Here is a 217075-nt window from a genome sequence, read left to right as displayed (position 1 = left end):
CTGGGCAGCCTGGGCAGTGCCAGCACCCTCTGGGCAACAACCTTGCCCTAAAATCCAACCTAAATCCCTCCTGGCCCAGCCTCAGGCGCTCCCTGGGTGCTGTCAGGTCACAGGGAGCAGAGTTCAGAGCTGTCCCTTGGTAGGAGCTGTAGACCCCAATGAATCCCCTCTCAGTCTCCTTTTCTCCAGCTGGACAAGCCAAGATCCTTCAGCCGCTCCTCGTGTGGCCCCTCCAGACCCTTCACCACCTCTGTATGCCTGCTCTGGACCCTCTATGAGAGCATTAATGTCTCCTTTTCACATTGTGCTGCCCAAAGCTGCTCCCAGGACTCGAGGTGAGGCCACCCCAGCCCAGAGCAGAGCTGTGACCTTTGCAGCCCCAGAGCCTGTTCAGCTTAGAGGGACCCACTGCCATCCTCTGACCCAGATGGTCTCAGCAATGCCATCTGTACAGTTTGTGTTTAACACTCTCAGAGGGTGTGGAAACAGCCAAAGGGGTTTTTGTCCCCAGGCTCTGTGTCTATGACTGTCACAGCCTCTCCCTGTTTCCCCTGTTAAGTCCCTCTCCTCTCTGACAGGGAAAAATTATTTCTTCTTCCATCCACCCCAGCTCAGCCATTCTCCAGGAAGACCTGAGTCAGATGTTTGGTACCTAAACCAAATACCTGAGGAAGGTGGGGAAGAGGGAGACAATTGCTGGAGGGAGACACACAGTTACTGAACCAGCCTAATGTAAACAAGATCTAAAGCAAGAGTTCAAAGTTATTAAAACTAGGGGAAAATGCCAAAGAAGGAAATTCTTCTCTGTTCAGTCACTCAGCTCTGGAGCCAATGAAACCTGCTTCACTATTCCTGAAACATGATTTATGGATGTGTTTTTCTAGTGCAGACAACAATAACAACAACTGTGACCCTTTTCATCCAGGGAGCTCAAAGGGCTTCCCAAAGATCTGTGTCACTTGTGCAAGGAGGAAACTGAGGCACGGGGAGGGAGGGATTTTGCTGCAGCCAGTGGAGAAGACAGCGATAAACCCCGAGTCAGGTACAATCTGTGCTGAGCTGCATCAGTCAGCACACAGAAGTCACTCAGAAACAAGGGGGGTGGGAGTGGTGGCACAGATGAGAAAAGAGGCACCTGAGCAGCTGAAGTGAGAGAAATGCTGAGCAGCACTGGGAGAAAATGAGGTTGTTCTCCTCCTTGGGGTGTTTGCCTTCATCAGCAGCACAGAAGAGAACCTAATACCCAGAATGGTTTGGCTCTAACATGTTTGTTTTATCAAGGATAGAAAAAAAGCATTCAGGAGTTTTTGGTTCGGTTTGTTTCCCCCCCTCCCCAGCTTTTTACAGCAGGAGAAATCACAATTTCTGGGGGACTGTTCTTGCATCTTTTTAATAGACAATGAAAAACCTCATTCTCTTAACAGAGCTGGGGTTTGTCTCCTCGAGCTTTTTTCTGTTTCCTAATTGCAATATCCACCTGGGAGGGATAAGAGATTGGAAATAGAATTTTGCTTATTTAAAGATTTGGAATAAATTTGACCTCTTGTCCCCTCTTGTCCCCCAACTCCCTCTTCCCTCCTGTGCCACCAAAACCTAACCCTAACCCTAACCCTAATTCTAACCCTAACCCTAACCCTAACCCAACCCTAACCCTAACCCTAACTGTCTGTGTGGGAGGCACCTCTCAATATTCCTGTTGATATTACTGCAAACAGGCACAAAAACAGCCCTCACAGAAGTGTCTGGAGGGGTTTCTCTCTTCCCCCACTCTTCTCTGAGTGTTCTGTGGTCCTAAAAGCCTTGAGAAGTGGCAAAATTCAGCACCCACAAAGAAGGGACTCCATGAGAGACTCATTTCTCATCTCTAATGGAGCCACACTTGGAAACTTCTGGAATGTTTTATGTGGTGCCTTAATGAGAATTAAGGTGCATGGAAGATTTTAGGAAGTTGAAAATGTCCAGTTAGGCCATGGGACACTGAGAAAGGAGATGGATATTTTCCAGCAGGTGATACTGCTGAAGACCCAGGGAAGCTGGGCAACACAAAAAGGGATCCTAAAAATCAGCTCAGATTGAGGGGATCACACTGGGAAAGGCAGGACTAAGAGGTAAAACAGCACCTTTAACACCTTTGGGCTGCAAAATCGTCCAGGTACCCCTGTGGGGTCACAGCCACGGTCTGGACTGCGCTGAAAATCGACCAAAATCCCTGGATTTTGGCCTCTCACACCTTGGGAATATTTGGGCTGGGCTGTGGTGCAAGCTGCAGACTCAGCCCAGCCTTGTCTGCTGCTTCCCACAAAGTGACAATCCTGGCAGGGTCAGCATTCCCAGGATTGGCAGGCTCCAGCCTTTGGCAACACAGATCATTTCATTATTTTCAAAAGGATGCCACTGAACCATTTTTCAGGAGCACACTGACAGATTTTTGCCATCTGCAGAAAGTTTTGATTTTTGGTGCAGAAAGTTTTGATTTTCTGTTCTAAAATAGAACAACTTCCACCCATCCAGCCCCAAAATCATAATTCCCATGGGATGGAAGCACTGGCTGGGGTCACACATCCCTCAAAGTCACCTGGGCTGGGCTGACATCCCCGTGCTCCTGCTCTGCAGGAAGCTGGGGAAATACCAGAGACAAGGGATTAGAATTCAAAAAATAGGAAGATTTTCTTTCCCCCCTCCTCTGCAGATTTGGCCACAGTTTTATGGGGCAAAAATGAAACTGGAAACATTCCTGTGTGAAATAACCTTGATTCAGAACAACTCATTCCAGAGGGGAAGGGTGAAGTTTGCCATAGAGGATTCATGTAGGCATTTTGTTGTTTCAGTGAAAATTCACTGATTTTTCAGGAATTTCAGGTCCCTTCCAACCCAAACCATTCTGTGATTCTGTGAACTGGGAGGTCTCAGTCCTGAGGGATTCTGGTGTGAGAAAACAGGGAAATAAACTCCAGCAGGGATAAACCTGGTGGTTTTGAGAAGCACCTTCAGTTGTCAGACCTGCTCGGGAGCCATGCCTGGGTCTCCTCTGCTCAGGGGATGTGTCCAGTGTAAATCTGCCACTAAAGCTTCACCAGGTAAGCTACAGGAAATTTATTATTGCCAGTAAATTCCTGCTAAAATGATGGCTTCAAAAACACCTGTGTGGAAGAAGTATTTTACAGGCTGGGTTACCTTTTCCTTATGGAGTGGCTCAATGTTTTCTTGTTTTGTTTATGCATTATTAATCCTCATCAAAGCAAGCTCAGTTTGTGCGAGGTTCTTTTTTTCCTTATTATCTATCTTTTTTTTTTTTTAATATGTGATAGATGCTGGACAGTTGTTAGTCTAAGTTCAGATCAATGCAAATGCAGGCACTACTAAATTAGAGTTGCTGTGGAGCTGTATTGATGTGTTCCTGTGTTTGAGGCACTTTTTGGTGCTCCAGGAAATGATTCTGGGTCAGGAGGGAGCAGCTTCCCTCTCTCACTGCTGGCCAGGAGCACCCCAGTGCTAGATTTATTTATTATTTTTTTTAATCTCTTATTTTATCCCTTATTAAACTTCACAAAAATTCTTTATCTCCTACTCCGTTTTTCACACTTCCCTCAGGAAAATGAGGTTTTTCCAAAGCCTCAGCGCAGCGCTGCCCCCTCCCTGCTCTGCAAGCAGGCTGGGTTTGAAATCTGTGGATTAGATTTTCTCCTTAAATTGTTTTATCCTCCTGTCAAAAAAACCCAAACAATTCCCAGACAGTGACTCGTGCTGACTAATCCAGTCTGGGAGACTTCGAGGTGTCCCTGTAACCTAAAACCAGCAAACAAGCTTCCTAATTCAGTAGCTAGACATTCCAATGGGGACCTGGAGCTTCTGGCCTTTTATTTTCCTTCTCCTCAGGGTTAAACATGCTTTTATCTGAGCTGTGCCTCCCTCCCCCGGCAGGCAGGAGTTGGGATGAGCTGGAATTTGGACATTCCTTTCCTGCCTTCACTTCAAAGTGCTGCTCCACAGGGCATCCCTGTGGCAGAGTTATTGGGAGTGCTCCACAAAGGGGAAAACAGGGAGCAGAGGTGGGGCTGTGCCAGGAGAACAGGGGGTGCAGAGTTATTGGGAGTGCTCCACAAAGGGGAAAACAGGGAGCAGAGGTGGGGCTGTGCCAGGAGAACAGGGGGTGCCTGTGGTGCCTTGGGAAGGCTGACCCAGAGCAGAGGCTGGGCAGAGTTACAGAATAAATTCTGTATTTATTTACAGAATAAATTGGGATTTATTCAAAGCATCTCCTCCATGGATGCACCTTGGGCAGCACCAGAGCCCAGCCAGGGCTGCACCCAAGATGAACCAAAATGGCCCCAAAATGCACGGCCGGGCACGGGGTCTGTCCCTGGGATCAGTTCTGGTTTGTTGGATTAGGCCCTTTTCTGACCCAGAGATGGGGCAACTGAGAGGGTTTTAAAAATTTTTATTCTATTTCCAGTCTCAGGAGAAGGGTGAGACAATACAGATGTTATCATTTACACCATCACATTCAGAAGCTAATTATTTCCTAATTACAATGCACTGTAAGTGTTTCTTGGCCTATCAGCTTTAGCCACACCATGCTGGAAATGCCTTAAAACCAAACATCTAAAATTACCCCTCATGGGTCCCACTGCAATTCATCTTTCACAGTTCTGTTTCTCCAAACTGTCCAGTCTTATTTGCAAGGCCACATTTGAAACTTGTTCCAGCTCCATTTCTCTCTCAGCAATGTCTGTCCTACTCCAGGGCATTTCTTATCTCAAGGTTTGCACACAGATGCAAACTGTGTGAGACTTCAACTTTAAAAATTCTATACAAATTCATTTTCCACATGCTCCATTTGCATCTTGCAGTTCATTGTCCCATCCCAGCTTTAGCCCCTGCAGTCCCACCCTGCTTGTTTTTCTCTCTCCAGCCCACGGGTTTGTGCTCCTGGGCTGAGATTTGGATCATTTGTCCTTGGTGCCCAGCTGGAGCAGGAATTGTTTTGTCTCCCTGCTCTGTGCACAGAGCTCACCATCCCAGAATATGAAGCTTAGAAGTACAGACTAAAGCAGCGCAGAATCTGAAAATATAAAAGCTCAAACCTGAGGCATCACGTGGAGTAATAATTGAGATATTCCCAAATTATCCCACAGCCCTGGAAGAAACTCAGTGTTGCAAAAAGATGTGGGGACAAGGAAAAAATCCTATTTTTGGCCCTTTTACAGTGCTGGGCTGAGTCAGGTTTTAGTCATGTCTGGAAGGCACAGGGCCATTGCAGTGGCAGCAGTGACAGGTTTCTGAGCTCTGGAGGCTGTGAACAGGCTCTGTCTGGGAGCAGATAATGCAGTTTATTGTCTGCTCTGTGGCCACACATGCAGCATGCCAGGGAAAGGGATCTCACTCCTGCCCCACAATCCAGGACGGTCCTGGAGCCACTGGGAAGGGGAGAAGCTGTGTGCACCCAAGGGAACACACCTGGGTTATTTGTCCAGAAAATCCCTGTGGGGCTGGACACACACCTGGGTTATTGATCCAGAAAATCCCTGTGGGGCTGGACACACAGCTGGGTCATTTTTCCAGGACATCCCTGTGGGGCTGGACACACACCTGGGTTATTTATCCAGGACATCCCTGAAGAGCTGGACACACAGCTGGGTTATTTATCCAGGACATCCCTGTGGATTTGGACACACAGCTGGGTCATTTTTCCAGGACATCCCTGTGGATTTGGACACACACCTGGGTTATTTATCCAGGACACCTGTGTGGATTTGGACACACACCTGGGTTATTTATCCAGGACACCTGTGTGGATTTGGACACACACCTGGGTTATTTATCCAGAACATCCCTGTGGATTTGGACACACAGCTGGGTTATTTTTCCAGAACACCCCTGTGGATTTGGACACACAGCTGGGTTATTTTTCCAGGACACCTGTGTGGATTTGGACACACACAGCTGGGTTATTGATCCAGAACATCCCTGTGGATTTGGACACACACCTGGGTTATTTTTCCAGAACATCCTTGGGGATTTGGACACACAGCTGGGTTATTTTTCCAGAACACCCCTGTGGATTTGGACACACACCTGGGTTATTTTTCCAGAACATCCCTGTGTGGATTTGGACACACAGCTGGGTTATTTTTCCAGGACACCTGTGTGGATTTGGACACACAGCTGGGTTATTTTTCCAGAACATCCCTGTGGATTTGGACACACAGCTGGGTTATTTTTCCAGGACACCTGTGTGGAGCTGGACGGTGCCTTGAGGGCTGATGGTGCATAATGAGCCCTCACAGGCCGGTGTGTGGGAGAGCTCGGGGACAGTGGCTCTGTAATTACAGCTCATTAAAAGCTGGGTGTGAAGTGCCACAAGAAGTCAACAACGTTTTGCATTCACCCTTGGCAGCCCCTCCTCTCACCACCTGCAGCCTCCAGCCTTGATCTTCATCACCTTCCCTGCCCTTTCCTCCTCCTCCTCCTCCCTCTCACAGGGAGGAAGGGTTGAGCTGGACATTCCCAGTTGTCCAAACTGCTATGATGGGGTCACCTCTGGTCCCATGGGCTGCCCTGGCTTCCCATGGGCTGTGAGCTCCCTGTTTTCCTGGGCAGGGAGGAAGGCAGAGGGCAGGAGAGGGAGCTGCTCCTGCTCCCTCCCCTCAGCCAGCATCCAGCAGGTGCCACTGCCCTGGAGCGGCACAGCCACGCTGGAAACTGCGGAATTTGGGCATAGGAGGGATTCGCCTCAGTCCAGCAGCCTGGCAAGGAGGAGGACACAGCCTTTCCACAAGGACAGGGAGTGGGAGCCATGGATCTGTTCAGGGTGGGATCCATGGGTCTGCTCAGAATGGGATCCATGGATCTGGTCAAAGTGACATCCATGGATCTGGTCAGAATGAAATCCATGGATCTGCTCAGTATGGGATCCATGGGTCTGTTAAAATGGGATCTGTGGATCTGCTCAGAGTGGGATCCATGGATCTGCTCAGAGTGGGATCCATGGATATACTCAGAGGGAGATCCATGGATCTGCTCAGTGTGGGATCCATGGATCTGCTCAATGTGGGATTCATGGATCTGCTCAGAATGGGATCCATGGATCAGCTCAGAGTGGGATCCATGGGTCAGCTCAGAGTGGGATTCATGGATTTGCTCAAAGTGGGATCCATGGAGCTGTGTTCAGGGTGGGATCCATGGATCTGCTCAATGTGGGTTTCATGGATCTGCTCAGAATGGGATCCATGGATCAGCTCAGAGTGGGATCCATGGGTCAGCTCAGAGTGGGATCCATGGATCAGCTCAGAGTGGGATCCATGGAGCTGTTCAGGGTGGGATCCATGGATCTGCTCAGAGTGGGATCTGTGGATCTGCTCAGAGTGGGATTTGTGGATCTGCCTTCCCTTCCTCTCCGCAACCAGAGCTCTGCTGCTCTGTTCTCTACAAAATCTCTAAATTCCAGCTGCCTGCTCTGATCAAAAGAGCAGAAAGCTCTTTTGAACGGCCTTCAAAACCCAGCAGCAAATATTTCTGCTGAGATGCCCCTGGGTGTCATATTTTGGGGTTTGTTTTGACTATTGCTATTTGTGGCTTCTTTTCCTTCGTGTCAAAGCCAGTGACCAAATAAACACGTGCTCTGCCTCACCAAGCACCTCGAGGGAAAGGCTCTTGGGTTTCACGGGGTCAGGGGAGGAATCTGCAGGGGAGTCTCTTCAAAAATATAAATGCAGTATTTTAGGGTCATGCTGGAAAGAAATGTGAGGGCCCACGCTGAGCAGGAAAACCAAAATCCACATCAGAGATGGGGGTGCTGAAATTTCTAACTCTAAAGAGGCATCTGGGACTGAGTCACTGTTTTCTCTCAGTGTTTTGGCCTTAATTTTAAATAGATAATGTGGATTATGGTTTGAGAGATGGGGGGTTGCTCTAGAGATGGCAGAAGAAAAATGCATCTTCAATACTTTGCTTTGTAGCTGGTTTTTCACTTCACAGAGGAGCAGCTGAAAACCAGTCATTGTATATATAAAATATATATATAAATTATATTAAATGCATATATATATAAAATATATAAATTATATATATATAAAATATATAACAACCTGGTTTGGAAGGTTTGGAAGGTGTCCCTGCCCATGGCAGAGGACTTGGAACTGGGTGATCTTTAAGGTCCCTTCCAACCCCAAACCATTCTGTGATTCCCTGGTTATTGTGGAGAAGGATGTTACTGAAACCTTCTTTAATATCGTGCAATATGTTGTGCAGGGCCAATATTAGAAGGTATTTTGACTATATCCACAGATGCCTGGATACAGAGTCTTTAAAAATGAACTTTCAATATATTTTGCTAATTTTGAAAGCTTGGTGCACCCATAGTAATGTTTCATTAACACTTTTGTTTCATTATTTATTTAAAGAGAAAAAAGCACAAATCTTTTAAGTAACATGACCTTAAATCTGTTTTGGTGCCCCTCAAGGAAGGTTCAAACCATCAGCAGTGAAAAGGATCCAATCCAAGAAGGAAAAGATGAAGAAAAATGAGAGCTGTAGATGAATCTGAAATGCTGAAATTTAATTGTGAAGCCAGGGATAAAATGCAATTATTGGACTTCTATAGATGCAAAATCTCATTTTGTGGAATCCTGGACTGGTTTGGGTTGGAAAGGACCTCAGAGCCCACCCAGTGCCACCCCAGCCATGGCAGGGACACCTCCCACTGTCCCCAATGTCCAGCCTGGCCTTGGGCACTGCCAGGGATGCAGGGGCAGCCCCAGCCTCTCTGGGCAGCCTCACTGTAAAGTTTCCCTCCTGCTTTGGTGTCCTGTTGGATTTCAGGCCTTTCACCAGCTTAATCCACAGCAGGAAAATACTATTATGAGAAAAAAAGAAAGAATTTTTAAAAAATTAAAACTACAGAAACCCATTTTTGATGTTGTGAGTGCCACACACTCAGCACCCTCCTCCTGATGGCTCCTTTTTCCCTGGGATGTTTTTGGTTTTTTTTTCTCCCAGATAAAAAAAATGCAGCAGGCCCACGTGCATACTTGTCAAACATTTTATTTGTCATTCACACTAATTATAATATTGAATTTACAGAGGAAACTGTGGTACAAAGAAAGAAAGAAAGAAAGAAAAGAAAGAAAGAAAAGGAAGAAAAGTGTTCATTAGAACTACTGCAGCAGTCCAGCTGCCCTGGGTAGTTGTAATGAATTCTCCTGTGGTGCTGGACACAGCCATCCCTGTGGACAGCAAGAATTTACCCCGGGGTGCTATCTAGAGATTCCTGGAGTGGGGGAAAAATAAAACCTACTCTGTTCTCTTTTCCTATCTGGTTCCAAAAATCAGCAGCCACCCCCTGCCCGCCCGCCCTCCCCAGGAAGAAAAGTCCCTGGTAATCAACCCCTCCAAAAAATCCCCAGGCTGATGGTTTCCCCTTCAGGAAAAGTTCAGCGTGGAAGGGAAAATGTTTTGTAAACATAGCCAGAAAATGCTGAACAAATTCCCTTTGGTGCCACTCTGATGGGGCTGTGTCCCTCCTCAGCCTCACCACCTCACACTGAAATTTTGGTTTTAAAAAGAGCTGGGATTGTCCAACTCAAAATACCACAAATAACCCACAGATTTTTTTTTTTTTGCATGTTTGTTTCTCCCCTACCCCAAAAAAGTGAAGGATGTTGGATAGAGACCATGCTATAACTGTTTACAAAAGTGAATAAAATGTAGTTCTTCTTGAAGCCTAAAAATAACTAATTTGGAAAAGAAATAAGTCTCACTACAGTATTTCAGCAAACACAAAGGTCAGTTCATTAAAAACACAGAAAAAAAACAAAAAAGAGAAAAATGCAGAGTAATTACAAGCACTAAATATTTTGGCTAGGAAGCTTTGGAAATCTATTTACAGACATAAATACAAGTAACTCTGGGGATGCATCCCTGGAAGGACAAGGAGAAAAGGGCCCAGTGGTTGGGACTGACCCAGCGAGGTGAACAAAAACCCAATGGGGAATGGAACAAGGCAGGAAAACAAGGCAGAGTTTTGCTCTGAGGACAGAAAACGGATCCACTCCTCCCTGAATTTCAACCACAGCCATGGAAAAGGGCACCCAGGAAGCAGCAGAGAATGTTTGAAGAGCGCAGGAAATTTGGGATGTTTTGGCAAAGGCTGTTTGGAGGAGAGGATTTCTCTCCATTCCCCGTGCAGAATTTGTACAAATCAAACCCTTCCCAGCAGGGATGCTCTCTGCACTCTCTTTTCCCTGCATTACAGCTCCTCTGCAATGCCCTGGGAGCCAGCAGGAACTCTTAAATGACTTTAAATGTTGTTGGAGAGGGAAATATTTGTCCTCAGAGGCAGCAAAATTTACGTTGAAGATGTTTGACATGGACAAGGAGCTGTGTCTTGTGAAAGGAGCACCCAAGTTGAGAGTAAGGACAGCCAGGAGCTGAATTTTGGGAGGATGAGGTACCTAAAGCACTCTGCTGACTGCAGCTCCAGAGCAGAAGCACAGGAATTCTATTTTTCAGATTCCATTCAGCACCCAGGATGACAAAATTTTATAAATATATCTATTATAGCCATATAAAAATAGATATTTTTGCACTCTAATTTGGAGATGGGGATGGGGGAAATGTTTTATTCAAATGTCTTTTTTTCCTGCCTGTTACATGCTCTTAAAATATAAGAGGAAAGATGTGAGAGCATTTTAACAGCCTTGAAAAACTGTGCCACCCTTAGTGATGGCTACAAAACCAAATATTTGAGTAAAATGTGGTTTTTGATGAGTGAATACACTGAAACCCACAGTGATTAATTAAACAGATTAATTGCCAGGGATAATGAACTTGGCTTTTCCTTTCCTTTGCAGTGCTGGACATACCCAGAGAGGTTGGACTCCAAAACTTGGTTGCTGGCAATAAAAACATGGGAAACACTGAGAAATTCCAGAAAAGTGTCAATAAGAACACAGGGGAAAGTGGTGGTGGCCAGTTCTGTATCCCCTCATTCTGTTCACATCAGGGAGAGCCAAATTCTCACCTTTAGCATGAGTGGAGACAAAGGAGAGGTACAGACATAAGAAAGGGTCGATTTAGGGTCTCAGAGTTGCCAGCTCCCTGTTCCTGTGAATCCCTGGGTTTTTACTTCCAGGGTGGGTGGGTTTCAATTCTGGGGGCTGAAAGGGCTGGGGCAGAAAGGAGGTTGTGGTGTCCCACAGGCCTGGCAATGTGGTGGCCACAACAACCTCACCCTGGTGACCACATTGAGTTCACCTTGGTGGCCACAACAACCTCACCCTGGTGGCCACATTGAGTTCACCTTGGTGGCCACATCGAGTTTGCCTTGGTGGCCACATTGAGCTCACCTTGGTGGCCACTTTGAGTTTGCCTTGGTGACCACATTGAGCTCACCTTGGTGGCCACAACAACCTCACCCTGGTGGCCACATTGAGTTCACCTTGGTGGCCACATCGAGTTTGCCTTGGTGGCCACATTGAGCTCACCTTGGTGGTCACAACAACCTCACCCTGGTGACCACATTGAGTTTGCCTTGGTGGCCACATTGAGCTCACCCTGGTGGCCACATTGAGTTTGCCTTGGTGGCCACATTGAGCTCACCCTGGTGGCCACAACAACCTCACCCTGGTGGCCACATTGAGCTCACCCTGGTGGCCACAACAACCTCACCTTGGTGGTCACATTGAGTTTGCCTTGGTGGCCACAACAACCTCACTTCTTCCACTGGGCTGAACTCATGGAATCATCAAATCATGGAATGGTTTGGGTTGGAAGGGACCTTAAAGCCCATCCAGTGCCACCCCTGCCATGGCAGGGACACCTCCCACTGTCCCAGGCTGCTCCAGCCCCAGTGTCCAACCTGGCCTTGGGCACTGCCAGGGATGGGGAATCCAAAACTTCTCTGGGCACTCTGCACCAGGGCCTCACAAATTTCACAGGGATGAATTTATTCCAAATATCCCATCTAACCCTGCCCTCCTTCATCTTAATACCATCCCTCTCCTCCTATCAATCCCTGCTTTTGCTAAAATTCCCTCTCCAGGTCACCTGGCCCTTCCTGGCTCCTCCAAGTTTCTCTCCTCTCCCTCCCTGCTGTGTTTCCACTCCCAGCTTTGTGAACTTTGGTGGTCCAGTCACAAGGCAGATGTGAGAGCTGTAATCAATTACCATTTTAATTGAGAGCTGCAATACATTAGGGTTTGAATTGCACAGAATGTGCCGAATGGATTCTGCAACAGAGCTACTGCTCAGTGCTGGGGGACTTTTATTTTAGGGTACTGAAGAGGTGAGAGTCCAACTATAGAAATGCTACAGCTGTGGGGGTGTCTGTATTTCTGTATTCAGCAGGGTCTCCAGACTTTCAGTATATATGTCTGATAAAATTTGGATGTTTTCTGTCTTTTTTTCAGAGCAAACTCTGGAAATATAAAGGATATTTCATTAAATGAAAAGCACAAGGCCATGTGTTTTAACAGAAACATTCTGGGCTTTTGCTGAGATCTCTTGAAACACTCCCTATTTTCTGCACAAAAACCTCATTGACAGTGAAAATTCTTCGATTCTTTTCAATACCAAAGTGCTACTGCATCCAACTCAAACAAAGAAGCAAAATCATATATATATATATAAAAAAAGAGAAACCTTGAAAAACAAATGGTTTTAAATAAGTCCAGCTGTTTTGCTGCCTGCAGCCAAGGATCTTTTTAATTTGAATCCTTTTAACTTTTTTTTTTTTTTTTTTAAACATCAAACACTGATCTGAAGTCCTGCTTTCAAATACTCTCTTGAGTTGACCTGCAATTGTTTCTCTGGTTTGAGAGGTACATTAAATAATAATCAGCTCATTTGGGACTCACACGTGTCAACATCAGCAGTTTGGAGTTCAGGAGTAGTACAAGAGCTGCATTCAGAGCAAACCCTCAATAAAATAGTGCCAAAAGCATTACAGTGACATCTGATATGTTTGTGCTGGGGCGATGGGCAGCCGTGACGTCTCCTGATCCTGCTCCTGGTAAAACCCTTGTAGATTTACTACAGGGCACAACATTGGCCACACCAGCTTTAAACACCCCTCCTCTTCTCCCAGAAGATGCAAAAGGAAGGGCTGTCCTGGCCCTGGCTTTTCTGGAGCTTTCCAGGGAGGGATGTGTTTGCCAGCAGAGTGGAATGTGGCCTTTGTGCCGCACAGGGATCCTGGCAGCAAATCTCACCCAGATTCCATCAGAGCCAGGACTTCCCCCTTGCCCTGGGAATCACAGAACCAGGGAATGCTTTGGGTTGGGAGGGATCTTAAAGCTCATCCACCAAAATTGCCATGGGCAGGGACCTCTTCCACTGTCCCAGGCTGCTCCAACCTGGCCTTGGACACTTCCAGGATCCAGAGGCAGCCACAGCTGCTCTGGGAATTCTATTCCAGGGCCTCCCACCCTCCCAGGGAGCAATTCTGAATTCCCAATTCCCATCCAGCCCTGCCCTCTGGCACTGGGAGCCATTCCCTGTGTCCTGTCCCTGCAGTGGGCAGGTATTTAATTAGGGAATATTGAATTTGCCTCAGGAAGTATCTATGTCCTGATTCCTGATCCTGAGGGCCACCACTGGTGACAAAGCAGGAGGAGGGAGAGATGACTCCACCACTTGGAAAAGTACAGAAATTCCCAGGGATTTTGGTGCCTTCCAGCAGGAACTGGGCACCTCAATGCCTTTGAGGACCTAAGCTGAGTAAAATGAGAGCAAGATAATTGTAAACAATATTTTTAGGGAATTCAGAGGTCACTTTTGCCCATCGTTATTCCAGCCTTTTTCAATGTGAGAAATTTGACTTTGGCTGCTACCAAAAAAAGGCAATTGCTGATATTTTTTTTTAATATAGGCATATTTAAATAATAATAGTATCAACAAATAAGAAAAGTCTAAATATCAGGCATAAATATCAATCAACTCATCAAAGAAATACAGTAGTTGAAAATGACCCAAGGCTGTAGCCGTTGTGTTAAAAAGAAAAAAAAGTCCAAGAGATAAAAAGTTAAATTAACTCATTGAAAAAGGGGCTGATTCTTTCAGTTGACAAAGCAAGAAAGAAGCAAGCATGATTAAAACAAAAAAGAGCAAAATCTTTTTTTTTTTTGCAATTTATAAGGTGCCAAGAGAAATAAAACAAATTAGATGCAAAGCAGGATGAGCTGCATCCTAAAAAAGAAAACAAAACAAAACCAAAAAACACCAAAAAACCTAACCCCAAAACAAAATAAAACAAAAAAACCCAGTAATAAAAAAATCCATATTCTTTGGAATATACAAACAAAAAAAGAAAAGAAAGAATGAAGTCCAACATATAAAACCTCTCATTCACAGCATTGCGAAAACAGAAGCGTTCACAGTTTCCCTCTGGGAATCTTCCTATACTTCCTTACACTTAAGATGTCCCTAAGATGCAGTAAACTCACTAAGATTTATTTTTGTTTTTTGGGGTTTTTTTTTTTTAAGGTTTTAAGTCTTAAAAATAGAAGTGAACCGAAACTCTCTTTTAGGGCTGTGGAGACCTTCAAGCCCAGGCACGTTGGGAAGCCACAGGCCTGGAATCAGGCTGGATACCCTCTTACCCACCCTCGCTACCGCTGCACCACCAACCGGGGCCTCCTCCTTCCCAGAAGCTCGTTCTCCTGCCGGGAAGCCTTTGCCAGGGCCTGGCAATGAGAGCCACCACCCCTGGGAGCGCTGACTTCCCAAGGGTTTGCTCCTGAAACTCGTGAATGAACACGGCAGGGCCCGCAGGGAAGTTTCTGGGATCCCTCCAGGCGCCGGGCAACGGGAAGTGCGTTAAGTCCTGACCCTCGAGCTCCTTCCTGACCTCCTCATCCTCAGTAGGGCCTCCACACGGCCTCCTCCAGCCTGGCCGTGCTGGCCATGTTGGTGGGCGAGTTGCTGTGGCTGCCTTCGGCCTCCACCACGTCGCTCTGGTTGGGCAGGCTGGGGTTGAGCAGCGCGGAGCCCGTGGAGGCGTTGGTGCAGGGCGGGTGGATGCGCGGCGGCGAGCGCTCCCCGCCCGAGATCATGGAGAACTGGTAGGAGCCGGCCGAGGTGCCGTAGTACAGGTGGTACGAGGGGGAGCTGGTCTGGAAGGGGCCGCCCTGAGCCTGCGAGGAGCCGGGGTAGGGCGGCGGGAGGTACGTGTGGTACCTGGAGGCCGTGGACATGGCCGACATGCCGATGCCGATGGCGGAGCTGACGGGCGTGGGCGTGTAGGTGAAGGCGCCCGGGTAGTGCATGCGCGGGTCGGAGATGGACGGCAGCGCCGGGAAGGAGCGCTCGATGCCCACCCGGGGGTCGCTGAACGCCGTCAGCTCGGACGCTCCTGGGGAGGGGAAGGGAGGGAGGGGAAGGTTATGGGATCACCAGAATTCACGAGGTAAGGAGGAACCTCTGAGATCATCCAGGCCCAGCTGTGCCCCCTGCCCAGCTTGTTGAACTGAGTGCCACGTCCATGCCTTGGGCACCGCCAGGGATGGGCACTGCAAAGCTCCCTGGGCAGCCCCTGCCAAGGCCTGAGCTCCCTTTCCTGATTCAGGCTGGACACCAGATGGAATTTCCTCCTGGAAAGGGTGCTCAGGCCTTGGGAAGAGCTGCCCAGGGAGGGGAGGGAGGTGACCAGGGAAGGGCTGGAGGTGGCACTCAGTGCTCTGGGCTGGGGACAAGGTGGGGATGGGGCACTGTTGGCACTTGATGACCTTTGAGATCTTTCCCAGCCCTATCTGGGATTGGTTTATCACAACACAGCTCATTTGTTAAAATTCTCTATTTATTAAAATTCTCTATTTATTAAAATTCTCTGTTTCTCTGTTCTTCCCACAAATCCCCCAGAACCTCGGAACGAGCTTTGCCAGAGAGCCCCTGAAGGGCTGGGGCAGCACCTGGGCCACCAGTTTGTCACCAGGGAAGTGTCTCTTTATCATGGAGAGCCCAAGGGTCGGGGACAGGGTCACCAGTTTGCCACTGGGAAAGGTCCCCTTGGCATGAGGGCAGCAGGGGTGGGGACAGGGCCAGAAGCTTGCCACTGGAGAACATCCCTTTGTCATGGAAGGCGCAGGGTTGGGGACAGGGGCCACCAATTTGCCACCCAGGGGAGTGTCCCTTTGTGATGGAGAGTCAGGGTTAGGGACAGGGGCCACCAATTTGCCACCCAGGGGAGTGTCCCTTTGTGATGGAGAGTCAGGGTTAGGGACAGGGCCACCCGTTTGTCACCAGGGAAGCATTCCCTTGGCTTGGAGGCAGCAGGGGTGGGGACAGGGCCAGCATTTTTGCCGCGGGGAGTGTCCCTGTGTCCCTTTGTCCCGGGGGCGGCTCCTTACCCGAGAGGCGGCTGGAGAGCTCGGCCGTGAGCGAGGTGATGCCGCCGGCCCGGCCAGGTGAGATGGGCGTGGCCGGGTGCACGGCGGGCGTGGCCATGGAGCCCAGGTACTGGTAGGACTGGTCATAGGACCAGGGCGGCGAGGGCTGCACCTGCCGGGAGTCTGCAAGCACAAACACACCCATGGTTGCTTTCTATAACATTATTTTATTTTATTTTGTTTTATTTTATTTTATTTTATTTTATTTTATTTTATTTTATTTTATTTTATTTTATTTTATTTTTTATATGATTTTATTTTATTATTTAATTTTATTTCATTTTGGTTTATTATTTTATTTTATTTTCTCTTATTCTTTTATTTCATTTCATTTTATTATTTTATTGTTTTACCTTTTTATTATTATTTTAAATATTTTTAATATTTATTAAATGTTAAATTTATTTAAATTTATTAAATATTTAATTATTTAAAATGTTATTATTTTTATTTTTTATTTTATTATTTCATTTCATTTCAATTTTTTTCCTTGCAAAGCTTTTTTGCTGTTTCCCATTAATAACAGGCAGGAAAAATTACACACAAAATTGCACACAGAATCACTGGGTTGGAGCAGACCTTTAAGATCATCGAGTTCAACCCAGCCCCAACACCAGAGAAGAAGAGAGGGAAAACCAGATTAAAATTTCCAAGGGGAAAACTCCTCCTCAGTCTTTGGAGCTGTGTGTCCACAGCTCTTTCAGCCAAAAATTGTCATGCAGGGCATCAAGGAGACCTCAGAGCCCACCCAGTGCCACCCCTGCCATGGCAGGGACACCTCCCACTGTCCCAGGCTGCTCCAGCCCCAGTGTCCAGCCTGGCCTTGGGCACTGCCAGGGATCCAGGGATGGAATTCCATGCCAGCCCTGCCCACCCTGCCAGGGAACAATTCCTCATTGCCAAGATCCCATCCAGCCCTGCCCTCTGGTACTGGGAGCCATTCCCCCCTTGTCACTGCAGTTCCTGGGGGATGCAGAATCTATAAAACCACCAAGGGATTCTTTTCTGCCCACAGGACTCCTTGGGATGAGGTTTGGAATCAGAGGAACCCAAAAAGGAGTTGGTCCAAATCAGTTGCCTCAACTCTTTCCTGCTTGTTTCATTTTGCAGGTGAAGCTGAGATTTTGAAAGATCTCATTTTTGTATAAATCAAAGGAATCAAAGACTTTCCTCTCCCCTTTACCCACCCAAATTTCCCCCCCTATTTTTAGTAAAATCTTTTCTATTTTCTTCAGCTTTAAGAGCATCCTCCTGCAGCTCCTTTAAGACAAATGCCTTCGGTGAAAGAAAACCAAATGCTGGATGATCTGCATGCAGATAAAACTGATACCAGCAAGGAAGGGAAATTTCCCAAGTCTGAGATGAAGACTTTGATCTCCCATCAGAAAGCCCATCTGGAAAATATTCTTTTGTTGTTCTTTAAGGAGATGAGTTTTACATTTTGTTTGTTCCATCTGTTTACAAGGCAGGATTTATCCAAAACCCCCAGCTTCTCAAAAGCCACTGCTGAAGCTGCAGATTGAAGTTGGATTTTTCTGCCGAGTAACAAGTTCAAATCCACATATTATTAATATTTAATTTTTTTTTTTTCAGGCAGCCATCCTTCAAAATAAAATCAGTTGTCTCATGTTGGTAAAAAAGCAACATCCAACCGCATCAAATGGGCTTTAGGAGGAACAAGAAGAGCACAAAAGCTGTCGTGTTGTGGATTGCAGCATCACCTGGTTGTTAATTTATGGTCAGAGTTGATTCAAGGGCACAGGGAGGGACAGAGGGAATCCAATCTCCGGGGGTGGCGTTAAAACAAACACCCCAAAGCGTCCCCAGAGTGAGCCAAGCCTGGGCTGACACTGCAGCTCTCGGTTCTGAAATGGGGTTCAGGCAGCCACAGCTCCTGAGTTTCAGCAGGCACTCCATGGATTTCAGGACCTCTCCCAAGTGCTGGAATCCCAGGAGCAGAATTCCAATAGGGAATCCCAGGCAGGGCATGGAAAGTGCCTTGTCCAGTCCTGCCCAGGAGCCCTGGCTGTGGTCTGCCACAGCTCCCTCTGTCACCCCCTTTTCGAGGGCTCTGCTCAGCTGCACCCCGGAATCCCAGAATTCCAGAAGGCTGCAATCCCGAAATCCCGGAATCCTGGAATCCCAGAATTCTAGAATCCTGGAATCCCAGAACACCAGAATCCCGGAATTCTAGAATCCTGGAATCTCAGAATTCCAGAACACCAGAACCCCAGAATCTAAGAATCCCAGAATCCCGGAATCCCAGAACCCCAGAACCCTAGAATCCAAGAATAGCAGAATCTCAGAATCCCAAGTTGGAATCCCAGAATTTCAGAATCCCTGAATTCTAGAATCCTGGAATCTCGGAATCCCAGAATTCTGGGATCCCAGAATCTCAGAATTACAGAATCCCAGAATTCCAGAATCCTGGAATCTCAGAATCCCAGAATCCTGGAATCCCAGAACCTCAAAATTCCAGAATCCTGGAATCTTGGAACCCCGGAATTCCAGAAATCCAAAATCCTGGAGTCCCAGAATCCCAGAATCCTGGAATCCCAGAATTTCAGAATCCTGGAAGATCCCAGAATCTCAGAATTCCAGAATCCTGGAATCCCAGAATCTCAGAATCCCAGAATCCTGGAATCTCGGAATCCCAGAATTCCAGAATCCTGGAATCCCAGAGTCCTGGAGTCTCAGAACCCCAGAATTCCAGAACCCCGGAATCCAAGAATCCCAGAATTTCAGAATCCCAAGTCGGAATCCCAGAACACCAGAATCCTGGAATTCTAGAATCCTGGAATCTCAGAATCCCAGACTCCCAGTACCCAGAATCCCAGTACTCCAGAATCCCAGATTTCCACAATCCCAGAACCCCAGTACCCCAAAGTCCCAGAATCCCATGGACACCAGTAAGAAGGTGCATGAGAGGATGGAGGAAGCAGGATCTTGTCACAGATTTACGGAACACGGCGAGAAGAGTGGATTGAAACCTGGTTCCCTTCTTTCCGTGCCACTGAAATGAGCACCCCGGGATGGGCGAGGTTGGAGGGACCCTGGGGGTCACCGGTGCCACCTCTGGGTCCCCCCAGAGCCCAGGGATTATGGGATTATATTCTGGAATGTCCCAGGGAGGAGACTCCAGCCCCTCTCTGGGCTCTGCTCCAGCTCGGTCCCTGCCCAGGGCAGAAGTTGTGCCTCCTGTGCAGGGGAATTGCTGGGCTCAGGCCCTGCCCGTGGCTCTGGGGCCATTGCTGGGCCTGGAGCAGAGCCTGGGCCTGCTCTGACCTCTGCACACAGGGACAGACACAGGGACAGACAGGGACAGACACAGGGACAGCCAGGGACAGCCAGAATTCCCAGAATCCCAGAATCCCTGGGTTGGAAGAGACCTTCAAGACCATCGAGTCCAGCCCAGCCCCAACCCCTCAACTGAACCCTGGCACCCAGTGCCACATCCAGGCTTTGTTAAACACACCCAGGCATGGGGACTCCACCACCTCCCTGGGCAGCCATTCCAGAACTTTCTCACCCTTGCTGGAAAAACCTTTTCCCTGCTGTCCAGCCTGGATTTCCCTTGGTGCAGCTCGAGGCTGTGTGCTCTGGTTGTGTCAGTGCTGCTGGAGAAAGAGCCCAGGGCCAGCTGAGCACAGGCCCCTTTCAGGAGCTGTGCAGAGGGAGGAGGGCAGCCCTGAGTCTCCTTTGCTCCAGGCTGAGCACCCCCAGCTCCCTCAGGGCTTCCTCACAGGGTTTGTGTTCCCAGCCCCTCTCCAGCCTCCTTGGCCCCTCTGCATGTGCTCAGTGTCCCAAGGTCCTTCCCAAGCTGAGGGGCCAGAGCTGGGCACAGCACTCCAGGTGTGCCCTCAGCAGTGCAGGGACAGAATGACCTCCCTGGGTCATGACAGCCTGGGACAGACACAGGGACAGACACAGGGACAGACACAGGGACAGCCAGGGACAGACACAGGGACAGACCCAGGGCCAGACCCAGGGCCAGGCAGGGCCAGGCAGGGCTGAGGCCCCTCTCTCTCCCTGGGGCTCCTCTCCAGGCTGAGCAGCCCCAGCTCCCTCAGCCTTTCCTGGGCACGGAGCTGCTCCAGGCCCTTGCTCAGCTCCAGGAGCTCCTGGCCCTGCTGTGCTGAGGAGCCAGAGCTGGACACAGCAGCCAGAGGTGCCCCCAGGGCTGGGCACAGGGGCAGCATCAGCCCTGACCTGCTGGCAATGCCCATCCCGATGCACCCCAGAAGGAAAAACATCAGTGCACAAAAGCTGCATCTTGACTAAAAATCAAATCATGAACCAAAATCTCTGTAAGAACGACCACTAAAATCCTGGAAGTCCCTGACCTGCCCCATCCATTTCCTGTTACCTTCACCTCTGGGGTTCCTAAAGCAATGCCAGCAGCCCCAGAGACCCCCTTTATTAATCTCCTCATCCCATTAAGTCTCTCTTAAGTGAAGGTTCAAGCAACCAATCAATTTTCTGTCTTGGTACCTGCATTCCCAATCCCTGAACTCACTCTTAAAGATTCCCTTTTTGCCATCAGCCTGGTTAAGGGCCTGCACTCTACTGAGGGATGTTAATACAGTGAATTATAGATGTACACACATGAAAGCAGGTTGTGCTGATAACCCCAGGCACCACCCTCCCAGTTATTTTTAATAAAAAGTGGAGAAAAGCATCCCTGGAATTGCATTTTTATGGCCTAATTTCAGTACCAAGAGGCAGACCCAGCTCCCAGCAAAGTTTGTATTTCCAGCTGCTGGATCAAGGGCCTCAAACAGTATTTTATTTTGAGGATATCTGCTTTCCTTCAGTTTTCAGGTTTCCCAAAATTAAACTGGAATGGGTTGGAATTGAACCCATAAAAAAAAGGAGCAAAGTCTTTCCTGCTTTCCAAATAAAGAGGGCTCAGGAGCTGGTAGCTTGGCATGGGGAACTGAAGTGGTTGAAGTTAATCTGGTGAAAATCTGCTGCAAATAAACGGGAGTTGCTTCCCAACTGGGAATATCCGTGAAGAGATTTCCAGGCAGAGCTGCTTCAACACAAATAACCCGAAGAGTTTTGGGTCCGCACAGTTTTCAAGCCAAACAGGATCCCCCAAATCACTGAAAAGCAGCTCAAAACAACCCATAACCAGGGCAGTCGGTGCCCAGTCCTCCCAGCGCTTCTCCCACCAGCGATTACTTTCCATTTCTGCTTTTTATGGTGTGAGAAAACACATTTCAAACATGAAAACAGTTATTAATTGCAGCCAGCCCCTGCAGGGCCAGAATTATGGTGCAATAATTCACACCTCTCCGCGCAGTCAGTCACGAGCTCTCCCGTCCCCTTCCCTCCCGCCTCACACCCCATTAAGCACCGACTATTGAACCATCATCTTTCGTGCCTCGTCTTGTTTTATTGCCCCGAAATCGCCGCGTTCTGCGGGCGCTCAGCAGCTGTAATTAACAGCTGTAATTAACCCGTGCCGATATTGCGCAACCTTTAACGATTTAACCAAGCGCGCTCTGGGGGGAGGGACGGGGGTGAAAAAAACTACCGAGGAGAGCGGGTCTCCCCTTCGCGGGGTGCTCGGGCTGCTTTCCCGGCTGCTTTCCCGGCTGTTTCCCAGCTGTTTCCCCAGATGTTTTCCCAGATGTTCGCCGGCCCAGCTGTGCCCGCGGGGTGCAGTTACGCGCTGTGGCCGCTGGGTGGCGCTGGCGCTCCGGGCAGCGCCGGCCCCGTGGAACTCCCGGACCCCCCTGAGCCCCCCCAAAAACCCCCCGGACCCTCTGAACCCCCCAAAACCCCCCCGGACCGCCCTGAGACCCCCAAAAACCCCCTGAGCCTCCCAAAAATCCCCCAGAGCCCCCGGACCCCCCTGAGCCTCCCAAAACCCCAAAACCCCCTGACCGCCCCCGGACCCCCCTGAACCCCCCAAAACCCCCTGAGTTCCCCTGGACCTCCCTAAGCCCCCTGAGCCCTCTCGGATACCCCTGAGTCCCCCAAAACCCTCCTGAGCCCCCTGAACCCCCCTGGACACCCCTGAGCCTCCGGACCCTCCTGAACACCCCCGGATCCTCCTGAGCCCCCCCTGAGCTCCCTGAACCCCCATGGACCCCCCTGAGCGCCCCAAAACCCTGAGCTGCAGCTTCCCAAGCCCTCACAGCACTCTGGGAATGGCTCCTGCTTGTTCCCAACCGGGAATTGCACAAAAATGCATCCCTGCAGCTCAGGGCACTGTGAGGGTCCAAGAGTGGGATGCACAGGAGGGGGCAGGGAATGATGGAATTCCTGAGTGGGAATAAACCCCCAGGGATCCCCCAGTGCCAGCCCTGCCCTGCCCAGAGCCCAGCAAGCCCAGCCTGGGCATCCCTGGCAGCGCTGGCCAAAGGCTCCTGGAGCTGTGGCAGCCTCGGGGCCGTGCCCATTCCCTGGGCAGCCTGGGCAGTGCCAGCACCCTCTGGGCAAGAACCTTGCCCTAAAACCCAACCTAAATCCCTCCTGGCCCAGCTCCAGCTGCTCCCTGGGTGCTGTCCCTGTGCCAGAGCAGAGACTGGAGCTGTCCCTTGGGACAAACTGCAATCCCAGTGAGTCTCTCCTCAGTCTCCTTCCCTCCAGCTGGACAATCCCAATCCCCTCAGCCTCTCCAGGATGGTCCCTCCAGGCCCTTCCCCATCCTCCCAGTCCCTCACCCAGGTGGATCCACCCAGACCTGGAGCCATCCCTGCTCAGCAGGCCCTGCCCGGGCAAGAGGGACAAACAAACACCTGCCAGGGACAGGAGCCTTTCCTGTCCTTTGCTGGGTGTGACACAGAGCAGAGTTTGGCTCCAAAGCTGTTATTGACAGCCCAGGACAAAATGCAGAGTTAACCTGACCCACTGAATGGTGTCGTGCTCAGGGCAGGGGGTGCAAGGAGGAGATTTAAGGTCCCTTCCTTCCCAAACCATTCTGTGATTGTGAGAACTTCCTCCACACCTCAAGATGAAGGGTGAAAGCCTCTGCCAAAAGCACAGCACAGCTCCTGAGCTCTCACAGGACACTGGAAAACTGCCCCAAAGCACAGAGGATGCAGGAATCTCTGGGACATAGAAGCAGAAAGTCCTGGGATGGTAATTCCACGTGATTCTGTTTTGGAGGGAGCACAATGTAAAGCACACCTCATGGAATCCCCAAATCCCAGACTGGTTTGGGTTGGGAGGGACCTCAAAGCCCATCCAGAGCCACCCCTGCCATGGCAGGGACACCTCCCACTGTCCCAGGTGCTCCCAGCCCCAGTGTCCAACCTGGCCCTGGGCACTGCCAGGGATCCAGGGGAATCCACAACTTCTCTTGGAAAAACGAAAGGATCCCTCCAAAACCATTGTTATCCTGCCAGCCCTAGGAAGCCATAAATCAGCAATTTTCAGTGGGTGATTCATAAACCCCAGGTCAGATTTTAACTTGAGGCCACAGTAAAAACCCCCTCCCTATTTCAATGTAACAAACAAACCAACCACACCACGCTGCCTAAAGGGAAACCCCCACAAGATCTTTATATCCTGACCAGAAAATGCCTTGTTAAAAGCTCCAAACCCAAAGCAGGTGACAGATCCTGGAGCACCGGGGGCTGCCAGGGAGGTGTGGATGTGGTTGAGCCCTGCTGTGGTTCTGGAGCATGGGGAGAGCTCTGTGTGTCCCCGTGTGAAAAACAGGTTAGAAACTGTTGTAAAATAGCTGATAGATTGTTAAGCACGTACTGTTAGTTTGGTTGTTATATTGTAAAAGGGGTTAAAAGGGTGGTTATAGGAAATAAGGTACTCAAGGTACCATCACACACCTCAGTAAAGTGCACCAGAGCCAGCCCGTACAGAACTGTAATGGCCAATCAATTAAACCACCTTAAACCTTCATGCAAATGAAGGATCCGAAAAGAGACCAATCCAAAGGGACTAAGAACAGGATAAAAAGGGGCCTCTGACCCAGGGAAGCTGTGCTGCTCCACCTGGGACATCACTACAGGCCTGGCAGCATCCTCGAGGGAACGCTCCTGCTCAGCCCGTGGGCCCCTGGCTTCAGGCCTTTCTTTTTATTGTAATAAATGCTGAAATCACTTTAGCACTGGGAGCCTGCTCTCGTTTTTAACATGTACTGTTAGTTTGGTTACTGTAAAAGGGGTTAAAGGGTAGTTATAGGAAATAAAGTACTCAAGGTACCATAACACACCTCAGTAAAGTGCACCCTGAGCCAGAGCCAGCCTGGACAGAGCTGTAATGGCCAATCAAGGCCTAAAACCTTCATGCAAATGAAGGATCCAAAAAGAGACCAATCCAAAGAGACAAAAAACAGGATAAAAAGGGGCTTCTGACCCAGGGAAGCTGTGCAGCTCCACCTGGGACATCGGGGCCATCGCTGCTGAGCAGCCCCAGCGCCGGCACTGCTCCATCCTCAAGGGAACGCTCCTGCTCAGCCCGCGGGCCCTCACGCTTTAGGCCTTTCTGTTATTATAATAAAAGCTGAAATCACTTTAGTACCAGGAGCCTGCTCTTGCTTTTATCACCCACAGGTCACACACCGCTGCTGCTGCTGCTGCTCCTGCTGCTGCTCCCGGATCCCGGCGGGATCCCGCGGTCCCGGCAGCTGCGGGCAGCAGCAGCAGCAGCGGCAGGGTGGGAGTCAGGCTGTGGAGTGGGGTGGGGAGCAGGTACACCCTGGAATGGGTCTGACTGCTGCCTTCATCCCCTCTCATTCCCTTCATCCCCCTCTCACTGCTGACTTCATCCCCTCTCATTCCCTTCATCCCCCTCTCACTGCTGCCTTCATCCCCTCTCATTCCCTTCATCCCCCTCTCACTGCTGCCTTCATCCCCTCTCATTCCCTTCATCCCCCTCTCACTGCCGCCTTCATCTCCCTCTCATTCCCTTCATCCCCTCTCATTCCCTTCATCCCCCTCTCACTGCTGCCTTCATCCCCCTCTCACTGCCGCCTTCATTTTTTTGCTCCCATCTTCATCCTCATCTCACTGCTTCATCCTTCTCATCCCCAGCCTTCATCCTTCTCTCATTCCCTTCATCCCCCTTTCACTGCCACCTTCATCTCCTTCTCACTGCTGCCTTCATCCCCTTCTTATTCCCACCTTCATCCTCATCTCATTCCCACCTTCATCCTCCTCTCATTCCCTTCTTCCTCTTCTCATTCCCACCTTCATCTGCCTCTCATTCCCTCATTCTCTCTGCCACCTTCATCCTCCTTTCACTGCCACCTTCACCCCCCTCTCATTCCTACCTTCATCCTCCTCTTATTACCTCATTCACTCTCACTGCCACCTTCAACCTCTTCTCATTCCCACCTTCATCCTCCTCTTATTCCCTTCATCCCCTCTCATTCCCCCCTCTCTTCCTGCCTCTTAAACCACCCCTGCCGTCTCCCCCTGTGGTTCCCTGCCCCAGACCCCTCCTCCAGGTGATTTCTGCCCAGCCAGGACGGGCAGAGGCGGCGCGGGCAGCCCCGAGCTCTGAACCCTTCATCATCACCCGCTATTTACGTCCCATAAAATCCCCCACCCCATCCCGGCATGGCCACAGCAGTGGTGAAATCGCCGCTGCCGCCGCTGCCAGGCTTTTCTCTCGCCAGCTGCACAAATTCCGGTCACTCACACGCAGCAAAGCCCAAAAGCGGCTCCGCAGATCCGGCCTGGAGCGGGCACGGGCTGGGTGAGAACTGGGAACAGCCCGGGGGTGCCACCCTGGGGGCACATGAGAGGAGAGACGGCTCCTGAATGGCCCTAAAGGCTTTTCTGGGGCCGGCATTTGTCCCCTTTCCCCTTTCCTTGGTGTCTAATAAATCTAATAAAACATAAAAAAAATATATAATATAAAAAGATATAATATATTAAAATATATAATACATTTAAATATATTATATTTATAAAATATAATATGTTTAATATAAATAATATATAAAATATAAATCTGTAAATCTAATCTGCATTACATTTGCTAATCTTTCCAAAGGGAAACTTTTTTTTTTCTGGTGTCACTTTGCCTTCTTCCCTCGGAGTGTGAGGCAAGGAACGCTCTTGACTGGGCTTGTTCATTCACAGAGGTGTCTTGCCCAATCCAGGAAATGACCTGTGAGCACAGAAATACTCCGTGTACTTTTGAGCTCGGCAGAAAGATGCCAAAAGCTGCCCTAAAAAAAAAAAAATTCCAGCTTGGCCTTTCCTCCTCCCCTGCTTTTGCCATCACCTCGCTCCTGTCTCTGCCTCTCTTCCCGCTCCTTTCCCTGCTCCAGCAGCTCCAGGTGGAGCAGTGGGAAGCACAAAAAAATCGGGAAATGATGTGGAATGACTCGGAGCTCCTCTCCCTCAGAGGCCAGGCATCCAAAATGACTCAATCGCCCTCTCGCTGCCTCCCTGGGGACGCAGCAAATCCCAGCACAGTGAGCGAGGTGTGGCATTGCCGGCAGCTGAAGCAATTAGTCATTAGCATAAATAAGGGGGACTTTCCAAAAGTCCATCCCGGGCAGGGCAGCGGCCGCACAAGGCTGGCATTCTCGGGGCTGGAAAATTACCGAGCCAACTGTAAAATTCCACCCGCGGCTCCTTTTTGCCCCCGCGGCTTCGGTCCCCCAGCCTGTGGCACCGGGGGCACAGCGCGGAGCCACCCCCGGGCTCCGCGGGGAGGCTTTGCCAAGGGTTTCTCCTTCCCAGGGGAATTTTCAGGAGTGGAGCTCCGTCCCTGCTGTCCCCGGAGCCCCTGTGGGGCTGCTGACAGGTGGCAGGAGCCCTCCTGGCCGGCAGGGACGGTGACAGACGCGGGGTGGGAGAGGCTCCCAAATCCCCGGCCATTCCCTGGGTGAGGGATCTTAGGCGGGCACCTCCCAGCCTCAGTGTTTGCTTTCGTTTTATTTCACTGTTCCTGGAGTTTTGAGAAGGCTGGAGGGGTTTTGGAGCCTCTAAAAAACCTTTGGGATGGGGGAATGAGGGGATTTTCTCCCCGCTGAGGCATCACCTCCAGAGGTGAAGCAGCCAAACATCAGCCTCGAGCACAAACCTTCCAAACGAGGCGGCTGAGGCTGTTCCAGCTGCGCTGGTGAAGATTTTTTTTTGCCAGCTTTTCTTTCGAAAGAGCTGCCAGGGAAGGAGGAGAGCCAAAGGAGTGCATCCCAATGAGTGTTTTTAAAAAATTTCCATCAATCTCCTCACATCCGTGACAAGGAAGTTGGTGCTGCAGTGACAGCAAGATATTTGGAGATGATTGAGGGCAGCAGGAGAAAGCGACTGGGGATGTTTATATAGATAATGTTTATCCCTCAGCAGCTGCCTGAAGGAGCTGCTCAGAGCTCTGCACCCCAAAGAAACCCGCAGCGTTCTGTGGGGTGCCCTAAAAACCCCCTGCGAGCACCAGCCGCAGGAAGCGCAGCCAGTGCGAGGAGCGGGATTTCACAATCGCAGCGCGGCTGCTGCCCCAGCAGGTCCGTGCACAAACTAAAAACTGCTCGGTGAAACACAAACCATCCCTCTCCTCCTCCTCCTGGGCACAGCAGCGCTGACAGCCCGGCTCGGAAAGGCGAGTTCAGCCAATTAAGGATGCACTCATTGTTCTTTGTCTCGCAGGTGTGAGTCAGCCCGGGAGCTGCAGGTATTTGTTCAACACGGAGACTCCGTCCCACCCCCATCCTCCTCTTCCCTCCCCGCTGCGGCGAGGAATGAGAAGAAGAATTAAAGAATTCAGCCTTGACCTTGCCCGGCTGCCGGAGGAGCCGCCAGACTCGGTGTCGCTGCCGTGTCCCGCCCTATCTGAGTCTGTCCCGAAGCCCAGACGGACAGCGGGACCCCAGGGACACGGCACGGGGATAACGGGGACAGCTGATGCCACCCCTGTGCCCTCCCGGCAGGTGACACCCGCGCCCCTGTGCGGGAGGGCACAGGGTCCCCGGTGACCTGAACGGGGACAAGGGGATGGCACCTCCTGGAGAGGTCACTGCTGTCCCCTGTTGTGCCCATAAATCCGCAGGGAGAAATGCAACCTCTGCCATCTGCGGGGGAATCACCTGTGGGAGCTCCCCCAGTGCCAAACCCTGCCAGGTGACACCTCCTGTGCCCTCCTGTGCCTTCAGCTGCCAAACCCTGCCAGGTGACACCTCCTGTGCCCTCAGCTGCCAAACCCTGCCAGGTGACACCTCCTGTGCCCTCCTGTGCCTTCAGCTGCTCCAGGGGCATTCGAGATCCCTTTGGATCCACAGGGGAATCACCTGGGGGAGCTCCCCCAGTGCCAAACCCTGCCAGGTGACACCTCCTGTGCCCTCCTGTGCCTCCAGCTGCCAAACCCTGCCAGGTGACACCTCCTGTGCCCTCCTGTGCCTCCAGCTGCCAAACCCTGCCAGGTGACACCTCCTGTGCCCTCCTGTGCCCTCAGCTGCCAAACCCTGCCAGGTGACACTTCCTGTGCCACCTCTGCCCTCCTGTGCCCTCCTGTGCTTTCAGCTACTCCAGGGGCATTCGAGATCCCTTTTGATCCATAGGGGAATCACCTGTGGGAGCTCCCACAGGCCAAACCCTGCCAGGTGACACCTCCTGTGCCACCTGTACCCTCTGCAGCCTTCTGATGCCAAACCCTGCCAGGTGACACCTCCAGTGCCCTCCTGTGCCTCCAGCTGCTCCAGGTGCCACTCGCTGCTGTCCCTGAGCCGCTCCAGCCCCGGGAATGGCTCCCGGCTGATGAATTCCTGCTGCCCCCCAGGAATTGCTGCAATCCTGGTTGGAGCTGGAGCACGGGAAGGGCAAGGCTCGGCTTCAGCTGAGTCACAGCACGTGGGAATCACCTGGTGTCACCCCAGGCAGGCAGAGTTCACCCACAAGCACAGCTCGGGGAGATTTATCAGCTTTGTGCTGCTCCATCCCCGTGCCGGGCTCAGGTGGGGGCAGCGCTCAGGGAAATGAGCCCGGGCAGGGAAATCCTGTGATGGATTGGACTCCTTGAGCCAGGTCTCATAAGCTTTGGGAGATTTATATCACACCCAAGATAGCTCAGCTGCCTTAGAAGGCGTAAAATCAGCAGGATGGGTTCTGTGGCAGTGTTGGAAACAGAAAAGTTTTAATAAAAGGCAAAATAACAAAACTCTTAACAGAGAAAAACTGAGCCAGGTGCAAGAGGTTCTTGCTCCTGGTAAAACACCTCACAAAAGCCATTGGTTTCTTTGTTCTCTTCTTTTTCTAGTAAATTGCTCAGGTGGGACTTTTTGGCTTCTGTCCAATTAACTACCCTTAAGTTTGAGGTGAAGTCCCCCAGGTCCTATGAGATGCCTTTTCACCTAATCCAGGAAAGAAACTTCTGGGCTTATTTCCTTTTTAAGGAGACAAAGGAGAGTTCGGTCACTCGGCCAACAGAGGGCACATTGCTACACTGGTGCCCTGGGAACAGAGCCTGAACACGAGCTGCTAATGGTGAATAAAGTGAAATAAAGCTGTCTCTGCTGGCCCAGCCCACCTGAGAGCTCCACTCCGGAGGTGCCGACCTCGGAGCTGCCTGTCTAGACTGCAGACTTTGCTGCCAGCAGGGCAGAGCAGACACTTGTGGGGTTCAAGTTGTTTCACCCTAAGGGAGACATCCCAGCCGAGCCAGGAGGGTGAATCACAGCCCGGGAACAGCTGCTTTTCTCCTCGATGGCAGAGATACCCTGTGATGACTGTGTCAGACACAGACACACAGTGCACAGATGGCTGCAGCTCATTGAAATGAAATCCCAGCCTGGACAGACCTCAGAAGTTTCTCTGTCATGGGGTCAAGCGGGACTAAAGGAAATGGAGAGATATTCCCTGAGCCAGCACCTGGAAGTGCCACTGAGGCACTGCTTGCAGACATGTGCTTAAATCATGGAATGATGGGATCTCCTGAGTGGGAATAAACCCACAGGGACCCCCAGTGCCAGCCCTGCCCTGCCCAGAGCCCAGCAAGCCCAGCCTGGGCATCCCTGGCAGCGCTGGCCAAAGGCTCCTGGAGCTGTGGCAGCCTCGGGGCCGTGCCCATTCCCTGGGCAGCCTGGGCAGTGCCAGCACCCTCTGGGCAAGAACCTTGCCCTAAAATCCAACCTAAATCCCTCCTGGCACAGCTCCAGGCACTCCCTGGGTGCTGTCCCTGTGCCACAGCAAGAATTGGAGCTGTCCCTTGGGACAAACTGCAATCCCAGTGAAGTCTGACCTCAGCCCCCTCTGCTCCAGCTGGACAATCCAAATTCAGACAACCTCTCCTCGTGTGGCCTCTCCAGACCCTTCACCATCCTCATGTCCCTCCTTTGGACACTCTGAGAGCTTTAAATCCTTCTCATTTGTGGTGCCAAAGCTGCACCTTCCTCTCCTGGGCAAAGCTTCCAGAGCCATGGGCTGCACCTGACCCTGCTGCTCCTGTGAGGGTGTCCTGATGCCCTGGAGCTCAGCCCCAAACCCTAAAACTCATCTCATCCCATCCCTGCCATGGCAAAAGGCCTTGAAACCAAGAATTCCTGTCTTTCCTTAAGGAGATCCTTTACCTGTTAGAATTCAGAGATTCATAAGCTTTGTTCAAAATTAAAAAAAAAATAAATGGAAGCATGTATTGGAAAAGAGGTGACTTTGCTTTCATACAGAATTTCTATCATGGAATGGTTTGGGGTTGGAAGGGACATTAAAGATCAGCCAGGTCCATGGCAGGGACACCTCCCACTGTCCCAGGCTGCTCCAGCCCCAGTGTCCAGCCTGGCCTTGGGCACTGCCAGGGATCCAGAGGCAGCCCCAGCTGCTCTGGGCTGTCACAAGTTCCTATCACAGTAAAACATCCCCAGCTCTGGGTCTGCAATTCACACAAATCCGAGGCTGGAAGCCCCTTGGATGTGTTATTCCCTCTGGAAAATCAATGCCTTGAAGAAAAGGAGAATGGAATGAAGGAGTTTCTGCAGCTCACTGGGGGATAAATGGGTGAACACAAGGTGGCCTCAGGGGTCTCACAGGTTGTTCCTGATGCTCTGAACTAATTACTCCACATCCAAGTCCTTTAGCCTAAAGATAAACAAAAAGTCCTCATCAATCTCTTCTTTTCCACTTTCACTGCTCCCTCCTCTTTTCCAGCATGAAAGCAGTGGAAGAAAAACTTGCTCTCTGGAGCTTACAGTCATTTTATCCCCCACCAAACACTGACCTTGATGTGAACTAATTAGGATGGCAATAGATTATGAATAGGAGTGGGTAAGGTGAAGTTTTGTCAGTACAAAAGAGGCCTTTGAAGATGACAGCCATTTCCACTTTCATGATGCCATCCCAAGTGCTCAGAAGAAAGCCTAGAAACTAATAAAGGAGAATTCATCCAGGGGCACCGAGTCACCCCCCAAACCCTTGTTCAGGATGGCAGACAAAAATCTGCTTGGATTCTTTTAAATCCCACCACAGATCAGGATTAAAAACAACTTTTGGTAATGAGCAGATCTCTGATGATCTAAAGACACCCTGGCTCATTAGACTGAGGAAATAAGTGACATTTCAAATGCAACCTTCATTCTTGAACAGCTGAGGTCACCTTGAGAGAAATGCTGCTGCATGAAAGCTCTCTGCAGAGTGCAGCTTTGATTTACAAGGGGAGGTGAGGTCTTCTCCACGCGAACATCTGTTTGTACAGCCAGCCTGCCTTAGCACCAAGCACAGATTGGGCTTGAAAAGGCAGCTGAGGAACTGGTTATGGTCCTAAATGAAACCAGACTTGTTGGAAGCTCTCCTAAGGGATCTGCTCCCCAAAAACTCCCACAGGCTGATTTGAGATCTGCAGAACTCAGATGGGAAATGAGCCAAGCCCAGAAGTTTGCGCTGAAAGCCCCAGCCCAGAGCCTTGTCAGGGGCACTCAGGCCAGAAATCCATTTAGAATCCCAAAGAGATACTTTGCTTCCTCTCCAAAATCCCTCAGCAGCCCCTTCCAGCCAACCCGTGGCCACGGGAGGTGACAGCAGGACCTGTCCCCTGAGCCACCCTGGAGCTGAGGGCTGGAGGGGGGGAAGGATGGGAGGAAGGCCAGGACTCATCTCCACACTCACAGTGTGGGATGAGGGTACAAGGCATGCACTGGGACCAGCCAAGCTGGAACATCTGCTCTGCTGGACTAAAGGAAATGTCCTTCTGGATTTCATGGAATGATGGAATATCCTGAGTGGGAATAAACCCCCAGGATCATCAATCCCAGCCCAGCCCTGCCCAGAGCCCAGCAAGCCCAGCCTGGGCATCCCTGGCAGCGCTGGCCAAAGGCTCCTGGAGCTGTGGCAGCCTCGGGGCCGTGCCCATTCCCTGGGCAGCCTGGGCAGTGCCAGCACCCTCTGGGCAAGAACCTTGCCCTAAAATCCAACCTAAATCCCTCCTGGCACAGCTCCAGGCACTCCCTGGGTGCTGTCCCTGTGCCACAGCAAGAATTGGAGCTGTCCCTTGGGACAAACTGCAATCCCAGTGAAGTCTGACCTCAGCCCCCTCTGCTCCAGCTGGACAATCCAAATTCAGACAACCTCTCCTCGTGTGGCCTCTCCAGACCCTTCACCATCCTCATGTCCCTCCTTTGGACACTCTGAGAGCTTTAAATCCTTCTCATTTGTGGTGCCAAAGCTGCACCTTCCTCTCCTGGGCAAAGCTTCCAGAGCCATGGGCTGCACCTGACCCTGCTGCTCCTGTGAGGGTGTCCTGATGCCCTGGAGCTCAGCCCCAAACCCTAAAACTCATCTCATCCCATCCCTGCCATGGCAAAAGGCCTTGAAACCAAGAATTCCTGTCTTTCCTTAAGGAGATCCTTTACCTGTTAGAATTCAGAGATTCATAAGCTTTGTTCAAAATTAAAAAAAAAATAAATGGAAGCATGTATTGGAAAAGAGGTGACTTTGCTTTCATACAGAATTTCTATCATGGAATGGTTTGGGGTTGGAAGGGACATTAAAGATCAGCCAGGTCCATGGCAGGGACACCTCCCACTGTCCCAGGCTGCTCCAGCCCCAGTGTCCAGCCTGGCCTTGGGCACTGCCAGGGATCCAGAGGCAGCCCCAGCTGCTCTGGGCTGTCACAAGTTCCTATCACAGTAAAACATCCCCAGCTCTGGGTCTGCAATTCACACAAATCCGAGGCTGGAAGCCCCTTGGATGTGTTATTCCCTCTGGAAAATCAATGCCTTGAAGAAAAGGAGAATGGAATGAAGGAGTTTCTGCAGCTCACTGGGGGATAAATGGGTGAACACAAGGTGGCCTCAGGGGTCTCACAGGTTGTTCCTGATGCTCTGAACTAATTACTCCACATCCAAGTCCTTTAGCCTAAAGATAAACAAAAAGTCCTCATCAATCTCTTCTTTTCCACTTTCACTGCTCCCTCCTCTTTTCCAGCATGAAAGCAGTGGAAGAAAAACTTGCTCTCTGGAGCTTACAGTCATTTTATCCCCCACCAAACACTGACCTTGATGTGAACTAATTAGGATGGCAATAGATTATGAATAGGAGTGGGTAAGGTGAAGTTTTGTCAGTACAAAAGAGGCCTTTGAAGATGACAGCCATTTCCACTTTCATGATGCCATCCCAAGTGCTCAGAAGAAAGCCTAGAAACTAATAAAGGAGAATTCATCCAGGGGCACCGAGTCACCCCCCAAACCCTTGTTCAGGATGGCAGACAAAAATCTGCTTGGATTCTTTTAAATCCCACCACAGATCAGGATTAAAAACAACTTTTGGTAATGAGCAGATCTCTGATGATCTAAAGACACCCTGGCTCATTAGACTGAGGAAATAAGTGACATTTCAAATGCAACCTTCATTCTTGAACAGCTGAGGTCACCTTGAGAGAAATGCTGCTGCATGAAAGCTCTCTGCAGAGTGCAGCTTTGATTTACAAGGGGAGGTGAGGTCTTCTCCACGCGAACATCTGTTTGTACAGCCAGCCTGCCTTAGCACCAAGCACAGATTGGGCTTGAAAAGGCAGCTGAGGAACTGGTTATGGTCCTAAATGAAACCAGACTTGTTGGAAGCTCTCCTAAGGGATCTGCTCCCCAAAAACTCCCACAGGCTGATTTGAGATCTGCAGAACTCAGATGGGAAATGAGCCAAGCCCAGAAGTTTGCGCTGAAAGCCCCAGCCCAGAGCCTTGTCAGGGGCACTCAGGCCAGAAATCCATTTAGAATCCCAAAGAGATACTTTGCTTCCTCTCCAAAATCCCTCAGCAGCCCCTTCCAGCCAACCCGTGGCCACGGGAGGTGACAGCAGGACCTGTCCCCTGAGCCACCCTGGAGCTGAGGGCTGGAGGGGGGGAAGGATGGGAGGAAGGCCAGGACTCATCTCCACACTCACAGTGTGGGATGAGGGTACAAGGCATGCACTGGGACCAGCCAAGCTGGAACATCTGCTCTGCTGGACTAAAGGAAATGTCCTTCTGGATTTCATGGAATGATGGAATATCCTGAGTGGGAATAAACCCCCAGGATCATCAATCCCAGCCCAGCCCTGCCCAGAGCCCAGCAAGCCCAGCCTGGGCATCCCTGGCAGCGCTGGCCAAAGGCTCCTGGAGCTGTGGCAGCCTCGGGGCCGTGCCCATTCCCTGGGCAGCCTGGGCAGTGCCAGCACCCTCTGGGCAAGAACCTTGCCCTCAAACCCAACCTAAATCCCTCCTGGGCCAGCCTCAGGCACTCCCTGGGTGCTGTCCCTGCTCAGAACAGGCTGGTTCTAAAGCTGAAGGGGAAGGGAGCAGGAGCTTTGAGGGTCCAAGTGCTTCTCTCTGGTGTTTCTGAAGGTGACAAGGAGAAAATCAAATCAACCCACAGAGAATCCCCTCAGTGTCCTTCCAAAGCAAGGTGCCAAAGGTGACAGCCCTGAAGAGGGCTGGGAATGCTCAGGGATCAGCCAGAAATGGCCCTGGACACAAACTCTGCCTCAGGCTGCCCCAGAAAGGGGATTCACCTGTCAGTGAGGCTGGGAGGAGACCTGGGGGCAGCTGCTGATGTCCCAAATCCTGGACATTTCCCTGCCCCTTCTCCTGGAGCTTTTCCTGTGGGAAATGTGGGACAACCAGACAGAATCCCCAAATCCCTGGGGCTGGCACAGCCCTGCAGTGCCAGCTGTGCCCCATGGGCACCTTGTCCCCAGCCCAGAGCACTCAGTGCCACCTGCAGGGGACACCTGCAGGGCTGGGCACTGCAAAGCTCCCTGGGCAGCCCCTGCCAAGGCCTGAGCTCCCTTGCCATGGGCAAATTGCTGCTGCTGTCCAAGCTGAGCCTGCCCTGGCCCAGCCTGAGGCCGTTCCCTCTGCTCCTGTCCCTGTGCCCTGGGAGCAGAGCCCGACCCCCCCGGCTGTGCCCTCCTGGCAGGGACTTGTGCAGAGCCACAAGGGCCCCTGAGCCTCCTTTGCTCCAGCCCCAGCCCCTGCCCAGCTCCCTCAGGGATTCTGCAGCCCCTGCCCAGCTCCCTCAGGGATTCTGCAGCCCCTGCCCAGCTCCCTCAGGGATTCTGCAGCCCCTGCCCAGCTCCCTCAGGGATTCTGCAGCCCCTGCCCAGCTCCCTCAGGGATTCTGCAGCCCCTGCCCAGCTCCCTCAGGGATTCTCCAGCCCCTGCCCAGCTCCGTTCCCTGCCCTGGACACGCTCCAGCCCCTCCAGGGCTCTCCTGCAGGAGCAGAACTGGACCCAGCCCTGGAGGGACAATCCCTGCCCTGCTTCCCAAAATGTTGTGTCCTTCCATCCCTCTCCCAGCTGCAGGTTTGTGTGCAGGGAGGTGTGAGCAGCAAGGGTGGAGTGAGGAATAACAGTGTGGAAGGAAAGTTGTAATCCTGTAGAGAACAGAGGTGTCAACACATGTCAGATGTTGCAAAATGTCCTGGTGTGGAAGAAATTCAGTAATTCCCAGTATGAACCAACAAAGTGCTGTTGTTTTGCCAGGCTGAGGAAGATTTCTTTTATGGAACAGGAAATGCTGGATGTTTTATATAAATAGGAGTTTCACTTTCTTTATTAAACAACTTCAAAACTGACCTTTAGCTACCAAAACCTGACCTTTAGCTACCAAAAACTTCTGGATTTGAAATGCCCAGCTTGCTAAATTATTTTTTTTAAACACAACCCCATGACCAGCCTGTCTGCCCCGAAATATCCTGTAAAATTGTGGTTATCCCTTAGCAATTCTGAGCCTCTGAAACATCAAAAAGTTTTTAGAAAGTCAGCTGAGCACATCTGAACTGCCCCCAATGTGCTGAGCAAGGCAGTTTTGGGCAGCTGTGGCAAGGAGAGTCCTCTTTTACTCTGAGTAAAAGCAACTTTTCCCATTTCAGAAACCATCTCAAAGCTAAACCTAATCTTGATATGTAAGCAAATATTATTTAAATAGGGGTTAGAGCAAATATTTTTTTATGTTTAATGTAAAAACCCAATGCAATGGCACAAAACCAAGGTTACCGTTGTTTATATTGGGGATTTGCTCAGGATGGAAAAACTTCAAAAATTGAATTATTATTATTGAATATAAATATTTTTTTTAACATCTGCATTTCCAAAATTTTAAAAAAACCCAGCAACATTTGGAAACAATTAGTTTGAATTCACCCACAATTCTACATTTGCTGGTGTTGTTTTGCAGTTGTTGATATTTTGAGGCCGCCAGAGAAACAAAACAACACCAAAAAAACCCAACCCTTTGTTTATTTGTGCAGCTCTTTCATCTGGTTCAATTAAGATGCTGCATTACTCATTTTTTCCCCACTGTGATCCCAAAATGATTTTGGAGCTGCATTGGCACCTCCTGCCAGGGAATTAAATAGGAAAGGGTTCATCCCCCCATCCTCCAGTATGGGGATTTTGGAAGGAATTTGAGAAGGGACTTTGGAGTTGTTTTAATTATATGATTTATTTTATCTTCTATATAGATAGGAAGGGTGAATTTGGCTCACATCTTTACTGCATGGCTTAGAAAGTCATAAGACTTCTAGTTACAAGACTTTTAAAAGATTTCATGATTAATAAAACACTGCTGGCAAGGATATTTATCTTTTGACTTAATCTTTAAATATTTCATCTTATGGATTCATGCTACAGAGTGAGCTTTCTTAGCTTACAGCCTTTCCTTTCCTTTCCTTTCCTTTCCTTTCCTTTCCTTTCCTTTCCTTTCCTTTCCTTTCCTTTCCTTTCCTTTCCTTTCCTTTCCTTTCCTTTCCTTTCCTTTCCTTTCCTTTCCTTTCCTTTCCTTTCCTTTCCTTTCCTTTCCTTTCCTTTCCTTTCCTTTCCTTTCCTTTCCTTTCCTTCCTTCCCTTCCCTTCCCTTCCCTTCCCTTCCCTTCCCTTCCCTTCCCTTCCCTTCCCTTCCCTTCCCTTCCCTTCCCTTCCCTTCCTAAATTTTTGTGTTTACCTTTGCAACTATTTTTATATTTTCTATATCTCACACTCTAAACCTCTAAACTTCCTTCTACTTATTGTGTCTCTACTTCAAACCACAAATCCACATTCTCACTTTCAGCACCTAAATTTGGAAACCTTTTCAGGTCAAATCTTGTGTTTCATTCTAAGCTTTAGCGTACAAGCCCTGAGAATTCCCTACATCTCCAATTCCAACTCCAGCAGCTCTTCCCATGCTCCCCCTCTCTCTGAGCCAGCCTGAACCTCCAGATGAGCCCAGCCTGAGACACAAGGAGGCAAAGCCAGACAAACACCCGGGAAGTGTTGGAAGGATTTGGGCCCCGAGGCAGAAATGCTGTTTGTGGAGGCTGGAGGAGCCCCTGGAGCTCCCCAGAGCCCAGCAGAGCTGGAGAGTGGCCCCCACTGGCCTGGGAGAGCTGTGCTGAGATAACATCGAGCTCCTGTCTGCCTTTCTCACCCGGGGCCTTTTCCTGCTGCTCCAGCCAAGGCGCGCAGGCACGGGCAGCAGGAGCTCTGCCATCCCTGCTGCTCCTCACACAGCTCAAACCTCATGGTCCTGCTGGAGACCGCCCCAGCAGGGGCACAGCCTCAGCTGGGCCAGCAAGGAGAGCAAAAAGTTGTGTTTTGGTGGAATTTGGGCCTTTTTCCATCTCCCTGGGCATCAGCAGTGTGGAGGCGCCTCCCTCTCCTTTTTCCCTCCCTACTTTTCTGCTCAAGGAGATGTTTTGGGGCAAAGAATGGAGGCTGCAGGAAGAATGGCAGAGTCAGAGAATCCCAGGATCACTGAGGTTGGGAAAGATCTCCAAAATCATCCAGCCCCAGCTGTGCCCATGGGCACCTTGTCCCCAGCCCAGAGCACTCAGTGCCACCTGCAGGGGACACCTGCAGGGCTGGGCACTGCAAAGCTCCCTGGGCAGCCCCTGCCAAGGCCTGAGCTCCCTTGCCATGGGCAAATTGCTGCTGCTGTCCCAGCTGAGCCTGCCCTGGCCCAGCCTGAGGCCGTTCCCTCTGCTCCTGTCCCTGTGCCCTGGGAGCAGAGCCCGACCCCCCCGGCTGTGCCCTCCTGGCAGGGACTTGTGCAGAGCCACAAGGGCCCCTGAGCCTCCTTTGCTCCAGCCCCAGCCCCTGCCCAGCTCCCTCAGGGATTCTGCAGCCCCTGCCCAGCTCCCTCAGGGATTCTGCAGCCCCTGCCCAGCTCCCTCAGGGATTCTGCAGCCCCTGCCCAGCTCCCTCAGGGATTCTCCAGCCCCTGCCCAGCTCCCTCAGGGATTCTCCAGCCCCTGCCCAGCTCCGTTCCCTGCCCTGGACACGCTCCAGCCCCTCCAGGGCTCTCCTGCAGGACCAGAACTGGGCCCAGCCCTCGAGGGACCCCAGCACAGAGGGACAATCCCCTGCCCTGCTCCTGCTGCACACACAATTCCTCTTGTGCAGAGCCACAAGGGCCCCCTGAGCCTCCTTTGCTCCAGCCCCAGCCCCTGCCCAGCTCCCCTGCAGGAACAGGAGAGGTTAAATGGAAAAACCTGCCCAGGACAGGTGTGCACCCCCTGCCTCCCTCTGCCACCAGCTCAGCACCAGCAATGACAAAGCAGAAAGGGCAGGAAAAAGTTCTTAACCATTCCAGCTTCCACAGGAGGCACCTCTAAGACACCTGTGCTGCAGAATGAGAGGACAAAGAGTGGCTGAAGGGAGAGCACAAGGGCAAGGATCAACAACCAAAGTAAATATCTGATATTTAATCTAAACCTACTCTCAGTCTGAAGCTGTTCCCCTTTGCCCCATCACTCCATTCCTTGTAAATCATCTCTCTCCATCTCTCCCTCAGGTGTCTGCCCCAGATATTCCTCTAAAATTCTTCTTCTCCCTTAGCAATTCTGAACCCCCGAAACATCAAAAAGTTTTTAGAAACTCAGATATATTTTCCCACACAGAAAACAGGGATATGCTCCATCCCAGCCTGCCTGGTGAGGAGACAGCACTCCCTCAGTCCTCCCTTTATTTTTTTTCCTCCTTCCTAGATGAAACAGAAGCGGGATGACAGCCCTTGGTGGAGATGTGTGCAACAAGGCCCTCATTGTCTCAGCCAGGTGTGAGATTGGGGCTGAGTGGGTGCCAAGAGCCCCGGTATCAGCGCCAGCTCTGCGAGCCGCAAACACAATCCCAGCCTCCTGAAATCCCACTGCAGCCAGCCAGAGAATCAACAATTTAAGGCTTAAGACACACACACACACACACACACACCATAAATCAGAGAGGATGTACCAGCCAAGCGTCAGCTCCTTGGGCAGATGCCTGCAGACCGTCTGTGCTCATCAGACCTGGCCTCGCTGCCTGCTTGGAAACATTTGGGGTTTTTTTGGTTTTTTTTTGTTTTTTTTTTCCTCTCAAGATGAGAGGCTGGGTGGAGCAGCCGGCTCAGACACATTTCCATGTGCCCTATCTTGCCCCAACAGCCCTCCTCTCCCTGCTGGCTCTCTGCAGGCAGCTCGCCTCGTAAAGTCTCTTTATTCACAGTGCAGGAGGGAAGGAATTACATCTTGGGGAAATGTTTAATGTACAAATACAGAAATCACATGGACATGCCCTCGGTAGGCACCACCCTCCTGAAACAAAACCCTGCCCTGCCATGGGAGTGTGGGAGCTCTGAACATGATCAAACAAGCACGGGGATTAGCACAGCTGTTTGTCTTTCTTTTCTTTCTTTCTTTCTTTTCTTTCTTTCTTTCTTTCTTTCTTTCTTTCTTTCTTTCTTTCTTTCTTTCTTTCTTTCTTTCTTTCTTTCTTTCTTTCTTTCTTTCTTTCTTTCTTTCTTTCTTTCTTTCTTTCTTTCTTTCTTTCTTTCTTTCTTTCTTTCTTTCTTTCTTTCTTTCTTTCTTTCTTTCTTTCTTTCTTTCTTTCTTTCTTTCTTTCTTTCTCTCTTTCTTTCTTTCTTTCTCTTTCTTTCTCTCTCTCTTTCTTTCTTTCTCTCTCTCTTTCTTTCTTTCTTTTCTTTCTCTCTTTCTTTCTCTCTTTCTCTCTCTCTCTCTCTTTCTTTCTTTCTTTCTTTTCTTTTCTTTTCTTTTCTTTCTCTCTTTCTTTTTTCTCTCTCCTCTATCTTTCTCCTTTCTTTCACTCCTTCTTTCTCTTCTTTCTCTCTCTTCCCCTATCCATCCTTCCTTCCTTCCTTCCTTCCTTCCTTCCTTCCTTCCTTCCTTCCTTCCTTCCTTCCTTCCTTCCTTCCTTCCTTCCTTCCTTCCTTCCTTCCTTCCTTCCTTCCTTCCTCCCTCAGGTGCCATCCAGATGCTGGAGACCACCGTGGGCACAAGAGCCTGGCACAAACACCCAGGGATGGGTTTTTCTCACTGGAAATGCCTCCTTTCTCTTTCCATGGAATCCCTGGGGCTGGCCCAGCCCTGCCAGCCCATGCAGTGCCAGCTGTGCCCCATGGGCACCTTGTCCCCAGCCCAGAGCACTCAGTGCCACCTGCAGGGGACACCTGCAGGGCTGGGCACTGCAAAGCTCCCTGGGCAGCCCCTGCCAAGGCCTGAGCTCCCTTGCCATGGGCAAATTGCTGCTGCTGTCCAAGCTGAGCCTGCCCTGGCCCAGCCTGAGGCCGTTCCCTCTGCTCCTGTCCCTGTTCCTGGGAGCAGAGCCCGACCCCCCCGGCTGTGCCCTCCTGGCAGGGACTTGTGCAGAGCCACAAGGGCCCCTGAGCCTCCTTTGCTCCAGCCCCAGCCCCTGCCCAGCTCCCTCAGGGATTCTGCAGCCCCTGCCCAGCTCCCTCAGGGATTCTGCAGCCCCTGCCCAGCTCCCTCAGGGATTCTCCAGCCCCTGCCCAGCTCCGTTCCCTGCCCTGGACACGCTCCAGCCCCTCCAGGGCTCTCCTGCAGGGCCAGAACTGGGCCCAGCCCTGGAGGGGCTCTCAGAGCCAGCACAGAGGGACAATCCCTGCCCTGCTCCTGCTGCACACACAATTCCTCATCCAGCCCAGCTGCCAGGGGCCTCTTGCCCCCCTGGGCACCCCTGAGCTCGTGTCCAGCCTCTGTCCCCAGCACCCCCAGGGCCTTTTCCTGCCAGTCCCATTTTCCCACTTTTGTCCCAGTTAACACAAGTGCTCACTTTTATGCTGAGTGGCAGAGCAGCTCCTGTGGTGGATTCCCTCCCCCATGTACTAATTATTCCTGAATTCAAATTTGCCAATGGTTTTGCATGGAAAATTACACATATTTATGTAGCTCTCAAGGATATCAAAGGATATTCACTGTGCTTTGAGCAGTTATTCACAGGTTGCAGGATGAGGAGCATTGTTTGGATGTGGGCTTTGGAAAATGAAATTCACCTTTATGCAATGAGAGCTGAAAGCATCACCAGCGCTTCCCTTGCTCAGGCAGCTGCAAATCATCACCCCAAGAAAATCAAGAGTTCCCTTTCACTCAGGGTTGCCTTTCCTATGGGCCAGAGGATGCAGCAATTTACAGGAATTATTGCCATGCAAAGGAATTTTGGTTTCATTGGTTTTTCTTGGTGTTGATCATCTGAATTTAATTTGCAAGAAGCTGAGAGAGCCCAAATTGGCCAAGTGATGTGATAAATAATTTATAATTGTAATTAAACATGCAAAAGGCCAAGAAGGAGTGGGATTGTTCACCTGCACAGGAGAAGCTTTGGGCTGAGCTCAGGGTGGCCTTGCAGGGCCTGCAGGAGCCCCAGGAAAGCTGCAGAGAGACAATTTCCAGGGGATGCAGGGACAGCACCCAGGGAATGGCTGCCAGTGCCAGAGGGCAGGGCTGGGTGGGATCTTGGCAATGAGGAATTGTTCCCTGGCAGGGTGGGCAGGGCTGGCATGGAATTCCATCCCTGGATCCCTGGCAGTGCCCAAGGCCAGGTTGGACACTGGGGACAGTGGGAGGTGTCCCTGCCATGGCAGGGGTGGCTCTGGGTGATTTTAAGGTTCCACATCCCAGCAATTTCTGACAGAAGATGACAACTCCAATAGTTCCTGCTTCCAATTATTTCTGTTTCCATCCCATTGTTGTGCACCTGACCAAAGACATTCCAAACATCTCTCTGGGTAAATATCCCTGAAAGTTCCTGAAGCTGAGCACCAAACCCTGGAAGAAAACCGTCCCAGAATCCCTGATATTGAACTGAGCATTTCACCCCTCACAGACAAACCAAAGCAACCTCTGACACAGACCTGGGAACTTCTTGCTGGAAATCAAACCCAACCTGAGAGCAAACCCTCGAATTTTTAATGGGCCTCTTAAACATCCTTCTGTTTTTCCATGCTTTTAAGAGAAGAGCTGTACAAATAGGCTGGGGATGGTCAGATGGAGCCAATTTGATTATCTAATGTGCACTTCCCCAGGTCACTGACTGCACATCCCAGCCCATTGTTCCTCAGCTGTGAACAATCCCCGTTTGTTGGGGTCATAATAGGCTGAATACACAGGCAGAGCTCAGGATGAGTTTGCTAAGGGTGTTGTGTGTACTCAGCCACATAAAAGGAGCCCTGTGAGCGCTGGCACCACGTGGGTTCCTCAGGGAATGATCCTGTTGGATGCCATGTCCTGCTAAAGGCCTGGCAGAGGAGGCTTTGAAAGGAGCCCCCCAAGACATGGATAAATCCCAGAATCCCAGAATTAAGGTTGGAAAAGACGTCTAAGATCATTCCCTGTGTCCTGCCCCTGCATGCCCTGGAAATTGTTTCTCTCCACCTTTCCTGGGGCTCTTTCAGGCCCTGCAAGGCCACCCTGAGCTCAGCCCAAAGCTTCTCCTGTGCAGGTGAACAATTCCACTCCTTCTTGGCCTTTTGCCCCAAGCCTGGTGCCCACCCAGCCCAGAGCAGGGAGTGCCATGTTCAGACCTTCCCTGGACACCTCCAAACCTCCCTGGGCAGCCCCTTCCAAGGCCTGACTGCCTTTTCCAAGAAGAAATTTTTCCTGATTATCCAACTGAACCTCCCCTGGCACAGCTTGAGGCTGTTTCCTCTCTGTCCCTGTTCCCTGCGAGCAGAGCCCGGCCCCCAACAACAGCTCAAGTTTGGAGATGTTCAATTCAGAATTTGAGGGCCAAGAACATCTTGAATTACAAAATCCAAGTGGCATCTTCTGCACCAGGTGAAGGAGAAGCTGTTTTCAGTGGGTGTTTGTTTTTAGGGTAAGGAGCCCTTATTTATTTATTTCTTGTTTGTTTTATTTACCACGGAAGGTAATTTGAGCTCTGCTATCCAAACCTTGGCGTGTTCTGCCAAGAGGGGATTAAAGAGGAGAATGCTGGGGAAAGAAAATGGGTTTGTCTGTAAAGAACTCAGATTTGATTTACCAGGGTTTTGCAATCAGTGCTTTTAATCTTCCTCGTGATTGGGACATTCAAAGGCCAAGAAAATGCTTTGAGGGCCAGTGGAGAACAACCCCAAACGTGAAAAAACCTCAAATGTTGAATGCTTGCCATCTAAACTTCAGAATCATGGAATGGTTTGGATTGGAAGGGACCTTAAAGATAATTTTTTTGCAACACCTTCCACTGTCCCATGTTGTGCCAACGGGGCCTTGGACACTTCCAGGGATCCAGGGGCAGCCACGACTTCTCTGGGAATTCTATTCCAGGGCCTCCCCACCCTCATGGGGAACAATTCCTTCCCAATATCCAGTTTAAACGTGCCCTTGGGGCAGGCAGAGATATTTAACTTTAAACACCTCCAGGATGAGATGAGGTTTACCCCGGGAAAGAGCAGGGAGCCAGACTGAGGTGTTTCCATGGGAAAGGAAGAGCTCCAGGAGACAGAAATGTCCCTTGAGGTAGAGCTGAAAGATGCTGCCCCAAAAACAAAGAGGAGAGCAGGGAGAGGCTGCACCTTGCACAGGTGAGAGAGATAAAGGAGCAAGGAGTGAGCCCAGGAAATTCTCTGGGAGAATCCTGGCAGGAAATTCCTGCGCTGGGTCAGAGATCAGCTCCACTTTCCCAAGGACATAACGGAGAAGGGCTCAGGGAGTGGAAGGGGATCAAACCAAACAAAGCAGAAGGAATCGCTGTGCAAGTCCAAAACTGAACTGGGAATACTTGTCCCTGCCTGCTAGCTCTGCTCTCAGGATCCATCAGCTCTCCCGTGGTAAAAGACATGGACTGATTAATGAAAATAAAACTGTGCCTGGGCATGAGCTGCCCAATTTTTGAGCCGCCTGAAGAATCAGGGAGAGGGTTTTCCAAAGGCAGCTCCATAGCTGGGACTGGTTTCTCCATGGTTTAGATGCTTGGACATCTCTAAAAATCCTCCTGAAACACCTTTCTGCTTCCTGAGTTTTCCTAAATGCTCTGTAAAAAATCAAACTCTCACTTATTTGCCAGAAAAATCACAGAATTAGTGTCAAAACATAGAACAAAATACAGATCTCTCAACTTCTCTGCTTGAAACCCAAGATTTCCTTTTTGTTTCTTGGAGTTATCCTTGAGGATGCTCTGTGTGGCGGGAAAAACATGGGAAAAAAGCAGAAGAAAAAGTTGGTGGAAGTGCAGGTGTTGCTTGGGGACTGAGAACATATTTGTTGCTTTTTCAATCCCAGGAAGTGCCAGGCATTTGGAATATGAAGATTTTTATCTCAGATATATCGACACTTGGAAATCTTGCAGATTAACCACCATGACATAACTCTTTCCATTAGTTGATGGAAAAGCCAAACAATTTCAAGCCTTTTTTTTTAAATTTTATTTTCCAAGCTGGATGTGAGGCTCTTGAGCAAGGCTGAGGCCCTGGAGCTGGGAATGGTGCTGGGAACACAGGCAAGTGTTGAGGAAATGGATCCTCACCTCACTCTGCCCCGTGTAGGAGCTGCACCAAGGGAAATCCAGGTTGGAGAGCAGGGAAAAGGCTTTTCCAGCAAGGGTGAGAAAGTTCTGGAATGGCTGCCCGGGGAGGTGGTGGAGTCCCCATGCCTGGGTGTGTTTAACAAAGCCTGGATGTGGCACTGGGTGCCAGGGTTCAGTTGAGGGGTTGGGGCTGGGCTGGACTCGATGGCCTTGAAGGTCTCTCCCAGCCCAGGGATTCTGGGAATTCTGGGAATTCTGTAAATTCTGTGAATTCTGTGAATTGCTCTGCACAACTCCCTGCCAGGAGGGGCACTGAGGGGGGTTGGGCTCTGCTGCCATGTCCCAAGGGAAAGGAGGAGAGGAAATGGCCTCAGATTTAGGAAGGACCTGGGGACACTGAGCACATGCAGAGGGGCCAAGGAGGCTGGAGAGGGGCTGGGAACACAAACCCTGTGAGGAAGCCCTGAGGGAGCTGGGGGTGCTCAGCCTGGAGCAAAGGAGACTCAGGGCTGCCCTCCTCACTCTGCACAGCTCCTGAAAGGGGCCTGGGCTCAGCTGGCCCTGGGCTCTGTCTCCAGCAGCACTGACACAACCAGAGCACACAGCCTCGAGCTGCACCAAGGGAAATCCAGGTTGGAGAGCAGGGAAAAGGTTTTTCCAGCAAGGGTGAGAAAGTTCTGGAATGGCTGCCCGGGGAGGTGGTGGAGTCCCCATGCCTGGGTGTGTTTAACAAAGCCTGGATGTGGCACTGGGTGCCAGGGTTCAGTTGAGGGGTTGGGGCTGGGCTGGACTCGATGGCCTTGAAGGTCTCTCCCAACCCAGGGATTCTGGGAATTCTGGGAATGAAGGAGGGACAAATCCATGGCTGAAGGGAAGGGATCCTGGAGGAGCTGGACAGATCCCAGTGCTGGAAAGGCAATGGAGGCTCCAGCACAGGTGCGATTTACCCAGGGAAGTGCTGAGGACCTGGAGGTCCATGTGGGACCTGGGAGTTTGCAGGGAAGGAGGAAGATGATTTCCTCATCCAGAGCAGGATCCCAGTGGACCAGTGGAAATTCCCACTCCAGGAGATGGAAGGGGATCCATTAAAGGGGATCTTCCCTGATTAGGATGGACAAATCGTGGTGGGGAAACCTTCTGGAGGTGGAGAGAACACCCAGAAGTGCTGGATCCAGCCTTAAGGAGCGGAGCTGAGAAGGAAAGTGATGAGATCAGGCAGCACTGGCTGGACATTCCAGGGAGTGTTTTTTGGGAATGGAGAGATTTGCAATCCAGTGGGAAGGGGATGATGTGCTGGGAAAGCACCACATGCTGGGTGAAACACCAGAGTGTCCAAAGGGAATGGAATGAATCAGTTTTTAACCTATGGCACAAGGGGAAGAGCTGGGAATTCCCTGATCCTGGGAACCTCAGGATCTGTTAGGGATCTGTAAGCATGCCAACCCCAATGCCCAAAACCACCTGAAAATTGCATTTTCCAGCAGCAAAATGTGGGGGCAGAGTGACAACCCCATCAATTCCCTTCTGAAACACTGCAAATTCTTCTGGTTCTATTAACACACAGCTTATGAAATGAAATTAAAAACGAAAATATTAAAAACTGGGGGTTGATCCAGGCAGAGAAGGAACAAAACTTGTAATTCCCTGGCTGTAATTCCTGGTTTCAGTGCTGCCCTTGACTCTCCTCCTGCTTTTCACGGGTTCCTGGGAACCCTGATAAAGCCAGGCTGTGTTTTTTTGTCCAGGATCCTGATAGCAAGGACCTTGAAATGTCCCTTAAACAAAGTGTGGTGCACCTGGAGGAAGACAAAAGCCCGGCTCGTAACAAAATAATCCCTCAGTCCTCGTGTTTGGTGTTAATTCAAAGAGCTGAGCTTTAAATGATCTCCCTTGCTTTGTTTTCAGGGCTAATTCTTCCCTTCAAGAGCTGTCAGCAATTTTATCCCAGCCTCTCGTTTCCAGGGATTTTAGATTTGGTCATAAAAGTGGGAAATTGGACATCTAAGGTTACAAAATTTGCTTTAAAAAAAGCAAACTCAGGTAATTTAAAGGTTATCAAAGCCTTAAAAAAGAACCAGAGGTATAGATTAAAGTGATTATTTGTTTCCCCTAAAGAAAACAGATTGATTAATTTATTTTTTCAATAAATAATTAATAAATCCCCAAGGGAAAACATCTAAACAGTTGGAAACTAATGAAGAATATTCAAGGCCAGGTTGGATGGAGCAACCTGGACCAGTGGAGGTGTCCCTGGTTGGTTTTAAGGTTCTTTTCCAACCCAAACCATTTTTTGGTTCTGTGATTCTATGAACATTTTTTTGGCTAATTAAAAGAAAAAAGTTGTTTAATGGCACCTTCTTGGATGATATTCCTAACCCCATTTATTTATGCAATTTATTAACTCCACATCAATGCCTCCACAAGAATCTTCTGGGCCTGAATTTTTAAATATTTCTGTTGGCCCCTCCAAAAATTCTGCTGTAAAGGAACCTTATGTTCATAATTTTTTGGAATTACCCACTTTGGTTAACTTTAACCACTGTAAAATTAAGAATTGTGGATTTAGTGTCTGGTCCAGGCTGGTGTTCGGAGAAACTCAACCTTAATACATTTATAATACATATATTGCATATTTATATTTATATTATATATTATATTATAATAGAAATAAATACTATTTCGATTTATATTATTTATATATTTATTAATATATTATATATTATTAATAAATACATAATATAAATAATATAAATAAAAATATATAATAGATATAAATATAAATATAAATTCTTTTCAAGGCTCTAAAGCTCTCAGCACAGCTCACATGGCTCTGCCTGTTTTTTATTTTCCCCTCACACAAAGGAAGGGGTGAGTTGAGGTCAGGATCTCCTTTTTCTGTGCATGGAGGTCAAATCCTTTGACATTTTACACTCAGTTCTGGCATGAAATAATCTCTCAACTTAAACCATGTGGTGGAAGCTTTTCCTCCCCTCCTGTTCCCCTTTGGTCTGGGAATTGGCCATGGTTAAAACTTCCAAGGGAACAGGTGGATGTGGCTCCCTCCTTGTGATATGAAAGAAGCATAAAAATTCAATTAAAGCAATTTATGGGCTCTGAATTCAACTCCTAACATGGATTCGTATCTGTGACACAAAAGGTTTTGTTCTTTTGATTTTTATCCTCTTTATATTATTCTTTTTATTGTTCTTGATATATTCTTTTTATTATTCTTTATTCTATTTATTTTATTTCTACCCAAACAAAAGGTTTTGTTATTTTTATTTTTATATTCTTTATATTCTTAATTTTGTTATTCTTTATATATTCTCTTATTTTTCTTTATTCTATTTGTTTTATTTGTATCTGAACAAAAGGTTTCACTCTCCCATTAGAGGCTTGCTAAAATAGGAAGTTAAAATTACCCTCAATCCTTTTCTAGCTGAAAACCTCAACAAATAAACAGTGGTTTAGTGGCATGGCAACCTGCCCCTTGCAATCCAAGAACTGCTCTGAGATGTCTATTTTAGTTTTGGGGTTTTTTTTAAAGATAAGTGGGTTTGGATGAGTGGAGGAGCAGCTTGTGGTTCCTACTAGTGGGAGTTAAAGCAAAATTTTGGGATACTGCTTGGAATTCAGCAATGGATAGGGGTTTGGTCTTAAAAAAAGCACTTTGTGCTCTCTTTGGTGAGAAAGTTTCACCAGAAATGCTCCAGGGTGCAAAATGGGCAGGAAGGTGTGAAATGGGATGTTCAGAATTGTTTTGGTTTTCATGGAATCCCAGAATCCCAGACTGGTTTGGGTTGGAAGGGATCTTAAAGATAATTTTGCTCCACCCCTGCCATGGCAGGGACACCTCCCACTGTCCCCAGTGTCCAACCTGGCCTTGGGCACTGCCAGGGATCCAGGGATGGAATTCCATCCCAGCCCCTGCCCACCCTGCCAGGGAACAATTCCTCATTGCCAAGATCCCACCCAGCCCTGCCCTCTGGCACTGGCAGCCATTCCCTGGGTGCTGTCCCTGCATCCCCTGGAAATTGTCTCTCTGCAGCTTTCCTGGGGCTCCTGCAGGCCCTGCAAGGCCACCCTGAGCTCAGCCCAAAGCTTCTCCTGTGCAGGTGAACAATCCCAGCTCTCCCCTTCCCTCCCTTGTTTTGGAGGCCTCTGGTCTGAAACTGAATAACCAAAAATAATCATAAAAAGAAATGAAATATCCCAGCTCACACAGGAGACAAACCCTAATCCAACCACACTTTGATCACCAAGGGAAAAATGATGGTCCTGGAGCTTTGTCCCACCCCATCCCTGTTTCCCCTGCTGTGGTAACATAACCCTGAAAAGGTGAGCCCTGAATGTTAAAATGTGATAGCAACAGACAAATGAGAGAGGCTTCAATTTGGGGTTTATCTTCCTGATACTCACTGCAAACCTCAACAATTCCATCCTCAATGGTTAACACCCATTTGGGAGGGAAAATGGAAGCAGGAGAAGAGAATATCCATGAGGAAACATCCATGGCTGAGCTACATCCATAGGTGAAATCCATGAAATCCTGTTTGAAACAGCAAAGCCCAACCACCTCCTACAGCTATTCCCAGAGGGAGCAGCTGGATCCAGGCCCTGCATGAAAAACCCACTGGGAATTCCACAGGGAAGCAGGGAAAAGGGATCCTGGGTGTTAAACCTGATACTCTGCCAGGCAGAAAGTGCTCCCAAGAAGCTGAAGAATGTGCAAGGCTGCCACCTCCACCCACGTCTGCTCTGCTGAGCAGCCACAATAAAATTTGGGGTTTTTAATAGGAACAGAGCCATGAGCTGGAGAAACCCAGTGTGGTTTGCTCTGCAAATCAGGGAGAGAAGTGAGGGGGATGTGAGGGGTTGGATCCTTCACCTGAGCTGACCTGGAATTGCTCCAGCCAGGGGAAGGAGCTGGGTGGTGCTTCCAGTTTCTTTTTGCTTTGTAGAGCATGTGATCATTGGTTGATTTTTAGTAGTAAAATCATTAGGGTTTAGTATGGTTAGATTGGGGTTTTGGGGAGAAAATCTTCCCTGTGAGGAAGACACAGTTTGCCCATAGAATTTTGTGGCTTCCCCATCCCTGGAAGCATCCAAGGCCAGCTTGGACTGGGCTTGGAGCAGCCTGGGACAGTGGAAGGTGCCCCTGCCCATGGTTTGGGTTGAAACAAAATGATCCTTAAGGTCCTTTCCAACCCAAACCATTCCCTAATTCTATGATTGTCAAAAATACCCCAAACCCATGAGATCTGCAATAATCCTACTAAGCCACAGGCTTTCCAAACCCTGGGAATAAAGGAAAGTTCCAAGAGTTGCCTGAGGTGAGTGATAATCTTTCCTACCTGTAGGAAGGAGCACCCTGCTCTCAGAAATAAATCCCAAAATAAGAACTTATCCCAATTCCCTGTAACTATTCCTCTCCAAAATCCCAGCAGAGAGCCCTGACTGAGCCCATTTCCTTCTGGTTGGAAAACAGAAGAAAACTCTGTTAGGAGCAGCACCTGCTAAAACCAACACTGTCCCACTTTTTTGGGTCCATCTCCCCATGAATCTGCATATTGATAGTGCTCAGCGACCTGACCCTCTGCCCAAATTTCAGCAGGAATTCTAGCAGGGACAGACTCAGCTCCAGGGGATGCCAGATAAGATTCCAAGCTGCATGACTCGGTTTCATCCGAGCCTGGGAGGAAATCAGACTCCTGAGTGACCCTTTTGCAGGTTTTCATTCCAACAAAACCCCCTGGAAAACCACCAGCCACAGAAAGACCTCCAAAGTAGCCTGTCCTAGGAAAGCCTCAGCACTCAGAGGTAATTTTGGGGGCACGGAGCACTTTGCAAAGCTCTCTTTGCTGCTGCCTTCCTGGCAAAGGTCAAAGCAAGGTTTTGACAGCATTTCCCTCTCTCTCCAGCACCCTCATGGACAAATGTCCATTGGGAAATACACCTGGAACAAGGCCTGGCTTTGCAAGACAAACATTGGTTCTGCAGGTGGAGGCAAACAAAACCCATGAGCTGGGCTGACACTGGGAAGACACAGAACGGGCCCCTTAAAACCTGCCAGGCTTCCCAAAATCCAAACATCCATTGGGAAGCTCCTCTTTTCAGTCCTTAAAGACTCTCATGTGCCAAAGATCCAAAGATCTCCAAGGAGAGCCACTAAGAGATGGAAGCACAGTGGGGTCAGGAGCTCGTGTAGGCCATGGGGTGGGGGAGTGGAGGGTGGATTAGAATGGACATCTTAAAACATTCCCATATGCAACCATTCAGGCATCCCAAAATTCAAACATCCATGAAGAAGCTCCTCTTTTCACTCCTTAAGTACTCTCATATGTCAAAAATCTCCAAGGAGAGCCCCAAAGAGATGGAAGCACAGTGGGGCCATGAGCCCGTGTAGGCCATGGGGTGGAGGTGGGCGAGTGGGGGGAGGAATAGAATGGACTCTTAAAACATCCCCAAATTCCCAAATTCAACCATCCAGGCTTCCCAAAATCCAAACATCCATGAAAAAGCTCCCATTTTCACTCCATAAAGACTCTCATGTGTCAAAGATCTCCAAGGAGAACCCCAAAGAGATGGATCCACAGCCGGGCCGTGAGCCCCCACAGGCTGCAGGGATGGAGGTGGGCGAGCGAGGGGAGGATTAGAATGGACCACTTAAAACATTCCCAAATTCAACCATCCAGGCTTCTCAAAATCCAAGCATCCTTTGGAATCCCCTTTTTTCACTCCTCAAATGCTCTCACATGTCAAAGATCTCCAAGGAGAGCCGAGAAGAAGTGGAAGCAAAGCAGGGCTGTGAGCCCCCATAGGCCACAGGGAAGAGCACTAGAATGGACTCCTTAAAACCTGTCAGGCTTCCCAAAATCCGAACACCCATGAAAAAGCTCCTCTTTCCACTCCTTAAAGACTCTCATGTACCAAAGATCCAAAGGTCTCCAGGGAGAGCCACTAAGAGATGGAAGCACAGTGAAGCCATGAGCCCGTGTAGGCTGCGGGGTGGGTGAGCAGAGGGAGGATTAGAATGGACATTTTAAAACCTTCCCAAATTCAACCATCCAGGCTTCCAAAATCCAAACATCCATGAAAAAGCTCCTCTTTTTACTCCTTAAAGACTCTCATGTGTCAAAGATCTCTAAGGAGAGCCCCAAAGAGATGGAACCACAGCCGGGCCGTGAGCCCCCACAGGCTGTGGGGATGGAGGTGGGCGAGCAGCGGGAGGATTAGAATGGACCACTTAAAACATTCCCAAATTCCCAAATTCAACCATCCAGGCTTCCCAAAATCCAAACCTCCATGAAAAAGCTCCCATTTTCACTCCATAAAGACTCTCATGTGTCAAAGATCTCCAAGGAGAACCCCAAAGAGATGGAACCACAGCCGGGCTGTGAGCTCCCACAGGCTGCGGGGATGGAGGTGGGCGAGCGGGGGGAGGATTTTGGGTACTTACCCTGAATCTGACTCTGAGGCTGAGGGTTAAAAGCTGTGCTGTGGTTCAAGGAGGCTCGAGGGTTGGGTGTGGGGGCTGGGTGGTGTGGGCTGACCCTCATGGCCGTGCGACGCAACTGCTCCAGCTCGCTCAGGCGCTCAGAAAAGGACAAGCTGCCGGGCTTTGTCTGCTCATCTATTTTCTGACGATGTCCTAGTGTGGGAGGGGGGGGGAAAAAGATCAGAAAAGCTCACTTGGTACATGAGGACGGTTGGTTTTGGTTTATTTTAAATTTTTTTTCCTGGTTTTTGCAACCCCTGACCTGCTGGTGAATGTCCTAATCTGGGACTGTCTGAAATGAAAGTGAAATCACCCCTAAAGCTCTGCAGTCTTATTGTGGGACAGCCTGAGAGGTGCCCAGGGCTGAAGAACCAAAGCCACCAAAAATTTCAGGGCCTTTCTACCCTTCCTGTGGTTTCTAAATGGGGGAAATGGCCCCTGTGCTAAACCTGCACTGGGATAACTCCTCAAAAATTCCATCCCAGATTGTCACCAGGCACCACAACCACACAAGTGCTACAGGACTGAAAAATAACAAACCAAATCAAATCCTGGTTTTGGGTCCTTTTGCAATGGTTTTATGGACAGGAACAGGAAATGACCACCAGCAGAACTGGAATTGGGATAATGAGGTTTCTCTTGGTGCCACTGGGAGCTCCAGGAAGGTGAGGTCCCATCAGACACTCAGCTCAAAGGGAGGAAATGCTGAATTTTGAGCATCAGCAGGGCACAGGGGACTTGGGCATGGCCATGTGGGAATTACTGAGCTCAGCACTTCCCAAAGCAGCCCTTGGAGCACAGTCCCCATGAAGCTCCAGGGCTGGGAGGGGACAGGGAAGGTCCCAGAGAGCCAGAATAGCGTTGGGACACATCTAGAATCAGCTGGAAGGACTGAGGTGACACATTTCAATTGTCCACTGTCCCAGGCTGCTCCAATGTCTCCAGTGTCCAACCTGGCCTTGGGCACTGCCAGGGATCCAGGGATGGAATTCCATCCCAGCCCTGCCCACCCTGCCAGGGAACAATTCCTCATTGCCAAGATCCCACCCAGCCCTGCCCTCTGGCACTGGCAGCCATTCCCTGGGTGCTGTCCCTGCATGCCCTGGAAATTGTCTCTCTCCAGCTTTCCTGGGGCTCCTGCAGGCCCTGCAAGGCCACCCTGAGCTCAGCCCAAAGCTTCTCCTGTGCAGGTGAACAATCCCAGCTGTGCCAGCCTTTTCAAAGGTCCCAGCCCCAAGGCTGCCAGAGCTCCAGGAGCCTTTGGCCAGCGCTGCCAGGGATGCCCAGGGTGGGATTGTTGGGGGTCTGGGCAGGGCCAGGGGTGGCACTGGGGGATCCCTGTGGGTCCCTTCAGCTCAGGATATTCCATGGTTCTATGATTCCATGATTTCTGCACATTGGATTTGTCTCAGGACATCAGCTGCCTCATGGATCCTTGTGCCTTATCTTTTATCCTTCTTTCCATTGGACCCTGCTGTCCTGCCAGGAATGCAGCCGAAATCTCCAGCCCAGAGGTCAAACACCTTCATTTTTCTACTTGTTCCCTTGAAGAAACAGGGGAACTTGTGACAAGAAAAGGGGGAATGGCCTTAAGGCAAAGGAAGGCAGGGATGGATGGGATCTTGGCAATGAGGAATTGTTCCCTGGCAGGGTGGGCAGGGGCTGGCATGGAATTCCACCCCTGGATCCCTGGCAGTGCCCAAGGCCAGGTTGGACACTGGGGCTGGGAGCACCTGGGACAGTGGGAGGTGTCCCTGCCCATGGCAGGGGTGGGATGAGATAATATTTAAGGTCTTTTCCACCCCAAACCATTCTGATTATACAAAATGTAGACATTATTTTATTTTTTTATCCACTATTCCTTATTCCACACTCCCCCCCTTAACTTTTAATCCATAAACATTCCTAAAAATCCCTCTCTCAACATTGAATATCACTGAATAAGCAACAAAAAATTCTCTGCAAAGCCCTGTAGGCCCCTTCCTCCACAGAGAACTCTTTCAAGCCACCCTGACAGCTCAATCAAGACACAGGCCCATTTTATGCACTAAAAGGAAAATGTGCATTTAAAAGCAGTTCCCAGTAGCTGCATTTCTAAAATTAAATTTTATAACTCGTCTTATGGTTCCAAATCTCAGTGGCTCGGCATTTCTTCCCCTTGCCAGGCCCTTTGGCACAGCTTGAACTGTCTCAGATTCCACACTGTGCTGTAAATTATCCCAAGGGGAGGGGGAGGAATTAAAATATAAAAAGACATATTATATAGCAGTGGTTTCATCATTAAAGAGACCCATTAGGGCTTAAAAAAAAAATAGAAATAAAAAAGGAGGGGAGAAGCAAAGACAGATGAAAAGGACTTTTATCTGCCATTCTGGTTGGTCGAGAGCAAATGCTGCATTTGTCAGCAGAGAGAAGCTGGGAGTTCCTCAAGCCTTGGGCTCCTGACCCTGGATGTGAATGCCAACACGTGGAGTCACACAAGATGTGTAAAATACCTCATCCACGGGGATTATTTTAAGCTCCAGCAGGATCAACCCAGGGCTGGCAGATCCAAGAGCCACATCCTTCCAAGTGCAGCCCCACGCTGGCGCTTGTTCCTGATTTCAGATCCTCCTCAGATTTCTCCTCCTTTTAAAGGAGAGCAGGAAGGCCAAGCCTGACCCCCTGTGACCTGCCCTTCCCCTGCCACCCCTCCTGACTGCAGTGCCAGGCTGCTCCAGGCTGGGGGAGGATCTCTGCCTGTCTGACAGAATCCCAAAATCCCTGAGGTTGGAAATGCAGGATCCCAGGGAGTCCCAGCTGTGCCCAGCCCAGAGCACTGAGTGCCACCTCTGCTGGGCATCTCCAGGGATGGGCATTCCAAACCTCCCTGGCCAGCCCATCTGAAGGTTTAACAACCTCTAATAATAACTCTTTAATGTCCAAAATTCCTCCTGATTTCCATGGTATCTTCATACCCTGCATCCACTGTGCAAAACTTGGACCTCCCCACCCCTTCCTGTGCTGCCCCAGAGCATCAATCTGATTTTTGGGGTGTTCCACAAAGGGCCTGTGTGGGCCCTTTTCCACAGCCTGGGATTCCCAGGAGTGCAGGGACACAGCCAAGATCTGTCTCATCCCTTGAATTTGTGGAAATTCCATTTGGGAGAAAGAGCAGCACCAACAGGGTCTTCCTCAGAAGAACTCTGCTGCTTTTATGGTTCCATTTTCATTTGGAGTGGGAAACACTCAGAATCAAGGCCAGGCAATTGTCACCTCAAGATGCAGCTCCAAAAGTGCCTCTTTACCCTCCTTGTCCCCAGCCAGAAAAAAAATCTATTTATTATTCCTCCTCCTCTAACTGCACAGAACCTGTTTGGCACCAGAGCTCTGCAGGAGAGAAGTGAAGAAGTGTGTCAGAAAAAAAGGAACAAATATAAATATTTCTCCCAAGCCACTCTCAAAGCACAGGCAGCCCTTTGTGAGGGTGACCTGCATTTTGGTGTTTATTAGCTGTGCTTTGAAGTTCCCCTCTAAACACCTTGCTGGGGCAGACAAAATATCCTCAGCTCACCCATGGGACAGGCAGCACTGTCATTAACCCTTTCTGCAGGTGGAAAATGGAATGCCAGAGCAATGAGGTGCCCTGCCCAGGGCCAGGAGGTGACCCTGGGACAGCCACTCTGCTGCCAGCCCCGTGAGGTGACCACAAGCCCAGAGCTCCCTTTGCCAGGATGAAAAAGAGCAGCAGGAAGGGGTTTGGAACCTGCTCCCCTCCCTTTTCCAGGATGAAAAAGAGCAGCAGGAAGGTGTCTGGAAGCTGCTTTGGCTCTGCTGAAGCACTTTGGCCACAAATCTTGATGAAAATCACTCCAACTTCCAGCTGTTGAAGGAAAACCTTGGCACAGAGCTCTCACAAGGAGGAACCACTGCCTTCTTCCCCTCCTCGTGTCCCCAGGGATTTCTCACAAGAATCAAGAAAGAGAGAAATTCTTATTACTCTTTCTTTTAGTTCCTGTTAATAAATTTCTCTTTATACCCATTTGAAGTTTTAAATCTGCCTTACCTTTCTCCTAATCCTACCTCACAACAAAAAATAAATGCATTAGGAATTAACCAGCACCAAAGCCACCACACTCTTTAATACATTATCTGAGAAATCTCAGAATCAGTAAAATCTCCAATGAACAAACCAAAACCAAAACTCTCTCTCTTTAAGAGAAAAGAAAAATGAACATTTCCCCCCCTCAGCTTGCAGGGGAATCAATTAACAGAGAAAAGGATCAATTAACAGAGAAAAGAAAATGAACATTTTCCCCCTCAGCTTGCAGGGTCAGTGTTTGGGATGCTGCAATAAACAGGACATGCAGCCAACTTGGCTAAACCACAGGATTTAGGGTCTTTTTCACTTTTTTTTTTTTGTTTTTAGATTATCCCTTCCAAATGCTGCCTGAGTTAGGTCAGGAGGACTTTTTGCCATGGAATATTTTTTTGGAATATTTTTTGGGATATTGCACAGGGATGGCAGGGCAAGATGAAAGTGCTTCCCCTGGGAATGGCAGGGAAATGCATTTTTACAGCCTGGGAGAGCCCTGGAACACTCAGGCCTGGCCTGGGGCCAGATATTGGCATTGGGGATGGGGAAATGACAGCAGCAAAGTGCCCTGGCAGCCCCTGCTTCCCTGGGAATGCCAGGCCAGTGGAGGCTCGGGCTGGGATGCACAAGTGCAGGAAAAGAAACAAAATTTCCTTTAAAATTTCCCTTGAAATTTTAAATTTTCCTTTTTTTTAAAATTTAAAATAAATTATAGGGAAAAAATTGCAGGCATCCTTAGGCCCTTTCAGGTTCAGAGAGGCAGAATAGGCCAAGGAACCTTTATTTTCCTTGGAAATTTTGAATTTTCCTTTAATTTTTTTTTGCAGGAATTCTTAAATGCTTTCAGGCTGAGAGAGGCAGAACTGGGTAAAGCAGAGGAAGTAAAATGGATTTTTTTTTAAATTTTTGAAATCTGGAATTTTCCTTTAATTTTGTTTGCGGGATTTTTGAAAGCGTCCTTAGATGCCTTTCAGGCTCAGAGAGGCAAAATTTGGTAAAGCAGAGGCCAAGGAACCTTTACCTTCCTTTGAAATTTTGAATTCCCCTTTAATTTTTTTATTTATTTTATTTTTGCAGTCATCCTTTGATGCCTTTCAGGCTCAGAGAGGCAAAATTTGGTAAAGCAGAGGCCAAGGAACCTTTACCTTCCTTTGAAATTTTGAATTCCCCTTTAATTTTTTTTAAATTTTATTTTTGCAGACATCCTTAGATGCCTTTCAGGCTCAGAGAGGCAGAATTGGATAAAGCAGAGGCTGAGGAAAGGAATTGCTGCTCCCCTCCTTCCAGCTGGAATTTCTATGGAAAACCAGGACCATTTTCCAAGAAAACACTTTTGGAATGGGTTAATGGATATCCCTGTCCAGGTGGATTCAGGAGATCTTTAAGTTCCTTTCCAAACAAATCCATTCTATGATTTTATGAGGTGTTTTTTTGTCTTTTAATCAAGTTTTTTCCTTTTAATTACTCCACTCTTCTGCCACTTGTTGTCATCCACTCCCATTCTTTTTGGGAGTTTTCTTTTTACATTTCTCTCCTTTTACTATTATTTATCCTTTATCCTATTATTATTTATTATTGATCCTTTTTCTTTCTTTATTTTCTAATTTCAATTATTAAACCATTCTTATCCCAACCCATGGGGGTTTTTTTCCCCCAATTGCCCATCCCACCATGGAAGGTTGGAGGTCAGTGTGGTTTTAAACCAAACCAGGGGAGTTCAACTAAGCTGAGCCTTTGTGCCTGAATTCTTCCCCTTCTCTCCACTTTTCCTCTGTGGAAAAGGAAATTTCACACCCAAAAATGGGATTATTCCCAGGAAAATGCAGAGTCTGGCCAGGCTTTACCAAAGGAAGGAGTGAGTTTAAATAAACCTGTTTGCCTTAGAGGCACTTTGGACCTTGATTCAAACATCCCCTCTTTGCAGGGCTGGTTTTATTCAGGGTTGGGTCCAGCTTTAGTGGGGTAAAAAATCACCAAAATTCCATTGTGTCCATTAATAAAGTGCTGAACGCTGTCCTGTGTCTTGGAGCTAAAATTAATGTGATTATTTTGCATAATGATGAGAGGAAATGTACTCATATCATTCCAGGAAGTGAACACACTGTGTTTAATGGAAAAAAATATTATAAGTAATATGATATGATATGATATGATATGATATGATATAATATAATATAATATAATATAATATAATATGATATGATATGATATGATATGATATGATATGATATGATATGATATAATATAATATAATATAATATAATATAATATAATATAATATAATATAATATAATATAATATAATATAATATAATATAATATAATATAATATAATATAATATAATATAATATAATATAATTTCTCAGGGACAAATTCTAAATATTATTATTTTTTGCAATATAAATTCTTGTTAAAAAATGAATTCTTCACCCACAGAAGTGTTCAAGGACGGGGCTTGGAGCAACCTGGGATTGTGGAAGGTGTCAATCACCTGAATTTAATTTGCAAGCAGCTGAGAGAGCCCAGATTGATCAGTGGATATGTAAAATAATTGATAATTGTAATTAAATGTGCAAAAGGCCAAGAAGAAATGGGATTGTTCAGCCTGGAGAGGAGAAGCTTTGGAGTGACCTCAGTGTGGCCTTGCAGGGCCTGAAGGATCCACAGGAACATGGAGAGGGACAATTTCCAACCCAATTTTGTGTTGCTACTAATTAAAATATAACACTTCTATATTATTACCAAGCTGAGAAAACCTTTAAACCAGAAATGCTTTCAACTATAATGCTATTAATTAAAATATAACACTTCTATATTATTACCAAGCTGAGAAAACCTTTAAACCAGAAATGCTTTCAACTATAATGCAAAAAGAAAAGCATGATTATTTTGCTAACAATGCCTAAACATTGTTTTCCTCTGTGCCACAGATGAAATTCTTGGCCCTCCCTTTTTCCCTGAGCTCCTCTCAGAAGGATCAGCTCGGTGTCAGAGCTCACCAACCTCTCCTCCATGGATTAAAAATAATATAAAACCAGAATTAGACCCAAATCTGATTGCTGTGCTGAGCACAAATCAGGCCTGCAGAGTTTTGAGGAGATTTATCAGCGTCGTGGTTTTGGTTTGTTCATTTGAGATTTGACTGATTTGGAGATTAATTTATAATTAATGTATTAAAGACTGAGGTGGCTTTGGTGTTGGTTAATTACTAATGTGTTTATTTTTTGTTGTGAGAGAGGATTAGGAGAAAGGTAAAGTGGGTTTAAAACTTTAAAGGGGTATAAAGAAAAATTTATTAGCAGTAACTAAAAGAAAGAATAATAAGAATTAGAATAAAATATTTAGAACACTTCTGCACCCCCTATAACTTTTTCATGGACAATGTAAAGAAACAAAACCTAAAGTTTCAGCCAGTTTACTGTCTCTAGAATAGTTTTTCTTCAGTTTACTTCCTATTAATATTATGGAGACTTCTCTACAAGAAAAAAATAATTTTCAAAACCATAACATTCAGCAATCACATCTTTTTTTTTTTCCTGTTTTTTGTTTTGAAGTGCTGGATAGCCCAAGCCTCATTTCCAGATGTGGAACATGGTGGCAGTCAGGAGATTCTAATATTATATATAAGAATATATATATAGTATGTTATTCTATATTCTCTATTCTCTATTCTCTATTATATGTTACATATTGTATATTCTCTATAGTATATATTTCACGTTATATATTATATGTTATATAGTATACATTATATATTATGATATATGATATATATGATATATTATATATCATATAATATAATATATAATAATATATAATATATAATATACGATATATTATATATTATATATAAAATATATTATATTATATTATATTATATTATATTATATTATATTATATTATATTATATTATATTATATATTCTCATGGCCTGTCTGTAATGAGCTGCAGGAGCAGTGCTGGGCTGGGAAATGTGGGAATGAGGCCCTGACTCCATGGCCAGGCTGATCCAGAGGAGCTCTGGGACACTGGGAAACTCTTCCAGGTAAATTCTCTCCTCAGTTCCCCTGCAAAGCTCACCCTGGCTGGAATTGCTCCTCCCTTGGAATAACTGCAGGTAAAATGATGTTTATGGTCCGATGCTGTGCTGAGCATTGAAATTTTCCACCAAGTGATCCCATTTTTCTGTGGGCAGTGACACCAAGAAGGTGAGCCAGGATTATTTACAGATTTCTGCTCTCCCTATTTTCCCTGGGGAAACCCCAGAGAGCTCCTTGTACCTCCTTTGTGAGTCCTGGAAAATTTTCCCTCTGTGTTTTAACAGTAATTACACAATATTTTGACAAGATATTTTTGCTTAGCTCTTCTTTTTAAAATAATTTTTAAATTATTTTAGATTTTTTTCAACACAGGTAGAGGAAAATTTGTAAAAAGAAGAATTCCATCCCAGGACAAACCAGAGCAGTTGGGAGGGCCCAGATCAAGACCCTCTTGCCTGATATATTCTAGAAAATGAACTTCAGCTCACAGAATCCCAGAATTTTCAGGACTTCTGGAGCTCCCTCAGTCCAGGCAGGGTCACCTGGAGCAGCTGACACACGAACACATCCAGGTGGCTCTGGAATATCTCCAGAGATGGAGACTCCACACCCTCCTTGGGCTTCCAATTTCCAATTTTCTGCTCTAATTCCCGGCTGGGAGCCCTTTCCATCACTGAAACTCAGCCCAGTTGTGTCAGGAGAGCTTTGGGAGGAACATTCCTGGGAAAAAGGACGAGTGGAGGCTGTGCTTTCCCTCTCTCCACAACCCTCCAGGGTGCCTCCCACTCTTTCCCTCCTCCTGATGAACACACAAAATCCTCAGGTCTATCCCGAGCTCCCAAATCCACAAAAAGCAATCTTGACACGTTTCTGAATGTGGCAGGAATTTTTCCTTCTCTCCCCCAGCACTGCTGGTGAGGCCTCAGAGGTACAAACAGCAAAGGACAAGTGAATTTCCACTAAAACCACAATTATTTTGAGTAGATCCATCTCAGCTTCTGCTGAATCTGTGCCCTCCCTCTTGTGGAAGTGTAATTATTGCCTGGAATTAACCCCAGGAATTAGGTCATGGCAGTGAAGTAAAAGTCATGGAGCGTTTGGGGTTTGGAGGGAAGAAGTTGATCATGAAATTTGAATCAGTTTGTAAAATTACAACCTTTGCTTTCTTTTACCTTTCCCCCATCTCAATTCCAAAAACCCCAAGCCCTTGACAATGTTTGAATGAGTCTCAAGCCAAGCACTGCTTTGCCAAAATCCTCTTTTGTTTCTTTCTGGTTTGCATCTTCCCAAAGTGCCCCAGGAATCCCCTCCAGCCACGGCTGAGGCAGCAGAGCTGGAGATTTGTCTGAGAGAGAAGGTGCAGGATGAGCCCCAGGCAGCCAAGCACCAGCTCAGGGAGCAACCAAGAAAAAAATACAGGCACAAAAAACCCTCCTGTCTCCAAGGGAAAGCTGCTGACAACACCTGGAATCCTGGAATATCCTGAGTTAGGAGGGATCCACAGGATGATCCAACTCCAATTCTGCCCAGACCCCCAAACAATCCCACCCTGGGCATCTCCTGGAGCTCTGGCAGCCTCGGGGCCGTGCCCATTCCCTGGGCAGCCTGGGCAGTGCCAGCACCCTCTGGGCAAGAACCTTGCCCTAAAATCCAACCTAAATCCCTCCTGGCACAGCTCCAGCAGGAACTGGCCCCATGAAGCTCTGCCCTCAGTGTCCTCTGCTCCAGCTGGACAATCCCAGTGCCCTCAGCCCCTCCAGACCCTTCCCCACCTTCAGAACCTCCTTAGGACATTCTCCAAGAGCTTTTGATCTTCTGTTGAGACACACAGAACTGCCCCAGGACTCGAGGTACAAGAGCAGCACTTGGGAGAAGGTTTCTGCTGGACCCAGGCACCTCAATCTTGTTTCTGGAGCCCCTCCCTCAACCTGAGTGTCTTAGGTTGGAAATGGGGCTGTGTGTTCTGTTCCCATCTGTCAGAGCTGGGGCAGTTCTCTGCTGTTCTTGGGGCAGTTTTTTCTTTCTCTCTCCCACAGCCAATCCTCCCTGCAGGAGATCTCTGCTGTCCATGGCCACTGAGTGTCCCTGCAGGGCTGATCCAATTCCAGCATCCCATGGGGAGATGCTGCATTGCCCAGGGGAGGAGCCAAGCATTCCTACCTGGATCCAATCTGAGGTGCTGGGACAGCCCAGCAGCCTTTGCCCAGGGCATTGCCAGAGGAGCAGCTTCTGCTGCCCTGCATGGCCAGAGGGAGCCCAGGCCCATCTGCAGCAGCCCTGGAGCTGCAGAGGAAAACTCCCCCCTTGTGCAGGATCCCTGCTCCAGCAGAGCCACAGCTGGCACTGCAGGAGGGCTGAGCCCCCATGGGATGGGGCTGTGCCACCCCCTGACACACAGGGGACAGGGCCTGCTCTCACTCTGGCAGTGGTATGTTTTTTGTTTTTTTTTTTTTTTGTACTATTGCATTTGTATTTTAATTTTCCTAATAAAGAACTGTTATTCCTATTCCCATATCTTTGCCTGATAATTTCAAAATTATAATAATTCAGAGGGAGGGGGGGTTTACATTTTCAATTTCAAGGGAGGCTCCTGCCTTCCTCAGCAGACACCTGGCTTTTCAAACCCAGACACTGAGCAGGAAGAGCCGGGGGTGAGGACATTTGTCACCTGTGCAGTGACTCCAAACAGGGCAGTGGTTGTACAAACAGCAGAGGAATTGCTCAGACAGGAACATTTCATCACCAATGTCTCGAGGCAGTGAAAGGTCCCCGTCACTCACCCTCAGCCAGGGCTCAGCAAGGCACCTGCACCTAAAAGGTCAGGTCCTGTGCCTCGGTGTTTATATAAACCAGGGCAATTTGGCAACACCAAATTCAATTTACTCCCTGGAGGTGCTGACTGCTCACACTTTCACCACATGGAGCTTTGCTCCTGCCCAAGAAAAGAGCACAACTGGGGCTGCACACCTCCCCTGAACTTCAGACCTTTGCTTTTAGCAAATCCAGTGCCTCCTGTTGCCACACAATAGGCTTTCCACAGAAATGACTTTGGCTATTTTATTTTATTGGTTCCTCCTCTGGACTAACACTCCACTGTGAACTCATAAATTTCACGTGGTTCTGCCTGGGCTTTTCTGGAACCCCTTTTTTTTTTTTTTTTTTTTTGCTTCCCTGATTTTCTCTGCAGCTGCAGGGAGATATAGTGAGCTACTGTGGAGCACTCTGAAAGCAGGGCCTCTGAGAAGTTTCCAAAGTGGATACAAGCAGGTTATTCTTTGCCTTGTTTTCCTTGGCTCGGCCCGAGCCGCTCAGGGTGAGTCAAACTGGATTAACTTTCAAGAGGGAAGTGGTGTGGTCAACCCAAACTGTTTGTGGTGAGATTGGGAAGATACGTGGGGCAGGTAATGAGGAACAGCCCGTGGTGCTGGCTGGAGGGAGGAATCAGGCAAACAGAATCCTTAATAATTAAATCAACACTGTCCCATAAATGTTTCTGGTTTTGTTTTTTTTAGCTTTATGTGCTGAGGGTTGTGACACAGCCTGGCTTTTCTGGACTGGTCAGCCCCAGAAGGTGGCCTGGTGGATGTGGGGCTTGATGGACTCGAGCTCCAAACTCAAAGGAAGAATAAAGGAACAAAGGTCAGGCACTATTAGAAAAATAAAAATAAAATGTCTCCATGTTTTGTTTATGACAGGGGAAATTCTTTCTGCTGCCTCCTCCCATTTTTACATGCTGTTCCTAATCTGTTCCATGATTAAGGAAGGCAGGGAAGATGTTCACATCTTCCTGTCTCTTCAGGATGTGTTTAAGTGATTTACGAGGACGTCGTGTTCTTGTAGGACAGACAACACCTGCCCTGATGATTCCAAGCAGAGCTGAGATGGCCTCTCATGGAATCATGGAATGGTTTGGGTTGGAAGGGACCTTAAAGATCCCTGTCATGGGCAGGGACACCATCCACTATCCCACATTATCCCAGTCTGTCCTTGGACACCTTGAATCTATTCAGCTTCTATTCCAGCCCCTCCCCACGCTCCCAGGGAACAATTCCTTCTCAATATCCCATCCATCCCTGCCCTTCTTCAGCTTAAAGCCATTCCCTGTGTCCTGCCACTCCATCCCTTGTGAAAAATCCCTCTGCAGCTCTCCTGGAACCCCTTTAGGCCTTGGAAGAACACAATTCTCCCCCAGGCATTCTGTCCCTCTTGCTTTGCACAGCACAGGCACAGGATCAGCCTGCGTGAGATTTGTCATGAACACTGAGAGAAAATTCATTTCCTCACTGGAATTCCACAGAATTCACAGAATCCCAGGATGACCAGGTTGGAAGAGACCTTCAAGATCTTTGAGTCCAACCCAGCCCCAACAGCTCAACTGAACCCTGGCACCCAGTGCCACATCCAGGCTTTGTTAAACACACCCAGGCATGGGGACTCCACCACCTCCCCGGGCAGAACATTCCAGTATTCCCAAAGAGCAGAAGCACAAATGAAAATGCAGAGCCAAAGTAAAATTTTTTTCCATTCTTCACCACCATGAAGCAAAAGCCTGTGGTGTTTTGTGTGGGGCTGCAAGGAGGGAATGCTCCAGCTGATAATCCAGGGCAGGCAAAGCTGGCAGGAACTGCAGAGCAGGTGGAGTTTTGCCAGTTTTTGGCTTGCTCCATATATATTACTATGTTCTAAAACCCCAAACTCTTAAATTTCCCACCCTGTGATCTCACACACTTCTATTCAAACTCCACCCCCACAATCCCAGTTCTGCCATTCCATTCTGGAAGCTTCTCCAGGGCCTCAGGTCAGTGCAGTGTTCTCTTGGGGGTCAGTGCCTGGCAGCACAGAAAGTCTGCAATTCTCAGCAGCCAGAACTTCAACAGATTTTCACTCTTTGCAGTTGTATTTCAAGAAGAAAATAGGGGCTGTTCACTGAAAATGCCACGTAGCTTCCTCCAGCCTTTCCCTTACACACGTGGCGTTTTGGGGAACCCATAAATCAGGAATCTCCTCAAAAACTGAGGCTTTAAAAAAGGTCCTGCACTGCTAAAATCTTCTTAAGCAAACAGAAGTGTCTGAGCCCTCCATGAGGGGTGAAAGTTTCCCTCTCCCTTCTCCCAGATCCCCAAGGAGCTGAGGAAGGAGGGATCAGCTCACAGAGGGAAGGAAAACTCATCTGCCAATCCTGAGGGACAGGGGGATTGATGCTCCAACAGCTCAGCTGTGCCAGCAAATCTCCTTCTGGGAAGGGGAAAGGCAAAATAATTCCCTAAAACCCACAACAGGCACCTCCACTCCACAAAATAACTTCCTAAAACCCACAACAGGCACCTCCACTCCACAAAATAACTTCCTAAAACCCACAACAGGCACCTCCTCCAACTCCAGACCCATCCCTTCCAGCCCCAGCCTCTGCTTCAAATCTGTTTTTTTCCCCTCCTATGGAAAATGTTCTTGTGCCCAAAGATCTTCATCTTGCTCACTGCTTTTAACAGCTACAAAACCTTTGTAGAGAGAGCATTTGGCAAGAGAAAGTCAGGCCTAATGAGGGATGTTCAGAAATAACCTACATTCAGCTGATTCTGGTTTTGTCACAGTTCAGAGCACTTCCCCCTGGCTTCAGCAGAGAGACATCAAGGAGGGTCACCAAAATTATTAGACTGAAAATCATGTTAATGATGAAGGGTGAAAAAAGAGCTGTGTGGGATGGAGTGACTAAGGAAAGGGCTTGAAATAATTTCTGCAGGACTGGGTCAGACTTAACTTCATTCCTAACCCACAGTGCAGCAGCTCTGGCTTCCCTTGACCCTGATTTCTCAAGGAAGGAGCTTGGCCTGTCACCACTTCTGTGTTTAATTTTAAAAACCCCAAAATTATTTGGGATGCAATTCATAGGATCTACTGCACTCCCAGAAAAGCAGTGTTGTCACCAGGTTTCCTACTCCACATACTTGACCATTTCATTGAACTAAATAAATTACAAATTCCCGTCTCACATCGCCCAATCCCAACCCTCCAGCCTCAGCAGAGAGACTGAAAAATGATAGGGAAAATAATCCCATCCCATATGGAAAAGGAGTGTCTGCACCATGAATCCTCAAGGATGAGAGTGTTAAAAATCTACTGAGGTTGAACTTATGGATAGGACATAAAGGATCCTCACCAGCACTGCTCTGTGCCAGGAATTCCTATGAATTTAACAATCCTTTGTGTTGCCAACCAGTTAAATTCCATAAATACATAAAGGGGCTACAAAAATGCTGGAGAGGGATTTTCACCAGGGCATGGAGTGACAGGAATATGGGGAATGGCTTTAAAGTGTCAAGAGAGCAGGGTTGGATGGGATATAAGGAAGAAAAGCTTAGGAAAAAGCTTAGGCGTAGAAAAGTTAAGGCTGGAAGAGTGCTATGAAATAATCACATTTCAGTTCAATCTCCAGACAAAAGAACTTGAAACCAAGAATTCCTGTCATTCCTTCATGAGATCCTTTATCTATTAGAATTCAGAGATTCATAAGCTTTGTTCAAAATTAAAAAAAAATAAAAATGGAAGCATGTATTGGGGAAGAGGTGACTTTGCTTTCATACAGAATTTCTATCATGGAATGGTTTGGGTTGGGAGGGACATTAAAGATCAGCCAGGTCCATGGCAGGGACACCTTCATCTACCCCAGGCTGCTCCAATGTCCCCAGTGTCCAGCCTGACCTTGGGCACTGCCAGGGATCCAGGGATGGAATTCCATCCCAGCCCTGCCCACCCTGCCAGGGAACAATTCCTCATTGCCAAGATCCCATCCAGCCCTGCCTTGTGGCAGTGAGAGCCATTCCCTGGGTGCTGTCCGTCCATCCCTGTGTGCTGTCCCTCCAGCCCTGTGAGGAAGCCCTGAGGGAGCTGGGGGTGCTCAGCCTGGAGCAAAGGAGACTCAGGGCTGCCCTCCTCACTCTCACAGCTCCTGAAAGGGGCCTGTGCTCAGCTGGCCCTGGGCTCTTTCTCCAGCAGCACTGACACAACCAGAGCACACAGCCTCCAGCTGCACCAAGGGAAATCCAGGCTGGAGAGCAGGGAAAAGGTTTTTCCAGCAAGGGTGAGAAAGTTCTGGAATGGCTGCCCAGGGAGGTGGTGGAGTCCCCATGCCTGGGTGTGTTTAACAAAGCCTGGATGTGGCACTGGGGGCCAGGGTTCAGTTGAGGGGTTGGGGCTGGGCTGGACTCGATGGCCTTGAAGGTCTCTCCCAACCTGGTCATTCTGGGATTCTGGGAATTCTGTGAAATTGTCTCTCTCCAGCTTTCCTGGGGCTCCTGCAGGCCCTGCAAGGCCACCCTGAGCTCAGCCCAAAGCTTCTCCTGTGCAGGTGAACAATCCCAGCTGTGCCAGCCTTTCCTCCCAGCAGAGCTGCTCCATCCCTCTGCCCATCCTGGAGCCTCCTCTGGGCTCTCTGCAGCAGCTCCAGCTCCTCCCTGGGCTGGAACCTCCTTTGTGTCTTTTCTCCTAAGTAACTCTCAGCTCCTGTAACCCCAGGTGTGTGGAAGGAGTTGAATCCTTCCACTAAAATTTAATCCTAATCCACCACTTAAATTTAAATGTTGGGTATTTTCCAACAATGAAATGGTTCGTTTTTTATGGTTTCTAAGTTGTTATTTGGTACAATTCAGCCTCAGCTTCCAAAATGAGGCACTTGCAGCAGAAAATGAGGAAGAAATAAAGGTACTAATATTAATTAAGCCCACTGAAATAATGAAAAGGTTTTTTTGGAGAAGAGTTTGACTTTTGTTATTATTGTACTAGGAAAAGTTTCTTGGGGTTTCCCTAAAAATGACCTCAGGTAGAACAAGATTTCCTTCAGAACAGAACCAGCAGCTTTTTAGGCTCCTTCTCAACTCCTGCTCAGCAAAATATTCCCTCTCTCCACACCCCTCAGCATCCCACTCTTGGATATCTTTCTTTTTCCTAAAGGTATTTGGGAAAACTACATATCCAACAGGGAATAATCACATTTAATGCCCATCTTAACTTTAGGCTAAATCCATGTAGCCTTTTCCTTTCACATCACTTTCAGGCACTTGGGCCATGAGTAAATTTTTCAGAGCTTTGTAGACTAAAACAATTCAATGAGGAAAAGCAGACAAAAGCAGTCAAAAGAAGAAAAAAACCCTAATTTTTCAGCAGATGTACACAGCAGGTCAAATGGCCTAAGGGAAATATTTAATTTAGGACTCAGACTATTTCTACCAAGTTTCCTAACCAAAAGTATTTTCATCAGGAGCACTACTCTTGATCTGGTTTCTGCTAATGATTTTCCCCATGGACCTTGCTCATAAAAACAGAAATTGCTTTATGAATCATAGAATCAGAGAAGAAAATGATGGGTTAGGTCATCCTGCCCTTCTCTCTGACAGTGCAGCAGGATTTCTTTTCAGAAAAAAACCCCTTCATTTTGAAAATAAGCATTTATTCAGAAGTGGGGAATAAAAATGCTCAGTTCAAAAGAGGTTTTAAAAATCCATAATGAAAGCAGGGGAGGAAGAGCCAGGTTTTTAAGGACCTTGGCTCTCTTTATGAGCTGTGACAATTTGAGAAGTTTTCTCTGGGTAGGCACAGACAGGAATCCAATGGGACAAAAAGGAAAATGTGGAATTCCCACAAAGGGGAATTTATCACAATTTGGAGGGCAAATTTAGACGTGCTGCTGGCCAAAGAGCTGGACATCCCAACAACCATGGATGATGGGATGTACAGGAACACAGTGTCCACAGGCCTTTGTGCAGAGCAAAGGTGGCCCTGTGACAGTGCTGTTGTCACCTCTTGTCACCTCCACACATCCCAGAGAGCCCAAAAGCCACAGAATCCCAGGAAGGCTGGAAGAGCCCCTCAGGATCACCTTCAGCCCCACCAGCATCACCCCAATCCCTGTCCCCAAGGCCACATCCAGACTGCTCTGGGACAATTCCAGGGACTCCAAACCTCCCTGGGCAGCTCAGCCCAAGGCCTGACCACTCTGCCAGGGAAAAATTGTTTCTAATCCCTAATCTGAACTTCCCCTGGCCCCTTGCACTTATTGGAATCCAGGCTGTCTGAGAACCGTCAAAATCATGAAGGAAACGAATCAAAAATGGTTGTTGGGGTTGGTTTTAGGAAATTAATCAAAAGCTGTTGTTGGAGTTGGTTTTGGAGCTCAGCAGGTTTGTCTGGATCTCTGGTGAGCCAGGAGAAAACATCTCGGCCTGTTTGGAATTCCTTCAGCCCAAGTGACTGAGTGAGTCATGGAGCTGGGGGAATGTTCCCACATATCCATTCCTGAAAGGAAACCACTCAAATCCAGCAGGTTTTGTTTTGATTCCCATCCCAATCCAAGAAGGCTGAAATCCTTCTAAATCCCTTCAGCCCATGGCAGGCCTGGTTTGACAGGGCTCACCACAGATCCATCAAAGGAATGCAGGGAAAAAACGTCGGAGTGGGCATGGCTGTGATGTGGAAATCTCGGTGAGAAGTCAAATCTGAGGACTTTGAAGCCCACTTAAAAATGAAGGGAGCAAAACAGAATCATTGGAAAAGCTGGGAGAGCTGGGGGTGTTGGGCCTGGGGAGGAGAAGGCTCCAGGGAGAGCTCAGAGGTTCTAAAAGGAAAGGAGAAGGATTTTTATGCAGGCAGAGAGTGACAGGAAAAGGGGAATGGTTTTAAAGAGATGGCAGGTTGGATGGGGTTTTGGGAAGGGATTCTCCCCTCAGGGGGTGGTGAGGCCTTGGGAGAGGTGTCCCAGAGCAGCTGGGGCTGCCCCTGGATCCCTGGCAGTGCCCAAGGCCAGGCTGGACATTGGGGACAGTGGGAGGTGTCCCTGCCATGGCAGGGGTGGCTCTGGGTGATCCCTAAAACCCCTCCCAACCCAAACCACTCTGGGATTCTGGGATTCTCTGGCTGCTTTTCTGTTTGAACCTGTGATTTCTTCTCCCCTCTGAGCACTTTTCCCATCCTTTGCCCAATCCTCACACCAGACAAACATCACACCATGGCTGTTGTGGTTTTGGCCCATCCCATTCCTGGCCTGGTGCATTGTCCTGTGAACTTGGGAAAAATCCCTTGGAGACCTGGATTTTGCCTCAGTCCCTCTCCCTTTGGCAGTGCCAGGACCCAGGGAATGGCTCCCAGTGGCAGAGGGCAGGGCTGGATGGGGTCTTGGCAATGAGGAATTGTTCCCTGGCAGGGTGGGCAGGGCTGGCATGGAATTCCATCCCTGCATCCCTGGCAGTGCCCAAGGCCAGGCTGGACACTGGGGCTGGGAGCACCTGGGACAGTGGGAGGTGTCCCTGCCATGGCAGGGGTGGAGCTGGATGAGCTTTAATCCCTTCCACCCTACACCACTCCATGATCCCCCACTCCCTTTGTGCTGTGTCATGAGTGACTCAGCAATAACAAAGCTGTGAATTCCTGCTGGGGGGAGCCCAACCTTTCCTGGTGAGATGCCTCAAACCTCCCTCACTGTGCAGTTCATTTGCCTAAAACCTGGGATATGAATTCCAGGGAAGCCTTTGCATGCATTTGGGTCAGGCAGATCCCAGCGCTGCTTCCGTGTGGATCCAATCTCCACTTCCCCCTTAAAATGCAGAATCTCATTAAATATTAACTCTTCTCCCAACTGAAGAATTGATTTCCAGCAGAAGGTTTGCCTGCAGGAGGATTTGGTTTCAAGCAGATGCATATTCAAAGAACTAGAGTTTATTCATTGTCTGCAACCCGTGAGCATGCCCAGGTAATTGAATATGCAAATCTGGAATTTGCATACGCAAATATCTTTTTTATGTGCGCAGCTGCCTGGTTCACTGAGGATATTTTTCAGGGACAATTCAACCACAATTTAAATAAAAAAACTCAAACAACAAACCAAAGAAATAAGAATAAATAAATAAGAAGTCTTACTCTGACAGGGTATGTGTTTTAAGGCCTGTCGTCAAATCCAAGAAATATATCAGATTTTTCCACTAAAAACATGGATCATGATGCAACTCAGGTAAGTGAAGGCTCCAGAAGAAAACCTGAGTTTTCTAAACTATTTTAGCTGAAGGATGAAACATTTCTTTCCTGGTTAAGCAGCCTCAAGCTGTGAGTCTCATTCCCTGCAGGGTGTTTGAGTGCTGCTGCTCTGTTCTCCCGGGACAATTCCACTTAAGCAACATCCAGAACTTCTGCCAAGAGTGTGGGAGGGGTGCAAGAAACTCATCCCAAACCTCAATTTACATTTTGATAACAATATGCAAATGCCCTGTTGGGGTGGTGACTGAGGCCAAAGATTGCCTCTGATGAGCAGAGGGATGGAGCAGCTCTGCTGGGAGGAAAGGCTGGCACAGCTGGGATTGTTCACCTGCACAGGAGAAGCTTTGGGCTGAGCTCAGGGTGGCCTTGCAGGGCCTGCAGGAGCCCCAGGAAAGCAGGGACAGCACACAGGGAATGGCTGCCAGTGCCAGAGGGCAGGGCTGGGTGGGATCTTGGCCATGAGGAATTGTTCCCTGGCAGGGTGGGCAGGGCTGGGATGGAATTCCATCCCTGGATCCCTGGCAGTGCCCAAGGCCAGGCTGGACACTGGGGCTGGAGCAGCCTGGGACAGTGGGAGCTGTCTGGGGTGGAATGAAATGATCTTTAAGATCCCTTCCACCCCAAACCATTCCCTGATTCTGAGATGTCTCCTTGCACGTCTGCTCCACCCTCACTCCATTTCACTCAGACAGAAATGGAGTTCTGCTGCCCTCAGCACCTGAACAACACAACCCCTGTGTGCAGAGCTGGGCATTCCCTGGGAACATCAAATCCTTCAGTTCCTCCTGGTGCTTTAGTCTTTTAAAACAGGAAAGAGAGAAAGAGAGAGAAAGAGAGAGAAAGAGAGAGAAAGAGAGAGAAAGAGAGAGAAAGAGAGAGAAAGAGAGAGAAAGAAGGAAGGAAGGAAGGAAGGAAGGAAGGAAGGAAGGAAGGAAGGAAGGAAGGAAGGAAGGAAGGAAGGAAGGAAGGAAGGAAGGAAGGAAGGAAGGAAGGAAGAGAAAGAAAAGAAAGAAAGAAAGAAAGAAAGAAAGAAAGAAAGAAAGAAAGAAAGAAAGAAAGAAAGAAAGAAAGAAAGAAAGAAAGAAAGAAAGAAAGAAAGAAAGAAAGAAAGAAAGAAAGAAAGAAAGAAAGAAAGAAAGAAAGAAAGAAAGAAAGAAAGAAAGAAAGAAAGAAAGAAAGAAAGAAAGAAAGAAAGAAAGAAAGAAAGAAAGAAAGAAAGAAAGAAAGAAAGAAAGAAAGAAAGAAAGAAAGAAAGAAAAGATTTGCTGTCTGTGCAGATCAATGGTTTCACCCAAGCTGTCCCAGAGCTGAGGCTCAGGGAACTCCAGGAAGCAGCAACCCATGGCATTTATTCCTGTTTGAAGGGTTTGATCAATGCCATATTGGTTTGCAATGCTTTAAAATGCCCTTAACATTTGAAAAGCAAGAAATGATGTGCCAGGTACTGCTGCCCACCTTTTCCCAGCATCCCTTCAGTCAGCTCTTGGGTTTGGGCCAAGCCAGGCCTGGCTGGGCATTGCAGAAATGCAAGTCACTGGTTGAGCTGGACACTTCAGGAAGGCAGGATAAAAACCATTTGAAAGCTTCAAACATTCCCATTTCTCCACATGCTGCTGGATTTGGTGTGGATGGGGATGAGCCCCTCCATTAAATCAGTTTATCCCACTGGGAATTCTGCCCTGAGCTCACTTACTTCGGGGTTCCCGAGGTCCATCCACGGTGATCTTGATGGCTCTGTGGTACGTGGCTACCTGGGGAGGGTTTGTGAAGACTGTGATAGTCAGGGTGAAGCTTTTCCCTGCAACAGGAGAAGAGAAAATGTTCGTGAGCAAAAAAAAAAAAAAAAAAAAAAGAAATAGGTCTATAAATAAGGATAAATTTCAATAGAAATTTCAATAGAAATGTGAAAATGAAATAGAAATAGGTCTACGAATATGGCCAAATTTCAATAGAAATGTAAAAAATTGAATAGAAATAGGTCTATAAATAAGGATAAATTTCAATAGAAATTTCAATAGAAATGTGAAAATGAAATAGAAATAGGTCTATAAATATGGCCAAATTTCAATAGAAATGTCAATAGAAATGTGAAAATTAAATAGAAGTAGCTCTATAAATAAGGGTACATTTCAAAAGAAATTTCAACAGAAATGCAAAAATGAAATAGCAATAGGTCTATAAATATGGCCAAATTTCAACAGAAATTTCAATAGAAATGTAAGAATTCAATAGAAATAGCTCTATTAAAAAGGCTGTATTTCAATAGACATTTCAACAGAAATTTCAATAGAAAGGTAAATAGAATGCTAAATGGAATATTTATATTCTATTTATACAGATATTTGAAATATTTTAAAATATTTATATATTTTATAAATACAGATGTAAAAATGAAATAGAAATAGCTCTATAAATATGGCCAAATTTAAAGAGAAGTTTCAACAGAAATTTCAATAGGATATTAAATAGAAATGTAAAAATTAAATCCTTGAGGGTTGAGAAAAGCAAACTCCTTGTTTCTGGTAGAGCTCGAACACCCTGCAAGGCACTGAAAGGTTTTATGGGGTGTAGAATGCTGGTGCTGGATTCATTCCCTCCATGGCAACTGCTCAAAGCTTTCGGGGAAACAAAATTAATTTCTATTTAAATCATCTACACTCTGTTTGTAACAAAAAAGGCGGTTACCCCTAAGAGTCAGGGTTTATCTGATATTCCTGACTCTGGTGAGTTACCTGGGCTTTCTAAAGGCACTCGGTTCAGGGAGGTTGGGAAATCATGGGTGGCTTTTCCAAAACTGCCACGGGAGTCTGAGCAGCAGCACTTGTTCAAAGCACAGAGGAGTGGGTGCTCAGATCCCCCAGGCAGGCTGCAAAACCCCCACGCTGTGGCTGAGGCCAGCAGCAGATCAATTCCAGCTCTGAAAATCAGCTGCTACTGCAATGCCAAGAAAGAAGGGAATGGAAAAAATAAAATAAAAAAAAATCCCTACAGCTCGTCCACAGAGAATTAAAACATTTTATGAAGCCACAGCAGAGGACAAGGCTCAGTTTCTCTATTATTCAGCAAGAAAATTGTGAAGGCCTTTTCCAAGTTGTGCTGTGCACAGCATGGCTCTGTTTTGGGAAAAGTTCTGCTACCCTGCTGGAACTCTGGTTGCTGAGAAATCCAGACTTTCTGTGCTGCCAGGCACTGACCCCCAAGAGAATTTGACCTGAGGTCATGGAGAAGCTTCCAAAATTCAATAATAAAACTGAGATTTTAGGTGTGGAGTTTGGATAGAAGTGTATGATATCACAGGGGGGAAACTCAGAGTTTAAGGGTTTAGAATACAGGAATAGAGAGAAAGCAAGATGGAGGGTTTAGGGTGGAGGCTGCTCCTTCTTCTTCACCTCCTTCTCCATGGGTTTGGGTGGTTTTGTGTCATTGGATAAAAAAGTCCCCATTGTGGGCACGGGTGGTTGGGTATTGGGTTAAAAGTGAAAATAATTGAGGTGTCATTTGTTAATTGGACAGTTTATCCTTCAAAGGCCTTGCAGAGAGAGACAGGGCTCCATTTTTAGTTTGTTGGAGTGAAGTGCTGCAGAACTCAGGGTCTGTGAGACTGTGACAGAGATAAGAACTGATAAACATCTGAGTGCCAACAAGAAATACCCTCTCACACATTTAATCACAACCTTGGCAAAGAAAAGAAGATAAAACTCAACACTACCCCTGCATTTACTCCTGGCATTTGTCAAAGAGCAGAAATAACATTCTGCACCTTTGAGAAGACCTCAGCTGATGGTGTTGGCCTTGGCAGCAGTAAAAACATTGCCTGGCAGCAGCTGCAGCATCTTTGTCTCTGCAGCAGGGGACTCAGGGCTGGCAGGGATCTCTGGGGCCAGCCAGGGACACTGGGGACACCACCCCGAGAGGGGAACCAGGAATTGCTGGGAGGAAATTGGGGCTCTTCCTCCCTCGCCCTCATTGCAGCACCTGGCTCCAGCCCCAGTCAGGAGCTTCTTCCCTTCCACGCAATTTTATTGTTTGCTTCAGTTATGTCATCAATAGGGCTAAATTTCAATAGAAATGTAAAAATGAAATAGGAATAGGTCTATAAATAGGGCCAAATTTCAATAGAAATGTAAAAACTCAATAGAAATAACTCTATAAATATGGCTAAATTTCAATAGAAATGTGAAAATGAAATAGAAATAGGTCTATAAATATGGCCAAATTTCAATAGAAATGTAAAAATGAAATAGAATTAAGTCTATAAATATGGCCAAATTTCAATAGAAATGTAAAAACTTAATAGAAATGGCTCTATAAATATGGCTAAATTTCAATAGAAATGTAAAAACTCAATAGAAATAACTCTATAAATATGGCTAAATTTCAATAGAAATGTAAAAATGAAATAGAAATAACTCTATAAATATGGCCAAATTTCAATAGAAATGTAAAAATGAAATAGAAATAACTCCATAAATATGGCCAAATGTCAATAGAAATGTCAATAGAAATGTGAAAATGAAATAGAAATAGCTCTATAAACATGGCCAAATTTCAATAGAAATGTAAAAATGAAATAGAAATAAGTCTATAAATATGGCCAAATTTCAATAGAAATGTGAAAATGAAATAGAAATAACTCTATAAATATGGCCAAATTTCAATAGAAATGTAAAAATGAAATAGAATTAAGTCTATAAATATGGCCAAATTTCAATAGAAATTTCAATAGAAATATGAAAATGAAATAGAAATAACTCTATAAATATGGCTAAATTTCAATAGAAATATGAAAATGAAATAGAAATGGGTCTATAAATATGGCCAAATTTCAATAGAAATGTCAATAGAAATGTGAAAATGAAATAGAAATAGCTCTATAAACATGGCCAAATTTCAATAGAAATGTAAAAATGAAATAGAAATAAGTCTATAAATATGGCCAAATTTCAATAGAAATTTCAATAGAAATATGAAAATGAAATAGAAATAGGTCTATAAATATGGCCAAATTTCAATAGAAATGTGAAAATGAAATAGAAATTGCTCTATAAATAAAGCTGAATTTCAATAGAAAGGTAAATAGAATGTTAAATAGAATATTAAATACAAATGTAAAAATTAAATAGAAATAGGTCAATCAATAAGGCCCAATTTCAATAGAAATGTAAAAATGAAATAGAAATAGCTTTATAAATAGGGCGAAATTTCAACAGAAATCTCAACAGAAATTTAAAAATGAAATAGAAGTTGCTCTGTAAATATGGCCAAATTTCAATAGAAATTTTAGTAGGAATGTAAATAGGATAGTAAACAGAAATGTAAAAATGAAATAGAAATAGCTCCATGAACGGGATTAAATTTCAGTAGAAATTTCAATAGGAATTTCAATAGGAATGTAAGTAGGATATTAAATAGAAATGTAAAAATTAAATAGAAATAGCTCTATATATAAGGCCAAATTTCAATAGAAATTTCAATAGAAATGTGAAATGAAATAGAAATTTCTCTATAAATAAAGCTAAATTTAAATAGAATATTAAATAGAAATGTAAAATGGACAGAGATCTTCCTCCTTTCCAAAATATAATTCCCTGTATCACTAAATAAACACCTAGACCACTAAAACAGAGAGAGAATTTTAAAATCTACTTTATTTATTGGACTAATCTGCACTATTTCCATCTGACTTCCAGTTTGGGCTCTGATACCTGCTGCTCTGCTAGAACACATAATCCATTTATTTTGTCAGAAGGTTCTGGAGAAGTTTCTAGATAGAAAATAAACGCAGGAAAAACCCCAACAAGAGTGAAATGCAGTGAAATGTGACTGTGATTTCAGTCTACAAAACCAGATTAAAGAAGAAGAGAAAGGAACCCACAGGGATCACCTAGTCCAGCACTCAAGTGAATGGCCTGGACAGGGATTTTCCTCCTTTCCAAAATGTAATTCCCTGTAACACTGAGCACAACACCTAGACCACTGAAACAGAGAAAGAATTTAAAAATATACTTTATTTACTGGGCTAATCTGCAGTATTTCCATCTGGCTTCCAGTTTGGGGATTTTTTTGTCAACTGCTCTGCTAGAACACGGCATCAATTCATTTCTTTAGAAGGTTCTGGAGAGGTTTCTATGTAGAAAATAAATGCAGGGGAAACCCCAATAACAATGGAGCTGTAATTCCAGTCTACAAGACCAGAATAAAGAAGAAGATGGAGATGATTTTGTTTTTTTAAAAACAATTTTTTCCAGAACAGACTCGACCAAGCCTGTGTGGGGGTGTGACACGGGCTGGCAGAGCAGGAGGACACTTGGGTGACTCCTTGTGCTCATGAACCACATCCTGGTTAACCACAGCCCCATGAACCATAAACCTGGGTCACTGCTGCTCACCAGCAATTCCACCTGGCTTTTATTCCCTGCTCCTTCTGTCCCCTTTCCATCCAGCTTAAGTGGCTTTATCACTCCTGAGTTATTCATCATTTATGGGGCTGGTTAACAAGGGTTGGATTGGAGGGATTGGGAGTTAAATGTGGGGTTTGTGGGTATTCCTGGTTTGGGATGACAGCAGGGCCATAAACATCTCCTGGGTTTTATGTGTTATGGTACAGATTTTATTTCTAACAACACTTGCATAATACACCCAGGGTGTCTGCACAGACAGATTGCCCAAAACTGAGTCAGGCACAGAGGACCTGACCTCACTGGTGACTGGAAAAAGGGACCAAAAACCCCCGAAAGTCATCCTGAAACTCTGGCCTTGGGCTCTTGGGCTCTTGCCTCTCTTGTTTGGGTGCCTCCAAAGTCACACTGAACGTGTCACAGCAGTCCCAGCAAACCAGCAGCATGAGCTAACAACAAAATCCAAGAGCCTCTGGGTTCAACATTCCCATAAATTGATGGAAAACCACCCAGAAATGAGCTCAGGGCTGTGTGGATGGAAGCCAATCATTCTGGGCTCATCATGGGAGTCTCTGATGAGGATGAAAGGGGTTTTGGGGTGTAAGAGCCACTTCAGACCCTGTTTCTCTCTAGAACTATCCCTGGTGGCTCCTGATACAGGCACCTGATGAGCACAAGGATGGAATTCCCCAGAGTTGGGATAGGGTTTGACTTTGGAAACCCTTTCCACAGACATCAAGGTCTCACATGTGTGAGGGCACAGCCCAGGATTCACTGCTCCCATCAGCTTTTCCCTCCAAACCAGGCTAGGAAAAAATCTCTTGGGAATGTTTGTTATTGCAAGAGGTGTAAGGTCAGAGCCCTTCCAGAAAAAGCAATGGGAACAGGAGCAGTCCTGGCTGGAATACAAAGCTGAGGTTGGAAATGTTACCTGGACACTCTCTTGGGGGGTTTGGTAGAGACTGGACTTCAAAAGTGCCTTCAAGTGTCACTGATTTGGGAGCTGAAGTCATGGAATTCCAGAATCCCTGGTGCTGGCCCAGCCCTGCCAGTCCATGCAGTGCCAGCTGTGCCCCATGGGCACCTTGTCCCCAGCCCAGAGCACTCAGTGCCACCTGCAGGGGACACCTGCAGGGATGGGGACTCCATCACCTCAGATGGATTCTGAGTTGTCCCCACATTTATAGGAGGTCCCTTGAGACTGGGCAAAACTGAGAGAACTTCAGAGAACAAAGCACGAAGTTCATGAGGGAACGGCCTCAGGCTGGGCCAGGGCAGGCTCAGCTTGGACAGCAGCAGCAATTTGCCCATGGCAAGGGAGCTCAGGCCTTGGCAGGGGCTGCCCAGGGAGCTTTGCAGTGCCCAGCCCTGCAGGTGTCCCCTGCAGGTGGCACTGAGTGCTCTGGGCTGGGGACAAGGTGCCCATGGGGCACAGCTGGCACTGCATGGGCTGGCAGGGCTGGGCCAGCCCTGGGGATTCCATGAAAAGGGAAGGAGACATTCCACAGAATTCCCAGAATCCCTGGGTTGGGAGAGACCTTCAAGACCATCGAGTCCAGCCCAGCCCCAACCCCTCAACTAAACCCTGGCACCCAGTGCCACATCCAGGCTTTGTTAAACACACCCATTTCAAGTGAGGGAAACCCATCCCTGGGTGTTTGTGCCCAGGGTGGTCTCCAGCATCCACCTCACCCTGCCTTGGCCAGCAGGAGCTGCAGGTGGATGTGGCCAGGAGCATGAATCACCCCAGCTGAGCATCTGGAGGTGCCCAAGAAGCACCTGGAGGTGGCACTGAGTGCTCTGGGCTGGGGACAAGGTGCCCATGGGGCACAGCTGGCACTGCATGGGCTGGGAGGGCTTTGCCAGCCCCAGGGATTCTGGAATTCTCTGCTGTTGTCCCTTCAATCCAGGCCTCTCCATCATTCCACGATCGACCTCCAAGATCAAAGCCTCTGCCTGTGCCCTGTGCTGAAATCCAGGAATTTGGAGCCCCGTTCCAGGTCCATCCCCCTCCAGCAGGATCCCAGTGGTCTCCAGGACCTCCCTGCAGAGCTCTAGAGGGAGCAAGAGGCTCGTGAGCCCTTGGGAATGTCTGGGAGGAACCAGGGGGAGAACAGGAATCCTGGGTGACAGCACGGTCACATGAAGCTCCTGTGTCCTGCCTGAGTCACCCCTGAGTGCTGTCACCATCAGCTGGGGCTGCAGGGGGGAGGAACACTTCTAATAAAAGTGGCTGCATGGGCAGAGGGAAAAGGGAGTGAGAAGTGTCGGGAAAAGAGACAGAATCTCTAATTAATCTCTGATTAATCTCCAATCTGCAGACATACAGATATACAACAGATATACAGGCTAGTCCAGTCAATAAAGTCTATTTTTTAATTCTCTCTCAGTTTTAGTGGTCTAGGTGTATTTATATAATAATAATAATAATTAATAATTTAGTGTATTTAATGATACAGGAGATTATATTTTGGAAAGAAGGAAGATCCCTGTCCAGACCCCAGATCCCTGTCCTTGAACCTCTCTATTTTTAATATTCTATTTTGATCCTTTGAAAAAGCCACTGAATCCATGGATAAAGGGTCATCCCACAGGGAACAGGAAAAAATGGAGTGAAACCTTCAGAAATTTGGCTCTGGAGGAGGGAGAAAAAGGCAAAGAGATGAGGTTGGTGTCATCACTGCCTTTTGCTTTTGGGCTTTGTTCTAATAAACCTTTGTGCTGTTAAATTTGGTTTGGTTGTTTGGGGTTTTTTTCTTTCTCTTTTTAAAAAATCATTACAGTAAATTATTAAAGAAAAAGAAGGGGAAAAAAAAAAGAAGGAAAGCAGCCAAGAATGTCTGTGCTGACAAGGACAAAAGACATAGGTGGAAAACTATGAAATGTAAGGCCCAAATGCAACTCAAATGACATTAGAGACATTTCTATTCTATTAAGGAGAGAATTCCAGGTTCTAGGGAGAAACAGGATGATTTTATTTTGGAGGTCTTTTTATCCATTTTCTACCTTTTAGCCCCTTTGTACCACTATTAAACCACACTAAATGATCAATTTCCCCCATTTTTCTGGCTCCTCCCAGCATCTCCCTGGCTCTCAGCATTGAAGCCTCTCCAGGATGTCACCCACACATTCCATATCCATTTCCAAACGTCACCTCCCAGACACTGGGGCCAATTTTTTGCTGGTTCTTATCTCTGAGCCCTCCAAATCAGATCAATAAGTTGAGAATCACTTGACCCTTCATGAATTAACAGCTGCTCATCCTAGGAGTAAAAGGGTTTTATTGCAGGTGTTCAAAGTCTGCACGAAGCAGAATTCTCTGCTCAGGTGGTGGATTTTTTCTGCAGCCACCGGTGAGTTTGGCACAGAATAAAATTTTGCCTCTGATGTTTGATCTGGTGCTGTTTCATCAGAATATAAAAAAACCAAAAAACCAACAAAATACAAAACTGAAACTGCAGCTGGAGCAAGAGGCACCAAAAAAAAAAAAAAAAAAAAAAAAGAACATGATTTGTTTACCAGCAGCACCACAGATGCCACTGGATTTAAATATGAAATAAAGCTGTTATTCACCCCAGCTCTAGAGGATTTGTAAATTTGTAAATTGTCACCACCGCAGGCCAACGGTCCAAACACCCAAATGAGGCTGGTGGCCGAAAAAGAATCCACCAGGGAGAGCTCAGAGCCTTTTCCAGGGCCTAAAGGAGCTCCAAAACAGCTGGAGAGGGACTTGGGCCAAGGGATGGAGGGGCAGGAATGGTTTGGGATGGACGAGGGCAGGGTTAGATGGGATTTTGGGAAGGAATTCCTCCCTGTGAGAGGGGGGCACGGAACAGTTGTGGCTGTTGCATCCCTGGCAGTGTCCAAGGCCAGCTTGGAGCACCCTGGGACAGTGGCAGATGTCCCTGGGTGATTCTGGAGGTCCTTTCCAACACAAACCATTCCCTGACTCCAAGAGAAGTAAATCAGTGGCAGGGGGAAATGGAGCTGTTCGTGGATTTTATGGGGTTTGTTTTCAGGTTTAAGCACATGTCAAATTGGAAATTTGGGAAATACAGCCCCTTCCCTCCTGCCAAAGCAGGATAAACCTGACCTTGGGAGCGTTTCAGATGGGACAGTGGCAGATGTCCCTGCCCATGACACTGGGTGTTTTTTAAGGTCCTTCCCAACCCAAACCATTCCATAACTCCAAGAACTGCCCATGTGAATCGGTCACAGGGGGAAATGGAGCTGTTTGTGTATTTTATGGGATTTTTTTCAGGTTTAAGCACGTGTCAAACTGGAAATTTGGGAGATTCACCTCCTTGCCTCCTGCCAAAGTAGGATAAACCTGACCTTGGGAGCATTTCTCACTCCAGGAAGCTCTCTCAGTGTTTACACAGCAGCTCCTTACCCAGATGAGATCTCCAGAGCTCTAAATCAAGAAATGTTTTGTTCTGGATTTCTACAGGGCCAAAAGGGGCCCTGCTGCAAACTGCAACCCCCAGGAATATTGGAATTTTTATTTCACAATAAAGGTGGAAAAGCAGCTCATTCCTACAGGAACATGGCTGGTCCTGGGTTTTCCTCTTCCTTTTCCTTTCCTTCCCAACTCCCAAATCCTGATTTTTTTTTCCCACAATAAAGCTGCAAAAGCAGCTCATCCCTGCAGGGACATGGATGGCCCTGGATTTTCCCTTTTCCTTTCTTTCCCAACTCCCAAATCCTGATATTTTTACAGTCTTTTTGGGAAAGTAGCTCATTCCTACACGAACACGGCTTTTCCATTTCCTTTCCTACACAGTTCCAAAATCCTGATTTTTTAAATGCAATAAGGTTGAAAAAGCAGCGTTTTCCTGCAGGGACATGGTTGGTGCTGGCTTTTACCTTTTCCTTTCCTCTCCAACTCCCAAATCCCAATTTTTTTCATAGTAAAGGTAGGAAAGTGGCTCATCCCTGCAGGGATGTGGCTGGTCCTGGGTTTTCCCTTTTCCTTTCCTCTCCAACTCCCAAATCCTGATTTTTTTCCCACAATAAAGCTGGAAAAGCAGCTCATCCCTGCAGGGACATGGCTGGTCCTGGCTTTTCCCCTTCCCTTTCCTCCCTAGCTCCCTGCAGCACTCCAGACAAGCCCTTCACACTCTTTTCCTCCCTTTCTCCACATTTTTTCCTGGCTAAAAATTCCAATTCTGGCCTGGAAAGCAGCAGAGCTGCTGTGACATTCCCAGAAGGTTTTGTCTTGGGGTGGAATCCTTTCAATTCTTTTGGTGAAATCAAAATAACAGTGCTCAGCCAAAATGCACCAATTATTTTGGCACTTTTAACCTCAGGCAACACAGGAATTACATTGAGCAACCCAAATTACATCACTGAAATCAAGGAATAGAGACATTGCCAGGCTCAGCAGGCACCCAGATTGAATTTGAATTTATCTGGGTGATAAGGGAAGTCCCTGTCACTCTTGGGGAGATTTTCCCTGATCATTTGCTTCTTTCAGAAGTCAAAAATATCATCCTGAGCTGCAGACATGAAATATTGACCCAGGCAGATGTGGGAGCTGCTACTACTCTCAGTGTTATTTTCCATTTGTTTGTTATCTCCATTATTTGTTGTTTTCCCATTGGTTGCTATTATTTTTGCTCGTTATATTTCCATTTGTTTATTTCTGGCTGTTCAAATCGATATAACCCAGGCCCTGAGTCTTGCTGCTACCTGGGATTTCAATTCCTTGGAGGAGAGGTGAAAAGGCTCCCAAAAAAATGTTTGGGAGGAGTCTCAGGGAGATGCAGGTTCCATGGAAAGAGAAAAATCAGCATGGGCAGGAGGCTGGGGCTGCTACCTGGGGTAGCAAGGGATGAAAAGACTCTGGGGGATCCTCAGAGGAGTTTGAAGTGGATGCCAGGATACCAAAAAAGCACAAATATCTTGGGAAGCTCCCCTGGAGGAGTCTGGGGCTGCTGCCTGAAATCTCAGCTCCTTCAAGGAGGTGGGAGGGAGGTTCCAAAATCACTTTTCCCCTCTTTTCTTGTGCTGCAGTGGCACCAACAATCCCACCCTTCCCTCAGAGAAAGGATGGGATGAGCACCCAGCATGCCAAAAGGTGCCAGTGCCAATTTCAAACCACATTTCTGCCCCAGAGCTGCTTTTTGGAGCAGGCAGCACCTGCAGCATCTCACCTGGAGCCCTCAGAAGCTCCCCCTGGCACAACAGGCTGGGAAACCTTGCAAGGGTGGCACTGAGCTCACTGAAACAGCCACAGTTTTCCTGTCTTTGGGGGGTTTTTTTGGGGAGGGGAGATGTTTACACTGAAATGTGACAATTTGTGTGCAGCCAGTTTCACTTCTGTGCTGCTGAGGGGTTTCACTTCCCCAGGCCCCGGGCTGGGGTGGTGACACCATCCTGCCCTGCCAGCCTGGCACGTGTGGAAAAGGACAGCTGGTGGCACCTGATGGCACTCCCGTCCTCCAGCAGCTTGGATGTGATGGGAATTCCTTGGAAAAGTTCGTGGATTTCACATAAAACAGGAGTTTTACAGCTGAATTCCTGCTCTCCCTCTCCCAGGCTGCTGCTTCTGCCTCCTTGGTGTGATTTCTCCACACAAAAGAGGAGAGGCCACAAAAGCTCAGTTTGTGCTTAGAGAATGGAAATATGTGGCTGTTGAGTTGCATGGGTAGGAAAGGGTTGTGGCCATTGATCAGGGAGGAGCTGAAGTAGGAAAATACCTGAGAATCTGGGAGAGGTTGGAAATAAAAGAGGCCATAAAAAAGAGGAGGCCTATGAAGGGAGCGTGTCCTACAAGAGAATCCCAGAATGGTTTGGGGTGGAGGAACCTTAAAGATCATCTCAGCCCCTCCCTGCCATGGCAGGGACACTTCCCACTGTCCCAGGTGCTCCAATGTCCCCAGTGTCCAACCTGGCCTTGGGCACTGCCAGGGATCCAGGGACACCCTGTGCCAGGCCCTGCCCACCCTCACAGGGAGGAAATTGTTCCTAATATCTGATCTAAACCTGTAATGTTTCAGTGTGAAGCCATTCCCTGTGTGCTGTCCCTGCATCCCCTGGAAATTGTCTCTCTCCAGCTTTCCTGGGGCTCCTGCAGGCCCTGCAAGGCCACCCTGAGCTCAGCCCAAAGCTTCTCCTGTGCAGGTGAACAATCCCAGCTGTGCCAGCCTTTCCTCCCAGCAGAGCTGCTCCATCCCTCTGCCCATCCTGGAGCCTCCTCTGGGCTCTCTGCAGCAGCTCCAGCTCCTCCCTGGGCTGGGCCCAGGCCTGGGGCAGCTCTGCAGGTGGGAAATCACCTGAGACAGGGGCACAGGGGCACAAAAGCCACCCAAGGGTGACACCCAGGAGCTGACACAGCCACCAGTCACCTCTGGCAGCCCCAAACATTGACCCCCAGGAATGCCCTGGGTGCTGATGGCCAATTCCAGAGTGGGTTTCCAGCTCTGGGAGGAATTTGGCTGCCAGGAGCCTCATTTGTGGCTCAGCATGCTGAGCTCCTGTGGAAATCCCGGCTTTGGGGCTTTGTGGTGGCTCCTGGGGATGTGTCTGTGCACCAGAGTGACACCAACCTCTGCTGAATGGGATTTTTATCCTCAAAAACAACCTCAGTGACCTGTTGGAGCTGAATCTTTGTGGTGGGATGCTGCCTGAGACTGCAAGCCTGCAGATCAAGTTTCCAAAATGGATTAAAACACGAAATGCACGGAGCAGGGAGGGGGCAAGGAAGAACATTGAATGGAAAAGCCAAGCAGCCTCTACCTCTAAGTGGAGCTGCTGCAGTAACCAGCAGAAAATTCTGATGAATTTGGGTGGGGACAATAATTACAGCCCAGCAGGAATGAAGGGCTTGGGGTGCCTGGCCCCTGCACAAGTGGCAGCACAAGGAGATCTCAGCTGCAGCCCTTAGAAACAATAATTGTTCTTAAAATATCTGAAGGTTTGAATTAGAGATACTCAATTTCCACAAACATCATGGTTGATCACACACATTTGGACAGAATGGAGTTATTTTTTTCCCCAAAAATGGCTCTAATGGAAGTTTCTGATGCTTCTGTGCATGGGCTCCCCAAAACCTGAATCTTTGTTTCCAAGCTGTGATCTAAATATCAGGGAAATTTGGGGTTTTTTCCTCAAAATAATTTTTGTTTTAAATAAAGTGCTCTCTGGGGCAGAGCTTGGGCTGCTTGCAGAGTGCTCAGAAATGAGCTGACCTCCACAAAGTGCATCCCACAAACTGTCCTGACTGCTGTGTCACTGCTGAGGAGTTCAGGGAAAGGGAAAAACAGGAAGAGCAGGTGGAAAGGACAGTTCAGGATGAAATGGCTCCACTGCAAAGCTTCTCCCACCTTCTCACTGAAAATACCTTGGGATCCTTAAGCTTAATGATAGTCCTGAGCCCAGCTTTAATTTCAGACCATTCATCAGCTTTTTGAGGTAGAAATTATCGCCCAGACTTTATAGGGATGACAGAGACACGGAGAGGTTAAGGCCCAGGTTCACGAGCGGATTTATCCCTCTGAAGTGGGATTAAATCCCAAATTACAGCTCTCAGCTCTCCCCTTCCCCCAGCCCAGGGGGATTTCTGGGGAAATCCCTGAAAAACAGCCCCAAAGCCTTGAGACCTCAGCCCAGGCCCTCAGGAGGGGCAGCTGGCCTTGACCTGCAGCCTCTGTCCCCTCCACTCTTCTCCAAGGAATGGAGAGAGACAATTTCCAGGGGATGGAGAGACAGGACATAGGGAAGAGCTTCAAACTGAAAGAAGGAAGGCTTCTATTGGATATTAGGAAGGAATTGTTCCCTGTGATGTTAATGAGGGACTGGGATAGAATTCCCAGAGCTGTGGCTGCCCCTGGATCCCTGGCAGTGCCCAAGGCCAGGCTGGACACTGGGGACAGTGGGAGGTGTCCCTGCCATGGCTGGGGTGGCACTGGATGATCCCTAAAACCCCTCCCAACCCAAACCACTCTGGGATTCTGGGATTCTCTGGCTGCTTTTCTGTTTCAACCTGTGATTTCTTCTCCCCTCTGAGCACTTTTCCCATCCTTTGCCCAATCCTCACACCAGACAAACATCACACCATGGGTGTTGTGGTTTCGGCCCATCCCATTCCTGGCCTGGTGCATTGTCCTGTGAACTTGGGAAAACCCCTTGGAGACCTGGATTTTGCCTCAGTCCCTCTCCCTCTGGCAGTGCCAGGACCCAGGGAATGGCTCCCAGTGCCAGAGGGCAGAGATGGATGGGATCTTGGGAAGAAATCCTTCCCTGGGAAGGTGGGGATGCCCAGAGCAGCTGTGGCTACTCCTGGATCCCTGGCAGTGCCCAGGGCCAGGCTGGATGTGATTCTGAACAACCTAGGACAGGAAAAATTGTCCCTGCACATGGCAGCAGGGTTGGAATGAGGTGATCTTTATGGTGCGTTCCTTCCCACCCCATTCCATGGTTCCATGGCAGGAGCTGGGAACAAACCCTGGGCACGGCTGCAGGCAGAGGCTGCAGCTGCAGGGAGCAGGGAAGGTGTGGATTCCCTGGAAGAGCAACAACGCCCAGTCTGAGCAGGAAAGGCAAGGAACCCTTCCACCACCAACAGGGCTGTTCCTGCAGTGAGGAGTTCACAGAGTCACAGAATTCCCAGAATTCCCAGAATGACCAGGTTGGAAGAGACCTTCAAGGCCATCGAGTCCAGCCCAGCCCCAACCCCTCAACTGAACCCTGGCCCCCAGTGCCACATCCAGGCTTTGTTAAACACACCCAGGCATGGGGACTCCACCACCTCCCCGGGCAGCCATTCCAGAACTTTCTCACCCTTGCTGGAAAAACCTTTTCCCTGCTCTCCAGCCTGGATTTCCCTTGGTGCAGCTCGAGGCTGTGTGCTCTGGTTGTGTCAGTGCTGCTGGAGAAAGAGCCCAGGGCCAGCTGAGCCCAGGCCCCTTTCAGGAGCTGTGCAGAGTGAGGAGGGCAGCCCTGAATTGCACCTGAAGCAGATCAGATCAATCCCAACCTGAGCATTTCCCCAGGAGCTCTCTGAGCCCAGCAGCTGCCCTGGGGCTGTTTCCTCAGAGCTGATTTGCTTGGAGCAAGGAGTCTCTGTGCTGCCATGCCACTAATGCAGCTCCCATCGATCCCAGAGCTCGGAAAAGCCCCGGGGTCACTCGATGGATATCTGGGAGGGGGATAAGCTGCCATTACCAACCTGGAAGCTGCCAACTTCCAGCTCTGTGCCCTTGGAGGTGAGCAGGGCTTTGTGCACTAAGTCCAGCCTGTGGAAAATTTGTGGCTTTGCCAAAGCTTTTCCTTCAGTTCCTCCCTAAATTTCAGGGAACTGATGTGAGCACACAGGTCCAAGCACCGCCCTGCTGGAGAGCTCTGATGGCACTGAGCCCTCCAGGCAGCTCCTTCCCTCTCCAGAAACTCCTCCCCACACACCTTCAGTGGGAAAAGGCAACAGGAATTTAGGAATTTAGGGATTTAGGATCCTTCCCTGCATCATTTTCTGAGCCCCAGACCTGCCCTGGTGCTAAAGGTTTGCACAGAATTCCCACCCTGTGCCCAGAGGCTGCAGCTCTCCAAGGGGACTCCCAGAAATATCATCCAGAGATGAATGGAATAATGATTTGGAGAGGCTGGGAAAACTCTGTGGACATAATATGGTGGGAAAAACACTGGAGAGCAGGATGGGGGCAAAAAAGGTGGAGAGATGCAGCGTTAAGATAATAAAAAATTATTTTAAAAGTCTATTTTTAATACTTTTTCCTGCTCCTAAAGAGTTTTTGGAAGGGAACAGAGACTGATTCAGCCGGATGAGGGTTTATGCACATGACTGTGCTGGAAAAGACTCTCCTGACAGCGATTGTGAGCCACTGATTTGCAGCATCCTCACTCCTGCTCAAGTTCTCTGGCCAACCCTAAGCCTGATTTATCTCCCAGCAGGATTTTATTTTGGTGACAAAATAGCAGCTCTTATTGGAGTTGGGATATGGGGACACACACACCCACAAAAATCAGTATTTTTTGACCAGAACTCCAGGAGTTCTGATGGGTGGCACCAAAAACCAAACAGCAAAATAAAAACCAATTTGAAAACAAATATAAAACCAACAAGAGAAAAGCTGCAGGGCAAACAGATCTCTCGAAACTATGTAACCTTTTCATCTAGAGAGGTACTTTGTTTTCCCTAAACAACATTCTGGCAAGCCCTTTTATCAGGGCAAAAAAAAAAAAATTTGGGAAAACGCTCCGAGCGTGGCGTCTGCCTCATCCTCGCCGCTGCAAAAATGTGCAAGCGGGGCTGAGCAGAACCAAAAAATAGATTTATTGTTATTGGACTGAGGGCAGTGGTTCAGCACTTGGCATGGCCCCTGTTTACAGCAGGAATGCTCCCGGAGACAGGAAGCTCTCCGAGCCCTCTGCCGTTATTTTTCTCCTGTTGACGCGCTCGGAGCGGGAGTTTATTCGCCCCGATGAAATTTTTAGTAAATGAGGCAGAGAGGGGTTTTGGGGAGCTGGCAGAGCCATTGTAGGCATGCTCAGCCTTGTCCCTTGGGGTGGTTTCTGGGAGTGCAACCCCTGTGAGCAGCAGCATCATCCATGGGGTTGATTTCCCAGTCGTGGATTCCCAGATCCGGCTGCTCGGAGCGAGGGAGCTCCTTGGGCACTGGGAAAAGCTTCTCCCCTCCTTTCCTCCTGGCACTGAGGTTTCCAGACCATTGGAGGGCTGGGTTTGCTGCTCTGCCTCATCCTTCAGGATGGTTTTTGGGAGTCCAACCCCCAAACAGAGCAGCATCATCCATGGGGTTAATTCCTCAATCAGGAATTCCTAAATCCGGCTGTTCGGAGCAAGCCCAAGGCACCTCAGCTACTGGGAAAGGATTTTCCTCTCTTCTCCTGCCACCACATCCCTGCTGAGTTTTTTATCCCTTTGGAGGGCTGGGTTTGCTGCTCAGCCTCATGTTAGAAAATGTTTTTTGGGAGTCCAACCCCCATACAGAGCAGCATCATCCATGGGGTTAATTCGTACACCCCTGGCTGCTCGGATCAAGCCCAAGGCACCTTGGGCACTGGGAAGGGGTTTTCCCCTTTTCCTGCCACTACATCCCTGCTGAGGTTTTTATCCCTTTGGAGGGCTGGGTTTGCTGCTCAGCCTTATCCCTCAGAATGGTTTTTGGAAGTCCAACTCCCATATTGAGCAGCATCATCCATGGGGTTAATTCCTCAATCAGGAATTTCTGAATCCAGCTGCTCGGAGCAAGCCCAAGGCACCTCAGCTACTGGGAAAGGATTTTCCTCTCTTCTCCTGCCACCACATCCCTGCTGAGTTTTTTATCCCTTTGGAGGGCTGGGTTTGCTGCTCAGCCTCATCCCAGAGAATGTTTTTTGGGAGTCCAAGCCCTGTGAGGAGCAGCATCATCCATGGGGTTAATTCCTCAATTGGAAATTCATATCCCTGGCTGCTCGGAGTGAGAGTGCCCAAGGAACCCTGGGCACTTGGAGAGGCTTTTCCTCTCCCTTCTCCTGCCATCACATCCCTGCCAAGGGCCAGCCTGGATGGTTTTTGGGAGTCCAGCCCTTGTGAGGAGCAGCACCATCCATGGGTTAATTCCACAACTGGAGATGTGCACAACCCAAGCTGCTCAGAGCAAGCCCAAAGCACCCCGGGCACTGGGAAAGGCTTTTCCTCTCCTTCCTTCCCTCCTTCCATTACTTCCCTGCCAAGGTTTCCATCCCCTTGCAGGGCTGGGTTTGCTGCTCAGCCTCACTGGGATTGCATGGAAATCTTGGCTCAAATTAATGATGCAACCAAGCCACCCTAAATCACTTCAAAAGAAATGTATCACTCCTGGCCGCTGGTTTTTAGGGGAAAATTCACCATTCAGAGCAGAATGGAGGGGGAAGAGTCCTTGGAGAAGAGTCATGGAAGCACAAAGAGCCTCTAACACACGCCCAGGGCACTGCCCCTTCCTTTCACTGAGTCATGAAATCATGGAAGGGTTTGGGATTGGAGGCAACAATAAAGCTCATCCAGTGACACCTTCCACTGTCCCAGGCTGCTCCAACCTGGCCTTGGACACTTCCAGGGATCCAGGGGCAGCCACAGCTTCTCTGGGAAATCCGTTCCAGCCTCTCCCCACCCTCATGGGGAAGAATTTCTTCCCAATATCCAAAGAAAATTCCAATCCCCATTCCCTTCCACTGGCTGTAGCATCCTTCAAATGCCACATCCTTATCAATCCAAACTCCAAATATTTGATTTTAAACTCTGTCAATTGACCCTTTTTTTTCCTGTTGATTGCTGATGGATTTCTCCTATTTTCATCCCATCTGGCAAACTCTGCTTGTTGTGACTCCAGGATCTGATCCCACGTCCCCTGCAGCATTCCAAAGGCTTGGATCAGAACCTGGACGCCTGCTTAATACTGGTTTTACGACCCTGCTGAAGGGCAGCATCCTCTGTTTTGCACATACTTTTATAATTTTGAGTGCATTTCAGTCAAAAAAATAAAATCCATTTCAACCAAGTGCTCAAATAACGCAGCCTGGACAGAAGGAGCAAAATTTTGGCTTGGAAAGACCAATAAAAATAATTGGATTTGGAATACTGGTCAGTAATTTTTGGAGTTTGAGTTATTTTTGAGATTTTTGTCTTAGAGTGATTTTTTTTTTTTTTCCCCTGGGAATGATATCCAGAGGGAAGAGTCTTGAGGGCAGAAATTGTGTTTAGTAAAATCTCTCGTGTTCTACAAAGCTACACCTGCTTTGGCTCCGTGGAAATTGAAAAACACCACAAAATTTACTCCAATTCCTCTAATCCTGGGCAAATATCTGTATGGATTTAATTTTCCATCCTTTCCAAGGTGCAGTTTTTAAAACTCTCCTGGAGCTGCAACTCTCAGGTTTAGATTGAGATCTCCTGCAGCAAGCCAAGACACTTCTCCATTAGCTACTCTTAGGATAACCCATTAATAATCATTTTCATCTGGAAAACATGTTTATTTGCTGGGATTTTTGGAATCTTACATCCTCCAAAGAAGATAGGAACCGGGATTAATGATTCCATGAGGAAAATATGTCATGTTCCCCAAGCCACAGAGCTTTCCCTCTCCAAAATAACTATTTATTTTTCATTTTAGCCAATGAACTTCTACAATGACAGGCTTTTTGCATCAGATCCATTTCATCAGAGTGACCTAAACCGGTTCTTTATCCCCTAAAAAAACAGGGATACGTTGCAGCAGGAGCAGTTGGAAGCCCGGAATGTTCGTGAAAAAGGAGGGCGAAAAATCAAGATTAATTTTGTTTTAAGCAGGTAATCAGGCCAAGGGGGGAAGCTGAGATTGGCTGGAGTTTTAAAAGGACATTTTTCTTCCCGAAATGACTCCCGAGCCAGACGGGCAGGTTTGCCCAGCAGCATTCTCCAGCTGAGGGCTGAGGAATCGGAGCCTTGGATCCCAGCCAAATCCAATGGAAATCCCTTTGGTTGAGGAAGAAAAAGCCAAATTGCTTTTCTACCACATCTCCAGGTTTTGGGTGACCTGTGACAGTCTCACTTCTATTTTTGGTGTGAAACAAATCAAATGTTTTGGGTTTTTAGCTCTAAGCAAGGCTGAGCAGCATGGGGCAAACTCAGTGTTGGGCACGGAACGAGGCTGAAACTTTGGCTGATATTTTGATATTTGGTGCTAAATATTGATGAGGGCAAATCAGTCCCCAGATCAGGGGGATTCACTGTGACCCCCCCCCCCAAAATCAGGAGGAAAACATGGAAAATAATCTTTGATACAGACTGTCTTGCTGCATTGCATGGAAGAAACTGAAATTATTTATGAAGTGTGTCAAGAATGGGAATTTCCTCCTCGGAAGGGACAGAGCTGTGGCTGCTGAGGGGATTTTAATGGGGATTCTGATGATCACCACTCAAAACCATTCCTGATTCTCCATCAGGGATTTAGAGCGAGGATTTTCAATCCCCCGAGGGACAGAAGGAGCCTCCACCGTGGCCTGAACCGAGGTGAACTCTCAGTCCCTGCTCGCACAACGCCCCTGGCACTGCATTATCACCGGTGGCACTGAGCTGATCCCAGCTCAAATATTCCACGGCAAACAAAGTCGGGGTTCATTTTCCTGCAGCCAAGTATCAAAGGCAGCAGAGCCCTTTGAAGCAGCCACCTTCTGCTGCAGGCTTTGTGCAAATGCCGCAGAACAGCAGCTCCCAAATCCCGCACAAAGGCAAACAATCCCCACCTTTGGAAAACAATCCCCTGGCGGAGGAGTAAACAAAAGCATCCATTAGTCACCGCCCCAAAGATGGGCAGGTGAGGATGTTGAACCTGGGAGCCTGACTAAGAGCACGCAGCGTTCCCACATCCCTCCACTTAAAGGATCCTCAGCACCCGGCTCTGGATAGCACACCTGGGAAGCCCAGGCTGGTGTGTGAGCGGCCAAAGGAGCAGGGAAAGGGGTCCCTGCTCCCAAGAAATAGGGCCTGCTGTGTCCCAGCCGCTGGATTTTGACCTTGAGGCTCCCCCAGTTGCCTGTTATGATTTCCAGCCTCATTACCATGGCCAGGAACTGAACTACAGGTTTGTTTTTATGAGCTTCTCCAGCACTCTGCCAGCTATTCATTTGAATCTTCTAAACAGTCAGCTCTGAATCATAATGCAAATTCCATTTACTGAAAAGGTGGTACCTTTAATATTCCAAATGACCACGTTTAATGACTGATACTTTTAGACATTACAGCATCTCTCATGTTTTCAGTAAATGGATATAATTTGCTCTGCATTACCCTATTATTATTCCTCGCTGGCATTACAAGGCGACGTTCTCAGCTGCGGGTGTTTTCCATTTGAAGGCGGCCCAAACAACACAATTTGAGAGGCAGCTGCCTCTGTACCCTCAGCTAAAAACGCTGCAGGACCCAGAGGAAAACTGGATGGGGATTTTATTCCTAAAATGTACTTAGTGCTCCGTCAGGGCCGCGCTGCTGCGGCGTTGTGGCGCTGTTTGTGTTGGAGGGGTGTCCACGGGTGCTTTTCACTTCAAAGGAGAGGAAAGGCTGTTGTGTATAATCAGGAGAACTTCCTCGCTCTCCAGCCTGACACATCTCCCGTTTGGAATAAAAGCCAGAAGTGGGTCAGCTTTGGGACTCTCCTGAAAATCAGGAATCCCTGTGTGGGACCAGGTCACGGCTCGGGTGTCGCATGGGAACAGAGGGAAGGGAAAGTGGTGAGGAAGGGGCAGCAGCCCCTGACTTCTGAGGGAGACCAGAGCACAAATTGCTCCAAAATGAGACCTCCTAAAGTTCAGGAGGTGCTGCCCTGTCCCTAAATTGTCCTGGAATGACGCTGGAATACCGCAATGCCCCATTCCAATTTTGGAGACAAATTAAAGAGAAGGAAAATACATAATAAAACACCACCTGAATTCACATTGGAAATGTGACGGATTTTCATCCCTGACCTTAAAAAAAAGAGAGAAGCTGCTCCTTCTCCTGAGCTTTTTCTGAGCCCCAACTCGCTGGCTTCTCTTTGGGGGTTTGACCCAACCTCCCTGAAGTCCCCTCACCATTCCATTAGTTTATTTTAAGTGCTTCTCTTGGAATTGATGTGATTTAGGATTAAAGAGTGAAGTTTTAAAGGATATCCTGCTGATTATTTTGGGACAAAGCTTTGTGCACCTGCCCACTCACGGTCAACACGTCAGGTGCTATTGGCAGCTTCCTAATATTTTTATGTAGTCCACTCTAAGTCAGCTTCAACTCTTATTTGTTATTTATGCTCCAAAAGCCTTTTTATTTCTACCAGTAACTACTGATTGTAGCAGAAATAAATCAGAGTTTGAACCCCTCTGCCCTGCCTGGTCTCTCCATATTGCAGGAGACATCAACTGCTGTGACTGTTGAATTTTGAGAGGAAAAAACATCAGAGAAAGAGCCTTCAGCAGGTCAGGAACCTGAAAAATTTTTACATCTAAATGGGAATTATTTGCATTTTTAGCCTGACTCTCTCTGTTGCAAAACTCAGCTTTTGCAGAGGGTGCTGGGAGCCCCGAGATGACCACAAGCTGAAAATTCTCATTTTAAACTGAAAATCTGCCACTTAAACCTAACCACGGGTAACATTGTGCTGCCTAAATTAGCAAGGGCGGCTTCCAGAGCCAACATACCACTCTCTGGGTGGGTTTGGATATTTTGTTTCCCAATGGGATTTCACCGCTTAAAAATCAACGCAACACGGAAAACCAGGCGGAAACGCGGAAACCCATCCCGCGCCTTTGGGACGGAACTGTGCTGGATTTTCCAGCGTTCCCTGGTGGATAACAACTCCCAGCTCCTGTCCAGGGGCAGGAGATGCTGGAGCCCCCCGTACCTCTGCCACTCCTGCCCACGAAGCGCAGGTCGTTGAAGCGCGCCACCTGGTTCTTCATGGCGGCCGTGGCGTTGCGCAGCTCCGCCGAGTAATTCTCGTCATTCCCGGCCATCACCGTCACCAGGGTCCCGTCGGGGACGTCCCCCAGGGCCACCACCTGCGCCGGCAAGAGCAGAACCCTCAGTTCACTTTGCTTCATTCAGAGGTCAAAGCAGGGGGAAGAAGCCGCGGTGAAAATCTGGGTGGGCCCAGCGGGCGTTGGGAATCATTCCTGGTCTGCTGGGATGGGAATTCTCTCCTTCCCCCCAAGTGTTGGCGCCTTTGTTATTCTCTAATCAAGGATTTTCAATTTGGTTAGAGAATTTGAGCTCTGAAATTATAAATTCCACACCTGCACGCTGCTAAATGGCAGCGTGGTGGTTGATTTGTTGCTGCACTAAAGCGTTTTCCAACCTGGATAAAAAATTCTTTTCCCCTGGAGAAAAATTTCCAGGGAAACTCCAGGAAATTTCCTGGAGAACCAAAGCTCTTAAGATACTGAGTTTTTAAAATATCATTATATTACCGTACCTTATATTCTTTAAAATATCATTATATTACCATAACTTATATTCTTTAAAATATCATTATATTACCATAACTTATATTCTTTAAAATGCCCCTCTTTACTCCTCATTGTGGATTTCTACCATTTTAAACCCGATTTTTCCCAGCGGTGGGAAATTTTTCTTCCTTGATGCACCTCCGAAACACCCAGCAGGATGTGAAATGAAAAAATGCTCTGAGATGAAAAACACAGAAAATGAGCTTTCCAAAGTCTCTGTAATGGTCAGTAAATAAATTCAAGCAGCAGCGCTCGATGGTTTGATTTATATCAGGAGCTCTTAACGGAGCTGCCCAGGCAGAAATCCAGAGCAAGGCCGTGGAAAATCAGGCCTCAATCAAATGTTTAATCCCAATTTACTGAACAATTTCTTTCTTTCCTTCAGGAGCATAAAGCAAATAATTTTCAGGCCTCACCCTCGAGTGGATGGATGGAAATCATGACCTGAACTAAGGACTTTTCCCAAAAACCTTTGACCTTTCCCCAAAATATTTGTGCTCCTTGGTGCCAGAATCCATCAAACCTTTAGGAACACAGGATTCGCTGGGATTTTAATGAGAAATATAAAGACTTCTGAACTTAAAGATTCTGATTTTTTTTAACTGTTCACACTGGTTTAATGATGAAAAATTTAATTTTTCTTGTAGCTCCCTGAATTCCCCAACCAAATTCAACCTGCTGGGACTCCACAGACATTTGGGATCTCTCTCCGTGTCCTCTGCCAAAAATCAGAGCTTGAATTATTTTGTCTGATTTTCTTTAGAACCCATTGTTGTTTCCCCAATTCCACAGCACTACCACCACAAAACTCCCCCAAACCCCAAAAAAACAAGCCCAGAGATAAAAATCCAGCTCGTTTTTAATTCCTCTTTTGCCTCTGGAAGAGGAACCAGCCCTGCATTGCGTCCTCGGAGTTGCAGCTCGAGATTTTCCTTCCTCTTAACATTTTCTGACTTCAGTCCAGGCAGTTACAATGGGCTCAAGTTTGTCACAACCTGATTTTATTTCTCTTTTCTGATCTGTTTGCTCTTTAAAAACAGGATCAGCAGTCCCTTTACTCGATCCAGCCCCGATTTTTATTCCTCAGCCACAGCCACCTCCCAAAACATGACAGAATTCCCCATTTTCAGGTGTTTCCCAGCTTTTTTTTTCCACTGGAGGCTGAGCTTTTCACTTCTGTCCTCTCCCTTTGCTCACCCCTAGCCCTGATTTTCACTTCCACATGCAAAGCTAAAATCTCTGGGTCAAAATTCCCTCTTTACATCTTGATTTCAACTTCCTCTTTCCCCGTTCCTCCCCAGCCCTGATTTTTGGGTTTCTTTTCTCCTCTCTGTGCTGTAATTTGGTTTTTTGGGCCTGCACTCAGCTTGGCTTTTCAGATTTCCCCGATTTTGGCAGAAATGAGGCCCTGCTGGAAATGCTGAAGCTTGGAAATCCTCACAAAATCAGCAACTCTGCAGCCAGTTCTTAAAAAATCCTACAAAACCTTGATGCATCCACATCTCATAGACAAAAAACAGGGAAAAGGGAAAAGCAGGGCATTCCCCTGCCATGCAAATATTGAATTTAAGGGAATTTACGCCAGGATTTTAAGCTTTCACAAAGTTTCTCATGGGTCCAGGGCCAGTTGTCTCTGACAGAAATATTTCAAAGCTTTCAAACCCAGCTTTGGTGACAAGAAACGGGAAGAAAAATCTTAAAAACGAGTCAAAAACTGACCCAGCCCAGAAAAGAAACTGGACTTGAAAGTCACAGACAATAGAAACAGAAATACAAATATTTACCTTAGAAAAAAGACTAAACAGATAAGCTGGGACTTGTTACTGGAGTTATCAAGGACTTGCTTGTACTTTTTACCTCTGAAATTTGTATTTCCCCAGGAGCAAGAAGAATATCAGGCTTGCAGTGCTGTGGGGTATCTAAATTTACTTCTCCTGCACCAATTAATCCAAATTGGCCTCTTAAATGAAGACTTGGATCCTTAACAGCATTTGGACAATGAATTTATATGGCACCTTATTGGCTACTGTGAATTATTTTTTAAATTTCTCAAAATCATTCCTAAATTTAGGGAAAAAACTGATGAAAATTTATCACTTGGGTTTGAAATAATAAATAATGAAATAATCCTGCAGATTTTTTAGTGGATTTTTCTAAATGTGAGGAGAAAACCTCTCTGCCTGCCTCTTTTTTTTTCCTACAATGAATAAAAGTAACAAATACTTGATAAACCCCAGAGCATTTTGTCAGATGCAAACTAAAATATTGCCAGCAGAGGAATGATCTGAGGCGATTTTTTTTTTTTTTTCCCCTGGGCCAAACAATCTGAAAAATCCTGATTTTTTAAAAATGGCTTTGCAAATAGTTGATATTTAGTAGAAAACCACTGAGATGCGGGAAATCCTTTCAGGGTTTATTTCTCAGCCGTGCACGGAGAGAGAATTTGGGGGTGAAGATGAAGAACACGGAGGCAGCAGGTGCCTCCCAGCCCACCCTTCCAGCCTCTCCTAATGAAACCTTCTCCTAATTTTCGGGTGGCTTTGATAATTATTATTATTATTTTTTTAAATTTTATTTTTCTGCTGTTTATTTGCAGGTGGAATTATCCCAGTTTTCCAATCTCCCGGAGAAGCTGAGTTTGGAGCGGGGTGAACGCTGACACTGCCGGGGACAGAGGAGGGAAAGCGGCTGCGGGAATCTCTGAAACCCCCGGGAATTTTTTTTTTCCAGGGGCGATTTCCACATCATCGCGGCATTCCCAGGGATGGGGTGAGGATCGGGAAGGAGGGGGAAGAGCCACCTCTCCTGTCCTTCCTCCGGGATGTCACCCGGACTGGGATGCCCCAGGAAAAATCGGGATTTCTCTCATCTCCCTTCCCGGCGGGGCGGAGCGCTTTTCACTCCCGCATTTTTCCAGCAGGAAAACTTCCCGGCTAATTAAGAGCCCGGTGCGTGGGGACGAGTGTAATAATTAATCTAAATGTGGGAATTTAGGAAGTGACCCCGTCATCGGTTCCTCCCTTTGCCCCGCTCTTATCTGCGGAAAACGAGAGCAGACACAATAAAACTTTTCCCTCCTCAGCAGGAATTCCCGAAGCTGAGCTGATTCCCTTCTCCCTCCTTTCTCCTCTCCCCAAAACACAGGGAAGGCTCCAGTCCGGTGGCCTTCAACACACACACACACAATAAAATAGTTGTGCTGAAGCAGCCGGGGTTTAGTGACCGCAAAAAAAGCTCGGGCTTGGCAAATCCCGATCCTAAATCAACCCCCGGGGCTCCCAGGAGCTGCGTGTCCGTGCGGCTCCCGGCTCGGATGAAAGGATAAGGAGAAGAATTCCCTTTTCCACCCCTCGCTCAGGAGCCAAATTTCAGAGAAAATAGCGAGTTCAGGGAGTCAGCCACAGTCCCGGGTCAAAAAAGCAGCGTGAGCGAGGGGAGGAGGAATTTACTCCAAGGGAGCAGGATTTACTCCAAGGGAGAAGAATTTACTCCACGGGGGGAAGAGTTTACTCCAAGAGAGGAGGATTTTACTCCAAGGGAGGAGGATTTTACTCCAAGGGAGGAGGATTTTCCTGGGAGCCGGGTAACGGGAAGGGAGGAAAGCGCCACAAGCATCCCCCGCACCGCTCGGGACAGGCGGGAGCCGGGATGTTCTCTCCCATTCCCTCTCCCCTTCTTTTCCCGGATTTTTTCCGCTTCTTTTCCCGGATTTTACTTGGATTTAGCAAGGGACTCTGCAAACGCGGGGAGAATTCCCAGCGGGCTGCCCGGGTTAGGCCGCGACTTTTGCTGTTGTTGAACCGGGCCAGTAAAAGAGGAAATGCGGGGTTTGGGATTGGCACCGGGCTGTTTTGGGGTGTTTGGTCCCTCCGAGAGTCCCTGGCAGGGGAAAGTCCCGAGCGGGGCCGGGGCTGCGGGTGGGTGTCCCCTGTGGGTGGCAGCGGGACAGAGGGACAGAGGGACAGCGGGACAGAGGGACAGGGGGACAGAGGGACAGAGGGACAGGGGGACAGAGGGACAGAGGAACAGAGGGACAGAGGGACAGAGGGACAGAGGGACAGAGAGACAGAGGGACAGCGGGACAGCGGGACAGAGGGACAGAGGGACAGAGGGACCTGCCACCACCCTGGGCGACTTCTGGGGGATCCCGGGGCTCCTCCAGCTCCGGGCTGCCCGTGTCCAGCTGCGGCATCTGCGCCAAACTCCGCGGGGCCGGCTTTGGGATATAAAATGTGTTTATTTCTGTTTTTCCCCCTTGAGCAGGGCCGCCTGTCACTGCCAGAGCTGTGAGTGGGGAGAAGAGGGAGGCAGCGGCTGCAGGGAGATTTTCCCGGCCCTTGGCATTCCCCGGCTGTCCCCGCTCCTGCCCCGAGCGTGGCTGGGAAGGACGGAAAGGATGGAGGGAAAGCAAAGGGAAGGATGGAAGGAAGGAAGGAGGGAAAGGATGGAAGGAAGGAAGGAGGGAAAGGAAAGGATGGAAGGAGGGAAAGAAAAGGATGGAAGGAGGGAAAGGAAGGGATGGAAGAAGGGATAGAAAGGATCGAAGGAAGGAGGGAAAGGATGGAGGGAAGAGGGGAAAGAAAAGGATGGAAGGAAAAGGGGAAGGGAAAGGATGAAAAGAAGGAAAGAAAAGGATGGAAGGAGGGATGGAAGGAATAAGGGAAGGGAAGGGAAGGGAAGGGAAGGGAAGGGAAGGGAAGGGAAGGGAAGGGAAGGGAAGGGAAGGGAAGGGAAGGGAAGGGAAGGGAAGGGAAGGGAAGGGAAGGGAAGGGAAGGGAAGGGAAGGGAAGGGAAGGGAAGGGAAGGAAAGGAAAGGAAAGGAAAGGAAAGGAAAGGAAAGGAAAGGAAAGGAAAGGAAAGGAAAGGAAAGGAAAGGAAAGGAAAGGAAAGGAAAGGAAAGGAAAGGAAAGGAAAGGATGGAAGAAGGAGGGAAAGGGGAAGGAAGGAGGGAAAGTAAAGGATGGAAGGAGGGAAGCACCAAGCGAGCCGGGAGCAGATCCGAGCCCCATCCCCGCGTCCTTCCCCCGCTGTTTCCCCCCCGTGCCCACCCACCCCTGCCCGGGACCTACCTTGAAGGCGATGGGCAGCGTCTTGTTGCAGCGCCAGTGCGTGGGCAGCACGGAGCAGAGGAAGTTGGGGCTGTCGGTGCGCACCAGCTCCCCGGGGTGATCCGCCAGGACCTCCACCATGCTGCGGTCGGCGCTGCGCAGCTTCCCCGGCAAAGCCCCGCTGTGCTCGGCGCCGGGCAGCGCCAGCGGCTCGCTCATCTTCCCCGGGCTCAGCGTGGTGGAGGGCGGCGTGAAGCGGCGGCTGGTGCTGGTATCTACGGGGATACGCATCACAACAAGCCTTTAGAGCCACACAACACCTCCACTGAGTTCCTAGCGAGCGGCCACGCGAGCGCAACTCCTCAGCGAGCCGCTCTCTGGGGACCAACATAAACGGGCGCGGGCTGAGCCCCCGCTCCCAGGAGAGGCTGGTGCTGCGCCAGTCCCCCGAGTTAATCTGGGTTTTTTTGCCGATAGCCTCAGCTCTCGGCTTCCTGGCCCGGCGGAACAGATCCCGTTAATCCGATAAACGCGAGGCTCGTGCGGCTTCACCGCGGCCGGGACGCGGAAAGTGAGCGGGGCCAAAGCTCATCCCAAAGTGGCCGGAAAAAGTAAAAACAAGGAGGCGAGAGAGCACTGAGGCGGTCGGAAACACGAGCGGAGCCTGCGCTCCCCAGGTCCTTCCAGGTGATTTCTCTCCCGTCCCAAGAGAAACCAAAAGGCGCCGGTGTCTTCTGGAGGCAAAAATCGCTCTTTGAGGGAAATTCGGGGCTGTTCCTCGGAGGAGGCGGATCGAGAGCTCGGCTTGCTGAGCAAAGGTCAGCTGGCTGCGACGGGATAGAAATTCACGGCCACACACTCACGCACACGCACATCTACCGGACTTCATCAAATATTTACAATAGAATCTGTAGAGAATTTAAACACAACAGGAATCCATTAATGTTCTCCGCCAGATTTTCTTTTTTTCTTTTCTTTTCTTTTTTCTTTTTTTCTTTTTTTTTTTTTTTAAAGCAGCCTTGAAAATGAGCTTCAGTAGTTTGCTTGGAGTTGCTCTAAGAGCGCTCGTGTCATGACCTTTCAATCATTCTTGCGCAAAAATTAAAAAAAAAAAAAGGCAAAAAAAAAAAAAAAGAAAAGAAAAGCTCAGTGCATGGCATTCAAGCTTCCAATCTCTATCTCTGGTATAACGCCTTTCATTCATTTAAAGAAAAGTCAGAGCCGATCGCAAGCGCCGGAGCTGAGAGGTCCAACAGCTTCAAACTCGGAGTTGGGGATGTTGGTTAAATTGTGGGTTCTCTCTGTGGTTTTGTGTGTGCAACAGCGCTCTCTCTCTCCCACTCACGTCCTCCTCAGCAGTCAAACCAACAGTCTGCAACAACTTCGGCGCTCGTTGCCAATTCTCCTTTTTTTTTTTTTTTTTTTTTTTTTTTTTTTTTTTTTTTCAGTATCTCAGGCAGTCTTCCTCTAATTCGGCCACAGGAACCGGCTGCTTAACAATATTTGAACCGCAGCAGGTGGAAAGCTGCTTTGGTAAACACGGCTTTTTCTCTCCCTCTCGTCCTGCGGGATGGAGCCCGCCGCGCACACAGAAACCCAAAACCACCGGCGACAGCAGAAAAATAAAAATTAAAAAAGCGAAAAAAAAAGAAAAAAAAGAAAAGAAAAAAGCCCTCCCCACTCAGCGAAATCTCTACTTTTGAACGGGTGAAATCTTTTCCTTCCGCGGAACGAGGCGGCGGCGGGAGGGGGTGACCCCACAGCGGCGGCAGCGGCGGCAGCGGCGGGCGCGATCAAACCCCGGAGCTGCCGCCCGGCTTTCGAGAGCAGCTCCAGCCTCCGCTCCACGGCCGGCAGCTTCCCGTGGGCACCGAGAATTCCTGCCGGGATGGGGCGGGACGGGACGGGACGGGATGCGCGGGGCCGCGGGGCCGGGGCCGCCGGGCAGGCTGGAGGTGGCCGGGAGCGAGTCGGGGCGGCGGAGGCGTGCGGAGGAATGTCATTCCCCCGGTGCTTTGCATACGGGGAGGGCACCGGCCAATCACGGCCCTACCGGGGCGCGGCCGCGGGCCGGGGGCTCCCGGAATCGGCGCGGGCCGAGCGCCGGCTCGGCGGGGACACCGCGACCGCGCCTCGTCCCCCGGGGCACCCGGACAGCGGCGCCCCCGGCTCCTGCGACCCCCGGCCGCGCCCGCCGAGGCTCCCGCGGCTCCCCCTGCCCGCCCGCGGTGCCCGCACGGTGCCCGCAGAGCCGCAGACGCCGCCCCGCCACACGCCCCGCTCCTCCCCGGGCGAGCTGCCGGCGCTCCCTGCTCCGGGGCTTTCGGGGGCACACCCGGGGGGGCCGGACACGGCCACCGCCGGTTTGGAGTCCCCGCCGCTCCCTCAGTCCCGAGGGGCGCCCGGCGCCGCTGGTTTGTTGGGGCGGCGGCGGCGCTCCCAGCCAGGGCCATCCCTGCCAGCCTTCCTCCTCCTCCTCCTCCTCCTCTGCACAGCCCAGCGCGGGGACACCACGGCCGGGGACAGCTCGGGCACAGCCACAGGGCCACCAGCGGCTCGGGTCGCCAGCCGCCGGTCGCTGTGAGCCCGCGGAGCCGGGAGCAAGGATGCTGGGGGGAGGCGGGGCTGCCGGGTCGGGATGGGGCTTTTTGGTTTCGGTGGCTTTTTAAATTTTTTTTTTTATAATTTTTTCTTTTTTCTTTCTTTTTTTTTTTTTTTTAATTTCTACGCTCGCCGATTCCGCGAGCGTAACCCAGACCGGGAATGGGGCGATCCCGACCCGTCCCTGCCACTGCCGGAACTCAGACCGGGAACGCCGCGATCCCGACCCGTCCCCACCGCGCTCTCGGCGCTGTCTTTGCGCTTCCCTCCGCCAACTCTCACCCCCCCGGTCCCCGCATCCCCGCCCCTCCCCGCGGCCACCCGCGGGCTGCTTCCCTCTCCGCCAGCCCCGGCAGCTCAGAGCGGGAGGACGGATGGATGGATGGATGGATGGATGGATGGATGGATGGATGGATGGATGGATGGATGGATGGATGGATGGATGGATGGATGGAGGAATGAAAGGATGAAGGGATGGATGGGTGGATGGATGGAGGTGGTCGCGGGGACCCCCCGGGGCCGCTCCCGTCGGAGCCGCGCCAGGGGCGGCGGGGGCGCGCTGGGTGCAGTTCCCGCCGTGGCCGCTGGAGGGCGCGCGCCGCCCGCTGGCCGAGCGGCACCGGGCGGGGGGCGCGGGGAGACCGCGGGATTGGGGATTTGGGGTCGGGATTGGGGATTTGGGGTCGGGATTTGGGATTTGGGGTCGGGATTGGGGATCTGGGATCGGGGTTTGGGTTTGGGAGCGGCAGCTGCTGCCTTGGGAGCTGCGCCCACCGCAGCTCCTCCTGTCCCCACAGGAGCTGAGACCTCCCGCATCCCCGGGACAGAGCTCCGGGATTTGGGATTTGGGATTTGGGGTTGGGATTTAGGGCGAGTGGCCACTGCAGCCTCGGGAGCTGCGCCCACCGCGGTCCCTCCCGTCCCACAGCAGCTGAGACTCCCACGGGAGCAGGGGATGCTCGGCTCTGCCTTTGATGCTGCGGGGTTTAACGCAATTAAAGTGAAATTTAAAACTCATTAACCCGGCGGGGAGAGCGCGGCGCCCGCTGCAGGGACAGGGATGCGCCGGAGTCCCGAATTCCCGGCAGGAGCGAAGCTTTTCCCGCATCCCCCGGTGTCGCTGTCCCGCTGTCCCTTGGGGGGTACCAGGGATGCCCATCCTGGCACTGCCCAGGGGCATTTTCGGGTCCTGTCCCCCCCCAAAAAAAGCGTCCACCCGCCGCACTTGCAACAGGTCCCTGCTTTTAAGCAGCCGAAATTTGGTGCTTGAACTATTTCACGCCAAGTTCCTATTTTTTTCTAAGTTTTAAATTTTTTTCTTTATTTTAATTTTTTTTTAATCCCGTGTTTTCCACTTTTTCGCTCCCGAATTTAATTTTCTTTTCTATTTTAAGGGGGGGGGGGGAAAAGAGAAATATTCAGGCGAACGGCTGTTGCAAACCACAGCTCTAAACCCATCTGGGCTGTATTAGTGGCTGATAACTTTTTACGGGCACGGCAGAGATAAGAGGAGTTATTTTACTGATGCGCATCCATCTGCTAAAACGGGAAAAAACAGCGCTTAATTGGTTCTTTTTTTTAGTCAAGAGCTGGGGAGGATTTTATATTTAAATTAATGAATATTTTGAGCTGAGTTTCACTCCCTGCTTCGCATCTCGGCTCAATTCGAGCTCCTTGTAAACACGAAATAAACGCGAAATAAACACGAAATAAACGCAAAATGAACACAAACGCTTCCCACGCGCGTGGGGAGACCCAGAAAACGCCACGATTCAGCAGAAAATCCACAATATTCACATTTTTCCCATAAATTCCCGGCGTTATCAGGATTTAATATGGGTTAAAGGCACCAATTTTCTCTTTGACTGCACGGAAGCTTTTCTAGGGAAGGTGAGGAGTTAAATCAGAGAGAGCAGCCAGGGCAAACACCGCGGCGAGGATATTTTGATATTTTGGTGCAGATCGAGCTGTTTATTTTACAGCCCCATTAGCACCGCCCGCACCTGGTTGCGTTTGGTTTTATTTGGGTTTTTTACTTCTTTTTTTTTTTCAGTTTAATGGGTTTTTTTTGGGTTTTATTTTGTGTTTTTAAATTTTTTTTCTGCCAATTGTGTTCATCCTCTCCCTTCTAATTTAATTTTTGCGTGATGAGGAGAGCAGCCCTCAGTGATGCTGATTGTCCTCGCATTGCTCGGGAAAAATGGGAATTAAGCAACTTTTGGGAATGGGAAACGATGCGAAGCTGATGCTGCTTCTCCCAAAATGGGGTTTTTAGCAGCCCTAAATTTAAGACGGGCTCTCGGACAGGGTTTTGGGATCGTTTTGGGAATCGCCGCGGCTGTTACAACTTCCCCAATTTGCGTTTTGACACCAATTTATTGGGGAAACAAAGCCCAAGGGAATTTCCATCCTCCACAGAATCCCTCGAGCACAAAATCCCGATTTTTTCCCCCCACACCGCAGCCAAGGAAAGCTTTGGAAGTGCCAGAGAGAGCAGCAACAATTCCGGGGTGAATTTGAACCAGTCTGAACAACGCAGGTCAATATTCCCCGGCCAAGATTTTCCCCTTTTGCACCTGAATTCCTTTAATTTATGCCCAAAAAAATCCCTGATCCTACAAACCATTCATTCGTGGAGCTGCTGGTTCTTTGCTAGAAGCAAAACACGCTTAAAACACCATTATAAATATATTTTTATCAAGCTGTTGAATTATCCCTGCAAGTATTTATTGCTTTGGAGCCACTGCCTGAGCTGAAACAAAATCCTATAAATTAAATTAAATTATTTGGGGGTTTTTAATGAAACATTGCATGGGGAAAAGGAACAGACAACAAAGAAAAAGATTATTTTGTCCTGATTTCCTGCACTGGTGTCTCACACACAATGGGAAATCACCCAAAATGCCACCAGGAATGGGGTGGGACAGGTGGATGGGAATTCCCTGACTCCCGAGGATTGGGAAGTGTCGAAATCCCTGTAGGAATTTTGGCTTTGATCTCTGTGACAGCCCCAAATCCCTCCCAGAGCAGGGAAAGTGCTGGAGCTTGTCCTGGGCAGAGAGAAATAACCCCAAAAATCCGATTATTTGGGGTCCTGGAAAAACTTCTCCAGGACCTGCAGCTCCTTTAGGACCCTCAGCTACAAACGGTGCTAAAAATCCCAAATCCTGTAGGATCCTCAGGTGATAATGGCTAAAACCCCAATCCCTTTTGGGATCTTCAGGTGATAAAAGTGGGTAAAAACCCCAAACCCTTTAGGATCCACAAGTGATAAATGGCTAAAACCCAATCACTTTTAGGATCTTCAGGTGATAATGGTAGGTAAAAATCCCAAATCCTTTAGGATCCTCAGGTGATAATGGATAAACCCCATTGCTTTTAGGATCTTCAGGTGATCATGGTAGGTAAAAATCCCAAATCCTTTAGGATCCTCAGGTGATAATGGCTAAAACCCCAACACTTTTAGCATCCTCAGGTGATAATGGTAGGTAAAATCCCAAATCCTGTAGGATTCTCAGGTGATAATGATGGGTAAAATCCCAAACCCTTTAGGGTTTTCAGGTGATAACGGGTAAAACCCCATTGCTTTTAGGATCCTCAGGTGATAATGGCTAAAACCCAACACTTTAAGGATCCTCAGGTGATCATGGCTAAAACCCCAATCACTTTTAGGATCCCAGGTGATAACAGTGGGTAAAATCCCAAACCCTGTAGGATCTTCACATAATAATGGCTCAAACCCATTGCTTTCAGGATCCTCAGGTGATAATGGCTAAAACCCCAATCGCTTTTAGGATCCTCAGGTGATTAACAGTGGGTAAAATCCCAAACCCTGTAGGATCCTCAGGTGATAATTACAAAAACCCCATTGCTTTTAGGATCTCCAGGTGATAACAGGGGGTAAAATCCCAAATCCTTTAGGGGTCCTCAGGTGATAACAGAGTTTAAACCCCCATTGCTTTTAGGATCCTCAGGTGATAAGAGTGGATCAGTGACCCCAAATACTGTAGGATCTTCAGGTGATAATGGCTAAACCCAATCACTTTTAGGATCCTCAGGTGATAACAGGGGGTAAAACCCCATCCCCTTTAGGACCCCAAAAGCCCCTCCTGTTGTTCACCAGAGCTTTTTCCTTTCCCTACAGGACAATCCATGCTCTGAGTGCTTTGGGAGGTGAATGAGGCTCCTGTTTGAGGACGTGGGCAATGATTTTCCTAAATTTTCAGCAGCTTCTCCCAGAAATGGGTGGGATGGACATGGACCCACACACGAAGGGAATTTCCACATTTCAGCCTCCATCCCTCGGAAATTGCACCCCAAAGTTCATCCCTTGACTAAAACTGCTGGGAAGGGAGAGGGGGACAGGCAGGGATGGACAAAAAAAAAGGTGGGAATAATTTAAATGGGAATAATTTTATTATTTATTATTTTAATTTTATTTATATGTAGTTATTTATTATTATTTTTATTGTTTATTCCCACTAAATAATGTTAATGGGAATTATTTTAATGGGGATAACTTTATTGGGAATCATTTTTATGGGGAAGAATGGGAATGGGAATAATGTTAATAGAAATCATTTTAATGGGAATAATGTGAATGGAAATAATTTTTATGGGAATAATATCAATGGGAATAATGGCAGAAGTCACCAAGGAATTTCCTCCTTGGATTTACAGAACTGCTGAGAAATCGCTGGGGGGAGGTGGAGACTGGGAGAAATTTCTGCAGCAAAAATCCCTTTTTGGGGTTTGTCCTGGGTGGGTTTGCTCCTTCCCCTGTGGGACTGATGCCTCAGGTTGGAGCTTTTCAATTTTTCACATTCTGTGCTGCTTTAGTGTGTGGGTCTGGGTTCACATTCTGGGATGCTGAGCTCTGTGCACAGAGCAGGGAGACAAAACAATTCCTGCTCCAGCTGGGCACCAAGGACAAATGATCCAAATCTCAGCCCCAGAGCACAAACCCCGTGGGCTGGAGAGAGAAAAACAAGCAGGGTGGGACTGCAGGGGCTAAAGCTGGGATGGGACAATGAACTGCAAGATGCAAATGGAGCAGAACTGATCCCAGGGACAGAGCCCGTGCCCGGCCGTGCATTTTGGGGCCATTTTGGTTCATCTTGGGTGCAGCCCTGGCTGGGCTCTGGTGCTGCCCAAGGTGCATCCATGGAGGAGAAGCTTTGAATCAATCCCTGCTTTATTCTGTAGCTCTGCCCAGCCTCTGCTCTGGGGCAGCCTGCACAAGGCATCATTCAGGCACCACTCTGCAGCTGGGATGGATTTTTCCCTTCCTCAAGAGAAATTTGTGTTCTTATAGAATCATAAAACCATGGAATAGTTTGGGAAGGAAGGGATCTTAAAAATCATCCCATTCCAACACAACCCTGAGCTCCACAGCACATTCCTGATGCCCGGGATCACCTCAGGAAGGGGGAGTTTTGCTGGGACTTTAAATGGTCCGAGGATTTCACCACAGAGAAATGGAGACAAACACAAAATATTGGTTCTTACTTCTCTGCCCCTCAGCTTTCATCAAAGCAGCAGAGAAAGTTCTGTCTGCAGGGACCTGCTGAGAAATCAGGCACTGGAGAGGGGGCTTAAAGCACCACTTCTCCAAACATTCATGGAATCAAGGAATGCTTTGGGTTGGAAAAGAACTTAAAACCATCCAGAGCCACCTCTGCCATGGCAGGGACACCTCCCACTGTCCCAGGCTGCTCCAGCCCCAGTGTCCAGCCTGGCCTTGGGCACTGCCAGGGATCCAGGGGCAGCCCCAGCTAATTGTATTTGCTGGGAATGTTCCAATGAAGGCAGGAATGATGAATCTGGCTCCATGTTCTCTGAAGGCTGATTTATTACTTTATTATACTATATTATATTAAAGAATGCTATACTAAACTATACTAAAGAATACAGAAAGGACACAGACAGAAGGATAAAAAGATAATAATGAAAACTCCTGACTCTCTCCAGAGTCCTGGCACAGCTTGGCCCTGATTGGCCAAAGAGTGAAAACAACTCCCAGCAGAATCCAATGGAACAATCACCTGTGGGTGAACAATCTCCAAACACATTCCACAGGTGAGCACAACACAGGAGAAGCAAATGAGATAAGAATTGTTTTCCTTTTTCTCTGAGGCTTCTCAGCTTCCCAGGAGAACAATCCTGGGTGAAGGGATTTTTCAGAGAGTGTGAATGCCACAACAGCTGCTCTGGGAATTCCATCCCAGCCCCTCATTTCCATCCCAGGGAACAATTCCTCATTGCCAAGATCCCACCCAGCCCTGCCCTCTGGCACTGGCAGCCATTCCCTGGGTGCTGTCCCTGCATGCCCTGGAAATTGTCTCTCTCCAGCTTTCCTGGGGCTCCTGCAGGCCCTGCAAGGCCACCCTGAGCTCAGCCCAAAGCTTCTCCTGTGCAGGTGAACAATCCCAGCTGTGCCAGCCTTTCCTCCCAGCAGAGCTGCTCCATCCCTCTGCTCATCCTGGAGCCTCCTCTGGGCTCTCTGCAGCAGCTCCAGCTCCTCCCTGGGCTGGGCTCACCCCAGGGCTGAGGGATGATCCCATCTCATTTTCCCAATGCTCAAATCCCAGGAAAACACCGGGTTCAGGCCTGAGCAGAGCCCTGGGTTTCCAGGTCTGTCCTTGGGGTTCTGGTGCCTCCAGATCTTTAAATTGCCCTGGGAAATGGGAAAATTCAGGATCTGAATCCCTTGGAAATTCCTGGTTTAACTGACGCTTCCTCAGCTCAGGAGCCCCCTGAAATAATTGAGTTCTAATCAAAGTTTCTGTGTTAAAGTGGGATTGGATCATCCCCTGGGACATCTCTGGGGATCCCTCCCCTCACCAATGGGGATCTTTTTTCCCCTTGAAATTCAAGCTCATTTTTTGCTCCACATTCCCCCCAAATCCTGGAAACCTCCAGATTTATCCCAGCCTGGATTGGGATCTGCAGAGAATTTTTCATCTCATTGACAGCAACACCAAGGCACAGGGACTTGGACAAAAAATTCTGATTTTTCTTCCCTAAAAATCCAAAATTTCTCCATCTCTGGGTGTCCAGGGTTATCCTTGGAGTTCTGGTGTCTCCAGATCCTCAAATTGCCCTGGGAAATGAGAAAATTCAGGATCTGAATCTCTTGGAAATTCCTGGTTTAACTGACAGATGCTTCCTCAGCTCAGGAGTCCCCTAAAATAATCAAACTGGGGGAGAGCCCTGAAATAATCAAGTTTTAATTGAAGTTTCTCTGTTAAATTGGGATTGGAGTGGGAAAAGGAAGTAGAAGTGGGAAAAATATTTGGCTATTTTGGATCTTGATTAATAACAAAAAAATCCAGCTAAAAATCCACAAGGAATCAGGAGCATTTCCCACAGGGAATTAGAGGGTGGTTCCAGGGAAGGACAAATCCATCAAATATCAAAACTCTGAGCAGCCCAAATCACCACTAATTCAGCCCAAATTTCAAGCAGTGAAACTTTCAGACAGGAAGGTTTTTAAATCCCCATTCTTTGATCCCTCTGCATATTCATTTCTTCAGGATTTTTCCAAGTTAAAGAATTTTGGGATTCTCTGACTCAGCTCTGAGCACTGGATGTGGGCAGGTCATGTCTAGAATTGATTTTTTTTCCATAAATATAATAAATAATAAATTCTTAATAATTAATAAATTCTTACTATTAAGGGAGAAGAAGAATTAAAACCTTACACAGAGATAAGACCACTCCTAATATATCTCCAGTTATCCCATAAACTGAGCTTAAATTGGAAATGGGTCTTAATTTGTGATGCTTAGCAGAAAAGAAAATTCCCTGTGGGAAATGCTCCTGATTCCTTATGAATAAGTGGATTTTTAGCTGGATTTTTAAATTATTAATCAAGATCCAAAATATACAAATATTTTTTTCCCACTTCTACTTCCTTTTCCCACTCCAATCCCAGTTTAACACAGAAACTTGGATTAGAACTCGATTATTTCAGGGCTCTTTTGATTTTTTTCAGGGCTTAATTTGATTATTTTAGGGGACTCCTGAGCTGAGGAAGCGTCTGTCAGTTAAACCAGGAATTTCCAAGAGATTCAGATCCTGAATTTTCTCATTTCCCAGGGCAATTTGAGGATCTGGAGACACCAGAACTCCAAGGATAACCCTGGACACCCAGAGATGGAGAAATTTTGGATTTTTAGGGAAGAAAAATCAGAATTTTTTGTCCAAGTCCCTGTGCCTTGGTGTTGCTGTCAATGAGATGAAAAATTCTCTGCAGATCCCAATCCAGGCTGGGATAAATCTGGAGGTTTCCAGGATTTGGGGGGAATGTGGAGCAAAAAATGAGCTTGAATTTCAAGGGGAAAAAAGATCCCCATTGGTGAGGGGAGAGAAATCCCATCCTAAGGGAGGATCCCACAGGGGCTGCACTTCCAGGGATCCTCTGGCAACCCTCAGCAGCAACTGGGACTAAAAAAGGTGGGAATAATGGGAATAATGTGAATGGGAATAATTTAAATGGGAAGAATTTAATGGGAATAATTTTTATGGGAGTAATGTAAATGGGCATAATTTGTATGGGAATCATTTAATGGGAATAATTTTAATGGGAATAAGTGAATGGGAATAATTTTAATGGGAATAATTTTTAAAGGAATATTTTTAATAGGAATAATTTAATGGGAAGACTGTGAATGGGAATCATTTTAAAGGGAATATTTTTTAATGGGAATATTTTGAATGGGAATAGTATTAAAGGGAATAATGTAAATGGGAATAATTTTAAATGGGAATAATTTTAATGGGAATAATTTTAAATGGGAATAATTTAAATGGGGAATAATGTGAATGGGAATAATTTTAAATGGGAATAATTTTATGGGGAATAATGTGACTAGGAACAATATTTATGGGAATAATATTAATGGGAATAATGTGAATGGGAATAATTTTTATGGGAATAATTCTAATGGGAATTCTTCCTTCTCCTCCTGAGGAGAATTCCCATTAAGAGAATTCCCATTTTTTCTGGAGTGGTTGGAGCTTGCTGGGTTTGTTCCCACCCTGGATCTGCCCCGGGGTTCAGGGAGGGGAAAATTCCCATCAAAACCTCAGCTCCTCTTTATTCCTGGTGGGATCTGAGTGCCAGGATTGGCACAGAGGGAGATCCCTGTGCCAGGGAGGGGTCCCTGTGCCAGCATGGGATAGAGGAGATTCCAGTGCCAGGATGGGATCAGAGGGAGATTCCAGTGCCAGGATGGGATCAGAGGGAGATTCCAGTGCCAGGGAGGGATCAGGGGGAGATTCCTGTTCCAGGATGGGATCAGAGGGAGACTCCAGTGCCAGGATGGGATCAGGGGGAGATTCCAGTGCCAGGATGGGATCAGAGAGAGATTCCAGTGCCAGGATGGGATCAGAGGGAGATTCCAGTGCCAGGATGGGATCAGAGGGAGATTCCAGTGCCAGGGTGGGATCAGGGGGAGATTCCAGTGCCAGGATGGAATTAGAGGGAGATTCCAGTGCCAGGATGGAATTAGAGGGAGATTCCAGTGCCAGGATGGGATCAGAGGAGATTTGAGTGCCAGGATGGGATCAGAGGAGATTCCAGTGCCAGGATGGGATTAGAGGAAGATCTGAGTGCCAGGGAGGGATCAAGGGGAGATATTAGGGCCAAGGAGAGAATCACAGAGGGAGATTCCAGTGCCAGATGGGATCAGAGGGAGATTCCAGTGCCAGATGGGATCAGAGGGAGATTCCAGTGCCAGGATGGGATCAGAGGGAGATCTGAATGCCAGGATGGGATCAGAGGGAGATTCCTGTTCCAGGATGGGATCAGAGGGAGATTCCAGTGCCAGGATGGGATCAGAGGGAGATCTGAATGCCAGGATGGGGTCCCTGTGCCAGGGAGGGCACAGAGTTGGTGCAGGGAGAGGGAAGGAGCAGCCCAGGTGATCCAGGTGGGGACCCTGAGGCCTCTCCTGTCCCTTTGGAAAGGAATTTTGTAGGGAATTTGTAGGGATTTTTTGGGCATTTCATCCTCTCTGGTGCCTCCTCATCCCCAAACTCTGACCCTGAGCTGTCCCTGGTTCTCTGCTCCCTGAATTCCTCCTGGATTGTTTCCAAGGCTGCAATTCCAGCTCTGCTCATCCCCTTTCCCTTCAGCCCTGTTCCAACCCTGCCCTAAACCCCTCCAGACCTTCCAGAATATTCCAGAACTATTTTTATCTATGATAAAAACCTCCTGAACACAGCTCCAAGCAGTGCCCACCCCTTTTGAACGGAAATTTGCTGGGAAGTGACCAAAGCTGAGCAGGATCAGCCTCAGAGCAAATCCAGGCCCTGTTTTCCAAAATTCAGATGCTGCACTTGACACCCACTACACAAAATCAACTGCAAAATTCATTTTAGAGCCTTTGAATCTCTCTTTTATTTAACATTTTATACATATATATATATATATATATATATAATGTTAAATAATAATTAAAATATATTATGTTAAATAATAACATATATTATATATATGTTAAATAATAATTAATTCAATCTCTCTTTTCTATAACATAATATGTATAACATATTACAACACACATAACATAATACATATTATTATATTATATATTTTTATATTATATTATATTATCAATATATATTATATAGATTATATATAATATAATATGTAGATAATGTATAATATGTATTTTATATATATATATATATATATATATATATATGATATATATTGGTCTGTAAAGTGAGGTTAAAATTCTTATTTTTTTATCCCAAGTATCCCCCCCACTAAAGTTATTTTGGATGCTCTGATGGAATTTTTTAAAATTTTCTTTTGTGAGGGATTCAAACCTCCTCAATCCTGGAGGCTGAACCTTTAATTGGGATTAAAAACCATCAAACCTGGGATTTGGAACAGCCCTGGGACCCAAATCAACCAACAAATCCTGATCCTTCATCCTCCCTTTGCCAAATATTTCCAAATTTCCAACCATCCCACATGAAATTCCACCTCGTGGACAACATCTCCCAAAAATATTTGAAATAAAAGTGATTTTGTAGCATTTCCCAATGAAGAAACTGCTGCAGTTACAAAGATTTGCAAGGTTTCTCTCAGATCAACAAAACCTGCAGGAAGCTCCTGATTTCCAAGAGAAATTCTGACTTTTAGAGAGGTTTTTTTTTTTTTACCCCCATTTCTTGCTGTTAATCCTCGCTCCACAACAAAGGAAAAACTTTAGGAAAAGAAAATGAATCTTTACCAAAGAAAATGAAGATTTTTTTTTTTTTACCAAAGAAAAGAAAGAATCTTTCCCAAACCAATCTGCTTTTCCTCAGCAGGTTCATGTTCCAAAAGACAGGAGCTGCCAGCCCAAAGTGCCCAGGCTTCATTTTTAGGGTTATTTTTAGGGTCCATTTTTAGGATTCATTTTTAAGGTTATTTTTAGGGTCCATTTTCAGGGTTAATTTTTGGGGTTATTTTTAGGGTTATTCTTAGGGTTCAATTTTATGGTTATTTTTAGGGTCCATTTTCAGGGTTAATTTTTGGGGTTATTTTTAGGGTTATTCTTAGGGTTCAATTTTATGGTTATTTTTAGGGTTCATTTTTAGGGTTTTTCTTAGGGTCCATTTTTAGGGTTCTGAGATGGTCAAACCCCATTTTTAGGGTTCAGAGATTCCTACAGGGCCTCCCAAATTCTGGCTGTTAATCCCCACTCCACGACAAAGGGAAACTTTGGGATAACAAAATAAAGAACCTTTACCAAAGAAAATAAAGAATCTTTCCCAAACCAATCTGCTTTTCCTCAGCAGGGACATGCACCAGGAGAAGAGCCCAGGGTTCATTTTTAGGATCATTTTTAGGGTTCAGAGATGCCCAAACCCTGCAGGACCCCTCAATTCTTGCCTTTAATCCCCATTCCATGACAAAGCAGAAGAAAATAAAGACTTTTTCTACCAAATGAAGAATTTTTACCAAAGAAAAGAAAGAATTTTTACCAAAGAAACCCAATCTTTACCCAACCAATTTGCTTTTCCTCAGGTACATGGTCTGAGAGACAGGAGCTGCCAACCCAAAGTGCCCAGGGTTCATTTTTAGGGTTAAAGGTTCAGGGTTCATTTTTGGGGTTCATTTTTAGGGTACAGAGATGCCCAAACTCTTCAGGATCCCCCCCAATTTTTGCTCATAATTCCCTGTCCTCAGCAAAGAAAAGAACAAAGAAAGCATTTTTACCCAAGCAAATAAAGAATTTTTACCCAAGAGAATAAAGAACTTTTTGCCACAGAAAATAAAGAACCTTTACCAAACAAACCCAATTTTTACCAAACAAATCTGCTTTTCCTCAGCAGGTACATGCTCCAGGAGAAGTGCCCAGGGTTCATTTTTAGGGTTCATTTTTAGGGTTCAGAGATGCCCAAACCCTGCAGGACCCCCCAGTTTTTGCCATTAATCCCCATTCCATGACAAAGCAAAAGAAAATAAAGACTTTTTTTTAATCAAATAAAGAATTTTTACCAAAGAAAAGAAAGAATTTTTACCAAAGAAACCCAGTCTTTACCAAACAAATCTGCTTTTCCTCAGGTACATGGTCTGAGAGACAGGAGCTGCCAACCCAAAGTGCCCAGGGTTCATTTTTAGGGTTCAGAGATGCCCAAACCCTGCAGGACCCCCCAAATTTTGCTGTTAATTCCCATTCCATGACACAGGAAAAGCAAATATATCATCTTTACTAAAGAAAAGAACGAGCATTACCAAAGGAAATAAAGACTTTTTACCAAAGAAATCAGAGAATTTTTACCCAAAGAGAATAAAGAATCTTTACCAAGGAAAATAAGGAAAAAATTACCAAAGATAATACAGGATTTTTTTCCAAAGAAAATAAAGATTTTCACCAAGAGAATAAAGAATCTTTACCAAAGCACCTCGAGGCTGCCCTTTTCCTCCAGGAGAGGGGAGCTGCCAACACAAAGTGCCCAGGGTTCATTTTTAGGGTTATTTTTAGGGTTAAGTTTTAGGGTTCATTTTTAGGGTTAAGTTTTAGGATTCAGAGATGCCCAAACCATGCAGGACTCCCCAGTTCTTGCTGTTAATCCCCACTCCATGACAAAAGAAAAGAAAATAAATAAGTTTTACCAAAGAGAATAAAGATGTTTTACCAATGAAAATAAAGTCTTTTTACCAAAGAGAATAAACACATTTCACCAAAGCAAATAAAGAATTTTTACCAAGAAAATAAAGAATCTTTATCAAACAAATCTGCTTTTCCTCAGCAGGTACATGGTCCAGGACAGGAGCCGCCAACTCAAAGTGCCCAAGGTTCATTTTTAGGGTTCAAACCCTGGAGGACCCCCTAATTCTTGCTTTGAATCCCCACTTCATGACAAAAGAAAAGAAAATAAAGATTTTTTTACTCAAGCAAATAAAGAATCTTTACCAAAGCAAATAAAGGATTTTTGCCAACAAAATACAGCATTTTTACCCAAGCAAAGAAAGAATTTTTACCCAAGAGAATAAAGAACTTTTTACCACAGAAAATAAAGAACCTTTACCAAACAAACCCAATCTTTCCCAAACCAATCTGCTTTTCCTCATCAGGTACGTGTTTCAAAAGACAGGAGCTGCCAACCCAAAGTGCCCAGGGTTCATTTTTAGGATCATTTTTATGGTTCAGAGATGCCCAAACCCTGCAGGACCCCCCAGTTCTTGCCTTTAATCCCCACTCCCCAACACAGGAAAAGAAAATAAGTGATCTTTACCAAATAAAGAACATTTACCAAAGAAAAGAAAGGATTTTTACCAAAGCCAACAACAAATTTTTACCCAAGAAAATAAACAGTCTTTACCAAAGCAAATCAAGAGAATAAAGAATCTTTACCAAGGAAAAGAAAGGTTTTTTACCAAGAGAATAAAGAATCTTTACCAAGGAAAAGAAAGGTTTTTTACCAAGAGAATAAAGAATCTTGACCAAAGCACCTCGAGGCTGCCCTTTTCCTCCAGGAGAGGGGAGCTGCCAACCCAAAGAGCCCAGGGTTCATTTTTAGGGTTAAAGGTTCAGGGTTCATTTTTAGGGTTAAAGGTTCAGGGTTCATTTTTGGGGTTCATTTTTAGGGTACAGAGATGCCCAAACTCTTCAGGACCCCCCCCCAATTTTTGCTCATAATTCCCTGTCCACAGCAAAGAAAAGAACAAAGAAAGCATTTTTACCCAAGCAAAGAAAGAATTTTTACCCAAGAGAATAAAGAACTTTTTGCCACAGAAAATAAAGAACCTTTACCAAACAAACCCAATTTTTATCAAACAAATCTGCTTTTCCTCAGCAGGTACATGCTCCAGGAGAAGAGCCCAGGGTTCATTTTCAGGATCATTTTTAGGGTTCAGAGATGCCCAAACCCTGCAGGACCCCCCAGTTTTTGCCATTAATCCCCATTCCATGACAAAGCAAAAGAAAATAAAGACTTTTTTTTAATCAAATAAAGAATTTTTACCAAAGAAAAGAAAGAATTTTTACCAAAGAAACCCAATCTTTACCCAACCAATCTGCTTTTCCTCAGGTACATGGTCTGAGAGACAGGAGCTGCCAACCCAAAGTGCCCAGAGCTCATTTTTAGGGTTCATTTTTAGGGTTCATTTTTAGGGTTCATTTTTAGGGTTCAGAGATGCCCAAACCCTGCAGGACCCCCCAAATATTGCTGTTAATCCTCACTTCATTACACAGGAAAATCAAATATATCATCTTTACTACAGAAAAGAACGAGCATTTACCAAAGGAAATAAAGAAATTAGAGAATTTTTAGCAAAGGGAATAAAGAATCTTTACCAAGGAACATAAGAAAAAATTAGCAAAGATAATACAGGATTTTTTTCCAAAGAAAATAAAGATTTTAACCAAGAGAATAAAGAATCTTTACCAAAGCACCTCCAGGCTGCCCTTTTCCTCCAGGAGAGGGGAACTGCCAACCCAAAGTGCCCAGGGTTCATTTTTGGGGTTAATTTTTAGGGTTCATTTTTAGGGTTAAGTTTTAGGATTCAGAGATGCCCAAACCCTGCAGGACCCCCCAAATTTTGCTGTTAATCCTCACTTCATGACACAGGAAAAGCAAATATATCATCTTTACTACAGAAAAGAAAGAGCATTTACCAAAGGAAATAAAGACTTTTTACCAAAGAAATCAGAGAATTTTTAACCAAAGGGAATAAAGAATTTTTACCAAAGAAAATGAAGACTTTCTACCAAAGAAAATAACGAATTTTTCCAAAGAAAATAAAGGTGTTTTTACCAAGAGAATAAAGATTTTCACCAAGAGAATAAAGAATGGTTACCAAAGCACCCCGAGGCCGCTCTTTTCCTCAGCAGGTTCATGTTCCCAGAGACAGCAGCTGCCAACCCAAAGAGCCCAGGGTTCATTTTTAGGGTTCAGTTTTGGGGTTCAGCGATGCCCAAACCCTGAAGGTTTCCCCCTGGTTTTGCCATCAAACCTCACTCCACAACAAAGGAAAAGAAAATAAAGTATCTTTACCAAAGAAAATAAAGACATTTGACCAAAGAATATAAAGAATATTTGTCAAAGAAACCCAATCTTTATCAAATAAATCTGCTTTTCCTCAGCAGGGACATGGTCCTGGACACAGGAGCTGCCAACCCAAAGAGCCCAGAGCTCATTTTTAGGGTTCATTTTTAGGGTTCATTTTTCGGGTTAAGTTTTAGGGTTCATTTTTAGGGTTCAGAGATGCCCAAACCCTGCAGGACCCCCCAGATATTGCTGTTAATCCCCATTCCATGACACAGGAAAAGCAAATATATCATCTTTACTACAGAAAAGAAAGAGCATTTACCAAAGAAAATAAAGACTTTTTACCAAAGGGAATAAAGAATTTTTACCAAAGAAAATGAAGACTTTCTACCAAAGAAAATAACGAATTTTTACCAAGAAAATAACGAATTTTTCCAAAGAAAATAAAGGGTTTTTACCAAGAGAATAAAGATTTTCACCAAGAGAATAAAGAATGGTTACCAAAGCCCCCCGCGGCCGCTCTTTTCCTCAGCAGGTTCATGTTCCCAGAGACAGCAGCTGCCAACCCAAAGTGCCCAGGGTTCATTTGTAGGGTTCAGTTTTAGGGTTCAGAGATGCCCAAACCCTGCAGGACTCCCCAAATGTTGCTGTTAATCCCCATTACACGACACAGGAAAAGCAAATGTATCATCTTTACTAAAGAAAAGAACGAGCATTTACCAAAGAAAATAAAGACTTTTTACCAAAGAAATCAGAGAATTTTTACCAAAGAGAATAAAGAATCTTTACCAAGGAAAAAAAAAATTAGCAAAGATAATACAGGATTTTTTTACAAAGAAAATAAAGATTTTTACCAAAGAGAATAAAGAATCTTTACCAAAGCACCTCCAGGCTGCCCTTTTCCTCCAGGAGAGGGGAGCTGCCAACCCAAAGTGCCCAGAGCTCATTTTTAGGGTTCAGAGATGCCCAAACCCTGCAGAACCCCCCAGATATTGCTGTTAATCCTCACTTCATGGCACAGGAAAAGCAAATATATCATCTTTACTACAGAAAAGAAAGAGCATTTACCAAAGGAAATAAAGACTTTTTACCAAAGAAATCAGAGAATTTTTACCCAAAGAGAATAAAGAATCTTTACCAAAGAAAATGAAGACTTTCTACCAAAGAAAATAACGAATTTTTACCAAGAAAATAAAGTTTTTTTTACCAAGAGAATAAAGGTTTTTTTACCAAGAGAATAAAGATTTTCACCAAGAGAATAAAGAATCGTTACCAAAGCACCCCGAGGCCGCTCCTTTCCTCAGCAGGTACATGTTCCCAGAGACAGCAGCTGCCAGCCCAAAGTGCCCAGGGTTCATTTGTAGGGTTCAGTTTTAGGGTTCATTTTTAGGATCATTTTTAGGGTTCAGAGATGCCCAAACCCTGCAGAACCCCCCAAATTTTGCTGTTAATCCTCACTTCACAACACAGGAAAAGCAAATGTATCACCTTTACTACAGAAAAGAAGGAGCATTTACCAAAGGAAATAAAGACTTTTTACCGAAGAAATCAGAGAATTTTTACCAAAGGGAATAAAGAATTTTTACCAAAGAAAATGAAGACTTTCTACCAAAGAAAATAACGAATTTTTCCAAAGAAAATAAAGGTTTTTTTACAAAGAGAATAAAGATTTTAACCAAGAGAATAAAGAATGGTTACCAAAGCACCCCGAGGCCGCTCTTTTCCTCAGCAGGTTCATGTTCCCAGAGACAGCAGCTGCCAACCCAAAGTGCCCAGGGTTCATTTTTAGGGTTCAGTTTTGGGGTTAAGTTTTAGGGTTCATTTTTAGGATCATTTTTAGGGTTCAGAGATGCCCAAACCCTGCAGGACCCCCCAGATATTGCTGTTAATCCCCATTCCATGACACAGGAAAAGCAAATATATCATCTTTACTACAGAAAAGAAAGAGCATTTACCAAAGAAAATAAAGACTTTTTACCAAAGAAATTAGAGAAATTTTACCAAAGGGAATAAAGAATTTTTACCATAGAAAATAAAGACTTTCTACCAAAGAAAATAACGAATTTTTACCAAGAAAATAACGAATTTTTCCCAAGAAAATAAAGGTTTTTTTACCAAGAGAATAAAGATTGTTACCAAGAGAATAAAGAATGGTTACCAAAGCCCCCCGAGGCCGCTCTTTTCCTCAGCAGGTTCATGTTCCCAGAGACAGCAGCTGCCAGCCCAAAGTGCCCAGGGTTCATTTGTAGGGTTCAGTTTTGGGGTTAAGTTTTAGGGTTCATTTTTAGGATCATTTTTAGGGTTCAGAGATGCCCAAACCCTGCAGGACCCCCCGAATTTTGCTGTTAATCCCCATTCCATGACACAGGAAAAGCAAATATATCATCTTTACTACAGAAAAGAAAGAGCATTTACCCAAGAAAATAAAGACTTTTTACCAAAGAAATCAGAGAATTTTTAACCAAAGGGAATAAAGAATCTTTACCAAGGAACATAAGAAAAAATTACCAAAGATAATACAGGATTTTTTTCCAAAGAAAATAAAGATTTTAACCAAGAGAATAAAGAATCTTTACCAAAGCACCTCGAGGCTGCCCTTTTCCTCCAGGAGAGGGGAACTGCCAACCCAAAGTGCCCGGGGTTCATTTTTAGGGTTCACTTTTAGGGTTAAGTTTTAGGGTTCATTTTTAGGGTTCATTTTTAGGGTTCAGAGATGCCCAAACCCTGCAAGACCTCCCAAATGTTGCTGTTAATCCTCACTTCATGACACAGGAAAAGCAAATATATCATCTTTACTACAGAAAAGAAGGAGCATTTACCAAAGGAAATAAAGACTTTTTACCAAAGAAATTAAAGAATTTTACCAAAGGGAATAAAGAATCTTTACCAAGGAACATAAGAAAAAATTACCAAAGATAATACAGGATTTTTTTCCAAAGAAAATAAAGATTTTAACCAAGAGAATAAAGAATCTTTACCAAAGCACCTCGAGGCTGCCCTTTTCCTCCAGGAGAGGGGAACTGCCAACCCAAAGTGCCCAGGGCTCATTTTTATGATTATTTTTAGGGTTCATTTTTAGGGTTCAGAGATGCCCAAACCCTGCAGAACCCCCCAGATATTGCTGTTAATCCTCACTTCATGGCACAGGAAAAGCAAATATATCATCTTTACTACAGAAAAGAAGGAGCATTTACCAAAGGAAATAAAGACTTTTTACCAAAGAAATCAGAGAATTTTTACCAAAGAAAATGAAGACTTTCTACCAAAGAAAATAACGAATTTTTACCCAGAAAATAAAGGGTTTTTACCAAGAGAATAAAGATTTTCACCAAGAGAATAAAGAATGGTTACCAAAGCACCCCGAGGCCGCTCCTTTCCTCGGCAGGTTCATGGTCCAGGACACAGGAGCTGCCAGCCCAAAGTGCCCAGGGTTCATTTGTAGGGTTCAGGTTTGGGGTTAATTTTAGGGTTCATTTTTAGGATCATTTTTAGGGTTCAGAGATGCCCAAACCCTGCAGGACCCCCCAGATATTGCTGTTAATCCCCATTCCATGACACAGGAAAAGCAAATATATCATCTTTACTAAAGAAAAGAACGAGCATTTACCAAAGGAAATAAAGACTTTTTACCAAAGAAATCAGAGAATTTTTACCAAAGAGAATAAAGAATCTTTACCAAGGAAAAAAAAAATTAGCAAAGATAATACAGGATTTTTTTACAAAGAAAATAAAGAATTTTACCAAAGAGAATAAAGAATCTTTACCAAAGCACCTCCAGGCTGCCCTTTTCCTCCAGGAGAGGGGAACTGCCAACCCAAAGTGCCCAGAGCTCATTTTTAGGGTTCAGAGATGCCCAAACCCTGCAGGACCCCCCAGATATTGCTGTTAATCCTCACTTCATGACACAGGAAAAGCAAATATATCATCTTTACTACAGAAAAGAAGGAGCATTTACCAAAGAAAATAAAGACTTTTTACCAAAGGGAATAAAGAATTTTTACCATAGAAAATAAAGACTTTCTACCAAAGAGAATAACGAATTTTTACCAAGAAAATAACGAATTTTTCCAAAGAAAATAAAGGTTTTTTTACCAAGAGAATAAAGATTGTTACCAAGAGAATAAAGAATGGTTACCAAAGCCCCCCGCGGCCGCTCTTTTCCTCAGCAGGTACACGCTCCAGGAGAGGGGAGCTGCCAGCCCGAAGTGCCCGGGGTTCATCTTTAGGGTTTTTTATTTTTGGGGTTATTTTGGGGATCCAGAGACGCCCGAACCCTGCAGGATCCCAGCAGCAACTGACCCCGAGCAGGGCTGGGCTTTCCCCTCTCCCTCGCTCTGTCCTGCCCCAGAGATCAGCATTTACCAGGGCAAATTGAAAAATGCCATCCAGCCACGCTCAGGCTGGGCTGTTTTTCCTCCCTCCCCTAACCAAACTCACAGGAGATTTCCCATCCTCGCCTCTCCCTCCCTCTCCCCTTGTTTTTTTTGCCCCAGGCGTTTCTAGATGAATAATTCTCATTTTAGCTCCTCAAATGATTTTTTTTCCTGCTTGACTCCACTGGAGGATGTGAGTTCAAGGTTCGGTTGGGTGGGAGAAATTTGGGATTTCTCCTGTTTGGGATGGTCAGGGATCTCCTTCCAGTAATTAATGCCATAGAAAACGACTTTTTTAAAACTCGTAATATTTTATAGGCCCTGACAGCACATTGGTATCATGGAAATATCTTAAATATCGAGATTTTTTTTTTCCCCTCCACCCTCATTCCATAGGAATAATTCCAGGGATGGGAATGTTGAGTGGGGAAATAAATTCCTAAAAGTGAATCAGGATCTGCAAAAACCTGAAATTCTTCTGGAGGAGAAGTGATTGCACCTCTCCAAGCTCTGGTGCTTAAAGGGAATTTGTCCTTCCTGGGCACAAATTCTGCCACATTTTATGGAATTCAGCGTTTTCTTGGGAATTTATGGAGGAATAAACACATAGGGGTGAAAGGAGGAAAGAAAAACAGATCCTAAAATCTTAATCCAGACTCTGAATTTCATCCCATCTTTTGCCAACATCCAAAATGCTGCAGGCAGAAAATGACCAAAATCCAAATTAAATTCAAATTTCCAGAGCATCCCCTGCCCTTGCTGATCCCTGGGTGATCCCTTCCCTCTCTTTTCCTGATTTAATAAGGGAAAACCAAATTTATTCCCTGGTCTTGCCCATCTCTTCTTCCTTGATTTATTTTTCCTCCTAAAAATTGGAGAGATGATCACTCTCATGAGAAATTTCCTTTAAACTCATGAGAGATGATGTTTAAAGGAAATTTCTCCTTCCTGGGCACAAATTCTGTCACTTTCTATGGAATTCAGCATTTTCCTGGGAATTAATGGAAGGATAAACACAGGGATGAAAGGAGGAAAGAAAAACAGATCCTAAAATCTTAATCCAGACGCTGAATTTTATTCAATTTTTTCCCCTCAATATCCAAGTGCAGGCACTGAAAGAGTGAGAAAAGAGCAACCAAAATCCAAATTAAATTCAAATTTCCAGAGCATCCCCTGCCCTTGCTGATCCCTGGGTGATCCCTTCCCTCTCTTTTTCCATTCTTTTGTAAAAGCCAAATTTATTCCCTGGCCTTTCCCACCTCTTCTTTCCTGATTTATTTTTCCTCCTAAAAATTGGAGAGATGGTCACAGGGGTAAGAAGACACAAAATGAAGGAGGAAAGGTTGGTTCTGGGTAATAAAAAGTTGCCAAAATCGTGGTTGATGTGGGGAGGGAGATTTGGGATTTTTTTGTTTGTTTTGGGGTTTTTTTTGTTTGTTTGGTTGGTTCATTTTTTTGTTTGTTTGGTTTTGAGATTTTTTTGGTTGTTTTTGTTTTTTTGGGTTTTTTTGGGTTGTGTTTTCCAGATTCCAAGCTGGGATTTTTTCCAATGAAATCAGGGAAAATATGTGGGGAAAAAAACGTGGTGGGATTTGCTCCAATTGCACATTTTGGTGATAGAATTTTATTATAAAATTATATACACATATATATATATATATATATGTGTGTGTATATATATATATATATATATATATATATATATATGTGTGTGTGTGTGTGTATATATATAATTTTACATATTATATAATATTTATTGTAGAATATAAAATTATGTATTTTAATAAATATATATTATATGTGAATTTATAATACACTTATATTTATAAATATACACACTATCTATAAATATAAATATAGCTATATTTATCTTTTTTAATCTAGTATGTTATTTATATTTATATTATATATTATTTACATTATTTATAAATATAATATATATGATATTTTAATACATATTTATTTATATTATATATCATTATTATATGTATTTATTATATTGCTATTATTTCTATTATATATTTATTTTATTTCTATTTTAAAATATTATTTCCTATCAAAACAGTAAAACCTCGCTTGCCAAACCCACAGTTCCCTACAAACACTGGAACAGGAGAAAATTTCAGCTTTCCCAAGAATGGCCAAAGCTGTTGGTTTGGGGGAGCAAATTCCACTTCCTGGGGATTCTTTCACCAGGGTGTAAAAGGGAACACTGAAAAAACCAGAATGCTGGGAAAAGCCCATCCAGACACTCTCTGCTGCTGTGCTAATGGACAGGAAAATAAAACAAAAAAGGAAAATAAAACAAACAAAAAAGGAAAATACAGCCAAGTTTGGTTGATTTCGACAGGAAAAACGAAGGAATAAAGGAGAAAACCCAAGGGAAATTATGGAAAAAGAAGGGAAAAAAGCAAATCCATGAAATGAAACGCCCCAAACTCTGCTTTTCTTGCCCAGCCCTGGGCTGTGACATCGTTTAAGTGCCACAGGAGGATCTGGGTGAGATTTCATCAACTGCCCCCAAGATGTTTCCTGGGCATGGCGAAACCCCCTCTGTTCCAGGGCAGATAAATCCCGGAGCTGCTATCTCCAAAATTCCTCCAGGGCTCAGCTTTCTCCTGGTTTTTATTGGAATTATTATCAGTTTTTTATTATCAGTTTTCACCTCCCTCTTCCTCTCTTTATCCCGTGGGAGCACCTTGGGATATTTGCATGGAGATAAGGAATGCTGGGGCTGGCTGAGGACATCAGATCTCCAGGGAAAAGCAAATTACGGCCCCAGGAGGGCTTGAATTTCATGCTGGAATTCCTTCAGGAAATACCTGACTCCACTGAGAGTTGATAAGACTGAAAAAAAAAAAATTCCCCCCATTTTGTTTGGTTATTTTGGGGATTTTAGGGAAAATTCACGAGGAAAATGCTTTTGACTTCCTGTGTGTGTGTGCAAAGATGAACACTAAAAGTGAAATTCCAGCTCCATTTTGCCACTTTAGATATTACAGAGCCAGCCTGGAGCTGGCAGGGACAGAGAGAAGGTTTTGAGAGCCAAAAAAATGAATTATTCTTATTTTTTCTTTTTTTTTTTTCCCCACTTTTTTTTCAGCACCGAGCCAGAATTTAGTTGTGAGCCAATCCTTAGTGAAGGAAATGAAACATTTTGGCAGCTTTATAATCTGGTTTTAAACTATTTGCCTGAAAAAAGTGAAAATAGTTGGGAATTCTGTGCCCTTTGATGGTGTCCCATGAGCAGGGAACAGGAAAAGTGCCATGGATTTCACTTGGAGCTTTCCAAAAGGATAAAAACAAATCTGCTTAAATCAAAAATTAGGATTTTATCTCCTCAAGTATTGCTCCTGGACTGCAGGACAACCATTCCATGCCAGTAAAACCTTTCCTTCTTGGAATATTCCAGGCAGGAAGGTTGGGAAGTTCCCTCAAAAATCCATTTTAATGCTTGAAGAAAAAGTTTTATTAATTTAAATTTCTCAAGCATGAGAGTTTGGATTCCTTATTGAAATTCTGGGCTTCTGTGGGCTCTGATATCCCCAAAAACCAGCCAAAAAAGGGAATTTAACTTTTCCTTCATGGAATATTCAAGGCAGGAACGTTGGGAAGTGATGGACTCCCAACAAAAATCCCTTTTAATGCTTGAATTAAAAGATTTCGTCATTTCAATTTTTCAAACATGAGGTTTGGGCTCCTTATTGAAATTCTGGGCTTCTGTGGGCTCTGATATCCTAAAAAACAGCCAAAAAAGGGAATTTAACTCTTCCTTCAATGGAATATTCCAGGCAGGAACTCGCCTTGCCCACTTCCAGTTGGGAAGTGATGGACTCCCAACAAAATTCCCTTGTAAATGCTCAGATTAAACTGATCTTTCTTCATTTAAATTTCTCAGACTGGGGGTTTGTGCTCCTTATTGAAATTCTGGATTTCTGTGATATCCCAATAAACAGCCAAAAAAGGGAATTTAACTCTTCCTTCATGGAATATTCCAGGCAGGAACGTTGGGAAGTGATGGGGTTCCCACTAAAATCCTTTTTAATGCTTGAATAATCTGATATTTCTTCCTTTAAATTTCTCAAACACAAGGGTCTGTGCTCCCTATTGAAACGCTGGATTTCTGTAGGCTGTGATATCCCAAAATAATGACCAAAAAAGGGAATTAAACTTTTTCTTCATGGAATATTCCAGGCAGGAAGGTTGGGAAGTGATGGGGTTCCCACTGAAATCCTTTTTAATGCTTGAATAAACTCGTATTTCTTCATTTAGATTTCTCAAACACAAGAGTTTGGATTCCTTATTGAAATGCTGGATTTCTGTGGGCTGTGATATCCAAAAAAATGGAATTTTATCTCATATCCCTCTCCCCTCTTTGTTTGGAGCTGCCTGTGATGCGTTTGAAAATGATCAAAAACTCCTTTTTTCCCTTTTTTTCTTATCATGGCCACTCCTTCCACCACCACCTCCTTCAGTAAGCCCAAGAGTTGGGAAATTGATGCTTTTGGGGTGGGAAATTTAGGAAATGAGGGTTCTTTTCAACCTGGGAATGCACCTGCAGGCTTGCAAAGCTTCAGACAAAATTTAAATTCATCCTGGGAGGTTTCCTGAGCAGAGCCTGGCAGAACCAGAGCAGGAATGAGATTTTCTGTCAGCTCAGCTTCTCTCCTGGCCCTGGAGCTGGACCAGCACCAAAACCAACCAAGGGACTCCAAGTGGTGTGGAACTGGTTGGGAAAACTGCTGGGAATGGTTTGGAGATGGATTTTAAGGATCATCCAATGCCACCCCTCGAAATAAATCCAAACCAAGCCAACCACTGCTCCTGTTTGATAGAAACTTTGATTTCGGTTTTTTTTTTTTTTTTTTTGGTTAGAATTTTTCTCTTGATTTCATCTCAGAATCACAGAATTGTTTGGGTTGGAAAAATCCTTAAAGATAATTTAATTCCAAGTCCTTTCCATGGACAGGGACACTTTCCCCTGTCTCAGGTGGCTTCAATCCCAATGTCCAGCCTGGCCTGGGACACCAGATTTGGGGGCCCTGGTGGGCTCAGAATGTGCTGGGTGAGAAAAAGCTGAAATGAATCTGAAAAATCAAATTTTCTGCTGTCCCCAAATCTGAGCCAAGCCAAGCACTGCTCCTGCTTGAGAGAAACTCTGGGGTTTTTGCTGAAATGTTGCTCTTGATTTAATCATGGAATCATGGAATGGTTTGGGGTGAAAAAATCCTTGAAGATAATTAATTCCAAGTCCTTTCCATGGACTGGGACACTTTCCATGGACAGGGATACCTTCCACTGTCCCAGGTGGCTTCAATCCCAGTGTCCAACCTGGCCTGGGACACCTCCAGGGATCCAGGGGCATCCACAGCTTCTTTGGGAATTCCATCCCAGGGAGGAATTCCTCCCTCAAATCCCATCCATCCCTGCTCTCCTCCAGCTTAAATCCATTATTCCCTATAGAAATTCCCCCTCCCTCCTTTCCCTAAGCTCCCTTTAGGTGCTGTGCCACAGCAGAGCTAAAACAACCCCACCAATCAATCTTCAAACCAAACCCCGCCCAGAAGCCACCAACATTTCTGGCACCATCCTGGAGCTTTGCTCTCTTATTTTCAGGATTTGATGGAAGGATTGATGCCCTGTGACCCCTCAGGAATCTTTCCTCCTTTGTGGGATTTCAACTTCCCCAGTGGATTTGGGATTTGTGGCCAGCATGAGGTGGAGGTTGCTGGCCATGAAGAAGGGGAAGCTCTCCCAGCTTCCCCTGGCTGCAGGATATTCTCTAATTTAACCCAACACCCCACCCCAAAGGTAAGAACACTTCAGTCAAAACCAATCCGTAGTTTTCTGGTGAAAAGCTGAAGTTTTCATGAGCTGACTTTTCTTTTTGCCTGGGGCTTTCTCAGGGTAGGATTTTTCATTTATCTCCTCAGATTATTTTCCTCTGCTCACTTGGAAGGGAAGGGGGATGAAGGTTGGAAGTCCTGAGTTTTGCTGGAAGGATCCAGGCTGGCATTCAAAGTTCTGCTAAATATCTGTTTATTTATCTCAGATGTGACCTGAGAGGCCAAAAAACACCTTCAGTGAGGGCCCTGACAAAGATTCATCAGGAATTTGAGATATTTGATTTCTGCAGTGCCAGGGAGACGCCTGGAAATCACCAAACCTGGGAATTCTGTACCTGACCCCTGCAGAGCCAGAATTTCCACTGAGCACAAAGAGGAAAAATCCCAGCTCCATCCCAACCCATCAGTTTTTGGAGCAAAACCCATCCCCAAAGCTCCATGTAGCAATTTCCCAGGCCTCAAATGCTGCTGGGATTTTGGTGAGGGGTTTAAAGGTCGGACTGAACCCTCCAGGGATCAAAGCTTGGTCTGTGCCAGAGCTGGAGCCTAAACCCACCCCGGGTTGGATTATTTGGATGCTGAGCTGCTCATTCCAACCCTTCCCAAGCTCTGGCAGGGGGAAGAGGGAGAAGAGTGAAGGGAGGAGACCAAAGGTGGGGTTCAGCTCAGATTTGGATGGAGTTTTCCAGCTGGGAAAGGAATCCCACAGTGAATCCCCCTTAATCCCAGGGCAGCCTCCCACACTGGAGGTGACACCAATGGAACAACCTGGCCCAAGAGCTCCTGATGCCCTCCAGACCTTTCTCACAGAAGTTTCCACCACAAGAAGAGAGAAAATCCCAAACTCAATCCCACCTCAGAGCCACCTTCCCTGATTTGGATGGAGTTTTCCAGCTGGGAAAGGAACTCCAGAGCAAATCCTGAATTATCCCAGGGCACCATCCCATGCTGGAGATGACACTGATGGGACAACCTCACCCTCCTGGTGCCCTCCAGACCTTTCTCACAGAATTTTCCCACCACAAGAAGAGAGAAAATCCCAAATCCCAAACCCAATCCCACCTCAGAGCCACCTTCCCTGATTTGGATGGAGTTTTCCAGCTGGGAAAGGAATCCCACAGTGAATCCCCCATTATCCCAGGGTAGCCTCCCACAGTGGAGGTGACACTGATGGGACAACCTCACCCTCCTGGTGCCCTCCAGGCTATTCTCACTGAAATTTTCCACCACAAGAAGAGGAAATCCCAAATCCAAAGCCAATCCCACCTCAGAGCCACCTTCTCTGATTTATTTCCCCACAGAGCAGCTCCCACAGACCAAGCCATGGGGAAAGCAGGGATGGGGATGGCCCACGCAGGCTGTGTCCCCTCAGCAATCCAGGGACAATCCCAGCTGGAAAGGAGGACACAAAGTCCCAGCAGATCCCTGGGGGAAGCTCTGGAAGGGCAGGAAGGCCCTTTCTGCTCCCAGGTCCCTTTCCACTATTCCCATCTGGAGAATGGCACCTCCAGAGAAAGGAGAAGCCAGGGAGCCATGCCAGGTCTCTGGAGCTTTGCTTTGGGAGGCAGAACCCTCCCTTCTCCCCCTCTTTTGGCTCCTGCTCCCTGCCCAACAGCGTTGATTAGGCTCGAGGGCAGAAGCAGCATTTTGCACTTTCCTCCAAGCCGGGCTCTCGACAGCCGAGCAAACTCAGCCCGGCTTTCTTTAATAATTCACAGGGCAGGATTGTGTGGATACTCCTAACTGCTACTTAAAAGTAATTAATTGATTTTCTGACATATCAGTTAACAATGTATTGCACTGACATGAAGTTGGGGCTCTGCTCTTGATCGGGCTGGAGGCCTCAGAGCATCAGGCCGGGCTCGGGAGCTGAGCTGAAAACATTCTCAATTTGTTCTGCTATAAAAGGAAAGGCATTTTCCAGGGAGGGATGTCTCAAACTCCCAGCCACACTCTGCCTCCAATCCTCTGGCAGGGGCGAGGGTTTCATTGTTACTTACAGGAGGCTGAGAGGGTTTAAATTTAGAACATCCGGGAGGTAGGAAAATACAATTTCTGTCAGCAGCACATGCGGGGCTGCAGGAGGATTCTTGTGTGTTTAGAAACTGAGAGAGGTTTGGAACCCTGGTTACTGAGAATTTCAGACTTTCTGTGCTGACAAACAAGAGAAATCTGCATTTGACCTGAAGCCATAGAGAAGGCTTCCAAAATTGAATGATAGAATTAAGATTGTGGGTGTGGAGTTTGAATAGAGGTGTGTAATATCACAGGGTGGAAAACTCAGAGCTTAAAGTTTTAGAATATAATACTACGTATAAAACAAGGTAGGAGTTTTAAGACAGAAGCTTGTCCTTTTTCTTTACCTTCTTCTTAATGAGTTTAAGTAGTATTGTGTAATTAAATCCAAAAATTCCACACTATGAGTCACAAGTATTTAGTTACTGAATTAAAAATAAAAACAATTTAGGTGTCATTTCTTAATTAGACAGTTTATCCTTAAAAGGCCTTATAAAAAAAGAGATACAGCTCCATTTTTGCCTTGCTAAAGTGCTGTGTAACTCAGAACATGTATGAATTTATGTTTGGGGCATCTCCTTTCTCCAAACCGTTGGAAACCCAAAGATCTGGGTGGATGAGTGTGAAGCAGGAGGACAAAGAACCAGAACTCGTTTTTCAGTGGGTTTTTTACAGCTTTTTATCTTTAGGATATCTTTTCATCTTAAGGAGGTCACCACTTCTAATAAACCCCAGGGCTGGGTGGTAACAGCAGGTTAAACAAATTATTGTGCTCCAAAAGTTCCAACCAGGAATATTCTGTTATTATTATAAAGCCAGATTCCCCTGGCTTTAATGAAATTTAGGAGCCTTTATAAACTCCCCCAATCCCAAATTCACAAATCTCCCGTTTATAGCTCAGGCTTGAAAGCTCTGCCCTGGATAGATGAGGGAAACTCCTGGAAAAATTCCCATTTTTTATAGAGGATATGAATTTACTTGCCTGTGATCTCTGCTTTGATATAGGGAATCCCATCATGGATAACTTAGGAGGCCTCATCTCTATTTTTATGTGTTCCAGGGTGCTTCACGTGTTGAACACTGCTTGGCTCCTGCTCTCTAAGAGATTTTTCCTCCTTTCTTCCTTTTCTACGAACCACCACAGAAAAATGACTGAGGAGCAGAGCAACTCTCCCCTAAAAGGGCTTTTTAATTGAAATTTCCTGTGAAATGACTGGTAGGGAGCTGCAGGTGCTTTTGCTGGATTTTCTGCTGCCTTTTCCAGTGATTTTTCTCCACATTCACCCCCCAAATCCTGCCATTTTTATCTCCTGTTTGTCAAGAACATCAGAACATTTCTTCCCCACCCTCAGCCTTGTCACCAGCTCGAGAAGTTGCTGCAGGAAATTAATTTGCCCCAGACCATCCTGTTTATGCAATTACAGAATTAGTTGGCTTCACTTCTGCATGCAGAGCCTCACGATGTGAAACAACCTCCACCCTCCAACTTATTTATCACCAGTCACTGAGATTTCCTCATTACAAATATCTTCAATACATTCAGGACTTATTTAAACTGAAATAAAACTTAAAAGCATCATCAGCATCGGCACAGAGTGTTTTGTAGGGTGTTCATCTTCAGGAAAAAAGGAGTTTTGGGGAAGAAGAGAGAATAAAAATGAATTATTAACAGCCCCCTCTGTGGAGGGGAGATGGTGGAACCCTGGGTGCTGAGAATTCCAGAATTTTTGTGTTAAAAGGCACTGACCCCCAGGAGAACACTGCACTGACCTGAGGCCATGGAGAAGCTTCCAAAATTCAAGAATAAAACTGAGATTTTAGGTGTGGAGTTTGAATAGAAGTGTGTGATATCACAGGGTGGGAAACTCAGAGTTTAAGGGTTTAGAATACAGGAATAGAGAGAAAGCAAGATGGAGGGTTTAGGGTGGAGGCTGCTCCTTCTTCTTCACCTTCTTCTCCATGGGTTTGGGTGGTTTTGTGTCATTGGATAAAAAAGTCCCCATTGTGGGCACGGGTGGTTGGGTATTGGGTTAAAAGTGAAAATAATTGAGGTGTCATTTGTTAATTGGACAGTTTATCCTTCAAAGGCCTTGGAGAGAGAGACAGGGCTCCATTTTTAGTTTGTTGGAGTGAAGTGCTGCAGAACTCAGGGTTTGTGAGACTGTGACAGAGATAAGAACTGATAAACATCTGAGTGCCAACAAGAAATACCCTCTCACACATTTAATCCTGACCCTGGTGAAAAGGGGATTAAACTCAACATACATCTTCAGAAAAAATGGAATTTTGCAGAAGAAGAGAGAATAATAATGAATTATTAACAGCCCTCTCAGTGGAGGAGAGAAAGTGTCAGGATTTTGCTGAAGTCACAGATTGATTTTCTGACACAACACAAGAAGAAGATGTGGAAGCAGCAGCTGCTTGGATGGCAGTGTCAGATATCCAATTTATCCAATTTATCCAATTCATCCAATTTATCCAATTTATCCAAACCACCAGGAAATAGGATTGCTAAAACAGGCAATAAAAAGTGGGAAAAAGAGGCAACAATTTGAAGAAAAATTAAAGAAATCCTGTTTGATAGAGCTGGGTGCAATTTTAGGGTCAAAATATTTTTTTCCCTCTCACTGAAATAATGTAGATTTTGGCTGAACTGACATTTTATAGATTTATGGCTATTTTCAAACTTAGAATAAAAAACTGGAAGCCTGGAATGCTTTGGGTAGAAGGAACTTAAAAGCTCATTCATGGCCAGGGACACTGTGGTGGACTTAGTGTTGGTTAATTATTAGTGTATATATTAGAATATATATATTTTGTTGTTGTTGTTGTGAGATAGGATTAGGAGAAAGTCTAAAGTAGGTTTAAAATTCTAAAAGGGTAAAAAAAATTATTAACATTAATTAAAAAAAAGAGTAAGAAGAATGAGAAAAAACATTTAGGATTTTTATTTATTTTCATGATTTTTTAAAACTGATATTTTAAAGAAATTAAACTTTAAATTTCAGTTAGTTTACTATTTTTAAAATAGATTTTTTTAAGTTCATTTAGGGAGAGAAGTCTTTTCTTAATATTATGGAGACTTCTCTATAAGAAATTTTTTGTGTGTGGTTTGTTTTGAACAGTTTTGTTTGAATGGTAGTTTTGTTTGAATAGTAGTTGTTTGGTGAAATTTGTAATTGTGAAATTAAAAAAAATTTTATAAGTTTTTTATAGTTCTGTTTATGGGCTGTGTTAATTTGTGGGGTATTGTTTTAAAGAGGAGTTGTTTAAAGGTAAAGGTTTGTATTATTTATCTTAAATTTTTTTGGGGGGGTATAGGATTTTTTTAATTGAATTTTTTATAGGATTATAGTTATTTTAATATTTGTTTACTATAGTATGGAGGAGTTCAGTTTAGTATGGAGATTTTAGAAGGAAAAGAAAACATCCCAAAACTACCACAGACACCTTGTGCTATCCCAGGCTGCTCCAAGCCCCATCCAACACTGAGAAAACCAAAAATTTCCCACCTTAGTGATCTTTTCCCCCTTTTCCCCTCTCCTAATGTGTGGCAAATAGTTTTATCTGTGTCCCTGATCCCCCTGGCAAGCTTTGGAATAAACTTTTGGAATAAATCATACAAAGACCCTTCCTGTGTGTGGCAGGAGCTCTCTGGCTACACAAAACCTTCCCAAGCCTTTCTGGGGGAAGGCTGTCAGAAAATCAAAATTAAAAAAAAAAGAGAAACAATTCTTCTCTTCACTTATTGCATCTGTTGTTGTGAACATGCAGAATGTGTTATAGAAATTTATTTACCAAAGAGTAGTTTCTTAATTAACCAATAGTAAGAGTGTTTAGATTAAAGGAATGAATGATAGAATTAAGATTATGGGTGTGTAGTTTGAATAGAAATGTGTAACATCACATGTGGAAAACTTAAGAGTTTAAGGTTTTAGAATAAATAATATATAAAAAACAAGATAGAACAAGAAGACCTAACTTCAGTTAGGTCTAAGTGTATGGTAACTGTCTATAAAAGCAATGGGTTTCTTAATAATAATATGCAAAACAATTTAAAAAATTAATCAACAAAACAATTCCTGCTCCAGCTGGGCACCAAGGACAAATGATCCAAATCTCAGCCCCAGAGCACAAACCCCGTGGGCTGGAGAGAGAAAAACAAGCAGGGTGGGACTGCAGGGGCTAAAGCTGGGATGGGACAATGAACTGCAAGATGCAAATGGAGCAGAACTGATCCCAGGGACAGAGCCCGTGCCCGGCCGTGCATTTTGGGGCCATTTTGGTTCATCTTGGGTGCAGCCCTGGCTGGGCTCTGGTGCTGCCCAAGGTGCATCCATGGAGGAGATGCTTTGAATCAATCCCTGCTTTATTCTGTGGCTCTGCCCAGCCTCTGCTCTGGGGCAGCCTGCACAAGGCATCAGAAGGATCAATCAATCCAAATTTCACCAGGAAATCTGAAGTTTAAAACCAAAGGAAGGACAGGTCCCTTAGCACTGAGCAAAACATGAGGAATGGTGCAAAATGTGTCAAACTGGGAGGTTGAATTCCAGTTTCCTGAGGTGGGAAGAGCAGCCAGCTCCTCATTTCTGAGCTGCCTGTGGAGGAGTGTTTTTGGTGGTCTTTGTTCAGTTCTCAGTGGTTTGGATCCCACCACACGTCTGGCTCCTTTCCAGGGGGAAGAAAATCCTTTAGCAATTAGGATGGAGATAACAGGATTTCCTTCTCCAGCTGGGTGGTCTCTTTTATAGCCCAGACTAAATTGGATCCAGGGAAGGACAGGTATTTCTGAGGCTACAGCTTGACAGCACTGAACTGAAAAATCAGCAGGATGTGTCCCAGAAGTTTTAGGAAGAAGGAGGCTTGGAAGTATATAAATGTCTGGAAAGGGTTGGAAGGAAGAGGAGAGAGGAATATTGTGACTCTGGGGAAGATCCAGGGTGCATTTCCACAGCATTCCTGCCTGGCTTTATTCCCAATAAAAGTGTAAATAAAGTGCACTGGAGACAGGCAGTGAAGCCCCAGTTCAGAATTTGGGATACAAAAAGGAGCTGGAGCTGCTGCAGAGAGCCCAGAGGAGGCTCCAGGATGGGCAGAGGGATGGAGCAGCTCTGCTGGGAGGAAAGGCTGGCACAGCTGGGATTGTTCACCTGCACAGGAGAAGCTTTGGGCTGAGCTCAGGGTGGCCTTGCAGGGCCTGCAGGAGCCCCAGGAAAGCTGGAGAGAGACAATTTCCAGGGGATGCAGGGACAGCACCCAGGGAATGGCTTCACACTGAAAAATTACAGGTTTAGATCAGATATCAGGAACAATTTCCTCCCTGGCAGGGTGGGCAGGGGCTGGGATGGAATTCCCAGAGCAGCTGGGGCTGCCCCTGGATCCCTGGCAGTGCCCAAGGCCAGGTTGGACACTGGGGCTGGAGCAGCCTGGGACAGTGGGAGGTGTCCCTGCCATGGCAGGGGTGGCTCTGGATGGTTTTAAGTTCTTTTCCAACCCAAAGCATTCCTTGATTCCATGAATGTTTGGAAAAGTGGTGCTTTAAGCCCTCTCACCAGTGCCTGATTTCTCAGCAGGTCCCTGCAGACAGAACTTTCTCTTCTGCTTGGATAAAAGCTGAGGGGCAGAGAAGTAAGAACCAATATTTTATATTTGTCTCCATTTCTTTCTGGTTGAATCCTGAAATCCTGAGACCATTGAAATGCCCAACAAAACTCCCCCTTCCTGAGGGGGATCCCAGGCATCAGGAATGTGCTGTGGAGCTCAGGCTTGCTCTGCCTCCTCAGAGGGACAGGAAACGGCTGGAGTGACCTCTGCAGCCTATTTTCCCCAAATATTACAAAATTTCCATATAAATGCAGTGAGCTGGGCTGGGATCCCCCTGTTTGAGCCCTGATTCTGGCATGGGATGCTCTGTGTGTGTCCATCCATGTGTGGCTACTACTACACGTGTCTCTGGAGTAGCCTACTTGATCTTTTTTTACAACAGCTTTTCCCCCTGCTCATCCCAGAGCGAGTGGTGAACACAGATTTGACGTAAAAAACTCTGTGCTCACTTATTTTACACATTTGTACTCCCTTCCCTGAATAATTTTTTTTTTTAACAGCCCTGTCACTTCTATAAAATGGTTCAGATTAGAGGAGATCCTGGCTAAATTTAGCTTTTATGGGAGAAAGAATAAAGCAGAATTAACTGTTTCAAGAGCAAAACCCAAACCACATGAAGGCACGGAACTTGTTGGCGAGGAATCTGACAGCAGCGCTTGGTAGCAACCCCATCTCCTGGGGAACAGATGTTGGGGATTTTCACACCAAAACAGAAATGTAAAGGCTTTGCTGCCTGAAAAAACTGACAAACCTTGGGTGGGCACCACGAATTTCCAGGTTATCCATGAAAAATGGGGAGGAATTAAAGCCAAGCAGCGGCAAAGTGTTATTGACTGATTTTTTTTTTTCAAGCAAGTCCCCAAGCTGGAGATGTCTCTCCGCCTCCAGGCAGCTTTTAGTGCAGTCTGAATGGTTAATTATTGCCAGCAGTGCTGGAAAAGCTGCTCTGGAGCCACTTGATTCCCCTGGAAGCATCAGGGTCCGTTTGCAGCAGAGCTGGGCACAACTTTCCATAAATTCTGCTCAAATAAACTTGTTACCCTTATTTTATACACTGATGCTGGGGCTGTTGAGGTGGAGAAAGTAGGAAAAAACCAACAAAATCAAACTCCCTTGGGTGGTTTGGGCTCATTTCTCATCAGGAGGAGAGAAGTTCAGTGGCCTGATTTCCAGAGGGGAGTCCAACAAAGAGGTGAAAAATGGCAGTGCCTCTGCCAGGCCTGCAGATCCTGGCTTTTAAAGGGAGCAGCAGGCTGGGAAAAGAAGGAATTGGAACTGGAGCAGCATCCTGTAGCTCCTGGAGCAATATCTGTGCAGAGCCTGGGTGGGTGGTTCATCACAAATGGGGTTTTTTGAGTTCTTGTCACCAGGACAGGAGGGAACAGCCTGGAGCTGTGGCAGGGCAGGGCCAGGTTGGACACCAGCAGGAATTTTTTCATGGAAAAGGTGGTTAAACATTGGAATGGGCTGCCCAGGGAGGTGCCCACCCCTGGAGGTGGCCAAGGAAGGCCTGGATGTGGCACTCAGTGCTCAGGGTGGCACAGCTGGGACTTGATGACCTCGAGGATCTTTCCCAACCTCAGGGATTTCTCTGGTTCAAAATAATTCCACAGTTTTGGACAGCTGGCTCCCAAACCACCACCAGCTCTCTGAGACACTCCTGACCATGACAACGCCTTGTTTTTGTCCCAGAATGAAACCCACCAGAATAAAGAGAGATGAACCTCCCTGGAAGCTTCTCCATCAATTTTCCAACTGGATGGAATCCAAAATCAGTGCGGAATTAAACCCACCAGAACAAAGAGACATCAACCCCCCTGTCAGACTCTCCATGAATTTTCCAAGTGGAATCAGAAATCACCAGAACTAAACCCATCAGAATAAAGAGACCAAACTCCTTGGAAGCTTCTCCATGAATTTTCCAAGCAGATGGAATCAGAAATCAGCACAGAATGAAACCCACCAGAATAAAGAGAAATCAGCACATAATGAAACCCACCAGAATAAAGAGAGATCAAATCCCCTGTCAGACTCCCCATGAATTTTCCAAGTGGAATCAGAAATCAGCACAGAATGAAACCCACCAGAATAATGAAACCAAGCCCCCTGCCAGACTCTCCATGAATTTTCCAACTGGATGGAATTAGAAATCAGCACCGAATTCAATCCACCAGAATAAGGAGAGATGAACTCCCTGGAAGCTTCTCCATGAATTTTCCAAGTGGAATCTAAAATCAACACAGAATGAAATCCAGCAGAATAAAGAGACATCATCCCCCCTATCAGACTCTCCATGAATTTTCCAAGTAGAATCCAAAATCAACACAGAATGAAACCCACCAGAATAAAGAGACCAAACCCTCTTTCACACTGTCCATGAATTTTCCAGTTGGATGGAATCAGAAATCAGCACAGAATGAAACCCACCAGAATAAACAGAGATCAAATCCCCTGTCAGACTCTCCATGAATTTTCCAAGTGGAATCAGAAATCACCAGAACTAAACCCATCAGAATAAAGAGACCAAACTCCCTGGAAGCTTCTCCATGAATTTTCCAACTGAATGGAATCAGAAATTAATACAGAATAAAACCCACTCAAACAGAAATCAAACCCCTGTCAGACTCTCCGTGAACTTCCCAAGTGGAATCAGAAATCAGCACAGAATGAAACCCATCAGAATAATGAAACCAAGCCCCCTGCCAGACTCTCCATGAATTTTCCAAGCAGATGGAATCAGAAATCACCACGGACTTTCTGCAGCTCCCTCCAAACAAAGACATCACCCCCTGCCACACACTGAGCTGAACAGATGTCCCAGCCAGCCCCATCTCACCAAAACATCCCAAAAATCAAAATAAACCCCATCAGGCCAAGCCCAGCCTCCTCCCATGTGTGCACACACCACTTTCACTTGGATTCTCTTTCCACATCTGCTTCTCGCTCTTCTCCCACCTCCCCTCTCCCTATTTCCAACTGGAAAAACCCCAATAAATTGGATTTAAACCTTGCCCCTGCACTGGGCACTGAGGGAAAATGGGAAAGCCAAAAGCAGAGCAAAGTTTTGATGGGAAGACCAAAAAAAACCTTCCAGCATCTTAAGGGACTTTAAAAAATTATTAAGAGGAATTTTTTAAAGGGATAGAAAGTGACAGAACAAAGGGAATGGTTTTAAACTGACCCTAAATGAGATTTTAGGAAGAAATCCTTCCCTCACAGGGTGGGGAGGCCCTGGCACAGTTTGCCATGGACTCCTCATTCCTTGAAAACAAACCCAATTTTATTGGATAGAATATAAGTGGAGGATTAATTTAAGGTTGATTTATTCCCATGATCAGGGAGTTTTCATGGTGCTATCATACACATTAATATTTTAATAATCACATTAATATCTTTATCTGGACACCTTAAACAGCAAAAGAAGCCACAGGTACAAAGCAAATTATTCCAGAAATCCCTGAGAACTCAGAGGAGGACAAATTGGCCCATTGTCCAAGAGGTTTCCCTCATTTTATTGTATTTTATAGTATTGGAGAGCAGGAATTTAACAAAAAAACTGCAAAGTTTTTGGAAGGAAACATTTTCTAGTGTAGGAAGACAAGCAGGATTTTTTTTTTTTTCTGTAGAACTGGAATTTTCTTAGAGTTGTTTCCAGACTTGAAGATGCTTTTGGAAAGCTCCATTCTCAGCCTTTCTCAAGCCTGAATTAAAATGAGGCAAAATTTAGGAATTTGGTTTTTAGGAATTTTTTTTTTAGGAATTTGGCTCACTGGTTTAATGAGCCCAGTCTCACTTCAGTGCCTGGAGAAATGATGGAGATTATTCCTGGAGTTATTGAAAACCACCTGGAAAACAATGGAGTCATTTGGCACAGCCAGCGTGGAAAAATCCTGTTAATTAATTTAATTTGGAAAATACTCAAGGACAGGGCAGGATTTTGGGGTCTGTGCAGGGCAAGGATGATCCTTGTGGATCCCTTCCCACTCAGGATGTTCCAATAATCTGATTTGCACTTTTATTCCACTCAGGATCCAGCAGATTTTTGTTAAATGGAGGGGAAAAAAATTAAATTGTGATTTTTTTTGCCTAGTCTGAGGTCTCATTTCCTCAGCCTGGAACGAATCTGAGCGTGTCCACCTCCTCCCTAAATTAATGAATAAATTAAAAAAAGCTGGAAATGCATCTTATATTAATCTTGGCCTCAATTTCCTACTGTAAATTCCCTCAGATTTTATTCAACTTTGCTTCTTCCCAGATGCAAATTTTATGCAATTTTGGTATTGCTTGATGTCCTCCAAGCTTGCAATCCAAGGAAAAACTTAGCCCTGAAGAAGTGGGGTTTCCAAACCTCTTTCTGCAAATGGAATTTTAGCAGAATATCCCAAATTAGTTTTCATTTCCTGTTCTTTTCCCAAGGAATCCCAAGGAATTGCAAAGAATCCCAAGGAATCCTCAGGAATCCCAAGGAATCCTCAGGAATCCCAAGGAATCTGAAGGAATTGCAAAGAATCACAAAGAATCCTGAGGAATCCCAAGGAACTGCAAAGAATCACAAGGAATCCTCAGGAATCCCAAGGAACCCCAGGGAATCCCAGGGAATTGCAAAGAATCCCAAGGAATCCTCAGGAATCACGAGGAATCCAAAGGAATCCCAAGGAATTGCAAAGAATCTTAAGGAATCCCAAGGAACCCCAGGGAATTGCAAAGAATCACAAGGAATCCCAAGGAATTGCAAAGAATCCTAAGGAATCCCAAAGAATCCTAAGGAATCCCAAGGAAACCTCAGGAATCCGAAGGAATCTCAAAGAATCCCAAGGAGTCCCAAAGAATCTCAAAGAATCCCAAGGAATCCAAAGGAATCCCAAGGAATTGCAAAGAATCCCAAGGAATCCTCAAGAACCACAAGGAATCCTCAGGAATCCCAAGGAATCCAAAGGAATTGCAAGGAATCACAAAGAATCCTGAGGAATCCCGAGGAATCCTCAGGAATCCCAAGGAATCGCAAAGAATCCCAAGGAATCCTCAGGAACTCCAAGGAATCCCAGGGAATTGCAAAGAATCCCAAGCAATCCTCAGGAATCACAAGGAATCCCAAAGAATCCTAAGGAATCCCAAGGAATCCTCAGGAATCTGAAGGAATCGCAAAGAATCCCAAGGAGTCCCAAGGAATTCCAAGGAATCCCAAGGAATTTTGTTGAGCGTTTCTGATCCTGGAGGATTTGGAGGCACCAACACAGGAGCAACCACATCTGAGGCAGAATTTGGGATTTTTTTAAGGTGAAGAGGAGAAATTCCCTGGCAGGTTGTAGGGAGAAATCAGAGGAATTGTGCAGTGTCCAATTCCTGAAATTTATGGATATTCCCAGCTCTGGGGTCAGGAGGAGAGGGAACAGCCTCAAGCTGTGCCAGGGGTGGTTTATTCTGGGTATCAGGAAAAATTTCTCCATGGAAAGGGTGGGAAGAGCTGCCCAGGGAGGATTTTTTGGGATTTTGCCAAACCCACACCCAACCTGGAGGATCCTCCCTCGAATTTCCACCTTTGCTCATGGCTGAAATCCCCAAATCCTTCCAAAAAGGGGAAAAGCAGAAGTGGGAAGGGTTGGCCTGGCCTTGGACGTCTTTGCTCCAAGTGTTCTTGTTGGAATTTGAGATATTGAAAATTTTAGATTTTTTTTGTGTTAAATGGTATTGATTTTTAAAAAAATATTATATTTAATTTGAGGCTGAAATCTCCAAATCCTTCCAAAAAAAGGGAAAAATCAGAAGTGGGGGGGGTTGGCCTGGCTTTGGACGTCTTTGCTCGATGTGTTCTTGCTGGACTTTGAGATATTGAGAATTTTAGATTTTTTTTGTGTTAAAAGGTATTGCTTTTTAAAAGAAATATAATATTTAATTGGAGATTGTAGAGAAGGTTTTTAAAATTATATAATAGAACTAAGTTAAAATGTATTGATTTAACAAAATTATTCTATTTAATTGGAGATTGTCAAGAATATTTTAAAATTGTATAATAGAACTAAGATTATGAGTGTGTAGTTGGAATAGAAGTGTGTAATGTTATATAGTACAAAACCCAAAGTTTAAAGTTTTAGAATATAGTAATATATATATAGTTATTATATATATTGTAATATATATATTACATATTATAATATTATTATAATATATATAGTAATATATATTAAAAACGTTAGGTAGTAGTTTTTTTAAATTTTTTAAAATTACTTTAAGTAGCATTGTATAATTAAACAGAAAAGCTTATATTATAGATTATAGGTAGCTAGGTATTGAATTAAAAATAAAAATAATTCAAGTGTTATTTCTTAATTAGATAGGATATTTTTAAAAGATTTTGTAGAGTGAGATAAACAATATTATTTTGTGACTTGTTACTAAAGTATTGTAGAACTTATAAGATTGTACTAGAAATAAAAACTAATAAACATTCAAGTTTGAATAAAACTGCTCTTGGAGAGGGAGAGGAGCAGATCCACAGGCTCAGCCTGACTTCTACACTTTCCTCTTCCCCTTTCCTGATGGAAAAATAATTCTTCCCTCCCAGCCCTGCAGTGTTTCCAGCTTAAAGTAACTCCTTTATTTTAATTTAATTTAATTAATTTTTATTTATTTTATTTTTTCTATTTAAATTTTTATCTATTTTATTTTAATTTAATTTTCAGTTTATTTTAAAATCAATTTTATTATTAACTATTATTATTACTATTATTGACATTATTTTCTTTTTCTTTTTATATATTTTTATTTTGTTTTCCCCCATTTCATTTGTGAAAACCCTCCCAGCCTCCTTCTTCCTCATGACTTGGGAAATAATTATTTTTATTTCCACAGCTGACATGCCCCTACCTGTACCCTCTCCACAACACAATTTTATAAAAATATTTTATTTATTCTCTGACTTCCCTGCCTTAAGATGATCCATGCATTTCCCATTAAAATCCGGATATTTCCCTAATGTTTCCAAGCTTTTTATCTCCCAGCTTTTTAAAATCCCTGGTTCTAAATTTTTTGGTTGATTACAGTAAAAGTGGAGAATTCTCTTAAATGTCAGCCTGCAAAAACCCTCAGTGTTTTATCCCCAAAAATCTCTTTTTGAAGGTCACTTAACTCACCCCAAATAGGAGTGGGATTAATGTCCCAATTCCTGGTTTTTAATGGGCTGGAGAGCTGCTGCTGCTGCTGCTTTTATTGTTGGATGTTTGGTGGCAGACAATGATTTTGGGGTGGGTTTAATTCCTGGAGATCGGGGATTGGATCTTTAATGAAAAACATCTGTTGGAAGTTAAGCTGAGGAAGTTAAGCCTGGCTCTGTGTCTTACAAAACTCGGCTGAAACCTTTGATTTATGGTTGGGATTTTGAACCGTGCAGTAGAATTATCTCATCCAGTGTAGAGACACCAAAAAAATAGAGAAAAAAATAAAAGCTTTGGAGTCCCTGCATCAAAGAAACTCAAATATTTCTATTTACAATTGTGACCAAGCCTTTGCTGCTTGATTATTGTTGGGAGGGTTTGTAAAATTTTACTTTAAAGGGTGGCAAAATGTGAATTAATGACCACAAGAACCACATTTCAGTCACTTCTCCACAATGGTTTTACCACACATGAAGCAATTTCACCTTCATTTAGTTCACTTTCTATTTTAGTGAAGAGAAACTCCTCAGTTTTTGATGATTTAAGGTTTAATCAGAAAGCTGAATTTTAGGGCTTTGTAGGGAGTGAAGTTTGAATAATCAGGGCTGTTACTGCACAGAAAATGCCTGTTTGGAGGACATCAAGCAATACCAAATTTGCATAAAATTTGCATATGGGAGGAAGCAAAACTGAGCAAAATCTGGAGGAATTTACAGTAGAAATTTGAAGCCAAGATTAATATAAGATGCACTTCCAGCTTTTTAAAATTTATTCATTCATGGTGCAGAGCAATGAGGTCCCCCCTGAGCCTCCTTTTCTCCAGGCTGAGCACCCCCAGCCCCCTCAGCTGCTCCTCAATGTTCTCCTCAATGTTCTCAATGTTCTCCTCATGTTCTCCTCAATGCTCTCCTCAATGTTCTCCTCAATGCTCTCCTCAATGTTCTCAATGTTCTCCTCATGTTCTCCTCAATGTTCTCCTCATGTTCTCCTCAATGCTCTCCTCAATGTTCTCCTCAATGCTCTCCTCAATGTTCTCCTCATGTTCTCCTTAATGTTCTTTTCATGTTCTCCTCAATATTCTCCTCATGTTCTCCTCAATGTTCTCCTCATGTTCTCCTCAATGTTCTCAATGTTCTCCTCATGCTCTCCTCAATGTTCTCCTCATGTTCTCCTCAATGTTCTCCTCATGTTCTCCTCAATGTTCTCAATGTTCTCCTCATGCTCTCCTCATGTTCTCCTCATGCTCTCCTCAATGTTCTCCTCATGTTCTCCTCAATGTTCTCCTCTATGTTCTTTTCATGTTCTCCTCAATGTTCTCCTCAATGTTCTCCTCATGTTCTCCTCAATGTTCTCCTCATGTTCTCCTCAATGTTCTCCTCAATGTTCTCCTCAATGTTCTCCTCAATGTTCTCCTCATGTTCCCCAGACCCTTCACCACAGTGGTGGTGACCTTCAGAGGTCCCTGATCCTGATCACAACAAAATCCCAGTGAAGATCCCCCCCTGTCCTGTAGCAAACACTGAGGGGATACAATTTTGAGATGCATTTTGAGACTTCCCTTCCCTTTTCCCCTATTCCCCTTTTTTTCCTTTTCCTTTTCCTTTTCCTTTTCTTTCCTTTCCCTGTGATGGGACATACAAGAATGACAATGAAAATAGGAACAGAAACAGCTTTGGGTTTAAAACAGTTTTGCCCTCAGGATCATTTAAATGAGCTGGAAATGGATCCCTGCTGCCCCTGGAGCTGAGCACGGTGTCACAACCTCTCCCTTCGTCCCTGGCTACAAAATTCATCCTTAAAACAGACAAATCCCTCTTTTTCTTGATGGAATTCATCTTCTGTACAAGCATTTTAGGGTTTGGAGCCCTTTGCTGGCACTTTCTGAGGGGGAACTGATGCCTTGAGAACCTGACCCAGAGCAGAGGCTGGGCAGAGCTAAAGAATAAAGCAGGGATTGATTCAAAGCATCTCCTCCATGGATGCACCTTGGGCAGCACCAGAGCCCAGCCAGGGCTGCACCCAAGATGAACCAAAATGGCCCCAAAATGCACGGCCGGGCACGGGCTCTGTCCCTGGGATCAGTTCTGCTCCATTTGCATCTTGCAGTTCATTGTCCCATCCCAGCTTTAGCCCCTGCACTCCCACCCTGCTTGTTTTTCTCTCTCCAGCCCACGGGGTTTGTGCTCTGGGGCTGAGATTTGGATCATTTGTCCTTGGTGCCCAGCTGGAGCAGGAATTGTTTTGTCTCCCTGCTCTGTGCACAGAGCTCACCATCCCAGAATGTGAACCCAGACCCACACACTAAAGCAGCACAGAACCTGAAAAACAGAAAAGCCAAACCTGAGGCATCAGAACTTCTCCACTGACCCATCTTTAACTCCAAAGCTCGTTGGCCACCTCGAAATAACACGACATGACTTAAATGGAGGCTGGGTGGAAAACATCAGGATGTGCTGCATATTCAGGAATTAAAACCATCCTGGCAGCTCTGAAAGAAAAGGTCATTCCCATCCAGCTGAAATCCCTGAAGCACCTCAAGGCTTCTCTGGGTGCACTGATGGAGAAGTGTTAATGACCATGCAAAGCTGTGGTCAGGGCTGACCACCAGCCCTCAGCCCTGCCTGCAAAATTATCGACAGCTTTATTGCTTCTTCTTGTCATGGTTAGGAAATGAAAAGCCTTTCCCTAATCAAGTAATTGCATTAAGCAACTGCTGGGAACATTTGGCTGCTCTTGTTTCAGGGCCTCCAGGTCGAGTGGGTTTTAGATTTGTCACATGTCAGGAGCTGTTTCGGTCACATTTCTTTTTGGAGTACAATAATGTTGGCTTTGCTTCTGCCCTTGCGAGTAAAAGTTGGGGGTTTGAGTCTCTTGGTAAATGCAGGGCAGGGAAAAGTCTGGGAAATGCTGGGAGAACCTGAGAGAGGAAGGCAAGGGAAGGGAGTTCTGGGGAGAATTAAACCCAGGAATTCAGGAAATGGAGAGTTCTGGGGAGAATTAAACCCTAATCAGTGAATCTGGAGTAATAATAATAATAATAATAATAATAATATGAAAACAACACTAACAACAACAAGTGGTTGTAACTGAAGCCGTGCAAGCCCTGGGAGATTTTGGACAGTGAGGAAATTCCTTTCTCTTTTCCTTTCCCCTTTTCCTTTCCCCTTTTCCTTTCCCCTTTTCCTTTTCCTTTTCCCTCTTTTCCTTTTCCTCCTTCTCCTTCTTCTTTCCTTTCCTTTTCATTTTCCCTTTTCCTTTCCCCTTTTTCCTTTCCCCTTTTCCTTTTCCTTTTCCTCTTTTCCTTTTCCTTCCTTTCCCTTGTGATGGAATGTGCAAGAATGACAATAAAAATAGGAATAGAAACAGCTTTGGGTTTAAAACAGGCTCCAACAAAGACAGGGAAATGTCCAGGACACAGGAAAACCCCATCCATGTCCAGAGCTTTGTCAGTGGATCCACACAGCTGCCACAGCAGGACAATGACAATATTTAAACTCAATATTTAAACCTACAGAAAATCCAAATCACCACAAAAAGCCCCAGGAGCTGAGCCTTGTCCTGTCTGCCAAAAATCCAAACAACCCTGCTGAGAATCCCTGCTCGTGTTCTCACCTTGCTGTAAGAGTTTGTTTAATCTTCTCCACAGGAAAAAAACATTAAAAAAATATTTTGGAGACAACTAAAAATGACTCCGAGTTCCTTTTATTATCATTTTTCTCTCTTATTTAACAACTGCAAAGCTGAATATTCTCCCTGAGTTCATTTTTCAGTATTTTGAGGGTGTCTGGCAGCTCTCTCAGTTCATTTTTCTGCTCTTGTGTTCCTTGCTCTGATGTTTTCTCCTATGAAATTGCCCAGCTGCTGGAATGTCCCTTCTCCAGCCCCAAATGCAGAATTAAGTATTTAAAGCTGAACTTGGAATGCCTGGGGAAAATGTAACTGCTAAAAATACCCCCTTCCAATACATTTGATTTAGGATGGGATTTCCACAGAGTTTCCCATTGATTTGAGGGATTTCTTTCTTTTTTAGCAGCTGAATTTCAGTTCTGAGCAAGGAATTATTTAGGAATTCCTAATCAAGCAGCCACTTTTGCCTATATGGATTCCAGTTGGGCAACTCCTCCCATAAATACCCCAAAAATGCAGTTTTGAGAGCAGGAACGGCTACACCCCCAAAATCTCTCCTGGAAAATGGGAAAAACTGGGATTTCCTGGTTACAGCTCTATTTGTGGTCATTATTTGAGGAGAAACCTACTTTGGTTCTTCCCCAAACATCAAATCTGTTTCCTGCCTTGAAGAGAATTCCCAAATTTCTGGAGAGGAGATGTGGAGGAAAGGCAAGAGGGGATTTTTGTAGGAAAACTGATCATTCCCATAGCTCTGGACATTTTTAAACTGTATCATCTGCTGTTGGGAAATTGGAATTTTGGGATGGAATTTAGGCAAGATCCCGGAGCCATCAAGTGTGATCCTGAATATGAATGTTCCTGAATATTCCTAGAAAAAAACCAAAGTGGTCCCAAAAAAATCCTTCAGATGAGGGAGTTTCTCCTTTTTATATTACACAGACATTTGGTTTGCAAGGAAACTCCAATAATTTGTTTATTCCTGGGAGTCCAAACCTCTGATGTTGTTAAAAATAGCATGAAAGGCATTCCTGGAGGAGAAAAAACCAAAAAAATATTCCTGGATGATTTTTATTTGGAAGGAGGTGCTGACTGTAGGGAATGTTTACCCTGCATTCCAGGTTTTGTAAAAGATGAGACATTTCTGAGGAAAATATTCCAGGAGAGCAAGGGAAGCACAGCAGGATGACAGACAGGCAGGATTTGGGGGGGAAAAAAAAATGAAATTCCATCAATCCAGCCCCACTGCTACCAGCTGATTCCAGCTCCTTCCTGGGGCAGAAGGAGAGAAAACGAAGATGAAAAGAGGAAATCTCGGGAAAGGAAATGAAAAGAGCTTTATTAGCGAGGTTCTTCTCCTGCCTGACCCAATTATCAGATTTTGCATTTAAGTTTAAGACAGCAGATCAAACAAGCAGAGCCACTTTGTACTCGTGCCAGGAGCCCAGATGAGATCTCTCAGGGACTCTCCTGCATGCCAGGAATAAGAAACTCTGCCTCTCCCCAAGTTGTTTTTTTTTTGTCTACATATGGTGCAAAGTGCAAAAAATAGCCCAATTCAGGCCTGGCTGGCTGGAGGCCAGGATTTATGGCACTTTATCAGCTGGGCTGGGAGGGGGCAGCAGGAGGAAGAGGAAAATCTAATTATAAGTTTCCCCAAATGAGCTAAATAGAACTGCAGGCAAGTCCAAAGGTTGGTGTCATGCTAAGGTAGCAAAAGGAATGAGTGGTTGGGGATGTTCAGCTCCAAATTTACAGGGGATTTTGGGGGTTTTTTTTTGGTCAGGGACAGAAATTCACCTCAAATATCTCCAAGGTGGGACTGAGAAGCTTCTGAGAACTTCTAAACCCCCAGGCTGGGGGTGTTTGGATCTGAAATCAGAGAACAAAGTGGGACCAACACTCTGAAAGGAGATATGATCAAACCAAACTCAATTGAGAGGAAAAAACCCAAGAAATTCTGCAAATGGAGTGACCCCAACCAAATGGACTGAGATGAAATGAGGTGCAGTGGAAAGAACTGAAACTTGCCAAAATGATTCCTCCTGAAATCCCAAAATCAGGCAAGAAACAATGATTTCTGCAAGAGATTCTCTCCCTCTGGGCTGCAGCATCCCAGCTTGGGGGGTTTTAGGGCTGAGGTGGGATTTGGGATGGAATGGGACATGAGATGTCTTTAAAGGGTTTTCCCTCTTTCCCTTTTTTTCATCTTTGGGCACCACTGGGAGCACTGGAACCTCCTCTACCTCTGCACACGGGTGGAGAACTCATTTGTGGGCCACGATGCCATAAAAAGAAATTGTTTTGCTTTCACTTGTGCAAATAAAAGCAAAGAACAACAAAGATCTGGGAGTTAACAGGGCCTGAGCTCACCCCTTTAAACAGAACCAGAGACAAACTTTTCTGGCAGGGTTTAAAGTCAGCTTTGGCACAGAAGAGCTTCCTCCCTCACCTCCTGCAAGAGATGCTCTGGGTTTCAATACCTGCGCTCATTTGGCACATTTATTCCTGAAGTATTTTAGGGTTTTGATGCATTTCATTACCACCTGTGCTCCTGAGTGCTGTTCCAGCCTTGTTTTCAGGAGACAACTGCAATCCTGCATTTATTATCCCCTTTGGGCTGCAGCCACTTCTAATGGACTTTATTATTATCCACCACATTCCTCAGGAGGAAACATCCAGCCCAGACTTGGCTGCCTCGGTCCTAAACTTGTTCCACAGGGAGCTTTTTGGGAAAGGAGGCCAGGACTTTTTATCCTCCTGTTTTCCTACCTATTTTCACTGCAGCTTAAATCTATTTTTGCTTCTCTCTGTCATCGTTCAGCAACAAACAGAAACAGACCCTGCTTGCTTTTATAATTTCCCTTTACACAAATATTTAGGGACGACCATCCTGCTGTATCCAGATGTGAGGTAGCCACTTGTGATCCAGATGTTTTTGAAACCCATTTTCTCCTCCTCCTGGGGATCAGAAAAGCCTCAAAATGTGTAGAAAAAAAATATGGAAGAGAGAGGTTTATAAAACCATAAATACAGGGACGAAAGTGAGGAATATTTTGAGTGAATATTTTGAGTGAATATTTTGAGGAATATATTGAGTGAATATTATTCACTCAAGAGCAAAAAAACTGTCAGGCAACTTTTTTGAAATGACTTTTTCACACAGATTTTAATTAAATCCTGGAAATTTTGCCATAGGAGGCTGAAGAGGCCAAATTTAAAATGAATCCAAAGAAGTTTAGACATGTTCACAAGGAACGTGTGGGATGAAGCCATGGAAGGACAGCTCTGGTGCTGTCTTTGATGATTTATAAACAATTCCCAGCCCAAAAAATCCCTATTCCAAGTCCACATTCTCCTGACCATCACACAAGACAAGAGATTCCTTGGTGTCACAGGATTATTTTTACAAGGAAGGGACAAACCAGATGTGAGGTAGAGGACAGAACAACCTCTCCTAAAGAACATTCCTGCTCTTCAGCTTGGGGGCTGAGATTGGCCAGGGAGGGAAAACCTTGCTTTTCCTTTCATGAATCCCTAATTCTGCCTTTTTCCATGGACTCTTTCGAGTTTTCCTTGCTGGAACAAAGATATCACCAGGTGGCTGCTGGAAAAGTCCCCCTGAGCTGAAGGAGTGGGGAGGAGTTTGTTCTCCCAAGGATCCATAGCTGGAAAAATCTGAAATACCTGGAGCTGATTTTCCCAGCTCCCATTCCCACCTGGAAGCAGAGCTGGGGGAAGCTGAGTGCAACAGATCCATCCCCTAAACCCAGCTACAAGGTCTGGGAGCTGCTGTCTCCACAGCATTCCCTGGCATGGCCTGGAAAGCTCCACTGATGCCATGATCCCATCCCACAGGGCTCTGTCAGGGTGAGGGGCTGATAATTAACAGCATTTGATTCTTTGCAAGTCAAGCTGAATTAGAAACCTTTGCTCTTACTCCAGTCCCAACCTGCTCCATTTTCTTTCCACCTCATCCATAATGGCATCAGCACCGACATGGGGCTGGGAAGGGAATCATTTTTCTTGGGAATGTTTTGGCTCACCCATGACAGCTCCTTGTGCTGCAGAGTTTTGTGTTTCTTGCTTAAACCCTGCTCATTGTTTGCTCTCTTTTTTTTTTTTTTCCCTTTTTTTTTTTTTTTTTTTTTTCCTAAGCCACGTTGGAACAAGGAAACACAAATATATAAAAAGCAGCTGTTGAAATGTAATTAAAGAACAGACGGGGCCTGGTGCCAGGCCTGCTGAGGGAAGGGAGAGCCTGAACCCTGCTCTGGACACACCCCAGAGCCAGGAGGCAGCTACTGAGCAATTCCTGATCTCAGAGAGGGAGCAGGGAAGGGAGAATCCAGGGGGAGAGCAGGGAAAGGAGAATCCAGAATGGGAGCAGGGAAAGGAGAATCCAGAGTGGGAGCAGGGAAAGGAGAATCCAGAGGGGGAGAAGAGAAAGGAGAATCCAGAGTGGGAGCAGGGAAAGGAGAATCCAGGGGGGGAGAAGAGAAAGGAGGATTCAGAGAGGGAGAAGAGAAAGGAGAATCCAGAGTGGGAGCAGGGAAAGGAGAATCCAGAATGGGAGCAGAGAAAGGAGAATCCAGAGGGAGAGCAGGGAAAGGAGAATCCGGAAAGGAGAATCCAGAATGGGAATAGACAAGAGAGATCCAGAGTGGGAACAGACAAAGATCCAGAATGGTTATAAAGGCACATCCAGAGTGGGAGCAGAGAAAAGCAGATCTAGAATAGGAACAGACAGAGGCAAATCCAGAGTAGAAGCAGAGAAAAGCTGATCTGGAGTGGGAGCAAAGACATCCCCGTTCTTGGGTGATTGACCAGAGAAATGTTCTCTCATGGAATCATGGAATGGTTTAGGTTGGAGGGGAGCTTAAAACCCACCCAGTGCCACCCCTGCCATGGCAGGGACACCTCCCACTGTCCCAGGCTGCTCCAATGTCCCCAGTGTCCAGCCTGGCCTTGGGCACTGCCAGGGATCCAGGGATGGAATTCCATGCCAGCCCTGCCCACCCTGCCAGGGAACAATTCCTCATTGCCAATGTCCCATCCAGCCCTGCCCTCTGGCACTGGCAGCCATTCCCTGGGTGCTGTCCCTGCATGCCCTGGAAATTGTCTCTCTCCAGCTTTCCTGGGGCTCCTGCAGGCCCTGCAAGGCCACCCTGAGCTCAGCCCAAAGCTTCTCCTGTGCAGGTGAACAATCCCAGCTGTGCCAGCCTTTCCTCCCAGCAGAGCTGCTCCATCCCTCTGCCCATCCTGGAGCCTCCTCTGGGCTCTCTGCAGCAGCTCCAGCTCCTCCCTGGGCTGGGCCCAGGCCTGGGGCAGCTCTGCAGGTGGGAAATCACCTGAGGGGGCACAGGGACACAATCCCAATCCCAATCCCAATCCCAATCCCAATCCCAATCCCAGTCCCTCTCCTGACCCCAGCTGGGGCTCAGCGCAGGGCAGGGGGCTCAGGGCTGGGGCAGGCCCAGCTCTCCCAGGGCTGCTCCCTCTGCTCATCCCAGCCTGGATCCATCCTGGGGTTGCCAGGATCCCCTGGCCCTGTTCAATCCCATGACATTCCCACTTCCCGAGCTTGTCCACGTCCCTCTGCCTGTCCCCATCCTTCAGCAGTGCCACCACAACCTCACCTTGGTGCTGACCCATGAAAATGGCAGAGAATTTCCATTTTACTGTTCTAAATATATCCCCCCAAACTGCCTGCACAACAATTTTCTGCAAGAATCCCAAATCCTGCCTTGGCCAAACCAAACCAGAGGTGAGGAAAAGCCAAGGCTGAAGCGTTTCCAGATGGTTTTGCCTTTCCAGTGGTGCCACACAACCTTTTATGTGCTGGAAATCACCACCTGAACATTTACTTTTTGAGAGATGCTCTATTGTCCCTCACCCCCTGCATATCCCAAAGTTTTGGCTCCTCCAGCCAATGCCCTAAACTTAAAAAGGCCAAGAAAATTTAAAAAACAAGGAGTTTTCTGGGGGGAAAAAAAATCTCCAAAAAAGCAGGGCTGAAACATAAAATGAAGCAATCTGGGATTTTATTTCTGGTTCATGTTGTCTTCCAAGCTCACCTCTAATATGCCAGAGGGAACAGTTTTTCTCCTGATTGATGGAAATTTAAGTCTCCTCATAGGAAGGGTTTCCCTTCCAGAAAACGAAAACTTTAAAAAAAAAAAGTATCAGACAACACAAAGCTGTGCCAAAGAACAGAATTTTCCAAAGATTTGGCTGGAATAATCACTTTGTTTTACATGGCAAAATCTGTGCTGAGAAGAAAACACAAAGATGTGGAAAATGCAGAAGCTGGATTTGCTTTTAAGAGTCAATTTTATGTGCAGGGTTGGAAATCCAGGATTGTCCATGTGCTGATAGGTGAAGTCACCAAAAAAAATCAGGAAAAAGAGAAAAGAGCAGGAAAGTTAGGATTAAGCAGAGCCTAAAAGTTAAACAAGAGGATGTGGGTGTCATTAGAGAGGTGAAAAGTGAATTTTGGTGGGAAATATCAACAATTTATCTTCCTAATTTTAGTGGAAGTGGAACCTCATTAGGGGTTGGAATGGGATGAGCTTTAAGGGCTTTCCCAACCCCAACAATTCTGAGGTGACTTTTTTAAACCAAGCCTAAATTTTGCTGCCAAGGCACCTTGAAATAACCTCATGAAATGCACAGAGGGAAATGGAAACCTGCTCCCCCCTCAGATTGCTGCTCCTGGACTAAAAATGTTGGGAATTTTGGGGCATTTTTGAGAAATATTGGGAAATTTTTAGAAGTGTTGAGAATTTTTGGGACATTTTGGGAAATTTTGAGAAATTTGGGGAAATTTTGAGAGATTTTGGGGAATTTTGGTCTGTCCCTCTCCAGATTCCTCATGCAGGGATTGTCCTCATCTGAGAGCTGCATAAACCCCAAAACTCCTTCCCAGCCCTCGTTAACTGATGTGAGAATGTGTTAAAATTGATTTATTCTGAACAGTTCTGAGGTGACTTTTTTACACCAAACCTCAATTTTGCTGCCTTGGCACCTTGGGATAACCTTGGGGAATTCATGGAGGGAAACTGGAACCTGCTCCCCTCAGATTGCTGCTCCTGGACTAAAAATGTTGGGAAATTTTGGGAAATTTTGGGAATTTTTGAGAAATTCTGGGACATTTTGGGAAATTTTGAGAGATTTTGGGGAATTTTGGTTTGTCCCTCTCCAGACTCCTCATGCAGAGATTTTCCTCATCTGAGAGCTGCATAAGGCCCAAAACTCCTTCCCAGCCCTCGTTAACTGATGTGAGAATGTGTTAAAATTGATTTATTCTGAACAGTTCTGAGGTGACTTTTTTACATCAATCCTCCAATTTTGCTACCTTGGCACCGTGGGATAATCTTGGGGAATTCATGGAGGGAAACTGGAACCTGCTCCCCTCAGATTGCTGCTCCTGGACTAAAAATGTTGGGAAATTTTGGGAAATTTTGGGAATTTTTGAGAAATTCTGGGACATTTTGGGAAATTTTGAGAAATTTTGGGAAATTTTGGTGTGTCCCTCTCCAGACTCCTCGTGCAGAGATTTTCCTCATCTGAGAGCTGCATAAACCCCCAAAACTCCTTCCCAGCCCTCATTAACTGATGTGAGAATGTGTTGAAATGGATTTATTCAGACTTTTGCCCACGTTTTTCTCTCCTGATGTGAATTCCCAGTAAATCTTGCAAACAAAGCCCGGTGTGATTATCCCAGCTCGCACGCGGGAGATGGAGTTGGAGGAAGGGGGATCTCATCAGCTCAAACTTAACCCCAGCCTGGTTAAACCCATCCTATCTGTGAGTCCAACAGCAGCAGGACCCCTCTGCAGTGGGGTTTTAGGGATGTGACTGGGGCAGGCAAGGGAAGAAAATAATTCTGGGTTTCTCCTGCGGGGCTGAGCTGAGTGTCCCGCTTAAGAACAAGCCTGGCTTTCTTAAACTGAGTTGTCCCCTTGAATTCTGTGGGACAAAACAAAGTGCTGAAAGTTAAAGCAGAGCTTGAATTATGTGAATTGTGAATTATGAATTATTGCCCTACAATGCTTTCGTAGGGTTGAGCCCTTTTGAGTCACCAAAACACCACTGCAGCCCCACAAATGGAGATAAACCCACTTCAAATGGAGATAAACCCACTTCAAATGGAGATAAACCCACTTCAAATCAGGATAAACCCACTTCAAATCAAGATAAACTCACTTCAAATCAAGATAAACCTGCTCCTAACCCCGCTGGGGCCTGGCTGGAGGGATCCCTGTGATCCCTGAAGGAATAAACTGACCCAAAGTGGCACCAGTCCCACTCACAGGCTACAAAATCCAAGTAATTTCATAACAGAGCTGCTGCCCTCCCTCAAATGCAGCCAGAGCTGGGAGCTCCAGGAAAAGCAGGAATTCTGGAGGAATTAAGAGAGCTCCTCTCTTTCTGAGGGTTTGGAGCTGCTGGTTGTTTGTGCCAGAGACACAGGGCTTAAATTAAATTTCTTCCGGCCCAGATGTGCTGGGAGGGGGAGAAGGAGGCAGGAAACTCAGCTTTTCCACCGGATTTATTTAGTCCAGACATCATCCACCCTCTGGACAGGGTTTGGAGAGGCAGGTGAGGACACTGGGGCACAATTCCTGCACTGCCCAGAGCCACCAGGACCTTGGGGGCACTGCTGGTGGCCACTGGCCTGGCACCAATCCCTGGAGGATCCAAGATTCCCCCTGGGAGTTCTTATCCAGAAGCAATTGAACCAGGGTGCAATTCCCTCCTGAGCACGGCAGGACAGCAGACTGGGATGGTGGGATCTGTTAAACCCCACAGCCAAATGAAATGTGCTGAATTAAATTAAATCCGTTCTGGGGAAAGGAGGGGAGAGGCAGCAGATCCTGCAGGCCACCATCCACCTTTCCTGGACTCTCCATCTCTGGAAACGTCCCAGGACAGATGGGACAGGACATGAACCAACCTGGGGTAGGGGAAGGAGCTTCTGCCCATGGCAGGGGGTGGAACAAAACCCTCTTTAACGTCCATTCGAACCCCAGGCACTCCACAGTTCCATGTTCTGCGCCCTGGAGCCAGCTGGAATGCTCAGCTGGGCTGGAATTGCACTGGAATGGAGCACAGCCCAGGCTCTGCTGCAGCAGCGAGTGCTGACACCCTCAGCTGCCTCTGATTTAATTGGATTTTCTCTCCTGACTGCCTGGATGCTCCTAGCGAGGCTCACGTGGGATGGGGAGGATCCAGGATTCACTCTGGAGGTTTTGCAGTGGCAGAGTGTTGAATTTTGGATATTCCCAGCACAAGACTGTGAAATATCCATGGAACAAACCAGAATAAACCAGTTTGGGTTAGCAAGGAAGGAAATGGGTGCTTTGACACCACTGATGAATGTTTCCTTACCAATGTTGTGTTTGTGTGACAAAATGATGCTGCCAGCGACCACTGAATCCCAGATTTCAGGTGGAAAAAGCAGTGGAGGAGCCTTTTGGGCAGCATTCGTAGAAAAGAGGGGGAAAAAAATGCAGGAAGAGGAGGAAAAAAACCCAAAGAGAGGAAAAATTTCCAGGCGCAGCTTTGTAGCAGCAGAGTTTATTTGCTCTGCTACCTGAGGACAAGCAAGCTCTGTGTGTCCCAGCCCATGGAAAGATTCCTGCAGGGATCCATGCAGAGGGAGAGGTTGGAAAAGCAGTGCCAGCTTATCACAGCCCCCATCTGGGAAATGGGAAAACCAGGAACGACCCAAACCTTTGGATGGGCTCGTGGATTTCTCCTCCTCGTGTCGCACAAAGAAGGAGCTCCCTGAGCTGCTGGAATCCCCAGATTTGTGTCCTGTTATTTTTGTCCTGTTTTTCCTGTCCAGGAAAAATGGGATCAGTGCTGTTGGATGGGAAAATGGGATTTTCCTGCTGGGAGAAGCAGGAAAAATGTGGAGGTGGCCTCCAGGTGTGGGGACAGAGCCAGGGACAATCCATGGGAAATCCAATCCAACTGGACGAGTGGATTTAGGAGGGATGGGATTTATCCTGAAGGATGAACAAACAGCAGCTAAGCCAGGTTTAAAGGCAGAACTCCCACAAAACTCCCCTGGGTGCTGCACTACAACAAAGTGACCCTGCCTGCTCCTCCTGCCCTTCCCAAGGCTTGGAATAGAGTTTGGGAACCAAACCAGCCTGGCAGAGTTTGGTTAGTCCAGGAATTCCATCCCTGGCAGGGTTGGTTTAGAGTTGGAATTCCATCCCTGGCAGGGTTTGTTTAGCTCAGGAATTCCATCCCTGGTAGGATTTGTTAATCCAGGAATTCCATGCCTGGCAGGGTCTGTTTAGTCCAGGAATTCCATCCCTGGCAGGGTTTGTTAATCAAGGAATTCCATCCCTGGCAGGGTTTGTTAATCCAGGAATTCCATCTCTGGCAGGACTGGTTAATCCAGGAATTCCATCTCTGGCAGGATTGATTTAGTCCAGGAATTCCACCCCTGGCAGGGTTTATTTAGTCCAGGAATTCCATCCCTGGCAGGGTTTGTTAATCCTGGAATTCCATCCCTGGCAGGGTCTGTTTAGTCCAGGAATTCCATCCCTGGCAGGGTTTGTTAATCCAGGAATTCCATCCCTGGCAGGATTTGTTAATCCAGGAATTCCATCCCTGGCAGGGTCTGTTTAGTCCAGGAATTCCATCCCTGCTGGAATTTGTTAATCCAGGAATTCCATCCCTGCTGGAATTTGTTAATCCAGGAGTTCCATCCCTGGCAGGGTCTGTTCAGTCCAGGCTGGCTCCTGCGGAGGCAGGGCTGGGTCAGGCACAGTCAGGTCTTTGTTCAGGAAGCCACTGCCTAAAGCTGGAATTAAATCCTGAATTAAATCAGTTTATTCTGCTCCCCAGCCACGTGTCCCTGTGTTTTCAGAGGGCAGGGCTGGACAGCAATCCCTGATGGGATATCCCAAAGGAAAGAGGGAAAAAAAACCCCAAAAACCCAAACCAGCAGCACTAAAACCAACCCTCACCTAAAATCACTCTTAAATGTTGGGAATACAGGAGCTGTAAAGAGAGGAAAAAGGGAAAAGCTGCAGGCTGTGGTTTGGCTGTGGGTTTTGGGGTTATTTTCCCAGAAAATGAGCACATCCAGCTCCTCTGCAGCAGGATGTGAGACTGCCCAGACCAATCCATGCTCCAATCCCTTCCCAAGCTCCAATCCCACTCCATCCTCCAGCCAGGAGCTGGAAATTCTGAGCTTTGTCAGGCCCAGGGAGCTGATTTGATGTTGTAGGAATGTGCTCTGGATTGGGATCAATGGGAATGTTGATTTTGGGATGGGGCACCTCACGTCGGGAGCTGCCTCCTTCCAAAACCATCCCAGGCCCAACTCCCGGCCTGGCTGGAGCTGGGGGATTGCCTTTGGAAAATCCCTGCTGGAGCTGGGAATTCCCACTCCTTTCCTCAGAAAGAAGAGAAATGAAACCGGATTTGGGGGCCCTGATGGGCTCAGAATGTGCTGGGTGAGAAAAAGCTGAAATAAATCTGAAAAATCAAATTTTCTGCTGCCCTCAAATCCGAGCCGAGCCAAGCACTGCTCCTGCTTGAGAGAAACTCAGGGGTTTTTGCTGAAATGTTGCTCTTGATTTAATCATGGAATCATGGAATGATTTGGAGTGGAAAAATCCTTAAAGATAATTTAATTCCAAGTCTTTTCCCTGGGCAAGGACACCTTCCACTGTCTCAGGTGGCCTCAATCCCAATGTCCAGCCTGGCCTGGGACACCAGATTTGGAGGCCCTGATGGGCTCAGAATGTGCTGGGTGAGAAAAAGATGAAATAAATCTGAAAAATCAAATCTTCTGCTGCCCTTAAGCCAAGCACTGCTCCTGTTTGACAGAAAAAGGGGATTTTGCTAAAATGTTGCTCTTGATTTAATCATGGAATCAGGGAATGATTTGGAGTAGAAAAATCCTTAAAGATGATCTAATTCCAAGTCCTTTCCATGGGCAGGGACACTTTCCACTGTCTCAGGTGGCTTCAATCCCAATGTCCAGCCTGGCCTGGGACACCAGATTTGGGGGCCCTGGTGGGCTCAGAATGTGCTGGGTGAGAAAAAGCTGAAATAAATCTGAAAAATCAAATTTTCTGCTGGCCTGAAATTCAAGCCAAGCCAAGCACTGCTCCTGCTTGACAGAAACTCTGGGGTTTTTGCTGAAATGTTGCTCTTGATTTAATCATGGAATCAGGGAATGATTTGGAGTAGAAAAATCCTTAAAGATGATCTAATTCCAAGTCCTTTCCATGGGCAGGGACACTTTCCACTATCTCAGGTGGCTTCAATCCCAATGTCCAACCTGGCCTGGGACACCAGATTTGGGGGCCCTGGTGGGCTCAGAATGTGCTGGGTGAGAAAAAGCTGAAATAAATCTGAAAAATCAAATTTTCTGCTGCCCTCAAATCTGAGCCAAGCCAAGCATTGCTCCTGTTTGAGAGAAACTCAGGGGTTTTTGCTGAAATGTTGCTCTTGATTTAATCATGGAATCATGGAATGGTTTGGAGTGGAAAGATAATTAAAGGTAATTTAACTCCAAGTCCTTCCCATGGCAGGGACACCTCCCACTGTCCCCAGTGTCCAGCCTGGCCTTGGGCACTGCCAGGGATCCAGGGCTGGAATTCCATGCCAGCCCTGCCCACCCTGCCAGGGAACAATTCCTCATTGCCAAGATCCCATCCAGCTCTGCCATCTTCCATCTTAAAATTATTTCCCCTTTTTCCATCCCTCCATTCCCTTCTCCAAAATCCCTCTCCAGACTTGTTAAAAGCCTCTGTTTTGTTTTGGAATCTTCCCAACACACTTTGTAATTTTGTTTTCCAGATTTTTTTTTTCACTTGTCTGAAATCAGTATCAGGGACAGAGGAAGAGTCTCTTCAGCACTTACTGAAGATTTTTTGGGGTCATTTCTTAACAAAAATTCATTGCAGACACCCTGGGACTGTGGAAGGTTTCCCTGCCCGTGCCAGGGGTGGCACTGGATGAGCTTTAGGGTCCCTCCCAACCCCAAACCAGTCTGGGATTTCATTTTATGATTCCCTGCTGGGTGAGGGAGCCACTTTCAGATGTCCCAGGGGGACCAAGTCCTTCAGGGATCACTGGGGCAGATTTCTGGTGCAGAACCAAGACCACATTTCCCTCTGAGTGGCACAAAATCCTCAGGGAAAGCAACAGAAAAGATGGGAAAAGCCAACAAGAGAAAAGAAGGAAGACCCAGACTCTTTATAAAAGTTATAAAGGTATAAAATGCCAACGTTATAATGCCAAATGCCAAAGTTATAAAAGTCTAAAATGCCAACAACAGAAAAGAAGGAAAACCCAAACTCTTTCTAAAAGCTTTTGTGCTTGTCTGTGTAATACAAGGTAGTAATAATTTCTGCAGTTATTATGTGTAATATAATGCAATAATAATGAAATTCTGCAATTATTATTATTAAATTTAAATAATAAAGTCTCCACAGCAGCACAACCATTCATTTTTCACCCTCCCCAGCCAGGTCAGCCTATGAGGTCCCAGCTCTAGTGCTTGGATGGAGCAGGCAGAGCTTTTTGGACAAGGGCTGAGAGGCTGACAAGGAACACAGTGTGCAGGACATGTGCAGGCACTCCAACAAAAATGCAAATCCATCTCTCCAGTCTCCAGCTTTTCCGGTGGGAGAGGATTGCCAGAAAATAACTCCAGTCAGGGAAAACAAAGAAGATGCTGCTGCTGCTGCTGCTGCTGCTGGAGAAAGTCTCTTCAATTGTTTCCAAACTCACTTTCTTTTTGGAATAACTGAGGAGGACGTCAGGACACAGATTCTGATTCTCCCTCCCTGCTCAGGCCAGCCTGGGCATTTTTCTATTTTCTGTTTCAATTTTCTACACTTTGTAATGTTTAATTTATATTGCTGTGTTTGGATCTCTTTCTTTCCAGTTGTCACACGTTGCATTATTTCTAATTACTGCATTTCTTTTGCTTTTGAATGAAGTTTTAGTTTCACACAACTTGGTCTCACAGCTTCATAAACTCATCTTAAAACATCCCCATGTTCACTCTCATTTTTGGGATTTGAGCCTGATTTCCAGCCTGGAAAGGTCTGAGAGGTGGATCCTGAGCCCTTTGGGATGATGTTAAATCCCAGGCTGGGAGGATTTCTGGCTGCCCTGGGCAGGGCTGATCTTAGCCAGGTGGGAAAAGGGGAAAAAAACCAGGGAATCATGGAATGATTTGGGAAAGGAGGGGTTAAACACCACCTAATTCCAGCTTACTACTGGCAAGGACCTGCTCCACCATCCCAGGCTGCACCAAGCCCCATCCTGGACACTTCCAGGGATGGGGAGTCCACACCCAAAGAGCTTTTTCCCCCCAAAACATTTGGGAATAGCATTTTTTTTGAAATTTATTATTTGGGAATCGTCTTTTTGGCAAATTTCTTATTTGGGAATAACCTTTTTTTTTTGGAATATATGAGAAGGTGGCAGCCAATTCCAGGAAGGAAGAGGAGCCCAGAGCCAGCAGAGGAAGGAGGGATAGGACAGAAAATCCCATGGGAGCTTCCACCATCGGAGCCGCCCGCCGAGGAACTGCCGGGGCTTTGATGAGGGAACAACTTTGCAAGCAAACAGGATCACACAAACAAACCTCTGGCTCCTCCAGCAGTGCCTATTCCCAGGAAAAACCCCCTCAAAGCCCCTCTGCACCACTGCCATGGGATGGGGAGAGGGAAAATGTCACATCTTGGAGGGGCAGCTGAGCCACTCATGGGTGAAGCGTCCTGAGGACAAAGCTCCAAAGGGAGCTGCCAACACCTCATCCCCACTTCTCCAGCTCCAAAACCTCCTGGAATCTTCTCCCAGCCCCTAAAGCAGCATTCAAACCCTGAGCAAGACACCATTCCCTCCAAGCCACTGTCCCAGCAAACTCCGGGAAAAATTCAATCCCTCCAAGCCACTGTCACAAAAAAATCCTGGAAAAATTCAATCCCTCCAAGCCATTGTCACAAAAAAATCTGGAATAATTCAATCCCTCCAAGCCATTGTCCCAAAAAAATCCTGGAAAAATTCAATCCCTCCAAGCCATTATCACAAAAAAATCCTGGAATAATTCAATCCTTCCAAGTCATTGTCCCAAAAAATCCTGGAAAAATTCAATCCCTCCAAGCCATTGTCACAAAAAAACCCTGGAAAAATTCAATCCCTCCAAGTCATTGTCCCAAAAAATCCTGGAAAAATTCAATCCCTCCAAGCCATTCTCACAAAAAAATCCTGGAATAATTCAATCCCTCCAAGTCATTGTCATAAAAAAATCCTGGAAAAATTCAATCCCTCCAAGCCACTGTCCCAAAAAATCCTGGAATAATTCAATCCCTCAAAGCCATTGTCACAAAAAAATCCTGGAATAATTCAATCCCTCCAAGCCACTGTCCCAAAAAAATCCTGGAATAATTCAATCCCTCCAAGCCATTATCACAAAAAAATCCTGGAAAAATTCAATCCCTCCAAGTCATTGTCATAAAAAAATCCTGGAATAATTCAATCCCTCCAAGCCACTGTCCCCAAAAAAAAACTGGAATAATTCAATCCCTCCAAGCCATTGTCCCAAAAAATCCTGGGAAAATTCAATCCCTCCAAGCCACTGTCCCCAAAAACCCTGGAAAAATTCAATCCCTCCAAGTCATTGTCCCAAAAAATCCTGGAAAAATTCAATCCCTCCAAGCCACTGTCCCAAAAAAATCCTGGAATAATTCAATCCCTCCAAGCCATTATCACAAAAAAATCCTGGAAAAATTCAATCCCTCCAAGCCATTGTCATAAAAAAATCCTGGAATAATTCAATCCCTCCAAGCCACTGTCCCCAAAAAAAAACTGGAATAATTCAATCCCTCCAAGCCATTGTCCCAAAAAATCCTGGGAAAATTCAATCCCTCCAAGCCACTGTCCCAGCAAACTCCTGGAAAAATTCAATCCCTCCAAGCCATTGTCCCAAAAAATCCTGGAATAATTCAATCCCTCCAAGCCACTGTCCCAAAAAAACCCTGGAATAATTCAATCCCTCCAAGCCATTATCACAAAAAAATCCTGGAAAAATTCAATCCCTCCAAGTCATTGTCATAAAAAAGTCCTGGAAAAATTCAATCCCTCCAAGTCATTGTCCCAAAAAAACCCTGGAATAATACAATCTTTCCAAGCCATTGTCCCAGCAAACTCCTGGAAAAATTCAATCCCTCCAAGTCACTGTCCCAAAAAAACCCTGGAAAGATTCAATCCCTCCAAGCCATTGTCCCAAAAAATCCTGGAATAATTCAATCCCTCCAAGCCATTGTCCCAAAAAAAACCCTGGAATAATTCAATCCCTCCAAGCCATTGTCATAAAAAACCCTGGAAAGATTCAATCCCTCAAAGCCACTGTCCCAAAAAAATCCTGGGAAAATTCAATCCCTCCAAGCCACTGTCCCAGCAAACTCCTGGAAAAATTCAATCCCTCCAAGCCATTGTCACAAAAAAACCTTGGAATAATTCAATCCCTCCAAGCCACTGTCCCAAAAAAAACCCTGGAAAAATTCAATCCCTCCAAGCCATTGTCCCAAAAAATCCTGGAAAAATTCAATCCCTCCAAGTCATTGTCCCAGAAAAACCCCCCTGGAATAATTCAATCCCTCCAAGCCATTGTCACAAAAAATCCTGGGAAAATTCAATCCCTCAAAGCCACTGTCCCAAAAAAATCCTGGAATAATTCAATCCCTCCAAGCCACTGTCCCCAAAAATCCTGGAAAAATTCAATCCCTCCAAGTCATTGTCAAAAAAAAACCCTGGAAAAATTCAATCCCTCCAAGCCATTGCCCCAAAGAATCCTGGAAAAATTCAATCCCTCCAAGCCACTGTCTCCAAAAAAACCTGGAATAATTCAATCCCTCCAAGCCACTGTCCCAAAAAAACCCTGGAATAATTCAATCCCTCCAAGCCATTGTCACAAAAAAATCCTGGAAAAATTCAATCCCTCCAAGCCACTGTCCCAGGAAAAACCCTGGAAAAATTCAATCCCTCCAAGCCATTGTCACAAAAAAATCCTGGAAAAATTCCATTCCTCCAAGCCACTGTCCCAAAAAATCCTGGGAAAATTCAATCCCTCCAAGCCATTGTCACAAAAAATCCTGGAAAAATTCAATCCCTCCAAGCCACTGTCCCAGCAAACTCCTGGAAAAATTGAATCCTTCCAAGCCATTGTCCCAGCAAACTCCTGGAAAAATTCAATCCTTCCAAGCCACTGTCCCAAAAAATCCTGGGAAAATTCAATCCCTCCAAGCCACTGTCCCAGCAAACTCCTGGAAAAATTCAATCCCTCCAAGCCATTGTCCCAAAAAATCCCTGGAATAATTCAATCCCTCCAAGCCATTGTCCCAAAAAATCCTGGGAAAATTCAATCCCTCCAAGCCATTGTCCCAAAAAACTCCTGGAATAATTCAATCCCTCCAAGCCACTGTCCCAAAAAAACCCTGGAATAATTCAATCCCTCCAAGCCACTGTCCCAAAAAAACCCTGGAATAATTCAATCCCTCCAAGCCACTGTCCCAAAAAAACCCTGGAATAATTCAATCCCTCCAAGCCATTGTCACAAAAAAACCCTGGGAAAATTCAATCCCTCCAAGCCACTGTCCCCAAAAATCCCTGGAATAATTCAATCCCTCCAAGCCACTGTCCCAACAATACCCTGGAAAAACTGGCCAGAGAGGCAGGAAAATAAATCAGGAATCCTTCCCTGCCAGCCTTTCCTGCCAGGTTTAATTCAGGATCAGCCAATCTGAGCTTGGATATCAAGGAAGGACAGAGGTAACAGCTAAAGGAGAATTATTTAGGTTGTAAAGACACAGCAAAAAAAAAAACTCAGTCTTGACCTGAAACTTCAGCCAGAATCTTGCTGGATAAAATCTAAATAAATGAAATTAATTTCCTGAACAAAAAAGGTGCATCCCAAAGCCTTTTGTTCATTTTCATTAAGGCAACTTTATCTGCTCTCATTAAGCAGTGAAAGATCTTTGAGTTCTTATACAAAGCAAATAAATACAGAAATAAACAGAAGGAAAATTGAGATCAGATGGAGCCTAAAATCCCTTTTCAGCCCAGACAGTTTGGGGGATGAAATCCATCAGCTTTGCAAAGTCTGCCCCATGCTACTCACTGAGATCAAGGAGCTCCAGATGATTCAGATTTCTGCCTTTCCTTCAAAAGAAGCCACAAAAAGTCTTCAGTTTTCTCTGGACAGACGGAATTGGTGGCCCAGACTCACTGGTTATTAATAAATTCACTGTAATCACCCTGCTAACGAGATTTTGGGGTGGTTTGTGAGGTCACAGCACAAAGAGATCAACTGGAAAGCACCAAAAAAATCATTGATAACCTTCGAATTATCTCTACAATTTTCCTGCTTTAAACATATCTCAGGTTTTCTGTAAGAACTCCAACCATGCATTTACTGTGCACAAATGATTTGGGCTTTGAATTTCCTTATTTTCAGTGGACAGCAGGGCACCAAACCTGGTGTAAATTCATCCCTTAATTCTGATTTTCCCTCTGCACACGGGATCAGGCATGAAAAGGGGCTAAAACTAAAGGGTAAAAGAACGAACATAAAATCAGGCAATTTCCAGGTCAGCGTTGCTCATTAGAGGAGAAAATTTAATGTTTTCAGAGTAAACTTTGCAGCAAATGGCTCCTCAAGTAGCTGTGAAAATAAATTTGGCTTTAAAAGAACATGGAAATCAATTTGGGTTTAAGTGAACATGAAAATAAATTTGGATTTACACTGTGCCTCTTAATATTACAATGCCAAAGGGCCAAGAACAGCCACCAGCCAAGAATGAAGATAACAATGTAAAAAATCAGGGGAAAATATGGATTTTCCAGAGTGGGGTGGTTAATTCCCAGAGTCAATTATAGAGGTAAATAATATCTCCAGGGGATTGAAAGGGACTTTCCACGAGGACATGGAGTGATAGGAAAAGGGGGAATGGCCCAGTTCAAGCTGGCCTTGGATATTTTTGGGATGAGGAAACCACAGCTTCTCTGGGAAATCCATTCCAGGGTGGAATTTCTCCCCCAAATCCCATCTAATCTAAGTTTAAAGCCATTCCTCCTCATCCTATTGCCCCACTCCCTGTGAAAATTCCCTTTCCAAGCTGATTTTATCGGTGGCACAACTGGGATGGGGAGCTCTGGCCAGGATTTAAGGCAGAGGTGCCAAATCCTCTGGGGCAAACCCTTCCCTTCTCACCTGGAAAACTCCTGGAAATCCCAAATTTATGACAACTCCAGCCTGGATACCCTAAAATCTGTGCTCATTTCAGAGAAATATTTTGGAAAATTCAATGACAATTTGATGGCAGCTTCCCCCTCATCCCACTGGGATGCTCCTGGTGCTGACAATGCCCATCAAGGAGAAACAAAATTCCCTTTTCCCTCTTGGTGTATTTAGGATCTCTCCCTGCACACTTTTTATTCTGGGATAACTTTGAGATTTTGCTGGATATGAAGTTTTATACTTCCAGGTTTAAATGAGCTTCAAAAACCACTTGGGATGGGCATCCCCAGTGGAAGGAGCTCATCTCCTGGAAAGCCTAAAAGCTGTGCTGATTACAGGGAAATATTTTGGAAAATTCAATGACAATTTGATGACAGCTTCCCCTCATCCCACTGGGATGCTCCTGGTGCTGCTCCAGAAGAAAAATTTCCTTTTTCCCTCTTGGTGTATTTAGGATCTCTCCCTGCACACTTTTTATTCTGGGATAACTTTGGGATTTTGCTGGATATGAAGTTCTATACTTCCAGGTTTAAATGAGCTTCAAAAACCACTTGGAATGGGCATCCCCAATGGAAGGAGCTCATCTCCTGGATACCCTGAAAACTGTGCTGGTTTCAGGGAAATATTTTGGAAAACTCAATGACAACGTGCTGACAGCTCCCCCCTCATCCCACTGGGATGCTGACAGCTGCTCAAGAAAAAAAACCAAAACAAACAAACACCAAAAAAACCCAAAACCATGGAAAATCCAGCTCCAAACAAGCTGCTCTCTAGGATTGCTGGCAATATTTTTGTCACTTTGGAGTTTTTAAACCAAACTGCCGCGATTGGAACCAAAACTGCGCCTCGGCGATTGCAAAGGGAACGGGTCCAGAGGATGTGATGAAGGGACAAAGGCTGGAAAGGCCGGACAGGGAGAGGATTCCTGGAAAAACCTGCCCGCCTAAACCCGGGATTAGCTGCTCCACTTGGAGTAGTGGAAGTGAAGCAATCAGGAGGTGACTGAGATAATGAAGTGCTTTCCTAGAGCTGCGGAGGAACCTCTGGAATCGCAGGAATTTCGCCTGCAGGGCGGGAGAGGTCGATAAGAGTGGAGCCAAAGAAGGTGCGCTCATCTGCCAGGCCTTTGTGCCCTTGCCAAAATTCCCTTTTTTTACCAGCCAGGCTAAAAATCCTTGGGATCATCCCGCTCCAATCCTGTTTTCCTGCCTATTTTATTGTCCCGGTGGAAAGCGCAATTACACTTGAGTCATCCAGGAGCATTTTAGGCTGGATCAAAATTTAGGAGAGACTGCGGGGAGCGCCATGAGGCGGGAATGAGGCAGCCCAAGGAAATGTCCTGGGCTCAGATTCCCGATCCCGCTGCTGCAGACGGGTCTGGGGGCAGAGTTTAACATGGGATAAGTCTGGACTAATTTTAGCCCTGGCTTGTCTAAGCCGGTCTAAACTCCCTTTATAGCCAGGGAGGCGCTGCCAGAGGGAGATCCAAGCTCCTGATCCTGGAGATTCATCTTGGGATGGGAACAAACCCTACAAGGAGGAGCCCGCCTGCTCCTCTCTCCCCACATGAGCAGGGAATAAACTGAATATTTCCAGAAAATCAGCTTCATCCTGAATATCCCTCCCTTTAAAAGTCTCATTTCCTAGGCAATTTTGGGGAATTTGAAGCTTTCAGGCCGGTAGGCCCTGAGTACAACTTGTAGATAAGCAGGGCTGGCATAAATGTGGAACACTTATGTATTTATTTATTTATCTATTATTATTATTATTATTATTATTATTATTATTATTATTATTATTATTATTATTATTATTATTATTATTACTATTATTACTATTATTACTATTATTACTATTATTATTATTAATCCTACATGGATTTTTTTCCCCTGAGAGCTGCACAAACAAATCCAACCACGTTAATGTCATGACTTCCCCACATTACCCAGAGAACAGGGAATAAACTGATGGAGTTGGATTTTTCCATAAAGAGAGCTTCACCCCAAGGCATCTCATCCTTTACAAGTCACCTCTTGCTGGGAATTTTTAGGGAATTTTTTGGGAACTTTTCTGGAAAGTAGTCCCAAAGCACAACTTGTAGATAAGCAGGGCTTCCATAAATTTGGATTATTATTATTATTATTATTATTATTATTATTATTATTATTATTATTATTATTATTATTATCCTATATGAATGTCATGACTTCCCCACATTACCCAGAGAACATGGAATAAACTGATGAGGTTGGATTTTTCCATCTCATCCTTTACAAGCCTCCTCTTGCTGGGCATTTATTGGGAATTTGAACTTTTCTGGAAAGCAGACCCAAAGCACAATTTGTAGATAAGCAGGGCTGGCATAAATTTGAGATATTTATTATTTATCCTACATGGAATTTTTTCTTCCCAAGAGCTGCACAAGCTGATCCAGCAGCATATAGAAATATTTTAAATAAAATATAAATATTTAAAATATATTAGAAATATATAAAAATAAAAATATATATATATAAAATATGCATTTAATTTATAAATGAAATAGAAATATATTTAATAAATTAAATAGAAATATATTTAACAAATTACATAGAAATATATTTAATATATAATATAAATACATACTATTTTATATTTTCATATATAAATATAAAAATATATTTAATATATTTTATATTTTTATATTTCAATATTATTTATATTTAATAATATATATTATTAAATTTATATATAAAGTATAGAAATATAAAATACATTAGAAATATAAATAAAAATGTAAAAATATATAAAATATATAAAGAATTTTTAAAATATATTAAAAAAAATTCTGTCTTTTTTCTAAGGATTCATGATTACAGCACCAATAAAACAATAATAAAACCTCTCCACCAGGAATAAATTCCCTTAAAACTTCCAAAGGAAATGCTCAAGGCTTTGGATATGAACTTTCCATGAGAGGAACTGCACGGATTCACAGAATTCTTTGGGAATTTGTGTGTCCCAAGGATTTTTCCCGCCTGCAAAAGCAGTTCCAGCACTGGAGTTTAAATGGAAAAGAGTGAAATGTCTGAGGTGGATGCCAGGTTTTGCAGTGAGATAAAGATCTAATTTAGGGAATTCTAGCCCTCCATCCCAAAGGTCTAATTTAGGGAATTCTAGCCCTCCATCCCAAAGGTCTAATTTAGGGAATTCTAGCCCTCCATCCCAAAGGTCTAATTTAGGGAATTCTAGCCCTCCATCCCAAAGGTCTAATTTAGGGAATTCTAGCCCTCCACCCCAAAGATCCAATTTAGGGAATTCTAGCCCTCCATCCCAAAGATCTAATTTAGGGAATTCTAGCCCTCCACCCCAGGTTTTGCAGTGAGATGAAGATCTAATTTAGGGAATTCTAGCCCTCCACCCCAGGTTTTGCAGTGAGATGAGGATCTAATTTAGGGAATTCCATCCCTCCCTCCCGTTTTAGCCCTCTTGGAGCAGGGAGACAGCTGGAGGTGAAATCACCGGGCACATGGGGCTGAGTCAGACCGGAGAAAGGGAACGGGATCAGATCCCTGCCAAAGCCATTTCCAAGAGCACACAGCTCAGCCTGAGCTGCTTTTGATGCTGAGTGAACACCAAGGGAAGGAGCTGCCTGTAAAATGTGACTCATCCAATTTTTTTCCTTGGAAAAGACGAAGAAAAAAATAAAAAATCCCACCCCGTGAAAGTTTTGGTGTATGACATCACCCTGGGTAGGAATAGACATGGAAATGTTCCTTGGAATTCCAGGGATGGGGATCTGCCTTTGGCAGCCTGGAGGGGAACTGGGGTGCTGAACTCTGGGAATATTCTATTATGGGATGTGGGAATAACCACACAGCCTGATTTGATCTTAACACAAAGGAGAAGGAAGAGGAGGAGAAGGAGACAAAGAAGACGAAAAAATGAAGATGAAGAACAGGAAGAAGAAGAGGAGGAGAAGGAAGAGAAGGAGGAGAAGAAGAAAAAGAAGAAGGAAGAGAAGGAGGAGAAGAAGAAAAAGAAGAAGGAGGAGAAGGAGGAGAAGAAGACGAAGAAGAAGAAGAAGGAGAAGAAGAAGAAGAAGAAGAAGAAGAAGAAGAAGAAGAAGAAGAAGAAGAAGAAGAAGAAGAAGAAGAAGAAGAAGAAGAAGAAGAAGAAGAAGAAGAAGAAGAAGTTGTTATCCTTTTATTTTTATCCTTTTTGATATGTGCAGGAAGAATATCCTGAATTGTTCAGGGAATCCTCCTCAGCTTTAGGAAAATGTTTCTGTCCTAAACAATCTGAGTGTCTTGGAAAAGGGATTGCAAAGGAAAAATCCCATCTTTTTTCCTGAGAAGATGAGCAGTGTTTCAAAACTGCCAGGCTGGGAGAGATGTCCTGCCCAAAACAGAGGAAATTGAAATTCCCACTTACTTTTGCAAGGATTTAGGGATAAACTTGTAAATACAGCTGGAATTCAAAAAGAAAGGCCACAGGGGCAGTTTCCTAAAGCTGGAATCATGGAATGGTTCAGGTTGGAAGGGATTTTAAGGATCTCATTCCCACCCCTGCCATGGCAGGGACACCTCCCACTGTCCCAGGCTGCTCCAGCCCCAGTGTCCAGCCTGGCCTTGGGCACTGCCAGGGATCCAGGGATGGAATTCCATGCCAGCCCCTGCCCACCCTCTCAGGGAAGGATTTTTCCCCACCATCCCACCTAAACCTGTAATGTTTCAGTGTGAAGCCATTCCCTGTGTGCTGTCCCTGCATCCCCTGGAAATTGTCTCTCTCCAGCTTTCCTGGGGCTCCTGCAGGCCCTGCAAGGCCACCCTGAGCTCAGCCCAAAGCTTCTCCTGTGCAGGTGAACAATCCCAGCTGTGCCAGCCTTTCCTCCCAGCAGAGCTGCTCCAGCTTGGCCTTGGCCAGTTCCAGGGATGAGGATGATTCTCCTCCTTATCCCCTCCATTGATTTGGGAATAATCTCCTGCTGTTGGAAATCCTCAGCAGATCAAGCCAGGGTGACAACCAGGGATGTTTAATTGAAATTACAATTTGTGCACCAACAAATGGGTGAAGCCCTGCAGTGGCAGCTCCATTCCATCAGCCCCTCAGGAAATGACATTTTCCCAGTTTGAGGGTACAATGATCAGCTTTTGGAATCCCCTGGATGCAACCCCACTGTTTTTACCCCGAAATTCCCATCCCTGCACATGCCCAGAGCTCTCTGTCCTCACACAGAGCCAGGGACAGGAGCTGGGCCTTTGAAGTGACTCTTACAGGACATTACAAATCCCCTGGAAATCTGCCAAAAGCTCGGGTTTATTTTGAAACGTTTCAGTTTTTGACTCAAGGGCTTGTCTGCAGTCCTGGAAACACCATTAGGGGTCTGTGTGACTCAATTTATGACTCAGGAAACTGCTGCTTCTGCCTCTCAAAGCAGCACATTTGGAGATCCAGACTTCAGTCAAACTGAACAGATCAAACTGAAATTTCCCCCCCACTCTGAGTCATTTAATTTGTCTGCACATTCAAAAAAAAAAGGAAAAAAAAAACCAACAAAAAAAAGGGAAGAAAATAAAATAAATCCTCACTTTTGTGCAGGACATTGAGATAATGGAGTTGTTTATCCCATGGCTTGTTGCTCTTTACACTGCTTGTCTAAAATTTGATTTTTGGCATTTTGCTCTTTTATTATTTAATATTTTCTTTTACTTGCCCACAAATCTGAGGTGCAACAGTGACCTAAGAGGTGCTTCCTGCAGGGAAGCCCCTTTGGAATGGGGCTACAGCATCTCCTCAGCAGCCTGAGCTGGAAATCCTTGCCCAGACAGCACAGAAAACTCACCCTGCTGCAAGAACTGTGTCATTCCACAGCCCTCACCCCATAAAACTGGAAAAATTGGGGTTTTTTTTAAAGGATAATTATATTTCTATCATTTATTTAAGGATATTTAAGGATTATTTTTGGGTTTCTTTTCACAGGTTCCTCTCCTCCTCGAACCCCCCTGACCTCAACTCAGGAGCTTTAACCTTTCTAAGTTCCACAAGCTCTTGATGCAGAACTTTCCCCTCAGACTGGACATATCCAGAGTTAAATCTGATTTTCCTGCCTGCTCCTGCCCTGAGCTCTCCCCAGCCACCAGAATGACCTTTTTCCCCACCAGGGCAGAGTGGTTTCTCATGCTCTGTGCCCTCCTTGGCCAACCCCATGTTCTTGCCAATAAAAAAAATAAAGGGAGATAAACAAAGCCCAGTTTGTTCAGCCAGGGATGGAAGAGGATTCCAAAACCCCATCAGTTTTAGGATTTAACTCTCTTGGAGCCCCTTTAGGCACTGGAAAGGCTCTGAGGTCTCCCTGATCCTTCCAAGCCCTTCCAGAGGAGGAAACCAGGCTTGAGGATTTAATTGCAATGCTTTCCACACCATGTCACAGCAACATCTAAATTCAATTTCTGCTCTTAAATTCTCACATGTTACCTCTAAAATTAAATCATCTGTGGCTGCTTGAAAAGCTTGAGTGGCAGAGCCGTGGACTGAGGTCATCTCCACATCATCCCACTGCTTTCCACCCCACTTGCAGGAAATTTCTCTAAAACCTGGCTTGGAACCAGCTCTAAGCAAGAGTTTCTGGCCTCTCTTTCCCTTCAGGCAGTGAACTTTCCCTAAAACCTGGTTTAGAACCAGCTCTAAGTCAGATTTCCTCTATTCCTTTTCACTTCAGACAGTGAACTTTCCCTAAAACCTGGGTTAGAACCAGCTTTATATATGAGATTTCCTCTCCTCCCTTTGACTTCAGGCAGTGAACTTTCCCTAAAACTTGGTTTAGAACCAGTTCTAAGCAAATTTCCTCTCCTCTCTTTCCCTTCAGGCAGTGAACTTTCCCTAAAACCTGGTTTAGAACCAGTTCTAAGCAAGATTTCCTCTATTCCTTTTCACTTCAGGCAGTGAACTTTCCCTAAAACCTGAGTTAGAATCAGTTTTATATGAGATTTCCTCTCCTCCCTTTCACTTCAGGCAGTTTCTCTTTGTTTTTTATTTTATTTCCTGCACAAATCTGACAAGTCCAGAAAAATAGGAAGAGAAACTCCTTCCTTTCCCCTAGCCCAGGCTGAAATATTTTAGAAAATGTAGTTTAAATAGAAGTGTCTAATCTCACATAATAAATAGCTTAGAGTTTAAAGATTTAGAATATATTTATATACATATATATAAAACAAAATGAAAATTTTAAAACAGAAGCTAGTCCTTCTTCTTTATAAGTTTGAATAATACTGTGTGTAATTAGATTAAAAAGTCCATATTACAAGCTATTAATAGTTCATTATTAAATTAAAAGTAAAAAAAATTAGGTATAATTTCTTAATTAAACAGTCTATCTTTAAAAAGCCTTATAGAGAAAGAGGAAAATCTAGAATTCCATTTTTAGAAAATCCAACTCCATTTTTAATTTGTTGAAGTAAAGTACTATAAAACTCACAGTTTATGAAGCAATATAAAACTTTTTAATTAAGAAATTACACTTAAATTATTTTTGCTTTTAACTTAATAATGAACTACTCGTGGCTTGTAATGTGGATTTTTTTAATCTAATTACACAATATTATTCAAACTTATGAAGAAGAAGGTGAAGAAGGACTAACTTCTGTTTTAAAATTTTCATTTTGTTTTATATATATACTACTATATTCTACAACTTTAAACTCTAAGCTTTTTATTATGTGATATTACACACTTCTATTTAAACTACATCTTCTAAAATATTTCAGCCTGAGTGGGGAGATGTTGGAACCTTGGGTGCTGAGAATTCCAGACTTTCTGTGCTGCCAGGCACTGACCCCAAGAGAACACTGCATTCACCTGAGGCCATGGAGAAGCTTCCAAAATTCAAGAATAAAACTGAGATTAAAGGTGTGGAGTTGGAATAGAAGTGTGTGATATCACAGGGTGGGAAACCCAGAGTTTAAGGGTTTAGAATACAGGAATAGAGAGAAAGCAAGATGGAGGGTTTAGGGTGGAGGCTGCTCCTTCTTCTGCTCCTTCTCCTTCTCCATGGGTTTGGGTGGTTTTGTGTCATTGGATAAAAAAGTCCCCATTGTGGGCACGGGTGGTTGGTTATTGGGTTAAAAGTGAAAATAATTGAGGTGTCATTTGTTAATTGGACAGTTTATCCCTCAAAGGCCTTGGAGAGAGAGACAGGGCTCCATTTTTAGTTTGTTGGAGTGAAGTGCTGCAGAACTCAGGGTTTGTGAGACTGTGACAGAGATAAGAACTGATAAACATCTGAGTGCCAACAAGAAATACCCTCTCACACATTTAATCCTGACCCTGGTGAAAAGAAGTCAGGACTCCACAGGAAGGGATCCACAAGGATCATGGAATTCTGGCCCTGCCCAGAGCCCAGCAAGCCCAGCCTGGGCATCCCTGGCAGCGCTGGCCAAAGGCTTCTGGAGCTGTGGCAGCCTCGGGGCCGTGCCCATTCCCTGGGCAGCCTGGGCAGTGCCAGCACCCTCTGGGCAAGAACCTTGCCCTAAAATCCAACCTAAATCCCTCCTGGCCCAGCTCCAGCCAGGATCCTGTCCCTGTCCCTGTCCCAGAGCAGAGATCAGAGCTGAAACTGCAGGCCCTGAGGAGTCTCCCCTCACTCTCCTCTTCTCCAGCCAGACATCCCAAGCACCCTCAGCTGTTCCTCCTCCCCTCCAGGCTCTTCCCCATCTTTTTGTCCTTCCTTTGAATGTTCTCCAATAGGTTATTTTTTTCTTTTTGTTTTTCTTTTGATTGTGGTGCTCCAAACTCCCCCAGGACTGGAGGTGAGGCAGGCAGAGCAAGCCAATCCCTCCCTTGGCCAGCTCAAATCCCATCCTTCTCCCAGGACATGCTCTCCCTGTCTCCCAAGGGGTGTGGAAGGATTGGAAGCAGCAGAACCTGAGTCACTGTGAAGTGTCCAGGACAAAGGGATCAGGAAGGCAGAGTAGGAAACTCTCCCTGTTGGATCCCTGCACACAGAATCACAGAACTCTCAGAATTCCCAGAATCCCTGGGTTGGGAGAGACCTTCAAGGCCATCGAGTCCAGCCCAGCCCCAAGCCCTCAACTGAACCCTGGCCCCCAGTGCCACATCCAGGCTTTGTTAAACACACCCAGGCATGGGGACTCCACCACCTCCCTGGGCAGCCATTCCAGAACTTTCTCACCCTTGCTGGAAAAACCTTTTCCCTGCTGTCCAGCCTGGATTTCCCTTGGTGCAGCTGGAGGCTGTGTGCTCTGGTTGTGTCAGTGCTGCTGGAGAAAGAGCCCAGGGCCAGCTGAGCCCAGGCCCCTTTCAGGAGCTGTGCAGAGTGAGGAGGGCAGCCCTGAGTCTCCTTTGCTCCAGGCTGAGCACCCCCAGCTCCCTCAGGGGCTTCTCCAGAGTTTCCAACTCTATGAAAACACCACGAGGCCAAGAGGAAAAACATCCACTGCAGGCTTTTTAAAACACAGCAACTTGATAATTAGCAAGGGTTTCTTTTTGTTTCTGGCCCCTCTCACATGGGCAGAACGCTGCCCACACCTCAGCTGCCGGCTGGAAAAGCAAAGACAGACCCAAGTGTGAATTACTGAGCTCTTGATGGGGCAAGAGTCACCCAGCCTTTGAGTCAGCCTTTACAAAAAAGCATTTTTTGGGTTTTGAGAAGGAGTTTTTAGCCCTGGCCTGCAGAGGATGGACTCTGGATCATCCCCTTGTCTGCCAACAGCACCTGGGGCCTGGCAGCGCTTCGTGTGACCAAAAATATGAAGGGAAATTTGAGATCCTGTTGAGTTTCATTCAAGGCCAAGATTTATTTTTTTCCTTTTTTGGTGAAAAAATATGGAACAGGGTGCCCAGAGCAGCTGGGGCTGCCCCTGGATCCCTGAAGTGCCCAAGGCCAGGTTGGACACTGGGGCTTGGAGCAGCCTGGGACAGGGAAAATTGTCCCTGGCACAGCTTGAAAATTTGTGTTTTAGCCAGTTTGATATTTGGCTATGTGTTAAACTTGAATTTAGCATTCTTTCTCCCCACCTTTTCAAAAATCATGGATGGGAAATAGACATCCTAAAATTTTAAATCTTGGGTTTAATTCAGTTTGATGTTTGGCTCCAGGTTTAATTCCAGTTCCAGCTTCAGGAGCAGCCTGGGACAGGGAAAATTGTCCCTGCCATGGAGTGGGATGAGCTTTAAAATCCCTTCCACTTCCTGACCACATTCTGGGATTCCATCATTTCTTGACACTCTTTTCAGTTCATCAGTTCTCAGTTCCAAACCCCAAATCTTCAGTTCCTAACCCCAAATCCTCAGTTCCAAACCCCAAATCCTCAGTTCCTAACCCCAAATCCTCATTTCCTAACACTAAATCCTCAGTTCCAAACCCCCCATGGAAATCCTGAGCATCACTGGGGGTCTGTATTTATCTTTTAAATAACATAATAAATAAAGACACAGAAGAAAAGCTCTGAGTGGAGAAGTTCAGGATATTTTTGCAATCATTCCCAGTTTTTTCAAAGCTAAAGAGATTTTAGGATTCTAAAAATTCCATTTTTTAGGCCATTACCATTTCTAAGCAGGCTCTAAAAAGCAGGGGTTTTCCCCCTGAACAAATGGATTCCTTTTTTTCCCTTTGCACAGCATAAAAATGCCAAAGACTCCAAAGAGGATGCAGCCATCTGAGCCCTCTTCAATTTATGTGAGGGATAAAACCAGAAATACCTCAAGAAAAATAGATAGGGCTGATGAAATTGATATGTGTAATTAAATATATATGAAACATAAAATATATATTATAATTATTCTATTATTTGTATTATAATATATTTTATAATTTATATTATTCTAATAATTATTTTATAATATTTATATTTTCTATTTTATAATTTATACTTTAAAATATAAGATAGAATATCTATTATGATTATTATACTATAATATTTATTTTTATATTTTTAATTTATATTTTATAGTTTATTATTTATATTTTATACATAATAGATATTAAATGATATACTATCGACTTCTATAAACTCCCCATGGAAATCCTGAGCATCAGGATATTATATAAAGTATAAAATGTAAAATTTATATTATAATTATATTGTAATATTTGTATTATTATATTAAAATAATATATTATAACTTATACTTCATAATTTATATTTCAAAATATAAGATGGAATATCTATTATTATTATATTACAATATTTCTATTTTATACTTTATTTTTATAGAGTATAGATTATAGATATTAAATTATATATTATCTACTTCTATAAACTCCCTATGGAAATCCTGAGCATCAGAATTTTATACAAAGTATAAAATATAAAATTTATATTTTAATTATTAACTTATAATATTTGTATGATAACTTATTTTTATAATTTCTATTATTTTAATAATTATTATATGATAGTATTTATATTTTACTTTATACTTTATAATTTATATTTTAAAATATAGGATAGACTATCTATTATGATTATTATAATATTTATACTTTTTGTTTTATAACATATTTTAAACTTTAGTTTTATATTTTATAAATAATTTTATATTTATATATTGATATTTTAGAATTTATTTTAATAATTATTATATTATAATATTTATAGTATAATTTATAAAAGAAAATATAAAATATAATTAATTATGATAATATTTATATTTTATATTATTTACATTTATATTATTTCTATAATACATAGTTTAAAATTTATTTTTAATATTTTATACATTATAGACATTATATATTGTATACCTCTATAAGCTCCCCATGGAAATCCTGAGCATTATCAGGAGTTCATATTTCCCCCAAAAATGAATAATTTAAAATCAGCTGGGAATGCCCCAAATTTTCCAACTTTAAGGCAGAAAAATCCCATTTCCAAGGCAGGGGAAGCAAAAACCCTGCTGGGTTTTCCTGCAGTCCCTGCAGGTTTCAGGGAGAAGATTTGGGAACAGAAGGAATTCTGGCTGCAGCAGTCATGGGGCTGATTCCATATTCTGAGGGTCTTGAGTTTTTATTACTTAATTAACAAATAAATAATCATAGTAATAGTAATAATAATTATAATAGCGATAATTATGATAATAATGGTGATAATAATGATAATAATGAGGTTGTTGATAAAAATAGACATGAAAATGAACATAAAAATTAAAATGAAAAATAAAAAATGAAAATAATAAGGAAATAAAAATAAAATCTAAAAAATAATAAAAGGAAGAAAAAAAGAAAAATAATTTTTCCTTTTCTTCTCTCCTAATTTTTCCCCTTTTTTTTGCCTCCTAATGTGGCAAATCCCACAATTCCATCCCAGCTTTCCCACTGCAAGTGCCACCACTCCTCACTGCCTCTGGGATCAGTGGGGTTGCTCATGAGTGGGCTCAAATTCAGCAGGATTTTCCCTCTTTTGTTTTAGGATTTAGTCACCCTGATATGATTCTCCTGATATTATAATGATTGTCCCACTGTTTATTTTGTAGGATATATTCAGGGATGTTTTTCCAAAATCATGCAGTTTTCCTATAAATGTGAAAAATGAGAATTGAAATGTATTTTTTAGGAAGAAACTTAGTTTGGAAAGAAGAGTAATGAAGGTAATTTAGTTATTAAAAATTGGAAGAATGGAATCAGGGAATAATGGAATCACGGGATGATTGGTGTTGGAAGGGATTTTAAGGATCACCCAGTGCCACCCCTGCCATGGCAGGGACACCTCCCACTGTCCCCAGTGCCCAGCCTGGCCTTGGGCACTGCCAGGGATGCAGGGGCAGCCCCAGCTGCTCTGGGAATTCCATCCCAGCCCTGCCCACCCTGCCAGGGAACAATTCCTGATTCCCAAAATCCCATCTGAAGTTCCCATTTTGAAGCAAACCTGACCAGCCCAGCTTTGCAATGAAGTCCCTGGAGAGCACAGGAGGGACCTGCTCCCTTTCTCCTTGGAAACCCGAGGACTGCAGGGAGCAGCTGGCTGGAACAGGAGCCCTGCACCCTACACCCCCTTTTGGGTGTGGATCCCAACAAAAAGGGGGATATTGGATGTTCTTGAGCAGGTGTTACTGGATTAAAGGGGATAAAATCTGATTTTTACTGGATTAAAGGGGATAAATTCTGATCTGGAGCTTTTTAGCACTCCTTGAATAAATATTATTGACTCTGCAACCTCCTTATCTCCTACCAGGGAAGGAGGGATTTGGGTTTGTTTTTTGGGAATTTTTGCAGATGTAATTTATTAAAACATATATCAGAGTTTTGTTAAAAATAGACTTAATTCCAGGACGTGAAGGAGCAGACAAGAAAGCTGGAGAGAGACAATTTCCAGGGGATGCAGGGACAGCACCCAGGGAATGGCTGCCAGTGCCAGAGGGCAGGGCTGGGTGGGATCTTGGCAATGAGGAATTGTTCCCTGGCAGGGTGGGCAGGGCTGGCATGGAATTCCAGCCCTGGATCCCTGGCAGTGCCCAAGGCCAGGCTGGAGCAGCCTGGGACAGTTGGAAGGGTCCTTGCCCATGGCAGCTTTTTAAGGATGGGATGATCCCTAAAATCCCTTTACCCCAAACCATCCCATGAACCTGAAGACCTGAATTTAACCTGAACAGGCAGAGGCAATTAATGAGGAGAAAAATCATTCCAGAACCTCCAGAAATTTATACACTGGGAGCTTCACAGCTCTTATGGCAAGAATAATGTTTGCTTGAGGGAAGAAATGATTTGCTGCTGATAAGAAAAGAGCTCACTCAGAGGAGCGGGGGAGATCTTTCCTGGAGGTCACAGAGGTTTTGGGTTTCTTTTTTAAGCAGGAGCAGTAACATTTGATTTTACAGCTTCACCCCTCCTCATATCTTATTCTGTCTGCAAACACTGCCCCTGCTCTGTGGCAGCTGCATCCCAGGATCACCCAGGTGGGAAGAGCCCTCCAGGATCATCCAGTGCCACCAAACCCTGTCCCCAAGGGCCACCTCCAGACTCCTGAACACTCCCAGGGACAGTGACTCCACCATGGGCAATTATTCCACTTCCTGACTGCTCCTGTGGGGGAAAAACCCCTCAAATCTCTTTTCAGAACCTCCCCTGGTGCATTTTAAGTTTGTTTTTTTTTCATCCTTTCCGTTGAGTTGTGACATCTCAAAGCCTGCATCACCCTGAGACACAAACACGGATCTTTGTCCCGCTGATGGCCCCTGAGCCCAGAAATGCTTCTGGGCTGTGCCACCAGCTCTGATCTCCTCCAGAACTGCTCTGAGCATGCACAGATCAGCCCAACGAAGCTCTTCAGGAGGACATCAGGCTGCCAGGTGGCTGCAAACTCCCAAAACCCCAAAAACCGCAACGGGTCTGCGCTTTCAAATCCACTTATTCCCACCCTCCTCCTTCCCCGCTCCAGCCCCACAGGAGGCTGCAAACCCTCGTTCGTTCCCTGCAAGCTGCAGAGCTCCTGTCCCTTCAGAGAAACCAAAATAACTGAAAAGAAGCTGGGCAGAGCTCGGGGACAGGAAGGCCCCGGGGGGAGTGGGGACGGAACTGCTGCAAGAGCAGCGCAGGGCCCTTATCAGCGCCAGGCAGGGGCTGCGGTTTGCTCGCTCTCGCAACCCTCCTGCAACTGTCACTTGTTTTCCTACAAACAGGATGCCCCAAAGAGGCCAGCAGCTGGCCCAGGACTCCGGGGACAGGGCTGTTTTGGGGTGCTGGCTGCCAGCTTGGAGCCTCTCGGGGTTTTTCCTGTAGGAAAAGCGGGTGCAGGTGTGAGCCCAGCTCCTTCCTGCTGGGACGAACCAAACCCCAGTCCTGGTGGGGCTCGGTGGTGAGGCTGAGCTCTCATTTTGCTCCATTTTTATGATTCCACCTCGAATTTGCTGTTGAGGGAGGGGTTGTGCTATGCTGAAACAGCAAGGGAATGTCTCTGTGTGCACAGAAAAATTGAGGCATCCATCCCTGGAATTGTCTGAGGCAACGGAGCATTGTCCAAGGAGCAACCTTTGGGAGCGAGTGGCAGGGGGTAGGAATGAAATGGCCTTAAAAGTCCCTTCCAACCCCAACCATTCCATGATTCCATGCAGATTTCCATGATTTCTTTGCCATGCAGTCCCCCTTTGCTGGAGTGGGGGCTGAATTAATGGAAATGCTTCTAAAAAGCCAAAGGAGCAAGCAAGGAAGGCCTGGAGGTGGCACTCGGAGCTCTGCGCTGGGGACAAGGTGGGCATGGGGCACAGCTGGGACTGGGTGGTCTCAGAGGTCTTTTCCAGCCTCAGGGGTTTGGGGGTTCTGGCATTCTGTCCTCCCAGCCCATGGATCCTGACACCATCCCACGCCCCTGCCCCAAATTTTGCAGCTCAGGCTCCTCCTCAAGGAGCAGGTTCTGCTCTGCAAGGTCACTTGGGCTGTCCTCCAGAGAAACCTGCCCTGCCAACCAGCGAGGCACCAGCCTGGAAATTTACCCAGAAGGGAGATATGGGAAAAAGCCAAACCAAGCTCTGATAATTCCCTGGGCAAAGGTGGAGCCTTTTCCAACGGCAGCTCTGGCTTTGCACCCTCCAAGTGTTTCTGGAGCTTCCCAGTGCCAGATCTACACCAGGGAGAGCAGGGAAAAAAAAGTAGCTCTGCAATTAATTTTTTTTTTTTAATGAAGTTTTGCTTTTCAATTCTTTTCTGCAAGAAAAAAAATAAAAAGGAAATAATTTTAAATGCATGAAAGAATTCTTTGTGTGCCACAACAACCTCCTGCTCTGCTGGAGCCTGGGAGGATTTTAGGGAGTCTATCAAGAATATCCTGAGTTGGAAGGGACCCAGTTTGATGTCCAGAAACAGCTCTTGGCATTTTCCAGTTCTCCTGCTGCTCAAAGTTAACTGGAGAACACTTTTTCCCCTGGATTTTCATTGTGGTTTTTATTTGAGCTGGGTTGCAGCTGGAGAGGTACAATAATAGAGCCCTGAAATAATATGTGGTGCTCAGGAAATTTCTGATTAAAACATCAGCTTGATTCAATCTGAATTTGGAGGTAAACACGAGATCTTTTGGGAGATAGTTGTAAAGTTGAGGTTCTCAGAACTGCTGAACTTACAATCTGATCATTCCTCCCTGATTCTTCATCCATGAAGATGAGGAATATCCTATTCTCAGAGCAATTTGAGCATTTCAGGATGGATTTGACTAATTTTGGGTGCCACTGGGGCCAAACTGAGCTGCAAACTCCTCTCTCAGGCTGATTTTGTGGAGGCAGAGCCTGTGTGATCTCTGCTCGTTGTCTCTGGCCCTCCCCCAGCTCTTGTGGTTTGTGGGCCAACTTTACAAAAGTTGATAGAGCAGAAGTGGGCTGAAGTTCCTTTGGCTTTCATGAACTGTGCCTGAGAGGCTCTGTCAGAGCTCCCTCCCAGCTGAAGGGAGCCCGAGAGAGGTTTTAGATTCCTTCCAACAGATTCAATCCCTCTTGGGTTTTAGAGGCTGCAGGCACGAAGCACATCCAGGTCTGTAGGAAATCTGGGTCTGCCCAGGACAGCATCTCCTGGGTTTTTAACTGCACCAAACCAGACTTGGCTTGAATTCAGGTGATGCTTCCATCTGAAATTTTACCCTCCAAGGAGAAGCCTTTTAGTGGCTTTGCACATTTTCAATGAAAACTTTTTGGAACCTCCCACTAAAGCAAGGCTTAGCTAGAAAAAGAATGACAAAATCTCATGAGAAGCAAGAGAGGTTTTCACCACCTTGCACAGGCTGTGGGGAAGGCCCCCATTAACAACATCTGCATTTCATGGAATTAATATCCACGGAGTAATTGCCTGAAGTGTTCAAGCCAATCAATCCATCTCCATTCCAAGTGCTTCTCCAACTTTTCCCTGGAAACATCACCAGCCCTGGGGGCACCTCTGGCTGCTGTGTCCAGCTCTGGCTCCTCAGCACAGCAGGGCCAGGAGCTCCTGGGGCTGAGCAAGGGCCTGGAGCAGCTCCGTGCCCAGGAAAGGCTGAGGGAGCTGTGATGCCTCAGGTTGGAGCTTTTCTATTTTTCACCTTCTGTGCTGCTTTAGTGTGTGGGTCTGAGTTCACATTCTGGGATGGTGAGCTCTGTGCACAGAGCAGGGAGACAAAACAATTCCTGCTCCAGCTGGGCACCAAGGCCAAATGATCCAAATCTCAGCCCCAGAGCACAAACCCCGTGGGCTGGAGAGAGAAAAACAAGCAGGGTGGGACTGCAGGGGCTAAAGCTGGGATGGGACAATGAACTGCAAGGTGCAAATGGAGCAGAACTGATCCCAGGGACAGAGCCCGTGCCCGGCCGTGCATTTTGGGGCCATTTTGGTTCATCTTGGGTGCAGCCCTGGCTGGGCTCTGGTGCTGCCCAAGGTGCATCCATGGAGGAGATGCTTTGAATCAATCCCTGCTTTATTCTTTAGCTCTGCCCAGCCTCTGCTCTGGGTCAGGTTCTCAAGGCATCAGATGGAGCTGCTCAGCCTGGAGAGGAGCCCGAGCTGAGGGGCCTCAGCCCTCCCTGTGTCTGTCCCTGCCTGTCCCTGTCTGTCCCTGTGTCTGTCCCTGTGTCTGTCCCTGTCTGTCCCTGTGTCTGTCCCTGTCTGTCCCTGTGTCTGTCCCTGTGTGCAGAGGTCAGAGCAGGCCCAGGCTCTGCTCCAGGCCCAGCAATGGCCCCAGAGCCACGGGCAGGGCCTGAGCCCAGCAATTCCCCTGCACAACTTCTGCTCTAATCTTGACTCCAACCAAGCCTTTGGCTCAACACCCTCCCCACTTTTATCTACCACATCAGCACTTGCATCAGAACTCTGACACCAGCTGCCTCTCGAGTTTCACATCTATTCAAGTGAAAAAGTAGCAGCAAAGAAACCAGTTTAGAAATAATTCTCTTTTTCCCTGCCATTTTCTCCCTCCCACGCCCAGCACACGCCACTTTCGAGTTCTGCATTGCCAAAATTAATGTTGATGTCACTGCACTACCAAAATTAACAGGCCCAGGCTCATGCAGGAAACTTCTAGGAGAGCCTGGAAAAAGGAAATTAAGAAATCAAGATCCCACAGGAACCTGTTGGTCCAGTGGGATCTATGCACAGAGCCCTGCACTTGAGATTTTGGGAAAAAATCAGGAACTTTTGGAGGTGTGTTCAGCACTTGTTGACTCAGGACGCTGGGTAAAGTTAGAAATTAAAGAGAAGGAGTGCACAGCAGCCCCAGGAGAAGCCAATCCTTCCATCCCAGAGAGTTTGTGGGGTTCCCATCCCTGGAGGTGTCCAAGGCCAGGCTGGATGGGACTTGGAGCAATCTGGGGCAGTGGAAAGCTCTGAGTGGGAAGTGGCTGAAGTGAGGTGGTTTTTAAGGTCCCTCCCAATCCAAACCAATCCATGATTCCAGGATCCCCTCCTGAATTTCTAAAAAAGCTCCAAGAATCAGGATCAAAGAGGGGAATTCCAGGTGCCAGGCACAGAACCAGGATTTCTTTGGGCCGCCTGCATCCATCCAACCCCAACCAAAGTGAGAAGACACCAGTGAAGGGAAGGACAATAATTCAATAACACAATGGGGGATTGACTTCAAACACTGAGCTTCCAAAAAAAAAAAAAAAAAAGCTATCAACAAAAAAACCTGGAAAAATGCCAGTGGATTATTCTGGGAGCACAACCTGGGGGAGTTTTCTCTATTCCTTTATTTTAGGCAGCTCCAAACACCTGTGTCTCAAATATCAGCAGCTGGGCCTCAGATCTCCATCACCCAACCATTCCCTGAAATCCTGGCAGCTCTTGCTGGTCAGGAATATTCCCCATTCCAGGTGGAAAATGCAGCCCCCAGTGCAAACAGAGGTCAGCAGAGGAAAAGAGGCTTTGCTACTCAAGGGTTAAATCACAATGAAAAACTTCTTCCCCTTCCTGACTTTCTCACTCTCTTTTTTGCACTGAATTCTGGTAAAAAAAAATATTTAAAATGGATTTTTTTTTCCCCAGGCAAATCTTTAATCCACTCAGTAATTTTATTTTTTTGCTTTTGTTTTATGATAACTCAAAGCAGGTTGGTCTTCAGCTGCAGAAATGCAAACCAGCAGCAAAATTTGCAACCTAAGTCATGTGCTAGAAAAGTTTGGGTGAATTGGTTGGTGCAAATGTTGCAAAGAGCAGCATTTCCTGCAGACCTCAATCACGAGGTAGTTTGTTTTCTCACCGAGGAGAAAGAAGTGAGAGAAACTTTGCTGCAGGTAATGACATCCTAAAATAGGACAGCTCATGTTTTTCTATAGGTTATTTGTTTAATTTCTCATTCCTCTTTGAACTGCAGTTTCAAATAAGAGAGGCCTTAATCTTCTGCAGAAAAAACAAACAAATCAAAAAAAATACTAAAAAGTCCAGCAATGCTTTAAAATATTCAAGTTCTTCACCTTAACAAGTGAGGGACTTCAGCCAGAAAACAAGTTAAGGGACAGGGAAAAGATTTTTCCTTGGAAATGAGTTGAAATCTGGTCACAAATTTCTGTTAAATCACAAAAGATCTGTGTAGGATTTTTTATAAACCTGAAGCTCCAGAGGCTGACCTCATGTCCAGCCTGGTCCCACACCTGATCCCCTCAGACAATGGGATCTGGAGCCTCTCCTGCTCCCTCTGCCTGCAATGGGCTTTAGCAAAGGCCAAAAAGGAGCTGAGCAGATGGAAAAGCTCCAACTGCTTCTGTTTAAAAAGTGCTTTTGATCTCCAGCTGGGGTGGTTTCATCAAAGCAGGAACACCCCAAAGCCTCCAGAGCTGCTCTTGCCCTCTCCACGTGGGACACTGATGTGCCCAAAACTTGGAGCTGCCACAGGAGGGAAGGGTTGAGAGGGGGATTTCCTAATAAACCTGGGAAAATGAGCCAAGCCCCCGGTGGGCAGCTGGAATTGGGACCTGTGGCTCACACAGAGGCGTTTTTCATTCAGCACATCCTGAGAATGGAGCAAAACAGGGCAGGATTGAGCTGCTGGAGCAAAGCAGAGGAGGCTCCAGGATGGGCAGAGGGATGGAGCAGCTCTGCTGGGAGGAAAGGCTGGCACAGCTGGGATTGTTCACCTGCACAGGAGAAGCTTTGGGCTGAGCTCAGGGTGGCCTTGCAGGGCCTGCAGGAGCCCCAGGAAAGCTGGAGAGAGACAATTTCCAGGGGATGCAGGGACAGCACCCAGGGAATGGCCTCAAAATGAAAGATTACAGGTTTCGATCAGATATTAGGAACAATTTCCTCCCTGGCAGGGCGGGCAGGCCCTGGCACAGGGTGTCCCTGCATCCCTGGCAGTGCCCAAGGCCAGGTTGGACACTGGGGCTGGAGCAGCCTGGGACAGTGGGAGGTGTCCCTGCCATGGCAGGGCTGGGATGAGATGAGTTTTAATTCCATAATTCCATGATTCTGCCCCAAAGCCAAAAGCCGCTGTTTGAAAAGGAACTGCTGGCCTGGTCCATTGGTGCCACACCTTTTTCTGCAGCACAAGAGTCATCCCAGGTCTCACCCAAAGCCCAAAGCCATCAGCCAGGTCTTTCCAGTGGTTTCCCTGACTCTTGGATCACGTTCCATGTACACAAAAGTCTGGGTTGCCTTAATTGCCCCAGTAAAATGTGACTTAATCATCTTTCCTTGCCTAGAAATCAATTTAAACAAACACAAATTCACCCCACAAGGGAACCCTAAATCCCTCTTCACGTTGGTAATGTCTTGTTATCCCAAATGGGATTTATAAAACCATGGATTATCCTTAGGGATCCACAAGGATTATCCAAATCCAGTTCCTGACCCCAACAGTCCCACCCTGGGCATCCCTGGCAGTGCTGTCCAAACCCTCCTGAAGCTCTGGCAGCCTCAGGCTGTGCCCATTCCCTGGGGAACTGGTGACAAAAATGGTTATTTCCATTGCAGTCCCTATTAGAGGAAAAGAAAACCACCTCAGCATTAAAAGTTCTGATTGCTACTCCAAAATCTGAACAATTCATCACTTTTAAACCCCAAAAGTTTATCCTGTCTCTGGTTGTTAACCTTGGCAAGTCATTCACGTTTCATTTCCAGGCACACTGTATATGAAACCCTGCTTCATTTAGAAAATTAAATCATTTTCTCCAGTAAGGGACAGCCAGAAGAAGCTCATGTTCCTATAAGAGACCTGACTCTTGGTATCAGTGTGCAAAGTTTTTTTGGTGTGAAAAATGTGTGGGTGTTCAGCCCTGTCCATTTTCACTTTTACAGGTTTGATAAAGAGAAAACTCTGCAGGCTGAGGGGTCCTTTTCCTCTCAGAGGTGGCCAAAAGGATGGAAAAAGTTGTAACTGAATTTCTTGCACAGGGTTTGGAGCAATGAAACCACCACGTTATGCAGCAAGTGATTCAGCAACGCTCACAAATACAGACTCAAAATAGTTTGGGTTGGAAGGACCTTAAAGATCATCTTGTTCCACCCCTTCCATGGGCAGGGACACCTCCCACTGTCCCAGGTGGATCCAAGCCCTGTCCAACCTGGCCTTGGGCACTGCCAGGGATCCAGAGGCAGCCACAGCTTCTCCAGGAATTTCATTCTAAGGATTTCTCCCTGATATTTAATCTAAACCTCTCTCTTTTAGTTGAAAATTCTGTTCATGGAGTCTGAACTTGAGTTATCTTCCAGATATGAATTCTATTCCCTCTGACTCATACAAACCCCAAGAGCTCATTTACATGGAGGTTCTGAAAACCAGAAGTGTTTTACAGAAGTCTGATATTATCTGGTAACTGAATTCTGAAATACAAAGCCCTTCCCATGAGGTGGGTGAAGCTCTGCCCTCACATCTGGGGCCTCTCTGGGTGATGTGAATCCCAAAATCACCGAGGTGGGAAGGAACCTCCAGGATCACCCAGTGCCACCCCAGCCCCACCAGCATCACCCCAGTCCCTGTCCCCAAGGCCACATCCAGACTGCTCTGGGACAATTCCAGCGACTCCAAACCTCCCTGGGCAGCTCAGCCCAAGGCCTGACCACTCTGTGAGGGACAAAAATGTCCCAGAGCTCTACAGAAACCTGAACAGAGACTCTCAAATGTTCCCATCTCACAGAGATCCAGGGGACAGCCAGGAAAAGATCCACCAAAGGAATCTGGGTGATGATTTTTTGTTCAGTTCCACAGGAAGTGTTTTAAAAAACCTGAGCCTGCCCTGGTGCCATTTGAGGCCATTTCCTCTCCTCCTTTCCCTGCCCCTCCTGTCAGGAGCTGTGCAGAGCACTGAGGTCCCCCCTGAGCCTCCTTTGCTCCAGGTGAGCATCAGAGAGCTGTGACTGATCCAACCTGCCCTGAAGGCTGGATCTTCTCAGGATCCCAGGATCAAGGCTGGGAAAACCCTCCAGGATCACCCAGTGCCACCCCAGCCCCACCAGCATCACCCCAATCCCTGTCCCCAAGGCCACATCCAGACTGCTCTGGGACAATTCCAGGGACTCCAAACCTCCCTGGGCAGCTCAGCCCAAGGCCTGACCACTCTGCCAGGGAAATTTTCTGTCCCAGTCTCCAACCTGAGCTGGCCCTGGTGCCATTTGAGGCCATTTCCTCTCATTTTTTCATTTCCACCAACCCTCCCTCACTGCCCCTCCTGCAATGAGCTCCCCCTGAGTCTCCTTTTCTCCAGGCTGAGCCCCCCCAGCTCCCTCAGCTGCTCCCTCATCCCTCAGGATGTGTTTTCCAGCCCCTTTTCCCATCTCTGGACACTCTCCAGCCCCTCAATGTCCTTCTGGAGGTGAGGGGAGCCCCATCCAGCCCCCCCTGGCAGGTGTCAGGATGAGCTGTGGTGCTGAGTGAGGGCAGGAGATGAACCCCAGGGCTGTCACTCCTGATTTTACACAGCCAGGACAGATTTAAGGTAGCACCGCTTCAAAACCATTCCTGCAGCCACACTTCCCCTTTCTTTGTGGGCAGAAAATCTGTCCTAGAGCCAGTTCTTGGGATAAAATCCTGGATCCCCCCAGACAGGGACAAAGTGGCCACCAACTGGTCAGTCTGGAGGAGAGGAGGCTCAGGGGGGACCTCACTGCTCTGCACAGCTCCTGACAGGAGGAGGGAGGGATGTGAGGGCTGGGAATTCTCTGGGAATGTTCAGGAGGAGTCTGGATGTGGCCCTTGGGGTCACAGTTTGGGGTGAAGCTGTTGATGGTGGGAGTGGGGGGATCCTGAAGATCTCTTCCCACCCTGATAATTCCAGGATTCTGTGGATCTCTGCAGGTCTGGCTGTCACAGCACAGATGAATCCCATAAAACCATCATAAAAAATGAACTTGTGAGAGCTGCAGGTGGTGCTGGGGCTTTGAAGGCCCCAGACATTTGTCACAAAGGAAACACAGCCCCACATTGTGCTTCACCCTGAACCTGCCAGGGATTTCCCAAGCTCTCCTTTCCCTCTTAAACACCACAAAAGCCACTGGAAGGGCTGGGAATTCTCTGGGAATGTTCAGGAGGAGTCTGGATGTGGCCCTTGGGGTGAAGCTGATGATGGTGGGAGTGGGGGATCCTGGAGATCTCTTCCCACCCTGATAATTCCAGGATTCTGTGGATCTCTGAGCCCAGGTCTGGCTGTGTCACAGCACAGATGAATTCCATAAAACCATGTAAAAAATGAACTTGTGAGAGCTGAAAAAAAAAGAACCAGTAAAAAATGAACTTGTGAGAGCTGCAGGTGGTGCTGGGGCTTTGAAGGCCCCAGACATTTGTCACAAAGGACACACAGCCCCATGTGGTGCTTCACCCTGAACCTGCCAGGGATTTCCCAAGCTCTTCTTTCCCTTTCAAACACCACAAAAAGCCACTGGAAGGGCTGGCTCAGAGCTTCTGAGCTGCTGATTTGATGAGGGTGGCAGGGCTTGCCCTGAATACAGCAGCTTGAAATGTTTATAGCAGATCTCATAAAACCTGACGGTTTTCAGGTTTCCTTCCAGTGCTTTCTCAGAAAGACTTGTAAGACATAAACCTTTCAACCTGCAGACAAAACCCAACCTAAATGCAGCTTCTGGGCTTTCAAAATCACAGCTTCAGTACGAAAGCAGATGACAGAAACATCCTGCATGACAAAATGTTCATGAGGTAAATGAAAAAAAACCCCAAGCCCATCCTGGACTGCTTGGGGGTTCACTGGAATCAGAAACTCAAAACAAAAATTACAAGTTGGAAACAGAAATTCCCAGATTGATCAGAGCCAGAGAAAGTGTTCTCACAGATCTTCACGAGGTGAAACTGCCCAGTTTGACAGAGTTTCACTCACAGCAGAAGTGGGGAATCCTCCAGATGACAGCAAGGATGAACTGGAAACTCAATTTCCAACTGAGCTGCCCTCACACTCTCCTTCCCTGCTTCACACTCAGTCCTTCTATGTGCTTTTCTTTCTCCTATTTCAATATTTTGAATAAATCTTTATAGAAAATTAAATGTTTTGGACTAAAATTAGTTTTACTGGACTAAACCATTTAGTTTTATTATTAAACTTAAATTGTTTGTAAAGCTAGGGTTTGGCTGGGATCCCAGTGTTAAAAAAAGTCATTTATTTTGGAAATGACATTGGGAATCTGCATAATTCCTACTCTTTCCATTGGCAGGAGGGGCATGCCTTGATTTCAGTATCCCTGAGAATATTCTGGTGTTTGCAAGGCTTCACCAACTGCCTTGGGTTGGAAATGCAGGATGGGGCTGGGGCTGTGTGTTCTGTTCCCATCTGTCAGAGCTGGGGCAGTTCTCTGCTGTCCATGGGGCAGTTTTTTCTTTCTCTCTCCCACAGCCAATCCTCCCTGCAGGAGATCTCTGCTGTCCATGGCCACTGAGTGTCCCTGCAGGGCTGATCCAATCCCATCATCCCATGGGGAGATGCTGCATTGCCCAGGGGAGGAGCCAAGCATTCCTACCTGGATCCAATCTGAGGTGCTGGCACAGCCCAGCAGCCTTTGCCCAGTGCATTGCCAGAGGAGCAGCTTCTGCTGCCCTGCATGGCCAGAGGGAGCCCAGGCCCATCTGCAGCAGCCCTGGAGCTGCAGAGGAAAACTCCCCCCTTGTGCAGGATCCCTGCTCCAGCAGAGCCACAGCTGGCACTGCAGGAGGGCTGAGCCCCCATGGGATGGGGCTGTGCCACCCCCTGACACACAGGGGGGCACCTCCTATTCTGACTCTGGCAGTGTTTTGGTTTTTTTGGGTACTATTGCATCTGTATTTTTAATTTTCCTAGTAAAGAACTGCTATTCCTAATCCCGTACCTTTGCCCCCTTAATTTCAATACCATAATAATTCAGCCTATAATAATTTGCATTTTTTCATTTCAACAGGGGCTCCTGCCTTCCTTAACCAACACCTGTCTTTTCAAACCCAGGCACCCACAGCCTGGAGCCCTTTGTGGGATCTCAGGTGCTTCAGCCACCAGCACTGCTGTCACCTCCACTGCTGCCACCCCACACAGCTCCTCCACGCCTCTCAGAGAGGAGATATCTCTGCACAATTTGGGCAGCTGACTCAAGTTTATCCAAATATTACCCAGCCTCTGCAGAACAGAAAAAAAGGAGGGAGGACAATGTTTTCTTGTCCTCTCAGCCCAGTGAGTCACCGTGGCCTGTCTCTCTCCATGGCCAATCCCAGATGTCCTGGAGGAAGCCACAAATCATCTGGCAGATGACAGAGCTGCTTCCAGGGGATCTTTCTTCCCCAGCTTTAACAGGGTTTGCTTTGTGCTCTGAAATAGGGCAGGGAGAGGCAAAGGGAAAACTTAACCCTTCCAAAGTTTTTTGGGTTTTGGGGTTTTTTTTGTTTGCTTGCTTTGTATGTTTGTTTGTTTTTGGTTGGTTGGTTTTTTTTTGTTTGTTTTGGTTTGGTTTTTTCCCCTCAACCTGGCTGGTATTTATTAAGAAATTGTTGATGATCTTAAAGGGCTTTTCCAACCTACACAGTTCCATGATATTCTCAAATCCAGGAGTTTTTAGGATTCGGTTCAAGCCTTGGATTCGGTGGGATTTCATGTCAATGAACCTCCCCTGGTACAATTTAATGCCTTTCATCCTTGCTCTCCATCCCCATTCCTGACTGGGAATCCCTTTGGATGTGCAGCAGAAACCTCTGGAACCCAGCAGGTACCATGTGCACGTGGCAGGATGTCAAAGTCAGACATTTCTGCTGGTTTTGGGATAACCCACAGAGAAATCTGCTTTTTCCTTAGGATTCTTTCTCCTTGGCTTTTCAAATCCAGTTTCTAAATCCAACAGCAGTAATTTCCTTGCCACTCTTGTTTAGGTACAGACTCTCTCCTGTCAAATAATCCACAATTCTGGAGCTGATGGGAGCGAGCCCCTGATCCCTTCAGCCTCCACTCCCACCCAGCACACCAGGGACTTGAGGACTTTTCCAATGGGAATCCCACCACAAGGAAAGCCAGAGCCGCTCATTTTCAATGAGAAGTATGACTGGGACACTCATTCTTTATTCTGAAGTCAAATTTCAAAAATTACTTTCATAAACTTGCCACTACCCCTGGCTTTCACATGCATTTCAAGATAAGCATCCTGTTATTCTGGGATCACGCCTCAGCAGTCAAACTAAATCTTGATTATCTTCTGGTCACACACACCAAAAAAAAAAAAAAAAAAAAGAAAAAAAAAAGAAAGAAAAAAAAAAGAAGCAGTTTATTTTCTGTTTTTATTGCATCCCCTGGCAGCATGGGGGAGATACTTTCATCTTCCACCTCAGAGCTGGAGTTGGTCCCTCATGGTAAAACACCCAACAATCTCTAATTAATGGCCAAGTGAGAAAGGGCAAAGGCAAAACAATCTGAGGGATGTGCAGGCCAGACAGGACCTAAATCCTTTTTAGACTCAGCACAACACATCCCAGGGCTGAGTGTGGCTGCTGAAACGCTCAGTGAAATATTTTGGCTCAGGATAAAATCTCTTGATCTCACCAGAGCAGCATGTTCAGCTCTGTCAGACTTTTTACTTCCTGTGTTCAGGCCTCGCAGTGTTTCTCAAGGCTTTTAAGTGAAAAAAAGAGCTCAGGCTGTGTAAATCAGACATTGTGCAAGGTTTTTCTACTTGTAAGCCAAGGTTTTTATGAGCTTTAGTTCAATTTCCTATTCACAAGCTGCAGTCAGTGGTTTATAATGCTGACAGGAATTAACTCTTTGGTACGGGGCAGGCAGCCTGAAAAAGGCCTGGAAAATTCTCTCTCCACAGTGACAAGGGAATTTCTGCTGCTGGAAACAGAGAATCCAGACTGGTTTGGGTTGGGAGGGATTTAAAAATCATGCTATTCCACCCCTTCCATACCAGGGACACCCCTTCCTCTGTCCCAGGGTGCCCCCATCCTGGCCTGGGACACTTCCAGGGATGAGGAATCCACAATTCTGGGGCTGATGGGAAGGAGCCCCTGACCCCTTCAGCCTCCACTGCCACCCAGCACCAGGGACTTGGGGACTTTTCCAACAGGAATCCCACCACAAGGAAAGCCAGAGCCGCTCATTTTCAGTGAGAATCAGAGTGCTCAGGTGTCCCTGAATCCATGGAGAACCTTCAGAGCAGGGAGAGCTTCTCCATTAAATCATCTCAAGACCTTCAGGATCACCCAGTGCCACCCCAGCCCCACCAGCATCACCCCAATCCCTGTCCCCAAGGCCACATCCAGACTGCTCTGGGACAATTCCAGGGACTCCAAACCTCCCTGGGCAGCTCAGCCCAAGGTCTGACCACTCTGCCAGGGAAATTTTCTGTCCCAATCTCCAACCTGAGCCTGCCCTGGTGCCATTTGAGGCCATTTCCTCTCCTCCTTTCCCTGCCCCTCCTGTCAGGAGCTGTGCAGAGCACTGAGGTCCCCCCTGATCCCCCTTTTCTCCAGGCTGAGCCCCCCCAATTCAGCCGCTCCCCCCAGGATTTGTTTTCCAGCCCCTCCCCAGCTTTGTTGCCCTTCCTTGGACTCACCACTTTTATTTTGCATTTACAAGGCAAGAATCTCTCAATGCCTGGCTGCTCCTTGGCACTGTAGGACTCAGAAGAAATCACCCACAGTGTATTTTTCTGTTTTTCCATGTTATAAAATTGCTATGCTGCTGTTCATTCCCAGTTGATAACAAACCATCCAAATGTCACACCACGGCCATGATGAATTAATAAAAAATTATCACAAAGGCAAAACCAGGAGAAAACTTCTTTGCCTACTGAAAGAATCAGACCTTTGCCTACTGAAAGAATCAGACCTTGCCTACTGAAAGAATCAGCAGAAAAGTGCCCTCCTGGAAAATATTACACTTGATGTAATATACACTCTTTTGAGTGTATATTACACCAAGTGTAATATTTTAATTATAAAATAATTCTATAAAATTTTAATTATAAAATTATATAATATAAAAACTATTTTAATTATAAAATATTACACTCTTTTGAGCTGCAGAAAAAGATAAGTTCTGTGTTCTTTCATAGGCAAAATTACCAGGAAATTAAAATTGTGACAATGAAACAACTCTGAGAAATTACAAAATTATAAATTACAAAAAGAAAAATTAGAAATGATAAAATTAGGAATTATAAAAATTAGGAGGGGGTGTGCTGCAATTATTTTGTCCTCCTTTAAAACCTCTAGGGTCACTCTTTACCACAGACTCCCCCCCCAAGAGGACTCATTTTGATGCCCCATCCCAAAAGTTCTCCTTGGAATGTGTTGGGAATTCAGAGGTTCCAGCCTGGTGCCCATTCCCTGAGTGGGGAGCTGGTGTGGTGTGATAGGAACAGGGCCACATCCTTTGTGGTGCACCACACCCCATGGACGTGTCAGGGTTTCTGTGCCTGCCTCTGCCCCCAGGGGCTGCACCAACGCTGCTGCTTCCCCATTCCCCTCTTTTTTTCCCAATTTTCACCCAGTATCAAGCTCCAAAAGAATGATGGATTTCCTTCTCACAGAGCTGCCTGGCCTGATAAAGGGAAATCCACAGAGAAAACAAATTTTTTTTCCCCCTTCCTTCACGATTTCGGTTGAGGGAGAAAGTGCAATAAATTTTGGCGGGAAAGGCAGAAAAGAGGCACTTTGGGGACGTTTCTTTGCAAGGGCTGTTGAGAAATAGGGTGAGAACAACCCACCCTAGGGATGATTATTTTTCTTGCTCCCGAGCCCAAACGTTCCTTTTGCTGAGCCCAGGATTTTGAAACTGCCCTGAGTTCGTTTGAGTGGAGAAAGGAACAAAAAGGGAACTGCTGGAAAACCGTTCCATGTTCACACACACACACACACACACACACGGTGCTCTTTTGCAATGATGAAACATTTGTTTTACAACTCAACTGAAGTGTCTGACCTGAGGTTTTCTACAGGGGAAAAAAACCTCTTTCCACAAGGTTCTGCAGGATCTTGTGTCTGGGCTGTCAAAACTGAATAGGAAATTTTGTACAAAAATAAAAACCAGGAATGATTTGAGGCAGAAGGGACCTTAAAGATGATCCCATTCCACCCCCTGCTGTGGGCAGGGACACCTCCCACTATCCCAGGTTATTTCAAGCCCTGTCCAGCCTGGCCCAGAACATTCCAGGTGTTCCTAAGATATGCAGGTGACTTCCAGCCTAGCCCTGCTTGTAGCCCATTCCCCAAAGAAAACGAAATACCGGTGCTGGAACAACATTGATGCCAAAAATGAGGACAAAAATAAACCCCGTTCTGGGGTGTTGAGCTAAATCTCCTGCTGGATTAAGCAGCTTTAAGAAACTCCTCCTTTTCTGGACAAGTCAGCCCTTGGTTTTCAAGCAGCTGCTCAGAAATGTTTTGGGCTCCTGCCAAGCACACGACCCCTGCTCTCCATCCCGCCCCGTGGCCTGGCACAAGCACAGCCCCACGAGGTTCACTCTGCTCTTTATCACACACACAAAATTTCCTCAAGAGCCCTTCCTGTGCTACACATTAAACACCAAGCAGTTGCTGAGCTAAAAAAAAAAAAAAAAAAAAAAAAAGAAATTAAAAAAATAAATAAATAAAAAAGGCTGACGAATTGCAGGAAGATCCTGCTTGTTATTTTAGCAGTATTGCTTCCTTTCCCTGCTCGGGGTGCTGAGCAGTGGCAGCACTTGGGCACCTCCTGCTCTCCCTTCAGCATCTCCCCCAGCCAGGCACCAAGGTGCTGGTGACTCACAGCCTGCCCTGCCAGGAAAAAGATGGAGAAAAACTTCGGGTATGAGGAGAAGGAGGGGGAAAAAATAGATTTGAACAGCAGAGCTGGGTAGGATTTGGGCAGGCTGTGACCCTCAGGAGCTGCTGCCAGGGGTGACACAGCAGCTGGGAGCAGCTCTTCCGCATTCCCCGTTATTAATGGGAATAAACTCCTGACTCACGCCAGCCAGGCTGGGCTCTGAGCAGCTCCAAAGCGCTGCTCCATTTTTGGAACCCTGGCTGCTGAGAATTCCAGACTTTCTGTGCTGCCAGGCACTGACCCCCAAGAGAACACTGCATCTGACCTGAGGCCATGGAGAAAACTTCCAAAATTAAATAACAGAATTAAGATTATTAGTATGTATTTTGAATAGAAGTGTGTAGTATCACATGGTGGGAAACTTAAAGTTTTAGAATATAGGAATATATATAAAACAAGATAGAAGTTTTAAAGCAGAAGCTAGTCCTTCTTTACCTCCTTCTTCACCTTCTTCTTCATGAGTTTGAGTAGTATTATATAATTAGATAAGAGTCCACGTTACAAGCCACAAGTAATTATTGAGTTAAAAGTAAAGATAATTTACGTATAATTTCTTATATAACACTTTATCCTTAAAAAACCTTATACAAAGACACATCTCCATTTTAAACTTATAAAGTTACACACTACAAAACTCACACTTTGTTCGACTGTGACACAGATAAAAACAACAAACATCTAAGTCCAAACAAGAAATGCCATCTCACACATTTAACCCCAACTTAAGCAAAAAAAAAGGACCCCAAAATATCCATTGCTCCCTGGCCAAGCCAGGGCCAGGCTGGGTGTCCTTGTCACCCACGTGGACACAGCCCCTCTCTGCTGTGGGACAGGGACAAGCTCAGCTCCAGGATTCTTTGGGAAGGCCATTCCCAGGGAGCTGAGAGGTTTCCCGTGCTGAGCTGTGTGAATAAGCCATGACTAAAGCAAGCAGCGGCTCCACAGGGGGTGCTGAGAGCACCACAAGAACGTTACAACCTCCTGGGCACTGGTGACACAACACAGATTGCGCTGGCCGAAATTCCCCCTCGGAGCTCCTCCAGGGCTGCAGCTGCTCCCTCAGCCCTCAGAGCATCCTCGGAGCCTCGCAGTCCATGCCCACCACTCCTTCCCCCGAGCCACGTGAGTCGCAGCAAGCTTTAAGCGGGTTCCTAAGCTTTTATCTGAGCCTTAAACCCAGCCTAAATCCTGCTCTGCTGGCTGGGCTTGCTGCTCCCTCCCTGCACTGTCATTTGTTGTGGCAGCTGCTCAAAAAGTCCCCAAAAAGAATCAAATAGGAGCTTGAGCTGCCACTCTTGTACCTGCAGGAATTCCCAGGAGTTGTCCGAGCCCTCTGGGATTTAGGAACAGCAAATTCACGAGCATGCAATGGTTGTTTGAACAGCTCAAATGAAACCTTGTTGGAATCTCTTTCACTGATAAGCAAGGAGATGATATTTCTGCCAGCTCAGATATCAACTCAAAGAAAACTGAAGTGGAAAAAACCCCATGTGCTGCAAGGAAGTGCCCAGATCCTCTCCAGACATGCATTTTGTGAAACATGGGAAAGCAAAACATCCATTTAGAAATTCTGAATGGCACTTACCTCTCAAGAAGTGCTGGTAAGAAGGAAGTGACTCAAATATGCTGTTTGAAGCCATTGTTTCCTCTCTAAAACTCACTCTCTCTTCACTGGGAGGGAATTTAGGGTTTCTTCCACCTTGGGGAGTGCAAAGTGAAGATTGGTCATTGCCACCACCCTCCTCCCAGCCATCCCTCTCGGCTCCATCCCGGCGCCTCGGGAGCGGATCCTGAGCTACTTTTGCTCAAAGAACTCTGAAATTGTTTCTTGAGGAGGGGAAAAAAAAAAAAATATAGCGGCTTGCTTGTGGTTGCTGATGCTTACCACCCTCCGAAACCCTGTGGTTTGCAGGCACAACGATTCGCCCTCCCTGCTGACCAATATCCCGGACCCGCTCTTGGGTGACTGCCTCCGTACCCAACTTGTGGTTCTGTGGTTGTTTATGAGGCCCAAAGAAGTGTTTCACACAACCCAAATTACAAATTTAACTGTTCCCCTTTCCAGGACCTGCCTCCATTGGTTCTTTTGTATCACATGACTGGGGTGATGTCGACTTTCTGCCTTTTTTTTTTTTTTTTTTGAAGGTTTTTTTTTTTTTTTAACTTGCTGAAGTCATGCCCTTCCCACTCCACCTGCCCTCCCCGGGGCTCCAGGCAAGGATGGAGTTGCTGAGGGAGGGAAAAACTGGTGATTCACCAGCCCCAGTGCTCCAAAAGGTCTTTGATGAGTTCATTCAGCTCCTCTTGTTTGGTTGTTTGAGGTTTTTTGGGAGCTCCTGCTTATTTTGATAGCGACTTCATTGCTGCTTATTCCATAGAATTCAAACCTGGCTTTGAGGCTGCTGTGAAGGCAGCAGGATGTGGAACTCATCCTGTAAAACATTGGGAATCAGCTGGAAGGGAGACCCCTGTAATGAGATTTATTTTTTCAAGAAAATGGGAAAAAAAAAAAGGAGGTTAAAAAGTCCCAACATTTATTTTTTTAAGAAAACAAAAAAAAAAAAAAAAAAAAAAAAAAAAAAAAAAAAGAGGGGAGATTTAGAAAGCTTTTGGGTTTTTTTTTAAAGAAAATGGGTAAAAAGTGGGACATTAAAAAAGTCCCAATTTTATTTAGAATCTCTGTGATGGCACCCTCGAAGGAGTGCTGGAAGTGCTCAGGAAATCTTGGTCTTCCATAGGGTCCAGTCCTATAATCCTTTTTTAGCCCTGTTCTCCCTTTGTTTTCTCCCTCCCCAAAAGAAGAAGAAAAACTTAAAAATAAAAAAGCTAAACCAGTAATTAATTGGAAGTTTTGTCTCTGGCTGTGCCAATGAAGAAGAGAAAACTCAATACTACTTGAAGTAGGAGTTCCTGGAAAACAATAATCCACTTGGATTAATCCACTTGGATTTTTAATTCACTTAATTCACTTGGATTTTTCTGCTTATTGCAGTTATGGAAGCAGAGTCCTGTCACTGCCTGAATTTCTTGTGGCATCACTGCCAGGGCATCCTGGCTTCCTTCTGGAGTCACTGGGACCTCTGGGGCTGTGCTTTTGATTTTCCTTTTTTAAAAGCCAGTTTGCTGGACCAGAGGCTTAAAAGATCCTGGAATGGTTTGGGTTGGAAGGGACCTTAAATCCAATCCAGCTCCACCCCTGCCATGGCAGGGACACCTCCCAGTGTCCCCAGTGCCCAGCCTGGCCTTGGGCACTGCCAGGGATGCAGGGGCAGCCCCAGCTGCTCTGGGCACCCTGTGCCAGGGCCTGCCCACCCTGCCAGGGAACAATTCCTCATGGCCAAGATCCCACCCAGCCCTGCCCTCTGGCACTGGCAGCCATTCCCTGGGTGCTGTCCCTGCAGGCCTTGTCCCCAGTCCCTCTGCAGCTCTCCTGGAGCCCCTGCAGGCCCTGCCAGGGGCTCTGAGCTCGCCCTGGAGCTTCTCCTCTCCAGCCTAAACAGGCCCAAAAAGCCTCTCGTGGTGCAAAAGGATTTGGCAATTCCAGCCACACACTTTACCTAGGAAATTGGGATGTTTTCCCAAATGAACATCCTGAAAAAAAACCCCAGAGCAATTCTGAACAGCAGGAACAGGGAACTGAGGACTCTTCACTCTCTTTGAGCTTGGCTCAAACCTCAATCAAGGTTTTTTTTTTTTGGTTCCCGGCTTTTCCAGATCCTGCTGCCAACTTTTGCCTGGATCGGGACAAACCCCTTCCCGCTCGGGAGCTGGATGCCCTCCACTCCCACAGAAACCCCCCGAGGAGAGCCCACCTGCCCAGGGCCCGGCTCCTCCTGCTCTGGAGCCGGGATGAGCCCGCGGGGTCGCCCGGGAAGCGCATCCCGGATCCCGCTTGGCTGCGGGCGGGACCCGGCAGGGATTCGGGGGGGAACCGGGCGGGATCCGGACAGGATCCGGATGGGATCCAGGTGGGATTCCAGTGGGATGAGGGCGGGATGCAGGATCCGGGTGGGATCAGGCGGGATGAGGGATGCGGGATGTGGACAGGATCCAGGCAGGATCCGGGCGGGATCGGGTGGGATGAGGTCAGGATCCGGATGGGATCCGAGAGGGATCCCGGCAGGATCCGGACAGGATCCGGGTGGGATGAGGGCAGGATCCGGGCAGGATGCGGGTGAGATGCGGATGGGATCCTGTTGGGATCCCAGCGGGATGCGGGTGCGATCCCGGCGGGATCCGGGCGGGCGCTGCGGGACCGGCACCGGCAGAGGGAGCTCGGGCCGGCAGCACCAAATTTTGGCTTCACTTTCGCAGGGTCCCCGCCCCAAAAAGGCGATGATGCGAGTTGAATTCAGGCAGCAGAATTCCAGGATCGCTTAGGGGAAGACAAAGCCCCAAAGTTCAGGTTTGTCCCCACAGGAAAGGATTTTTAAATCGGGATCCAGAGGAGTTACCTGTGAGGAAATATCTGTTATGTCCCAACAGGCAGGGGAAAGGGTTATGGAATCATGGAATATCCTGATACAGCTCCAGCTGCTCCCTGGGTCCTGTCCTTGTCACAGGGACAGAGATTGGAGCTGCCTCAGCATGAAGGGTTTATTATGAACATTTTAAATGCTGTCAGGTTGGAGATGAGGCCACCAGGAATGTGTTTCAGGGTATCAAAGGAAGCAGGCTGCTGCAGGGATGTGTTCTGTGGCAGGATATCAGATTCCTTAATTTCTTACTGTCTGTCCTGGCATTTGGGATAGAGACTCTTCCTGGAGGATCTCTAATCCCTGGATTCTCAGAAGACAAAAACCATCAGAGCCTGAAATCTCTCCTTGGGGCCTTGAGCAAGCTGATCCATCCCTGCCCATGGAATGAGATGGTGTTCAGGGTCCCTTCCCAAACCAAACCATTCCTTAATTCTCCAATTCCCTGATTCTCTGCTTGGTGTTGCATTTATTTCTCTTTTGCTGGCACTCAGCAGGTTGGGGCAGGAATGGACACCCAGGGCTAGGGCACAGCTGAGGGACAAGGGACAGCTGGGCTCCTTTTGTCACCTCCTGGCTGCAGATGATGCAAGGGAAAAGCTCGAGTGGCTCCTGGCACTCCAGACTCTGATTTGCCAACAGGCAGCTGGAAATAGCACATGGAATGGGATTTATTAAGGCCTGACCACCTTGAATTCCCAAGGAATGCTTGATGAAGGTCTGACCCTGCTGAATTTTCAAGGAAAGGACTGAGCCACGTGGCTCTCTGCTACACTCAACAAGAGTATGAACTGCTCTTCTCCCAGGCCACTTCTGTATCAAAGCCATAAATCCCAAAAAGTGGGGAAGGTTTGTTAGAAATGCTCCCTCCACCACAGGGCCCTGTTGTGCTGAGTGCACCTCAGCTGTTCCTGCAGCCTCTCAATAAATCTGTGTCAAAATGTGCCCTCAGCATGGCTGGCATAGCTGGGAGGAGAGGGATAAATGGAATTGTTCTCAATTCCGGCCTCAGGGAGGGCATCCAAGTGTTGCTGTGCCACTGCTAATGCCAATCTAGTTGGGTTTTTTTAAGCTGTCCTGTAATTACTGTCAAGACAGGTCCTTAGAAAATTCATCTCACTGGGATTTGGGCAGCATTTGATTTTTAATGAGTGAGATTGGTGCTGGCTCTGAGAGGCCCCTCGAGGGCTGGGTCCAGTTCTGCTCCTGCAGGAGAGCCCTGGAGGGGCTGGAGCTGGGCAGGGCAGGGAACGGAGCTGGGCAGGGGCTGGAGAATCCCTGAGGGAGCTGGGCAGGGGCTGCAGAATCCCTGAGGGAGCTGGGCAGGGGCTGCAGAATCCCTGAGGGAGCTGGGCAGGGGCTGCAGAATCCCTGAGGGAGCTGGGCAGGGGCTGGGGCTGGAGCAAAGGAGGCTCAGGGGCCCTTGTGGCTCTGCACAAGTCCCTGCCAGGAGGGCACAGCCGGGGGGGTCGGGCTCTGCTCCCAGGGCACAGGGACAGGAGCAGAGGGAACGGCCTCAGGCTGGGCCAGGGCAGGCTCAGCTTGGACAGCAGCAGCAATTTGCCCATGGCAAGGGAGCTCAGGCTGTGCAAGCCCAGGGCACCAGGAATATTTCTGTGTCTGCTCTGGGGTGCCCTGACCCCCCGGGCAGCACTGACTCTGACCCTCATTCATGGAGAAAGTTTCCCAGACTTCCAGATAGACCACAAATAGAATCCACAGATAGAATCTTCCAGATAGAATCTTCCAGATAGAATCCACAAAAGTGTGAAATAGATTATAGAGAGCAGTGCAGGTGCATCACTGGGTGAGAAATTGAGGTTTTGGGGTTTTTAGTGTGCTGTGGATGGCAGCAAGATGGAGGGCACAGGGTCTTGTCCTGGGTTTCTTCTTCATGCTTCTTCCTCCTTCTTCTCCATGGGTTTGGGTGGCATTTTATAACTGGGCAGAAAAGTCCCCATTGCAGCTCTTTGGGATCAGTTATTGGGTAAAAGGTAAAATAATCCAGGTGTCAGTTCTTCACTGGATCTTAAGAGTCTTAAGATCTTAAGACTCTTAAAAGTCTTAAAAGTCCTTGTACCAAGAGATTGTTGGCCATTTTGGGCCTTCTGATGAAAAGCTGCTGAACTCACAGCAGTGAGACTGTTTTACTGATATGAAATAATAAACACCTGAGTCTGAACATGAAACACCATCTGGAGTGCCTTCAATCCTGACCCAGAGAAACCCAGAACTGGTACTGCCACATCAGGCCTTGGCAGGGGCTGCCCAGGGAGCTTTGCAGTGCCCAGCCCTGCAGGTGTCCCCTGCAGGTGGCACTGAGTGCTCTGGGCTGGGGACAAGGTGCCCATGGGGCACTGCTGGCACTGCATGGGCTGGCAGGGCTGGGCCAGCCCCAGGGATTTGGGGATTCTCACAACAGGACTCAGGTTCTCCTGTCCCAGCTTTCTGTGCTGAGGGTTTGGCACAGGGAGAGAAACCTGAGAGAAGTCAGAGCTGAGTGCTGACCTGCTCCAGAATTTCTGTTTTCCATCCTCACTCCTTGGCTTCCTGCTCTTCTGGAAGCCAAAGGGAAAGTTTCAGGCTTTCATCACCTGCGTGAGCCTCGCTCCATCCTGCAGGGTCAGAGCACGGTGGCTTCTCAGAAGCTCGGGAACCAGGTGGAAGGGTTATGAAAATAATAATTAAAATAAATGAGGAGGAGAAAATTCACCCAGAGATGGCATTCCAGAGGAACTGGATCTGCCTGGGAATTGAGGCTGTCACTCAACGCAGCACAGAAGAGCAGGAAATGTTTTAAAACAATCCCCATGTTTCACTCTGGCAGCTTTAAAATAAAATGTTTTGACTTTTCATTTCAAAAACTGACCCAGATTAAATAACTCAGCTAAAAAAAGGCCTGACCTAAATGAACTTTTCCTTCTGGTCTTCCTAGTTTTTTATTTCTTTATTTCCATTTTATTATTTATTTCCATTTTATTTCTGTATTTATTCCCTTTTCATTTATTTATTTTCATTTTGTTTATTTCTATGTTTCCATTGTATTTACTAATTTTTATTTTATTTTTACCTATCTCCATTTAATTTCTTTATTTCTATTTTATTTCTTTATATCCGTTTATTTATCTATTTCCATTTTATTTCTTTGTTTAGTTCCATTCTATTTCTTTATTCCCATTGCATTGATTTATTTCCATTTATTTCCATTTGTATTTACTATTTTTTAAGTTTCTTTATTTATCTCCATTCTATTTCTTTATTTCCATTGTATTTATTTATTCCCATTTTATTTCTTTACTTCCATCTTATTTCTTTCTGTATTCTAATTTTATTTATTTATTTATTTATTTTTATTTATTTCTGTTTTGCATTTATTAATTTCTATTTTATTTATTTAATTCCATTTCTTTTTTTTATTTCCACTTATTTATTTTTTTATTTCCATTGTATTTATTAATTTCCATTCTATTTCTTTATTCCCATTTCATTTATTTTTTTCCATTTGATTTATTTATTCATTTCCATTCTATTTCTTTATTTCCATTTCACTTATTTATTTCCATTTTATTTATTTACTTATTTCAATTTTATTTCTTTGTTTCCATTGCATTTATTTATTTCCATTATATTTCCTTATTTTCATTTTATTTCTTTATTTCCAATTGAATTTTTTTTCAGTAATAGAATTTGCAGGGGGATTTCCTCATTTCTTTTTTGATGGTGATTTGAAAAGAGTCAAATATTTATGGCCAGCAGAGGAAAAGGCAGAAAAATGGTGTAAAAAAAGAATAACAAGAAACATGTGGGGAAAGCAAAGGCCTCAAAAATCCAGATAAACACCTAAATATGACTGCATGTAGTAGCCCTCATGAAACTTCTGAATATTTTAAATTTCCTGAATATTTTAAATTTAAAATCAGTGGGTGCCAGGGATGGGTTATTCCCTGGAATCAGACACAATCGAGGTGATTCCCACTGGGAAAACCAAAAACTTCCCAACTTGGTGATCTTTTTCCCATTTTTTTCTCTCCTAATGTGTGGCAAATTCCAGAGTCCCACTCCAGCTTTTCCATTGGCAAGTGCCACCATTTTTCATGATAATAAAATATTTTTTTTACCTTACACATCTCCAAAACCAATCTTTACAACTCTAAAAATAAGAACTCAAGTCATAATCAAAGCCAAAGCAAAATTATTATAAATAACAAACAAAAATTTTAAAGTAATTTACAAAAAATACTTTAAAATGAATTAAGCATTAAAAAAATACAAATTACATTTTTGAATTTTTTAAGTGTTTATCCTATTCACTTTCCAAATCACCAACTATTACAAACAAAATAGGGAATGGGAAAAAAACACATATTAAATCAAATACCTTTAAATACTATAACAATACTATAACAATATATACTATATATATAACAATATATAAATATTGTTATATACAATATATAACAATATTTACTAATAACTCTTAAACACCACATAAACCAATAATATAACATCACCAAACAACTGAAGTACAAAAATCAAATATTCAAAGAACACATCACACTCTTGCCACGATTTTTCACTGCCTCAGCTCTGCACTGGGATCATTGGGATTGCTCACGAGTGGGATCAAACTGAGAAGGATTTTCCCTCTTTTTTCCCTGGATTTAGGAACCCCAATATGATTCTCCTGATATTATAATGAGCTCTTGCCCCACTCTTTATTTTTAGGGTATATTTCAGGATATTTTGGAAGGGAATCAATTCTTCCCCTATTCATGTGAAAAATGAGAATTTAAATGTATTTTTAGTAAGAAGCTTATTTTAAAAAGAGGAGTAATGCAGGTAAATTTAGTTATAAAATTGGAATCATGGAATCATGGGATGGTTTGGGATGGAAGGGATTTTAAGGATCACCCAGGGCCACCCCTGCCATGGCAGGGACACCTCCCACTGTCCCCAGTGTCCAACCTGGCCTTGGGCACTGCCAGGGATCCAGGGGCAGCCCCAGCTGCTCTGGGAATTCCATCCCAGGGAACAATTCCTGATTCCCAAAGTTCCATCCATGATTCCATCTGCTCCAAACCCCGTGATGGGTCCTGTCAGGGCCGTGGCTGAGGGAAAAAAAACCCATCCCAAATCCCTCTTTTGATTCCCAAGGGATTTGTTTGGATTTAAGAGGAGCTGGATTTGATGGCCTTGGAGCAGCCTGAGCCCAGGGTGTGACAAAATTCCATTCCAGGGCCTCCCCACCCTCCCAGGAAAGAGTTCCTTCCCAAAATCCCAACTCTTTGGCAGTTTGGAGCCAATGGATAAGGTGCAGATAATCAGGATCTCATCAGCTCTTCTCAACTCTTCCTTCCTGAGCCACTTTAGGGCAGTTGATGACTCTCAATTTTCAGTTAATGAAACCCCACTGATTAATTAAGTCTGAAGAACCTCACTGGAGGATTGGAAATCTTCCTCTCAGCCAGGCAGGAGGAGCAGAGGGAAGTCTCTGGATTGCTGGGATTGTTGTTAAGCTTCCCTCTGAAAAACCTGGGATGGTGGAAAGTTCCCTGCCCATGGCAGGAGGTGGAACTGGATGAGCTTTAAGGTCTCTTCCAACCTCATCCCAATTCTATGGGATTCCATGAAAATCTACCTTGGTGCCCAGCCAGCAGAGAGGAGAACAATTACAGAGGTTCTCCCTAAATGTGGGTGACCAAGTAGGAAGGAATTGCTGTAAAATGCTGGAATTGTGTCTATTAATTTGTGTTGGATTAAGTTTTTTCTTTTTTTTCTGATTTAGAGATGGGATAACCACAAGGCATTTTAAAAACTTCTATTTTATTTTTAGTTTTATGTGAAGGGTGAGACAATACAGGTGTTATAATTCACGCTATTATTATTAGAAGTTAACTATTTCTTAATTATAACACACTGTAAGTGTTTCTTGGTTTATCAATTTTAGCTATGCTATGTTGTAAATGTTTTAAAGCTAATTTTTAAAAATCATTTCTTGTGGGTCTTACTACAATGTATCTTTCACAGTTCTGTTTCTCTAAAGTATTTAGTCTTATTTGTGAGGCTGTCTTTTGAAACTTGTTTTTAGCTTAATTTCTCTCTTGATAATGGCTGCCTTATTCTATGGCATTTCTAACTCAGTATTTCTTAAGGTTTGCATACAGATGTATATTATGTGAGTTTTCTGTCAGGCTTTAAGAATTTTCTAAAAATCTATTTCCCACAAATTTGCTTTTATTTCTTTGTACAAAGTAGGTAATTCCCTTATTCTCTTTTGAGCCAAAGAAGAAATCTGCTTTGAGGCTGAACATTTTTTGAAAAAAGCCCTCATAAAACACAACTGCAGCTTATACAGACATGCAAAATAAAAGATATATAAAAAATAAAAGATATTCCATTCCTTTAGCTCATTTTCCTTTTGTCCAGACATTTCTGTGGCCTTCAGCAGAAACCCAGCTGTGCTACGGGAGGCACATTAAAGGCTAATTAAATCAAATATTCAAATTATCTCCATCAAAGCTGACTAGAAGTGATCAACACCAGATTTCCTTCTGTGTTACTTGAAACTTGGTGCATTTCTGTGTCGTTGGGTAATAATGCATAATGCACACAATTTCTGTGGGATTGGAATATCATCCCACGGCCAATGACATCACAGCATAGGAAAAACCTCAAACAGCAATTCCAGAGGGTAGGAGTTATCCAGTTATGTCTTGATAGCAGGGCCTGGACAACAGCCCTGCAATTGTCTAAGTTGGGGAATATGTGAGAAACCTCAGTATTCTAAAGAAAATGCAATATTGGTTTATGTATTTGTTGTCAGTTTTATCTGCTCAGTTTCCATGTTCCTTGGGCACAGGTGGGAACAGCTTTCCTGGGAATCAGGTGGGGTTTTTCCACATTTGCCCGCATTTCCATGTCAGTGCAGGGGATTTAGCTGGGTGCTTTAAGAAACTATTGCTGCCAACCCAAATCACTCCATGCTTCCATTGCCCAACAAGCAGGAAAAGCTCTGGATGAGCACCTGGGTCAAGGTGGAAGCTGGGATGAGGCCAGCACTGCCATTCCCTTTCTCCTGATGCTGAAACCCCCTGAACCAGCGGGAGCTGAGTCAGGTTCTTCCTGCTGGAAGTTTGCTTTTCCAACTGCTGCTCTGGGCAGGGAAGAGCCATCCCCCTTATCCACAGAGCACATTTATAAACATCCAGCAGCCAGGCATTTTTCCCTTTCTTCCCAGTGATTAAATGGCCATGAAATGTTTTCATTTATTTGGCGCCAGAGTAATCAAAATCAGTCGGAACCGCGGCGATGAAGGGAAGGAAAACAAGGAAAACAAGGAGGCGTGGGATTGATTGTGCTTCTCCTCCCAGGAGCTGGCAAAACTTCTCCCTTGCAGACGAACATCTTCTCCAGCTGGTAATTATTCCCAGTCCTCGTGGCCTCTGTCCATCCAGGATGAAGCTTGAAAAGCTCTGGAATTGCTGTGGGAGCGTCGGAGGCGGCGTGTGCGTGACTCCACGGAGGCAGGAGGGAGCTGCTCCCAGAAAACCTCAGTGGATGGGATTTTCCTGCTTTCATGTCTGCCCTGGTGCAGATTCTGGGTCAGGCCTCCTGATCTCCAGCATCCGGCTGGAGCGGGTGTTTTCCACTGCATCCATACAAAAATGTTTCCATTCCAAGCCTTCAGCAGCTCTGCAGAGGCAGGGGAGGGGGATGAGGTTGGACAAGGGAGTTTAGGGAAAAAACACCTCAGAAACAGCAAGAAATTCTCCATGTTTCTCTACTTTTAAGTTAAAACCCCAACATTTTATGTTCACCTCGTCCAAGCCAGATGGATTTCAAGGATGCTGGTTTTGTTTTCATTTTTCCTTCTATTTCCCTGGATGTTCCCACTTGGCTGTGTGGCTGCAGAGGGCTGCAGATGTGGCACTTCCTGCTTTTCCACAGGAGCTTCCCAGGGCATTCCCTGCTTCCTCCAGGAAAAGGCACAATCCAAGTTCTGCAGCACTTGAAGCACTCAGGACTCATCTGGGAAGAGCTGGAAGTTTGGGATTTTCCTAAATTAAAAACCAACCCAACCCAAACCAGAGCTCAACCACTGAGGTCAAAAAATTAAAACCATTGAGGGCAGTGGTTTTAAATGGAAGGAGGGCAGGGTTAGATGGGATATTGGGAAGGAATTATTCCATGGGAGGGTGGGCAGACCCTGGCACAGGGTGCTCAGAGCAGCTGGGGCTGCCTCTGGATCCCTCGAAGCGTCCAAGGTTGGAGACCCTGGAATAGTGGAATCCCATGGGATGATCTTTAAGATCCCTTCCAACCAAATCATTCTGGGATTCTGTGGGAGCTGCTGCAGGGAAACTGTTGAAGCAGCTGGCAAACCTCCTGTTGTTTCACAGCCCAGCCTAAGATCCAGATGGATAATGCAGGATAATTTCTGTGGAAGGGCTTTTCCAGCACTATTGGCTCTAGGATTGATGGCCACTTGCAGAGAATTGACTTTATGTCCTCTCCAAGGATAAATTAGGCACAATATGCACTCCAGAGGCTCCAGACTGGGATATTTTTCCTTTTGATGGGCTCCTCTTGGCAGCCCTGGATTTTGAGGAACTCCAAACTCTGTCCCCACAGCTTTCCAAAACTCCTGAGGGTGATAAATCTCTGGAGGACAGAGCAATGACTCCACTTAATCTTGTCAGCCTCTAAGGCTGAGCTGTTTGCAGATAACAGGAAAACCTGCAAATCTGGGTAAATCATCTGTGTTAAGGTGCCCAATATTGAAAAGAAGCTCTCATTTGGTTGGTTAATTAGATTTTAAAATGTGAATGAAGCTTTTTTTGTGTGACAACAAAAAAAAAAAAAGAAAAAAATAAAGAGTAGCAAACTAGACGGGCTCCTAAACCTGTGGGATCATTCAACACCTTTTCCAGGCCCCTTGACAGTGGATTGCCAGGTTCTTTCAGATGTTTACAGACATAAATTCAGACATAAATTCAGTTTATTTACATTCCTCTTAATCCCCTTTTTTTACTGAATATAGAGGGGTTAAAAAAAGACCACAGCAGTAAAAATTAGGACAGTGAAAAGACAGCTCCTCTGGAGGATCAGGCATTCAAACCTGCAGGATTTCAGCCTTCCCCAGGACATGGTTCAAGCACAGGGACATCTGTTCCATGCTCCCCATGCTCAGCTGTAGGAATTTTTCAGGAGAATTCCCTCACCTGGCTAAGGCAGAGCCCAGCTCTTCCAGTACCTGCCCCAAAGCTTTGTGCTGCTCAAAAATTGCCTCATCTGCTCGGAGTTAAAGAGATCTGTTGAGATAAATGACATTTATCTCTGGGTACATAGGGGAGAGAAAGGCAAAAAACTTCACCACAGAGTTCTGAAGACTCCAGGAGCAGAAACCCCACCACAAACTCTGCCTGAGACTTGTTTTCAATACCACAGAACCTTGCACTCTGTGGTTCTGCTGCTTGATCTGCTCTGCATTTCCTCACAGGCCACCTCTCCATCAGCTGCCATCCCCTGGAGCCCTCAGCAAATTTTGGGGAGACACAAAAGGATTTCTGGCCAGAAGAAAATGGTTTAAATTTAGGAAGTTGTGCATTATCTGCATTTTTTACCACACAGACAGAAAACAGCTCTGGCTGTACTGACTTGAAAGTCTTTTTACTGCTCTGCCTTGGTTCCTCCACAGCAAAATGCTCCTTCCTTGGACAGGAAATCCATTTAAATTCACCTGGAAAGTGCTACTTGTCAAATAATTCCTTTTAAATGTTATCTATGGGATGTTTAATGCTGTGGGGGCAGAGTTAACTGCAGCTTGGAAAGCCACAGATTATCCTAGGGAGTGTAAGTAGTTAATTAAAACAGACATTTATAAGCATCTTAATTAAAACTGCAGCATGAATATATTGTTATTATTAGGGACATGAATCCCAGGGTGGTTTGGGTTAGAAGGGATTTTAAGGATCCATGGCAGGGACACCTTCCACTGTCCCAGGCTGCTCCAGCCCCAGTGTCCAGCCTGGCCTTGGGCACTGCCAGGGATGCAGGGGCAGCCCCAGCTGCTCTGGGAATTCCATGCCAGCCCTGCCCACCCTGCCAGGGAACAATTCCTCATTGCCAAGATCCCATCCAGCCCTGCCCTCCTCCAGCTTAAAGCCATTCCCTCTTGTCCTCTCACTCAATGTCCTTGTTCAAAGTCTCTCTCTCTCCAGGCTTCTCCCAGTTAAGAGATTTCTTCTGGCTGTGTAAAAACCCAAATCAGCAGCATTTAGTTACAACCCCTGTACTCTGTATCCAAATGAAGAGCAGATTATCTGTCCCTGCTGTTTCCCTGAACAACTAAAAGAACAACAAATTACTAAAACTAATGAAAAACTCAACCAACATCTTATGCCAACATGAGGCCTTTGAGACCAGTTCTCTTTCCTGGGATGAATCTGTGAGGGCGGCATTGCCCCCCCTCAGGGTGGCATAGGAGGGCCACCAAGGCCACGTGTCCCCAAGCTGCTGGCGGCCCCCTTGGTGGCTCCTACCAGGAACGGGGACACAGCGACCAGCGTGGGCACCAGCACCCCTGGCCACGTGTGCCCAGAGCTCAGGGCCCGGCAGGGCTGCAGGGACACGGCCCCGAGCCAAGGGACAGAGCGGGGCCCGGCAGGGCTCCATGGACACGGCCCCGAGCCAAGGGACAGAGCGGGGCCCGGCAGGGCTGCAGGGACACGGCCCCGAGCCAAGGGACAGAGCAGGGCCCGGCAGGGCTGCAGGGACACGGCCCCGAGCCAAGGGACAGAGCGGGGCCCGGCAGGGCTGCAGGGACACGGCCCCGAGCCAAGGGACAGAGCAGGGCCCGGCAGGGCTGCAGGGACACGGCCCCGAGCCAAGGGACAGAGCAGGGCCCGGCAGGGCTGCAGGGACACGGCCCCGGGCCAAGGGACAGAGCAGGGCCCGGCAGGGCTCCATGGACACGGCCCCGGGCCAAGGGACAGAGCAGGGCCCGGCAGGGCTGCAGGGACACGGCCCCGGGCCAAGGGACAGAGCAGGGCCCGGCAGGGCTGCAGGGACACGGCCCCGGGCCAAGGGACAGAGCGGGGCCCGGCAGGGCTGCAGGGACACGGCCCCGGGCCAAGGGACAGAGCAGGGCCCGGCAGCGCCGCGGGGCCGCTCCGAGGCGGCCTCACCGGGACGGCAGCGGCGCCGCCCGGGGCTGGGCAGGACCCGGCCCTGCTGTCCCACACGGAGCTGCTGCAGGGGCTGAGCAGGAGCTCCCGGCCCTGGAGCCGTGATCCTGGGATTCTGGGAAAGTTGTCCTAAAACAACGAAAAACGGGGATGGGGCTTGGAGCCACCTGGGATAGTGGAAGGTGTCCCTGCCCACGTGTCACCATGCGATAAGGGGCAAATGGGACCATGGGAGCACAACAGAGGGATTTTATTCAACAACACGGATTTAACTGCAGAAGAAGTGTGAGGAAGGGAGAGAGAAAGAAAGAGAAAACTCCTGTCAGAGAGAGGAGACACAGAGCAGGAGATAATCAGCTGGAACTTCATGAGCTGTAGGGTCCCTGCCAGCCCCAAGCGCTGTGGCCTGGAGGAGTTGTACGGACTCCAGAAGTGACTCCACAGCTGCTTTCTGCTGAGCAGGCCCTGGGCAGGAACAGGGGAGCAGAGGGGCCAAGGCTTCAGCCACAGGCTCAGCGGCAAGATCCTTCTGCCAATGTTCTGTGTGCAAACTAGAAGTGAAAATGGGGACCAGAGCCTTTGCAGCCCCTTCACAGGCACAGCAAGCCCGGCAAGGAGCAGCCCTCGCTCCTCGCCCACGCCGATCCGGCGCTGCCCTTCTGAGCCCCAGCCGGGCTCCCGGGCCACGGGCAGCGTCCCAGCGGGGCTGTGCTGGCTCCGCTGTGGCGGCTGCACAGCCCCGCTGCCAAGGGCTCTCTCCCAGCACAGCTCTCTCTCCGCCGGCCTCAACGTGCGCCTTCCGTTCGCCTGCAGAGAGCAGCGCCAGCCCTGCCCTGCCCGCCCGGCCGGCAACTCTGCCGCTGGGCTGGGGCTGAGCACTCACTGCTCACAGGGGACTCCGGGGCACTGCCTGCCAAAATACATCGGCACCGCTGAGAGACTGCAAAGGAAACCTGGGCACTCTGCTCTTGTGCCTTTTTAGAAACTTTCTTAGAAAATAAAAATATTCTTCAAGAATGGGAACAGTGTTGGGACATTATAACGAATCGTAATTACAATTATATCAATGTTTTTATATCATAGACTGTAATATAAATATACAATATGAAATAAAAAGAAATTATTTTCTAATTTTATTTATTAATTCAATATTCTCTTCATTTTTCTATTCTTATCCTTCTTAGTGTTATTCTTCTTCTTCGTACTAGTCTTTCTTACTACTCTTCTTCTTCTTTGCTACTTCTAAGTATTTTTAAATTCTTATTCCTATTCCTATTCTTCTTTTTCTTCTTCTTCTACATATTTTAAATTCTTATTCCTATTCCTAGTACTCTTCTTCTAAGTATTTCTAAATTCTTATTCCTAATCTTCTTCTATGTATCCTTAAATAAGCCTTCTCTGACTTGTCTTAGTCTTCATCTTCGTCTTTGTCTTCTTTGTCATCGTCTTCTTCATCTTCTTTGTCTTCATCTTCTTCCTCATCTCCTTCATCTGTTTTGTCTTCTTCTTCTTTTTCTTCATCTTTTACTAATTGGTTTCAGTCCTCGGGCCGTGGCCTCAGGCAGGGACAGCGGAACAGCCCCCGCAGCGCCCGCAGCGCCCGCCTGAAGCGGGAGGGACGTTTCCTGGCCTTGGCAACACCAGGCAACGCCTCCTCAGCAGCTCCGCACCGGGCAGCAGCTGCCGGCTCGGCCTCCGTGGCACGGCCCGGGCCAGGAGAGGCGCTGGCCAGGGCAGGGGCTGCCAGCTGGGGCACCTCTTTGGGAGAAGAGTCTGCCCATGGCAGTGACAGCAGGGACTTGACTTCGCCTTCCTCTTCCTCTCTCTCGCTGTAGATGTCCCTCTCACTGCAGGACTCACTGTCCCAAACCGAGGTCTCCTGGCTGCCTTCCTTGAAAAGCTTTGGCTCTGCCAGTGCCCACTCCTCTTCCTCTCTCACACTGTAGATGTCCCTCTCACTGCAGGACTCACTGTCCCAAACTGAGGTCTCCTGGCTGCCTTCCTTGAAAAGCTTTGGCTCTGCCACTGCCCACTCCTCTTCCTCTTCCACACTGTAGGCATCCCTCTCACTGCAGGACTCACTGTCCCAAACCGAGGTCTCCTGGCTTCCTTCCTTGAAAAGCTTTGGCTCTGCCAGTGCCCACTCCTCTTCCTCTGTCACACTGTAGGCATCCCTCTCACTGCAGAATTCACTGTCCCAAACCGAGGTCTCCTGGCTGCCTTCCTTGAAAAGCTTTGGCTCTGCCACTGCCCACTCCTCTTCCTCTCTCTCGCTGTAGGCGTCCCACTCACTGCAGGACTCACTGTCCCAAACCGAGGTCTCCTGGCTGCCTTCCAGGCACAGCTCTGACCCTGCCAGTGCCCACTCCTCTTCCTCTCTCTCGCTGTAGGCGTCCCACTCACTGCCGGGCTCACTGTCCCAGTCCGAGCTCTCCTGGCTGCCTTCCAGGCACAGCTCTGACCCTGCCAGCTCTGGCTCTGCCACTGCCCCCTCCGGCTGCTCCCCGGGGCCCGGGAATCCCAGCGGGGCAGAGCAGGGCCCGGGGGCGCTGTGCGGGGCAGGCGCCGCCCCCGCTGCCGCCTCCTCAGCAGCTCCGCCCCGGGCAGCAGCTGCCGGCTCGGCCTCCGTGGCACGGCCCGGGCCAGGAGAGGCGCTGGCCAGGGCAGGGGCTGCCCCTGCTGCCACCGCTGTGCCCGCGGGGCTGCCAGAGCGGGGCCCCTCTGGGGGACAAGCCTGGCTGTCCTCCTCCTTCACTGGGCCCACAGTGGCTCTCAAGAAGTCCCAAGAACTGGAGCTCCAATTGTCATCCTCAGACAGCTCTTCCAGAGAAGAGTCTGTCCATTGGGACAGGTCTGACTCGATTTGCTCCTCCTCTTCCTCACTGGAGGCGTCCCAGTCACTGTCCCAGCCCGAGCTCTCCTGGCTGCCTGCCTGTGGCAGCTCTGGCTCTGCCACTGCCCCCTGCGGCTGCTGCCCGGGGGCCGGGAATCCCAGCCGGGCACAGCAGGGCCCGGGGGGGCTGTGCGGGGCAGGCACGGGGCTCTCTTCCCTCTCTGCTGGGCCTGTTCCTACCACGGCTGCATCCTCACTTTCTTCCCTCTGCCTCTGCTCCTGCGGCTGCTGCCCGGTTGCCTGGACCTCCAGCAGTAGCTGGCTCACGATCACACAGCTGATGAGCCACGCCAAGTCCAGCAGAGCCTGGCTGCAGCCTGCGGGGCTGACAGGGGCAGGCACTGGGCTCTGTGTCCCTGCTGATGGCGGCTCCTTCCTGGGGGCAGGAGGCTCTGCTGCCTCTTCTGCCCCAGGGGCCAGAGGCTCCAGGGGCTCCTCCTCCTCGGCAGCTCCCGCTGGGGCAGCAGCTGCCGGCTCGGCCTCCGTGGGACTCTGTAGGGAAGGAGAGGCGCTGGTTGGGGCAGGCACTGCCTCTGCTGCCACCTCTGTGCCCACGGGGCTGCCACAGCTGGGCCCCCTGGGGGACAAGGCTCAGGCTCCTGTCACTCCCTGCTAGCAAGGATCTGTCCCACATCTCAGAGCTGATGGCATTTCTGCACTGGGACAGCTCCTGCCTGCTCACATCTTCCTCCCACTGGGACAGCTTGCGCTCACTCCCATCGTCCCAGCAGGGCAGCTCCTGGGCTGCAGCGTCTGCTCTTTGGGACAGCTCCTTGGCACTGCTGGCTCTCACCTGGGACAATTCCAGCTCTCTCCTGTCTGCCCATGGGGACATGTGACAGTGCACATCTTGTCCCCATGG

General features: G+C 46.3%; 1 protein-coding gene across 1 annotated transcript; it reads right to left on the bottom strand.

The window, feature by feature from the left end:
• Positions 1–9026: 9026 nt before the first annotated feature.
• RUNX1 (RUNX family transcription factor 1) lies at positions 9027–199659 on the bottom strand. Its single transcript, XM_054627663.2, has 8 exons — positions 199545–199659; positions 199245–199358; positions 101542–101795; positions 95869–96025; positions 73822–73926; positions 52956–53147; positions 16344–16505; positions 9027–15349 (listed from the first exon to the last, which is right to left on the bottom strand). Exons 2-8 carry the CDS (start codon positions 199297–199299, stop codon positions 14856–14858), a joined length of 1419 nt encoding a protein of 472 aa, XP_054483638.1. The 5' UTR covers positions 199300–199358; positions 199545–199659; the 3' UTR covers positions 9027–14855.
• Between the last annotated feature and the right edge of the window lie 17416 nt (positions 199660–217075).

The sequence above is a fragment of the Agelaius phoeniceus genome, chromosome 2 (genome assembly GCF_051311805.1).
Source record: "Agelaius phoeniceus isolate bAgePho1 chromosome 2, bAgePho1.hap1, whole genome shotgun sequence".
NCBI classification, from domain to species: Eukaryota; Metazoa; Chordata; class Aves; order Passeriformes; family Icteridae; genus Agelaius; species Agelaius phoeniceus.
The sequence above is the reverse complement of the archived record's forward strand: the minus strand, read 5'-3'. Positions and strand labels throughout refer to the sequence as shown.

Bases quoted from the DNA above. Each gene is read 5' to 3' on its own strand.
- RUNX1 (XM_054627663.2), bottom strand. From the start codon at position 199,299: ATGGCTTCAAACAGCATATTTGAGTCACTTCCTTCTTACCAGCACTTC. The intron at 16,506-52,955 runs GTAAGTACCCAA...TTGTGCTTGCAG, and splicing joins GCCTCAGAGTCAGATTCAGG to ACTCCCGGCAGGTGCAGCCC. The intron at 15,350-16,343 runs GTAAGGAGCCGC...TCCCCTCCCCAG, and splicing joins GCTCTCCAGCCGCCTCTCGG to GAGCGTCCGAGCTGACGGCG.